The sequence below is a fragment of the Molothrus aeneus genome, chromosome 6 (assembly GCF_037042795.1).
Source record: "Molothrus aeneus isolate 106 chromosome 6, BPBGC_Maene_1.0, whole genome shotgun sequence".
In the NCBI taxonomy this organism is placed as follows: Eukaryota; Metazoa; Chordata; class Aves; order Passeriformes; family Icteridae; genus Molothrus; species Molothrus aeneus.
In genome coordinates, this window is record NC_089651.1 from 55967495 (window position 1) to 56229800 (window position 262306).

The window sequence follows — 262306 nt, forward strand, 5'->3', positions numbered from 1 at the left end:
TTTCCTTGTGTATTGCCTCTAGACTCCTTGTAGCTGCTCCCCATGTCTGCTAGGCAGATGCTGCTTCACTTACAGACTGCTGCAGCTTGGAGTCTAATCATTCCTTTTTATGTGTGGAAACTCCTATCTTGATACTCCCATCTTAACAACTCCCCCCCAAAAACCCTAGGAAGAAAATACATTAATTAAAGGCCTTCATTTTATATTGTTGTTGAAAATATTAGTTTACATTGTATATATATATAAAAGAGAGAGAAGAGAATGTGACTTATTTTTCTTTGTCTGCTGCCAGCCTGGTCCTGATCATTTACCTATATACTCTTCATTCTATTTGGCTATCTAACACATAAAATCTTTAAAACAGTCTGAATTTTCCTTCATTGAAGGGTTTTGTTCATATTACCCAAAACAGCTGTGGCTCCTAACAGAGTGGGGTCTGAATGGAGAGGAAAGATACAATCCACAGGTAACCCCTTCATGCTGCTCCCAATGCTTATTTGGTTCCCAGGAATTTGGAGTAAAAGACTTACAGGACCAGGGTCTGGTCCACAGATTGTTGAGGGGCTGCATCAGGATGTGAGGACAATGCAGCCCTTTTATGTGCAAAAAACTAAGGTGCACTTCTATAGTGTTTAGCAGAAAACCTTTATTATCTGTGCCATTAGCCCTGAGGGTGGCTGGGAACATGACCTGGTCCTTACACAGACATAAATAGGATTACATAGACACGAGTCACACTCCATATAAGAACTAACCATCAAAATGCACTGGCATTTAAATCCCCTCTAGCTTGCAAAAGGCTTTATCTTTTAAAACAAAAGGAAATTCAAATTAAAAGCAGCAGTGTTTGGACCAGCAAAACAGTAATGTGAGGAGACAAGGAGGCTCAAGGAAAGCACAGAGAAACAAGGTAGAGACAAAATTGATACTGTGAAAAATTGCATTAGCAAAAATTAATTATAGGCAAGGCTGACTGAGTAACAGTGATATTACCTTGGTCTGGTTCTGGCTGTACTTGCAGAGATGTTGATAGCAAAGGAGGCAGAGCTGTTTCAGCTCCTAATTCTAACAAGTAGTTTTGGAAAGTTGTGTAGGTTTGAAGGTGTTTTGGTGTCCAGAATGCAAGGATGAATGACATGAGGCTTTATCCAGGCAAATTTATAAGCATTTAATTTCTCTTGAGTAAATTAAATTAATGCTTAGCAACTAATCAAGGGTTTTGGAAGACATTGCAATGTATAAGTGAGAAATGGACCTTGCTGGCTGTGTTCAAATTTTATGAGTTTTTCTGTTGTTTTGGTTTTACGTTTGTTTGGTTTTGTGTGATTTTTTTGGTAAATGCTAACTCAGTATGCTGGTTTTGGCTAGGGTAGAGCTATTTTTGTTCATAGCAGCCAGGGATGGGCTATGCTTTGAATTTGTGCCGGAGAAGGCACATCTTGAAGCATCAGTGGCTGTGCATGAGGCGTGCTGGAGCAGGTCCAACCCTAAGTGATTGCAGTTTGTGGATAAGCGCAAGCTGGAGCAGGAAGGGAGGGAGCAATGTTAAACCATAAAACCTCACTAAAGGGATCAGGAGTGGAGAGGGTAGTGGAAATGCCTTTCAATTGTTGTAATTCATGACTGGAGTTGTTATGGGAGTTGCTACAGCAGGAGCCAGCAGAAGCAGTGGAGGACAATCCTTAGAGCTGCAGCAGACCCCTGGCCTGGAGCTGCCTTTGGTGTCTGATACTCCCCACAACACAGCACCTCTCAGGTCCTGAGTGGCCACCATACCAGATGGAGCACAAAATCATGGGCTGAATGAACCTATTGGGAATTTTGGGGATGCTTCTGGTTTTTTATGGACATTTTACAGACGTTTCACACGGGTGGTCCATAGACTAATGGAATGTTATCTGTGAAATATATCAAACAGTGAGAATGAGGATGGAGGGTGATGATGATGTGTAGGACCTGAGCTTGATGTAAATGGTTTGGGATAAGAAGTGGAGATTGTGCTGGTTTGGGCTGGGGTGGAGTTAATTTTCTTCATAGTAGCTAGTATGGGGCTGTGCTTTGGATTTGTGCTGGAAACAGTGTTGATAACGGAGGGATAATTTTATTATCACTGGACGGTGCTTACACAGAGTCCAAGCTTCTCAACACCCCACCAGTGAGGAAACTGGGGCTGCACAGGCAGCTAGGAAGGGACACAGCCAGGACAGCTGACCAAAGGTGTGTCCCAGACCACGGGGTGTCATGCTCAGCATATAAAACTGGGGGAAGAAGAAGGAAGCGGGAGGGGGACATTTGGAATGATGGCATTTGTCTTCTCCAGTCACTGCTAGAAGTGATGTAGCCCTTCTTTCCTGCCTGCCCATGGGAAGTGATGAATGAATCCCCTGTTTTGCCTTGCTCGTGTGGGAGACTTTTGCCTCACCTATTCAACTGTTTTTATTTCAACCCACGAGTTTTCTCACTTTACTCTTCCAATTCTCTCCCCCATCTCACTGAGGGGAAGTGTGTGAGTGGCTGTGTGGTGCTTAGTTGCAGGCTGGGGTTAAAGCATACATAAGCTTTTTTTAAAGCATAAAAAGCTTTGTTTTACATGCAGTAAAACAAAGCTATTATCCCAAATGGGTTCCAGTTAATTTGCTTTTCTTGAAAATGAATGTAGCTACATTAAAGAAAAATACCCCCCCTTTGTCGGTGTTTGTGCATCTGGTATTTAAAAAACAATGCCAAAGGAGTTTATTTATTATGCTGCCCAAAATGTCTAAGATGAGTACATTTCTGCTTCAGAGCAAATGTTAATTATGTTTCAGGTTTTCCTGTGACAAAGATATAAAAAGTTTGATTTAGCCTTTTAAAAACCTCAGTGTTTGATGCCAGAAAATGCTGGTTAATTAACCTTCAGATTTCTGTGCTACATATGAGAATGCTTGCCTTATAAAATGATTCCATCATGTAAGAGCCTTAACTGCAGTGAACAACAAATTCAGAGGCTTGTTATGTCAGAAAGGAGGAGGAGGAACTTCTGTTTAGGTCTTGCCTTCAGAGGGAAAGGAAACACTGATAGTATCCCTGTAACCTTGCACTGATGAGCAGGCACCACATTGCTTTGGAAAGATTAATATTTGAGATCTGATGACTAAGTGGTGGTGGGAACAGCTGCTTTTAGAATCAGAGATAAAGGAAAAAAGGAAAACAAATCCAGAATTGCTATGAGAAAATCTTGCTGACATGTAATGCTGTCAGAGCATTTATAAAGAACAGAAACCCTATTCAGTGTCATTCAGGTACGTGCTATATTGAATGGAATATTTATTGTTGTAAATGTTGCCAAAGGTCTGCAATTGATAATCTCTGGATTTATGAACAATAGGCTCTGTGAGAGAAATGAGATAGGAAAAATTATTGAGAGTATTAATTTTGGTTGCAGTGTAAATTTGTTCTTAAAGTCTATCAGTTTATGCAGATTAAGTGTTCTTCCAATGAGCTTGGGGTTTTTAAATATTTGTGGATACAGGGAAAATGATGCAACTTTGCTATATTTTAGGTCTTTGGCTTAAGAATCTTACTAGAATAGGTTTGCTGCACTGAGAGAAGAAGGAGTATTTTGGAACATATGTGGTGTTTTAAGGTTTTTGGGAAATTCCACAGATAAATATACTAATAAAAGGTAAATGCCTCTTCCAAGCATCATAGCAATTGGTATAACCTGATCGAAACCAAATTGGGGTTACTGGAGCTCTCTTGACTTGACTTTTGAAATTCCAAGTCTCTCACTGATAAATGTCTCCGGTTTTGTTTTGACAGTTCTGAAGCAGTTTTCCCATTGAAGTCAGTGGTATAGATTTACACCCTTTTATTAACATCTTCAGCTTTAAGAAGGATCTTCCTCATTAGACAATGAGATCCAAGCCTGTTTTTTAAGTTTGGTTTTGGCACTGCTAAAAGGTTTATTTAACAATAACTAAAGATTGGGCAGCACGTGTGTAAATCTTCATCAAACCCATCAGAACCTTTGCCTGAATGCTCGTAAAAGACTTTTGGCTAGAAATGGCAAGAATGATCTGATCTTTAATCCTGGATGCTTTATAACAAAGGCTTTATTAGAGAAAATAAATTACAGCCTGGAGAGAGGATGGGATAAACAGCAAATTGTGCAGTTTATACCTTGGAATGGTTGGTAAATGTGCTATTTCTTTCTGGGAAAGGGTTCAGCCTTGTCATACAGAGAATGATGCACAATTACAATTTGTGTGTAGAGAAAGTTTTGATATGATTATGGGTGGCATGAGAAACTGCTTTTGACCATAAAGTCATTTACCATTTGCTTCTGATGTGCTCAGTGTTACCAGCAATGTGTTTCCTCATCCATATCCTTGAAATTCCTTGCTCATCTGTTGTCCCCACAAGAGGGGGAGTTCTAAGACTGGTGCTTTTACTGAAGCAACAAATACATGCTGTATTTCTGATTTAAAGCTTGGAAACTTTTATTTGTTATTTGAGAACTTTATTAAAATTCTTCTTTCTGTTTATGAGCAAAGTTCAGGCACTTCTCTGTGGCTGTCCTCCTGTTTGCTTTCCTTTCTGAACTTCCCTGTACCTTTTAAACTAGGATGTATCTTGCATTTTGCAGACACAGTGACTGTAACACAGCATTAGTGGAAGACAGTTCTAGTGTCTTCCCTGTCAGGCTGGTAATTCTGTGTGTGAGTGAACAGCTCAGTTTCCTCAGGCTTTCAAAGGAGAAATAACAATAAAAATTTTGGACCTGAAGGGATGGAGCAAATCTGATGCTTCTTTGCAGTTTATCTCATCAGTGCTGTAAATGAGAACCAGTAAATGGAGCTCCAAGTATTGCTGGAGAAAGTGGAAAAACACAAACTATTTTATATCCTTGAGAATTGTTTTGGCTGATAACCTGAAAAACTTTAAATATCACAGGAAGAAAATGCTCATAGTTTTAGAGGTGTTCTTAAAATGTTGCAACTGCAGAACTGTCTTCAAGAAGTCAAATGTGAGTGTCTATAATGATGTTCTGATCAAGAATGGGTTAAAATATATTAATTAAAACGACTATAAAGCCAGTTAGTATATAATCTCTTTAAATACTCTTAGTTTTAGTTCTAGTTCTTGAATATTGGCTTAAAGGTAAAAGTAGCAAAGAGCTTACAGTGATAAGGGATGGTGATCCAGGGGGCTGACCAGATCTTATATCCACTATTTTACTGTGTTCCTCTGCAGCATGCTTTTGCTAGCAGCAAGAAATATTCACATAAAAGAGTTTGCTGGTCCATTCCTTGAGAGACAGGACATAAGCTCAGCAGGCAGAAATTCCAGAAAAATGTCTCAGATTTCATTTTAATAAGACTAGGAGGGCATTACAAATTTGTCTTAATTAATATGTTCAACAAATGTCCATCTGTGAGAATCATCAACAGAATTCCAACTGACTCGGCTGAGACAGGATTGTACTCACAATAAAAGGCAGGTTTTCATGTCTAGGTTAATGATAAAACAAATCTAGAACAGCTTGCTTTGTTTAAGGGACTAAAACATATGCACAAACTTTTGTTACCTGTGGATGGTGCTAAACATACCAGACCTGGGCTTTCATGCAGCTTTATAAGAGTTTTTCACAGCTTGAAAGGCAGGAATAAGCAATGCCTTGGTTTCTGTGATCTTTCAGTGATTTAGTGATGGTGGAGAAAAAGTAAAGGCATGATGGCTCATTTATGAGGTGCTTTTAAGTATTTTAAGTAATCAAAAATCAGGTATGAAAAACTGCATTGAAAAACCTTTATTTTAAAGTTATAATGAAATTGCAGAAGCAAAGATATTTAATCTTGAATTTGCTGTTAATGTGAAAATGCACAACAAAATTATTACAATTGGAATAATCTTTTAGAGAAATTCCAGTAAGAAAATCAATTTACTTTAGCTAAAACCAGATAAGCAGCCAGAGGAGTTCTGCATTTTGTACATATTCAGACACAGGTTTCATTTCTATACCATGGTAGAAAAGATTGCTTATTCAAGTTTTATGACTAAAAAGAGAGAAGTTTTACACTTTTATGTGCTCTTTGGCTACCTAAATTAATCCTATGGCATGAATCATTTGCATTGTGAAGAGGCTGTCTGGAAAAAAAAACCACTGTAAATAAGACCATTTTATTTGGGGGGAGGAGAAAGTAGAATAAGACATATTGCAAATTGGTCTGATAGGAAAAAAGTCCACTGCTTTTTCTTTGCTCTTTAGGTCACTGAGATGTGAAAAAATTATTCTCTGACAACATTTCTGCAAGGAAGGTTTTCTTTTGCCAAAGACTGCTCTGGTTATCACCATTGCTTCTGAGCCTCACAAAGCAGGAGGTTATTTGAGGAGCCTGAAGCAGGGCATGCTCAAGGGAAAGCTTAGCCAGGATCAATGAATCCTGCATTTCTCACATCCATGCCAAACAGAACCTCCCACCCTCGCTTTTGGAGCTCTGGCAGCTCAGATCTGCCAGGGTGGTGGAGCATGACCTGCAGAAATAGATGAGTTCCCATAATTTGGAGATGTGTCCCACCCACTTGTCTGCCCAACATCAGACTTGTTGCCTATAGATTGCCAGGGATCAGGTTTTAAGGGGCAGTAAAGACTTTTCTCCTTTGTGCATCGGCAAAAGGACTTTTGATCTTTTCACTGGTCTTCATGCCTAGTGAAGAACAGCTGCTACCAGGGAAAGTCTCATCTCTGCTTTCATCAACAATGAGATAGTATCTCCCCTGAGAGTGTAGGAATTTTCAATTCCTGCTCTATCCCTATTGCCTGATTTACTTGTTTTTCTTCACATATTGACTTTTTTAGCCACCATCTCTTTCCTCTCAAATTTCTGCCTGGCATGAGTGCATTGCTGCAGGCTCTGCTCTCTTCATGCTGCTGTATATCCTCACAGCCCTCAGTGGGCAAACTGCAGTGGGAAAAGGGAATAAACAAGGTGGAGTTTTCAGTCCCCAATTTATTTATAATACAAGAGCTGCTGATTTGTTGTAAGAGTAAATAGAAAGAACTTGACTTGAGTCAAAAAATCTCAGCCCCTGTGCCAGCTCATGTCTATACCCTGCCAATAACAGAGACAGTTATTCAGAAACCCTCCAAGCTGTGTAAAAGTTCTATTGGGCAAAATGAGGCGTTTTACCCGTGTGCTTTTTCTCTTGTTGAGGGCAGAGGATTGAGCATGGTATTCTGCTCCTCAGCAGACTAGAGTGGTGGAACATCTTTGATGGTGATGTGAGCAGTGGGATTTAGGTGCTGATCGCCAAGTTTGCTGATGGCACCAAGCTCTGTGGTGCAGTCTCTGCTCTGCTCTTGTGAAAGCCCAGCTAGAGTGCTGCATCCAGCTCTGGGACCCTCAACATAAGAAAGACAAAGAAAATAAGATTCAGTGAGTCCAGAGGAGGCCATGAAATTCATCAGAGGGCTGGAGCACGTCTCATATGAGCACAGGCTGAGAGAGCTGGGGGTGTTCAGACTGGAGAAAAGAAAGCTCTGGTACTTCCAGTGCCTAAAGGGGCTCCAGGAGAGCTGAAGAGGGACTTTTTACCCAGATGTGTAGTGACAGAACAAGACAGAATGGCTTCAAACTGAAAGAGAACAGGTTTAGGTTGGATATTAGGAAGAAATTCTTTACTGTGAGGGTGGTGAGCCACTGGCACAGGTTTCCCAGAGAAACTGTGGATGCCCCATCCCTGGAAATGTTCAAAGCCAGGCTGGATTGAGTTCTGAGCAGCCTGGTCTCATGGAATGTGTCCCTGCCCATGGCTGGGGGGCTTGAAATGAGGTAATCTTCAAGGTCCCTTCCAACCCAACCCAAACCATTCATGGATTCAGTTATAGTTCTATGAATACACTTTTTGTAAATTACTAGAAAGAAATGGAGTGGAGGAAGGCATAAGTACTTTGTTCTAGGACACTGTCATTAAGAGGGAAATGTTGATTGAAGGAATTAATTCCTCCTGGATCCAAGGAACAGGTGTATTCCATGCTGTTGGGACAGAGCTATGGTGTGGCAATCAAAACAAGAATAATTTTTTTAGAATTAGCTTCCCTAATGGTATGTGCTGGTATGTGCTGAGAGACCCAAGTGTGCTTCAGAGATGCTGGATGCAGATGCACATCCCAGATCCATGAAAATCTAAATCCCCATGCTGCTCTTCCCTGCCCTTTCTTGTATCAGGGATGCTTTCTTTTTAATAATGAAGTTCTTACTGGAAAAGGGTGCTATTCTTTGTACTGGCTTCTGCCATGATACTGCTGCAGATTGAAGCATGATTACAAAATCCTCAGATAGATCCTTGTAATTATACTTTGTGTAATAGTTTAAATAGATGTTTCTTTTCTAATAGGACACACTAAAATTTTCATGCTGAAATGCAAATATTCTTTTTGACCAAAAAGTCAAAATAATTGAAATAATTACATGGAGAGTAAAGGAGCTGAAGTGTCTCAGTTTGCATTTGTATTCTTGAGCAGGACAGTGGCTTTTCATTTCTGGTGCCTGAAACCCTAAGTCTATGAAACAATACTTAAGAGATACAAATCATAGAAAGCTTAAATCCACTCTCAGATGTGGTAACATTTTAATGGTCCACAAATTGAAAGGCCACAAGTAAAGTCAACCTTAACTCTAGTTTGAACTGAGATCTGAAAATATTTTTCAGTAATGGGAAGGTGGATAGGGAAATCTAGAGAGCAATCAATCATGCATCCTGCTCAAAGTGAGTCTTTTTGAATCTTTCCAAAGACAGGGATTTCACAGCCTTTCTGGATACCCTGTTCCTGCCCTTAATTCTCACTGTGGAGAATTTTCCCCATGTTTTACTGGGATTTCCCTTGCACTGGCATCTGTGATCTCCTGACCTGTGCACTTTCTGTAAAAAGAGTCTGGACTCCTTGTCTTTGTAACTCAGGGGGTCGAAGACTGAAGTTGTGTATTCCTCTAGTGGAACAAATCCAGCTCCTTTGGTGCCCCCATGTCATATCCATTGAGCTCTGACATGTATTTATGAATGTTTAGAATAATCTAGGAGTTGTCAGTGTTCTGAGTAACTTTAGGCTAACACAGACTCGAGAGTGGTCATTTTGCTGGTTTCAAAGTATTTTTTCCTGTGAGATTTTGAGCTGCACTATTTTATTTAGAGTTGGTCTTGAGGCCATTGAGGACAGGTTATTAATTTTGGAGGAATGAGTACAATATCTGAAGTTTGGACAGACAGCTGTGTTTTGTATTTTGCTTCCCTATCTCTCCCTTACTTGTTGCATCCAGTCCTTCTCAGGTAATAATAAACTTGTTTACTTGCCTGCCTTCTGTTGGCAATATCTGGCACTGCTGTGTTTAATGAGTAATAAGTTTGTCACAAAACCTGAAGCACAAGTATCATCTGCATCAGGAATGACTTTCCTTTAGTAATCACTTTTCCAGAAGATGAGTCAGTTCATTGCTGCAGGGAGTTGTGTAAAATGTAACTGAAGAGAATATTAATAGAATGCTCTGTGAGATGACTGAGGATCTTTGGCTGTGGGGTGGTGGAATGCACGCTTGTTGAATCACCTCTATTAAACCCAAAGGCACAATGATTGCACTTTAGTCTAAGCCTAGCAGAGAGAAAAAGGTCATCTTGATTCTCTATTGCAAAAAATCTTTACTCAAAAAACATACAAAATGCTAAGCAGTTTGTAGTGTATGTTGATGGAAGGGTGCCTGAGAACATCCATCACTCCCTTGCTTTTTGAAGTGTTGTACTTTTCTACAAAAAGCTATTGTACTATGTTCCCAGGCAGGCACCCTGCCTTCTCCACCTATTTTTCCCCTTTCCAAAACTAAAAAAAAAACCCCCAAACAACCTAAAACTGGAAAAAAATTAATTAGTTTTTTTCCCACAAGGCTTTTAAAGAGGTACTTGGTATAGGTAATGTGCAGTAAGAGGCTTTTGAGGGTTTTGAAATACGTCAGATGGCTTAATTATTTACCCATGTGTCTGTTTGACTATGACATCTAAACCAGTCCTTGTGCCTCATCTGGCATGTCTTGCATGGTGACTCAAGATACATTCAGTTGTTGTAGAGTTATTCAAAGACAAGAAACTTAAATTTTTTTAATTTTTTTTTTTTTTTTTGGATGGAGAATATTAGTAACATTAATTTTTTCCCTACATCCTCATGGATAGTGGTGTCATCCTCAGGGTGCTGGAGCTAATGAAGCTGCTTTATGTCAGAAGTGAATCCTGCCTGTAGTGTCTTAGATTTGTGAATGGTAAGTGTTACTTGAGGGACTGGCCAGAATGGCTGTTGTTTACTTAATAATTGGCATTTCAGTTGTTGAATATCTTGCTAAGCTAAACTGACTTCAGCGGGCTGAAACATTTGCAGGCTCCCAGGAGACTGGGATATAAAAATAATAGACACCTGTTTTGTTTCTGTGTCTGGTACAGATCTAGTGCAGAGCTGACAGACTGCATCTAAATAATGTATTTTATCATTGAATCTTGCTTTTAAAATCTTTTTTTCCGAGGAAGAGGGCGTGTTGGGACAGGAGTTCACTTTAGGAAGTAGTTAATTTCTGTTTCATGAGTAGTGTTTAGGATATTATACCAGGATGGAACAAATTTATTAGCCTATTGCACTACTTCTTGTAATCCTTGCATTAAATGTGGTTGTGCTTCCTTCTGAGGTGTTTGTGGAGTTTTTGTCGAGTCTCAGATCTTGAGATCTGTTTCCCTCATTCTTCAGTTCTTCTTTAAGACACACAAATTCACAGTTCAGCAGGCAATTTTTAGGGCCTTCTGAGCAATAATGCATCATTTCAGCAGTCTCACTTTATTTGTGAGGCTCTGGGCTCCCCATTTGAAATTCTCTGTGTAAAGAAATGTGATCAACGTGAGCTCATGTAGATCCATAGTCTACTGTGGCTGGACTATTTCTGCTCCCCAAGTTAATCTCAGGTCAATACTGTTATTTTTTCACTACATTACAGCCTGTTGAAGACCATGAGTGCAGTTTTCTTTAACCTGCTGGACCCCAGAGTCTCCTTCTCTTGTAAATAAGTTATGAGCAGAGTGTTTTTCAGGAAGGCTGTGCTGACTTCTTATGCTTCTGTGAACTCTTCCCCTAAAACAAGCTTCATTCTTGCTTCTGGTAACTTCTGTGCACGTTTCTAAATGCTGTGTGTTGCCCTTTGGAGACAATATCTCCTTCTGCTAAGCACACACTCATTAGTGGATTTCCTCTGCAGAAAAACATGACTCAAATCTCAGCTGATTTCTGTTCATAAAATTCCGTAGTAGCAGCCTCTGTGTTCTCTCTGCTTCCACAGTGTGCAGGCATGTATTTGCTAAATGCTGAGGGAAACCACAAAACCAGTTTGCCTGCTGCAAAAGCTGGCACAGCAGAATGTCTCTGGCTGACTGGAACAGAGATGTGGCTGTGATGCTGCTCAGGCCCTTCCCTCCAGAGGGTTTGGGGTTCCCCTGTGCTGTGTGCCCTTCCAAAGGAGGCAGAGGGACAAAGAAAGCACAGACAGCTTTTGCTGGACATGCCAGATCCTCTGGCAGAGTGCCCATGCTCATCCTGAGTACCTGCAGCCTCTGACACTGCAAGGGGAATTCAGCTTTGCTTATACTGAATCTTTAAATGTGTGTTGAATCCAGCGTGCTCATTTGGCTCACCCGTAGTAACCCCTGAAAATACTCCTAATTTTATTTGTTCCATCATTTCCTTCTAAAAAATTACCCACCCCATAACCTGGGAGTGAAAGCACCTTTGGTTTTATCAGTGGTTTTTCTGCAGTGGAGTTTGCACAATGCCTGGTTTTTCCTGGAGGAGGCTGTGAAGCATCTGGTGGGGGCAGATGAAGTGTATGGGTTGTGTGAGGGGTGAGGTCAGAATCCCCTGCTTGGGCTGCTCTGGAGGTCCAGTCCAAGAACTGCTGGACACAAACAGCTGCTGAGATATCTCATTTTCCTGTTTCCCACAAAGGAAAAAACAGCTGCTGGGTCTAAATTGCCTGAGCTGATTTAAATGAGTTTCTGGTTATTTCTACACATATCTTCAGTTTCACTGCCAGAGTGCAGGGTGAGGAGGAAGGAAAGACTCTCAATTATCCATTTTAGTCAAAAAGACTATTTCTTATATTTTCTGTTAATGCTTCTACTCTCAGTCCTCACCCTAGAGGAGAAAAAAATATCAATGCCCCAAGGTGACAGGCACACTAGAAATGCCATTGGCCTGAGAGCTTTGGGGACAGGGAGGTTGCTGGTACTTCTATAAACCCATGCTTGAATCTTCCTCATCTTCTTTATGGTCATGTGAGGCAAAAAAAGGTAAGAACATTTAGCATCTATACCTTGGCCACTTGTGGAATAGCAAAGCTGTGGGTGAATGTTTAGCTATCCTGTGGTTTCTCATATTAGGATCTGATTGCCATATGTAAAAGTACATTGCAATATCAGTTCTGGGGCTGAAACTTACTCTTTTGGATACAGAATTGTTTTGAATTGCAAACTAAGTCTGTTTTCAGAGCTGGAACAAATTGCAGATGAAACTCTTAGTGAAGAATAAAGAAAAAATGTTTTTAATGCTACAGTAAAATAATGCTTCTAGGACAGGGGTCTGTCTCAGGAGAATAATTTTGGTGGGCTTTATTTTTTTTTTTTTCAAAATTCTTTTCTCTCTTATATAATTTGTGTATGCCTGAATCTGGCAAAGAGTATTTACTGTGGGCAATTTAAGGTCTTGGTTTCGATAGCTGAGTGAGATGGGAGAAAGGACAGGGGGTAGTTGGGACGGGGATGGAGAGTTGCAGGGAATTATAAAACTTCTGGACCTTATGAAATCACTTGAGTTCTATTGTCAGCTTTGGAAATATCTGCATTTTATGATTTCTACTTTTCTAATGGCTCTGTTCAGAGCTGCTGTGCCCAGGGACCTCTCAGTGATGAAGTTGCACCTTGCTGACATCCACTCCCTGTGTTCCTCCTCTGTGCAGTGGAGCTCTGGATTTGGAGGGTGTAGGGGATGTGCATGTGTGTGTGTTTGTCTGCTTTCACAATGCCTGCTGTTACATGTTTGTGATGGAAAAGGGAAGCACCCTGGAGCACAAGGCTGAAGGCTGTGGTGCAGTTAACAGCAGGAGATGGTGAGTTGTTATAAAGAGAATTGATTTCTCCTCCATAGCTGTGGACCTTGGGGTAATTTTTCTCTGATAGGGAGCAGATTTACCCTGTTTGTAACTCCTGGTAAGATCCAAGTTGTCACCTTTATCTTTGTTTCAGGCAGGCCTCAAATAGTTTTGTTCCTAAAATTATTATTATTTTTAAGGGAGTCTGAACTCAATGTGTGTTTTAGCCTTTATTTTTAAGGATAATCTAGAAAACTTTCTTTAACTTAAAGGCAGTAAATTTGTACATTGACCATTTAAGTGCACTTGGTATGCAATCTGTTTTAACGAGACGTTTTTATGTTTTCTGATTTACTGGTTCCTTTTTTCTTTTATAGAAAAGGCCAAATGCTGAGCTTTTTTATTTTCTAATTTTTTTTTTTTAATTCTTTATTGTCTTAGGATGTATATTTAAACAGCCCTCTTCAATCTCGCTTCAAAATGTCCCTGTGCACGTCTTCTCACAAGGACTTTTCTCAGTTGCTGCCACTTCAGGATATTGGATGCAATAAAACAGAAATTAAAAATTCACCTGCTGGTGTCATCTCTCCAGTTCCTTACAGCTGCAATCAGTCCACGCTGGCAGCAGAGCACAGTCCAGTCTACCTTCCCTCATCTTTCATGGAAAACAGGCACGAATATTCCACCATGGCATTCTGCGGCCCCGCTATGGTCAACTACAACATTGCCAGCAATTTTGGGGACCCAGAGGGCATGACAGCCAGGCAAACCTCGAGCCCCAGCACTCTGTGGTCTGCTCCTGGCCACCTGTCCCCTCTGGCTCTGCACTGCCAGGGCTCCCTGCTGTATGCAGAGCAGCCCAAGAGCCTGTGGTGCGAGGCGCGCCCGATGGAGCCCGTGCTGCCCGGGAGCAGGTCAGTGCTGCTTGCTGCTTTACGACTTGGCTGAACATTATTTACAGCTTCCTTAGCTCAGGGCTTTGCTTTTTACTTTTGAATTAAAGCATTGCTCCCTCTGAAAAACAAAATGATGCAAAAAACCTGCACTAGAATCAGTCAGGGTGTGTGTGTGTGTTGTTTGTTTATTTGTTTGTTTTTATTGTATTTCTGAAATGAGATTTTTTTTCCCCAACACCTCCTTAGAGTACTATACATCAACACAGAGCATTACAAATACCTTCAGTGTGGGAACAGTTTACATTGCATAAACAAAAGTTCAAGACTGCTAGATAGATACTATTTTCTGTAACAAAATTAATTTTGTTCTGGCAGATTAAGTCCTTTGAGTGAAAGAGGTAAATGTTAATTCTTTTTGCCTTTTCATACAATATTGTTTTAATTCATTTTTACCCAGATTTTTTTTTACTGCTTCTAATAGATGTAAAGGCTTTTTGTTAACTTGAAATTCAAGGGAAATGTTTTTCTTTGCTTTTTGGCTTTAGTATAAGCAGTCACACAGCAGCATGCATCATGTTAAAAGGGGGCTGCTGCTGAAGAAGCCTGACTTTGTTTCTTGCTGCTGTTCCCAACTGACTTTGTAAAGTTGCTGTGAAGAGCAGAGTCACAGGCTAAATTTTCAGCTGACAAGAAACTCTGTTTGCCAAACCACATTCTTGTTCTGCACATTTACTCATATTGCAAACCCTAGCCAGGGTCTGGATCATCAGCTGATGAAACTGCTCCATTCTTGGGCACACATTTGTTGGATGGATAAAAGCTCAGGGGCTGCAGGTGCTGTTCCTGCTTCAGCAGCTGGATGTTCATTCATGGGCCTCCTTATTTAACTTCAGCAGTCATTTGGAGTATGAAAAATAGTGTGTCCTGGGAACAGTTTTAGTCCATGGTTAATAAAGGATTTGTGCTATTTTTGAGACTTCCCACACTCCTTCTGCAATGGGTGGGCTTTATGGAGTGCAAATATGCTCTTGGTGCAAGTGTGTGGATTGGGAAATATTCTTTGGGTAGCACTTACATACAGAAGAATTCCCCAAGCAGCTTTGATGTGAACAGGGGTCACATCCCAACTCTTTCCACTTTGGTTAAGGTTCCAAAACTTTGACAACCCTGGGAAGCTTAGGGTTTGAAGCTGTCCAGATGTTAGGACAGCAGCTGGAATAACCCAGGAGCAAGAGCACCCTGTCTGATGCTCTGCAGTGCCCTCTCCAGAACAGACAGAAGGGAAGCTGAACCTGTCCCATTGGACAGGTTATTAAATATTTAAATATTAAAATATTTAATGAATCATTTAAATAAATAAGTCATCAGCTATTTATATAGATATATAAGGACTATTGCTTATGCAGCTGATGATGACCTAACTTAGAGAATCAAGAAATTCTGGAGTATAACCTCTTCTTCACAGAATGGTTTGAATTGAAAGGTGTCTTAAAGACCATCTAGTTTCAACCCCTCTGCCATGGACAGGGACACCTTCCTCTAGACCAGGTTGCTCAGAGTACAAGGATGACCAGGAGAAAATCAGTGATTTATTACTTTAAGTGAAGTCCAAATTCCTTTCTAAAAAGGTATTATTTCTATATAGAACCCAGCATCCTAAAATAGAGAGGAGTACTAGGAGGTGTAAAGTGGTACATCTTTCACCATGTGGTTCCTCTGTGGCCACCAGGGTACATCCCCTGTTTTCCTGCATCCTTTGGTGCAGGAGCATGGTGGGCATCCATCCAACCACCTCCAGCTCACCTGCAGGCCCTGGCAGCTCATTCCTCTGCTGAGCATCCCGGGGTGCCCCAGTCCCACAGCAGCTGGGACATGGTCTCTACCCCCACGTGGGGCTGCCCTCTCTGGATTGCCCTGTGTGTGGAAATGCTGCTGGAGCAGCAGAGTCTCAGGGTATGGGAGTTTACCTGGAAGCCCTGGCTGTTTGCAGGCTCTGTAGCCCACACAGACAGACAAACTGATGGGTTTGAGCCTCCTGGTGTGAGGCTGCAGCTGCCACAGATGAGTGGCCCTGGTGCTGCTTGGCCTGCAGCAGGAATTTGTTCCAGATGGTTCTGCTGTGTGCCAGCTGTTTGCCTGGAGTCTGAGGAAGCATTGCAGCTTGCTTGTGTGCAGGGTCGCTGTTGTTAAACTTCTAAGCAGGGAAAGAAAAAGTGCTTTTTAAAATACACTTGTCATGACTGGGAGGTAAAAACCAACAATCCTCACCCAGGTGTTGTGGTGTATGTTTTTTCTTTATTTTCATCCATAACCTCAGTGTTTTATCAAGGGCAATAAACATTGATCTCCACAGCATATCAGTCAATCACAGAGAGGCTCTCCAGCTGATTTTGAGCCTCTTCTGACCCTCACAATTGGGTAACATTTCCCAAGTAAAGCTTTAAAATGTACCTCTTTTATTAATGTGAAACACCAAATTACTTTTGCTTCCAAATACAGGGGAATAGGAATGAATAGGAATGCTCTTCCCTCCTTTGATTAGCAGCAATTTAGGCATGTGTGATACAGCCCCTTTACTCTTGGGGAGAGTTCCCCCTCCCTGGCGTTCCCAGCATGGCACAGAGGGAAATAACTCAGAGATTCACCAACCCATTAACGAGGTGTGTATGTAATCAAAGACCCAGCTCATTAAATACTTAAACACTCCTCGGCCCTGCTATAGCTGAATGAATTAACATTGAAAAAAAATCTCTCAGTAACTTAATTGTACAACAAATATCTTAATAATTCTGTTTTGAAATTTGCTCCAAGAAGCACCTTTTCCTCCTTTCCAAATTTTTCACCAGGAAATTAGAGCATGTTCTCCTCAAAAACTTATGAGCTTGATGATTTTCAGTTGGCATGTGGGTATGTTTGTCCTTACCTCCTGTCATGAAACCAGCACAAAATCTACTTTTAATATACTAGTTAAAGGCTCTTTGACAGCACTTTCAGCATGTTTCCACTATTTTGCTTAAACTTGCACTTGTTCTGTAGAAGTCATAAAACCATGTTACCTGCTGTCTTATCCCAACTGGTTTTTCTTCTCCTCCCTAATCCTTCTGGAAGGTTGGATGAGGAAAATTCTAGAGTTATGAAGTTCTGCCTCTATGCTTGAATTTATACCTATAAATTGACTATACACCATTCCTTTTCTCAAACTCTGAGCTGCTCAGAGTTTGCACATGACACTTCTCTCTCTGTCTAGAAATTGTATTGACCCTGAAAGCACAGTGTGCAAAACCTACCAAGAAAATGAGGTCCAGATAAAAAGGATACAATGGATGTTCTTCCTGTACCTAAGCCCAACGTTACTGATAATCTAAGCTCCTTTCCTCTTTTGTTTGTTTACAGGATCTTGGTGTCAGGAATTGGCTGTTTTTTCGTGGTTTTTCCTGTTTTAATTTTAATCCCTTCATGAAGAATAGTTCCTGTATGTTGGAGTTATTTGCAACGCTTCAGGGATACCTATATCTTACTAATTTAGATAAAGAAACATTTTTTAAACATATGGAAGTATTTTATTAATTGTGTTTCTTCATTCTTCCTGTATTCAGACTTCTGTTTAGCATTAGAGTGATCAACATGGGCTGTCACCTTGAACAGAAAACATCATGAGCTGATCTTGTAGGCTGAGATTCACACCCCAGTTATTTGTCTGCAGAATGTCATTGAATGAGTTAAGCCTCATGTAAAGGATGAAGCACTTGGGAATGGATGTGTGTTGTAATTTTGCCTTACTAACAGGACAAAGCAACTGCAGCTCTGTTCATTGTAGCATTTATAATATCAGTCTGAGCTGTCTGAGTTCTCCTTTTCCATGTGAAGCTCTCAAGAGGCAAAATCCACTTGGTTCACAAATTCCTGGACTTGCATATTTCCAATAATTCTTCAAGACCCATCAGCATTCTGTATGATTTTTCTCAGGGTTCATGAGATTGCTTCAGCAGCAGTCCAGGTTTATGCCTAAATCCTTCTAGTGTGTCATCATTGGGATCAGACTACAAGCTTTAAATGCTTTATCTTGTCAGAAAAGGCTTAGCAGTGTTTCACACTATCCTGTGTTCAGGAACATGAAGACTCTATAGAGAGAGAATAGAAGACAATGAAAAATTATGAAACTCTTTGCAGTGCAGTTTAAATTTTTCCTCTTTTATAACATATGTTTTTTCTCTTCTGTCAGAGAAACATTAAAAAGAAAAACTAATGGCAATGACTGTACAAGCCCAATTGCAAATAATCCTGGCTCAAAAAAGGATGCCCACTTCTGTGCAGTCTGCAGTGACTATGCTTCAGGATACCACTACGGGGTCTGGTCCTGTGAAGGCTGCAAAGCATTTTTTAAAAGAAGCATTCAAGGTAGGACAAACAGGTTTTGATAATTTGCTTAAATAAATTGTTTCATGTGACCAGAGGCTGCAGCAGTTGACCTAGTAATGAGCTGCTCTGAAATCCTGGTGTCTGGTGCTCCATGCTGAAAATAGAGCAACACATGATTTGGCTCTTTTATCTCTTGGCTCTGATGTTATCAAGATCTGGACATGTTACAGAGTGAGGAATTGATTTCTTTAGAGAAGAGGTGGAATGCATAGCACAGTGAGGCCCTGCAGCCTGGGATGGCACTGCAGACCTGTGAATCTGATGGGAGTTGGTGGCCCAGCTTAACTGTGGTAATTGAGAATTAGTTGTCATAGGCACAGTAAGAGTAGGCAATTATCTGGAGACTTTGCTTGCTGGGAGCTCTTCTTGACAAGAGTTTATTGCCTGGAGCTGTTGAGTCACAGTGTACAGTATCTACACACTGTGGAGGATGGAAAAATATGTGTAGCAAATATCAGGTACTAACCTGATTATCATTAATGCTTAGCCCTCCACCCCTCAGAGCCTGCACTGCAGTATCTCTTACCCTGCCAGGCCTCTCTATCTAAGACTTCCACTTCCATGTTTAAATTCTTAAATATTTGGTATTTAGTTCAAGTTTGCTGCATGGCTGCAGTGTGAATTAAGTGTGGGGCTCCACATTTGCTGTCACAGCCAGTGGAAGTCACACAGGCACTGTACTGCAGCTTTGGGCACTTAGTTTCTTTAACCTTGGCCTAGTTATCCTGATCTTTGCCCTCATCTCAGGTCATTTGGTGGAAAATCATTTCTATTGACATTGGCTGCTACACGTGGATACCAATGCAGAAAATCCTACTGCTGTTTGATCTTTACTGTTCCTCTCCCACTTCTGCCTGCAGAGCCTTTAGGAATCTTCAGGTATTTTCTTTTTGCTCAGTATGGCAGAGATGGTGCCAGTAGGAGAATCAAATTTAAGTCAGAACTTTGTTTTTCCTTTTCAATTTATTGTGCAGATTCTGCACAGGTGAATAGCAATTTCTACAAGCTGGTGCAAGTACTGTGAATTTCTAAAATAATTGAATAGACCTTTGTGTCCAGTTTGTCACAAATGGAGACTGAATTTGATCTCAAGGTGTTTTCTGTCAAGTCAATGCTTTGCCTGCTCTGTGTTGCTCACATGTACTTGGGCCACCAGCAAGTTTCCCACTGTGTTTTTTTGTACACCTCAGTGTACTCTGTCAGGTAATGGTGTTTGTAATTCAAATGAAAGAGTAAAAAAAGGCACATAAAATAAAGCCAGTTCTTGGCATAAAGCTCTTATCAAGCACTCAGTTGCAATGCCTGTTATGCAGGATATTGTGGATTAAAATAAAAGACTTCTGGGCCTGCCATAGAGCAAAATGTTGGCTTTATTAATGAGATTAAAATTAGAAGTATGACTGAGCTACTGTGTGTGGTCTCCTTGATTTGTCTGAGTTTGTAGTGTAGTCTGTCCCACATCACTGAACATCTGCCTGCAAGTTAAATTATCCCAAGGCCACAGGAGTTTTAAAACACTTTATAGTCCTGTGTGCAACAGAGTTTTTTCCTCCTCTCCCTCCATGTTGTGTGAAGAGTAAGAAACAGTAATTTGTTTTTCAGTCATATCTGCCAGTAAGAAATGGGAGAAACTGTAACGTGATCTCTTCTTTTTAAAATTGTCAGTTCAAATATTCAGGGTTAAAATAATTCTAATTTTGCATGGCAATAGTCACAATGTTTCAGTTAAATAATTACTCTTGTGGACATGAACTCTTGGATTTTCACCAAGTGAAAAAAAAAAAAAAATAAATCACTCTAGTAGCTGTATTTTTGTCTGATCTTATTCTTGGTTGGGGAAAAAAAACCAAACCCAAACCAATTGAAAAAGCAGCCTGGGAGAAAAGATATTAAGAAAAGTAAATGAGTGAATATTTTTTGCATCCTTTGGCAATTGCTGCAAGAGATAGTTCCACTATTTGGCAGGAGATGATTCAACTGTATTTACACCAGGAGTGTACCCAAGTCCAGTTTACAGTAATAAACCTTTGGACCAGATTATTGATTAATGAACTACAGTAACATAAAGGGGTCTGGGTGGGAACGAGGTGATATGGGAAAGAATAAGAAGACAACAAAAGAGGCTGACATGAAAACTGATGAAAGTAAGATAAACACTTGTCCAGAATATCCAAAAGTTACACCCTCTCACCCTCTCCTTGTGCTTTTCTTTGTAGTTACAGGATGCATTATTTCATACCAGTCTGCTTTTATTACCAGTCTGCTTTTATCTTGGCTTTTTTTTTTTTTTTTTTTTTGTTAACTTTGGTCCAGGGTCAATCCTCCAAAGGCTTCTTCATTCCTGGAACTCACACGTCAGAGTTCAGTAAATAGAGCTGTAGTTTACTTAAATCTTTGCAGGACTGAAGCTGCTCTTTTCAAGTCTGCTGAGGAAAAAAAAAAGAAAATCTGGTATCTGTGGTGGTGCTTGCAGGGGTCTCAGGATGAGGGAAGAGATGAGAATCTTGACTCCATGTTTCAGAAGGCTGATTTATTATTTTATTATATATATTATATTAAAAGAAAATTATATATTTGAACTATACTAAAAGAATAGAAGAAAGAATTTCATCAGAAGGCTAGCAAGAAATAGAAAAGGAATGAAATGATAATAAAATCTTGTGACTGCTCACAGCCTCGACACAGGTGGCTGTCATTGGTCATCAAGTAAAAACAATTTCACATGCTGGGTAAACAATTCTCCAAATCACATTCCAAAGCAGCAAAACATGGAGAAGCTGAAGCTTCTCAGGAGAAAAGATCTTAGCAAAATGATTTTTCATAAAATATATCTCTGACAGGTATCTGCCAGCTATAGACTCCCAATGTACAGTATGAAATTGGAGGTTGGGAACAAATTTCCACAAGAGTGTATGTTCCATTTTCAAAAAATGAGTTGGTTTTAGAAGGTGCTTGGTTATCTGACAGTCACCTCTATAAAGCTGAGTAATGATGTCTGGTTAATTTTGAGGCCACAGGCTGATGTTTAAAATATAGGACAAATACTCATTTTCGCATCAGTTAAATTAATGGAGCTTAGATATATGCACACAAAAAAGCTGAGTTGTTTAAAATCAAGAACATCCCTGATTTGGGAAACGACCAAGATGGTTGGAGATGTTAAATTTTCCCTTCTTGCCCTGCTGCAGGACACAATGATTACATCTGCCCAGCCACCAACCAGTGCACGATAGACAAAAACCGGCGCAAGAGCTGCCAGGCGTGCCGGCTGCGGAAATGCTACGAAGTGGGGATGATGAAATGTGGTGAGTTTGGCATGGCTGTGTTCTTAGCTGGGGTTTTGCTGGTTTTGGCTTTTTCTTCCCCTCAGCCGATTCTGTATCTTGTTTCCCTTGGAATCCCAGGAAGGTACAACAACTAAAGCAAGGTTTTGTAGGAAGGAATGAACTGATTCTTAAAGCTGAAGAAGACTTGTCCTTTTCCAACCGGTGCGAAGGGGCAAGGTCTAGGTTAAGAGTGAAACCATATGACCTCTGCAGAGCTTTGGGGAGGCAAGCTACTTCCACGCCATGCAGAATGGGAAATAAAGAACTGCTGCTTCCAGAACCTTCCAGAGCCAGCCTATGCTCATGTGAGGTAAAGGAGCCTGTGCTGTGCTCTGCTGCTTGGATGCACTGCAGGAGCAGCAGTGTCACATCAAAGCAATAGTTAATTAACACAGCATTCCACCTCTGATGGTGGCAAGAGTGGGTGCCTCAGGAGGAGAGTAGGAATGAGAGCAGCACCTACATGGAACTCCTGCTCTCAGCTTCCAAAAATTACTGGTTGGGGACATTAGCAGAATGACAGATTTTCCCTCCTTTGTCCCTCTTTTTAATCCTACAAAGGCTACATCTACAACATTCCTCAGCAGTTTGGCCACCCATCCTGGGAGGGACCAGCTCTTTGGTTGCCAGGCTTTTGTGGGAGGCCTTGGTGGGACAGTGAGGGAAAGGCATTGGGAGGGCAGTTCCTTTTTGTGAACAAGCTATCTTCAGGTGATGCCCCACGGCTCTTCCACCAAAAGAAATAGAGAACCACCACTGTTTGTCACTGCACCACTCAGAATTATCCAGCCTTTTTTTTTATCCTTATCTTGTACTTACAGCAATGTGACTTCAATGCAGTTGATCATTTATAGATGAGATTTTCAAGCTTAGTTTTAAGAAGAAAATTTTTTGAGAAATGTTTCAATCTAATGTATGTTTACAGTCAAGGTTTGCTGTTTCTTATAGACTCCCCAATGTATATAATAGAAACAGGTTGGGAAAATAACCCATAAGAACACTGGAGTGCACAGGAGAAGGTCCCTGTGCTTGGCTCTCTATGATTTGCAGGCATGCATCTTGTTTCATCCCATTTAATGCAGATACCTATTTCTGTTTCAAAACTAGACACCATTTTCATCCTCCCACAGCTTTGATCTGCAGACTGTTTGCATAATATTACTTCTTTCTCTAGGAACACTGTTTGGAATTTCAGCCTGCATTTATTGCTGAACAATTAATGTCCATTTTTTCTTGCAACAGCATTGTCTTTTACCATGGAGGCTCCTCTTTGTTGTTAACAGACTGGTTTTGTTTAAGGACTGCATCATATCCCCTCACAACCTTTGTTTTAGTTGGCTAAATAAAGCAAGAAAACTTCTCCTCTTGCAAAATAGGAAAGTAGATGAATCTGGAAATCATCAGATTGTCCCTCCACCTGCTCCAAGCTGAGATAACCCAATTTGCACTTGGATGCCCAGAATCATGGACAGCATTCTGGTGACTCTCCTCACTGCAGTAGCAGTGACACATTTCTGTGGCTGCAGGAGCTTCCCTCTGCTCACACCCCAGGATCCTATTTGCCTTTTCCAAGGTGACATCATGCTGGCAGTTCATAATCACTCCACGGTCTGTTGTGACTGCGGTCACCCCGTTCATTTCTAGCTGACAACTCCCAGAGCAGAACTGAAATTTCAACTGTTCCTTGAATTATTTTTGCACTCCTCAAGTACATTTAATTTCTTCTGCTCAAGTCAGAGGCTTCTTTCTATGTGAAGCTCCTGTCTTTTCCTGCAGTGATAGTCCATCTCAGCTGTAGTGGTGTTTGGTCCTACCTGCAGCAAGGAAAGCCTTATGCCTGCAAATAAGATTCCTTTCAAAACCTTTCTGAATGGTGCCACTGTCTTTTGGTCATTTTTATGACTCAGAATTTTGCTCAAAGTTTTTCAATCGAGGTTTCTAGGAAGCCTCAGTTGTGGAGTTGGAAAGGCTGGATAAAGATTGATTCCGTAATGATATTATAAGGTAGACCTCCACAATGCTTGCCTTTAATGAATCCTTTTATTCTAGCTGTCCAGAAAGTCCTCATGTGATTAGACCTCACAGGCACTGTGGTATTACAAGTAATAGATTATAGTATGCACTTATGTCCTAGCCTGTGTTCCCTTGAATTTTGTCACATGATGAAAAACATGTTTTTCTACCATAATGATTGTCTGCAGGACATTGATGACTATGCCAGACAAAAAAAAAAAAAAAAGACAGATTGAAACTATAACTGAAAAAAACCCCAACCTGTATTTTTAAATAATTAGTTTTTTTAATAGTAGCACTAAAGCTTGAAACTCTCAAGAATTTAATTTGAGAATCTGAACAATTTATTTTCAGAAAAAAGAACATAAAAATTACTCAGAACTGTCTGAGACACCTGATGAGTTAAGTGGCAGCTGTGAGTAATGCTGGTGTATGGACACATGGTGACAGACATTTAAAGCAGACAGATTTGAAGGCAGTATTTCTTGCATGAGATGTAAATGGCATTTCCTACAAACCAGTGTGATTATCTCTCAGACATTTTCTCACAAGACTCGTGCTTTAATAAAAACTTTTTGTAGAAAGCCATAAAAGAGAACGCTTTGTTTTTAATGAAGGCTTTTCTGCATCTCTGCTCCTTTCTGAGGTCACTTAGAGAAAGGATTGGTTCACATCTGCTAAAGCCTTGGATGGGATGGAATGGTTTGTGAGTGCTTTTTTGCTCAGTGGAGACTTGTGTTCAGCAGAAGTGATAAAAGAAGTTCAATTGCCACTTTGTAGTTTGAGAGCTCATCATAAAATCTCTGCACCATTCCCATCATAACTTTACATCCTCACTTTGCATATTATCAATAGACAATTTGAGAGAAAACACACACTTATGAACTTGTTTAAAACAAGGTTGGGTGCCTAAATCTGATTAAGCAGTACAGGCCATCTTCCATGCAGTAGGAGAAGGCAGAAAAGTGTTGCTCTACAGCTTCTTGGTCTGTAATTCTCTTGGATGTCATCACATTCAGAAAGGTTAAGTCAGCCCAACAAGCCACAGGTATTTTGGTGGAGGCCAGCTTGGGGTGCCTTGTGCTAAGGTGATACTGGATTTTCTTATGAAATATAGAAAATGTTCATATATCATATGAAAGTATTCATATATCATTGCCAAAAGTGCATGGGTTGTGGACGTTGCATCTGCCAATTCCTCTGCAGGAAATCTACATTCCCTGCTGTTCCAAACAAGGAAGCTACTGCTAAAGTTTGGCAGTAGGACTCTTAACAGTGGTAGAAAAATAATTAACAAAAAAATTGCACTATCATTAGGAACAAAGAAAACAGAAAAACTGCAGTAAACTCTGCCCAGAAAACTTGAATAAAACAGACCAGGATAAAACTGATCTTCCCTTGGAACCTTCTGGTGTTTGCCTGGGGAGCTGAAATGGACATGGACTGTTTGTCAAAGGCAGTGAAGAAGAGAGGAATTGCTTCATCACTTTTCACTCTTGGAGCAGATATGCCCTGCTTTGCCTTTTGTTTGCTTCCTGAGGCTCAAATAGATCTTCTTTCACAAGGAGTTTTCATTTTCCCTGACTTTCATTTCCCTCTTCTGCACTGCTCCTGTATCTTCTCCCCCATGTGTCTGTTCTCAGCATGTTGAAATTGTTCCAAAGGTAAAGCTCCTTTCAGCCCTGAGTGAGGAGGCTGAGAGGCCACACTCAAGTGGTGGAGAGATGCTGCTCTTGAATCATTTGACAAGTTTGCAGGAAGGAAAACAGATTTCTCTGTGGGCTGGTCCAGGATTTGGCCCTTTCTCCTGTGTGTGGCTGCTGTGTGCAGCTGACATACTCTAAAGTACTTTTCACGCAGAAAATAAGTGGGGACAAAATGTTTCAAGACATTCTCTGGACATCAGATGTATTAATTGAATTTCAGCTTTTATAGCAATCACTAAAATTTCAGCTCACATTCTCATGTGCACACAGGCAGACAGCAGCTCCTTTGTCAGTGGCTCTACTCTTGAGAATTCAATTGGAGAGTCTGCTCTGGAGTATGTACTCACTAGAACATTTGCATTTGCTTTGAAAGGTGACTGGAGTGATCATGATTTACCAGTGTGTACTGGAGCAGGTTTACACTCACAGTCTTTCAAAAACTGACTATAAAATACCCAGTGGAAGGATCTGCAGTTGCTACAGAACTGGTTAGTTTTATGAGCCAGTGCCAGGGACCAAAATCAGTATGAAGGGCAACCTGCCATGTAACTGCCTACCATATCAGACAGCATTTGTGATTTTCAGGGAATTTGCAAAGCTTGAAAAATAGTGTGTTTCACTGCCAGTAATACCTGCTGTGGCTGAGTGAACAACAGGCTCATTTTAATGACCTTTTTTCAATGTGCCTCACTTCTTATATCTTGGGGTCATTTACTCATGGTCCGTGGTGCTGCAGCTCAAGGTCTTGCCCTTGGTCCAGCATTCTCAGCTGAATGCAGCAATTTTCTTGCACAAAATAGCTCTAAATAAGGAGAGTGTGGTAGGAAGAATGAGAGATTTGATCATTTTGCACTTCTGCAATTGCCTGAATTACCTTTATAGAAATGAATATTAGATATTAAGAACAGTTAGGGAATTTGTAGTAAAGACAAAGATAGCCCCTAATCTGGGAAACTGTATTTTATTTCTCTGCCTTTACACACATTGATCCACATCTCTGTATCTGCTTAAGGAAAACATTAGGCTAGTCAATAATTATTTATAACATATAGTTTTATAAACAGTTATACATGTCTGTAGTATGCTAATATAGATATAGAAGTAAAATTTCTTGGTCCTTCCTAAACTTTGGATTTAAATAGAAAAAAAAAGAAGTTCCTTTATGTTGTTGAAAGCTGTTGTTTTAACTGGAAAGACTGGTGTTTTCTGCTGTGTCAGCTGACAAGAAAGTTTAAATGTAGCTTTCTTTTACTTTAAATGCAAGCAGAAAAATTAGAAAGTATTAATAAATAGTATATGTTTTAAGTATCTTTTATGCACTCTGCTTGATCATTCAGCCTACTTCTGCTTTGGCAATATATGGTGAATAAAAACCACCACAAATAACTCAGAATCTGCTTTGGCTGGGTTTTTCCCCACCTTGTTTTTGTCATCAGTTATATTTTCTTTAGCAGCAAGTTTTTAATGCAGAAATGCAATACTCCTAGTCTGGCTTTCTGCACTGGTAATGTTATTATAGAAATTTGGTAAATGTTTTAAATTGAGCATATTTTATATAATTAATTGGTTATATAAGAAACTCAGTTAAATAACATAATTCAGTTAAATAAGTTACAGTTAAAGTTCAGTTAAATAAAAAATAAATAAGTTCAGTTAAATAAAAAGATTCAGTTAAATAACATAAAGTAATTTAAAGGGGTTTGTTAGTTCCTAGTAAGAACCCTCCACAAGTTGTGAGACCTTAATACTCTCCAAATCATAACCTGATTGAATTATCTTTAGATGGAGCACTGAGTACAGCTGTGCAGATGGAAATTCTTCAAGATTTTGTCAATTAGAACAGAATGCTGAAGTTCTTTTAAATTTGCTTTTAAATTTGATTTCTTTGATATTCATTAAAGTATCTACTCAATTATCTTTGTTTATATTTTCTGTATATTTATATAAGCTTAAATTTATATTTGTATAATATAAATATATTAGATAAATCTTATTTAAAGATCTTTACAACAGTGAATTTGAAAGGATAACTCAGATAACACATGTCACAGAGCATTTGGTATTTTTGCATAGCCCAAAAGAAAATTTTTACTCTATTCTACTTTTATTCCCTTTGCTATTTTTCTTGCTCTGTATTTCAAGGTGCCCCTGGGAAATGTGCTTCAGGTTTCTAAATAGTGAAAACAATGTGCTTTCTTTCTCTGTGGTTCTGGTCTCTCCCATGCTGTGGAGATCAGAGCCTTGCATCTCTGTAGGCAGAGCACCTGGTACCTGGGCATCTCCTCATCTGTCTCCAGCTGTACTCTCATTCCAGTTGCCTACTGCCCTCTCAGCCTTTACTTTTTGTCTTCCCTGATGGAAAATACATACTTTCTGTGCTTTACATGATTTCAGAACAGTGTGCAGCCCACTTTCAAAAAAAATTGTAGCATTTTTTTGAAGCTTACAAACCACTTCAAGATTTTCCTCTTGACCTTGGTGCATTAGTCAAGAAATGAGGCTTAGCACAGAGTTCACTACATTATCCAGGTGTCTTTGTAGAAAATAGTCTATGCCTTGGTGGCCTTTGACTCTCCTCAGGAAGGATTTGCCCAGACTGATGGTGGAAGAAATTGCTTTGTTACTTCTGTAGTTCTGCTGGGAACCTTTTTTTGGGTATTTTTATCATGTCTCATTCCAGTCTACATAAGATAATGTCACATGCTCTGTCTGTCTCTGCTGGTATGTTATCTTCCCTTAGCTGCTATTCATCTGCTCTGGAAGCTTCTAGCAGGTTGTCATTTGGCTAAACACTTGGTTCTACAAATTATTTATTTCCTTCAATCCATTATTTGTGCAAATTTCCTGTCTGCACTCAGCCCATTTCATCATACCCACATCCCTTTCAAAGTTGCAAACCCATCCTTTCTCTAAATGGTGCAGGCCTTAGGCTGGACCAGTTCCAAATGGCCTGTCCCACTTGGATAGCTCTGGGCCTGAGGTCTGTTCATCAAACCAGCTTTGCCTGTTGGGCTTCTCCAATCTCTCTTGAATTTCCAGGGAAAGAATGTTCTCCAATTCTGAGAACTTCTTTAATGAGGACTTCTTTAACTCTCTCCTTGGTTTACTGAACAGGCAGCCAGTGAGAGCCATGGACAACTGGAAGGTCCACACCCAAAAAGTCCTGGAAGACTCAGTTGGTCCTTATTCAGTCAGGTTGTTCCTGAGTGGCCTTTGCATCCACCCCTCCCACAGACTGACCCAGATGCTGTTTGGCAGCTGCTGAAGATGTGACAGGACTATGGCCTGAAAGACACCTCCACCTGAGGCTCCTCTGCCACATGAGCCTGAGTCTGCATTCACCCAGCATATTATTTAGCAAGACAAAGCCTTGTCAACAGCATCTGAAATTATTTTTTTTTGTGCTCCCACTTGCCCTTATTTTTAATTTGGCTTATGTTTGGACTTCTTTGCTAGCTGAAGCAGAACTATAGCTGAGTATTTTATTAATATTATGGTTTTGGAGAAGCTCTTAGACTCTTTCCCTGGAAGCTATGCAAAATCAGGTAACAGTGATGCTACTAATAACATTGACCAAGAATTGGACAATGTTTAGATTTGTCAGAACAAACAAGTAATTAAATCTAGGAATGCAGAAGACTGCTCTTTGCAACAGAAATAGCCTTCTGCAGAGAGAGCTCCACACAGGGTGTTTGCTCTTAGTTGTAGATATTTGAATTCCCTTTGGAGAAATTCCTCCTGGCTTTTTGGGGCAGGGAGAGAAAATGGGTTGAATCTTGGGAATCCCTGGCTGAACATCCAGCTAACTCTGAGGTCCAGCTGTGCTTGCTCCTGAGGCATTTAATCAGTAACCTGGCCCAGACTTTCAAGTTTTTTATTGCTCCAGATTATATATATAGGAAAATTTAAAATCAGCTATCTTTATTTGCCTTTAAAGATCTGATTTATATCTTTTTGATGTCAATGGGAATTTTCCACTGGACTTTTAAACTGAACTAAGTGAGGTTCAAAACCAAACACTTTTAAATTTTTGTTTAGCAGAATAAATAAAACCCCTCAGCTGAAGTCAGCGGGGACAAAGTTAAGTCCATGCTGAATGTCCTAGAAACGTAATGTTCAATATTACAACAGCCAATATTAATGGGTTTTCCTACTTCTCCCCAAACATTTGCATTGGGGCCCAGGACAATCCTCTGGCTGCCCTGGGTGATTCGAGACCTTGGCACAGAGTCAAAACCACCTGTGCCTTTGATTTTAGCCCATGGAAAAAATTACCAACTTTGTGTGAAGATTTACAAGCCACAAGAGTTTGACTAGAATGATAGTGAATTTGCCACAGGGTGAAAAAGTAGAATTTTGGGGTTTTAGAATGGAGGTTCAGGAGGCAAGATGGAAGAATCTGGGCCTGTCCTGTCCTTCTTCTTGTCCTCCATCTTCTGCTGTGATGGTGACACTTTTTGATTGGTTTAGAGTAGAGACAGACTGTCTAACATAGGTGATAAGTATTGGAAAAGTATTGGTAAATAAAGTACATGTAGTTCTTAATATAAAAAGCTAACACCACCCCCAGGGCAGGCATTGTGGCACAACCCAACCTGCTGGACAGACATCAGCAGGTCAGAGAAAGAATGTAATAGATAAGAAAAAATAAACAACCCTGAAAAGCAGAACCAACGAATCTCAACTTCTTCAGTCACGGGGCTGGGAAAAAAGAGACTTTCTAACACCTCGTGGGTCATCTCAACCACAGAAACCCGAGCCATTTGGTTTTACACAAGGGAGGAAAATTCTGTGGGGAAAAACTCTCCAATGCAACCATGTGGTTCTCATGGCAGGCTCAAGGAGAGAACGCTGCGGGTACCGGATCCTGCGGAGCCACCGCAGCACCGAGGAGCGCGCGCATTGCCTGGGCAGGGCCAGGAGATACAACGAGGCGGCCACGCGGGTGAAGGAGATCCTGCTGAGCGCCCTCAGCCCCGAGCAGTTCGTGCTGACCCTGCTGGAGGCAGAGCCGCCCCACGTGCTGGTCAGCCGGCCCAGCAAGCCCTTCACTGAGGCCTCCATGATGATGTCCCTGACCAAGCTGGCGGACAAAGAGCTGGTGCACATGATCGGCTGGGCCAAGAAGATTCCTGGTGAGGAATTCGGGTTTGGTTTTGGTCAGTGGTTGGGTTTGTTTTTGGTCAATGGTTGGGTTTGGTTTTGGTCAATGGTTGGGTTTGGTTTTGGTCAATGGTTGGGTTTGGTTTTGGCCAATGGTTGGGTTTGGTTTTGGCCAATGGTTTGGTTTGGTTTTGGTCAATGGTTTGGTTTGGTTTGGTCAATGGTTTGGTTTGGTTTTGGTCAATGGTTTGGTTTGGTTTTGGTCAATGGTTGAGTTGGTTTTGGTCAATGGTTGGGTTGGTTTTGGTCAATGGTTGGGTTTGGTTTTGGTCAATGGTTGGGTTTGGTTTTGGTCAATGGTTGGGTTTGGTTTTGGTCAATGGTTGGGTTTGGTTTTGGTCAATGGTTTGGTTTTGGTCAATGGTTGGGTTTGTTTTGGTCAATGGTTGGGTTTGGTTTTGGTCAATGGTTGGGTTTGGTTTTGGCCAATGATTTGGTTTGGTTTTGGTCAATGGTTGGGTTTGGTTTTGGCCAATGATTTGGTTTGTTTTGGTCAATGGTTGGCTTTGGTTTTGGTCAATGGTTTGGTTTGGTTTTGGTCAATGGTTGGGTTTGTTTTGGTCAATGGTTGGGTTTGTTTTGGTCAATGGTTTGGTTTTGGTCAATGGTTGGGTTTGTTTTGGTCAATGGTTGGGTTTGGTTTTGGTCAATGGTTGGCTTTGTTTTGGTCAATGGTTGGGTTTGTTTTGGTCAATGGTTGGGTTTGGTTTGGTCAATGGTTTGGTTTGGTCAATGGTTTGGTTTGGTTTTGGTCAATGGTTTGCTTTGGTCTTGGTCAATGGTTTGGTTTGATTTTGGTCCATGGTTTGGTTTGGTTTTGGTCAATGGTTTGGTTTGGTCTTGGTCAATGGTTTGGTTTGGTTTTGGTCAATGGTTTTACCCAGCAATGTGTCCTTTTCTGCTCTGACGTGACAGAGCAGCACAGTATGTGCGTGGTATATGTGAAAAACACCAGTCACTTGTTTTTTGAATTTTAAAAGTTTAATAGTAATAAGATTGCTATAAAAGTAGCAAGATAATTAGGGTAATAAAAATTTGGACAATTAGGATTTAGGACAATATGAGACAATGAGAACAAAGAGTTACGGATGGTCTGAGTACCTTTTTCTGGGCAAAATAAGCCAAAAAATGACACCCGTTAACAGAGGATTAACCCTTAAAAGTAATAGCCTGTTGCATATTCATACACCTCATACATGATGCATAAATTCTATTCACACAAAGGAGTCTTTCTGGTCAGTGTCAGCTTCTTCCTCTGAATCCTAACAGCGTCATCATGGCTGAGCAAGGCAGGAAGAAGTTCATTTCTTCTAAAAATGGGGCAATAAATTCTCTTTCTCTGAAAGATTCAGAGTGTCCTGTGGCTGCTATCTTGGTGCAAGTGCTTTCTTTAGAAAAAGAGTATCCTACACAGCATAGTTTCTCTTTTAACCTTATGTTATAATCTAAAACTATATTTAACACACTACTTAAAAAAATTAATACAGCATAATTTTCTAATATAACACATCTAATATTCATTTTAATATTTGTAAAAAGCCAATCATATAATACACATTTTTCACAGTATAGGAGTCAAGTTTTCTATCCTGCTAAGTAATGGAGAGTTTATTGCTCTCAGTAATTAACCTGGATGTTTTTTAATTTGGATACAATATAACCCATAACTTGCTGTCTGTTACTCAAATACTTGTTCATTTTGCTACAAAGCAGAGATGGTGCTGCATTTAATTTCTACCTCAGCTATAAATACCAGATTAAGCTGGTTTAGAAGGTTCATGTAGCACTAAATTCTTTCCTTGAGTCCTGATAGAAGGTTTCTAGTAGTTGGTGAGAACTGAAAGGTGTCCAGGTCCTGGGTGTCTGCAATCAATTCATTTGACAGAGCTGCTGCAGAAAAGCAGCAGTGGAGCTCAGTATTGATTTCAGATTTATCATGTGCTCTCCTTCAAAACAAAAATCAGTAAGGGTTCTTTTGGCTGTTGGCAACACCCAGAACATGCACTGCAGTACAACTACCTGTGTCAGTGCCTGGAATGTCTCAAATGTCTCCATGGCATCATGGCAATGAACCATTCTCACAAACCAGAAATGGTGAGCATTTGCAGTTCCTTCTGCATGAAGTACCCATTACTAAAACAGGCAGAATAAAAACTAAAAGTGAGCTGAAAGCATGGAATATTGGTGGACTCATAGCAGTATGGGGCTTGATCCTGAGCTTCAGATAGAGTGCACTGTGGGGGGCCAGCACTCCATGGACCCTCTCCTGATTTTGTGCTGTGCTGGTGTTTGCCCTGCCCTTGTCGTGGTGTGCACTGTAAAGAGATGCTGCTGCTGGAGAACACTCATGGAAAACATGACAGGAGCCCTTCTCTCCAGAAACACAGTGTGTGCACAGTGCAGGAAGCAAATTTGGAGGAGAATATCTCATTTAACCCTTAAATTAGGAATTTAGCCATCAGGGAAGCACATCCCCTTTCAGGTCTAGGTGGAGTGGCTGATGGGCTTCCAGGTCCAGCTGCTGAGCGCATCTCCCAGGGCAGAGACTCTCAGACAGTGTTGGAGGGTCCAGGTGTGATGGTTTTGGGGTGTGCAGGTTCCAGGCCAGATGCTGAGCTGCTGGGGAGGAGATGTTTGCACCCCAGAGCATCTCAAACCACGCTGGATGTCTGCAAAGTGATGATAGTTTTGCTGTCAGTGTGGGATGTTTAAAAACTGAGAGCCTGAATCCTTTAGACTTATTTTTTGTGGCTTAAGGAACTCCAAAAATAACTGTGAAGTAAATAGCCAAAAGGGGTTAAATGGTATCTATTGTTATAATTTCTTGTTGAATCATAAAAAATGTGGTTAAAAGATGCCATTTCAGAGGACTCCACTTAGTTATGTTTATCTGGTAGGAAGCGAATTGTGAAGAAAAGCCAGTTTTAGAAAATGACCTCATTTTAATCAATATTTCAGCGGGGAAAAAACCCCCAGCCCAACTTTTCTCATTTTCTGATTATTAATAATTTCTATTTTTTTACTCTGAGACTTTTTTTTTGGAAAACAAACCCACAAACCCAAACCTTCACCCAGTTCAGATTAATTCTCTTTCTTTTTTACAAGATCAGTTTCCCAACTAACCTCAATTTTGGCACAGGTCACTTTTAGTTTATTTTCAACATATGTCAGGAATAAAAACTTTTTCTTGGCAGTAAGAGAACTGTGTGAAGAAAACCCATTGAAGCAATCAAACTCCTTCACAACAGTTCTTGGGAATGCCGACACTTTGTTGTCTCTGTTTGTTTTTTCTGATCACTCCTGTTACAGAGAACAGAAATAAAGAGCATTTTAGAGCAATGCCAAAAATAGATGGGATGTTTAATATGCACCCAATTATAAGTGACACTGCTGTATCACATGGCAGTTGGACCATTAACTTCAATGTGGACTGATTTTTTGTTTTTCATTAAAAAACTGTGATGACTGAAGCTCAGGACATGGAATTTTATTTTTCAAAAACTCTTGCCTGAAGGTAGTCATGCCCATCCCTGCCTGGTTCCTAGAGGTAATGTCTTAGGAAAAAATAGAGAGCTCTTGACTAATGGCCCAGTGAGCAGTAATTTTACTTTCTGAAAAGCTGAATATTTGCTTTTATGTACTCAGGTTAGAAGCCATTTTCATCTCAAAGTTATTATTGGATATTATTTTGACACTCACTGGAGGTGACAAAAAAATCCTTATTGTATTAACAGTAACTTTTTGCATAAATAGGAGAAAAAGCATGTTGGTATTTTGTGGGTTTTTCATGTTTAATATTTAATGACAGTCTTTAGTCATGAATTTTACTCTGTGGCTCTATTTTTGTTCTGGACTTTCAGCCTAATGGAGAATATTTTTTTGTTCCTCAGTCAAATAGAAGCTGACATCTGGATTTTTTTCCTTCTGAATTCTAAGTATTTTAATTCTCAGTTGTCAGGCAGCAGAACACTGCTTCTATAATTGCCTTTGCTGACCTAGTCTGAAAGAGTTTACATGGTTCATTGCTGAACCTGTATTGCAAATCAATAAGATGTTGGCACAATATCGAAATTTGGATTCATGATGCAGCCCAGTGTGCTGCTGACCAGAGCAGTGTGTCTTTTCCTAGTTTTTACACATCCAGCACAAGTTTTTTTTTTCTTCTCTGTCTTAGCAATATAGAATTAAATTATAGAGCCCACAATCTAAAGGAGGTGTAATACAACAAGAGAAAAAATATTAGTTTAAGGTAGTCTGGAGGAAATTAGATGGGGCTCCTGAGGCTGCAGTGAAAGCTGTGGTGGCTGTTTGCTGTCCTGCACCTTTGGAGCATGAGATTGTTAGGAAATAGAGAATTAGAGTCTTTCTAACAGCTGTGCTCAATGGCCACAGCTCCTACTGCTGCCACTGATAATGTGAATTTAGCAGATGACATCTGTGATAAATCTGGATCTTCAGGAACCTGGAGATTGAACCCTGGGACTTGGTCTGACATCACTCCACTGAGAGAGTTTTTAAACCTCGTAATTCCTTGTTTGTGCTAAAGAAATCAGTCCATGGCAGTGTAAATCTTTATTTAAATATACTCTGCAATGTCTTTGGGCTGTTGTTTCCCAGGAAACTGGCACTGTCAGTTTCTGTACTGCTTCACACTTCCGTGAATATTTTCATAAAAGCAGTTTTAAATGATGAGTGTGTGTGGCAGATGATCTCTTGTTGGCTGTGTGTTCTGTAGTAAATTCTGTGACAGTGGAACCCAGGAGGGAAGGTACCACTCCTGTTTATCCTTCCTTTAAAACCAGAGGCAAGGCTGCCCCAGCTTTGAAAAGCAGCACTTTCAGTGAGGATAAAAGTGAGCTTTGCCCAGTTCATGTCAGCTCCTGGCTGTCACTGACTGTCCTCCAGCTGAGTCGTGTAATAATATTAAAATGCATGAAGAATTTGTATAAATTACTGACAGAGAGAGTCTTTGGCAGCCCAAATGTCCTCTGTGTGCTTTAACAACCAGGAAGAACTTCAGGAAGCCAGTCTGCCATGGCCAGACTGTGCCTGGATTTGTCACCAAGCAGTGTCAGAGATGGCAGCTCATCTGAAAATGGAGCACCTTTGCCAAGGGCCCGAGCTGAAGAAGCTCAGCTTTGAAAAGTGTGGCCTGATCTTGTTTTTGATCACTGAGCAGCTCTCCATCATATCTGTGTTTTCCTCCTTGACTGAACAGTCTGTTTTCCCACCCATGTTTTCATAATTTACACTTCTGATCTTTTGGTTTGGAGTGTATGAATTCTATTTCTCCTATTTCTTTCTTTTGACTTGTAGGCATTATTTTTTCCCCAGCCTTTTTTTTTTTTTTTAGGGGAAGAGAAAAGGTGGGCAGTGGCTGTCTCTGCCTTTTGGCTGTGCTGCAGTGTTATCTGAGGCCTTGCTAAAAGTTCTGGAGAGAAATGAATCATAGAATCATGGAATGAGTGGGATTGGAAGGGACCTCAAAGATCACCTTGTTCCAACCCCCTGACACGGGCAGGGGCACCTTCCCCTGTCCCAGGCTGCTCAGAGCCCCATCCAGCCTGGCCCTGAACACTGCCAGGGATGGGGCAGCCACAGCTGCTCTGGGCACCCTGTGCCAGGGCCTCAGCACCCTCACAATATTTCTTCTAACATCTCTCCTCTTTTAGGACAAGAACATAAAGCAGGTGACTCTGCAGTCATTTGAGTTTCACCAGCTGTATGGGACTAATTGCACTAAAACACCACTCAGCTTTATTCAAAATATTTTGTAGATGATGATGATTGCAAATATTTTGGTTCCTATTTGAAGTGGCAGCCTGCCACTTTGGGTGTCAGTGCTCCCTTATCTTCACAACCCATGGTTCTTTCTGGCTTTTTTTTTGTTTCTCATATACTCATTTTTCTTTATTAAAACAGAGCATTTAACAAGTTTATTTATTTTATGCAATTTGAATCACTTTAGGCTTCATTGATCTCAGCCTCTATGACCAAGTGAGGCTCTTGGAGAGCTGCTGGATGGAAGTTCTAATGATTGGTTTGATGTGGAGATCCATCGACCATCCTGGGAAACTGATTTTTGCTCCAGACCTTGTATTAGACAGGTGAGAGGAATAAATTTCTTAAGAACTCTTCATATGAGTGTGGTTGAAGGTGGGTAAGAGGATTAAACATGGCAGCTGTTATTAATACTGCATCTAACAATATCATTTACTTGTTCTTGTAACAATCATGTCCTAAGGTTCCACATCCTTACAGGGCTTAAGGAATGCATTGTTGAACTTGCAAATTCTTGAACTCCTCTAGAACTGAGTGTGAAGTTTCTCTTCACATTTTTCTTCTCTCATTTTTTCCCCATTTTTGGTGGTTTTGTTTCCTTTGTTCCAGGTCTCTAGTTGCTGAAACTGGTGGTACAGCAACACAAAGCACTACATTGTCCATTTGTCCCTACATCCCTCATTAAAAAGAACATACAGTGTCAGGCAGTATTTTAATTATTTTAAATAGGTTTCCTGCCTGTTTTGTTCCTGCCACTGCAGCAGACTTTATAGTTAGCTATTAATAGTGAACATTCATTTGGAGCACTAGCTGAGAGGGATTTAAAGACCCCTGGCTTGCTGTTGAATACTAAGAATATTTTTTCAAGGTACATCAGGATGTTTTCAAGTTTAAAGATTATTTCTCCATAGCATCATGTACTAGGAAGGAAGAATATGGATTAGTAAGGATATTTTTTTTTACAGAACCTTAGAAGGATTTGACCTGTGCTTCACATTGATAAAAAAGTTAGGGAAGCAATCTACTCTCTTGGGTAGTTTTAAAGTATCTTTTCAACCTAGGAAAATTTGGATTTGCACAAGTTCTGTGAATTGCAATCAATAATTATCATTGTAGATACAGATAGATAAAATTGGCTTATTAAAAAAATTATTTTATAAAACAGAGGAAATAAATATTATTTGCTCATATAAAATTCAATGCAAGGACATGCTGCACTGCTCAGTGCAATGACCAGAAATTGATGAAAATGTACAGTACATTTAATTGCTCAAGAGTTTTGAGAATATTTGATGCATTTCTTCATTTCCTCAAGACATGGCAGAGTGGGAGCTTACAAGTGTCTGGGCATGCTGTAATTTTATTCAGGACATCCTTATATGAACCTGGTCTGTAACTTCACTGTTTTTATCTTAGTTGAACTTAGAATCCCAGAATGGTTTGGGTTGGAGGGGACCTTAATAATCATCTCATTCCACCCCCTGCCATGGGCAGGGATATCTTCCAGCAGAGCAGCTTGCTCAGAGCCCCATCCCACCTGAGCCTTCCCAGGGATGGGGCAGCCACAGCTCCTCTGGGCAGCACCCTCACAGTGGGGAATTCCTTCCTGATCTCTAATCTCAACCTGCTCTCTTTCCAGTTGAAACCCTTCCCTCTTGTCCTGTCCTTCCAGGCCCTTGTCCAAAGCCCCTCTCCAGCTCTCTTGGAGCCCTTTTAGGCACTGGAAGGGGCTCTGAGGTCTCCCTGGAGCCTTCAGATACATTTCATACGTTATCTTTGCAGACAGTATTTCTCTGAAACCTCTGTCCTTGTTTTGAATCTGGCAGCTGCCTGTCCTTCTCTAAAACTTAATATTCTTTGCTATGAGGAACACAGGAAACTGGGCAATAAAAAATCCTTTTTTCAGGCAGAACCTGCTGCCCTAGGTGGTGTTACCTGCATGTTCCTGCCTCCAGCCTGAAGGCTCAGCACCTTTCCTTGGGATCCAGGAAATTTCTTTTATTCTCCTGCACTGCTGTGCTTAAATCTGTCTTGTCTTAAAAATGTTACAGAGAAAAATCTCCTGTTACAAAGACATTAAGGAGCCTCTTTTGAATACTGTTGTTGTAGAGCTTAATCCCTTTTTTAGTCCAGTACATACAAAACAAAACTAACAAAAAAACTGGAACAGCAACTTCAGTAGCTTGAGATTTGCCACTGCTGAATTTTAAACAAATAGGAATTTCTTGTTTGGGGTGTTTTTCAGATCTGAAAATAGGACCACTTCTCATGTCCAAGATGGGGAAAGTTGCATTCTGTAAACACTTGCAAATATAAAAGTATCCAAACCACAAAACCACCAAAACCTCAAATACTTTTCAGTACCTTCCCAGAAAATAGTGCCAGGAGATAGGGACAAGAGTTGTTTTATTCTTTAAAAATGTCTTGCTGTTCCAAGAAACTTATTTTAGGAACTCTTCCTTTTTTTACCAGGTCCTGAGGCCTCCATTAGGTACACACATTATGTTATTGTGGGTAACTCCTTATGAAACAAATCTGGAAAATTATCCAAGGTGGTATTGTGCCCTGCTCTACAGGATTTCAGACTGATTATCCAGAATTATACAGGCTGAGAGGATACAGAAATATGATCACACTTATGGCCAATCCTGCTTGCACTTTAATGAGAAATCAGTTTCTTATAAATGCTGACCTTTCACACCAGTGTAATTTTCAATTCAGATTTCATGACAGAACCTTTTAAATTCTCCCAAAGATGAGATAAGATGGGCCTTCTGCAGCCTCCTTCATGCTTTGACTTTTATCTGTCTGAGTCAGTTCCTTAATTCTACTTTTTTGCTAACGTGTTGAATGTGTTTCCATAGGGATGAGGGGAAATGTGTGGAGGGAATTTTGGAGATCTTTGATATGCTCCTGGCCATGACCTCGAGGTTCCGAGAGCTGAAGCTGCAGCACAAGGAGTATCTGTGTGTCAAGGCAATGATCCTCCTCAATTCCAGTGAGTATGTGCCTGGCTCTAATGCTCACCAAAACTGCACCTTTCATTTTGAGGGGGGCTGGGAAATCAGATCAAAAACCCCAAAATATCAAACAATAAAAAACTGTTGGAAGAGAATAATAGGGAAGGGTTTGTCTCTGATACATTGTGAAGATTTTTGCTCAGGAAACTTCTAAGCTGTATAATTTTCTGTATTTAGGGGCTATGTCCTATTCTGCATGAAAGACCCCAAGTTCTGATTGTTTCTCACAAGGTGGGGCTCATGGCTCAGGCTGTGGGTCTGTCCTTTTGGATGGGAAATTTTGCTCCTATCTCTGTGGATCCCTATCATGTGTGAAGTTGCTATACAGTCCTACAAATCTATCCTTAATTCTAGTACTACTAGTTACTCAACTGAGTGATGATTATTGGGGCTTAAATGTTCCTATTTAATGGTATGGAGTTGGTTAGAAATGATTGGAAGCACTCAGCAGTTCTGCAGGATGAGTTTCAGGACAGGAGCTTTGCTTTGCAGCCTCTCACACTAGGTGTGGTTTTGCTCGTTTAGGGTAGACTGCAGTAAAAATTATTTTTTTCCCCAGAACATTTCATAGTCAATATTGACAAAAAAAAAAAAAAAACAACAAACCCCACACAAAATAGCAGCTAAGCTATTTACATCTAGTGCTTTCAGCAAGGAGCTGCTGCATAATTCTTAGTCCAGTACTGAAGGGGAACAGTCCAGCTGCAATCCCACTTGTCTGCCCACTTGTTTGAGTTGGAGTGTTGATCTGCTGGAGGGTAGGAAGGCTCTGCAGAGGGATCTGGGCAGGCTGGATTGATGGGTCAGGACCAACAGCATGAGGACCAAACGCTGGGTCCTGCACTTTGGCCACAGAATCCTCCTGCAGTGACCACAGGCTGGGGGAACAGTGGTTGGAAAGCCATGATGATGATGATGAGAGGAAATGGCTTCAAGCTGCAGCAGGAATGGTTTAGGTTGGATGTTAGGAACAATTTCTTCACCAAAGGGGTGGTCAGGCATTGGAACAGGCTGCCCAGGCAAGTGGTGGAGTCACCATCCTTGGAGGGATTTAAAAGCTGTGGAAATGTGGCACTTGGGGATGTGGTTTAGTGATGGCCTTGGTAGTGCAGGGTCAAAGGCTGGACTTGACCTTAAAGGTTTTTCCAGCCTAGATGGTTCTATGGTTCTGTGGATACCACTATTTCAACAGACAACAAAAGTTGTTCTTTTTTTCCCTAAAATGCCCACCAAAAAAAGAAAAAAAAAGAAAAAACAAAGAAAAAACAAAACAAAAATTGCCAAAACCAACCAAAAACCCCCAACCAAACTCCACATTCATCAGCCTTATTTCCTTCAAAGTTCATGTCTCAAAAGATCAAAAGATCTGTCCATTCTCTTCTTCTACTCTCCTTTCTTCAATTTGCCCCTAATTTTCAAGCTGTTCTGGAGCTCTGTCCTTCCATAGGTATCTCTGGAGGGACTGTTGCACTGTTGAGATTTTTTCTTTTCCTTGTCCCAGGTCTATGCTGCTTTATTAATGATGTTATTGTGTGTTCCTAGATCATCTTAGTGATGATTTCTTTTCTTCCTTATCCATATTCCCAAACCTCTTCCTTTCCTTTTCTTCTTTTTTTTTTTTTTAATTTTATTTTAGTGGGTTTTTTGTTGTTGCTGTTTTGTTTGGATTTTGTCTTTTTTTTTTTTCTTTTTTTTGTTTTGTTTTGGTTTTGCTGACTTTCAAGGTTTCTCACTGCAGACATTTGCTGCTATTGTGACACCCTTAGTGATCTGTAGGGAGACCATGACCAGCTCCTCACTCTGAGCAGTGTCACTGACATGTTCTCCTTCCTCCCTATTATATACCCAGGGAAAAAGGGGTTTTTTTCAACAAGAAGGGATTAGAACAAGCATAACATTATAGTTCATAATAATACAAAAAACAAGGTACAGGGGGAAAAAACCTTGGAGAATGGAGAGCACTTCATGACCTGACTGGAGGCTCTATGTGCAGCAAGTCCGAGGAGGATTTGGAAGAACTTCTCACTTTGCAAATGATGGGGCCATCAAATTCAAGCTTGATATGGCATATAGAGCATCATTTGTACAGTCTTGAGGGGGGTGTCAGGGCATGTATCTTCTCTAATTTTGTTGAAACATTACATATTAAAAAAAAAATCTACAGTTGCAGCTTTTTTTCTTCCTCACTAGCAGCAAATATTTCTTCCTCTTCTCTTGGTTAGGCATGTTCCCCTTGTCAGCAGAGGAACCTGAAAGCAACAGGAAGCTGCACCACCTGCTCAACGTGGTCACAGAGGCTCTGGTGTGGGTTATTGCCAAGAGTGGCATCCCCTCACAGCAGCAGACCACTCGCCTGGCCAATCTGCTGATGCTGCTCTCCCACGTCAGGCACGCCAGGTACAGTTTGCAGAGCGCGTGTAACACTTGTGTTATGTCACTGTTTGTTCATTGCAGCAAAAAAAGAGGTGGCTGGAACTCCAGAGCACTCCTGAGGGAATCCTGGTGCTGCTCTGCACCTCTGTCACTGTCGGGCTTTCCTTCTCAGCACAACAAAGCAGGCAGTAAACTCAAGTGCTTGCTGGCACTCAAGGATGTGATGATATGAAAATGCTGTCTTAACCTTACTACATCAAATTATTCATTATGTGTCTGCCTGAAATGTTTAATGATAACACAAATTGAGCCTTTTAGATGTCCCTCCATCCAGCTGTCAAAACTCTTCCATTCAAAATGAAAATCTTTTCCAAAACTGATCTGCAGTTTGGGCTTTGGTAGAGCAAAGGGGATTTTGGAGACCAAGTTTTTCCCACACCAAACTTGTTGTCTTTTACACGGAGCCACAGAGTTTTACCAAATGGCTCATGCTACAGCAGTGTCAGGCTCCTGTTTTTGACATGGGAAATGGCTCCAGTTCCTGGACCTCCTTGAGAGGTCCATCTCTGCTTGTGGTACAGCAGACTGAAATGAGAATCCCACAAAGAGAGGTTTTGATTTTCCACCTGTCTGTCCTTTTAAATTATTACCCAGAGGCCACCTATTGACTAAGCTGTCCCATGGCTTGACTTTGGACTGTGTGTCCAGGGAAGATGTCCTGGGACCAGGCTGGAGCACACAAAGCAGAGCTGGGCACATCTGTAGGGACAATGAAAAGGGGATGGCCACCTTTGCTATAAATTTCCTGGGAGAGCAAAGGGCAGCAGCAGGGACCTGATGGTGCTGACAGACAGCTTTTAGCATTCAGTTTGTGGACTGGAGGTGAATTTGAGAGCTGACCTTGCAAAAGCTCCAGCCTCAGCCTGAGCTGAATCTGTCTCATGGCTCTGATCTCTGCCATCACCTGGATTGTGCTCTGTGATGTGACTCCACATCTCATCTCTGCAGAAGCTGTTCTGGCATTCTGTGAAGAAACATCACAAATCTCTGTGAAATTTTTACATTTTCTCGTTAAGCCAAGATCCTTTATGCTGTGTGTCCCTCAGCCAAAGTCTGGAGGCTGCTGTTGTGTCCAGTCTCCTTTAGGTTGCTTGGTGCTGGTCAATCAATTAGACTTTGTCCTGGAAATAATTGAGAGCTGGGTGTGGGAGAAGGGCTGCAGTTTCTTCTTGCCCATTAACATGTAACTCTTGAATTGTAGCAGAACCTTGTTTATCTGGGAGCATGGCCCCCTCCCAGCCCAACTCACCAGCTCAGCTTGTGCTGCTAGTTCCACTGGGGTAGATTTGGTGTTGAGCAAGCACCCTTAGATCTCAAGCCCAAACCCCTGAGTGCATCTGGAGTATAAATATATGTGGCTACAATGGCAATAGATATTTTTAGTCCAAACCATGATACAGCACTGACTGTTCAAACTAGCAAAGTGTCATTGTATGTTATTGCATAAGAGAGAGATTATTTTAAAGTCTGCAGCCACTGCAAGATCCTCTCACTGGACATGCAGAGAGTAAACAAAGTGCTTGAAATTAGCTGGGTAATTAGGGCTTCCTACTCAGTCAGGTAGGAGAGGTGGGTAGTCTTTAGTAAACTGCTTGTAGTAAATCCCCTTTTTGCATAAAGTTTCAGTATGGGGCCTTTACAGCATCCAAGATGTTTACCTTTCATTTCAATAGTGTTGATACATCTGAATTGTTTCCTGAAAGGGTTTGTATGGTGTAAAAACCTGCTTCTCTAAATAGAAGAACATTCAGCCTTGAAGTATTGGGATGTTGTTACTGTTGGTAATGGTGAGTGATCTCAGGGACCATAGCAGCTAAATCCTCTTAAATCCAAATTAAAAAAGGGACTCTCTTGAAACCATGAGTGTGTTTTTCTTCTCTGCACTGTTGGAACCAGACTGCTGAGTTATTTTCTGTTCTCCTGCACAGTAACAAGGGAATGGAGCATCTCCTGAGCATGAAGTGCAAAAACGTGGTGCCAGTGTATGACCTGCTGCTGGAGATGTTGAATGCTCACACCCTCCGAGGGCAGAGGAAGTCCCTGGACACACACCCTGAGTTTGTCCCACTGGAGCAAATGGAGCCTGGAGACAGCCTGAGGAATGGGGCACCCCAGTAATTGTGCAAGGCCTGGAAATGTGAGGCTTTTTCAGAGCTATGGGGGAAAACAGAGCTGCTGTGCTGGGGCTGCAGAAGTGTGACCTGGCCTGGGTTCTCATCCCTTCTGGATTTGCACATCGGTGTCTCGGGAGAGGCCGCGGGCGTTCACCTCTGTCTGTGTTTCTGACATTGCAACAGCTGCACTGCTGTAGTGCCTTTTCTGGGACTCTGCAAAAGCACCTTATGAAATCAAGCCTCAGAACAGCACTGTGGGACAGGGGATTGCTGCCTCTCCTTCTCAGAGGCAGAACTGAGAGGGAGAGGTAAAGGGACAGGTCTGAGAAGCCTGGAGAGAGCGCGTTGGTCTCTGTCTCCCAGAGCAAGACTTTCAAGAACTGACTGAACAATGTCCTCTTTCAGCACGGGATGGTGTGAAATGTAGGACAGCATCATTTGGGACAGATGTTTACCTTTGTGTGCTGGTCCCTGGGGAATGCCTGCTCTGCAGCTGATCTAGATAAAGTGCCGAGATACAGACAGCGTAAGGGAGCTTATTCTCAAATATGCAATGGCTGCAAGAGCCTTCATTTGAAGGTCATTTGAAATAGCTTCTAGGGTCAGTTCAGAGCCTTTGCAGAAAGTTTAAATTGATCTTAAGTTTGTATTTTGTGAGCCTGTTCTTAACACTCACATTGTTATCTGCTTATAATTCTTCAGTGCTTTAAGCAACGACCAAATTGTCTGAATATCTCAGTCAATGCTGACCTTTGAAATGTGTTTTGTCTGTGAGTTTATCATGTTGTTTTATATATTTATTAATGATGTTAAATCTATTCTAATAGTTAGGTACAAGAAGTTGTTCTGTGAATATTAACTGTTTGTATTTGTATTTGATCTGCTGATCAGGCCTTGTGAAACCAGCTAGGAAAAAAAATAATCTTCCCACCCCTTTGACTGGTGTGTGGAATTACGTCCTGCCCACCCAAAACCTCTTGCAGGGGGTGAGGCACTGGATGGGAACAAGGATGGGGATCTGTTTTTGTCTGCTGCCCTGAGGTTTGCTGCTTGCTTGCTCTCAGCATGCATGGCACCTTGTGCTGTGGTCTTCATATCTTTATAGGAGCCCTCAAAGAGCGAGGATGGGGATAATGGTAAACGTAAAGACAACGTAAAGATGGGGATAATGAAAAGCACTGCTTTGCTTTGCAGGTATGATGACTTGTTTGAATTACACTGAAGATGTAGTGGTTTAGACTTCCTTTTTGTGCTGATTTCTGCATGTGTTTAAGCTGCACTGAGTAAAAAAAAAAAAAAAGAAAAACAAAAATCTGATTAAATGGCCTGGCTGATGACCTCAGAGATCAGCAGGGTGGCATCATTCATTCTGGTAACTGTCTCTACTTGGAAACATTTAAATATAGCACATGCATGTTCTGGGCATTATGGTGAAATGAATTGGGATTCACACCAAAAGTCTATTTTGAGCCCCTAAGTCTTTTGCATTAGGGACTTTGATTAGTATGCCATTTGCATATTTTGAATATTAGTCAAACCATTAATCTTGGTGGTTTTTTAAAGCCAAGGACAGTATTTTTATAGGAGGTTTTCAGTGAGTTACACATCTATTGTCTGTTTTGATCTTGTACTAACTATACCAGATGCTGCTGCTGATCTAAATTTTTACTCTCTGCCTTTTTATTGTTTTTAAGAAACTGTAATATAGCTGTGTCCTTCTAAAGATGTGTAATATTTACAATGAAAAAAAAGGAAAAAATGTGAGTACAGTCTGGAATTTATTGGTACTTTCATTTTGAGAGATGTTTTGCTGTGAAACAAACCTGTCTCAGTATTTCTTGGGCTTGATTGTGTTCTGGCCTCATTGTCTGTTGTGTTGCTCTTTCTCTGATTTTCCTTATCCTGTGCAATCTTTTGGTTTAATACAGTTTCTCAAAGAAATGTTTAAGTGATTTGTTTGTTTTGCTTTAAAAGTGCTAAATTTGTGTACAATCTTGGAACAAACCTTTTGAAGAGAAAATGGGAAAGCCTGGGTATAAATCATGAAATTATCTTCTAGATGGAAATTTGCTGTGGATTGACTCTGTAAAAGGGATGTGTTGAAGTTTTGTGCTATGTGGTGGTGTTCATCTATGTTGCTATTAGTACAGTGCAAATAGGAAAATGATGTGATTTTAACCTACTTTTTGTCTTGTTGAACATGATTTTATTAAAAGTTACTAACGATGTTTTAAAATGGGTGAAAGTCCTCAGCTGTGGAGTCTGGATTAATGTAGCTGTGTTCATACTGGGCTGAGCACAGGGAGGTGTGTGGCAGTGACTGAAGGAGGGTGCCTGGCTCTCTTGAGAGAGATGTTGGGATTGTCCTGGGTCTGGATCCCCCAGACAGCCTCAGGTGCTGCATTCCTGGTGTGGACATCCCTGTCCCTGCCAGCCTGGAGCAGAGCTGTCCCAGAGGGCTTCCCTTGGGATGCTGGGGCTGTTCCAGTCTCACTGGGGATGAGGGGAGTCCTCAGGACCTGCAGGGGCTCTGAGGAGGGGCTGTTTCACTGCTTTCCTTCCCTGCTGGCTGCTGCTGCTTGGAGAGATGGTGCTGCAGTTCTGGGATGTTCACAGAGTGAGCAAACCTGGCTCGGGCAAGAGGGACAAAATAAAGGAAAGAAAAAAGGAAGGAAGGTCAAACTTTTTACCAGCACACACGAGGAAAACATGCTGAGCTTCCCCTCTCAAGTCTGGAACTGGAACCAGATGGTAAAACAATCTTGGCTGTTTATCTTTTTTTTAAAGAAATGTGGTTTCAGATGGGTGAAATGCTTTGTCTCCAGGAATATGAGACCTTTTCCACACCTCTGTCTTCCTTCAAATTACCCATTTTTAGTGCTGTAATGTTTCCAGTCAGAGAGGAGAGTGGGGGGGAAAGATATGTAGATGTGGTGAAACATTCTCACTTGAGATAGTGCCCAACAGGGTAAGTGCTCCTATAAAATAGCAAGCTAAGACAGGTTAGCAAGCTAAACACTTGAAGATCTTTTTTAAAATAAATATGGATATTTCCATAGTTATGTTAATTCCTTGCTGACTAAATGATAGATCTATACAGGGATCATCATGGTGAAAGGAGAGCATCCTTTTAGGTGTTTTAAGTGCTGGAATTTTTAATTTTACTCTTGATGAGCTGGGGAGTATGAAAGATATTTGTTGTATTTGCATCATTACATGGTTTAGCAGAGCCTAGAAGTGCAGTGAGACCCAGAAAGTTGCCTGTTGATCCTGTTTGAGCTGTCACCAGTGATCTTCCTCTTCTGAGGTAAGAATTTTTGTCTTGTTTGGACTTTTATCAAAGAATCATGGAATGGTTTGGGTTAGCAGGGCCCATCTTCCCTGGCACGGGCAGTGACACTTTCCACCAGACCTGGTTGCTCAGAGCTCCATCCAACCTGGCCTTGAAGACTTCCAGGAAAGGAGCATCCAAACTTCTTTGGATGATCTGTTTCACTGTCTCAACACCCTCACAGCGTCCTGTCACTCCATGCCCTTGTCAGAGCTTCCTCTCCAGCTCTCTTGTAGCCCCTTAGGTACTGGAAGCTGCTCCAAGTCTCCCCTCCCTGCAAGGATTTCTGCAGAGCCTGGCCAGGTGTCTCCAATCCACCCCACCCTCCAATCCACCCCCCTTAGGAGGTTCTGGCTGCAGACTGTGGGTGTGGGGACTCACTGTGGAATGGTTCTGAACAATCCAACCATGTTCCAGCCAGGGAGTAGCACCTGCACTTAACCCTCCAATTTCTGTACTGTTGGGATGCAAACAAAACTTCTCAGCTTCCTCTAAGTTTACCCCAGGCCCTCTTTTCACACTTTCCTAAAGTCAGACCTAGAAGCCATGGAAACAGCTAGGCTATCATCACCATCCATCTCAGAAAAAATGGTTTGTATTACTTAGGTCCTGTGAGATAATGGGTCAGCAAAGCAGGTAAGAGGTGATCTGTTGTGCTGATCCAGGGCCCAAACCAATTCTAAAGAGATTGCTGCAAATGGGAGCATGAAAAGCAAGTGCTACAATGTGGAACATAAGTATTATTTACATTAATTTTTCACAGTATTTTACTACTAAAGTGAAAGTGTGATGTGTTAAATAGCACTTTCCTAGCTAAGGCTTAGTTTTATTTATGATCTGTGTATTATTTAACTCCAGCTTCACATTTAAGGGTCACCTACACTCCTCATGTATTGCTGAGTGTTAGCAATTTTGATTGAAGTGCACACAAAAGAGACTGCTTTGCTATGAAAAATGCCAACATCTGCTGCTATTGCCTCAACAGACAAAACCTTCTTCACTCATCAGAGTGTCACAGAGGAGCTGGCATAGCCATTACCAGTGCTTACTCCACACCTCCTATGCCTGTTTTCCACAAAAGGTTTTGTTCCCAGTCCTGTTATTTTAGTTTCAACATTTCACTCTGCGAGTTTGTAATGGAAACAGGTTCCTGACTGAAAGTGGTGCCTTTTACAGAACTTGATGTATGTTATGGTAATGTGAAAATAACCCCACCACACCCCAGCCCCCCCCTTCCCCCAGCTGCCTTTAGTTCTGTGAATTGATGGCATTTGTCTGCTGCTGTGTTTCATTGTCATGGATTGGTGCAGCTGACTAAACAGGCATCATGCAATGTAAATATATTACTTTTTGTTCATTTCTCTCCTGCAGCTGAGCTCAGCCTGGTCTCATGAGCACATAATGTGTGTGCTCAGTGACTGAGGGACACCTTCCACCATTCCAGGGTGCTCCAAGCCCCATCCAACCTGTCCTTGAACATTCCCAGGGATGGAGCAGCCACAGCTTCTCTGCACAACTTATCCCAGCACCTCACCACCCTGACAGCACTGAATTTCTTCCCAACACCTAATCTAAAGCTGTCCTTTGTCAGTTTAGAGCCACCACTCTAGCTTTCCACTAGATCCCCTTGTAAGGAGCCCACCTGCAGCTCTCTAGTAGGGCCCCTTTAGGTACCAGGAGTTGCTCCCAAGTCTCCCTGGAACCTTCTCATTGCTGCTGACTCTGCTGGAGCAGGGTGGGTATAGCTGAAAACAGACCAAGGCCTCATCTCACTGCCAAAAAATAAAACTTCAATTCAAAACTAGTTTTGGCTTGGTTTGATTTCTCAATGCATGTGCATAACCATAATGGGCTGCTCTCACTACTGCATCTGTTCTCTCTTTAAAATATTTTTTTATTCTTCCCTGGACACTAACAACCCAGTCCTAAAAGAGATGATGACACAAAGAAATTGTTGGGGATATAAAATGACTTGTTTAAAGCAGACTTCAGTGCCAGTCTACAGTGCAGTGATTATAATCAATTGGAAATAAAACTATTTAAAATAGGTGTGGAAGAAAAAAGACTTAAGCTATTTCCCAGACATTGTTTTTTAGTGACATTTTGAGATAATTTCTTGAAAGCTCCTCTTTTTATGTATTACATGAGCTCAACAATTTGATATAACTGTTCATAATGAAAGGAAATTGTAGGCTATGAAATTTTCCTTAGACCTTTTAACATTGTTCAATTTTTTCCCCTGCATAGGTTCTTTAATGGAAGAAGAACTGAATATCATGTCAGCAACTGCCTATTACTTCTTGGCAGAAAGGTCTGCATGGGCATTTGTGACAACCTGGCAATGAAATAATGGTTGGAGTTGGCTCACTTCTACAGAGAAAGAAACTTAAATGAGCTCCATCCTAAAGTAATTGCTTTGAAAATATCAAATAATGATTGCAGAGGGAGAGAGGACAGTGTGTGTGGCTGTGTGCAGCGAGGGGTGAGGGGGATCCATCTCTGGGTACAGCCCAAGTATGGCACCTCAACACAGCCTTATGAGTTTAGTTTAATGTCCTGGAACTAAACCACAGTGGGTTTGCCACTATGGCTGGGAAAAAGCTGCTGGTTTGGCCATTCTCTGAACATGAGGACAAAGCAGTTTGCTTTGTAAAGCCACCTTTTACAAAGAAGCTGGGGAATCAGCAACCACCAGTGGTGACAAGTGTAGAAAGGGTGGGAGAACTCTCACAGGCTAATCAGAGACCTTATTTTCAATGGGTAAGCACTGCAGAAAGTGGCTAATTCCTGGCTCATTTTCACTGCCACACACAAAAAGCTGTTGACCAAAGCCCTTACTACTGCACTGAGCTCTCCCCACATGCATTTCCCCACTCCAGCACTCCCACTATAGAGAGTCAGTTCCAGAGTGGGAAATAGTTCAGCATTTCAAACTAGTAATAAGCATGAATTGGTTCAACTTTGTGTTCTTCCTCCAGGAAAGCAGTTCCAAAGGGAAGGATGTGTGCCATGGAACACAGGTCCCACTGCTGGATTTGTGATCTCTTGCTCTGAAAAGCAAGGGAGCGGTTGTGCTTCTTCCAGCACCACTCCTTTAGCAGGCAAAGAAATTGACTCTTGCAGGAGTGGAAGGGGCAGCACAGCTGGAACATGAAGCTGGTCCCCCCCCCAGACACACCCACAGTTCTGCAGACATTGCAAAATTTTAATGACAGTACTCAAACTGTACAACAGAGGGGCAGTGGCAATGCTGACTGTACACAGTGTTTCTCCAGCCACTGCCCACACCCCAGTTTAATTTTAAAAACAAAGCTTATAAAAATGCACAATTCTCTCCCAAGGTACTGTACACTATTCAGCAGGTTAAAAACTGAAAAAAAAACTTTCATTAAAAAAGTCATCGCACTATTTGTATACATCAGGGATAGTCTACATAATCATGTTCATCTAGAAAATATGTGCATTATAAACCATTTCCATGCAATGCAGCAATTCCTTATTTCAAAGGTGGTATAAAAAGACAACACAGCAGTCCTAACTACTAGAACACTTTATGTCAAACAAAACAAATGTGCATCATGATATTGAACATGTTAGATGAATAAAATACAACAACAAAGATCCAAAAATACGCAATTTTTTTGCTTCCACCAAGTGACTACAGTACCAAAAGATACAAGTAATGTGAAGTGTGTGTGCAGAAATCATATTAAATGAAGTCCCTCTTCACCTGCTTGTTTGTCATGCTCACCCAGGACAGACTGCTATGTTTAAGAGTACTGTGATGTTGTTTCTGCATCTAGGAACTCAGTATCCAAACACCTTGCAAGCTTAAGAGCACTGCCCCTATAAAATAGTGTATCTATTGCATCAAAGTATAAAGTGTGTTGCTTACAGTTTAAAAAAAAATCTATAGAAAAAGTTTTGTTTCCCGTACAAAAACGCTGAAATTCTGTCAAGATATACATTTTGAGATGTGAAACTCACTGCTTGATTGATGCTAGAGCAGCATGGGAGAAAAAAGCACCACCCAGGAGTGTTCAGTGGAGTGCAGGCTGTCCTAGGTCGGGGGGGGCCCGTTGGTGTAGCGCAGCATGGGGTAGAAGGAGCGGGCGAAGTTGTTGGCCTGGGTGCAGCTGTAGTCTTCCTCAGAGGAGGGGATCATGCAAGCCAGGAGCAAAAGCAGCAGGAAAAACAACTGCAGAGGTAAAGCTGCCCTCAGCACTCGGTAGAAGAAAGAGGGAGAGCGAGGGGTTGCCTGCACAGGTTCTGGATGGCTTTCGCTCCTGAAAAGGAGAAACACGGAACAACAGGCACTTCAGGGTTTGAGTTAAACGAGTTGTTTTTAGCCTATTTTCAGGAAACAAACTTAACTTGCACTTTAAAAACAAATTTTACAAACAAACTTGAACTTAACTTTTCCCAGGAGGCAAACAGACCATTCCAAATAGGTGTTGAAGCACGTTATTCACAATGATGAGGTTCTTCTCTGCCCTAGCATTACTGAGATCTACCCTTTGAACAGACCCCACTGGACTGGGGGTTAAATTCTCCCTCTGTCCTTCATGGTCTGTTTGTACCAAGTGGCTCTCAGGGCCAAGTCTCTTTTTCCAGGCATGCTGGTGGAATTAAAGGAGGATTTAAACCTAAAATATCCCCCACTTGGCAGAAAAAAATATTTTCTCAAGCCAGGGTTGCACATCGCTGCAGAGGTCCTGTGCTGAAGGAAACCATTCCCTAAGGAACAGCCCAGAGCTGGTAGGTAGAGGGGACTCTACAGGTAAGGCAGAAATCACCTCCACTCATGTGTCAACCTACAAGGAACAGCTGCCCAGGTTTCTGCTGTTACATAGCTCATCTCTGCCATATTCACTATTTTTCAAGAGATCAGGCATATATAAAATATTACCTTGTGCTGCTGCCATTCCTGCCATCAGCTGTTCTCCTGAGGGCCATCTGTTGAGAGAAATAGCTTTTAGTATCCAGGTTTCAGAAACTACAAGGAATTTCTCTGAAAAGACAGCTGTAGACTTTAATGATCTGATTGTAAATACTTTAATAAGGTACATGGACCTAAAAGGTAAAATGATTATATTTGAGGAGCTTCCACACTAAGTATGTCAAAATACACTATATGCTGATAGCAAAATATTAGAAAAAAAGTACTTGCCTTCTTCACAGCAGGGCTGGGTTTCTCTTCTTCTGGATTATAAACTCCTGAGTCCAAGTCATCTGGAACTAGCAGGAATGTTTTGGTATCCTGAAAGATAACACCACCTTTCACTGCCTCTGTAGGTGCACAGCCCACTGCCCCCTCACATGAGAATAACCAGTCCCCCAGAATGAAGAAATTTACAGTGCCCAGCATGAAGGAATTGCAATGGAATGGGTGCATACAGGAATTAACTTGGAAATATCTCTGACAGGCACAGGATAAGCAACCCATTGCTAAGATCTTCAACTCCTACATGTTCATTACACACTCCTAGCCTGATACCTGGTTTGGATCACCCAAATTCAGGTTGGAAGGGACTTCAGGAAGTTCATCTAGTCCAACCTCCTGCCAAAAGACCTGGCCAAAAGCCTTACTCAGAGCTTTATGCTCTCTGCTCTTCAAGCCCCTTGAGGACAGAGGCAGCACAACCCCTCTGTTCTAATACTGTACTAGCCTTGGGGGCCTGAAGTTGTTCCTACAGCCAGAACTGCTCTTTTTTCAGCTTATCAAGGTGGAAGTACTTAAGCTTTAAGTCAGTTTTTTATAAATACCTTCACTCTTAATATGCTATTTCTTTTCAGTAAGGAAGAGACACAAACAAATATTTAAATTCCAACTCACCAGATTCCCTTGGATTGTTTTTAAGTCATGAGAGACTTGTTCAATCAGCTGTTTCAGTTTTGTTCCAATTACATGGACCTTCTCCTCCTCTTCAATGTAATCACCATCTGATTTCAGCAGCAGGTAAGCAGTGAGCTCTTGGAGAGAGTTCACATTAAGCTGTTGCTCCAGCAGCTCTTTCTCCAGTTGCTGAGAATAAACAAAAAACAGCACAAAAGACTGTTACCCTCAACTTTATGGATGTTCTCCCAAAAGGAGGAACTCTGGAAGGCTTTAAAGAACAACACAACCTTCCTGAGAACCAACAAGGCACAGGAATGGTTATTACAGCTACATGGGAAATGAAGTTCTCTTGAAGAGACTGGTTGTACCTGTTTGAAATAACATTTAAAAATAGTTCTAGCAGCAGGTAATTCATATAGAGAAGACATTACATTTTGGAAATTGGAAGTCTTGCTCCAGCATAAAGACTACTTATAAGTAACTTTATTATGATGTGTAATTATGGAGAAGTGCCTTGTAGATGCAATATCTTGGTCCATTTCAAAAACCACCCACATGCCTGAGTACAGCAGGTCTGAGGACAGGCTGCAGACACTGTGAGACATAAACATTCTGCTCTTCACTGTGTGCTGACAGTGAGGTGCTGCAGTTAAGACTACACTCACCATCAGCTCCTTCTGGCATTCCAGTGTTGTATTGAGATCAGCACTGGGATCTGTGATTTGTGCTTCATTCCTCCTGCTTTCAGCACTTGCTAACCACAAGATTAGCTTTTGACTCTGGTCATGGAAATCCTAGAGAAACAAAAAGATTGGTCCATAAGAGGAAAAACACCTTTGTAGTGCCTTCACCTACAAACAAATTCACAATTAGTGAGGGTACAGAAACTTTGTTGAAGTATTCCACCTATGTAGATAAAGGGCATTATCCATTTCAAAGATATTTTTACCAAACCATTTCAATCCATCAGAGGCAACTTTATCTTGAAACAAAGTGCCTTGAATTGTGAGTGACCATTCCACTGATGTGCAGGAATTACCCCTCTGCCCTCTCCTCAACAGAATCCCAAAGAGTTTTCCCTTCCAAGCTGGCATGTGGGATGTACCTGGCAGTGCAGTAAGGCTTGCTGCAAGCCCTTCCTCCAGCTGTCCAGTGCACGATTTGCTTTCTCCCAGTGCAAGTTGACCTTCCGAAGCCTGTTCTGCAGCTCCTTGAACTCTGTGCTGTCTGCCTTCTGGAATTCTTTGCTGCTCAGGTTAGCAGAAAGCAACACTGCTTTGTAGCTGTCAAATGCTTTAAGCATGTCCTGGCAGAAAAAGAAGATTAGGAGTTTTTATGAATGATGAAAACCATGTTTATTTACAATAAAACCACACACTCAAAAGTATCACAGGTGTTGGGCAAGCATGTTTGAATCTGGTGGCTTTTCAATACTACTAAGAAACATACTGAGGCAGGTTTATGTTTGGATTTTTTTTACAGCCAAAACCTTCACTTTGAAGAAAATAAGTGTGACTGGGTTTGTCCTTCTCCCTAAGTCACAGGCATTATGGCTTAAGCCACATCTGTCTTTCAATTCCTCTGAGCTGTCTCTTTCCCTGGCATTTGGACAAATACTCCCATTGATCATCACAGGGTATTTTTTCCTAATTGATAAAGGTTTTGCCACCCCAGAATCCTAGAATAATGCTGACAGGGACATATGGAGGTCTGCACTCCATTCTCCTGTTTCACATAGGACCAACTTCAAACTCCAAGGAGTATGCTCAGGGCCTCATTAATTTAAATTTTCGGTATTTCACGGGATGGAGATTCCCCACCCCCTCTGGGCCCCTGGTCCCACACCAGATTGTGTTTGGAGGTTTGTTTTTTCCACAAACAGGATGGGGCTGTTGGGGTACATTCCTTGAGCTTTTATTTGCAGCATCAGCCACATTACATTGTTGAGACAACAGAAAGATGCCAAAGCTCATACAGCCAGCAGCAGCCAAAGACCTCTTTGCTACAGAACATTTTAAAAACTTTTAGTTAATAGTATATTGTTATGGCTTACAGACAGTTGTTCTAGCCAATTACTAAAAGTACACATGCACCTCTTCACACAATGCTTGCTTGTCTTATAAAAAGTCATTATAACTTTGCAGCTGCCTCTAGCTCTGAGTTTTCTCTGCTCTTTCTGTTTCTAAGGCCTGCTTTTCCCAGCTTTCTGAAAATCTTCTTACCTTTACTATTTCCCACACCACACCACCCTATTGTGAGAAATTATTTTTCTTCTCTCTGGTCTCAGTTTCTGTCAGCCCATTTCTCTGACTTCTCAAGGTCCCCCCAGAAGGCAGTCCTGCCTGCTTTCCTCCTGTCCCTTAGAATTGCAGGGGGAATAATATGGAATTTGCAGTCATGGTCATATCATCTAACCACCTTTAGGTTAAGACTGACCCTGTATTTCTGAAGGTTTTTTAAAAAAAAGAATGCCAAACAATACCTTCCTTGTACCCTCCAGTTTACAGTTTGAATCAAGGGTACTCATCTTTCCCAAGCTGCTCTTGCAGTAGGGAAGTTAGAGCTGCAGGATGAAATCCCACAAGCCACAAAGCTCAGATTGCTTTTCTCAGCAGCCTTTCTATCCAAGAGTGTCAATCTCAAGATCTGAGTTCCACTTGTAGAAAACTGCTAGTCTAAATTTTTTTTTTTCACCCATCAAAGGATCCTGTCCCCCTCTCCTCCAGGCAATAAAGTTTCTTTCAGTATCAGACAAAGCAAACAGACTTCTGAACACCAGTAAGCCACTCTGCAGGCAGACTGGCTTTATCCTTATCCCAGGCAATTGGGATGTCCTGACACCTCATGAAATTCACTTAGAGCACACTAGCTCTTTTAACACCCCTCTAAAGCCAAACTGTCTGAAAATGGGATTTACAGCCAGCTGGACTCCTCTTAAGCAGATGCAGAAGAGAGAAGTGAAGCTCTGCTCCTTGAGGAGGTCAGACACCCAACTCCAGGCTGAAGGGAAACACCTCCCTCCACTCTGGAGGCACCCTCAAACCTTTCCTGGGGCTTGGTGCCTAATCCAGACTGGCTGAAGGAGTCAGAGCTGATCTTACTGGAGTGCAGAGTCATTGTCCCTAGCCTAATAACTACTCCAGGACATGCAGGCTTAAACATACTCTCAGCATGCCTAAGAAATCCCTCCTCTGTCCTGCAGTGTCCTGTTTGTGAGCATCACCCCAAGGGTGACACCAGACTGACCAGTAGCCTCAGGGTGACTCCACATGGGGCAGCTGGTGGGGGGTGAGCACACAGGGATTTTGCACCTCCACAGATTTTAGGAACACTTGCTTTCTCAGACTTGAAGCTGAGGCATTTCATTGCCTGAGTCCCAGGGCCCCAGCACCTACATGTGCCCTGGTGACCTGCTGGCTCATGTTGCAGAAACCACAGCTTTAGAGCAGATCTTTGTCAGTCTGGAATTAAACCCCACCCTTAATTCAATTAAAAAAAAAGCAGCCTAGACTTTGCAGCCTGTTGACCTGGCTAATTTTCAATCTGTTTCTGGTTCGTATAGAGGGGAATGGCACAAGGAAAAGATGTCGATATCACTGTGCAAGAAAACAGAAAGAGAGAAGTGGAGAGGTATTTACTTCTGCCTGCCAATCTCTGTATATGAAGACAGAAGCACCTTGCCTAAGACCCTCTTTAGCCCTCTTAGCTGAGAGCAGTTCAGTTCCCCTGTGGCACAGGAATTGCTGTTGGCATCCATGCTGCCAACTGATCCCAGGAGAGCCCTGATTAAAAAACATCAGCATCTTGAAATCTGTCTTCTCAGCAAGCCATAACTTACTTTCAATTTCTTGACCTTTTGTTCCAATGCCTGCATGCTGGTTGGAAGTTTCACCTTTTGCAGCTCTTGCAGCTCTTGCTCAGTTTTATCAAGCCAAGCAGAGATGTCACTGAGGTCTGAGTCCAGCTGCTGCCACTGCTGCAATTTCTGTTTCATCCTGAGTTTATTTCTGAGGTCTTGAGCTTGGATGAGCTCCCACCTATCAATAATGCCTGCAAATCACAGGAAAAAAAAAACAAAACAAACATTTAAATCTTCAGTAAAGGAAGGAGTGTGTAAAACAGATGCAAGAAGTTTTGCAAGAAAATTATTTCCCACGCTACTTGAGATCAATTAACTGCTGTAATGTATTATTAATGTGCTGAATGTGTCATTCAACCACATCTTTTCATGAGGTTCTGCAGTGTCTAAATTTCATATTGCTGGTCAAGTTACCCACATAGCAACGCTACAAAGAATTTTAATGACATCAATTGAAGATTTTTTAATTCACTTGGAAGAACAGACCAAAACTAAGGAGACAGAATTCAATGAGCCCAGCTGCAATTTGGTGAACACCAAAATTCAGCACAGGACAAATATGATCCAGCAGTTAGGACTTGGGTTTGTGTTTTATGTCTATGTGGAGCTGCTGGAGAGAGCCCAGAGGAAGCCACAAAGATGATGAAAGGGCTGGAGCACCTCTCCTGTAAAGACAGGCTGAGAGTGTTTGGGTTGTTCAGCCTGGAGAATAGAAGGCTCCAGTGAGACCTTGGAGCTCCTTCCAGTTCCTGTAGGGGCTCCAAGAGAGCTGGAGAGGGACTTTTGACAAGGACATGGAGTGACAGGACAAGGGACAGTGGCTTTAAACTGATGAAGGGCAGGTTTAGATTAGAGATTAGGAAAAAATTCCCTACTGTGAGAGTGGTGAGGCACTGGCCCATGTTGCCCAGAACAGCTGTGGCTGCCCCATCCCTGAAGTGTTCAAGGCCAGGCTGGATGGGGCTCTGAGCAAGCTGGTCTGCTGGAAGGTGCCCCTGCTCATGGGAGGGGGGTTGGATCCAGATAACCTTAAGGTCTCTCCCAATCCAAAGCATTCTAATGACTCTTAATGATTGTCTCATCAATTCAATGCTAAGGGACATGGAGATGCCACCTGTGTGATGAGAGACACTTTCTGAAAGCACATCTAAACCACTCAGGTTATTCCCATTCATCTCACATATGGGACACAACCCTGGACTATTTGTGAGACCAGAGAAACAAAGTAAGTGAGCTGGTGCATGTAGCTGCAGCCTTCATCACATGATTTGCTTTTGTGACTGCAGTACAATGTGCTGTTACAATCTCAAGCACCTGAAACCAGGAATGAGGTCCTGAAAGGTCAATAGAACCAGCCTGCTGGTCTGTTTGCATGAAAGGACTACTGTAAAGATACTGAAGAACACAGTGCATTACCAGCTTTGAACAAACATTTCTGTAAATGGGAGCTGTAGCATCTTGTTATATGGAGTACCAGTGACTCCACATAGCAATCTTGTTTTAGACAGAACCTTTGGTTTGAAATCTGATTAGAAGCCCCTGAAATGTTCAGTATCAGACAAAAGTGAAATTGTTCCCATTTACTACAAGCAGCAAAGAGACAGAAGTATGTTATGAAAGAAAAATCTCAATTCTGGCAGAAAATGTGAAAGCTTTGAACGGCACACATGGGTTGGACAGAACCAGATGAGAAGGGAGCTCGCTGACTTGGAAATTTGGCAAAATACATTAATTTTTTTGTTGTTGTTGTTGTTGTTCTCAAATATGCTGCCTTTGTGCCATGTCTGCTTTGTCATCCCAGAGTCACAGGACAGACACCAGAGCCCCAAAGCCACTCCTAATGCTCTGTACCTGACTGCTTCTCTGTTGCTACTAGATTCACAAGTTCTTGGTCATCTTGGGGCTCCTCATCGCTCATGTTGGCAGATGGAATTTTCTCCTTGCTGCTGCTGCTGCTTGCAGAGCTGAGCTGCTTCACCTGGAATGACATTTTGGTGGGTGAGCCCTGCAGGTTAACAGGATGTCAAAGGTCCAGCCTAATCTGTGTTACTCTGGGGTGGCTGGGCTGCTGCTGAGCTCTTGCACATCAGCTTTAGCACTGGGCTTCTGCAGCTTTGCTACCAGTTTACACTGGCTCTCTGTGCCTTTCCAGCAAACAAACAAACACCATGGTGATGCCAATGACTACAAAGAGTGGACATGGCAAATAAATTGCCTTTGCACTACCTGTTCCAGACAATGTACAATTAATTGCTGGCGTTCTTTGTTGGATTGTGGGTCTTGGTAATACTGACTCTAAGGCTCTGAGACTGGATTAATGATGACAAAAGCAGCCAGATACCAGTACCACCCTGCCTGGAAGAATGCTGCCAATGGGTCCAGACCCACTGAGCCTGGCAGCTGCTGGTGAAGCCATGGCTGGCAAACAGCCACCAAGGCTGAGGCACCAATGGACAGTAAGTCATTTTTTTTTTCAGTGCCTAGAAGCAGATTAAATGGTGTGTTGCATATTAAGACTTTTAAAATTTGCTTAGGAAAGGGAAATATGTCAGTAAGTATCAAGAGATTGACACCCTGTCCTTTGTGGGGGTTAAATTCTCCTAGACTTGTCTGATGACAATAGAGGAAGGAAGTTCCTCCAGACCCTGACTGACCAGGGGTCCAACCTGAGCCACCAGAAATAATGTCCAAGCTTGTGTGAAGTGAAAATTTCCCATGTCAACTACTCTTTTCCTTGATGCTGGAGAAGGGAAGAGGGTGGAGTTACACAGAACAACAAACAGACTCTGTAGTACAGGTTCAGTGTCTCCCACAGAGCCTCCAACTCACATAGTCTGGTTTATAGGGAGTACTTGTCTCTGGTCCAGACAACACATTTCCAACCATCTCTGCCTGGTTATATCTGTGTTTTCTGCAGACTGGGCTACCTGGAGAATGCCAAGGACGAGCTTCTGAAACTGACTTTCCTGAAACAAATAAAACCAAAAGCACACACCATGAGTGCAAGATCCCACCTCCACAAGGAAGCTGTTGCTTTGTATTAAGTTAGAAAGCGCTTTGAATAAAATGGCATCAAGTTATGGCATAAAAATGACAGTTTTGCAGCTTTCCTTGCAAAGCATGCACATTTGCAAAACATCAACAGTGTTTCAAAGGTAATGAGATGAGAGCCATGCAGTTATGGGACATTCTGTTTTCTTCTGGAAAATGCTTGAATACAGGTTAGAGTATTCAAAAAAAAAAAAAACAAAAAAAAAACCAAAAGACAAAGCTGCACCATGGTTTTGTAAAGTTTGCATCCCAACAATAACTACCACACGTCTGCAACATGTCAGAGGGAACAAGTTAGACATGTCCTGGTTTGGAGAATGTTTGTTCTGGATTTAACAGACAGGACACACATAGTTCCGTCATGCACAAACCACAAAAAAATACTTGCAGAGTTGGAGCTACTGCCTTCAGTAGTTATGCAACTAAAATTATAAACAACCAAAAACTGACACTACCCCAGAGCAAACCACCGAGAAAGAACCAAAAGACTTTGGATCAGTACAATGAAATGCACGTTAACCACCTTGGCATTTACCAGGCAAAATCTAAATGGTGTGTTCTTGACTGCTTTTAATGTCCATGTGGATACTGCAGCGTAAGAACACCATGACAGGATGAGACATGGTGTCCACACAAGGCAGGAAGTCAGACATTACGTATGAGAGAGGTTGAGGAATATAGCGTGCAGCACAGGGAGATTGCCATGTTCAGACACATGCATTAGCAGGTGCCTACCAGAAGATGCTTTCAAAGTTTTTGTGGTCATTTTAAGATATGCCTCAGGGTTTTCAGTGATTTCTACATCTGAAAAAAGAATAATGTCATTTTCCTCACTATTCAATATCTTCCAACTATTAAAAACAACTGAAACAATGAAGGACAGCAAAGACAAAGAACAAAGTGGTTGGTACCATTTTCAAACATTCTTAAACACTAAGGCTTCTAAAACCTTATGTTTCTAAAAACAAAAGCTTGGTTTAGACAGTACCATTTCCTTCATATAAGAGATGAGCCTGCTCACACCTATAAATGGTACTTGAAAATCAACCAACAACATGGGATCAAGACTTCAATCCCCCTCCCTTCCCACACAGGGACATCCTCCAGCTGTCCATGTGAATCCAAACTGCTGGACATTGGTTCTCACCTGACAGAGCACTGTAATATGTTGCTTCTTCATCATCTTCATGAGAGGAAGAACCTCCCACATCACCTGTGTGATCCCACTCAAGTGGGATGGAGTCGACGCTGACAGGGGTCTCACAGCCTGATCTCTCTTGGCCCTGAGTCGGGGGCATGAGGTGGCAAAGGGACTGTGTTGATGAGGGCCCCTCAGTGAGGGCTTTCTTATGCCAGGGATCATTCTGGATTTCCCTGGAGTCTTCTTGATCTGTCTCATTTTCAGAGTTGTCTTTTTCATCGTCCAATCCCTACAAGTAAGTAATTATTGCATATTAATGAGATTTAAAAGAGATCTTAATGAGATAATGACTGAACCACACAGTACTACTGAAGACAGTTTTGTGGTCAGCTGCAGCAACCATGTGGCTAAAATTAAAGGGAAACATAATTTCTGCCTTCTTCCTCTTTTGCCAAATCCAATCCTCACATCAGCAGCTACCTCTCCTCTTTCAAGGCACTCAACCACCACCATAGCATCTGTCCAGTTTGCAGGAGTATCCAGTTCCAAATGGACTTAAAAAGGTCAGTCAGGAAATGATGCTCAGGCAGGAGTGAACAGCTACTTGTTCATGTTCCTTCCTTTACTCAGCTTTCTAACAGGTGTTCTTTCTTTCTGAGGCCAAACTGAGAACCATCTGAAAGTTCCCAGGGAAAAGCAAAGTGCATGCTGTTCCCCATTCAGGGCTCTCACAACAAAGTGGACAGATGGAGTGGACAAACAAATATGTAGAGATATTCTAAGTGCATTATTGATGGTAAAGAAAACAAAGTGATATTAAAAACACCAAAATAGGTTCTGAAGCCTTCATGCCACAACTATATAGTTCTGAACCTTATGGAAAACCTCCATGCTATTATCCAGATTCTGCAGATGGAGAGGCATGAAAGGATTGGCAACAAAGATTTAACAAGGCTGGCACATGGCTGCAGACCTCCTGAGCCAGTGGAGAATAAACCACTCAGTCAAGCTGATAGGAGTAAGCAATTGCAATTCAAAAACCAAAATAAGCATTACAATTCAAACACCAAAATCTTGTCAAAGCATTGAAACAACTGTTGCTTCTTACAGGATCCCTTGAAGTCAGTCTTTGATGGAACCGGGCAACTCGCCCAAACACCTCCTGACAGTATCGATGAAGCTCTTCCAATTCATCCTCAATCAGGATGGCATCCAAAGGCTCGCTCTTCTGAATCAACTGCTCCCCAAAAACAATTAGCTGATCAATCTTATTGGTGTTTAACGTTATCTCCTGTTGGAAACCCTATTTGGAACATATAAGAAAAATAATTACTTCTCCATTGGCTCTCTCTAGCCAAAGGTTTCTCCCTGTTTTCTAGCTCACGGCAGTGAAAGACAAGCAACAATTGACATTGCTGTCTAATTTAATTTGGCAAAAATCTTTTTACTCAAGAGGTCCAAAGGTTCATTTTATGAGCAGAATTACAGTTCTAAATGAAGTGGCATTTTCCACCCATGTGTACATCACTATGGCTGCAGTGTCTTGAGCAAGCAGAGGATCATGATATAAGAGTTCAGCTAATCAGAGATTATTCTTCTGTTGGTACACGCAATCTTTTTCTCAGTAGCCAAGAAGTTTGTTTGGTTGCTTGGGTCTCCAACCTACACAACAGTAAATCTACATCCCAAATCAGTAGCAGTGCAGGGAGACAGGAGAAATGATAATGTAGGAAAGAACTAGTATATTCCTTAGAATCACTGCACATTCCTGATGTCTAATTTCTGCTGAAATTCCCAGCTACAAACATGAGCTCTGAGGAGAGATTGTAAAATAATGCCAATTCAAAAAAGATATGCACCAGAAAATAATGCCTGAATTTAGGAAAGTAGCTCTTACTGTTAAGCAGCATCTGCTGCTTTCTAGGTGAGATACCACTGTCACTGACACATACTGTCAGGAGAAAATGGCAGGACAGAAGTGAGCCTGAACACTGAATCTGAATTAAATAATGCAGAGATTAATCTTGATTCAGACAATATGTCTTTAAAATTTACTTCTGTCTTCAAACAAATGTAGTCCTACAGAGATGTGGTGGCTACTGTGAAGTTACAGAAAATGGATGATTCTGTCAGGCAAGGGCAGCCCAACAGGGTCACTGGGCTACAGTAAACAACTGCTTCAGAAGAATACGTACATTTAACTGTCGCATTTTGTCATCAAAGTTACTTTTTGAGAAGTGTTCCACGTTTGTCAGCTGTAGGTCCATTTCTGTGAGCCAGACAAGGATGCTCTCCCTCGTCCCCTCAAACTCATCTCTCCGATTGGTGAAGTGCTGGATGGAAAAGTGGAGCCAGTGTTACATGACTTCAGCTACTAAAAGAGACAGGTCACAGGAGCTCTCTGCAATTAGTGTTTGATTTCAAAACTCCTGTTCACCTTAAAGGCCATCAGAACACAAACAGCAGCATGGCATGTATAAAACCTGTCCTCTTCCTGTAGGGATGCTAGAACAGTGCCCTGTACTAGCACACTATTTGTACAAAAGGGGGAGTAAAATTTTAGCAATTCAAGATGCTTCTATAAAATTACATTATTGATTCCAAACATTCCTTCTCCCACATCATTATACCAGCAACAGTTACTTGGACTGAGGCTTAACACTTAATTTGTTCTAAACTTAAAAAAGAGAAAAAAAGGAAGCAACCCTCATCTCCAATTAAAGTAATTAGAACTATGAGACAAAAATCACTTTTTACTGATTTTATAATGGAGAGGCTGGATCATGTATGACCACAGCAGTGTAATTAATGCACTGTATGGTATGGCGTGTCCCACAGAAGCTGCTAACAGACATGCAGCTTGCCTGTTCTCATGGGTGGATTTACTTTTCAGAAAGGGGATCATGTAACATCCCAAATATAACAATTCATAGCTGCACAGATCAAACCCCATCACTGCTCTCACTGCCTCATCCACTGACTTTGGGGAGCTAACAGTTCTCTCTGTCTCCCTGTTGCTTGCAGCACTGCTATATTTAAAAATCTGGCAGTGACAAGTTTCCCCCAGGGCACAGTACAGAGTATCTGCCCAAAGATCAGTTTAACTGATGAGCAGGATACTTCTTTGGAGTACACGCCAACAACATTCCTCATCAGGCAGGCAGCACAGCAGGAGCTGCTTTCTATCACATCTCCATCTTTGATGCCTTGTTGGTGAATCACAACTTGGCACGAAGTAGAGCTGAGTTGGGAACTCCAAACCACATCTGCCCTTGGGACCCTTCTGTCTCTCTGTCTCTTACCTATGGAAAGGTGCAAGTGCATGAACACATCCACCCATTACAAGTGGGCAAGAGGAAAGTGTGATAGGAGCAGTGAGTATTGCAATTGACCTCTCAAAATCTGCACTCCTTCTTCCTTTAAGCTTTTCTTCAGCTACCAAAAACCAATCTACCAAGGTGAGGTCTATGCCAGGTACTCAGTGACCCTTCCAGAGCTCCCCTGCTATGCCAATAGCTCAGGACAGAGAGAGTTGCTCTGAGGTAGGCTTTGCTCATGGGTAATTCCTGCAGAACCCTGGATGCTGAGAATTTTAAACTTTCTATGCTGAAAGGCAGAGACCCACAAGAGAATACGACATTTGACCTGAGGCCGTGGAGAAGGCTTCCAAAATTGATTAGTAGCACTGGGATTATGGGTGTGTAGTTTGATTAGAAGTGTGTAATATCACTAAGTAGAAAACTTAGAGTTGAAAGTTTTAGAATACATATAGAAAGCAAGATAGAAGTTTTAGAGTGGAGGCTAGTCCTTCTTCTTCATGAGTTTGGGTAGTATTTGTAATAGGACAGAAAAGTCCACATTGCAGACTTTGAGTGATTAGTTATTGAGTTAAAAGTAAAAATAATTTAGGTGTTGTTTCTTAATTAGACAGTTTAGCATTGAAAAACCTCATAAGGAAAGGTAGTTAGCCATTTGTAGCTTGTTAGTAGAATGCTGCAAAACTCATTACTTGTAATATAAATAAGAAATAATAAACACCTAAGCCTGGATGCAAAAATACCATCTCTAGCGCTTCAATCCCGACCTTGACAGAAGCAAAAAAAAAGAAGCCCAAAACCGGCACCCTGTGAGTGCTCCTCACCCCCTTACCCCCCTTGGGCACTACCTTGAGCCTCCTGAGAATGGAAGCCACTCGTTTCTGGAGGTTATCCCAGCGCTGGTTGCCCTCGTGCACCATCTGTTTGAGCTTGCTGGCCGAGTCGGTGCGGTTCTCGCGCGCCAGGCGCCGGTACTGCTTATTGATCAACTCCAGCTGCGTCAGGCGCTCGTGGATCTGCCGCTGGAACGCCTGCAAGGCAAAGCCAGGGGCTCACTGCCTGGTAACAGTCAGGATGTGGATATTATCCATCAAGAGAGATGGTGCCCTCCTCCTTAAAAACAGACCTTCCAACTGCAAAACTAAATCCAGATTTTAGACCCATATTTTAAGCCATCTGCTCAAACTAGAAGAAAGAAAAGAATAAATATCACACTATAAAAGTCTCGTCCCTATAAAAAGCAAGGCTTTAAAGTGTCTATTCAAAGTATTGTATTCTCCACATTAAAAAAAATTCTGGAAACAAACAGACATTTAGCAGCTGCACACTCACCAAATTATTTATGTTCCTTATACAACCAACATCAAACCAATGTTTTCCAGAGACTAAGGCATTTTGCACAGACAGTAAGTATTCAGCAGCCTGATGCTGAGCATAAAAAACGGCAGTTTAAAAATTCACCTCAAATTTCTTCAGCTCCTCTTTTGCATGTGTGTACAAGACCTCTGAAGAATTAGGCCTAGCTGCTATATTTTCAGATGCTTTTAGCCAATCTTCAAAGCGAGAATAGTCATCCAAAAACCTCTGCCACAGACGCCAGGTTTCCTCGATTCTGAGAGAGCAAAAACAGAAAGGTTTTATCACAAGCTAACTATCAACTCTGGATTCTTTTTTCCTCCTCAAAACTCAGCTTGTGGCAAAAGCTACAGCATTCCCTCAAAATGCTGCCACAGGTTTGTGTAGGGTAGGAATAGGAGACGTACTTCATTCTCCTTTCCATGGACATGGCACAGATGTTTCTCCACCGTCTGTCCAAGCTCCTGGTGGTTTGCTGGATGGAGTCACACTCTGTCTCATTAGCACACGCATCTGAGTCGTGCAGCAGGACTTGACAGATGTTAAACACGGACTCCACGCCCGCCGTGTGCTGCTCTATGTCTCTCTGCAGGTCCTGCCATGCAAAAAAACAGGGTCAGTGGAAGGAAACATACAGGGTCAGTAAGGAAACATACAGGGTCAGTGGAAGGAAACATACAGGGTCAGTAAGGAAACATACAGAGTCAGTGGAAGGAAACATACAGGGTCAGTAAGGAAACATACAGGGTCAGTGGGAGGAAACATACAGTGCAAGTGGAAGGAAACATACAGTGCCAGTGGGAGGAAACATACAGTGCCAGTGGGAGGAAACATACAGTGCCAGTGGAAGGAAACATACAGTGCCAGTGGGAGGAAACATACAGTGCCAGTGGAAGGAAACATACAGTGCCAGTGGGAGGAAACATACAGTGCCAGTGGAAGGAAACATACAGTGCCAGTGGGAGGAAACATACAGGGTCAGTGGAAGGAAACATACAGTGCCAGTGGAAGGAAACGTACAGTGCCAGTGGAAGGAAACATACAGTGCCAGTGGAAGGAAACATACAGTGCCAGTGGAAGGAAACATACAGTGCCAGTGGGAGGAAACATACAGTGCCAGTGGGAGGAAACATGCATGGCTACATCCCACCCATGCCCTTTCAAAATGCTGCAGAGGATGGGGAAAAGAGCAACTCCCGAGTCAGGAAAAGCCGATTTAGCTTTAAAAAAAGACTTGCAGGATGGGCTGTGCAGATGACACAGGTCAGGAGAGAGCCAACATGCAAAAAAAGGGTTGTCCACCTTTAGTGTCTCAATCTAAACTCAATTAACAGTCTGGACAATTTTAATGTGCATTCAAAATCCAAATCTTATCTATATCACAAATAAATTCTTATTAATTTTGACAGCACAAGATGACTGTCTCATATCAGGTTACTATAATGAAAGGCTCATCAGAGAACTCCCAGAGCAGTACTTGCATTTTATTGACTGATCACAGGCTGCAGCATGAAACACAAACACAGTACACAAGCACCTGGTGTTACACTACTTTTCTTAATCCCTCTTGTAGGGCTTCTCTTCTGACAGACTGTTTTCAAGGGTCTGGCAAAGACATTTTGTCTAATCTACACTACAGGTTTCTTTTCCAGAGCCTTCATCTCCCTCCACAATAGTCTGGCCTTTCATCCTATACCCATCCCTACACCTAAAGTCAGTGTAATTGAAAAACAGAAAAAAAAGTGCCTTATCTGAGTATTTCTTACTGATAAGGTAGATCTGTATTATGCTACCAACTTTAAATTTTAATAAAATGACAACAGCCACTACAGTGCAAATTTTCAACCCATTTATGGCTTTTCTAATGAAGGATACAGAGACTTTTGCTTGAATAACACTAGAGCAACAAACATAAATGAGTATTTTCCTGACAAAAGTGAACTAGAATTCCCATTAAATGGTATTTACTGATTTCAGTCAAGAGATGAAGCAGAAATGGTTTTGCTCTAGACTTCAAAAAACCCCCCCCAAAAATAAAACAAATAAACCCCTCTGAAATAGACACAGCTTGTAGTAAATACAAAATGAGTAGAAGGAAGATTTTTCCCAGAAGTCAACAAGCTGCAAGGACTTGAGAATCACTCAGTGTCAGTTCTCAGTGGTTACATGGGTACCTGAATCAAGGGCTGAGCCATAAAGGGTCAAAATACGGCTGCTGGGATTTGTAGTAAACTGAACAGCTTTAAGGAATGTAGAAGTGAAATTTTTTACATGGATGAGACTACCAGAAGGAGATCCAACAGATTTTTTTACAGGTTACTAAGGATTGCTATTTACTGAGCAGGATGCATCAGTGTCTTTTCAACACAGGCTCCACAGCTGGGAGCAGGCTCTGTCTCACCACCGGAGAGTAGTCTGGAGAGCGTCTTCTGAATTCATTAAATTTCACTGGATTTACAGGTGTATTAGTGAAAATGAGAATTCTGATCACAGATTAAAATTAATTCTAACTTGTAATTTAATTTAATTAATTCTAATGGTAATGTTGCTGACACTGTCTCATTACTTCAAGCCATGCCTGGGTTCATGGAATAGCCTAGACAGAATCCTTGCTGTTTTCCAAATGACCTGACTGCATTAAATGAGAGAAGCATAACAAACAAAGGGAGAGGGTGAGGAAAATACATGGAGCCCCAAGAGGTACCATTCCCTCAACTCTGCCTAGCATTGCCCAGAGAGCTTTAACAGACTACACACTGCTAGATTTTTGCATTAGTGAAACATCTTTGCAATCTTAAAATTAATATTATTCATGTTGTAATCGTCATCCTTTAATTGAACAAACGTGCCATAAAACACCTCTGTGCATACACAAGGCTTTTAAATTTCATTATTCAAGACTGCACAGGTAAAGCTTTTCCAGTCATGGATGTCAAATAAAAGAAGCCTGTAGGGCATATTTCTCACCATTGTTCTGCTCTTGCTGAAATAATTGTTCAGCTAAAACCAGGAAAGATCTTTTTACTTGTCTCATTGAGACAAATGTTTCACTAATGCAGAACAAAAGTAGCTTTTCTTTTTACTGTGGTCTTTTTAGTCAGCATAGTATTCTCATACTCAGCCTGCTAAAAAGCTACTATAGACAGAGTCTAGAGGTGTCTAGAGGTCTGTATTTGTAAAACAGCATCCAAAAAATTAAGCAGTTAGTAGCTCTGAGCTGCAAATGATGGCTCTTATAGCCAGCTAAAGCTTGAATGCTCACAATAAAAATAAATTAGTTTGGACACAATTCCTTTGTGCTCCATGCTCTGCTCTGCCTGGCAATTTATTATGGCCTTTGAGAATGCAAAAGGTTTGAATGAGAAGAAAATATTTCTTTGTTGTTTACATGACCATTCACAATGCAGATGAAACCATGAGAGGTGCTGGGCCAAGGCTCCTGGTGTTTGACCAGCTCCTGCAGTACTGTCAGTGGGAGCCACCTCCAATCCTGTCACAGAGGAGCTGGCCCTTCCTGTGACATCTGGGACATGAGTACAGAGCAGAGAACAGAGTCCCCACGACTGGGTCACTCAGGGATCCTTAGACACAAAAGGAGAAGCCAAAGAGAAAAGATGGAAAGGATGGGAAGGATACCAATAAGTGTTACTAAAGGCAGATGCCATAAAGCTTCCAAGCTTCCAAACTTGACAGACTTATTCTTGATCTTTAGTTTTTGGGCAAGTTTTGCTGTTTAACACAAAGGCCAGATGATAGCAAGAACTTAGAACCTGGCCAGACTTACAGCACAGCCCTGAGCAAAGGATGACTCCACCTGCAAGTCTGTGCTTTGGAGAAATTAATTTTCCTTGCCGGGCTGCTGGCTAGACAAAGTTACTGCAGGACTATCCAACTCTCCTAAGATCCCCTAGTAAGCCACTGCCTTGGATAAACGCCCACAAACAGCCAGCAGTGCAGGGTTGGTTCACACTTGTTGTCTCAGCAGGATTCACGCGCCAGCTGCCCCAGCCCTGAGGGATCTTCAGAGCCTGCCTCTGATCAAACCTCAGCCAAAGGTGTGTCTGCACAAATCCACCTTCCAAAGCTCAAGCATCTTGCTCTGCCAAGCTTGCTCTGCTGTCTGCAAGGAAGGGACAGGAACTGGAGCCAGGGAGGGAAACACATCAAATCCCATCTCTTTGCAGAGAGCAGCATTCACGCCTTGTCAGTCGAAGTCATCCTCATGTACTCTGCCCACTGTCTGTGCCCTGCCCAGTCCTCAGGAAGTCTGCTGTACTGAACTGAGCAAATTTGCTTTTGTTTGTATTTTGCATGTTTTCCTTGGGTGAAGGGGGGCAGAGAGATGTGGGGGTAATTCAATGCAATACTGAAATAACTGCAAGCAAATAAAAATCTTCCATGTAATGCATCTTGGCAGGAACACGCCATGCAAAGCGAACAGTCAGAAGGGCTCACTAAAGAAAAGAAACAGGTGATTTTATACCAGGACCAATCAGCAGCATCTTAGCTCATTTACTCTGGCTGCTGCTATTTCCCACCTGCTGTTCTGCCAGTCTCTTCTGGATTTCTTGGTCATCACAGATGTCATAAACAACAGGCTTGGAAAGCTCAGACTCAATCCGGGCCAACCAGGTGCGAAGGTTACTCATGTTTTTGTCCAATAGTTGTATAAAAGCAAATGTTTCCTTCAGTTTCTTCACCCTAAGTAAACCAGGAAGAACATTTTGTTACAAAGATGGTCAATCAGTGGAAAAGATGTTGGCAGGAGGTGATGACAGGCATGGCTTTATGAAGCCATGTCGCATCAAGCTGCTGCCTGTAAATCAGAGCCGTGTTTTAGTCAAAACCTACCTAAATTGGCCCAGCAGCCCCCTGCTCTACAGCTGCAAGCAGGACTTGGATGAAGGCTTTAATGGAACTCTATAAGCAAGGTGAATTTTCATCTGCTAGGGAGCACTGCACATTCATCTAAGTGGAAATTTGTACCGTAATTTGCCACACTTAAACTAAAATGGGTATCTATGGTTTGATTTTCCTGCTGTGAATTTTGCTCAGTGTCATCTTCAGCAACCAACAGGCTCACACTAATCAAAAAGGTACCACTCTGCCAAGAGAGGCAGAATCTGCACAAACCACCAGCCCAACACCCTGGCAAAATCACAGACTCACAGAATGGTTTGGGTTGGAAGGGCCTGAAAGATCCCCTTGCTCTAACCTGCCATGGGCAGGGACACCTTCCACTATTCCAGGTTGCTCCAAGCCCCATCCAGCCCAGCTAGAACATTTCCAGGGATGGGGCATGCACAGCTTCTCCAAGCAACCTGTGCCAGGGCCTCAGCATCCTCTGGATGCTGACAGGAGAGGAGAAGACCTGAACAACAGCTACTAATAGAATTTGTAGCACCACAACATTAAAGCTCATCTAAACACCACACAAACATGCAGAGATATGCCAGACTCTCCTGACATGGTGAAAAATTAAAAAAAACAATCCTAATGGAGGAGAATATCAAATGGCCAGGGAGACTTGTGCAGTGGACAAGCAAATGAATCATTGAGATCATTTACTTTTCTTACAGCTGTTTGTAGCACAGCTCTGAAACTGCAGACAAACTTTTTTTGACTTCCAGACTTAGCAGCATATTCCCATATCAAACCCCCCTATCAGTCCCTCAAATTACCCACACAGTATGCTTTTATATTTTGGCAAGTTTGTCTCCATGTGTTGGAGGAATATCTGGTGAACTACCTCACTGGTCTCAAATTCTTTTGAAATTTCATTTACTCAATTCCCAACAAAAATTACTAGAAAGGCAACAACAGGGTGACACTTATCTCTTCAGACTTATTTCAGAGCTTGTCATCTAGACCTTGGTAGATAACGGAGGAAAAAAATCATTACTTGTATCAGACTTGTCTTAAACATCCAGATCACAAGATGAGATGAACTGTACCAAAAAGCACATATTTCTCCCCAGGAACTGCAATGGTCTACCCTGCAGTACTATAAATATCAACACTGCAGACTGAAGTCAGATGAAATCATTCCACCCATGTCCTAGGGAGAGTCCATTTCTTGGCCAGCATTGCTTCCCTGTGCTGGTCTCCTGATCTCTAGTTATGTCCTTGTGCCTTAGCATCAATTTTTGAACCTTGCATATGATTTTTAAAATGCAAACTTACAAATTAAACCTTTAGCTACTGACTAGTCCAACAACTATCAAGATGAGCCTCAACTGTTTAAGTCAAGCACAGCACAAAAAGTTTAGTCTGTATTGTGAAAAGGCTGAAACATTTCCCATTCATTGGCCACAGAGGCTGGGAACTGTCACCATATAAACAAAACCAGCAGTGGCACTGCAAGGACAGCTTGTATAAGGGGTTCACTGCATGTCCCCAAATGCAGGGGACTGTTGAGAGGTCTGAGTTGAGCCCTGATGTACTTGGCAACACAGGTCTTGTGCAAGCTGGGACTGGGGAAGGCTGAGGAATGTGATCTCGTGTAATGCAGGCAGGGACGGATTGCTAAGGCAGAAGTGCCCACACAGGGCACCTGGACAGTTTCCTGGCCCACTGTCCTGCCTGCTGCCAAACTATCCTGGCAAGTTTTAGAGGAGAGTGGTCCAAACTGTCTGTAACGAATAGCTTTTGCAACTGCTTGATGATACAACAACAGAAGATATACAGGACATCTAATCCATAATGAATATGCCACTCTGAAAGCAACAACCGATCTTATTAACAACCTTAAGGTAACCAAAGAGGATACGCACGTCAGCTAGACACTTGATTTAAAGTGAAGCACTTATGGAGGAGATATGGGAATGATCCTGCTGGAATCCAGTCCTACTGTTTACAGAGTAAGGCCAGAAAATGTAGGGTCTCATATGGATCAGCAGCATGGAAAGTTTCCCCTACCTCTTGTCCCAGAAGCACCAGGCAGTGCTTTCAGTTGTTTTACAAGGAGGGCAAGAAGAACACAGTCCTAAACTGAAGCTCCTGGCAAGTATTTAGCAACTCTGCACTCTCCAAAAGTAAAATTAGTATTGTCTGACTGATGTAAGCCTGCAAGCCAGCCTGAAGGATTTGGACCAAGTCCATGGCCCAGCTTGCTCCTGCCTTGCACCCACAAAGCTGCTGACTCTGGTGCAAAGCACCTGCCTCTGCCCCTTTACACAGGCTCTGTCTTCCACACCTGCAGCTGATTGAGAGGAAACCAGTAGATGACAAAAGCATTTAGCTGCTCTTGCTTTTCTTAACAAGCTTTTTTTCAGAACTCTGGTCCCAGGTTCAACCCTGTATGCAGACAGCATTTGGCTCCCAAGCAAACAGCTCTGTATAAATCTTGCTGCTTTTGATTTTGCTTATATTAAGTGGTACTCAATGAACATGTCATTGCACTATTTTCTTGTGCTGTCATGGGCTGGCAGTTATTTTATCCAGGAGAACTAATTCTTCCTCTGCCCTGTTCCCATCAGTTATTTTGGATGGTTACAATGCTCAGCAGGGCCAGTGACTCCCAAGGCATGTGGCCCTCCAAAGGCAGGTGACTCAGGAACCCTTCTCCCTGGAGAGATGGACAATACAGGCTCTGTGCTGAGCACAGAATGGAAGAGTCTGAGCTAAACATCTACACTGTAGCATTATTAACTCTGCATGACTTCAGGCCAGTCAGGAGGAAAGCAAGGCTTGATCTCTGCCCTGTCCCTGACTGTATTCTGTGGCAATTCACCTCCTGCATATCCTATGATGCTTCCCACAACTGCTCTGGAGACAGGCACATGTAGGGATCATCTGATGGCACAGCTGACCTGCTGAGATCTCAGACCATCTCTGCCTCCCTGGGCTCCCTTCTCTGCCTCTATCCACCTGCTTCCCATCCCTAAGCTGCATTACAGAAAAATTCACAGGGTGCTAAACATCTTTCTTCAGTCTGCATAGTGGATAGATGAACACAGCCAAGGAAGTCCAAAGCAAAACCAAAGGATATTAGACTATAAGTAAATATATTTATGACTGAAAGTACATTCGATACATTTTAAAAGCAACAATTTTAGAATCCAAGTGTGGCTTTTGGCACCACCACTCCAATATTATTTTGGCTTAGAAATCACTCTGATTTTCAAGTTATGAATGTCAACATAAGGATCTTTATCTTCTAGTGTTACCAGAAGCAATAGTCTCAAAGACAGCATCATTGTGGAACTGAGAGCTTGTATTTACTTTCTAGCAATTGCCATTGGAAACACCATTGTAATTAAGGCATTTAATCTGTTATTTATTCTCGATAGAATTTGGCATTTGCCAGTCATTTAAACACCCTTAATGCTCTAAAGCCATTCATCTCAAACTTGAGCTAAGCAGCCAAAGAAGAACAAAAACCTAAGAGAAGTTCACAGCAGTGCAGTGCATAAATGGGAAGGCAGCTTTGCCCAGACATTCACACTGGCTGATCTGCTCCTGTCAGCAGACACAGAGCCCAAGGAAAAGGGCAGGGTCCTAAACTGAAACAAGAGGTAAACTGATGAAAAACATGAGCATCCCCAGCTTGCACAAAAGTCACAGGTAACTGCCATTTCCCTGGCTACAGCTCAAAGAAAAGAGTGAAACAGACTAATTAATTACATCAACAAATCAACAAAAGTCTTCATTTGCAACCACCATTCTCAGATGCATATCTGCACCCTGAAAAAATACTCTTACAAATCACCTGATCTTTGCATGAATGAAACTTCACCAACTCTTTTGAGATGCATCCTGGCCACTTCTGGAGAAACACAGCCCTTCTGGAAGCTGGGTGGGAGTGCACAGTGCACTCCCTCCAAGCCTGGGGGCAAAAGCTTCCCCGTCAGATCCAGGTATCAATCACCCAACACACAGTGAATTAACAGCACTAAAAGTTCAAGTGCAACAAAGAAAAGCAGCTTCTTGCAGAGGGTGGAAGGTGCCACCACTGTTGATTGAATTATTTCTCTGTGAAGTGTGACTCTCAAGTTAATTGAGATTGGTCAAACAGGAAAAACTTCCTGTTTACAGGAAAAACTCCTACTTATCCATTGTTCACTTCCCACTGAGAACTCACCTGCCACAATTCAACATGCCTCCAGAAAGAAAAAAAAAAGGTAACAATACAAAAAAATACAATAATAGTATCACCACTAATCTAAAAAAAACCCCGACAAATTCAGATTTGCCTTGTCTTTTGCAAAGGGCCAAGCTAAAAAATCCACCCTGATTAGCACTCAGACATATGCTTAAGTTGCCTGGAATAAGCCAAACAAAGCCAGTTTTAAAATATTTTAATCTTTGCACCACAATAGAAGTGGCAGAAAAAGAACAAAAGTAGGAGATTATAACAACAAGCTGGCTGCAAAAGTGAACAGAAGGACTAACTGACTTGACTCGAGATTGGATTTGGGTCTTAATACCCACAATGAAGTTGCCAGTATTGGGTTACAAGAGAAAAGCATTAAAGTGTCTCAGGCTGAATCACTGCACAGCCCCAGAAACACGCAGCGTATTTGTAGTAACTACTCAGGAATTACCTAGCAGTAGGAGGAGCTTCCAGGTTGATTGAAATGTATTCACACAAACAAAAAGAATTACAAAATGCATGTCCTATTGCATTGCTTTAGCTGTCAAAATGCTGCAGGAAAAGGTAGGGGGGAAGCAGCATTCAAATTTTAGCATCTGAAAGAAGGAAAAACATCCTAACATCTATCCCAAACTCTCCTTCACAAAGGCAAATGTCATCAGAAAAAGCGACTCCGTGCGTGTCTCTTGGAGGAAGAGGAGGAGGAGGGGCTGACATGGCCCTGCCAGCTGACAGGATTGTTTACCAGCGGCAAAGCGAATGAGATGCACGGCCCAGGAACCTTTGTTCAGTGACTCGCAGGGGGAACAACCGTGTGAGGGACAAAAGACGCGCTCTGGAGAGGTGATGCCAAAGGCAAATCTGAGGCCTTTCCATGGAAGGCGAGGCCATTCCCGGTCCGTGCCGGGGCCGTGCCAGCCGCCCCGTGCCCCGGGCTGTGTGCGCGCACGGAGAAGCGCAGGAGGCTTTGGGGGGGAGGCTTTTCTCCCCGCCTGCGAGCCCAAAGGTTCTTGTCAAGGCTCTCCTCCGCCTCGGGTGCCAGCCCCAAACACAGCTGATCGCAAGCCAGGGGCCCGTGAGCACAATTCCTGCTGCTACCGTGCCGCACTTCCCACTCGCTCGCCCGCTGGCCCCAGGCAGCTGCAGCGGGGCGCATCCATCGCTCCCCCCCGCGGCTCCGCCGGACCCCACCGGCACCCAGCACCCCCACGGCACTTACGGTTCGCACGGGAAAACCATTCCTCAGCCTGCAAATCCCAAGCTGCAAGGGGGAAACCGTCTGTGCGACCAGGCAGGCATGGCAGAGGAAACCCCTCCTCCACAGATGCCCTATTTATTCGCCGCTTTAGCATCCCGGCTGTGGGGGGGAGGCTCGCCCGTCCTCCTCCTCCCCGACCCCGAGCTGGGGAGACACCGGAGCTCTCGCTCTCTCTCTCTCCCCCCACTATTTTAACCCTTACGTTTTGCGTTGGGATTTTACCTGGCGAACGGCCGCATCCCTCCTCAGAACAAAACCACCAGAGCTTTATTCTGACACGAGAGAATTGTTAGCACGGGAGGAAGCGCACGCCGGGCGGCTGCCCGCGGCTGGCAACAAAAAGGTTGCGGGTTGGAGCCTCCGGCACCGGGAAAGGTGGATGCGGTGCTCATTTCTTGGGAGAAAGAGGGATTGTTGGAGCCTCAGACCCGGATGATTTGCAGCAGAGTCAGTCTGAAGCGAACCCAGAAAAACGAGCACACGTACATCCACGCAGAGGCACCACGCACAAAGATGTATCCTTACTTCCCCTGCGTTCTGCTTTCTCGCCTTTACCATTATATCCCAGGTATTTAAGTACGAATTAAATCTCCCACACACTAACCTGTCCTCTCTTTAACCTTCCAGACCAGGCAGAAGGCCTCCACTGCAAATAGCCTGTTATGCCAGAAGGCAAAATAACCCCTAATCTTCATTTGTGATATCATTCGTTTGTGGAAAAACACACTGTCATGATTTCTGTGTGTTATGACTGCCAGAGATCACGGGGTGGGAAAAAAAGGGCGGAAGTCGGAGAACCTTGGGTTACAAGTCTCTCCCCACCCAGCCAAGATCAGAAAAAAAAATAAAGAAGTTGTGATAATCCTACCAAAAATGCAGAGAATGATTTTGAAATCAAAGGTTTTTCAGTATTCAGGTAATTTTCCACAGACCTGTACTGACTTGCTGATGGCTCACATGGCAGAACACACAGTTCCTGCGAGGACACAGCACACTGTGAGAGGGCTCAGGACATTTGCATAGGTAAATCATGCCCAGTCACCTTCACAGTTTAACGTCCAGAGTGGTTCAAAACCACTCTTTGAAATGGTTGACCTGAGTAAATGGGGAAATAACCCTCAGCTCTGCAGGCAGACACTGGGAGTGAAGATGGTGTGCAGAAGACAAGGACTCCCCTTGCACTGCCAGCTCCCCCTGCTCCCTGCACACATTGCATAACCAAAATAAGCCCAACCATCATGCCTGAGACAATAATGAATTCTGTCACAGCTTTTACACTGAAGAGAAGTGTAATCCTCAAAGGACAAAGAGAACATGGAAAGAAAGCAAGCACTTTGTGAGTGAGATTTTAACCATCCACATATTTTGTATACCAAAAAAAACCAAACCCTAGAATGAGATTTTACAGTGCTACTGCCACAAACCAGCACAATTCTGCTGGACATTGCTGCCTTGTTTACCTGGGGAGGCCTCCCTGCAGCATATTTTGCTTCCCTTGCCATGCAATATTGATCTGCAGCAATTTAAAAAGACCTTTGAACCAGAGTGCACCCACACTGATTGTGGGCTGCCACAGGGTAAGACAGCACACCAACACATGGTGCCTGATTGTCTGCCCTGCCAAAGGTCAACCAATGTGGTGGAAAATAGATAGAGACCAGCTGAAGGGTGTGCTGTGAACTCACTTGCTCCCCAAATCCATAATCTGGGGCCTGCTAGTGCTGGAGCAACTTTTGGGGCAACCCAGGCACAGTGAGGGTGCAAGGGAGGAGAGGGAATTGGCAGCTCACTGCATTCCCCATAAAGCCTCCTTGGACCCCCAGCACAGCACACGGTGATGTCACTGGAGAGTTTCAACTCCTTCCCTTTTTTTTTTTTTTTTTTTTGCAACCTGAGAAGTTTCAGTCTGTTTGGGAATTTCAGTCCCCCCAAGGTATGCAGGAAATGAGCTGAAAACACCTTCAATCTTCCAAGTTCTATTAAGGAAGGTAAGGGCTGACTTGAGTGTAGCAATTTAAGATTTCTGGACGATGCAATGATGCTGGCAGCTTGCAAACACAGGGTAAAGACCCAGTTGCCAAGGATAGTTGCATTTAAAAGAATGAGAAGGCACATTTGACCTTGCTTGCTTCCCTGAATTTTCATGCTTGCTTTAAAGGTCACAGTCATTTGAACCCATTCCTGTTACATACACAAAAACTTTGCTTTTCACCACAGGGCTGAAAACATGGACTAGACCCACCAAGTAAGAAAACACATCAGTGTGCCTTTAGCCAGAGCAGCTGAGAAATGGCATCCCCCTTTTCACAGCTTGGCAACAAGTGGCAAGAGCTGCAGGATGCCCAGAGCTACAGAAATGCAACATCAGCTACTGCAGAGACTGGTCTGCAGACCCAAAACTCCTGGAGGCAGCCCCTGATAAAGCTGGTGACTTTAATGAAGGTTCAAGCAGCACCCAAAGCTTTGCACAGCCCCAGGCAGTGCAGACACCCTCCAGGGACACGGGGGTGCTCCTCCAGCCTGGCTGCAGGCACTAAGCAAACAGCACTGCAGAAGGAAAACATTTCCTTTTCACCGGGCTGGGAAGCAAAGTGAGGAGTTAGAATCAGTGCTGGGTGGCCCAGGAAAGGGAACATGGCCATGCACAACACAGTTCCTTGCTAGCCCTTGCCTGTTGGTGCCTGGCCCAGGTGTGTTGTTCCAGAGCATACTGAGGATGTCAATCCCACTCCATGGGTTTTTGGCTGTCTACCACCCTCAGGCAGCCTGTGCACTCCTCCTACTGCTTCAGTAACAAAAGCAGGAGATTTCCCTGTGTCCATCTTCACAGTCGGCACAACGCTCCCTTCTGCCTGTTAGTATGTTTCTATTCCCCACGCCTCAACAAAGAGCCAGCACAAACCCCCGTGGTGAGAGTATCTTCTGAACCGAACAGAATGCATTTGTTCTCCTTTCCTGGCATGCTAATGCCTTGATGGTTACTTTATCCCATGAAAATTAACATTTTGAGACTCTTCCAAGCTTGCAGCCAGACGGTGGCTTGGTGCAACACACGAGGCAAAGCTTTTGTCACCGCACAGACAGAGCACAGGCAGATAATGAAAGTGTTAAGTCCTGCAAATGCAGCCATATGGCAAATCTGAGCTTGTCACCATGAACTAAGAGAATCACTTCAAGGACTAAATGGGGAGCTCACCTAATTTGCCCATCTGTCCCAGGACGTTTATTGGGTTAAAAAGGTGAAATAAGCTATCAGGAGGAATTCTCTGCATTGATTGGTTTCCAGGCTGGTTTGGTTTCATGTTGGTATCACACAGCCATAACTACACTGCGGAGAAGATAAAATCTTACACAGGTCACAGGGACAGCCATGGGGACATCAGCAACCACAGAACTGAAGCTGGCAATAAATCTCAGTTAGATTCTTTTGTGGATACAGGTTATTTTTCACTCTTGTACCACAGGATCAAAAAATGCCCATCTACAAGACAGATTCAATGCCCAAAAATGAAGAATTGGCTTTGAACACACAACTATTCAATATACATTTTCTCCTCCTACTCAGTGCCTGGCTCTGTAGTTCATCTCCTTCCCAAATCTTGGCCTGCCATGAAGACATTCTGAAATTTGGTCCTTGCCCCTGTGATGCTGAGTGGGCCACTGGGAGACGGGTGCAAGTAAAAATAAAGGTAGCAGCTCATTGTGTCTTTAAAAGAAATTGTTGGAGTTGAAATAGTTGTCAAAAAAAGAGCTTCAGATTTGCTTACAGATTTGGCACCCAAAACCTCAGAAAATTTTTACTTCAATTTTACTTGCCACAGCTACTAATCTGAAAAGATAGGAGCAAAACCACCTCCTCATTTCATGGATGTGCTGTGAAAATAAGTTCCTACAAGCAACTTCTTTTTTCAGGAGAAAGACAAGGTTTTCTCTGCATCACAGTCAAAATTTGTCACTTCTCTCCAGGAGCATTCCCCTACCCTCACACCCTCCAAGCCCTCTGGCACTCCTTCCCAGAGGCATCTCCTCCATTCCTCTTATTTTCCCCAAGCAATGAAGCAGTGCCCAATAAAAAGGGCTTTGCAGAGGTCTGCAGATGTGGCAGCACTTGTGCAGTGCTCCAGTCTCATCTGCAGGGCTGCAGTGGATGCACAGCCCCTGTGCCATTCCCTCCAGCCTCCACACACTGTGAGAGGATCTCTGGACTATGATGGCTTAATCCAGCAGGGACAACAAAATTCTGCCACTATCCTTTACATGTATTCTTTCAACACAGCCTCAATACAATTTTTTTAACAGTTTCTGCAAAAGCAAATTGAGAAGGAGTGAGACAGTCTGTCAGCACAGGGCATCACAACCCACACTCACAGGTCACTTCACCTCCAGCCCAAGGCTCTTTGCTCCTCTCTGCTCTCCCTCAAAGTTGCCCAGCTTGTGTCACACTGGTGATGGGTTGAGCTGCTGCCTCCCCACCATCACCTGAGCTTCAGAGAGGCTACTCAAAAGCAGGGGAGGAGCCTCATCTTTGCCCCAAAGCACACCTCAGTGAGGTGAACATTTCAGTCAACTGATGTCTAATTTAATTCCTTCAGACATCAAATCTCAGTGGCAAGCCAGCACCATAGCAGCAAACTCAAAGCAGAAAGTTGGAAGGTTACAACAGGGCAAAATAAACTCTTAGGAGTATACTCTGAGTCTGTTGTGTCTGACCTGGTGGTTACTCATGACTGAGCAGCTGAGAGCCTGCCCCAGCGAGGTGGATTAGGTGAGGGAGGAGAGGTGCTGCAAAACACTGCCATATGCTGAACTTCTCTTAGTATTAACTCAGAGGGGACCAGCAGAGCGCTCAGGGCTGCCTGATAATCTTAGGCCACCAAGGGAGCTGCTTAAAATCACATTTTGCCAGGTCCTTCCAGTTCATTACCCTGGTCCTGAGCATCAAATTGATGGAAATCACAAGTAGAAGCTGGCATATTACAGACATTCTGGAATTAATTACACAGGAACACTCATACTGCATCACACCAATTCCCCAGCAGCTGCAATATCCACTTAAAAACCAAATACTGGGAGCCTTGTTGATGCTCTAGGCAAATCCACAATAATGTACCTCAAAGCACCACTGTACACTTGCCTGAAGGTAAATATTTAAGATACACCAGGTAGACAAGTCCTTGTCACGGGAGTACTTGAGTACAGTTGCCAGATCTCTCTCTAAATGCCCCACCAGTTCTTTAGCATGTTTTCCTAAAGATTATCAGAAATGTGCCATGCTTACCTCACTTTTAAAACAGTGCATTTCAATCTGCATTTAAAAACTGCTACAATTCAAAACCAAAACACAGCAGAACAAAAAATGATCATTAAAAAGCTTTAAAAGTGACACATTACCATCAGATGAGAACAGAAAAGGTGATATTACTAAAGTGAAGCTTGCTTTCCTACACCAGATCAAAAACAAAGATACCTTGAGACAGCCATTGCAAGTCTATCTGCAGTGTCAGATCTTAAGCAGGCAGCTTCTGCTTAATCATGCACAGCTCCTGTGTCACCATTAATTCAGATCTCATTCCTGATTAAGGCCCAGCACACTTAGCACTACATTGTCACAGCACAACCACCTGCATTAGCTGTCCCAAATTTAACTGAGCAACAGAGCTGCTGAGAGCCCAGAGTGGGGGACCACAGGCAGAACAAAACCTTGGGAAAGAAGTTGAGACCAACACCAATTTGGTGTTAGCCTTATTATTTCTGGATTACCAACAAACTCGGCAGGAGGCAAGACCAGCCCAGCATCCTCCTCCCAAGCTGTGGCAGAAACTCAGAGATAACAATGAAATGGGATAGTCTCAGTAAGGCTAATACTGAAATGATCATGATGTTCTTAACTCTGTCAAGTATAATAAAGATGCTTAATCCATTAAGAAGAGGTTGTTGCCTAGACTGTGGAGGTTTTGGTTTTCATTTCAACTGACAGTATTTTTCACTTCACCATCATACAGAAAATCCTGAATTTAAAAGGAACTCATATGGTCTTTCAGTTGTTTTGAGGAGGGAGACTGAGTAAAGAAATAGCACTGGTATTAAATGAAATTTCAAACACTTGTGAATGTAAAAAAGGAACATTATCATGTAAATCTGTCTACAGAGACAAAATAGAGTCTATTCCTAAATTCTGTGCTTTCAGACACAGAGTGAAAGAGAGGCTTGTGTTAAAATAGGAGGCTCTCCTAAAAAGCCCAAATGAACTACTATGCTGGCTTAAAATTAGGTTGCAATTCAACACATGGAATGGAGAGATCACTTTGACTCTTCCTTTTACAAAGCCCCCATCATTAAAATTTTATTTCATATGAATTCTTACACCCTGCCCTCAACCATTAGATAAATTAAGATATTTGGTGTCATAATAAAGCAGTAAGTTACAAAAGAAAAGCATTCCCTTCAGCTTGACTCGCAGTAATAAATTCCAACTTAACTGGAAAGTCATGTCACTCTGTTTCTGATGCTCAAGGACACAAACCTCTGACTTTTATCTCACATAAAACATTGAAAATAATTTTCTTACCGTGCTCCAATGACATCAAAGAGGTGCTGCCAGCGATCATTGATTTTGTTCAGTTTATCATCTATTTCTGCAACTCGGCTCTTGTTGCTAGCCTTGATTAGCTGATCACCCATTTGTTTCAAGTGAAGCTTATTTTCACTGAACAGGTTTATTTCTTCCATGCAGTCCTGATAAACATACACAAACATTGCTTTAATTACAGGGCAAAACAAAACAATGATACCAAAACAAAAATATGTGTTTCTTTTCCCACGTGTGTGATGTGAAGTCAGGTTTGGCTGAGGTTTCTACATTAGCACATAGAGCTCTCACTAAAAACAAAAAGAAAACCTCAATGAAGAAGCCCTCTCACAATCTATGAAAAAGTAAGCAGCTTAAAGACTTGCAAGTGCCAGGAGTAAGTATTCCTAAGAATAGCTATTGAATGTTCTAATTTTATCTGTTGTTTTCCTGATTTAACATCATTTTTCAATGAAGCTACCTCAAAAGAACCCAAATCCGAGTTTAGGGTGGCTTTATTTTGCTGGCATTGTTATCCAGAGGAGATGTGGGATTAGATACAGAGACATTTTAGCCATGGGGGAAGAACAGCAGAACAATAATGGTTGATTTTCTTTAAAATCAAGTTAATACACAAATATTAGAATGCACTGACTACCATGGGGGAAGGGGAAGAATTAGGTTTTATTTTGGTTGTGGTAACTTCTTGTTTGTCTGGCATAAGACCTACCCCATCCTTCAATCTTTTCTTTGCCCTCTGCTCACCAGTTGTGTGGATGATGGAGGTGGTGAGAGCAGTGAGCTGCTCCCAGGACACCACTCTGAGCAGTGCTGGGTGTGCCCCAAAACCCCAACAGCCCAGACCCCATCACCACAGCTCACACTGACTAAATGCAGTCCAGAGCATTTCTGCTCTGCTTTAAGCTCCAAATCTGAGTATCAAGAAGAGCTAATGATAGAAAAGCTCATCTCACAAAAGCCTGTGTGTGTTGGTTTTACATCATGTATCACTTCCAAGAAGCCAGGAATGCATGAGGAATGGTGCCTCTCTAATGAGTTATCTGCCTGCAACTGAAGAAAAGTGGCATTACTACTTACCTTCTGCAGTTTGTCTATCATGTCTTCAATGCTAACATCTGCAGTCTGCAACACTTTGCTTTCCATTTGGACCAGCCAGGAGCACAGCTCCTTATTCTTCTCATTGAACACAATCCAGGCGTTGAGCCTGTCCTCGATCTCCTGCTTCCGCAGGGACACCTGTGGAAAAGCACACACAAGAAATTCTAGCAACAGCTTTTTCTGGAAGGAAACCAGCAATTATGAGCCTTCTAATTTCTAGTCTGCATTTGATCTTATTCCATTTTGCAGGAGCAGTTATCAAGTACCCTACCTTCCTTTCCAAAGCCATCAAGCAGATTGTTATTACATCTTATTTTGGATTGCAGGGCAAAAAGTTGACTAGCAAATACCAGATTCTCTCCCTCAGAAGAAAGAAACTAAGTGACAGCTTTATAAATAATGTGCTTATATAATAATTTAAATGTTACTCAGTGAAAACCTGAAAATGTCAAACACAGAAGGAATATAAAATACATAATTGCTACATACTGTTTAGTATGGCCCCACATATAACACAAGAGAAATAACACCTAGGTAAGTTCTTATTTTTCTGCCACCCTAAGAGAAACTTTGTAACTACTGACTGCAATTATTTAATCTCTATAAAAGCCTCCCTGTTTTCTTTCCATTTGCCCAGCAGTAATTGGAGAATTTCCAAAAAATAAGCAGCAAGAATCTATCTTTTTCATTGAAAACTATGGATTTTTTTCCCCCATCAAAAATATATTTTCCAGGATGGATAAACAAATTGTCTAGACAGTGCAATTAAGGTCTGAGACTGCCTGAAAAAGCAGAGTTACTATCATTGCTCCAATATCTCAGAAATAAGCAGGGTCACACTTCTAACTAGCTAATAGCACCTGTCTCTAGCCTAGGGCTCTTAAATATGTATTTATTTATTAACCTTGATGGATTCCTGTACCAGGATATATGGGACAAAGGAAGTGAAAAATGGTTCAAGCTCTACTGAAGCAAGAGATACAAGTAACCCCTCATTCTCACCAATAAATTTTGTCTAAAGACTGTGCACAACATTTTGTTTATCTTGGCTGTAAATGGTCACTCTAAATGTCTCCTTATGGCAGGAAATATTCCCTCTTCACATCTCACATGCACTTTATACAGCATATGACTCCTCAAATTTCCATTACTGATTCTTCTAGACTAATATCTAACACTATTTTGTACCCCAGAGTGAAGTTTAAATGTGTAGTGTGGAAGCAAGGCCAGCTCCATGTTAACACCAGGATCAAAAGAGAAGGCACCAAGCCATCTCCTACCACATTGCTTTTGTCCCTTAAATTCTCACTTGTTTTCCAGGAGGGGATGAAGAGCTGAAAGGGATTTCTGAATCCTTCATGACAATCTAAGCAAAGAGATGAGGATGAAAGCACTGTCTTGGGACACAGGGAAACAATCTCCCAAGTCCTCCAAAGGAAAAAGCCTGGAGATGCCAGGAACCTCAGGAAGTTTCTAAGAGTGTCTCTGCTCTGGGACACTCCCACGTACTCTCAGCCTCAGAGGTTTGGAGGGTGAACCCTTCATCCTTCCTTACCACTTGCAGCTTATCCCATGTGTGGAGATGAGTTTACCTGGTCAGTGGAAGAACAGACTCTGCCTGTCAGCAAAACAAGCTCTAAGTGCTGATGTGATTCTGACTCCATGCTTGCCTGCCCAGAATGAGGCAAGGCAGGATTTTAACAGCAAGAAGCACATCTTAGCTGGCTAAGCCACACAGGCTGAGAGTAAAAAACAGGAACAAGCCAAAAAATCCCAGACAAGCTTCTAGGAACATGAACCCTTCAAGCCATTGCTTTGAGTACTTTCTCCTCTGCCCAGCTGCCCTGGTACCACCCCCATTTTGCACCCACCGTGTGAGCATCATGTGCATTCCAAAGGGAGGCTAAAATAACATCCCTGGAGATGCTGGCTGGGATGGATGGTTAAATCTGTGACCTACATGCACCTTGCAAGGGCAGCTCTGTAAATGCTAATCCCTTGAGTGCATCTGCTCCCTCTGCCCCTGTCCAGTTGAGCACAGGCATCTGGCTGCCCCAGGGCTGTGACAGCTGCAGCTCTTTCACCTCCCTGCATTTATTCTGCACACTTTGCTCCACACAATGCATCTTGACTCTACTTTGTTATCCAAAATGAAGCAGTCATGCCAACAGGGAGCTGATAAAGTCTGCTCTCCTAGCCTGTGTCCAGCACTGAGCACCACTGTGGGCTCTCCTGAGGCTCATTAAGGCTGTGCAAACATTCAGAATCTCCCTCCCTACAGCACTCAAGAGATTCCTCCCACTACAGATTTTGTGTGCCTAACACAGTTACATTACTGTCACCTCTTTCCTGCCTCCAAGACAGACTGAACTCAACGTTGCTCCCTCAGGAAATTAAAATGGAAATTTTGAATAAAATCTGATCTTAAATTACTACAGGAAATTACTACTTGGATAGACTGTAGTGGAGCACATATAAAAAATTTTAACATTCAGGGCTATTCAACACAGTGGGGACAGCAGGCTTCAGTAGCTCACAAAAAGAATGAAAAACAACAAAGTTCTCTCATTTATAGGCTTAACTACAGATTTCCATTAGGAAAATGATTCAGGCATTTTAATTTTAAAAATAATGGCTTGTATTTCTCAGAAGGGGAGAGGATGTCTCTGGAATTATTTTCAGAGTTCAGAAAAAATAGCAGAGAAAACACTGGTTGTAGAACAGCTGTCCAGTTTAAGAAATTAAATTCTTCTTTCTCATTGCAATGCAAAAGAAAAATAATTCTTCCAATCAAACCAAATAACCATTTCATCACAACACAGTTTGTGAAATAAGCACAGCTGTTCATTACTCTGGCAACATCCCCACCAAGATTGCTTGACCTTTGCCTGTGGAAGGGTTAGAAACAAAATCCCAACTGGCTTCAATACTTCTTCACAAACTGTAAAATAAAAGCTATTTACTTGTCAAGTAAAGGGATGCGAGAGTTTGGCTTGCTGGTGTGTAGAGTCCCCCAGAGTGACTTAAGACCCTGAAGTATTTTACCTCTTCCAATCCAGTTAACAGGGCAAAGGAAACACACATTCAAACTGCAGAATAACCTAATGAATCGAGTCCATGTGACTTTGCTGTAAGTGTTCCCCAGCAATTTTACACAACACTAAATTAATTGTAATACAGCAACAAGCCACAAAGAATGCAAATGTTTCACGGCATTTTCCTGCTACAAAGAAGATAAGTCAGTTCTCAGTGTGTTCAAACCCAAGGAGTTAGCATTTAAACACATTTAAGTTTCCTTTCTGCTGGCATTTTGTTTCAACTTCCCTCTTCCTTTCCCTGCTCCATGCCCTCGGGCAATTCCTGTGCTTATCCCTCCCTGCCTTTGGCAGCCAAGAACAAAGGCACCTATTCCAGAAAACAGCTGTATCTGGCTCTGTGCAGACACAGTCTTACACAGGGTTACACAGTCACTTCTTCCAAAGGGTTTGCAACAAAACCCTGGGCAGGATTTTGTTGTCCAGGACACAAAGGGTGAACTCCGCCCCGGGCTGGCTGTGGGGGAGCAGCCCCATTCCCACCCAGAAGTGCCAGAGGGGCTGAGCCCAGGAGAAACCCCAGTCCTGTCCCAGGAGAAACCCCAGCCTTGCCCCAGGAGAAACCCCAGCCCTGCCCCAGGAGAAACCCCAGTGCTGCCCCAGGAGAAACCCCAGTCCTGTCCCAGAGAAACCCCAGTGCTGCCCCAGGAGAAACCCCAGTGCTGCCCCAGGAGAAACCCCAGTCCTGTCCCAGAGAAACCCCAGTGCTGCCCCAGGAGAAACCCCAGCGCTGCCCCAGAGAAACCCCAGTGCTGCCCCAGGAGAAACCCCAGTGCTGCCCCAGGAGAAACCCCAGCCTTGCCCCAGGAGAAACCCCAGTGCTGCCCCAGGAGAAACCCCAGTGCTGCCCCAGGAGAAACCCCAGTGCTGCCCCAGGAGAAACCCCAGCCCTGCCCCAGAGAAACCCCAGCCCTGCCCCACAGAAACCCCAGTGCTGCCCCAGGAGAAACCCCAGTGCTGCCCCAGAGAAACCCCAGTCCTGCCCCAGAGAAACCCCAGTGCTGCCCCAGGAGAAACCCCAGCCCTGCCCCAGGAGAAACCCCAGTGCTGCCACGGAGAAACCCCAGTGCTGCCCCAGGAGAAACCCCAGGCTTGCCCCAGGAGAAACCCCAGTCCTGCCCCAGAGAAACCCCAGTCCTGCCCCAGGAGAAACCCCAGCCCTGCCCTGCTCCCCCTTCCCTGCCGGCCCCAGGGAAGCCAGCCCGGAGGAGGTGAACACTCACCCGCAAGCAGAGCTCTTCCCACTGCCTGTGCAAATGCTCCACTTGCTCCTTGAGCACCATCATGTCCTCGGTGAGGATGAGGTGTGCCAGCTCCGCCTTCATGGCCTGCAGCTCCTTCATGTCGTGGGCCCAGTCTGCCAGCGACTGCTCCAGCTCCTGCATGGAAACGCACCCGCACAAGCCTTGGCACTAAGCTCCTCGGCTTCCCAAACCTGCTGGCTAATCCCCTGCCTGGCCTGTGGGGGAGGAGAGCAGGCAATGTGCAGCCGTCTGTGTTGCCGGGGCTGGGCTGGCCAGGATCCCTGGGAGATCACTGGAACCCCACTGGAACCCCACTGGAGCCCATGGCAGTGCCCCACTGACCCACTGGTACCATCCCTGCGTCCCAAAGTGCTGGGATGCAGCCTGGCCCTGGCAGCTCCCCATGCTCCAGGGCAGCATCTGGGCTCTCACACCCAGGCCAGCATATGCCTGCTTGTTCAGGGTTTCCCCTATTTGTGTTATAATTGCTTTGGACAAGTTGTTTTCCACCTGCATTTGCTCCAGTTTCAGGTTATTTTTCTAAACACACAAAAAGATTTAAATCAGTTGCCTTCTCTAATGAATGATGTCATAGGCACTTCCTCAGATTTGTGAGGAACGTGGAGCTTTTAAACTGCTTGTTCACAGAAAACAGGCTCTTTTTTTTTGCTTTGCTCCCTCAACTCCCCTTTCTCTTTATTGTAAGTTACACATTTTCCTTAACACTGTTAAAATTGTCACCTAAAAGGCAGAGGTACCACTGCATGCAGCTGGGGAATATGACAGTCTACACACACAAGGTCCTAGGTCCCATTTTGCAAAAAAGCTGCTGGGAAGGGTAATTGGCTCATCCAACAAAAAAAAAAAAAACAACCTCTTAGAGAGAATCCAGTTTGTCTCATTTTGAAGGGGAAAAAAACTGTGTGTCTTTGTGTCAGAAGTGTGCTGGGTCTAAACCCTGTGAGGATTTTCACAGGTCTTGGATCCAGCTTCAACACTAGAGGAAAACATCAAATAAACCTGACTCTAAAATTTACCTGAGATCACAGTACTCCTATAGATGTGCACACTTGCATTTATGTTTCCTAACAAGGGGCAAATCCAGAGCAATTACAGAGTTAACTATGGCATTTCATGGGACTTTGCTAGCCTCGTGTAAGGTCCAGGGCTGAAAGACAAATAGCTTTATTCCAGATAGAAGTGCACAGCAGGAAGAGCATGCCATGCCATTTTAGTCCTTTATTGTACTACAACACCTACTAGCAGCACTTGCACTGGCACTGTCTGACCCTGCTGCCTCTGCAGCTGAATTTCTCTTGCTGGGATAAGAGGCAGAAGCTGTGTGCTTCCATCTCCCAGATTAGTCAGGGCTACAGCAAGGCTGCTGCTGTGGGAAAGGCAGCCAGCACTCATAAAGAAGATTTCAGACAGCTGATAATGAGTTCAAAGCCTTGGCTTGTTAATAAGCTTATTTGTTCCCACTACATAGGTCAACAATTCACTTCATAAAAGGATGATGAAAGACTGACCACTCCAGACAAAATGTCTCCTATTCCTTGGAAATGCTTTTCTTGCCATTTAATTTTCATGGTGCACTATGGGCTGCAAGGAATTTTGCCACTCCCTTACTCTTAATTTTCTTCTCTTTAATTATTCCCACATCCTGCAGGTATGTATGGTGCTTTGCAGAACTACAAGGTCTCTTGCCTGAGGAGCTCCATGTGCAAAATGGATTGGGAAACAAAAAGGGAGATTCAGTCATGGGAAAACAGCCAATTGAGCTGAGAGAAGGGAGCTTTTTCCCTTTTATTTGAGAAACTATTTATTTTATAAATTCAGACTGTAAAGGGAGCAGAAGCAGGAAAAGAAATTCCAAACCCTACTACTACTCAATCTTCTTGATCAGCTGGACTTTGGAGATGGGCAGCAATCAGGATGGTATAAAGAAGAGAAATTCAGTGTCACTGAAGAGGAAGTAAGAGGGAAAACTGATTTTACAGGGATGAGGTGTTGTGCAAAGACTACATAAATTTAAATACAATATAGCTGTTCATACCTTAATTTGTTCCTTGGCTTTGTGGAGCTCTTCATGTTCAACATGGAGTGGATCTTTTACTTTCTCCTTTAGCTCTTGCAGTCTGCTTTCCAGTTCCTTGGTTTGCTTTTCAAAGCGGTCATAAGTCTGCTCAGGGAGACCCAAAGAAATACAAAAGGTGAGGATATTTTATCAAAACATATGAACCACATGGATATGTTACAAAATAGCATCTTCAACCTATTGAAATAATCTATCTTGTGCTCTGGTTTTTTGAATTTTCTTTTTTGATACATAGTGCCACCCACAAGACTTTGGTGCTTGGATTTACAGAACTTCAAGCCTTTCTTATTTAAGCCTTGCTCAGAGAGCATTTCTGCTCACCTGGTTTTGTTCAACCCAAGAGGCTTTAAGCATGGTTTTTGGACTGTATCAGTGACAGTATTCAATTTTAAGACATACCTAATGTTCTACCTAGCCATGAAAGCAAATTCATTGCTGTAAGGAAATAAATATGACCAGCCCTTCTATTTATATGCTGAACAACATGAGGAGGAACAAGTCATGTTGACTCTAAGCTAAATTTTAGCTTTACAGCCCAAAGCAGGAGTGAGCTCCAGGCCATGGGGAGCTTCAGAACAATCAGAGCAGAAACATCCATTGTAGCAACATATGGAATCCAACTCAATTTCCTTTGGAGAATCAGGGGACCACAGTTTGAACATTCCCCAAGCCCTGATGACACATGACAGCACTTCCCTCAGAGTACCCCTGCAGCGAGCAGCAGCTCAGCCTGGAGATGGTGGGACAGGGAAGCTCCTGAGACCCAAGGCCAGAGCAGCAGGTGGGGAGGGCATCACCTACCTGTAGGGTGCCACTGAACTGCATCTTCTTCTTCTCCAGCAGGGCCTGGGTTTTCCCCCAGCACTGCTGTAGCTGGCTGAGCTCCTCCTGGAGGGCAGCGCTGGTGTTGGGATCAGAGACAGCGCGCAGCTTCTCCCCAACGTCGATGACCAAGGTGTACATCGCTTGCCACCTCTGAAGGATCACTGCCTTACTCTTGAAAAGGAAAAAAAAGCTGTTCTTAGGAAGTTCCAGAAGTGCTTTCTTGGTATTTCACTTGGGAAGATGACTCAGAAGGTACAGCTTTGTTCACAGTTGTGAAAGATGAATCAATAGATCTCCTATGTGCTTCTTTGATTTCAGAAAAATCGTGTTTTCTCTGATATTTTGATTTATAAAACTCCACAAAAGCTTTCCCCAGACCAAATCTATAGTGCCAGACCAAAAGTGTAGCAGTCAAAAAAAGATGGAAATTCAGTTGTGTGAGTTATTCAGAACAAAAAATACAAACTAAGCTCTGTGACCACCTCTAACATCAACATCTTAGGCTCATTTCTTCAGAGATAACAGCCCTGTTAGTCATGATGCACTCCAAGTGAAGTAAGCCATCAATAATAATTTGCCCACAACAAATTGATCCCTAACACAAGGAGGTATAATCAGAGTTTCTTTATGTAGAACAGCAGCAGGAGGAAAAGGGCAATTTGGAGTAGGAGGAAGAAGAGTTTCTGGCTTTTCTCACTAATAAAAAAAGCATGAGCAATAAGTTGTAAAATCTACTGAAAATCACCTTTACACAGCAGGTACAGATGAAATAAAAAGGGCAAGCACCAAATGGAATACTGGTAATGTGTTAATCCATCAACACTAGGTGTGTGGGAACACAATATAAATCTTGGACTGTGCAAATAGCATTCAATAGTCTGATTTTAAAGGTTTTAGATTGCCTTATGCAACCATCAAGTTCACTGCTTGTTTCTACCTTCCTATAAAACAAAGAGATCCACAGTTAAATGCAAAACCAAAACATCCAAAATTAACAAAGGAAAATCTTTTTTTCCACTGCATGTAAAATGCAGAACCCACTGTTCTGAAGAATTGCTCATAAGGTTTGTACATCTTGGAGTGAAGAGATTCCTTTGCTTTTTCTTTGTTTCTGGCCTCTCCTGCCCATCCTTGCACACACAGGATCTGTATGGCCTGTCTTGCCACATAAGTACCTTTCTTCAGGCAAAATAAAAGTCCTGAATTCAGCAGTCGTGTCAGTAAGGTGTACACAGACCTAGAGCTTACCTGCTAACTAGTGTGTCTGTCTCATCTGGCACCCTGAATTGCCATTTTCATATCCATAAGATTTTTAAAGCATGCAAGGCTACTAAATGGCTGTGCTGATCAAGAAGTTTCTGAGTATAATGAGCCTTTTGCAATGTCACTGCTTTCTTACCTGTGCTCAGCTTTAAGGAAAAAGTATCACCAATCATTTCTCTTCCAAGAAAGTGTGTGATTTTAAAGCTTTTTGCCTGACTGGACAGAAGCTGTTTCAGTCTAAGGGAAAAAGCCCATGTATTTTAGAGTTATGAGAAATAAACACAGTACCTTGAAATCATGAATTACATTTCTAAGCTGGTAAAGGCTATAACAGTCCTGGCTCTTCACAGCTGCAAGGAAGCTGTTTGTGTCATCAAGGAATCTGCTGAGGCTCTGCAGGGAACTCCTGAAGAGCTGCCACTGGCTCACGAGTCCATCAATGTCCTTCTTCCTCTGCTGAACCATCCGGATAACATTCTGCCACTGCTCTTTCAGCAGTGTCAGCTTGGAAATAAACTCTGTCCTGAAAATTACAAGGGCTGAGTGTTAATTTATTTTGATCTCAAGGCTGCATATTACAGTAATTGCGATGGAGCTCCATTTGCAAAGTTGTTTTTTAATTATAATACCCAGCAATCCAAGGAAGCTCTTTGTAGCCCTAAGTTCAGCCCTGCTCCCTGTATTCCACCTCTTAAGCAACCCAAACAACTTTTTACATGATACAAAAGAGGCTAAGGCAAGTCAATCTTGCAATTGTGGTATAGCAACATACAGAATACAGCAATCAGACACAATATGCACTGAACACTTCTCTGGAGAACAAAAAGGTCAATCCAAGTGAGACAAGGTCGCTGATTACACTGCAAAATTGATCTGCACAATGGAAAATTGTGTAGTTATTGAACCCATTTAAGCAGTTATTTTGTCCTCTTCTTCAACATGGTCAGATGATCCAGCAGATCTGGCTGGTTGTTTAAGGCAACCCCATCTATCAATTCTGCTTCTCTGCAGGAGGCCACTGTTCCTGATTTACACTCTCACACAAACCCCTGCCTTTGTATGGTAGTTCCAAACACAAAATCCAGCAGCTCAGCTTAGTACAGCCCTACCTTCCCTGGCAGCTTTAAGCCAAGCTATGGATTCCATACTGGCATGTCTGAGGGGAGCACACACACTGTCCTGCCAAGTCTCTGGAAGCAGCAGGATCTGGCAGGGAGGGAAATGTGTTCACCCCAAACACCTGAGGCAGCTGAACTCCTGCTCACAAACATTACCTGCTGTTTCTCATGCTACATTGATTAAGAGAAAGGTGTAAGATCATACTGATAAAAAACAGGTAAACAGGTTTGGGGTTTCATGGCCAGTGACTCAATGCCTGCCATGTGTGCCAGGAGCAATGTGGACAGTCCACACCTCTGCACTCTGAGAAGCAGAGAGCTCCAGGAAGAGGGAGAGCATCCCTCACATGCAGCATCCTCATTATGCTCTGTGGGCAGGCAGCTTCTCAACCACAGGCACAGAACAAAAGACTCCTCTTCAGGAGCAATTATTTTTGCTTTCAGCCCAGCCTGTTACTATCCCAAATGCAGTCTGGCCAGGTCATCTGCGTTTCTTTCTCACTGCACCTTCTCATGCTTTTGCAAAATGTGACAGGTGATCATTCAAAGAGTGAACCCAGCTAAGAATTTGGATTTATGTCCTCATAAGAGCAAAGATTCAATACCAATTCCAAGGAATACAGCATATTCACTAAATAACCAAGATCTTAAGGAGAAAACCAAATAAAGTACCTTTTCTCTGCTTCTCCAGATTCCAAGGAGAGTAGAACTTTTTCTATGATAGAATTAAATGTTTGCTGATTTATGGAAATCTCAGTTTCCAGCATCTGAAAATACCAAGGGAACAAGTTTTAACCATGCAGTGAACAACCTTTGCTATGAAAGCTGCTTCTGCTCCTCTAGAGTGACAGCATTTATTTAATTGTAAAAGCTGAAAACTATTCTTTTCATTTGCTAATGTCAAATGCATCCTAAGAATCCACAGTTTTTGGGTACCAGGAGGAATTTGCACATATGTGATAGTGGACCCCACCATGAGCTGGATGATACAGATCTGAAACCCAAAGTTTTTTGACTGTTTCTCTGTAACAAATAGCAACTGTCTGGAAAAAGGCCTGAGAAAACAGATTTTTCACTAAAATCTAACAACTGGTCAAACCAGAAATATGCTGTGAAAACACTATTTTAAATGCATTTCTTCCAGAAACTGTTAAGATTGCTGCTAGGTCTCCAGCAAACTATCCAGTTAGCTGCCACAGGCTCCAGTGTTCTGGGACAGGCAGACAAATACTCCTCAGGGTTGGAGAAATTTAAGACTTCCATGACACAGCACTTGAAGATGCACTCCTAAAGGTCTGATCCTTGCAAAAAGGGATCTGGCCCTTTGGAAAAGGATTTTCACGTTTCAGAGTTTTTACCCTAATAGGCGTTTCAAGAGTGAAATGCTCTGTAAAATCCTGCCCAGATCTGATTTCAAAAGGCACAGCATTTTCTAGTGATTTCCCCCTGCCTTCATCATTCAAGATGGTGCTTCCATTTTTAGACTTAGCTTTACCTCATATACTCTCTGTTGCTCTTGCAGTTCTTCAAACTGTCCTGGAATATCTGTTTTTAAGGCTTCTTTCATTTTTTCTAGGAATTTCATCCACTTTTCACATTTCTGGAAGAATTTCTTCTCATCATTTTGGGTTTCCTCAAGCATACTGTAAAACAAAATGAATAACCAGAAACTTCTGTTGGTGGATGTTTTTTCAGGGTATGTTTACAGGTGCTCTAATGTGGTGATTAATAAAATTATTATATATTTATTTTGAAATTTATTTTGAAATTTATTTTAAATATTTTAAAATTTATTTTAAAATTAACATATGGGGGTTTCACTTGGCACTTTGCTCCATTCCTTCCCTACAAACATCCAGGTTTTTGCTTTAAGTGACTTGGAATACAAATAGCAACTGAAAAATCAAGTAAACTGCAAGGGCAGAATTCCACCTGGCAAGCCCCTGAGAAAGCTGAGAACAGATTGCAAGATATTCTGTGCTTTAACTTGGTTTTCACTTCAATCACAGAAAAGGGAATTGTTACTAGTCTTTTTTTTTTTTTGTTTGCATTTCAGACCTGCAACATTCCAGAGCAGCTGCTGTTTTCTGACTCCACTGTCGAGTCAGGCTCTGCATTTTCTTCAGGGTGAAGTCATTGAGTGGCAGCTTTATGCTTGCTTCATTCAAACTCTCTATGCTTGGAGAAAGTGCAGCAAGCTCCAGTGTCTGATTCTGGAAGTAAGGAAAAAATAAATTATTGCAGAAAAGTACTGCCTTTCTTTCATGTAAAAGAAGTATAGAAGCTTATTCTTCACAACTTGAAAGCACCCAACATTTCTGTGTTAACTTCAAAAAATACAGGGGAATAAAAAGTAATAACTTTTTTACATAAGGCTCACTTTTCCAACAGTACTGAACAGATACTCAAGACCTGGAACCTGCACATTTACCTCATACCCTACATTGAGGGAAACAGGGCAGCTCCAGAGCAAAAGCTGGGGAAAAAGATCTCTAATCAACCCCAAATCTGGTGATTTTCCTCCCTTCCATGCAGGCATTTGGCCTGAAATGCAGATCTAGAGTTTCTAAACTTTAATCATTGCTTTTTGTGTTTTGGCTGAACTATAGTTACTCTGATTGAAGTGCTGCAACTGTGACATTCAGGACACAAAGGGCACTTTGAAGTGGGCAAGAGCTGAGTAATATCTTTTTGTATTTGGGAATGCAAACATACCATGAGCAATTCTGAGTTGTCTCCTTCCTCTAGACAGAGGCTATCAAAGGTGTCTGTGCAATTCTTGACACGACCCTCCAGTGTTTCCAGGCAGTTGTTGAAATCCTCCAGTTGTAAAAGATTGAACTGGGGTGAATATTGAAAATTTACATTAGTTACTACGTATTACTCTTATTCAGTAGACAAAAAGGAGCAATAAGCAATATTTTAGGAAAACAAACAGTTATTAAACCTAAACTCTAATGTATTTATAACTCTCTATTGAACTTTTTTCCATTTTTCAATGGGACAAGGGGAAAATTTAACCCAAAGCAGAGAGCAAGAAACAGAATCTCCAAATTCTGAGACAGCTGTAACGATGTGAAAGGAATAGGGGTTTCTGTGATACCTTTTGTAACTTTGTGCTATTTAACTTATTGTGAAAGTCAAAACTCAGCTTATCAGAGGGGGGAAACTTGTGAAAATGAGCTTCCTTTGAGGTACTCACAAGTCTTGCACAACCAAAGCTGTGCAGCTTACATGAGCTCTTGGAGAAATCAGTAGGGCTGGATTTCAACTTTCCTTTAGCAGAACAGCACTGGGAAAAGTTTTTATTTCTTTCCAGAATTAAACTCCACATCTCTGACAGCACTTACACAACAGTTTTTTAAGGGATGAATGGCAAAAACTGGTGTGTGGAGAGAGATTGCTGTGGTAATACCACAGGGTTAAACCAGAGAAAATGACTAGCCAGAAATGCATTTTTTCATGCAGTGAGAAGTTCACAGGGAATATGAGAAACCTGTTATCTTTACAAAGATTTCTGGCTTCCAGCCATTAACTGTGCTGGTAGATGGAGTCATAAATAGAGCTGGCTTCAAATATCTTGATGAATTTGGATTTACTTTAAAACAGAACAATTCATTGGAACCAGACTTTTTCCATAGGAACAGACTAATTTTGTATCAGTAAATGTCCAGCAGTACATTTGCTTGGAAGCTTTCTCAGGAATATCTGTGAAGAGGAGAAGTGAATCCTCCACTACTCTGAGCAGAGCTCCTGGATCCAGGTCTCTCCCCACTTGGCCTGAACAGGAATGTGAATCTGGTCCTCAGAATTACATCAAATGGTCACAGTTCTCTGTTTGGTTTTAGGTTCACTACATGAACTCTTCCCAAGGAAAACTGAAGCCCATGATTTTTTTTCAAGGCAGAGCTGAGAAAGTTCACAGCTTACTTCAATGTTCAAAAAAATAAAAATACATTTCCTAATCTTTAATCATCTGAGGGTCCTGGGGTAACAGGCCCAGTGACAGAGGCTGTTAGAGCAACACAAGCAGGTGAGGGTGAAATCCTTCACCTGTCCCTCTGGCTTCATGTATTATTTCTTCAGATAGTTTATCATCCTGTTGAGTTTTAATGAATTGAAATTTCAATTTTTAATGAAATTTCAATTCAAGAACTATAGTGAGTTTTAATGAATTGAAATTTCAGTTCAAGAACTATAGTGCTCTAATGAGGAATGTGGCTCACACAGGACTCTAGGGAAGTTACCCCACACTAACAGCTAATTTAATATTAAACAAAATAAATACCTGAAGTTCATCCAACTTCCTCTGCAGCATCTTTTCCAAATAGGTTGCTCTCTGGAATGGCTGCAGCTTCTCCATCAGAATGGCCTCAGCAGCTGTCCCAGCCTGCTGTTTTATCCTGTCAGCCTGCAAATAAATCTGGGCTCGGCATCCTGCAAGGTTTTGAAGGCCGTGCTGTAAATTCTGATGAGAGAAGGGGAAAGGGAAAAAAAAAGTCAGTAAATGAATCAGATCATCATTCATGTGCCACTTTCATTTGGCATCTTTTGTTGCTGTAACTAAACTCTTTTTGTTGAGCCCATCTGGGAGCCAAGCTCAGCTGTGGTGAAAGCTTCAGTCTTTTACTTGGAGGATAATGGGAATTGCATCCTTTGAGTGCAGTGCTGGGAAAGGCACAGTTCAAAGTTCAATGGACCACCAGTGACTTCAGGCAGTGGGATACTGCTGCTCCAGAGGAAATCTGGGAGGGAAACTGGGATATCCCTCTCTACAAGATGTGTGTACACTAGAAGATGGAGGAACTGGCCCATGCTGCAGATGAGGAATGCTATTTAGATACAGCCATACCAGTACTTTGGATCCCTCAGTGACTGAGGACTATGGGTTTGGTTCTATTTGTTCCCCTTTATTAAGAAAGATATAAAATTATACTCTAAAGGCAGTACAAGAACAAAGGGAGTGATTTTAGATTCATTCAATGTACTTGATTTTTTTCTTTTTTTTTGACAAGTGAAATTTACTTTTAGCCATGAAACCCCCTGAAATTTGCCACTATGTATTATCTTTTCTGAGAATGATGAGCAAAGTCTTCTGATGAATAGCAAAGAACATTTCCCTAAAAAGCAAAATGATCCTTGCTCCCTGACCCCTTTATTTGAAAGGATCATATTATAAAATACCACTCCACCCATTTAATAAAGAACCCATTTTAATTTCTTCTTCTCTATATAAGAATTTATTTTTCAGTTTTTGTGGTGGCAAAAATCCATAAAACCATAATTTTTCCTAATATATAGAGAGGAAAAGATTAAAGGGATTAAAATAAAATTTTGTTGTGCACATGTATATTCAAATACACATAACTCATATGCCATTTCATTGATCCCCATTCTTTTAACTCACCACTAAATAAAAAACCCCAATAAATTCCATGTGTTCTACCCACACACACTGCAGACAGGGTCTGCAGTGCTAATGCCATTCAGGTGGCCATGCCTTGCTTAGTAGGTGTAGCACTCTTCCCAAAAATTTCCAGAAAATGCAATTCCTTTTTGCTGACATATTGGTGAATTTCTGTCACAGCCATTAGTATATCAGAAAAAAGTAAAAACATTTTGGTCTAGGCTTTGCTGCTGTCAGTTTTTTTTTCTGACAAAGAAAGATACAGGAGTTCTTTTCCCTGTAATGTAAAGTTTCTTATTCAAGGCCACATGCAAAATGGAATACTCTGCACTTCTTCCAATTCATGGCTAGAGATTCATAAAGCACAATGAATCACTGCTCTGTCCTGACATAAGGATTATTATATTTCTTTATCATAGTCTGAAGAAACCAAGAATGTCAGAACCTAATGACAGCTTTGCTGCCTGATAGAGTCCAATGTGCTGTGTGGTTTCAGCATCAGATCTCATTTGCCCGAAGTCAAAAGCATTTAGAGTAATCTAACTAGCTCAGGAATCTGAGAACTCATCACACCAGACCAAAACACAACACCAAATCCAATTTAAAACAATTTGAAGGCTGTGGAAGAGTTCAGGATGATGATGTGCTCAGGAAAACTGCTCTTTTTTCCCTCAGCTATTGTTCTTGTAGATATTACTCCTCCTCCCCATAAGGTAAATAATTTTTCTTTCAGTGATTCCTTCCAACACAGGCCTGATCTTTTGTGTAGAGCAGGAAGTGGCAGAGATGGAATATGACTCCCTTCTGCTCTTTTCTCACCATACACTAGCTCAGGTTTGGTCTCTGGTCAAAGTGCTTAAAGAAAATACAAAGGTGCCTGTTCATGGAAGAAACCCACAGATTTTATCTTTTCCACTGACTGGATTGCTGGTATTCTTTTGCCTTGTTTCTCAAAAATAAATCTTGGTTTGTACTCAGCAGCAGAAACTTCATGTACCTTCATCTCCTGTATCCTCTGCTCCAGGGTTTCTATGGAGTTCTCCTCAGGCAGGTGAGCATCCAAGAGCTGAGCACACTGCTGGCTGTACTGCTGTAACTTGGCTGCTGTCTCAGAGCACAGAGCCTCAAAGGGCTCCCAGAGCTGCAGAGCTGCCTGTGCTGCCCGCAGCTGATCTGTGATGTCTTCACTTACTGAGTTCCACCTGCCAAAATACCAAAAGATTAAGAGTGTTTTCCCAGTAGGTTCTCCTGCAGAATGTGATTTGGCATAGGATTCCTGAGGGAGCTGCTTTGCATCCACACCCATGTTCCTGAAAGCCACAGTTTGTGCTGTGGGACCCATCACATGAAAAGCATGCAGGTAAAAGGCACAAGAAGTTCCCCATCCCTGGAAGTGTTCAAGGATGGATGGGGCTTGGAGAAACCTGGTCTGGTGGAAGGTGTCCCTTTTCATGGCAGGGGGGTTGAAACTGGATGATCTTTAAGGTCTTTCCAACCCAAACCATTCCATGAGTCTGTGACTCTACTCCTCACAGAGATGCCCTTAGACAGGTGAGATGCATTAGTATAGATTTGAAAATCTGACAGATGTTGAGTCCTGCCTCAAAAACTTGGGTTTTTTTGAATTCTAATAACTGGGGTCTGATTTTGCAGGCTTACCTAGTGTGTGCCTCCATGCACTTCTGGTCAATAATCTCAGCAAAGGAGGGAGAACAGCTCTTCTTCAGGTTACTGGCAGCAGCCTGGAGCTTGGCCCAACTTTCTTCACTGCTCTCTGATTCATCTTGAAGAGCCTGCAGAATGGATTATTGCAATTAATTGTGGGGGATAAATGACCTAAGTGTAACTTCCCCTATAGATTAGTAAGGATAGGGCAGCAATAATGCCATACTTCTGCAGCACAGATTAAAATGTTTGCAGAAAATGTAACACCAATTCCTAAAAATCAGGAAGCTAAGAGAGGTGAAATAGGAAAAAAATAATTCAGGAGACCTGTTTTGAACTGAGATAATTTATTGGCTGTTAAAGAAAAAGCTCATTTAGCAAACCCACACCTCTGAACTGAATAAATTCATTTGCTAGAAACCAAAAGTGCTTTTATTTTAAGCCACTGTTTCTACTGGCAGTAAAGCTGGCTTGATATCTCCTGCCCTCAGCTGCAAGCTCCCTCTCCTGATATAACCATTACAGCATATTTGTGAACTGCTCCAGGTTAAAAGTAAACATGATTGAAGGAAGGAGGTGAGAAGGTGCCCAGTTCCATTTATTTATAACATGAGCCCAGGTGAGGGTGGGAAGCACTTGTGCAGGGTTTACTGCCAAGAGTCCCATACCCAGCACTCACAGCCTCAGTCTGTCCTGCACCACTTCTGATACAACTCCATAAAACCCAATTCAGGCCTTGTTTACAGGAAAAGAGGGAGTGCTTGCACAGCCTTTCAACACTCATTTAGAGCCAGGAAAGGGGATTTTAGCCAGAGCTGTGAAATGCCCAGACCCAGGGCCAGCCTAACAGCCTAATCCAGATGCTCCACTTGGACTCTGCAACAGCCAAGCACAGCAGCAGGAGGATCCAGAGCATTTATGTCTGGCATTCTGACTCATTCAGAGGCTGTGCAGGAGACTCCAGCTCTCTGGAGGGTGACAGAATAGTTGGACTGGTGCTGGAGCAAGCAGAAATGCCAGGCTCAGCATCAATACAAGGTGCAAGGGAGGAAAAGACTTGGTGGGCATTTTTCTTGAACCTTGTACCTCAACTGCACTCAAGCTGAACTTATGCACTACATAAAATAAGAAGTCTAAGTGCCTCTGGAGATAAAAAAATAGCAATATTGCACTAACTTCAGTGTCATTATAGGAAAGAAAAAGTTGCTCAGATAATTTTTTCAGTCTTTTTTTCAATGGAGTTTGTTTGCCTAAAGGGAAAGAAGAAAGTACAGAAATAAGACAACTTTACCTGGAGAGTTTTGACCTGTTTTTTCAAAGCTTCCAATGAAGCTTCTTCCTCAGAAGGTTTGCACTGGTCTATGCAGTACAAATATCTTGTTGTCATCAAGCTGACTTCTGCATAAATCTCATCATATGCTCTCCACTGCTCCAGTATTGACTCCATTGAGACCTTCAGCTGTGCAACCTGCAGACAAACCATTTTTGTTAATATTTCTTGGGTAGTCCTGACATATAAATCACCTTTAAATTGACTTAGAAATCTAAACTCAATGCTCAATCCATGACAATCCACAAGAATTTGCCAAGTTGGAGTATTTTACTATACTTTTTGTAAGGAATTATGCAGGCTTCAAAAACCATATCTAGAGTGAAGCATAAGAATTTGCTAGAAATCAAAATTTCACTGGAGGTCAAGGTGGCACTATTCTGTCAGAACGCCCCAGGAAGTACTGAAATAATGAACTGCTTATTTCTTCCTGCCAAAATCAACCTGAAGTGAGAGGAAGTTGAAAGCCTTCATCTTCTTAGGAAGCAGATAGTTTGATCCAGAGATCAAGCTTCCTTTCAAGGACAATTTGAACAGAAATTGGTTTGCATAGAAGAAGCCACTGCTGCAATACTCTGAGAGTTGTCATCCCTCTTATGCCATTGTGCTCTAATAATGCAGGCCCACCTGGACCCCAAGCTGGCAAGTTCAGGATTTTCATACAAAATTAAATGACTGATATTCCCTTTATTTTCTGTCCCTTTCATTGATGATGGATATCCCCTTTATTTTCTGTCTCTTTCATTATTACAGTTGTCTAATCTACAAGGGGCAGGCATGGCTTCCATTTGCCAGAAGCTCCTAGACACTGCCAACACAAAACCACAATCCTCCTTCCATCATTGTTATCCTTCTTTTTCAGGGAAGTACATAAGGCATGTCCTGGGTTAGACAGAACATTCACCTAGTTCAATACCTGTTTTGAGTCATGCTTGGAGAAAAGCATAAACACCAGGCAGACATACAACCACATCTCCGTGAGACCTGACAAAAGCCAGATGTCAGATTTTGGTTCTGACTATGCAGGCACAAAATGGAAGATGAAAAAATGTTCACACCGTAGTTCACCCTAAATACACTGCATAGATAATTTTATCCTGGTACCCGAGTTTCAGGCACATACAGGCTGGTGGATTAATCATCCCTATTCTCTTTTGAATCATGGTACAAGTGGGAGGAATCTCTAATTGCTTTTTGTAGCCTGTAGCTAATTACTGCCCACACAAGGAAGATGGAAAGGCATCATTCCCAAGAAATGTCTCAGGGCCCCAGACTCACAGGCTTGAGCTCAACCCACGGACAATTTAATCAAGGTATTCCATCTCCTTAGCCCTGTATTAGAAATCTCTGCCTGGTTCTGATGTGAGCAGTCACCCGTGGGAAGGAACCTGCACTCGCTCTTTCACTGCACTCACAGAGAGCTCAGCCCCAAGAACAACCTGAAGTTTGCAACTTCGGTACTTTAGTCACAAAATCCCCAAAATTGACATGACCCACAGTGACTGTAAGAAGAGAAAAAGCACCAGGCTGTCTGTCAATCCTGCCAATTTCTACCCCCAGCTATACATCAGAAGGAAAAGCTTTCATCATGTACATAAACATAAATTTTCCTGCTTTCTTGGTAAGAAACAGTCACATCCTTTCTGCTGAAACCTAAACCAAGAAGCAGCAGATCAATACTGGATCAACATCTCCTGTGGAAGAGTTCAAGCAAAAGGGTTCAGCTTTCACAAAGTTCTGAGGGAAAAAAGCAAGGAATCTGTAATAAAAAGTAAAAGCAATCTTAAGTAGAAACACTACTACTCCATCATGTATAATTCTCTACAGTATGTGGTTATTTATTATCACAGATTCAAATCTTTAAATGTGTTCGTTATTATCTCTCCTGCACCTATGAATTACATCCACATTAAAAAAATGATCAGCTCCAATTATAAAGATATTGTGACTATAAATACAAACTGCTGGGGAGTCAGTTTGCATGGGAAACCTATCTGCCAAGCTCTCCTTGAAGCAACTGGAAACTACACAGGATTTGATGATGGCAAAAGCCACCCTGGTGTGTGGATGAAAGAGTAACTGGGAGGTGGAAAAGCTGCAGTGAGAACAGGGCCAGAGTAGGCAGCTTCCAACAGTTGTACTACAAGAGAGAAAGAACAGAGTATGAAAGAGAAGGAGATGCAGTAAGAAAGTTTAAGGTTTCTATTTGCAGCTTGACAGAAAAATAGTAGAGCTCTTTCTTTATTTTCTTAAGCTGCAAATGGGGATCTGTTCCTCCTCCTCTTGTACCCAAACTGCTTCAAAATCAGACCAATTTTTCTCTCTCAATTTTGGAAATACATTAATTTACCTTACAGTAAAGACTTAAAATGGAATTCTTAGGAAGGTAAAGTGTAAGGAATACTTTGCATCTTTTTTGTACCAGCTCCTGCCATCCCATGAAGAAGATTAATGACATTGGTGGTCAGAACATGCAGTGTAGGAAACCTGAACACAAGCAAGGCTTTTACCTGGTTTACAATGCTGTCCTTCATTTCACACAGCTCAGCTATCCTCAGAGACTGAGCTTCTGGGGTTTGTTCTGCACTACCATTCGAAGCCAAACTCTGTTTGAGCTCATCAAGAGTTTTGGATTTAGCCGTGAGTTGATTTTCTAGCTCCTAATAATGGGAAAAAGAAGATAAGCAAGATCTTTTAATGAGATCATAAAAAAAAAACTTCTGTGTGAGGAGCCTAGGTAAACATTCCTACTTTAAAATCAATTTTGTGTAATTCTTCAGTCATGCAAAGGTAAGACAGGAACTGGTTTTGCAATGAGCGAGTCCCTGACATCCTAACAACTTCTGGAAAGTTATTTTCAGTTTGTCCCTTCCCTCAGAGGGACCTCCATGGCAGAAATTCCACTGAAATAACCTCCAGTGAAATCAAGTGAGAACAATCTCCAATGTATGGAGATACCTGGGACTCCTTCCCCAGCACAACCAGCAAGATTATGAGAGACTAGATATGCTGGGGAAAGTTCAGCAGGGAGCTCTTTACAATGTGAGGAACTATCCATACCCACAATGGGCCACAACATTTTCCTATAATGCTACACTTAAAGCTATGACTTTTTTTCACTTCTCACTCATTGTCCCCAAAACATTTTTGAATTTGGACCTCATTTTTATTGACCAAATGAATTTTAATGAAACATTTTAGCCACCTGTATCCTAGCAGTGTGTGTTGCTCTGAGCAGGAGAGTGTTTAGACCAAGCTACCCTTGTGCCTTTCTTTTATTCTGGCCCCTCCACACATTTCAGAGATGCAAGTAACTCAGTGTGTAACAGAGCACTCCAGACAATAAAAGCAGCCTACTACAAGAGAGAGATGTAACCATGGCAATGAAAGAACAAATATTCCGTGTTAAAAAATAGAGAGGGAACACTGTACTGAATGAAAACAGCAGACTGTCAGAGTAACAGGAACCAGTTATTAGCTGGCTGCCACCTGTATTAATTTTGAGGGATCTGATGCCTAGAAAAACATAACAAAGGACACTCAGATCCTTGAGGCTGCTGCAGAGAGACTACACTACAGTCTAGGGCAGAAGTAGAGAGAGTTGCTATTTGTCCAAATGGGACTGAGTAGTTTCCATGACACTTCCATCACAGAGCTCTTCAAACTAATGGAATTCATAATTTCTGCCATGGCTGTGCTGAACTGAGAACTACTTCTATTGGAAGTATCTCAGAATTCAATATTGCTGCACAATACTCCAAATACCACAAAGCAACAGCAGATGCATCTTCAATTGGTGGAAAAAAACCACAGAATAGCCACTCACATTAAAAATGGTTCTGGCTCTTTATCACCCAAATGCAACATGGTTTAATTAAAATGACACTGGAGAATTCTTCTGGGAAATGGCAACTTCCTTCACATTTCTTTCTGTTAAAATCTGTGCAGTTCCTTAGTCTGGATTCAGCAAGGTGGGCTAAATAGGGCTTTTATAGTAACACCACTCATGTCATGCTTTACCTTGCAATCATCTAAGGTGTTCTGTGCAGAGATCAGACTTGCTGGGGTCTGTAAGGATCTCAGTCGGTCACTCTGAGCTTCCAGCCAGCTGTGCAGAGTCTGGGCTTTGTTCTCATTCTCAGTAATATCCTCCAAAATGTGTTCCAGGTCTTGTATCTGAAAGTTATGGAAATGTTTTAACTTACTTAAACCTCCAAGTGGGCAGAAACAGGGCTTTGCCTTCCATGACAAAATTAGACATTACAAAATCCATACTGAAAATACTCTTTAGAGAAAATACTTTGAAAGAAAAACCTAAAATGTTTTGCAGGCTCTTTAGCATCTGACCTTTTCTTTTGGAAGAAACAAGGCAGTGTGTGCTCTGGAGCTGGGAGACCTGACAAGTTGGGGGACCCTGGGCTATGTGGACACATTCCTATGGAGTCTGAAAAATCTCATTCTCACTAAAACCCACCAACAAAGCTACTAATAAAAAGGGACCTCAAGTTTCCTATCTTCAGTCTTGGCCCTGAAGATCCATTAAATCCTAGAATTGAATTTCATGAAAATGGTAGAGAAGATAACCTTTTCCCCAACAAAACTGAAATTTCATCATGGGAATTTTCAATTGTACGGGAAATAGAATTTCCACTTAAAAATGTTTCTGGAAGACTTTCTGAACTAAAAAACATTGGCAAGTTTTCATCTGACCAGGAGTCTTTGTGTCTGGATTCAGAACAGCCAGCTTCCCCCAAAGCTGTATAAATTGAGACACAGAGATGAAAGAGAAATGTGTTGGTAGAGGGATTCATTCCAGCAGCCTCATGGTTGCATTTTGGGATTCTAAGCTCCCCCACGTCTTTTCCACATCATGAGTCACACCAGCTTTTCTGGGCATTGAGGCACATATGCAGCAGCATCTAATTCTGGATGCATGGATTATTTCTAGCCTCACTAGAATAGAATAATTCTGAGGCACTTCCTGAAACAGATTTTCTCCAGAGAAACAAGACTATGTGCTGATAGGAAAATTCTGCATGTATACTGACTCCATCAGCTGCTGACCTTCAAAGCACTGCATTGAGAAAACATATTTAACTACTGCAGGAGGAGGACACTGACAGAGGAACCCATTTCCAGTGACCCAGGAGGGCTGGAGCAGGGCTGGGAATCCCTGCTGTGCCTTGTCCAGGGGGTTCGTATGTCTCCATCTGAACGTAGCTGTCAACACCACTTACTTAATAATCACTGTTTGCACAAATCCAACTGCTACAACAGGAAAACTGCTGGTAGCCTGACATATCCCCAATACAGAGCAGTGGCACAGGCAAAACCAGAGCTGTAAGAGAGAAAGCCATGGGAACTCAATCCAACCTTTCTGTTGAGGGCTGCCTGCAGGCGGTGCCACCGCAGGTTCATCTCACCCAGGCACTCCGCAAACTCTGTCCTTTCGTAGCGCTTGCTCTCCACGTCACAGGTGCTCATCTGCAGCAGCGACTGGTTAACAAAATCTACCATCCACTGCTTAAAGTTCATTTCCATCATGTATTCCTGCAGGGGAAAAAAGAGAAAGAACAAAAATATAAACCAATCAGTTCTGTGGTTTTAATCAGAGTGGTTCCAATGATGCTTCAAGGTGTGGGAGTGGGTCGTGGATGGCTTTGTTTGAATCATGACCTGAAAGAGACTTGTCTGTAGGAATAATCCTCAAATTTTACCATTCTGTATTTGTGTAGCTGTTTCCATCCACTGAAATTTCTGCAGAAAATCTCTATCATTACGTGGTTAGTTCAAAGTAAAAACAGGCTAGAGATGGAGCAGGGAATAAAACCCAGGGGTACCAGACCCTGCACTTAATCCACTGGACAAAACCATCACACTGCCATGGGCCCAGATTAGGCCAAGACCAAGGCTTTCTCACACTCCTGCAACTCACAGGAAAATGAAGTATGAGATTCTACTCTTTTTAACAAAACATCTGGTATCAGAATAAAATATCAGAATATCTGGGAGGAAAAAGTGTCCTCCAGCATCAGCATCTCTTGCGCAGAGAGTGAAGTGAGAAACTACATGCAAAGTGAAAACATAAGGGAATGTCTTTTTATTTCAGAGGGTATTAGAAGAGAGCAGGAAAGGGCTCCGTATTTATCCAGTAGTGCTTAGAAAAGTCACCAGGGAAAAGTCACCACAGTAGCCACAGCTGCTTCCCTCTAGGAATTTGTGACCATCATCCCAGCTTTCTCCTCAGCACACACAACCCCACCTTGCTGACAAGTGCAAAAGATACACCTACAAACCCACCTCTAAATATCCAAAGTGTTAAGAACAGCACCTCACCTACATGTCCCAACTGCCAACTCCAACTGATAGAGACCAAAATGTTATCTATGTGCTATACCAAGGACTTGGAAAGAAATGTTTGCATGGGCACTTGCCTTACAAGCAGCACCAAAGCGGCTGCAGCTGCAGACTGAGAATTGTCAGCCTGTCTGAGCCCAGAGAAGGGGCAGAGGTAAACAGGGCTCTGTGGGGATTCATGCCCTGAGGCTGGGCTCCCTGGCATCCCTGGAGTACACAGCATGAGTCCTCCCTGTGGCTGGAGCAATCAGCCTCTGACACTCATGATCTGACATCTGAACAGTGCCAAGAGTCTGCTGCAGCCTCTCTCTCCCTGCAGGGACGTTCATCTTGTCCCCCTTTCCTAGCAGGTGATTTCTTTTGATGACCCATAATATTCAACCTCCCTGTTCCCTAGATAAATGGATTCAGGTTATGGAGCTCCATTAGGGTATTCCTTGTTAAAAAGACAGACTAGAACACAGCACAAACACAGAGTCTGTCCTCCTAAGGAAGGAAAGCTTTCCTGCTCATCACATTTTACCATCTAAATGCAAGAGAGAGAACAGATGAGACAGATGGGACAGCATGAGAAAAGGAGATTACAGCCCAGCAGGCAGTAGCTGTATTGCAGAACAGGCAGTGGTTTGTGTGTCATGGAAGCATAAGGTTGTATAAAGGAGGATACAGCACGTTTCAGACTGAGGAACCCTCTTGAGAGCAAGGGGAAGGGTATGACAGTGCCTGTAGGCTGCTTCCATCCTTTTCACAGCAGGCCTGGACTCACAGTTTCCCATTTACCTTGTACTTCTGAAGGAGGGTCTTGACCTGGGCAGCACTGCCTTGTGAATTTAATGGCTCCTCACGTTCCTGCTGCTGTTCCACATGGTCCAGCCAGGCCATTAGTTCAGCAATAGCTTCTCGTGATGAAAGCTTTTCCATCTGAAGCTGAGGTAAAGCATATCATGAATCCTCTACACTCTACTTGTTAGAAATACCAAGGAAAATGGCATTTCTATTTTTAGAAAGGCTCAGGCACTATAATCGCATTACTGGGGCATGAACTTGAAAGTGAGCTCCAGAGAGGCAAATGACTTCAGTTCTAGAATTCATGAATCTGAAATAAAATTCTTTTTAATTTTGAGTAATTCTTTCTAATTTTAAGTAACAGGCTTCCATGCAAAATCATAAAGATAATGAATATATGTAAAACAGCCCGGGAAGAAGTAATATTAAACTGCAGTACAATATTGGGGTTATTCTGAAAGCGTGGCACAGCTAATTCAGAAAAAGTCAACTGAATTCTAGCAGCAGCATTTTAACATAATTATTTAGCTTGAACTGAGAGATGGCAGCAGAGTTTCTCACTCACCTGGTGAAGCTTTTCTTGGATGGCTGGGAGCTGTGTAATCAGTTCTCCCCATTTTTGCTCAAATTTTGCCAAGGATGACCTAAGTGCTGCAGTATCAGCTTGCTTCACGTGGAGAAGCTGGCTGGCAGTGCTCACCACTGATGACTTCAGGGAAGATTTTTCATCAACTTCCTTAGAAAATGTCTGAGGTGCACAGGAAAAATTTAAGAGAGGGTAAATATTTATATATCTATTGAAATGAAGACAAGCCATATTTTCACAGGATGAAATGCCTCAACAAACAGATCTTATCAAGACGGCAAAGACCAGAAAATCTAAACATGTTTTGGCAGATAAATCATTTTTTTGCCCACCTTGATATACAATGCTGAATGCCACCTTTTGTTCCCAGAGAAATTGAGATTATCCTGATCCCCACTTCACAGAGAGGTCCAGGGAGCAACCCCAGTCCTCAGACCTCTGGCCAGCTCACATCTACCAGCCAACCTTCATGAGCCTTTTCCTTCCCCCTCTGCACTGTTGCTTCTGTCTGGCCTCACACTGGGGCTGAACCTCCTGGCTAGCCATCCAAGGGGAGCAGGCAAAGACATGAAATGTAATTCAGCATGTTCCTCTTTCCTGACTTTGGCTGACCACCTTCACTCCTGTACCCTGAGCCCACACTCCAGGGTCAGCTGTTGAGTGGCTTTGGGGCACACAGCCATTCAGTGCTGATTATGTGGGCGGCTCAAGGGCACGGCAAACAAAAACAACCTCTCAAAAGGGTCATTTTCACCAGAATTCACAATGTCTTATCTAAAGCTGGCAGCAGAAATGACTTACAAACAAACTGCTGATGTTCTCCCTGATGGTGGCAAGATCTTGTGACACATTGAGAGACTGCTCCTTCCAAAAATTCATTCTCTGCTGAGCAGAATCCAACCATTTCATCAATTCCTCTGAGTCTCTGTTGTAGCTACAGGAGGAAACAAAACACAGAAACACATTTCTAGCTGAGGCTGGGATACATTTCTCACCCTCTAAGTTGTCTTCTCTGTGAGTAGACACGTGCTATTCTGGCACTTCTGCTGCTGCATAACCCTGCAGAGGCATGGCTTCAGCTGACATCTATAAAAAAATCACAAACTAATGTCTAGCTCATACTTCAAACTGTTTTGATGTGTTGGACCCACCTGACCAGGAGTTTCAGTAATGTTTGAAGTCGGTGTAGTTCATGGCCAACTTTTTTGGTTAAAGACAGCCACTGCTCTTCCAGCTTCCCAATCTGGCTTCTTATTTCTGGACAGTTCACAGCAGTCAGCAATTTCTTCCCTTCCTTCACCATCTGGTACAGCCTGGCATGCTTTTCATCAACACTGCTTTTGATTTTCTGTCAGAATATGGGAAGTTTGCAAAACAGGAGCATTTTAAAGACACAAAACACAACTAGAAGAACACATATCACTTGTTCTAACTTCTTAATCATTTCCTCTGTAATGTATTTTATTTTCCAAATGACAGGAATCTGAAATTCATTACATGCAAAAGTGACACAGGTTTTTGTGGGCTTGTTTGTTTTTTGTTTGTTTGGTTCCTCTGGGTAGGTCAAGACAAATCTCAATGTACTTTTATACGTTATCAGAATGATTGTGTTATGGTTTGATGGGTTTTTGACACCTGAAGACCTCAGGCAATGGACAAACACTCTCTATCAGATCTGGCTGCACTGTCCAAAGATATGACTGCTCCCACCATAAAATTGTCTTTCCAGGCTCCTCAAAGTTATTGTTCCTCCTTCAGGCTCTATCCTATTTTTTAAAAATGTTACCACTGTTTTGAAGGAAACAGCTGGGATAATTATTGAATAATGGTGGCAGGGAGAAACGAAGAGTGGACAATGAAGTCGTTAAGTAGAAAACAAAGGTCTGGGGGTATTTCTGTCACAGGAATTAAGCCCTAGAGAATTTAATTCTGCTCTGTTTTTGAAACTGTGAAGCTCCACAGTTTCACCCTGCACAAAACATCTTCTAAAGCTTTATGCCTTTGTTTCTGAAGTCTTTAAAGACAAATAAAGACTTAAGAGTGAAGAGCTAGTGAAGAATATAAAAAGCCAAGGAAAACCAGGCAACTTCACATCAATGACTGTGCAAATTTTGCATTTCTCTTGTCTCAGTGCAACAGGAATCAAAAGCACCAGAAGGCCACTATTACAGTAAACATCTGCAGTTGATTTATTACAAAGGCTTTACTGTAGCTCAGATTTTCCTGGGAATGTACAGTGATGTCTTTCCTGCAGTCAACTAGATTAAATCCTTATAGCACTTTTTCCCTTTATTAAACTTGTTAATCATTTATTAAACACTCATTAATTTGCTTTTTTTAAACACTTATTAATTCAAAAAATTGTAACAGAGGATGTCCTCTGAAAACTGAGAAAGCTCACACCTGTGAGGAATGCAGAGCACTCTGAAAATACATCACTGAGGTTACTTAAAACCTTTCTTCTTAATTTTGTAAAACAACCACAAATGCTGCTTTCATATACTTATATTTAAATGTGCTTAAAACATTGATAAAATATTTTCAGCTGGAGCTGAGATTGTAAATAAAGATGTAGCTCTGTCATCAGAGATGCAGCTGCAACCAGTGTTACAGTAAGAGTTCAAATATTTGGTATTTTCAGATATTTGAAAGCACTAAGTTGATTGTCCTTTTCCACAGGTTTTACACTGTGGCATGAAAACAGTTTCTGAATTACAGAGAAGTGGCACTTGCTGTCCTTGGGATCCATGGAGCCTGCACAACATCCATCTCACCTGAAATACTTTCCTTTGAAGACTGAGTTCTGAAGTAGTTATAGTCATTACTTCCACTAAAATAGATTTGTAGCCCCCTGGCTGAAATTAGCAGCCCAATCTTCCCCTACTTTTAAAAGTCAGTTTTGAGCTTGCATTCACACACAGCTGAGGAGATGAGGCAGTGCCCTGCAAACCATCTCCTCATATACTAATGAAATATTTTTTGCCAGTTCTACTGATGCCTAAAGAAGAGCAGTGACAAACACATAAATACCTCTAGAAGTGCAATCCTTTCCATTAATCTTTCTTCAGTTTCTTCAACCAAACTGACAGAAGGCAAAGCAGAGGCAAGTGCTTCTAACTCCTTATTGAAAACCAGGCATTCCTCATCAAATACCACCCAATCCTAAAAAATACATTGAATTGTTAACACAGCACACATCCATTTGTATTTTAATGCACCAGACTCAGGCCTTAATGCCTTCTAAAACATCAGCAGCTCTTGCTTTAATGAAACATAACACAAAAATAAGTGAATAATATGTAAATATCAAAGTGAGACATGATTTCACCTAAGATGAATTAATTATGCATTCTCCAAAATCTTTAAGGATTCTTATTTTTAAGTGGTGTAGGCAATTTTTTATTCTCTAGGGATGTTCTGAGGTTATTGGTTAAATTTTTTAAGTTTTATTTTAAAGTGGTGCTGCTATTTTTTTCCTTTTCTTTTGCTTATTTTTTGCCTTTTTTTTTACTGTTGCTGTCCAGTGGAATCAGAAAAGGACAACTACTAGCCAAAGAATCACTGGTAGGACAAGAGCTGCCCCAGATGCAACTTTTCTCCTTCCCTCTAGGTTTTACTCTTGAGTGTCTTTTGATTTATTACCTTTAGCAGGCTCTCTAAGTGTATACCATACTGGCAGGCCTTCTGCTCCAGCAGTTTGACCTCATTCACCAGCTCTCTCCAGAATTCCTCTCTCTTTTGCAGGACAGAAGGACTCACTCTCTTGGAAAACGCTTCCATGTAAGCCATACGTGTCATGAGGTTGTGGAAAAAATCCTGTAAAAAAACCCCAAGTTTCAGCTTGCTCTCTAAGAGAGATCACACTCCCACAGCAGGAGTTCTAAGGCTTAAGTAGTAGGCAGGACACGGTAATCCTTTGGGATAACTATAAGAAAAATGTGTTTTCCTTACACAGCTATGTGTTCTGAGGCAAGCAGAAATAGCAATTTATCACCAAAACTGGTATTATTCTGGTCTACTGAAAAACTTGTCTTTGTTTTCTGCACATACACCAGTCCCTCCCCTTTGCTATGAGCCAGTCACTCTCCTCCACTACACTGGAGAGAAACCAGACCCAGAAAACAGTTCTCCTTGCTATGCTGACCTGAGCAGTGCTGTGAACAACACCTCATACCTTGTGATTTTTCAGGTGAGACTGCAGAGCTGCTCTGCTCTTTGTTAGGTGCTTTGGATCTTGTGCCATCTTCTCTCTTCCAATAGCTACCAGCTCTGCAAACCCATGTAGCAAGTCCTCATACTGGCTTTCACTGATGGCAGGGGAGTTCAGCTCCACATACTTTGCTTTCAGAATCCCCCACATGTCATCCAGAACATCCTGAAAATGCAAACACTGTGCAGTGATCCATGAAGGAGAGAAATGAATCCCACAAACTCACAGGATACAAAATAACCATCAGCCTTTTGATGCTGCAAATGCATTGCTCAGAAGAATCAAACCTTGCTGAGTAAGTGGAAACTGTACTGTGCTCTTACTTACCTCTAATTTATAAGCTTCCTGGATTAAGGTGATAGGTAACTGCAATCTTTCTCCATGGCCTCTCAATTTTGCTACTTGGTTTTCAAAGTTTTGCAGCTCCACAGCACAGTCATCAATTTTCTGGGTGAAGGACAAAATCAACTGTTAGGAAGAGTTCCATTCCAATAAACTTTCCATTATCACTGGTGGGGCAGTGAATCCAGTGGCTGGATCTCTCCTGTGCTAGCACTTCAGAAAATCCAATGAGTTTATAAACTAAATGGACAAACCATGGCATAACTTACTGTGTTCACACAGCACAGCCAGGGAAATCAGGTCAGGTGTCTCAGGACAACATTCAACATGCCTTTCCATTTACTAAATCAAGAGCAGCCATTAAAAGGAATCATGGACTCAGAAAACAGGTTTTTCTTATGAATCAGAAACACTCAGGGATTGAGACAGGATCCCTCTGAAGGAAGGAAAGCTATGTACTTCTGGCATTCCTATACCTAACAGAATATAGCCAGTCCTTGCTAGGGAATTCAGCAGGGAACACAGCTCCCAGTCTGGCAGAAAATTATGCCTCTAAGCAAGGTTATGAGCCTGTACAAAGAAAGCTTCAGAATACCTGCCCCGCTTTGGTAATAAGTAGGTAAATGGCCAATGACCATTCTGAGGAGGACATGCAGTCTGTTAATTTTTAATTTTCTGCTAATCCCAATAAAGATCAAAGGAAATAGCTTAACTGGTCAAATTCCATATAATAAAGTGCTCATAAATGCTGCAGGAGAAGATGGAAATACCAGAGTCCTATTCCCACAAAGAAAAGGTAGATAGACATAAGAAAAGGTATAACATGTGTAGCTCTTTTTCTTCCCTGCCATAGCATGGTGGGTATTTGCTCTGGGAGGTTGAGGAGAGACTGGTTCCTCCACTCCAACCACTAAAATGTCTGGAATTAGGTCTGAGTATGGACTGGGGTGTAGTTAAAAAAAAAAAAAAGGGGGTGGTGGTGAATATGGCAAATACTGAACTCTCTCCTTTTCCAATTTTAAAAACCCAAGTTAGACTCAAACTTTAGAAATTATGAAACTTCACAAATTTCAGAAGGCTGGAAATAAGAGCTAATGCTGTAAAACCTCTCATTTCCTTCAAATAAAATTACCTGGAGCTGTTCAGAAACATTATGTCCACGTAGTTCATTCAAGCATTGTTGCAGAGCAGCTTTTTTCTCAGTTAACTGATCATAGAGTAGCCTGGTTTGATTCTGCAAAAGAAACAAACATCAGAAATATATCACATTAACAGGAGTATAGTAATGAGCAGACAAAATTACACAGCAAACAAAATTATTACCTCTTTAAACAAACACATTTTTTTTTCCTCTTAAACAAACAAACAAAAAAACTCCACCAAAATAAAGCATATGCATTATGGGCTTAAAGCAGAAATTGGACAGGGGAAATTCTGAGTCTGTGTAGTATGTAAGAAGCAGATTACTCTGTCACAATGATCCTCTGTGACTGTAAAAATCTGAGAAACTGGTAAGAGAATCAAATTTTTCTCTTCTGAAAATGGGAAAATGAGCCCATTACTGGGGACTGATGGAGCTTTATGGATTCTGCATAAATAAACATTGCAAGACCAGTTCTGTGGCTGTTTGGAGACAACATCCCAGTGTTCCTCAAAAGGGCTGCTTTATTATTCAGCAGTAAAGGGCCAGGATGACTTGCAGATGATGAGCACACTCGAGTTTTGCTGGACACTGCAAGTTGTATTTCAAAGAGCAGACTCTTCCTTCCTTAGTTCAGACTAAAGACCTGATCTGAATATTTTCCAGCAATAGTTTTAGATTTAGCACATCACAAGAATCTAAAGAAAAGCTTCTCACTATCTGCTTTTCCAACAAAGAACAAAAGAAGGAAAATATGTGCAACTATAGCTTCTGCTTCTGTGGCACAAAATCTCAAGGAACAGTAAATGCAGTGGGGTCAAATCAACCTCCAACACATTGACAAAAATAGCCCAGTGTCAGACATGGCACCACAAAGGAGGAAGCCTGCCTCTCCTGAGGACACAGCAGCTGAAAGAACATATGAAACCCCCCTTGGCCTCATCCCTACACACAGAAACTGCTTTAGCCTGCAGCTCAGCCTGCATGGCACCCCAGGTTACTTCCATACTTTCTGCATGCAAATTTTCTACTGTGATCCAGGCCTCTGTGGTCGTCAGCATTGCAAACAGCACTGCCACCAGGAAAATTAATCTGCTTCTTGAGAGGCCAAGACAAGTGTTTTAAGTAGTGGAGAGAGAAAAGAGAGAGAAAAGAGAGACAAAAGAGAGAGAAAAGAGAGACAAAAGAGAGAGAAAAGAGAGACAAAAGAGAGAGAAAGGAAAAGAGAAAAGAGAAACCCCATTAGAGGTTGCTCATCTGTAACCCAAATGCATTAACACCGACAAGCCTAACAGATGCTGTGAAACAGGATGTGCATTTGGCAGTGGAGTACCAGGTAATTGCTATTATGATCCAGCCCAGCTTTCATGGAGCTGCTCCTTGAAGCAGTGGCAGCTTGAGTTTGCTCCAGCCGTGCCTGCAGGTTGTTAAAGCACTCGCAGAACACATCTGTGCTCCCACCAGCGCAGCTGATGGACTTCAGGAGATCATCCTTTTTATCACTCAGATCAGCATGAAGTTTTTGCAGCTCCACAGACAGAGTCTAAAGGGTTGAAAGAAAAGCAAAATAAATGAAAATGGTCTGTGCAAGGACTCTTGCCTGTAAGAGGCAGCAGGACTTGAGTTGATAATTATTAAAAACAACAGGCCCAAATCTGTGCAATACAAAATTCTTTGGCAGCGTTATTCCTGGATAAAGCCAGCAGAATGGAGAGGAAATACCAGGCCATATATATTCTGCTGTAACAGAAATCCACTGGGGGTTCTCCTTCCCTGAAGGATTTGGGGCAGTTACCTCATAGAGAGCCTGCTGCACAGCTGCCTCTTCAGTGGAGAGCACGGAGGTGTTCAGCATCTCCTCCATGTTGTTCAAACACCGGCTGATTGCCAGAAGCAGCTCAAACAACTTTCTGTCCAAATTGGAAGAGACTTCCTCTGCCACATTATCCTGGGTCAATGCAAGCCAGTTTTCAGTACTTTTACCCAAGGCATGGCTAAGATTCATTCACTCAAATAAGGTTAGATGTTTGCTCAGCTAACACTAAAATGGAATTAATGAAATACTGAGGGATAGACTTGGATACATGCATGTAACATTCAGAGCTGTCAAGGCCAAAGCTGAGACAATGACCCTTTATGTATTGGACAGTGGCTGTGCCCTTACAGGTCCCTAATCTCAGGCATGAGCACAAGAAGTTTGTCTTGTCAGCTCCCATCCGGCTTTATACAGTTTGAGGATTTTTACTCACACTAGCAAACTTTTGGACTCAGGCAGAAGTATCATAGTGGAAAATTTGGAATATTTCCTTTCAAAATCCTCAACCTATTTCTACATTACAGCCCATACACAACACAGCAGCTCACTACAGTGAATGCCATTTGCAGTAATAGGATTACTGGCTGTTTCCCAGTGTCCAAGCAGTGTCCTGTGTGTAGAATCCCTGGGTTTTTTTGCAATGATTAGGACATGCCATTTTTACCTGTGCATGCACCACATTTGCTTCCTGGCTCAGGTCTCCCAGCTGGACAGTGTAAGTTTTCAGCTCTTCCACAGTTGGGGTTCCTGCACCTGAGAATGTGCCTCGAGGCAGCACGTTCATCTTTGTTGTGATCTAACATTTGGAAAAAGAACATTGCAATTAGAACAGCTCAAATGAAGACAGGCTATGGGCAACACAAGAACACTGCTGTCAAAAAGCATTAAAAGATTCAAGGCACTGATATAAAGCACCTGGATAGCAGGGTTCCCTTTTCACTGGCATAAGCTGGACAGGCTATGCCTTGATGGGAGCTTGACTGAAAAATGAGTCTCTGATTCCCAGCTTTATGGGATACAGCTGAAGTTTGGGTTATGGCAACCCTACTGCCCACTGCAGGGTAAGTCTTCCCTGAGGCAGAGCTGACATTCATCCTTTTACATGTCTGATATTCTTCCACGTATTGCAGCAATTTCAGAGGATAGAAAATCTAATAATTCTAATTTAGTATGAACAAAACTGTTAATAACAGGAGTTATAGTTTTATCCAAGCAGTAAAAGTCTGCAGTCTTTTCAGAACATACACACAGCTCAAACTCTAGATCTCTACATCTCTTTAATGTGTGAGAATGAGAGAACGCAACAGTGAATGGCAAAACAAAATTTAAGCCAGAGATTTGCTTTGACCAAAATGTTCTCACTTGTGGGAACTGAGATTTCACCCACATCCACGGGAACCAGCTGTGAGCTTGCTGGGTAACTGCCTCAATGCTCTTGGAAGGAGTAAGCAGATAACATCTACTCTGAAAATTAACCACAGGGATTCACCTAAGTGCTCCCACACTGTGCTCAGCAGTCACTACTTCAGAGACATGATTTACCTCAAAGTAAAATTAAAAGACAATTATGAAAACACAGTGCAGTAACAATCTCCTCTGGAGAACCCTTGCACAGATTTCAGTTACCTGATGGAGAGCCATGCTACTATGAGACAGAAAGATACACTAATTGCTATCTACACTATCAGAGTGTTTTATGGAACTTAAACAAACCTGAGGTTCCACAAGCTGGCAGAGAGGAGATTTCATCTTTGATGAGAGTTCCTGTTGTAAATATTGCCATTTATTACCCATTTGATCTTTTGGAGCTAAGGTGGCATCAGCCTGCTTGCTCTTTGAGTCAGATTCTCCATTGCTGTATTGAGAAAACATTGTTAGAATGACAATTACTGAAGCAGAGTAAAACTAGGTTTCTTGTATAAGATTAGTTTCTCTTGCTCATGCCTCAAAAGCAAAGTGAAGTCAAGTGCATGTATGAGTATTAATCCAAGCTTTGATAAACTTGGACTTTCCCCTCTGCATGAAATATGCCAGAGGCTGCTGGCAGCCTCCACCTCTGAGTACAGTCCTGTAGGAAGTGCTGGTTCTGTGCTGGAAGGTGCCTGATCCCGGTGTCCCCTTTTTCAAAGCTGCCGCCTTTACACTGGCTGGGTGTGCCAGTGCATCTGTGAGCCATGGCTGTGAGCAGAGGGACCCCACCTGCCTACAGATGGGCCTGATTTAGCTCATGGCAGGTGCCAGTCATGTCTGCTAGCAAGATTCTGAACTCTGCAGTCAGCTCAGGATCCCAGAGGCTGTCACATAAATGAGCCTCCATTTCTCTGGACTATTGAAGCCCCAAGCTTCTGCCATTTTTCTTCTAGAGGCACACAGAACCAAGGAACAGAACCAGGGATGCCACTTCAGCAAGTTTAGGCAGTTTTACATCACTGAATCTGGTAACTGCTTGTGTTATTCTGTACCTGGCTTCTGATTTTGGAGTCACGCTGTCCTCAAGCTGTGGCTGCATTTTTTCCACACACGACTCAATAAAGTCAATGAGGCTTTTCTGCTCAGCTGATTTTAATTTCAGGTCCTGTGCACAGAGAATACCATGAACAGTTATGTGAACTGTAATAATCTGAAGGGATGATTGTGCTTTTTCAATCACATTTTATGTGAAATCATTTAGCAAAGGAAAAAAAGACTACATCTGTCAAAATAAAATGCAGTTTATGTATGAACATGAATCTACAGAACAAACCATTTTCTGCAAACATGCATTTTTATGGAATATATTTCTACCTGAGCTAAAGTTTTAAAAGCAAAACCCAACCAGAAACAAATTACATATAGAAATTTAAACACCACTGACTGCAATCCTTACATAAAGAAGCAGGCAAGGGAAAATGGGGATTTGCTCAAATATGAGTTTGAGTTCCATTAGTTAAAAATAGAGTGTTGAGTGAAAAGTGAGCAATTTTAGCAGCTCAAGCTGGACCACTTTCTCCAGCTCTTTTCCAATAGCATGAAAAAGGCAAAAGTTAATTTACAGTTAGCAAAATAGAAGTAATTTGCAGAGCAAATTACAGAACATTACAAGATTCTTACATTGTGTTAACAACAACCTTCAGAGTCATAGTGAGTTAGCCCATGGGAATATGTTCACAAAACTTTAGTTTTAAACTTACCTTCAAAAACAGTACCAGTGTATAGATTCAGATTTCATGATACATCAGTGTTTTACAGCTAGGACTCTTGCCTTGTTTCACAGTGATTCAGATGGCATCACCCACCCCTCCAATCTCCTAGCTTTATATTACTAAAACTTTTGAACAAGGGATTTTTAGGGGTGAGGCCTTTCTCCATCCTGACAAACTCCCCAAATCCTGGAGGAGATGGGCAGCTGAAACCAGCACTTGACAGAGTTGATCCCACAGGGAAAACTGCAGCAGGTGTAGGAGCAGCTGTCCCCCAGCCCACAGGGGACATGGAGCAGCCTGACCTGGAGGAGAATTCACTACCTGGGGCTGCTGGAGCCCATTGTGCCAAGGCTGTTGGGCAAGGGGCAGCTGGGATGTGCTGAAACCATCAGAGTGCAGGATCTCCAGGGGCTCTGGGTCCATCCTCTCCCTGCTGGGAACCTGTAAAGAGACACCCATTGTGAGAAGGCTTCTGGACTTGACAAGAGAGCAGAACCCCACAGGTTCAGCCTGGGGAAAGGACAAAAGCTGCTTTGGACTTATCACACACAGAATCAGCAGCCATGAAACACAACTGCTGCTTTTGCAAATATTTTTGTCCAGTTGAATTTACTAAAAGTTTTAACATCCTAAGCATTCTAACCTTCTGCCAAGGTCCTCTCATGTGTCCCCCAACAGTTACTTTGCTTTCTTTGCTTTTCCTGCTAGTAGATTAGGTGATACTAACACTCCCTTCCTTTTGTTTGACCAAAATACAGTCATGTGCAATTTATTCTTATAAATCTGGTCACACACTTGGATTTTCAATCTGTCTGTGCTCACAGAAGTATTTCAACACAAGCCTTCACCAGTGCTAATTCACAACAGAGGGACTGTGGCTGCTCTTAAGCAAACACATCAGGTGGGCTTCTCTGATCCCTCACACAACAGAGGGAATGAGCTCTGAAGCCAGGAGTTATCATCTCACCCACTGGGAAACTCAGCAAAGACTGTGCAGCTGTGGTGCAGGAGAGCTGACAGAATCACTGCATTTAAACATTCTGCAAAGAGAAAATTACTAAAAGGTCTCTCTGCTTTGACACTGTCACAGATAAACATCATGGGCTTTTTGAGGCATTTAAAACTGAACCAAACCCTAAGTCCTTTTCCTGTGCTCTTAGCAGAATGCTGACCTCTGTCACTGAGCACTTAGAGCAGAAAAGATGGTGTTCAGAGAATCATTAATAATCCACTACTTGTTGTAAACTACAAGTAATTATGCAGCACTGTAAAGTAGAATAATAGCAACTCTGACATTTCTCCCTTCCTTGCTTCACATGGTGAGCTCTAACTGTTCTTCTGTAACCACAGACCAATAAAGCACCAGGACTCTCAACTCTTGCCCTGCACAACATTCACATGCTTTACCTGCTCTTCACCGTGCTTGTCTTGAAGCATCATCTGGACATTTTCCAAATTGCGCTTCACCTCCTTCAGCTTCAAGGAAAGAGCCTCTGTCTTTTGTTGGTAGTCTGCACTATCTCCACAATCTTCCAGTAAAGAAAGGACCTTTTGTTCAATCTCTGATAACCTCACCTAGAAGGGACAGCAGATAATTACTCATTCTCAGAAGTGTAACACTCCTTTTCTGACAACATTCTGAAGTCAATGCTCACATCTCCCCTCTCTGCACAGAAGAGAAACATGCAGGGGAAAAGAGAAATAGCTGCAATCCCCCTAGATTTTCTCCAATGTAGTCTTTTTATAATTTTATACAGAGTCAGTTTTAAAACTGTTTCAAACAAGAGCATCTGCAGGAGGCTATCTTAACTCAGGTATCAGGTATAAAACAGGAGAGCAGAAATGACAGACTCCATTTAATGCAACCAAGAAGACAACACACCTCAGTAGGGGAGAAAGGCAATGCACACACAGCTCACATCACTCTCTGGGAGGAATGATGCTGAACTACCAGCACATAGGAATGTTTCCATGTGACAGCCAGGCCATTGTAAACTGTTGGGATCTGATTTTTGATCCAAGCTGCTGTGAATCAAAGTGCATCCCTGCATACTTTAAACTCACATTCTTAGGGTGAGCATGGAGAAAGGTACCATGACTCAACTGCCAAGTAATCAACTGCAATAAATTAATTGCTTTACATAGTACACCCTTATCTAGAGACTGTTTCTCTTCCCTTCTGTGTGTATTTTTCTGTGTAGATCTTGACTAGAAAACCTTCTTCCCCTGCCCAAGCTCATGTCCTGATATTGAGCCAGATTGTTTGAAGCTGACAGGAATTCAGCCTGCTTGTTTCCACCAGCTGGAGCTGCCCTGGTGAAGCCTATGCTGACAGGAACCCTGAATGGGATCCAGACACAGCCAGCTGCTTAGGAGCACTCAGGATCCTAATTCCCACAGAGTTCAGCACCTGAGCACTTGGCTGAATCACAGCCTAAACCCAGAGGCACTCCAATTAAAAACAACCACCCAAAACAACAACAAAACAGCTGGTGATGTCTCCCAGTAATTTAAAATGGGGACATTTTGGTATTGTGAGTGAAATTTGTTGCTCTAGGTAGGCTCAGTGCCTGAAGCAAACTGGCACACACCAGACTGGCACAACAGGGAGCCTCAGCCCTGTTTTAATCTGCACATGCTGCATGCCAGGGCTCCCTCCGACCCAGCCCCTCGTGCCAGTCCTGTTTTCCTCCTCCCATTTTCACCAACAGGTACCACCCACTCCTTTTGTACTGCTGCCATGGGGGCAAGAGGATGCCCTAGGTGCACAGCAGTAGGTACAAATATCACCACTGCTCACTGAGGGAAGGGGGAAAGGCACTATTTTTCTGTGCTGGTAGTTTATGGAAAAAACTGAAGAAGGAGAACTTAGCAGTGTGGAAGGTTTCTTAGACCAGTCTTTTAAATCATTCTGACAAGCAGAAAGTGAAAATGTCAAAAGAAAAAAAATACTCTTTTGTTTCTAGCTGATTTATTATGATCAGGACCAATGAAATATTCCCTTTTAATAGAGGATTCAAACTGTACTCAGACATAGTTTTGGAAATAATCCAAATAAAACTAAAGCTTTACATATACTCCAGAATTCATTCTCCTGGATGCATACAGATCCCAACTCTAAAACCAGATATTTTAACCAAACCCTGGCAAAGCTGAAGCCAAGCAGTCACCTGCTCTGTGCAGAGGGTGAGGGAGCTGCTGAAGCAGGAGAGAGGAGCAGGCACAATGTCCTTCCTGCAGACACAGCCCAGGGAAGGGGATGGCAGCAGCAGTGTCACCTCCTTACCTGGCAATCAGCAAGCTGTGGCTCCACCATCTGCTGCCTTTGGGGGCTCTGAGGGGCTGAGCCCAGGGACACTTTAGTTTTGGCTAGCCATTGTTCCAGCTCTGCCACCTGGGCCTGGCACAGCAGGAGGATGGATTCTGGCGCAGGCCTCCCTCCATCCAGCGCTGTCTGTGAGCCCAGGGCGGCGTGGGGCACTGGAGGCGGCTGCTGGCTCTGGAGGAAAGCACATCAAAGCAGCCTGGTGAGCCACCTGGTTTTGTAATCTCCCTCCCCTCCCCTTAGCACTGAGAGATGATTAACTTCCACACTCACAGAGTGTGGAAACAACAAACCCCAAAACAGCTCCGTCGCCGCGTTCCCAGCCTTGCGGGGGGGGGGGAACCACAAACCAAGGAGGAAAGAAGGGAAACTCAGCAGGCAGGTGATCCAAGATCTGGTGTAACAAGTTTCCAGGCAGCAATTTGCATCTGAAGGGATCTACCTGAGCACAGCAGCTATACCTGAGCACACAGGGAGTGATGACTCACCATTAACCTGTTCTCCCCTGAGGAGAGATGTTTTTCTGTGGGAGTTACACACAAAAGCAATGCAGTTGGAAGCTGCAAAACAAGCTCTTGGACAATGTTTACAAGCTACTTGTGTGTGTTCAGTTCCAACAATTAAATATGCTTTACTTGGGCTCTAGATCATACAATTAAGAAATGGTGTATTTTTAAGGACGTCTTGTGCAATTCTTCTTAAACACACTCCTTGAAGAAGCAATATTGCATTGCACATGTCAATAACAAGAGTCCAAAGTACTTGGAGATAAAGAGCAGTGACTTGGAAGGCTGCACAGGTCTGTATATGCCTCCACATATGCAAATATTGGTAATCAGTAAGTAAATGAAGCAACACTACAAGAAGAGAATGCTCCCCTGGCTCCAGAGCACACATTCAGGCAACTGAGATGGCCAGTGCTAGTGCACAAGCTTCATATTAAAATGAGATTTGGCAGGGAAAAAAAGAGAGTCAAAATGCATTGTTCCAACTATCAGTGCCATCACAGAAGGACAGAACAGTTTGCCTAGGCAGGAGCCTTTAATGGTCACCTAGTTCCAATCCCCCTGGCACAGGATATTGGAAAAAAAAAATCTTCACTGAAAGGGTTGTCAGGCATTGGAACAGACTGCCCAGGGAAGTGGTGGAACCAGCATCCCTGAAGTGTTCAAAAATGTGGGACTTAAAGAGATATGGTTTAGTGCTGAGCATGGTGGTGCTGGGTGAATGGTTGGACTCTGTGATCCTGGAGGTCTCTTCCAACTTTAACAGCTCCAGGACTCTGTAATCCCAAAAGCTGAAGCTGCTCTGCCACCAGCTGTTGCTCCTGGCCTTCCTGGAGCACTCATGTCTGCAGACACTCTTTTGTATTTAACCTGCTGCCCACTCTTCTCTGAGCCTTTGCATGTCTTCCACAAAGCAGCAACACATGTCATGCTCCTCAATTCCTCCTGTAACTGCCATTTAAAAATTCCATGGCTGATGTATGTTTACATCACTCAACTCCTCCATTCATGCCTGTATGAATGACAGCAGCTTCCTTGCTGAAAATGCTCCATTTTCCATTTTTTTCACTAGAAAATTGCACTTTCAAGGGGCAATTGAAAATTTATCACCCAGAGCAGCAACAGGAAGAGGCCCACAAAGGGTTGCAGGTATCCCACCATATCATACTGAAGCAAACTCCAGCAGCAAAACCACAATGGACCAGGGCTTCTGCCCACTAGGTAGGTCACACTACTCACTCAGGGGGTCACCTTGGTCAGGCCTGCAAACTCACCACAGCCAGACTGCCATCGCCTGTGCCAGGACCTTCAGGGCCCTCCAAAGTTTGCAGAGATGTTTCTTCATCATGTTTACTGTGTGATTCAGTTAAAACATCCTCATCCTGGAGAGAGAGAGGCAATAGGGGAAATATTTCTTATCTTGCATACAGATGTGCAGTAGTGGAGATGTGGCACTTTGGGACATGGTTTAGTGGTGGACCTGGTAGTGCTTGATTTATGGTTGGACTTGATCTTAAAGGTCTTTTCCAACCTAAATGACTTTCTGATTCTATGTTCCACTGCCTTGTTGTGCTAGAGAAGTCTGGAAGAGCAGCAACCCCTCAACCTACTGTGGTCCTGGCTCAAGAATATTCACAGAGAGCAGTTTTGTTATGCCTGAGGCACTGATGTACAGAAACAAACAACTGCAGTTGTCACAACATTACTGAGGCAGCATGAAGAGCAGAACAAAATGGCACCAAAACTGCACCTGGTTGAGTGTTCCAGACACTGATTTCCTCATGTACAAAGTGAACTTCTTCCACAAATCATCCCCCACATTTTCAGAGCCTTTTCAGGAATCAGTGAAACAAGTTGCTGCTACTAAATGTGCATTTCTGCCCTTGGGGGTTTTGTGAAGCTCAAAGGAATTGGAATCATTGAATCATTTAGATTGGAACAAATGCTTAACGTCACTGAGTCCAACCAGCATGTACAACAGAAAGAGAGATTCTAAATGGCAAGATTTAGTGTTAGATGGAAGATATGAATTTGGCCACCTTGTTCTGCATTCCTACACTTCTCTTGCAGCGCAGCCTTCAGCAATAGTTAGGACTTGTGCAGATCTTTTCCACAAAGATGAGTTCCCACCTCCACAGAGAGAAACCTGAGTGCATTACCTGAACAATGCCATCTGACAAGGTACCAGAAGACCAAGAGGTTGCACTGTCTTCCTTGAGCCTTTCATCATCTCCTTCTGAAGGCCAAAGTCTTGCATCTTTCTCTGCGGCTGTACTTCCCTTTGAAAGCAGTAACAGCTCAGCTTTAGCTTCTGACCAGGAAGCTCAGATATTCCTCCAGGCAATGTAAAGCACTGCAAACTTCTCATAACACTTTATTTCTGCCTTGTTTATCTATCCATATTTGTGTTTCCCAAATCCCACCTCTCTTCTTGCTCTATAGCTCTACTGCAAGATGAGTGGCAGCTGGATGACACTGATAATGTTCTCTAGAGACTGCAGAATATTCTAATTTTTTACAGTATTAAAAAGAAAAAAACTAGAAAAAAAACCCCAAACAAACCAACAACCACCAAACCTACAAGACACTATCAATCCTTCTCCTGTCCTGTCCATTAAGAAGTCCTACATGTGAAGAAAATTGCACCAGTGAAGGTGTAGAGTGAGAAACCCTGAAACTGAAGTGCTTGGATCAATAGTGAGGCACAAGCTCTCCAGGCTGTTCAGACTTCTTTGCTCTGTCTTGCCATGGAGTTTTTTTTCCAAAAGCAATTAACTTTGCCCCTCTGCAGTTCACCTGGGCATTCAGACCCCTCAGATTCAGAGCAACCAGCAGGGCAGTGTCTCCCAATGTACCAGAAATCTCTTCTATCCAAACTTCTCTCCCAATAATCCAATCTCACCCTTTTTTTTCTTATGTTCAAACATATGGATAAATTCTTTTATGTTTTGGAATTTCAGAGGCTAATTCTTTCTGAAATCCACCTCTACATGGAAACACTGGTATTTAAGGCCATATTTTGCCTTTAACACTTCCACAAAGGGGGCATTAGCAATTAGGCAATCCCACCAAAAGCAGGATCACACCTAACAGAACAAGGTGATGTGTAATACTGCCACTGGCATATTGGTCCACTGGCTTGAGTGCAATTCCTTTGTATCCTGGAAGGATATTTTAAGTTGTTCTGAAATATTTCAGATTTTCACATTTTTCATAATTTCTGCATTACCAAAATCTTCTACCTTACATACACAACTATATAAATATATATATATATATATATATATATATACATATATATATATATATATATATATATAAAAAAATATAAAATACACTGGACTCACCTTGCTGTGTAAAGAACAGTCTTCTGATTCTTCATCTAAGGAAGGCAGAAGAGATATCACTCCTCTTTTTTTCAACTACAAAAACACACACACAGAGACAACCCAATTAATCATGACAAGAACAGCAAAAGCCTCTCCACTTCTGCCTGTAAACCAAAACAAATTTACCACTTGAGATCCACTTTTGGAGAAGCACTGAACATCTGGCAACCTACATTAAAGTGACTGAAAGCTGCAGGTTCTAAGCACCTCTGAAAATTGGGATTTGATGCTGTCAGGTTTCAACAGCACAGCTACAAAAGGGACAAATCTCATTTTGCCCCATGAAAATAATTTATTGAAAATCCCAGAACAACCGGTTATCAACAAACTACACATGGGGCATTTTGCTGTTGATTGATGCAAGCTTCATGCTGAAAGTGGAAAATGCTAAGAAATAACCAGAGGCTCACCTCTCCTACCTTCTCCTCACACTCAGTCCTTCTGAACACAAAGGGGAGGAGAGACAATATTGATTCACAGGGGCAGGGGTGCTCCTCTCTCACATGCCACTCCTCCACGAGCAGGAAGGGTTATTTACCTCCCCTCTTGGCCCTCAGGTGAGTGTTCACTTACCTGCTGAGGACAAACATCAGTCCCAATCAGGTCATTCTGGGCCAATACAGAGGCTGGAGGTTCATCTGCTGCTTCAGGCACTTCTTGCTGTAGGCACTGGTGAAGCTCAGACATGGAATTCTTCATCCTGGTAAGGAAATCTTCCTTTCTTTGGCACAGCTTTATGATTTCTTCTTTTACAGCTTCCATTTCTCCCTAAGGAGCAACAACATCTGTAAGCATCCATTTTTCTCATTTAACCAAACAGCAATGTTACAGATGACACCAGGGATGTATCTTACTGGTACTGGGGCTATTTCCCCCTTTTCCTTTTTCTGGGCTTTGGGACAGTTCCCCATTGTCACTGCAGGAGATGTCCAGGTACATGCAAACCAACAGCAACAGATCCAGCTCAGGACGGCCCTTGCCACTTGTGATGCACAAGTTGGCAATGTGGAAGGAAATGTAGCAGGCTGGAACAAATTCTAACTAGGTCCTGAATATCCATGAGAACAGCAGCTTCCTCCAGGACCAAGGGAATGCAGAAGGGTTACATTGCTCTGTGTGTCACACAGTGATGGTACTTCCAAGCAGCTTCCCTGGCAGCCTGAACACTTGGGAAAGCCCTGAGGAGGGCAAAGCCAGCAAATGAGGGTAGCTCAGGGCTCAGTCTTTGCTGAAGATGGCCCAAAGGAAAGAAACCATTTAGTGGGCGTTGGGGATGTGGCTAGGGCCAAAATGATGCCATGTCTTTGAATGTGATACTGGGAGAAATAAATGGACCCCAATAAAGCTTAAGGAAAATATTTAACGTTCTGCAGAGACTAAACAATAATCCAAGTAACTGCACTAACAGAGGGGGAAATAAATCTGTCTTGGTCTCCTTCCTGGCCATGACTACTCCTCCAGCCAGTGTTCTGCTCTTAAGAGTTTTCTCCAGGGCTTTCCTCACCACCCAGCCTCCAGGTGAACCAAGAAATCCCAGCAAATAACAGAGTAAGACAGGACATGGAATGAATTGCCCTACTCTCTCCATTACTGAAAGTGCTAAAGCTCTTTGAAGCATTGCTACTTGCTCAGAAGAATGAAACCTGGCTAAATATCCCTCTGCACACTGGGCTTAGTTGATCACAGCAAGCTTTGATGCCAGGCTTGAAGTGAGAACAGCACTGGCTCCACAGCATGCTCTGTCATTAGTGATGTGATGCAGGGATTAATCTGTGGCAGATGAAAGCAGTGAGACTGCTGCTCCTGTCTCCACTACAGCTTCTGTTAATAGCTCTGGGGTGGCAGCATGACAGGAAAGGTGGAGGGAAGAGCTCCAGCAAATTTTCAAAAGACATGGGAACTCTGCTCTGATAATCCTTTCTTCCTTTTGTACACTCAAAACCACAAGATAAAATCATCCAAAGGTAAAGGAAAGAAAATGTCACTGAAATGAAGTAACAGGCATCCATGAAAATTTGGCATGATTTATGAATGTCCACTAGGAACGGTATATCTATTTATTTCACTGCAGGAGACTTGCCAACATAGATTTGCCAGCTACTCTTTTGCAAACTTAATTAGCCATAACCTCCTCAGAAACCAACTCATTCTTAAAATCACTTCTTTTTCTGAAATCCTCCACTAAGATGGGCGATTCCACTGCCCACTTCTATTAATGCAATGATGTATCTGCCAAGTTTTTTGCTAAAACAAGAACTATTAAACATAAAATTCTACACTCAGAGACAAAAACAAGGAAGAATCAGGAAATGAGTCATGCTGAGCACTACATCAAGCCTCCAACATCCAACCAGCTGACAGCAGAGCAGCTATGTACTTAGGAACCTACTGAGTGATTATAGTTATTAGACAAGAACAATCTAAGTGTATTAACTTTACTGTGACTGACTGGAAAAAACTGAGCATTTCAGAGGCACTTTATAAATAGTTATTACATTTAATTAGTAATTTCCTGACTTCTGCAGAGCTATCCTTAAAATACATCTTATATTTGCATTAAAAACATCAATTCATTCATTACAGAAAGCAGCTGACTGTAGAGAGAAAAGCAACACGATTACCAGTGATGAGAACACAGTGGGGCAGTGAGGACAAAGAAAGGAGTCTAATGAATCAAACCCCAACCAGAATCCCCAAAAGTAGCATTGCATGACCAGTCACCAGAAAGGGACTTGGTTCTTTCCTTAGGCACTATCCCAAGCTGCCACCTCAGGAAAATTAGCAGGATGCTGAGCACAGGTAAGCTCTCAGTGCTGCATATTGTTTCATCAAAACAGAACCCAGTTTTTCTTCCAAGTTGATATAGCACAAATGACACACCAAAATCAGTAAGGAGTATACTATGAAAGATATACCCAATTTGCAAAATAATATTAATTGTAATTAATTGCATGGTCACACTATGGCATTCAATTGCCAATTGGTGGAGAAGGGAAGCACACCACTATTTCTCAGTGCTCTGCATCATCATAATTAGTGTTAGGCAGGATAAGGAATAAAAAGAATGAAACCTACCTCTGGACAGAGAGTTTTCTGAGCCTCTGGTTGATCTTCATGTGATATTTCACCCAAATTGTTCTTAAGGAGTTGTTTCAACTTTTCAATTTCTTGCTCACATTCTTCTGTTTTCTTTACAGTTTCCTGTGAAATAGCAATCTTCATAAATCATTTTGAAATAAGAAATACATAAACAAACAAGTCAGTAAGGAAACAAAGTTGAATTGAAGAGTACTGAAGCCTCTTTTGTACCTGCAGTTCTGTGTACTAGAATCTGTTTTGCTCTGCTAACTTTGCACAACCCCATCCCTAAGTTTATTATTCACTTGCTAAAGACAAACAAGCTGCTCTACCCACAAGGTGAAGTATGGTGGAATATTCTGCCTAGGAGCTCCAGAGCAGAACTACGAATTTGGCTAGGGAATGGAAATGGAGCAGATCTCACCACATCCATTACAACTTAGAAAAGGTTGTCAAAAAGAGAGAAATTGAAGGGTTTCATATCAAGTAGAAAGCCTGACTGGTTTTTACTGGTGCTCAAGTCTTTACTGCCAGCTAGTTCTGCAAAACCAAAATGAAACTGCTCAAAATGAACTGTGCTGTACACCAGGCAAACACTGCAGCTCAGAGGATATCCCAACCACACTGCCTGACTATTTGAATACTTCCAATAAAAATTATAAGCATTCCCAGCATGTGAACTTCTTCTGCTTACATGGCTTATAGGAAAACATATGATATGTAATAAACAGCCAAATTCACTTTTAGTCATTTGACAGTGACAGCAAAATCTCACTGCCCCCCAGGCTTTGCTGTCCATGCATTAGTGGGCAATCTCCGCACACACTCATATTTGTCAGCCACAGCCTGTCATGATGTCTCAGGTCATTAGGAAATTGTCACATCTACAAGTCAGAATATCTTGTGAAAACACTGAATATGCACAGCACTTGGTAGCTCTGTGTTTCTGGACCCAGAGGGGCCTGCAAAAAGTAATAAAGAAACAATGAAGTCAACAGGCTTGATCCTCCTGTGCTGCCAGCAGCACCTGAATGACCCAACAGGTCAAAGACTTCACTGCAAAGTGTTCACAGAGCAAAGAGTCTCTCCTGCTATCAACAGCAACAGTGCCATTTCTTCAGTCACTTCCTCATAGCAGCACTCCCTCTGAAAAAAATGCAGGCTAATAAGGTTCTAAATAACCATTATTATTTTACAGGTGTTAGAAGTGAGAAGAAACTATTTTCCTCACTTAAAAGAAAAGAAAACCAATTTGAAGGGGAAGATATTTGTGGCCTATAATCTTAGTGCCACAGGCAAAGAATCAGAGAGGAAAGAAAAAGGAATAGGTCTTCTGCTCAGCTTTAATGAGAAAGTAAAAGAAGAGCTCCTCAAAGGAAGATGCTCTTACTCACTCCTTCAATTTGATATGAATAGGACTGTTTAATAATAAATTGAATCCTACCTCAAATTTCCTAGACTAACTAAAGAGTCTGAATATTTTTTATAGAGACTCCAATGTCTTCTGTCATGGACCAATATATGAATATAGTCACTTACCTGAAGATAATTAATTAGTTTCTGCCTTCTACTCAGGGAAAAGAAAATTTTATTCTATCCTTTATCCAATATAACAAATTATGCCATATATGTGAGGCTGGATTTCTTCCTACAAGTTCTGCCTTTTGAGTTATTTCCTGGCTAACAGTTGCTCTTTGCTTTTCATATCGTGCTAACTCCAGAAGACCTACCCATGGAAAAGGCCCACCTACCCACAGAGTATTTGTTTTGGAAGAGCTTAGTGAAAATGAGACCAGTAAATCATCAGATATGCAAATAATACCACTTTCTTGCACTGAGAACCAGTAGAAGCAGATGTGGCTTCCACATCTTCTTCCTGATGACGTTATTTAGGTGTGGAACTTAACAGGCCATAATAAAAAAACCAGAGGGCAACATTCAACAGAGAACTAAGTCACTTAAACTCCTGCCCCAGAGCATTTTCAGTATCTATGACAGGCTTTGTTTCTGACTTACTGTTTCAGGTGTTACAATGCAACTTAATTATACAAAAGTTGCTGGTGCAATATTCCATTGCCTCATCTATAGCAAAATATGGGCAAACTCATCCAAAGACTAATCCCCAGGGGGGAAAAAATGCATATATTTGTACAGGAAGCTTAGCTCCCATTTGCTTTCCTCTCTAGAAGGATTCTCACCACCTTTTTAATGCAGCACTCAAAATGCCATGGTTTAATGTCTTTATCCTTTGTTACACCTTAGCTGGTGCTGCATTTGTATTGTTATACTGCTGCTTTCAACCCATTCAATGGCACTGGAAAATCTCTTTTGCACAGTTTGATACACTAGCTGCCAAGAATTGCAATTTTTCCAATCTGTTTTCTCACAAAGAAATTTCACTCAGCTACAGACTGTTGGGTGTCGACAAGATAAAGGCAAATGCTGAGCAAAAAAAGGTCACAGCTTTACAAAACGGAGAAAAATCTAAAATTTAACCTAATATTACACAAAAACCAGTTACAAGTGTCATTACAACAATTGATAAATGGAAAGCACCCTGTTTCTGATGCTTTTAAAGTGTTTTGAAAATTCTCCATTATTTGATCTGGTAACTGTGAAAAAGGTACATTTTACCACATCCATTTTTTGGACCTAAGAAATTGTATGGACTAAAAAAGAAAAAAAAAAACTGTAGGGATTATACAGATCTAATATAGTCAATGCTTTTTTCTGACTCCAAGCATGCACTACTCATGTGGCATGTTTGAGTTTTTCTCTTTGTGTTTTGCTCTTAATTTCTCAAAGTGAAAATCAAAAATGGACATTCCTGTTTTAGCTGCCACTTGTCTGCCTGGCCTCTGAAATGCCCAGATAGATGTTTTAAAGCATTGTGCTTTACCCTTATAGCTCAGGAAAACCAAATCAGCAAAGATAATGTAACATTTTTCTAGGTGCTGTCAGCATCCTGCCCAGAAATGGATGGGTCACATGAGAACTTTGATTTCTTGCTGCCGCGGGAACCTGTGCTAGAGAACCCCAGACTTCCTCCAGCCTGGGCACTGGAGCATGACCAGCTCCTGAATCAAAACTTCCCTGAGCTGGTACAACCACATTGCTCAGGGAAGTGCTGCACAGAAACTCCCTCAGGTTTGGGGCTGTTCCATAACTCTCCCTGGCCCTGAGTTAACCCTCCCTGACCTGCCAGCATTGCCTTCTCCTGCTGCTGTTTCCCTTCTGTGTCCAAAGCTGGCCTGGCCAGCAGCAGCTCCAAGACCCCAACACAAGCTGGCCTGCCTCAAAACAGTGAATTAACCACAACACAGCTGTAGGGTATGGCCAATTTCCTGGCTCACTGATTTGGATTAGTAGAAGACTTTCTGATGTTAGCAATTGCTGTCTAATGGCTGTCAACCAGAACTTCCATGGTCCAGGAGGGTTTCAGGAGTTGGTGAGTGCCTGCATCTAACACTGGACTTCAATCACCTGAGCCTTCCTTCCTTCTACTGTATGTTGTCAGCTGTGACTGAATTGGAAATCTGAAATGTATGTCACGACTATTCAGTGTGCTTTGTTGCAGGATCAAATTAATTAAGAAAAAAGAACAAAAAAAAATCCCCAAACCATTACATAGAAGACACAGTAGGTGTAATTATATGGCTGCAAAATCAGTAGTGTTTAAAGATCAAAATTACTTTAAAAAAAGGTGGTACAGGTGACCATAGGAAAAAAAAATCAATTACCTCCAGTAGCTCATTCTGTTCCTTAGTAATTTTTTCTAATTTCTTCAGTTCTCTCAAGAGTTGTCTTGCTCTTTGGAAGACTGAGAAAGATTGCATTTTCAGCCCTGGCAGCTGAAGAGCATCTTCATAGGACTGTATATGAACAATAGTTTTCTGCATGGGACCAACATGCTCAAGTATAACCTGTCAGGGTAGAACAGAGATGATGGATGTGATATTGAGTTAGAAAATTCAACACCATAAATTTATACTACACTAATGATGAACAAAAGCTCTCTTTAGTGAGTTTCCCATTTAAGAAGGAAGAAAATTTAATCCCCATATGGGGCATTCATTTAAGAGCTGGACTCTATGATCCTTGTGAGTCCCTCACAACTCAGAATATTCTGTGATTCTGTGATGCTTGTTCTTGGAACAAATAAATGAAAATCCACATTGAGGATGTCTCAAGCAAGACAAAGATATAAGTTATATTTACAATTCTGTTTTTTTCTGTATATATAAAGTTTGCACGGTGACAAAAAAGGCTCACATTCAGATCAGTTTCTATTTACTAAGCAGCTCATTTCAAAGCAGAACATCACTGGCAGTGAAGACAGTTAAAGTGGTGCAAATTCTTTGATGTCACTCTAGGCAAATTCTGGTTTTTGTCTTTTGTTCAGCCAACCAGTCAGAAGGGAACTCCAGAAGAAAAAAATAATATAAATACAAACCACCTATAGGCCTTTTAATCACTAACATTTTTGTTAAACTCCCTCTCAAGAAGATTTTGTTTTAAAATGCCCCCATGGAAACAGAGATGCTTATTCTCTCATTCATAAGCAGACTGTATCAGGAATTTTTTGTACTATCCAGGCTTTGATTTACACTAAGGAAGTAGGTGAACATCATTTTCCAGAAGAAATATTACTTTAGTTTTTCCATGTAATGTAGTTATTACAAAATTGTTCTCTGGGTAACCAAGCTGCACAGCTTTGCTGTGAGAGTTACACTGCTATGAGAGGTATGATGACATTTTTATTCCTCACCTGAAACTGAACTTTTTTGTGTTTTAGGCAGATACCACTGTGGACTGGTGTGAATTAAAAGAATCATCTGCTAAATTTTGCCTCCATTTTTGGAAAAACAAAGCCTAATTTTCTAACTTCAAATTTCCATTTGGTGCCAAGTGGAGCAGTGTGCAGCAAGTGTCTCTTGAAAATCAAGCCATAAACTTCCCAAAAAATGGAGATCCTCAATTGAGGCAGCTATACCTGACATGTGCTGCAGTTACACACTCGAGTTCCCTGTGCACATACTCTCAATAGTGCTTTAATTTCAAGTGTTTTGTGTTCAAACCATGACTGTGCTTCTTGAAAAGGTCTCTCAAAAATCTCATCTCAGGGTTTACACTGATCAGGAAAAAAAAAGCCTAGATAGGAGTTCTCACAGACCTGTCCATGTTTAAGTTGGTCTTTAGGAGAAAATTCTAACAGATCTTCTGATGACAGGATTGTCTTCATTTCTGCAACATCCTTCTCAAACACCTTCACATGAGATTCAATGGCATCCAGCTCCTAGATTTTGGGAACAAAGAGTATTTGTAGATAGCCCAAACACCAAAGCCATTTGCATTTCTGTCTTTCACTTAAATTTAAAAAGAAATACTGAAAAATGAGTGCAGCATATGCAGGCTATGTTAATGGATGCTATCAATCAAAAGGCTCGTTGTTATAAATTACTTTTAGCCATAACTTCTAAAGGAATTAAGAAATATCCTTATAAATTTACATTAGAAATTACCAGTGGTGAGAAGACATTTTTCCAGTGGTGATAGTTATCAGAATAGGAAAGTGCTATAATTACACTGGTGCAGCTTCCAGTAGGAAGAGACTTATGTCAGATGGAAAAGGAACCCACAGGCAGCTGCTGGTGAAGTCTCACAGAGACAGTCACAGAGTAGATTAGGCTGGAAGGGACCTTGAAAGGTCTCTGCTATCCATCAAACCAGGGCACTTGGGGTCTGATCCTGTTGAGATTTGGTATCTCTTGAGGTGGGAATATTAACCCTGCTTGGAGCCCCTGATCTAGTGTTTGACCAATTTCACTGCCAAAAAAACCAAAAATCCTTCCTAGTACATAGATGTAATTTCCTTTGTTACACTTGAGGTCTGTTACTGCTCATCTTTTTGCTGAACACCCCAAGAAGAGCCTGGCCCAATCCTGTCTGTCATCTCCCATCATGTAGCAGCAAACAGCAGCAATATCAACCTCTCACCCCAAGCTTCTCTGGGCTGAACCAACCCAGGCTCCCATCCCAGCCTTTCCTCCTACCTCCTGGGCTAATCCTGAACTTTACAGCTTAATTAGTTACCAAATGCCTTCTGATGGTTTGTTTACAAAAAATTAATTTCCTTGCTTGGCACACCTCTAACAACCAGCACTACACCCTGTTTTCCATGCAGGTGATATAATCTGCATTTCCTAACATATGATGAAGCTCTGATAAAAGGCACTTATGAGTCACCCAGACTTACATCAGCCACATGCAGGATTTGTGGAAGAATCTCTGCAATCTCATGCTGTAAAGCTGCTACTTGAACATCTATTTCATTCAGCTGTTGCATTACACTGTCAGTTTCAAAGACTGGTGACAGCTCCTCCAGCTCCATGCAGATACCATGCAGAAGATTTTGCTTTTGCTCTGAGTCTTCCAAAGCCATCTGCGGACAAAACAGGAGTTAAGTTTGATACATCACTGCTGAAGAGTGGTTATAGAGGTAAGGATTAGAAGGAACAAAATGCTGTAGAAAGTATCAGACCAGTTGTGTGTGATGTGAAGTCTCTTTCCCTGCAATGAACTGGATGAACTGCAGTGAACATTGCCATGAAGAACAGTGAGGGCTGCAAGAAATGATCCATTTATCTGGGTGGTGTGTGAAGGAAAGGACTGAATGCATGTTTCCACTCTAATGCAAGCCCAGGGTGCATTTCCAAACCCACTGGGTTTCACAGCCCAGGACAAACAAAACATTCCATTTCACAAGCACAGGAGACAATAAGCTTTTGCCACAAAAAACATTCATGGCTTTTGGAAATCACATTCTCCCCATTGTGGCTGCATGCTTTTGTAATATATCAGCCCAGAATGGGCAGCTACTTCCTTGTCAAGAATTCTTACTAGTCTTACTACAAAAATCTATGTTTAGAACACCAACTTTCTCACTTGGTCTAAGCCAAGGAGTGGATGCACAGAAAACTCGAATTTTAAGTACAAAATTGCCAAAATTGTTTTTGGCACTGGCCCTGATCTTCCCTGTAATATTACAAACATTCGACTTTTGAAATTACCAACCAGAATTACCTTGAAGAAACAGTGAGCATAGCCTTCCAAACCACAACTCACTTCAAAGTTACCATCTAACACACAGACATAATAAACCAGCACTCTGCCTTTTTGGCTCACATACAATATAGAAAGAATCCTATATAAGCAGGCAGTAAAAACTGACCCTAGCCACTCAGCAGGGTTACAGAAGACAATCACACATTTCTGGAAATTGTACAACAGCTCAGCACTTGCACGAGTTGAGTCTCAACTATAACTATTTTTCATTTAAAGGATTTACTTTAAATGGTAAATTACTTATGTCATTAACAATTAAGAATGGAAAACTGCATCTGTACAGAGCAACAAGTGCTAAAAGGAGCATTTATCTGCACCAACTCTAACCTGGAGCTCATCAGTATGCTTGTGTAAGCTTTTTGCAGAGTCGTGCTGAGCATCAGCTCTTAGCAAACTGTTGGTGCTTTCTATCCAATCTTTCACATTCTTCAAGTGCTCCTCATATTCCTCCATCCTGTTGGTGGCCTAGGAAATGACAGAATTTTACAGAAAGTCACATGTCAATTGCTTCATTGTATAAGATAAATGCATCTATGAACAAGACTAAAAGAAAATAGGATGCATTTGCATCATGGTCAGTGAAATTAGCATGGTGAAATAAAAACCATTTTTCTGAAACAGTTTCATGATTTTAGGTTATCCCCTCTCACCAAAGTAATTTTGGTGCTTGCATGTTTACATTTTATGGGGGCATTATCATAATTTATATGGCAATTGCACTTTAATAGACCCATTAGCAGAGTGAGAGAACCACCTCAACACCCACCCAGGGGCAAGAATCCCCCATACAAACCCCTCAGCCATGGCTTGAGCCAGTCCTTTGGGCTAGCCACTCCAGAAACCTCAGCTCCAATCAGCTTTGCCACAGCAGGCTAATGACTCTACTCATTTGACAGCCTCTGATGATGCCTCATGCAAAGCCCTCAGCCTGTTTTTTGGTAGGACTGGATTTTAAAAAGCTGTTCCCTTTGCAGGTACCTTGTTGAGAATGGCAGTTCTGCGCTCAGCACGCTGGGACACCTGCTGGTGCTGCTGCAGGGGGGCCACCAGGATGTCCATCAGCTCCTGGGCATGGCAGGAATTCTGCTCCACGATGTCCTGCACTTCTGCATCAAGCTCATTGAGTTTGTAATGCCACAGGTCCAGCATATCCCAGATTTGCTGCATGTGGAGAGAAGGGAAATGAAACTGAATGTCAGGCTCAAAGATAACAGCAGCGTTATTTGTTCTTCATGTGGGACATGAGTTGCAAAGGTTTCAGAACTGACATGATGAAAAGAGAACACTTTGCATCACTTTGAATCACTGGTGTGATTCACAGTTGAAAAAAGCATGGATTTTCCTGTGAGAAAGAATTGATAAATATTCACCAGTTAAATGCTTGCTTGTACTTCTCCTTTTACAGACATAAAATGAAAGGAAGACCACTTTATGCTAAACTAGGCTCTGTAAAAACAATCAAAAATCTTTTAACACCCACAGATTATTTTTTTTTGCAAGATTACCTTCTGAACTTCTTTGGCTTTTGCAATGTTTTCACTTTTCTGCTGTAACATCTTTTCAATAGCTTGAAGGCCATTGTTAATAGTTTCTGCTTTTCTTTTCAGCACATACTGAGGAGAGTTCTGCAAGATTTCAGAGCTAACCTGACAGAGCAAAGAGAAAACAATTGGGGAGATTACAAAGATCTGCTTGTTTCTGTGCACCACCTTACCAAAAATATTCCAATTCTTTTTGTTTCTCTTGACAAGTCAGTTAAAAACACTGGAATGGAGCTATGCTTGCAGGGAGAAGCATTAACATGAGCAGGTTCAACATCTACACGTTGTTCACTAATTTGTTCTCATTAAAAAATGCCTGGCTCAGAAAAGCAGGAAAGAAGCACTGAGGCACTGCAGCGCCCTGGGTGCTTTGCTTCAGCCTGCTCTCATCTCTGACAGAGGCTGCTCATGCTGCATGGTGGGAAGGGTCACATTTGGATTTATGCTGTAAGAAACCCAGAATGACACCTTTGTGTCTCAGCTGACAGCTGTGACTTCCACATAACAAATAAGGGAATATCCAAGTGCATCAATGCACAGCCAATTTCTCAATATAAACTTGGAGATTTGTCACCAAAATAGAAAGGTCAGAGGACTTAATTTCACTCTGCAGGACTCCACAGAAATGAAAAATTGGTGCACTGGAGGGCCTGATTTTCTGTAGAAAGAGAAAAACTCTCAAAGCTGAAGTTGAATAATTGCCTAAGCACAGGACTGAGCAGCACAGCATAAGCTACCAGGTTACTAGGGACTAGATGAAGTGCAGGGAGTGAGAAAAGTCCTTCATCCTGCCCAGAAGTGACATCTCTTCTCACTAAACCCTGCTAGCTGCCAGGGTCAGCCAAGCACCAGGAAATCATTAAATTGTGGTAAATTCTTTGTGTGCTGCAGCCCTAGGATTTATGGGGAAATGCACACTGAACAGTTTCAGCTGCATCAACGCCAAGGATTTTTAATTTAATAGTTATTTTAGTTTGAAGCTCCTAGTACTGAAATACTTTATCCTTGTCGTGGGATGAGGAACTAAGACCATTTTAGTTAATACAGTATCTACTCATTTCTTAATTTTATTAACATCATTTATAGATTCCAACAGAACCTCTCTAAAAAGTACCCACATGTTGTATTGGTAAAATTTAATTAATCAAAATAAATATATACAGAAAGAACTAGAGGGCTCCTCTGAAATATTCCTGTTTATACCACATAACCTATGAAGTCAGTCTGCACTTAGTGCCTAAGACTTTCTGGAAAAAGGAATTCAGGTTGTAATCACTGAACACTTGACCATTACCACTATCCTGGAATATACCAAACATGGAAAATTGTCTGTAATTGTAGTGCCAGCTTTTAAAACAAGAGAGAATCATCTATGAGTGATGTGACACAGCTGGAAATGAGTAAACAGATCAAGCTCTGACTTCATCTATTTCTTCAGGATAAAAACACTGCATCTGTCAATGCTCTGGTTATCAGCAAAGCAGGGTTTTAATTTCAATACTCCTTACTGACATAAAATTTATTATTTATGGCATCAAATATACAATTTATTTTCATTTTTTGGTTTGCAGATTTAGAAGAAAGCAGAATGACATTAAAATATGACAACTCATTTGAACACATGCTGGTATCTCCTAATATGTTACTGAACTGACCTCCAGTTCCACCATGGTTTTTTTTGTTTCTTAAAAGCATTTTGAAAAATTCCAAGGTAGTTTATAATGTTTTCCAATTCCTAAATATGAGAAGCAAATATTATCTAGCTTCCAGAACCAGTTCTTTCACTCCAACAGGTAATGTGTGCTTTGGGATAACCTTTTATATCTTGGTAAATGAAACAGTAAACAACAAAAAAAAACCCAAAGCATAAATACTGTTTTGCTTTCCTTCTTTTCTTTCCTCCCAGTTGTTGGTTCTGAAAAGACTAGCCTCATTTTGAAACAGAAACCATAAAGTTAACCAAATTAGAACTCATAAGCTTTAGTCAATGTGCTGCTTAATATTTTACGTAAGATAAAATGAGTAATTTGATAGACACTAAAAAAATAACTGGATTTCAAAAGTGTTTTATTAAACTTTTAAATTGTATCAAATTAACTGAGATTTAACCTTAAAAATTAGGATTGGACATTATTATTTCTGAAATATGAGAACTGAAAGGGTTTTTTTTTTTCATTTTTAAAATAACACGAATGAGTAAGTATGATGGTAATTGTACCATGATGATAATTGTATCAGGCTAAAAATTTGACCCCAAACTGAGAGTATTTCTCCAATTTTGCTTAATTTTGCTTTCTGCTAATATCCCCTGCAGATAGAATATATTGCAAAAGCCTGATGCAATGGCATTCAGTTATTTAAATTCCCTGATTTTAAAGGAAGGCGATCATGTTCTCAGAGGTGGTAAAAAGAACCATGTCATGATACCCTACCACATGTGCAAATTACCTTTAAAAAAATCCTGTTTCAAAGTCCTTTTTTAACCTAGTTCTGAAAATATTTCCTCCTTTAAGCTATGCAAACTTTGCAATCAACTTTGATTGCCAGTTCCCAGTTTAAGAGTCAGAATGGAAAGAAGACAGCATCTATATAATACTAAAAATTATTGCAAAAGATTCTGCCATGTCCATTTTTAATAAAAAAATTAAATTTTATATTGACATTGCTTACCATAAGATTATTCTAAAAAGAGCCCTAAGCATGAGGAATGATTTATACATTGCAAATAGATGAATATGAAAACCACATCAACAGTTACCTTCTCTTCTAGGTCGTGCAATACTTTCTTGCAGTCCTCCAGCTGTGTTTCGATCTCTGCAGGGACTATTGTGTACATTTCAGAGTACTTGATCCGAAGTTTCTCCATGATATCCTCCAGAGCTTCTCTCTCTCTGCCAATCACACTCTGAAGCTCCTACAAAATTAAGAGTAACTTCAGCAGTTTTACCCAGTTTTTACTGAGTGCACGTGTGTATACGTACATATATATGTGTACACACACACATATGTAATGTGTTTTATATTTCCCACCATGATTATGGTTTGGAAATATAACCATATTTGGGTTTGTGATATCAAACCTGATTTGATTACCTCTGCAAGCAGATAAACTCTAAGCAATAGTGACTCATTTAATCAAATGATGCTTTTCAATCTGTAAGAATTAATTAAACTTGATACTGCTGCATGCTGGGGAAGTGACGCACTGATGTTCATTGACAGCCACAGCAAAGGGACCATCTCAAGAGCTCCTATGATTAAATGTTGACCTTTGTGCTCTCCCTTTTGCCAAAAGTGCATTTTTCCCTTTGAAAGAGTTTAATAGCCAACGTCCATCCCTTCATTATTATAAACAACACAAAGGCCACAAAAAGCAACAGGTTTCAGGCTGAAGTGTCTGCTTTCAGGCAATTACGCAGAGCGGCACAGCAGGCTCCTCTCAAAACAGTAGTTTCCAGTTCTTCACAAAGAATGTAGGTTTTATGAGATAAAAGAAACTTGAACAACTGTCTACAGCCTGTGGCCTAGAAATAAAATCCAAGCTAAGTCCTCCTGCTGGAAGAATGAAGAAATTCATTTGTTTGGAAGGTTTTCTAGAGTTTCAAGTTGGAATGTTCTGTTTGCTGGCTTTATGGTTCCTTTCCCCCGTGCTCAGCCATTTGAGAAACTAAATGTTAACTCAAGTTATTGGGAAAAATTATCCAAACCTCCTCCTACCAGGCAATGAAAGACACTAAAATTAACTGCCTTTACTTTTTTAATCAGGAGTAATGGTAATCCACTAATTCATAGTCTTCACTTGGGAATCTTTTCCTTTGCACAAATGCAACAGACAGAAGAAATATGTCACTGAGATTGATTAATTTCCTGTCATCCCATAACAACTGGGTCTGATATTAAAAAAACCCAAACCCTCAACACCATGAAACAGCTGTGTGCCTCACTGTCTCAGGGAGAAGGCTGCTGTTGTCAAATGGCCCAATTAAGATTGTGCCAATATTTATGGGAGTTCACAGATTCCCTGACCTGAACTGGAAAGAATCAGTTACAACTCTTGTCTCCAAAACAAAGCATGTCCCTGCAAACTGGTTTCTGTGTATTACTGCACGTTCACATTTCACAGATTGTTTAGCTGGAAAGCAGATACCTATCAAAACTGTCCCAAGTTTTTTCCTAAGGGAAGAGACAATTACACTTCTCCCTTTTCATCTGTGTGGGTGAATTTAAAACTTTTGCCAAGCTAAATCAGGTTTGTCATCTCAAAATGAAATAGATATTTCCACTCAATAGATGCAGTGGAGTCCTGACTAATGCTATAAATTTCCTAAGAACTAGATTTTCTTTGGAAGTAAGAGATGAAATTGCCCTGCAGATTTTGGCTCACTGGTGTCTGGACTACATAAAATTAATGAATTCTTCAATCCTTTCAGCTCAGTCTTCTCAAAAGGAACAGGCCTGCTGTGACATACTGCTAAAAAGAGATAATTTGATGGGACTGCTGCTAGCATTTACTTGTTCCATTGCTGTCAGAAACACAAATAAGGTCTTAACTCACTTTTGGGTAAGTTTTAGGTGCTTGGAGTAGCAAAGTTTGGATGTGAGGGAAAAGAACAGGCATAAAGCACCCGCAGTAGGAAAATTTTCTGGACACAACTAACTCAGTAAGAAAGCAGACACAACTCTAAATTCTAATTCTAAGTAATTTTAAATAGAAAACCAGCCAATTTTGACAAATTCAAGGTCCCACCACAGCAATGCTGGCTCATGAGTTTAGAGCTGTTACCAACCTCCAGCTGTTCTGCCTTTCCATCAGCATCCTGCAGTAACACAGATGCAGCATTCTGCAATGCATTTGTCACAGCACTTATTTCTTCAGTGACCTTGTTCCTCTCCTGAATCTCAGCTTTCACAGAATCTTTATGGTCTTGAGCTTTTTTGTACAACCTATGCAAGATGACCAGAAAGAATACATTGTTTTAGAGTCTAAGTAGGAGCAAAGAGCATGCTTAATACAGATATTATGTAGGTATATATGCAGAACCACACTTGTCTGTAATTTAGGGACTTTCTCTGCTGTTAAATCTATGAGTTCTATATGACTTTATCTCAGTTTCTTTAAAGTGAGTCCTCAGATAGTGCTATTTGGTAAACCAAACCAGAGAGCAGGCATATTAAAATAGCAGAGGTCAGGTTCTCAGTCTGAAGATGCTGGCAGATGTTGTTCACAAAAGCAAACCCAGAGAAGGGTGAATACAATAATCAGATTTGTAAAAACACATTTGTGGAGAATTTTAGACAGTGGCACTCAGATGAAAGCTGCCTTGTTGCAAAAAGCACAAGGTCTGATTTTCCTAAAAGCAAAAAATCTTAAAATTCACAAGCACTTGGAACCTCTAAAACTGACTACTGTTCCTTGATTCCTACTGCATTTGAAAACAAATTGCAGCCCACAAAGGATATGGCCAGGTTCATGTCTTCTCCCTAAATAATATCCCCCAATACTGGAGACAGCAGAAGGGTGAGATGGAGCATTTGTCTGACCCAGGAGAGCATTTATTGTCATTTTAACTGCATTCCAGCTTTCATATATTCTTTGCTATCCAGTAAAATCCTGTGCTTATCTCATACCTTCACCAGAAATTTCACACCACTTACTTTTTACAGCGCTCCTGCATTGCCTTTATCTCAGCCAAGGCAGGGAGGGCAGCTTCCCCCTCGGCATTTTCAGGGGCATTCAGGATGTTTCTAATCCGGTGAAGAAGCAAGAGTAAGAGGAGCTGTTGCTGGTTGATGTTTTCTTCAAATGAGTTCACAAAATCAAGTAACTCCACCAGCTCCTCTCTGGTGGCCTTTTCCTTCTCTTTAAGGCTTTCTGGCTGTTCTTCCTGGAGCTTATCCAGAATGATTGTTTCTCGTTCCAGCTAAGTAAACAGCATGGCAGAGCATGAGATAAAGTGCTTTTTTGTTCCACCACCTGAAGTTACATTGTCTATTTACTCACATGGGTGACTAACTCCTGGGAATTACACAGTCAGATCTTGAACCTTTGAAGAGTGACAAAACCTCTGAGTTTGCTTTAACAAAGCATGTAACCCTGTGCAGAGCTGCTCTGGGTTCAGAGGACTGAATAAATATCCCCACCTTTTCTGACTTTGGGTTCAAGAAAGGGTGGGAAATGATGTTCTGCCCTGATCTCAGCCCTTTACACGCCATTGTTCTCACAGTCCCCTCTCGACTCCCCCCCAAACTAACAGATGTTGTACAACTCACCTCTTCATTGATGAATTTCCATTCCTGCTTTAGTTCTTCACAGGTAATTTCCAGCCCTTTGGCTGCCTCAAGCAAACCCAGCCAGTTTTCCCACAGCACTGTAACAATCCTGCCCAGGGCTCTGTCACTTCCTCTGCATAACCTCATCATCTCTCCAGAGATCTGCCTCAGCTTCACCAGATCCTCTTCAGCAGAGTCAATGCTGGAGACTAGAATCTTACAGGAAAAACAAACACATCAACAAATAAAATGCTACAGTCAGGAGTACTAATGAAGTACTCAGTAACATGATTAGGATCCTCTAGGAAAATGGCAATCACTCTACTGAGGTGGTAAAATATGGTCATGATGAGGGAGTTCTGTTGGCTAAGACTGTGGAGAAAGATAGAGTAAATAAAATGTCTCATTTCTAGAGCAATAAGATATACTTATTTCACATTATCTATTATACCTGGTCTTTAACAAGACTATAAATATATTAATACATTAATACATTCTGTGGTTTTATATATACATAAATATAGGATAAAGAATTCCACTTCTCCCTACTATGATGTCACATGGTATGCATAGCTGCATTAGTTTTGCATGATCTTTTCAACTTCTTCAGACCCTTTCTTACCTTGCTTTCTTCCAAATGCTCCAAAGCTTCTTTATAAGACACTGGAATCTTAGACAAAGACTGTCTAAGCATCTTTTCCAGTTTCTTAAGATTATCACACACTTTATCTTTGGTTTCTGTGTAGCTTTTGTGTTTTTCAAAATACCTGCATGAAACAATGAATGGATCAATTAAAATTTGTTATTGTTGTTCCTCTCTCCAACCACAATGCCCAACAGAATAAAAGTTTTAAAAAAACCCTTTTGAACTACTAGTCCTGACTGTTTCCAAGTTATAGTCAATTAGCATTTGGTAAACACTTCAGGTTTGATCCCTGAGGTACTGATCACTGGAACATGATCAAGCAGTTTAAAAATCCTTTACTCTCTCTCCCAAACTTTTTCTATGCATGTATCTGAAGGCCCTCCAGATTTGTTCTGTACCTGAAGGAAGGAAACTACAGCCTGTGACTTGTTTGGGTTTTACCTTCCCAAGCCACCAGAACAGCCTATGGAAGACGTGAATTAGGGATCCTCAGAAAACTATTCTGACCTCCACCAGCACTGCACTACAGATTAGAAATGTGCTTTTTTCTGATTCTGGCACTCTGTGACTCCCACTCAAGCCCCACATTTTGGAATATACAAGAAGTGACTGCACTGTAAATTGGTAGCAATATGGCTTTTGTCTGGCAATTTTCCTTCCTTAACAAGCACACCTGAGAACAACAGGAATGCTTACCCTTCTTCCTGTTGAAATTTCTGACTACCTGAATTTCTATCAGAGCAGAAACAACACTGGATTTATTTTTGGCCAAGTTTCTCACAATAAAGAACAAGATCTATGGAGATCTCTTAAACCCACCTCTGCTCATCAGCTTCCCTTCTTTGAGCCTTCTTCCTTAATGCCAAACTCCTTTCTACCAGTTCTCTTACAGCATTTTCCAGACATACTTGGTCTTCTGGCTTCACTAGGTTTTTCAGCTTGGAGTGCAGGTTTTCTAAGTCAGCCTTTGCAGAGTTGAACTCTTCCTCTTTCCAGTGTGGAGCCTGACAGATCTCCACTGAGCCACACAGCTCTGCTGCAGCAGCCTGGGCTGGAGCTTCACAGTCCTCCAGGAACCTGGCAGCCCTCTGAAGGGCCGTGGTGTAAAGCTCACCAGCCCTGCATGCCTCCTCCAGAGCATTCTGAAAGCATTAAAAAGAGAAAGGAACAATAAAATAATGCTGCTGTGCTCCTCTGGATCACCACATCGTCTTAAAATTTTACACTTGGCTGTCTTTGAGACCAACTCTCCCAGCACTGGCCTGAGGAGGTGAGGGAGGACATGTGGCAAACACATTTGCTACTTGTGTAGTCACAGAGCAGTGCTGTAACCCATGTGTTTATGGCCCTCAGAACAGGAATTATGTTCACCATTCCTGATCACATTGGTTTGACCTGTGCTTCTTGGTCACTCCCAACTGCTAAAGCTTCTCTTTACAGTAGAAACAAGGTGCTTGGATTTTTTATCATTCTCACTATTGAAAATGTTGCCTCACAAGATGACTGCATCCAGTCTCTCTTCAGCTGAATATTTCAACACAGCCTCTTCCTTCCTCCTCTTTACCATTCTTTTCTTGTGCTAATCCCCACTGATTGATCATAATCAAAGTGAACACAACTTTCTTTGTGTCCTTAGTTTCTGTCATGATTCCCATCCTATCCACCAATGTGGAGATGTGATCACAGGCCAATTCAGCTGTTAGAATAAATGAGGATGTGAGTCATGAAAATGCCACAGTCAGACACCTAATCTAATTCTTGGGGAAAGGCATATGTCAATGCTTCACTTTCATTAAATATACTTACAACACGGGCAGCAATGTCTGCCTTCAGTTGTGCTTCACAGCCTTGCAGTGTCTCTAACTTTAATTCTATAGCAGCAGTAGGAGATTTCTCTTCTTGTTTTTCCCTCTCTTTTTCCATTATACATTTAAGAGCAGAAAACTTTCCTTCCATCATATTCTGAATTGCTTCCCATCGCAGCTTTTCATCCTGCATTGTATTTATGTCTACCACAAGTGGCTGCTGGAGTTCTAGTTGAATATGCCTTATGATGTGGAATATATTTTCTGCTTCATCCTGGCTACCTTTCTTGTTTACACTCTGTAGCCCAGAGACCAAGTTTTGAAGAAACTGCTTTAATTCTTCAACGTTTTTCTCCAGGCACTTTATTTCTTTCCTCTTAGATTCTTTGAAGGATGTATCAAAGACCTCATTTTTGTTTATTTGATTTGCTGCCTCCTGGGTTAAGTACAAGATTTGTTGAACTGCCTGCAATAGAATCTGTGCAGATATGACATTCTCAGCAGGAGAAGAGCTGGAGCTATCATTTAGGATATTAGCTTCTTTTCTTACAGTGGATGTCACAGTCTGGATTTCATCTAGCAATCCTTGAATCTTATCCCATTCTCTAACAATATTTTCCAAGTGTATTATTTTCTCTTTAATTTTATTTTTAATTTCAGAAAATTTAGTTTGCAATTCATCCAGCTGCAGTGAGTCCCATTTCAGACCTACACATTCAAATATTTCCTTGTACTTCATTACTTGTGACAAACTTGACTGAAAAGCTAACATTTTTTCTTTCAGTGCTTTGCATTTGTCCTTCAGACCCTGCTTGGCACCTACTAATTCATCATCTTTCAGGTTCATTTCACCATCCTGCAGGTCATCAAGATCCTGCTGCAATGAAGCTATTCCTTCAGCAAACTCTCTGGAGACAGCCGTCTTTTGTTCTACTTCATGAAGTTTACTTTGAATTTGCCTCTGTGTCTTCCTTGCTCTATTCTTCAGACTCCTTAACTGATCAATCAAGAAGAGTTGTTCAGACAGGCTCAGCTGCCCAGCTGTGACCTGACTCTCTTTACAGTGGGATGAGATAAGCTCTTCTATTTCCTGTATGTCCTTTAGCATCTCCTTTAGAATGGCTTGTTGGCTCACCAGCTCTGAGCAGCTGCTGTTTTGGTTTGGGTCAGGTCTGGCCATCAGCTCAGCTTTGCAAAGCTGAGAGTGAACTTTGTCTATTTCTGCAGTGAGTCTTTGCCTCTCCTCCAGCTGGAGCTCCAAGTGCTGCAATCTTTGAGCAGATTTTAAAACAAGAGCCTTGTATGAATTCTTCAACGTTTGTAAAAGGAAGGTCATATCAGAGACTTCCTCTGGATCCAAGCTGGGAAGGATGTGCTGGAGCCCATAATCCAGGGATACAATCACAGGTTCTCTGTTCAGGATGTCTGTGTTCATAAGCTGACAATTTCTGATCTGTGATTTGACATCACTGGGGAAAAGTGCTGCTTTCTGATCAAGGTGGGACAGTGAGTCTTTGACCCAGGAAATATTTTCTTTCAGCCTCTTCATCATTTCATGTTTCATGAGAGCAGGACCAGTGGTCTGAATATCCTCTTGAGGAGTTTGTTGTGCTGATAATGCTTCCAGTTTGCTCTGCAAATCCTGTATAGAGTTCTCCAAAGCCACCTTCTCTTGATCACTCCAAATTCTTTTCATCTGCAGCTCAATCCTCCTTTTTAATAGAGAAAGACCATGTTTAATGTCCTGTAGCTCTGTGGTCCAAATGAGAGGGTCTTTGGCTTTTCCTGCAGCTGAGGAATGTAACTCTGCTTGCAAATACTGTTCCTGTATCAGCCTCTGGATATCCCGTGCTTTGTTCATAAGCAGATTAAATTCATCAATTTCTGCCACAACCTGATCATGTTTCTTTTGCACTGTTTGTTCCATGTGCTGCCACCAGTGCTCCAGCTGCCTCATTTGGCTCTCTGTCAACACTTTATCCATGCATGTCAAATGCTGAGATAAAACTTCTTGCTGACTTTGCAGCTGGTTTAAGACATCTCTTTCCTTCCGTAAGGACTCTATGCATGCCTTAATTTTTTCCAGGAGAACTGTGTTGTTCATGGGACCCCTGGCAAAAAATATGAGTAGTGTTTAAAAAGAATGAATTCCCCTTATACAGAGACTTTTTAAAAACAAATTTCACTGTTTAGAGCACAATTCACTAACTTTATTCACTTAATCATGCATATCTTTCAATGTTCTCTTAGGAGTTCCCCAACCACCCCTGCAGTATCATTATTTCTTGCTTATCTGTAGAGCATTCACTATTCATAGATATTTGTGCAAAAAAGATATGTTCTACTGTATATTCTCTAAAATTGCAGTGTCTACTCATCTAGAATGTAGCCCTCATTTTAAAAATCAGCAAGAGTGTAACATCATCTCTAAGTGAATTAACATTTTATAATAATTTCTGGTTGACAATGAAGATAAAACTTGGTTCTAAAAAAACTGAGAAATTTCCATTCATGCAAGGTAAACTCTTCCAAATGAATCTACTTATCTTCTGTTTCCAGGAGTCTTTTAAAATGCCCACCTAAAATACATTTAGCAGATGGATTTTTATTATGTTTTTTAAGATCTCTTTTCAGTAAATTAACAATTTCATAAGTTTTAAATGTTTTCAATTATTTTGGTACATTACCATGACAAATTAGTTCTGTGTTTTGAAGACTAATTCACAAAACACAGTAAATATTTGTTGTGCATTGGTTACCTCTGAATTGGTAATGTAGACTTACTTACTGCCATGGAATTTTTTCCTATCAAGTAAGGTTAGTTTTCAGAATAAAGAGATATTTTGTTCAGAAAAAAACTAGAATTAAGGAGTCTCTAAAGAAAAATGAGTATTTCACATCTGCCACATTAAAAAAAATATGTATTTTAAGATGGATTTTTATAGGTTTTTAGCCTAGCAACTACTCTGTTTTGCCTAAAGAATAAAGAGAGTAGATGTTGTTTAAGGATAGCAGCGAGCCACCAGAAATTCTTCTGCTTAACTCTGTTCACAAACTTACAAACCTCTAAGACTTCTCTTGAAGTGGATATAACCCCATACCCTTGTCTGAGCATTACTGAAGCATGTCACAAAATTCAGTGTAGAACCATATTTGTTGTGCAACCTCTTAACCAAACCCCTCCACTATACTTACATTTTTATGTTATCTTTTTCTGTTGACAAATTTTTCATGGAGGACTGTGCAGCAGAGAGATTTTTCTGGTATTCATTAATTAAACAGCACTGTTGTTGCTTCACTGCCTTAACAGCTTCCAGTTCCTGGAGCAGCCTGTCCCAGCAGGGCTCTGTGGTTTGCAGCTCTGCTCTGCTTGATCCTGTTCCATTGGGAATTGCTTCTTCACCATGGCACAGAGACTTTGCTTTCCACGTTTCCAGCTCAGCTTTTAAATTCTACAATCAAGCCCACCACAGAGAGAGAAGAGATTAAAGGATGATCTTAAAGACTCTCAGCTTTCAACACAAAATACAGCTAAATACTGATTCACCTACAAACATATTCCTGCTCATCCCAAGCAAAGGAGCACATCATGGAAGCAATCCTAGGTGTATCACTGCACTCTGGAAGAGCAGTACAAACTGTGGGATTTACATGGACATGCATCAAGGTGTCTGCAGACAAACTGACTAACTGTGCAGTTAAAACTCAGATTTTTTCACTATGGGCAACAGCTTTGGTTTGCCCAAGTGAATCACAATTCTGCCAGTGTATCACTACATTAAAAATGAGGAATGGCTTTGCAGTTTCCATACCTCCAGCTCTTTTAGTTGTTCATTTATAAGCACCATATCCAGTTCAGCCACTTCATTTTTCAGCTCATTGACCTTTTGTTCCTCTTCAAAATATTCATTGTTTACTTGCACTGCAGGAAATAGTTCCTTCTGGACAACCACTTCTGCACCTGTGTCCTACAACACAAAACAAGATTCTTATTTCTGAAAGGTCTAAACCAGTAAGTTTTCTGACTGCAGCACTTTGCTTCACATGTTTAAGCCATGCTGGGGCTGTTAAATCCTGCTGTGGTTTCCCCCACAGCCTCTGTGGATCAATCAGGACCCAGAAACTGGAAACTCCATCACTGTCCCCCACGCCTGCACGTGTCCCCCCCTCCTGTCAGCACTGCTCAGGTGGCTTTGAAATCTCTGCCCATCAATTCTAGTGAAACTCTGGCATCCTCACCTTCAAATAACATCCTCCCTGCACCCACCTCTGCTCCTGATAAATTCAAAGGCCTGTTGTGTCTTCTCCCTCTCTTCCTTACATATTCATGGAACTTTATCCTGTCCTCACACCCACATTCCTTCTGCTCAGCACCTGCCCAACAACACTGCTGTGTCCTTCACCAGGACACCTCTTCAGCTCTTCTTCACAGGGCAGCTCATGCATGAAGCAGCCTGGCTGTGACACAAAGCCATGGCTGCCACTGTCACAAGTGCTATCCAAAATCTGGGCTAAGATGAGACCTGTAGGGAGTCATGTCTCAATCAGGGTGGGGAGCGATCAGGAGGCTTCAGAGCCAGTCCCTGGCACTGCCTGTGATTCCCATGACAGAAGGACAAGTCACTTGGGCTGGGGCCAGGTTTAACATCACCTTCAGCTATTGCAGACAGCATCAGAAACGAAAGGTCACAGGCTAGCTGGATTACATGAGGATCCCTTAAAAATCTTTCTGCATTTCCCTTCTCCCAGTATCTGTCTCTGATGATCCCATACCTATCTGATGATCTGTTCCATGTATAAAATTTATATGAGTGAATGCATACAAATAAACAGCTATTACTGCAGTGTGAGCTTCTCCATGGTACTAACATCTAAAACCAGCAACAGTAAAAAAATTCTTGTCTGATAAACTTCAGGTATTGCTACTCTGGACACTGTTTTACTAGAAACAGTCAATTATCACTGTAAGCTGACACTGTCATCTGTCCCTTCATGGGTCATGAGCTATGCAAAATATATCTGCTTTCAAGTGTGGGAAAGATACAGCACATAGTACACATTCTCAGAGAAGAATAGCTCTCTTCATTTGAACTCTTGGTTATTTTCAGTCAAAACTGAAGAGGCCACTCATGAAGTAGTCAGTTGGAGAACTTTTCAATTTCTCTGTGTACATAACCATAACAGTTGTATCAATTCAGACATAAGATTTAATCTCAAGAGACTTTGGAGTGCCATAGAACTGAAGTAAGCATTAAAACTGAGCTAAGCTATCACACAGAAAGGAGGAAATCCACTTCACCAGACTGAAATATCAACACATCAAAAGACACAAAGAAGTGTCCTGACTTTTAGAAAAACCTTGCTGTGTACTTGTTTTGCTTGTTTGTGTGATGTTCTCATTGCACACTGCCTCCATGGATACAGCTAGGGGAGGTTGCACCTCAAATTCCGTGTCCAGTTTTGGGCCCCTCACTGCATGAAAGACATTGAGGTGCTGGAGTGTGTCCAGAGAAGGGCAATGGAGCTGGGGAAGGGTCTGGAGCACAAGTCTGGGGCTGTTTAGCCTGGAGAAGAGGAGGCTCAGAGGAGACCTTATCACTCTTTACAACTCCCTGACAGGATGCTGTAGCCAAGGGGGGTTGGTCTCTGCTCCCAGGTAACAAGTGACAGGAGAGGAAGAAATGGCCTCAAGCTGTGCCAGTGGAGGTTTGGACTGGATTTTAGGAAAGATTCCTCCACTGAAAGGGTGGTCAGGGCAGTGGTGGGTCACCATCCCTGGAAGGATTTAAAAGACATCTCCCTGTGGCACTTGGGGACGTGGTTTAGTGGTGAGCTTGGTGCTGGGTTAATGGTGGACTTGATGGTCTTAGAAGTCTTTCTCTACCTAAATGATTCTATGATGATTGCATTGTTCCTTAAATGCTTTTCAGTAGTACCCAGCATGATCTCCATAACTTTCCCAGGAATTGAGGTTAGTCTAACAGTCTAGTTTACTGGATCTTCCCTCACATCCTTTTTGTAAATCAAAATAACACTGCCAGCTTCCAGTCAGCAGGGACTTCTTCAAAGTCCCAAGACCCTTGGGAGATTTTGCAGATCTGCAAGTCCCAGGTAAGACCTGCCCATGGACAGGCCAGCTGTGGACCTGCCTATAAGGAAGATTACATTTAGCCCTACCTTCAAATTAAGAATGTGGTGTCCAACAGTCACAGGGCACTTGTGATGTAACTCCTTTACTCTTAAAGAAGAGTAGACTTAGTAAAGTCATTCAGTAATGTAACTTGTCATTAATTCAACTTGAATCCCTTCTCCTTTCTCTACTTCATTTCATTTATTTTCTTATGCTGGATCACTCCTGGATTTCAGTTCTCTGATCTGCCTTCCTTACAATAGAAAAGCTATCATAGCTGACTGTAATAACATGGAACAAAGTTTGTGCTGCTTAACAGTTTGAAGAGAAATTCTAATTATCATAAAGACTGATTATGATGGCTCTAAAAATCAGGGTGAACTCTCTTTTGAACAGACCCACAGAAAATTATGATGTGGCAAGCACTTTGGATGAAGTTCAAAATTATCATGAACATAAATAAGATCTATATGGAATGGTCTTGATTTTGATGTAATTGTCTCTTCTTTTAAAACAACTTCAGCTGAGGGCCAGGTGGGAACAAAAACTGAACAACTGGCATATTTCACTTGAAATAACAGGCTGTGGGTTACCTCATGTGCAGGAGCTGGGGGATTCAATCCCAGACCATCCTTCTCAGCTGCTGCAGATTCCAGGACTTGACCCTTCTGGCACAGCTTCTCTTGAACCTGCCCCTCATCTTCTCGATATGATTTATTCTCAACATCACTAGGTTCCTCCTTTTGGTGTAAGAAAAACAAAAGCAACCAGTAATCAAAAAGTTCTAATCAAACCTGCAGAGTAGTAATTACAGTGCTTGAGATGAGAAAGTTATGAAGCCCATAATTATAGGTAGATGAGGAAAACCATAATTACACTTCATAATTTATTGTGAGCAAGGTTATTGCAAAGGAAACCACTTATAAGAAGCAGTGCTCTAATTTTGTTATAAATTTTTAGAATAAATTGCAAATGTTCTGACCTACACTCTTCATATTTCATTATTCTAAGCAGGGACCTTGAATTACGTGGTCCTGGACACAGTCTTGAATGCTTTTTTTAAAGGTTTGGCTTTTTCCTGAGGACTTGCACTGTAGACAGAGAGTGTTGTTTAGAAACCCAGGCAGGATAGTCCCATGGGTAACCTGGAGATTTGTTGGATGGAGGTTTCAGTATCTCATAGAGTTTGCTAAAACTGAAATTCTGAGAAGAGTCTGGCTCTATAACACTTCCCCTCTTCAGGGAGGGGATGACAGCAACAAGACCCCTGTCAGCCTTTTCATCTCCAACAGGAACTTGGCCTCTTCCCACTCATTCTGGCTCCAGCTCCTAAACACTGCTCTGGGAGTCAAAATTCCCCTTGTACCAGGGTGCACCACACCGGGCACAGCATCTCAAATGCAGCCTCACACATGCAAAGTAAATATGTAAATAAGGAATCTGGAAAGCAAGTCAAGCACAACAGTATTCAAGCAAAATGGTCGCCAGATTTCACAATACATCCAGGTGACCTGGAATGCAATATCATTTGGAATGATCCTCAGCCAATCACTAAATAAAAAAAACCTCCCTCCATACCAATTTTAAATGTACAGGAAAGAATTAAGTGAGTTACCCCATTTTAAGTATCACATCAGACTGAAGTAGCTCAGTGTAAACTTGAGGCTTTTCTCACTCATTTCTTAGTAGCATCATCCCCACAGCAACAGAACTGGATACAAACACCCTCAAAATTCAACTCCTCTGGTGTAATCTCATGTCCAGTTACCTGTGCTGGATGGGTTTTCTTCCTAGATTCATCACCTTCAATACCAACACCTGCCTCACCACCAAGATCTGCACTGTCCAGAACATCCTCTTGGAACCTGTCAGCTCTGTCCATATCTGGGTTCTCCTTATCAGCCTCCTTCTGATTCGAAAAATGCAAAATGTTTACAATCAGTGAAAGTCACAGTACAAAATTTGCTAAGAAACTTCCCACTCCACAATCTGTCTACTCTATCTTCAGTTTAGCTTAATGAATGATGGAAAATGCTGAGGTAACCCAAACCCAGAGAGCTGGAAGCCCCTGCTTAGAGCAGTTTGCCATCCCAGAATGGGATCTTACCCACTCTGATACAGTTTCAGAACAGGGCAAACAGGAGCAACTGCTCACATGATTTTTAATACAGTTCTAGAAGTTTCTGATTAGACACATTTGGTAACTATTGAGCTTGCACCTTCTCCAGAAATCCCAGTTATGGACAGTTCCCACTGTTATATTCTGATGGTCATCTGTCCATGGTCAGGTCAATGAGGGAATACTTCAAATCATTCCCTTAGCTTTGCACACATTTACATTTTTAAAAGACATTTTACAGTGTCAATGTCCTGAGGTCCCATAAAAATCAGCAGTTCCAGGTTAGTGACCTCTCATTACCTGCAGTGATGAAACCTCTTTAATTCCTCATTCCTGGGAGTGTTCTAAGCCAAGCTGGATGGGGCTCTGAGCAACCTGGTCTAGTGGAAGGTGTGCCTGTCCATGGCAGGGTGTTGGAACTAGATGAACTTTAGCACCCTTTCCACCCCAAACCATTCTGTGATGGATTTTATGAAATCACAGCTAGATTTTGCATCATGGACAAAGTGGGTCCAAGCCCTGGGGGTTTGCAGGGACCATCACTTTGATCTCTTGCACTCTTCACATGAGCAAGGCTGAGGGGATGATTTGGAGAAAATATAATTTATGATTCCTTTCATCAGATAAGGAAAACATGCCTCCATAAGCCAAGAAATTTGAAGGGATTGCATATGAATTTCTAATGAACACAACACACATATACACAGACTTATATTAAAACACATTTGTCAGGTACCTGAACAGCCTGCCCCAATCTGTCCTTGCTGTGATGGATATCCTGTAATGGGCTGTCTGACACTACACTGCTTTCCTCCAGAACTGGAGCATTCTGCCTCTCTTTCTCAGACATATTTCCATTTACATCTTGACCCTAAGAGAAGAGATAGAAAAGAAAATCTGCTTGTGTTACCATAAACATTGTATTTTAACATCAAATCTCTGAATGATAAAAAATATTCTCTCTGAAAACAAACAGGAAAAACACTGTGCTACACTTCTAAACAAGTCTCCCTAGTTTAAGAGAAGCTCTCAAAGCTCTTAGGCAGAGAGGTTCATCTGCAATTTTCCCATCTCCACAACTTCTCTTCGTGTCCTGTCTGAGGATACCTGCTCTATTAAGTGGCAAGAGAAAGTGACATGCATTTAAATGGAATTGTATTTAAAAGGAAAGCTGCTGTTTTAAATATGTTATTGGCTTGTTACAGACTTGCTATAAAAAGTTATGAGAGTTCTTTCCACTTCTTTGATTTATACACTTGTATTTACAGGAGGCTTAACTTCAGTGAAATTAAGGATGCAATACACAGAAGACATTTGAGATGTCTCTTTAGCCAGCTTTCCATTGTTGTTACCGTCAACAAATAAACTCACATCACTCATTTCCAAAGGCTCCTTCAGCTCCACTGCTGTGGGGGTCTCCTCTGCAGAGATTTGAGTATCAGAAGTGATCTGTGTCTCTCTCTTCAGCATTGTATCTGCCTTATCTTCCTTTTGGATTTCATTACCAAACTCATCTTTTAACTCAGGGGCTTCACTGGAAATATTTTCCTTCTTTTGCTTGACATTTTCAAGTCTTTCTTCGTGTTCACTCTGAAGTGTTTCCATCTCATCCTCAATAAACTCCTGTTCTGGTGAAGAGGTGTTTTGTTTAACAGTTTCTGCTAAAACCAAACTTTTCTTTGCCATGTCTTCACTTTGCCTAAGAGGTCCCTGTTGTTCCTTTGAACATGAAGAAAACATTTTATTTGAAAAGTATCTTTACTCAATACACCTAATGTTAAGATCTAAAGTCAATGTGTAAAATCATAAACACTTGTTTTGAACAACAAACCGTGTTGAAAGGTACATGCAGATCTATTTGCTGCAGAAAGTCAATTACCAAACCAACAATTTCATCAGCCATTTTTATGCACAGAGAACACCTGAAGCTAAAAACATTATGGTAATAAAATAATCCCACAGCACACAGGGTGGTACATGATGATCCTTCTAAGTTCTGAACAGGTAATTCCCCCCTCACCTCCTCTCCCTTTTTCCTTCTTAGAGGTTTAGCAAGTTCTGAAGGACAGGGAATTACAGTGATCCATATCTGAGCCATGATTTCAGCTCTCTATGCTCACAGCTACAAGACTGATTTCCACTCTGCCAAAGAGCAGAAGAACATCTATTTATGTATGAAGGACACTTCTTAGAAATTACCTTGGCTCACTGACTTTTTTCAAAAAAATTTTCACACTGGCTAAATTAAAGACACTTACTAATACCAAATTTAATAATCTCTTTCCTCATTAAGCCCCAAGAAGAAAAACCCAAAAATCCTAACTAACCAAACTGCATGCTTGAACCCTCAGTTCAGCCAATAGTAAAGGTCCCCCCAGTTCATTAAGAGTGTTTTGAGTCCTACAATTATCTCAATAAAGAAACACTACATACTTTTTATTTTAGAAAGGTTTTATAGCTTTTTAGTTTGATACCATGAGTAGTTCTCTTTTACAGATGTGATGGGCTCCGTAACGCAGAAACTGCAACATACCTGTGATTTCAACTGATTTTGCTCAGCTAATGGTTCTTCCATTGCTGGACCATCCTGTGATTTCCACTGATTTTGCTCAGCTGATGGTTCTTCCATTGCTGGACCATCCTGTGATTTCCACTGATTTTGCTCAGCTGATGGTTCTTCCATTGCTGGACCATCACACTCAGCAAGCTTCTCAGAGACAATTTTCAGCTCAGTGCTCAGATCTGTTGTCATATCCTGAACCTGCTGGTCCTCTTGAACAGGGCTTTCCAATGTCTGCATGATGGTCTAGAAACAAGGAGTTTCTAGGATTAGTCCACCATTATCTCAAACAATCATCCACAGACTGTTACAGCTTTTCCAGGACTCACCAGCACAACAAACTTGCTTTTTTCCCATAGAATATCTGGCTAACCACAGGTTAAACACAAAACTATCTTGCTCTCTCTTTCCAGCATATCATGGACTCCATCATGAACAAAATTTTAATGAATAGAAGGAAACAGAAGGGGTGGCATTTCATAGAAATGTACTTGTAAAAAGGATGCTTTCTCTTAAATGGATGAAACATTAGAGACAGAATGCCACACAGGATACAAATGCAATTTGCATCACCTTGGGTAAAACCAAGAACAAGCAAGATGCTGGAAAAGAATCTTTCAGATGTTTTCCAAATTCATCCTTCCCAAAGGAAGAAGAGCTAATGTAAGAGCAAATGCTTCATATTATAGCTATCCAAATCTGTTTATACAGGTACAAAATGTTCTTCACATTTACTTGGGTCTCATTTGTTTCAGTATTTATCCCTCAGAGAGAGAGAGGGGGAGATATTCCCTGCCCTTTTTCAGAGGAACTTGCTCCACTCCCAGCTTTACCCAAAACCTTCCCACCAGAATTACACCACAGCTGAACAGTGAGAACTGCAACCAACAGGAAAGGAAAGAGAGTGAGGTCCTAACCTGGAGTTGGCTGAGCAGATTTTCATGTTGGTGCTTTAATTCTGACCATTCTGCCTCTGTGAAGCAGGGATCAACAGTGTGGCCCTGTAGGTTCTCCTGGCTTTTCAATTTGCTAAATTGGGAGGTCAAGGCTTCTGTTTTCTGCAGGAGGTCAGCATAGTTTGCCAGCTGAATTTGCTTCTCCTCCAAACCAGGCTGAAGGGCAAAAATCTCCTGTTGCTGTTTCTCCAGTTCCATTAGAGCCTGTTTCAGATCTTCTTTGCTTTGCTCATATTGCTCCCTGTTGCACTGAAGTTGCTCTTGAGGGCTAAGAAAAAAATGCTGTGTTTAATAGTGTTAAAGAAACAAATGTATTGATTACCTGGAAAATGTCAAAGTGTGAGCTAGTCAACCATTAGAATGAACTTGAGTGTACTGAATACTTTTTTCCCCAGATTTTAAATTACTGATCAGACTGGAATTTTCAAGGTGAGAAAAAACACAGAAGTTATTGCAGATGAACTAGACTTAAATGCAGGACAAATGACTAAGCCTCTTAAACCTTAACCTATAAATCCACAGTTTCTAGCATCTGAGATGTGATGCTCATGCTCTGTATTCTGCTTTTCATTGCAGAAATTCTGTTTAAAAAACTACAATATAGTTATGAATCTGTTTTCCTTGACTTCCCATGACAGCCTCCTGAAATGGAATATTCTGTAGAAGAAACTCATCACATGTAGTTGGGATGGGGAGTGTTTTACAGATACAGACAACAAAACCAGCACACACAATATGGGGTATGAGAGTACAATCCAGTGATTACTTGCCTGACCTTTACATTGGATTTCTCTTTGTGTGCTTTATAAGCATGCATGCTGATCTGCTGCATGTGAACAGGTTGCATTTGTCCACAGGAAGTATGCAATGAGACAGAAGTAACATTTGTATGTTCACATTTAGTGATGGAGCTCAGATATCTTCCAGATGGAACTTAAATGCCAACATTGGAAAATATGATCTCACACAAACAAATCCAAATAAACAGTCTGGATATAATTCTGTAAAGTACAGCAGGATAATTGAGGACAAAAACAAAGCTTCATTGTTTTGGGTTCTGCCCCTCAAGATTCATATTTTTTGGCAAATAAACAAAACACAGCCTCGCATATGTGAAGTGCTCTTGCATCAAGTTCCCCATTCCAGCTCCTCACTGCTGTTGTTCCTGTGGTGCATCTGCTATTCACAAGGCTGATCCTGCAAGGTCCTGAGCATCACCTCAGGCATGCAGAGCACCTCCTCTCCTGTTTTTAACAGTGTGAATAGCTCTGCATTCTGCTGTGCTGGATCCAACGCAGCCACAACACTCCATCTTCCTGAGCGCCTCCTGTGCTGGTTTTACTGAGAGCTCAATAGTAACAAGAGGACACAGAAGATTCTCTGGCTATTCATGGCCACACCAGAAAGTATCTCTGGCTATTCCCCACCTGACCATTCAGGCCAAACTGTGACCTGCCCCTCCACAACTCTGCAGAAATACAACTGTTTGTGTGGGCACCTCGTTCTGCCCCCAAAGAACAGAAAGTAAATTGAATGGATGCAGGAAGAAAAGAAAACAATCAATATAGGAGTAAGTGATCTCCACTGCCTCTTGGCAAATTCCACATTACCTGCTATATTCAGTGGCCAGCTGACAGAGGTTTTCCCACTTTTTCTGGAGCTCAGAAATAGTCTGCTGAACCTCTGCCTTCTTATTTTTCTCATTTCTCAATACAGTGTCTCCTAGAGCCACCATGCTCTGTATTTTGGCCTCACCTTCATCTCTGAGACTTGTGATTTCCTGTATTAAAAAAGAAGCAGAAGCAGTGCATATACAAATTTTTTTTGGTTACAAAGTAAAAGGTTCTACCATTATTTTTTTTCATACTTTTCACACTGCTATTCAAGTCTTCTTCTAATATATTACATAGCCAACACATATACAGGTAGATCATCTAATTTTCAGAGTCTGGGACAATTAAGCTGCCTTATTAATTATTCTCTACAAAGAAGACTCATATTGTTCTGACAAATAAACAAAATGCTCAAATGACAGAACTACAGGCCATGAGCAGTGGCAGTATCTTTCAGAAGGTACTGACTCCTCAAGCATTAGCTTGAGGTGAAAAGGAATATATTTAACACAATACCTTTATCTGATTAATCCTTTCATCTGATGGCAACTCACTTCCTTGTGAACTCATTTTATTAAGAGCCTCTTCAAGCTTTTTGATCCAGCAAGAAACATCCTGGGCAAGGTCTTCAAAATTCTGTCCTTCCACTGGAAGTCTCTCAGTATTCCCTGCCATTTCACTGACATGTGTTATCAGTGCATGGTACCTGCTGATAAGGTTACTAGCTTCTGAAAGGGTTTCATATTCTGTCAGCCCAGCATCCTCCAAGGAATTTGACAGCTGAGCCAGGGAGTCAAATGGTTTCCTGAAAAATAAAAATAATAAATTAACCAACATCTATTTGTTGTAACAACATGGAACTATCTCATTTAGAAGACAGTTCTTAGAAAGTGACCAAAAACCCCAATACCTCTGCATTAATAGTGTTTTATAGACATCTTCAAGTTCTGTATCATCTTTAGTGAGCTCTTTTACTTTTTCCTCCTGAGCAGAGAGCCATTCTTTCAAGGCCATGCTGCTTTCTTCAAGGCTAAAGGAGGTACAAATAGAGACTCAGGTCAAAATGAGAGGCATCATATGGCTAAAACCTGCTGGCAGCAGTGTTTTGCTGAAAAAATAACAGAAATATGTTATTAAAATAAAAATAACATAAAATATGTTATTAAAAAATAACAGAAATGTGTCTGATCAAGCAATATTTTAAACATAAGCCTAATTTTAACTACCTCTGTTCATGACAATGAAATTGTCCATAGTTTCCATACAGGTCTGCTATGAAATTGAAAAAACAACCCACATGGAACATACAACAAAGCATTTGATTAAAATACCATCTCTTGTAAAAAGAAGGGTTGCTTGCCATTCCCTATGGCTGTTTAATAATGAATCATCTGATACCACTTGTGATTAAAATGTCAGACACAAGATTAGCTCCCTACCTGCTGAGCTGCTGGAGAGAGGCACCAAGCTCCTGTTCCCTTTTCTGACATTTGGAGATCAACCTCTGCAGCTCTGCCTCCTGATCCCTCACACTACTGTTGAGGTGATTAATGCTGGCTTTGGGCAAGTAAGGCTTCACTTTATTCAGTAAAGCTTTAACCTCTTGGATGTCTCTATCTCTGCCTTCAGATGTCAGGAAGTGCTGAAAAAGAACACAAACACAAGATCCATTTGTCAGATTTGCTGTAGTGTAATAGATATTTATATTACAAGAGCTTTTCAGCTCCTGTTATCTCCACCAGTATTTTTTCCCAGCAATTTCAGTTCCTGAAAAAGAATTTATGTTAATTCCCAGTTTGCTGACTATTGCACATGCAAATGGAAAAGCTGCTGTTTGTAAAATAAGGAGAAAGTAGAATTGATGACTCGTTTTCTCTACAGTACTGGTACACACAGAAACAGGCAAGCAGCATCCAAATCTAGCACTGACATCACTCTATCTCCTGCTGCTTAACTGTGATTGCCTCTTGCAGATGTTGTGGCTTTTCCATCTGTTTTCTGTTCATTCTGTCTGATTTGGAGAGAAAATCTTGCTACAACAAATCAAATGCAAATTTTTTCACATTTGAGTCCATTGGGGGTCAGAATTTCACGCTACTCTCTACATATTTGAGTTTCTGCAGCCTTGCACACTGAAGTACTTGGTCAAGGTCCACTGATTTTCATCAACTACTGTCCTGCCTCTCACTTGCCCAAGTTGTCTGAACCTAAACACTGACACTTCATTTCAATTAAGTTTTATTTTCACTGCCCTTATTTTCCTAATGCTTTAAGTTACATGAGATGCTCTTCCAGACTCCAGTTATAAAACCACTGCAGGTGAATTCAGTCCCAAGAACAGCCTCGTAGGTGAAAAGAGCAACACTGCAAGAACAATCAGCTTTAGAGATTACAATAATTTAATACTTTACCTTTAGCCTCTGTAGTCTTTCTTCCAGTATGGCTTTTGTTTCTGAGGGCTCAAAGCAGTCCTTCAGAGACAGCTGAGTGGTGCTAAACCAGTCATTAAAATTCTTGCACTGACCTGAAAAAAAAAAGGCACATTCCAATTTTTTTCATTAATTGCATTCTGTAAAAAAAATCCTGTTTAACATGAAGATTTCAGACAATTTACTATTACATTTATCAGTGCTACTGTCAAAGGTTGCTTTTCACTACAGAACATGTGACTGAAAATGCTGCAGCTCTTATTTTTCTTAGCTAACATTAGCTAACACACACAGCAGTTTGGGTAAACAAGACCTGGAATAGCCTAGTGGAAACTTCTCTTTTCCACACAGATTAATACTATTTAAAAAATATTTGAAGACATGAGATTATCTTTGGGCCAAATTTCCCACCTGCACAATCCTCTGTCTGCTTAAAGCAAAGAGTAATAACACTGTTTATTCTTGTAACTAATTTTAGATAAAAAACAACTGGAAAAAAATTAAAACATTGGATTTCTGTATTTTTAAATTAAATACTCTGACATTTGTTCTTGAATTATATTTTACATTTCTTTTATCTAGTTTTTTTTAAATGCAAAAATAAGAAACCAAATACTTGGATTCAGACTGAGTGGCTTTCTGGGATCAAAATCCATTTTTCTGCAAATCTTTATCGTGCTCAGAACCCTGAGGCAGTTTGAGATATCAAAGCAGTTTCAGACACCTAACCAATTAATTGCACAACCTTTAAGTCATTATGGTGGTCAATTCAAACCTGTAAAGGTAAATAATTGAAATGTGTTCACTTACGATTCAAAACACCCATAAAGTGATCTTGAAGCACATGTTTCTTGCTATTGAATAAATCAGTGACACATTTAAGCTGCTTATTTAATTCATCCACATCAGGACAATCTGTCTCTTCCTGGAGTAATACCACAAGGTGCTCCTGTTGCAGAATTTTCTGGTGTATCTCCTAAGTTAAAAAAAACAACCCAAAGAACAAAGCAGGAGAAGTTTTTTTAAAAGTAAATTTTGAAGGCCAAGCAGAAGTTCACTGCACAGAAGTGCTTTAGTACAACCTAGAGTTTTGCAAAAGGGTTTAGCAATTCCAGTGTGTCAAAATAATTTCTTAAATTATGTTGGCATTAGCAAGGCCATCAGTAGGAAAGTATAAGCACTAAACTCTCCTTGAGCAGTGTGTGTACACCTGTATGCACAAATAACACCACAGAATAGATATGTGAATAGTGCCATTGTATGTTCCAGAGCATGTAATACCTACAAACTATAATGCCTCAGCTGCCACAGGCATTATTCCACCCCCAAATTCCTTATTCTGTCTGTCAAGACCCTGTGGGCTGAAAGGTAGCTTAGAGGGAGCCAGAAAATTAATTAAAACTCTCTTTCCTCCATGGCTGTGATTTCACTGCCCCAAACACTAGAGGTCTGACACCCACAATGCACACAATCCACTCACTGCTCCACAGGAGGTTTAAATCTTGCCAGCCTAAGCCTCCAAGCTCGAGTTTCAGCAAATATTAGGCTGAAATTGTCTACTGGGAGCTCCCCTTGCAGCCAGGCTCAGGTGGCACAAAGGCATCCTCTGTGTATTACCCAGTCCTGGAGAACAGACAATCCAAACAGGCACTACTGCCTGAACATATCCTGGGGGGCAATACTGCTGCTGTGCCTAGGGTTAACCATTTCCAACAGCTGCAAGGGTTAAATATATCTGATAAATCCAGGAAAAAGAGGCTTTTCTTCCATGTTTCTGGCAGCTTAGGGAAATATTCAAGCCAGGCTCTTCACTTGAGTTATTCCAGTAGTCTACAATTTACACAGGATGAACACTTACGAACACTTGACCAAGAGAGAAATTATGAACAAATGTATAAAATATACACCATCTGTGGCATGCTACCTCTAGTTTAGTAAAGATCTCTAAGGTGTCTGAAGGAGATAAAGCTTTGAGGAGTGATTCAGTCATTCCAATCTGTGTCTTGGCCAGATCAAGGTCTCCTTTCAGCTCTGCTGTATTCACGGTGAGTTCACTGGTCCCTCGCTTGGCTGACAAGAGCTCTTTTATTAGCTCCATTTTCTGCACAACAGATGATCTGATGACCTTAAAATTGGAAATAAACATACATCAATTATACTGGATTGATTTCTCAGAACATTACAAAAATCTATGACAGACATAAAAAGAAATTAAGTGGTCTGAATTCCAGATGTTTCAATTACATTTTGGTTTGATTTGTTTCCCTCCCACTCCAGAAATTGAAAAACATTTAAGTATTGCTTTTCTGAGGAGGAGTGATCTCAGCTCATCTTTATTAGTAGTTTTACTGGTGCTGTTCTATTTTATTTATCAATCTCTCCAGTGCCTACTCTGAGCTTCAGCTGCCATGAAACAGAGGGTTGCAGCTCTCTCAGTAACACACACCCCTACAGTGATTCCACTGGGGGAAATTCCCCACAATAACCCAAAAAAAAGCCAGCAGAGAGGCTGGGAGCTCTGGCTTGAGACTATTCACTAAGGAGCAACAGGTCTTGAACCTCATCCTTGGCTTGCATGAGACAGCAGCTGGGTGGGATCACGTGGGAACCCCACCCCAGGGACTCGGGGCGCTCTCGAGGAGCACAGCACGCACAGCACAAGGTTGCTGAGTCCTTCCATAAGCTCCTTAGATCACTTTACCCAGTGAAACTCCTCAGAGTTCACTGCCTGCTGAGGATAAACACAGAAATAGCTAAACAGGGTAAAGCTCAAGGTACATCTGAAAGACACTGTGAGAGAGTGATTATAGAACTGCTAGAGGAGCAAGGGAAGCTAACACAGTCTTAAACAAGAATTTATTCTTTGCTGTGTGAAGTTAACACAGAAAGAAGAAGATTTCCTTGTGATACCCCAAAGGAAAACATCACTCTGTGTAAGAAACTCTACATTACCAAGCTACATTGTCCAGGCAAAGGTAGAGTTTAAAATGGACAGTCAGTAAAGCTGAGTTCCTGGGATCCCCAAAGGGGCGATGAGATCCATTGTGCCCTGGTGTTGACCATGAGCTAAACACCAGATATTACTGATATCAGCCTCTTTGGGCAGGGCCAAGGGCCTAAAAAGGCACAGAAGTGAGAAAGACCTTTGTGTTTAAAATGACAGGTTTGATTCTATCAACCTTTGGCAGCCTCAGAGATACAACAAATGAAATACCACTGCCCACTGGCAACAAAATGCCTCCAACTCTTCTTGAGCAGATATAAGTAAAATGAGTAACTGATTGTGGCAAAGGCAGTACTAGAAGCAGGGCTATAGTGAGGAGGACTGGTGTATCAGCTGTAAAAGCTTCTCTGTACCTGTAGCTCCAATGGAGGTTCATTACTATTCAGAAGCTCTTCTATCTCAGCCACCGTGTTGTCGAATTTCTGGAGTTTCTGCTCTTGGGCCCGTAAGCATGCCTAAAGGTGGAAAAAACACATTGCTAACTGTGCTTCCCTCCAAATTAATGCTCTATGTTTATGTTAGAAAATTATATTAAAATATTCTGATTATGTATTTTGGTATATAGAGGTGACACCATTTGTTCACTTCCTGCTTATTTTTGCAATTAAGCATTTTTTGTATTCGAGTCAGAAACACCCTGTTTCTCAGACAAAGAAGCTGATAATGTAAATTTAGCATATATTTAAGAATCTTAATTATTTTTCGTCAAGAAAATTTGCAGGAAAATAATTTTAATTTTGCATTTCTGTCTTGCTGCTTCTACTAAAAGGGGTATTTTCAGATGTCATAGATTTCAAGTCAAGAATCGGCATCCTGATGGCACGTACTTTGGTATGGAAGTGATAAAATACAACACAGGCTGTAAGCACCTTTTAAATGTAAATCCTTTGCATATGAAAAGATCTCCCCTCATTTGAATGTATTTTGGAATAAGTCAGTGATGTGAAGGTAAAATGCCAGCTTCAACTTATGAACAGGATAATGACATTGTCTCATATTCCCTAATCGATATTCCAAGCTCCCTGAGGACAAGCCTTCCTTTTGTAGTCTCTGTAAAAGCAATCATCAAAACCCATTCATGTGCTGCAGCCCTCAAAAGAGTTTGCATTTGCATACAGGCTACAGGGGAAAGCAGAACTTCTCTCACATTTTTTACAGATACTGAAATTATCCTTAAATACACAGTCCAATAATCCACTGCTCTGCGCTTTTGTGACAGGCTCCCTGAAAAAACATGCACCAGTGCTCACAAAGGACCCTGGATTTCAACCCTGGGTAATGTGATACACATTGCAACAGTTGGGGGTCTTTCTGGAATTAATATCAATGCAGAGGTGTTTCAGGATCAATAAAAGGAATAATAATAATAAAGTGATAAATGAACCTGATGCCCTCTGCACTTGGAATCGTTTTACAAAAATTCAAACGCATTGGGTTCAGTTTTCTCTCCTTCTATTCTGCTTTATAATAATTGCTCAGGGGAAGATGGTTTCTGTGTCTCTTGCCCTCTTCTCCCTCCTCTTTTGAGCATTATGTCTCACAAGGAAGCAGCAGAATAACCTTACTGTAGCCACCTCCAGCACAGCCATTCCTAAGGAGGGGAAGAGTCACACTAGGGGCACAGTCACATCACGCTGGACTTGACCAGTTTCCAGGTAACAAAATGGCCCTAAAGATGCATTTTCCACCTGGTGCATTTTTACTGGAGCCTCCAGGGACATAAACTACTCCAGGCAAAAACTGACAATACAATGGTAGAGACAACAATGATGTGAAAAATATCCACTTCTGCACAGCGCATATGCCACTGTTTCCTGGTGAAGATCCATACACAAATAGCACCTTGGCTTTTCACTTCTCTGCAAACTAAAACAAATGAGCAGTGCTAACAGTAGGAGGAAAGCTGCAAACAACCATAATAAAACCCAGGCCATTTGTAGCTTGTAAACACTGAGGAAAAACTGCCTGCAAATTTTCAAACAAGAGGATATGAGATGTATTTATATATTTATGTCTTAATCACTCAATTTCAAGCGGGAAATTATTTTTGCTTAGTAGACACTGGTTATGACCACGATGAAGCAGCACAGCTGGTCCATTGTGGCCCTAAAGCTAGAAATTAAAATATTCACCCCCATACATGAAGCTTTCAATGGCACAGACCTAGTGAATGTGTTTTTCTGCACCCTGACACCAAGAATTAACATTATAATCTGTGCCAAAGGGGCATGGGCAGCCCAGGCTCTGCTGCTGCTTGCCCATGTGCAGCCCCTGGAGATGCTCTGCAGCCACTCTCTGCTGAGGCTGCAAAAAGTTACAGAGAGGAACATACCAGGACAGGGGGAAAATAAACCACCTCTGAAACCTCTCCTTGAGCTGTGCTTTGCCCAGCTGTCCCAGAGGCTCCAGCATCTTCACTGACAGGCCACTTCTACCTGGAAAACTAATCATTAGCCTATACACAGTCTTTTCTTTCTTCTCTGTGCACTGCTGCACTCCAGGCTACAGCCTTCCAGGCCTTCTCTTTGCTCCATCTTTGTACAGCATTCAGTGTTGCACTGATTGAAAACCAGTGCAGTGCAGTGTTGCACTGATTGAAAACCATTAACTACACATATACACTATCTGTGCATTAGTTTTCCAAGATATTTCCCCAAAAAAAGGCAACATCCTTAGTGCAACCATCCATGCAGATGGGTGCAAATGTTACAACTTCCTCTCCTGGTATATCTATGCAACGAGCATGTTTATAGCCCAAAGCCCATATCAGTATAGTATAAAGGAAAGGTAAAAAATTGCCATTTAAATTACCTTCAACTGAGCAAGGTACTCCTCAGTCAGGCAATGGTCTTCTGCATTCTTGAGCTCTTCATCTGCCCAAGCTTCAATTGTGCCAGATAAGTTCAGGAGTTTGTCCCACAAAGCCTGAGCTCTCCCCAAATTATCACAGTAATTTTCGGTCTTTTCATTGATCTACCATTGATAGGCAGAAAACACACACAGATTTCAAAAAATGTTGAGTTATATTCCAAAAGCAAAAGCAGCACAAGAAAATCAGAGCGAGATGAAACCACTCACAAAAACAAGAGCAGAAAATGGGGGAAAAAAAAAAATCTCGTGTCTTCACAGTGAACTGGTCATGGAGAAGATACTTAAATCCCTGCCACACATGTCACCAAACATACCAATCACAACAGCAGCTTGCCAGTTTTAAGGCAGGTTTAGGAAGGAGCCTTGCTCATTAATGTTTATCTACTCCCAGTAAATACCATTTAATCTCAGTATTGATGCACTGCTTAGATCGACAGTGGCAAACATTTCCCACCTAAAGCACCAGCACTATAATTTTCCAGATTTGTCTCCAAAGTCTAAATCCATAGAAGTTGTTATGGAAGCTTACAGATTCATGCAGAAAACACAAATATTGCCTTTTCTGCATTTTCTAGAATTATTTACTGCCAAGGAGTACAGACAATATAAATTACCTGACAGATCAGACATGTTACATCCATAGATACTCTGGAAGCTTTGCTCTGGTAAACACTTGGATTTATCTCTTAAGAATCCCTGCCATATTGCACTTAATTTATATGAAATATTACACCCACATCAGAATCAATTACTATAATGCATAACAGATAAGACCACCCTGATAATTTACTTTTTACATACATCCAGCCATCTGTCCACAATAATGTTAGCCTCATTCTCGAACGGAGGCTCCTCAAAGCTTCTCATTTTATTCAGCTGGAATTGCAGGTTTTTGCAGATCTGATTTATTCTGTCTACATCTTCAGAGTGATCATTAAATTCCTCTTTTGCCTCTTCAATCTGTGAAAAAAACCACACGGATATTTGTGAGCATATTTGCTTATGATTGTTTATTCAGCAAAATATTTTTAAACTGATTTGCTGGGTTGGTTTTTTTTTTTTTTGCTTAGACAAACAACAGCATTACATAAAATAATCTATTTTATACAATATGATGAGACTAGGAATGCATTCTGTGTTGTTCTATCCCTGCCATGCTGACAGGAATATTTCCCTGTTAGAAATCCATATTGTTCTGTTATTGGCTGCAGAACAGCTGAGTGGGAATATGGATAATTTATTTCTAAGAGAGCCAAACCCACAGTTTGCTTTTAAAGTCCTAAGTGCCAGATCCAAGGGGACTGTACATCCACACACAGAACCTTGATTACAGAGATAAACAATGCATAGTGTGATAATTATCTGAGATACTATTACAACTGCATTCTGAACCCCAGGTTTTGAATTATTTACAGAAAAAAGCTTAAATCCAATTTAAACACAGACACTGTCAAATATGTCACAGCCAGAAAGTGAAACAACTCTTTCTCCTACTTTCTGTTTAAACACCAAGCTGCTTCTTTGTGTTTCATTGGAATGTCAGTGTTTACAAACAACATGGAAGCTTCCTGGAAAAGAAACACTGACCTCTAGTGCTAGGCACCTTGATGTGAACAGCTCTCTCCTTATTTCCCACAGACATCCTGGGAAATTACTTGCTCTTATACCAACCCCACCAGGCACTGAGCTCAGGGGAAGGGATGGCAGAGCTGCTCTCACAAACCAGAACAAAGAAGAAGACTTTCTCTGCTATTATTTTGTATCATTCCATATAACAAATCATCAGCACTCAAGGACATGCCTGGACTGTGCCACAGCAATTTCAGACCACAGCTCTGGGAGTGGGAACTGCAGAGCTGATGGTGAGGAGGGAGGGTTGTTCCCAGAGAGGGATCTCCATAAAGCAGGGGCTGGGATATGCAGGCAATGCCCCCCTTGCAGCAGGAGCCCAGGTGATACAAGGTGCCCCAAGTCTCACTGGTGGGACCAAGAAGAGACCCTGTCTCAGCTAAAGGGGGCTGCCACAAGCAGACACCATCCCATTGCCTCAGGAAACACCACTTACATTCCTTCTTCAATCTAACCAGCCCAGGCACTGCAAAGAGCAAACACTCCTGGATGCTATGGGTGATGCCTCATCAGAAAGCCTAAAAAGAGGATCTGAACAACCAGTTACATCATCCAGGATATGTAAAACCTGTGCAGTAAAATGGTCATGATGGCCATGCTGCTGTTCACTACTAATCTGTTAACCATGGACAACTATTCCAGTAGCTGTATTCACTTAGCCAAGAAGCTGGATGTCACATTTCTGACAGAAAAGATGGAAAACTTTAAACTAAATGAAGAGGTGTCCAGCAGTATCTGCTCATTCAGCATGAATAGCTCATCAAGTAATGTAAAAGCTACTGCCAATGTTTAACTGCTGTCACAGACAGCTTGGAGCAAAAGGAAAGGACTTAATCTCATCTTCATACTAGATCCTAGCTTTTCCATGGGGTTTGGTTTAATTTTTGTAATCCCTCTCCATTATCATGATTTTGATTCGCTACAAAAAAACAGCCTTAAATCTACTTAAAACAAAAATATGGAGTCCCTAAAGGTATTTTGGAAGCCAAAGTGAAAGCAAAACCTTAACATCTGCCCTGAAGGCTGAGGGTACAAGGGCAACCCTGCATCTGAATGCTCCCAGGAAAGGCTTTTCTTTCATTTCCACTAAGTTCTTGTTACTCACCTTTGCTATTAGTCTGTTCAAATTCTCCTTCCCCATGTAAGAAGTTTGCTGGGAAAGCACAATCTCCTGTTTCTGGATGATGCTGGTCAGACTTGTTTTGCAGCTTTGATACTGTTTCAGGAGCTCCAAAACCCTTGCACACTGCTCCTGGCTATTAAAAAGAGATGCATTATTTATGGCCTAAGCACAAACCTGCAGCCTCAACCTCCTGTCTGTTCCCTTCTCCTATATTCACACATGTGGGAAGTTTGACAATCAGGTTTGGATGAGAGATAAGGAGTGATGAACTGTATCAGTCTTAAATCCTGCAATAATATGTGATACCTTTGAGGTATCCAGACAGTTTCTGGAATCAGAAATGCCCTTCACCATCATATGCCTCTGATGCACATTTAGCTGTGATGAGCAGCTGTGTTCATATGATCCTCTCCACCTGAGAGGTGAGCTCAGTCACCAGTAAACTGGAATATCACGTGCAGCAGATCTCACAGCAGCTTGAATGGTGGATGCCAGCCCATCCTTCAGTGGGCTATGAAAACAGGTTACTCCCACCTGTGCAAGCCATGAGAATTAACCAGAACTGTGCCAGTACTTGCAAAACCTCTGGGCATCTTCAAAAACCATATCTGAAGCAGAGATGCCCTGGCCAATCAACCACAGCCTCTCCCAGTCCCCTCTCTCACAGAATTATCAAACCAAGCTCCCTTTATTTTGCTGCATAAGAGACTGTTTTCCCAGCTGTCCTTTTCCATTTGTTTCAGTTTGTCTTTTCCTTTTCAGTGTGCTGGCAGGAAATTCACAGCAAATATAGAAGACACAGCATTCCCAGCAGCAGGCAGGTTTTCTCCTGGATGCCAATTAAGTCCAACACATCACTGCATACCTGCTAAATGATGGGACTGTGATGCTTTTAAAATATGCAAAATTGATGAGCTTTGGCTGCAAACTTCCATGTGCAATTCTTGGTTTAATGATACTTTATGTCTTCACTGTACCTTTAAGGTATAGTCTAGGGCTTTTTTCTGTTTGATTTTACAAGCAAACTTCTTACTTGAACAATATTACTTTAAAATGCAATTTTCCTCCTTACCATTCAGCAAGCAAGAGCTTTGTATCCTCCCATAACCTCTCTGTAACTCTGCACTGCTCATTTGCTTCCTCTGCTTTCTCCTCATTGATCTGTGGGAGCTTATTAGCAATTTCTTGCATAGATTTCATTTCAGCAGCAGCACGATCCAAATCCTTTTCCAATTCTGTTAATGATTTTATCCTTTATTAGAAAAAAAAAAAGAAATACAGCCTTATATTTAAGTAAGCCTTTGATATGGTTCACAATGTAATTTTCAAGTTCCCTAGAAATTCATCCTGAGCTCCACATACTGTATTAAATGACATCATAAAAAGTGTAATTTGGTCTTCAATTCATGTAATCTGACACAGGCCCTCAGATGAGTTATGCTGACCTCAACACTGTGAGAAAATAATCCAAATTCTAAAGGACAGCTGGGTCTCTATGAACACAGTGAAATTAATTTGTATTAAAAGGCAAGTGCAGTCTGTCCATCTTACACTGCAGAGTTTCAGATCAGGTGTATCAGTGCCCAGCAAGGGGACCCATCTCCCTGTCTGACAGTTTTCTTACTGAAAACTATGATCACAATAACCCATCTCCTATTTTTCCTTCCTCAATGCTGCTTCAAACACACAGATAGATAGATAGATAGATAGATAGATAGATAGATAGATAGATAGATAGATAGACAGATAGATAGACAGACAGATAGATAGACAGACAGATAGACAGACAGACAGACAGATAGACAGACAGATAGATAGATAGATAGGAGTTTGAAAGAAAAAAAATGGAGGCTTCCTTTTTTAGGCTGTGATGGAACAAATAAAACAAACTCACAGCTACTGTCAACGTTCTACAGATACTTCAAATTTCAGTGCTCTCCTGCAGAGGGGACCCAGCTGACTCCACTGAAATTATGAAATGAAAAGAGCTTTAAAAAATAATTCACCTTTTCTGAATAGCTGGAATTGTTGGATCCTTCAAGCCTATTTTGTTGATTCTGTCCTGTAGATCCTGAATGGTTTTAAGGAGTTCACTGTTTTTTCTGGAAAAAGTCTTGTGTAAGTCTTTTTCTTCTGTAGGCACCTGCTCTCTTGAGGGATCATAAATGGCATTTAGCTTTTTGGATAAAGCCCGAACAAGTTTTTCACACCAAGTCTTTCTCCCATGATCAGCATCTTCCAGACAGATATTAACACTCTTCAGGCGCTCATCCAGACATTTGGCCTCTTCTGCCAGATGAGAAACCTCCTGTGCAGCCTCCCTCAAAGCTTTTCCCTGCCTTTCAGGTTGATCTGGGAGAGATGTGATGGAAGACTGGATCTTCCTCAGGGAGGCCATAAAAGTTTCCAGATCTTTCAGGACATCCTCACGGATCTGCATTTTATGGCGCATTTCTTCAAGCTGCTTTTGACAGTTAATTATAACTTTTCTTGCAGCTTGCAGGTCTAATGGATTAACTTCATCCCCTGCTGAACTGTCTAGGTGTTCCAACTGTTTGCACTCTTCAATTTGTTCTAATATGCATCTCTGCAGCATCTGAAATTCAGGGAATGACCAAAAGTGTTAGCAAGTGAAAGAAAACATATATCCTGCATTCAAGCTGAACCTATGACTGAAAACCAAATTATAATAGCAGTAAAAAAGTATACTAAACAGGATGGGTAAGATAGAAAACCTATTCTGGATGTCAGTGGAGGGAAGGAAAAAGAACAAAATAATCAAATAAAATGGTATTCCACACACAGGAAATTTGATCAGCACTACAGAAAACTCAAGACTCCTTCCTGCAATCAGACAAGAAGGAGAGAAAGATGATGATAGTCCTGGGACTGAAAGCAGCAGGCTCTCACAGCAGGACATCAGCCAGAGCACAGGCAACCACAGAGATATTTATTACTCTGCCATCTTTCAGTTCTTTATGCTATACTTTTGGAGCAGACTTCCATGCATTCAAAAATCTCCTGGTGCAGCCTGCAGACTGTCTGGTTGCAGCCCTCAAAGAGCAGCAGGTCAGGGCTGTGAAAGCCCAGATGTGCAGAGAGCTGGGCAAAAATTCTGGGCCCTTGCAACCAAAACTGGTCAGACAGAGCACACATGCTGTCTGCCCTACAGCTTGAGAGACCTAAACCCTACTTCATTGGAGAGCCAAGGACAGACAAATGCAAACTTTCAGTCCTGTGTAGCTGTCAGTGTGCTCAGCCCAGAGGGCAAGCCAAGAATAAAACAGAATTCACCCTGCCCAGTGAGCCAGGGCCTGGGCATTGGATACTGATAGGAGGTGAACAATTACTGCACCCACACTGAGCTTTCAAAGCCATCCTGAGCTGTGCTCAGATACTGCAGCAGATGTGACACAAGGTAGCTTGGCTGAGCTCATAAATTAACAGTGCATTACATGCATGACTCCATAAAATGATATAAGGCCAAGTGGGAACACCACAAATCCGCATCAAAAAAAGATCCTAACCTACAATGAAATGTTCACAACAATGGCTTTCACAACAGAACCTACTGAGGGTTCCTGGCTTGTTCTACAGGACCAACAATGTTTAAAACACAGGGACTAAAATGCCATTAGAGATTTTAGAAGGTTTGGGAAGTCTTGTCAGCAGCCCTAACCTCCTGAATGAAAATCCTATGAAGTTCTCTGCTTCCTAGATATTAAAACCTATCCTTGCTAGGGTGTGATCTCTGCATCTTCCCTTACCTTCAGTTCACTCTCAGGAAGGTCCCAGTCCATCAGACTAAACTGGTGGATGTACTTGTTCTTCAGCCATTCATCTACTAATTGACAGACAGAGATGGATTGATCTTCTGTTTGCAAAACAATTTCCACAGCAGCCCTTAAAGAACTTGCTCTGCAAGAAAGGTAACAAAACATGAACTGGGAAAGCAAGCAAGAAAAGACACTCAATACTTTTAAGCACAAAAAGCCACAAAAATAATGTAACTGTCTAGCAGATCTAATCCTCCCCCTCCCAAGGTTAGATGAGTTTTTCTCTGATTAATGAGAAAAGCAATGTGAATCACTGTTAATTTAACCAAAAGATGAAAGGAAATAACAGCAATAAATGGGAATACTGCACAGTTATGTCCCAAAGATCTGTCTCTGATCATCTTGGGGAGACTCACACTATCTTCCATGTGTATATGAATAAAGAAAAATTAAGAACAGCTTAATTTTTTGCAATGAAGAAAAGGTTAAAAATGTGCAGCTATTTTCTGCAACACACATTATTCCCTTCACAACATACACAATTAGTTATAATTCCTTAGCTAATACCATAAAGTGTTATTTTATACCTGATACTTATACTATCCTGAAGTTCTTTCCACTCGCTTTGTAGCTTGTTTCTTGCCTCAGAGAGAGCAGCCTGCTGCACTCCAGACACAAGATTTTCTAAGGTAGATGAGATCTTTTCCAATTCTTTCCAACCAGACATGAATTCCATGTCTATCATTGCCTAGAAGACAAGCAATGCTAATACATTAATACGATCCTGTATTTCTCAGTGGACATTTCATAAAACTAGTCACAAGAGTCTCTACAAAAACAGTGAAAACATCATCTGAAAGTAAGATTATCTACTGCCTTTTTTCTCCTTCAAGACCCAGCTTTTAGCTGCATGCAAATTTCCAGTAACATTTTACAGTGACAATTTCCATGTCAGATATATGCCTTGGCTACATTTTATAAAAGGGTCAATAAATAACAGGCCAGGCATTCTTACTACAAGAATGAAAATATCTCCACCTAGCTAAGTTCAGAAGAAAAACAAATGTAGAACTGAACCAAGTTCTGAGATTTTTGATAAGGCTTTGTAGTCCTTTCAAGAAAGGCCATGAAAAATTGCAGTAATAAACTTTTCAGCATCAACTCTGTGCCTTTTGCTGTTGCCTTAAGGATCTCACAAACCTAACAAAGTTTTATGTGTCCTGGAACAGCTCCATTCTGCACAAACACCACTTGGTGGTTCAACTCTGATGACTCCTGCAGCCCCAACCATCTCTGCTGACAAACAAAAAGCTCCTTTCTGCAGTTTTTTTCCCATTACACCTATTTCAGCCTGCAGACAACAAACCCAGAGCCACCAATTTCTTCTTTTCTTTTAGTAACACCTGAAAAACTGCAGTGCTAGGCAGCAATGCAGTTCTGTTGAATCCTAAATCCTTGATTTCCCTTCTTCTAACACATATGGCTGCAAGGATCCTGCTCTTCCCTTGGCAATATATGATATATGTAACAGAGAAGTGAGTGCTCTACATGAGAAAATAACAATTTGGGCACCAGCTATATTTTTAAAAGATGAATACTTGCCTCTAGTTCAAGCAGCTTAAACTTAAGGGATGAAGTGTCTTTTATTTCAGCAGTAAAGTCAGATGCTACTTTATCTCTGCTGTGACGTAGAAGTTCCTCCAGGTTACTTCTCTGTGTGTTAAAGCTAAGGAAAGATGCAAACATTTTCAGAGAGAATATTACTTTTAATTAAATGGAACATCTCAGGGTATGGGACTCACTGATCAACAGAGTGCCATAAAAAATAAGCACAGTCTATTGCAAGTACATATTTTATTTAAGTCCAAAATGAATGAATAATGTATAATTGAGCAACATATTAAACAGATTGCTCATATGGCTAATCTTCAAATCTAAATGCCAGCCTACATTCTCTAAATTTACAAAAGTAGAAGTATCAGTTCTCTAAAAAACTTGACACATTTCTTTATTTTACAATATTTGAAGTTATTAGTAAGGCAGATGCAGACTTTCCTAGCCCAAGAAAAATGAGTAAAACATTCATAGCTAAAAATGTTCTTGCTACAAAATCCTAATGCTCGAAGCATTTAGTTACTGTAGTGCTTCCCTATAAATTACAGATCAATATTCAGTAAACTGTAGCAGAAAAAAGAACAGGGTTCTGCATAGCAAAAATGCACCTCATGTTTGGTACATTCAATGAATTTGTGAGCTAATTTGTCTAGCACAGCATCATACCTTAACAGCCATGCATTTTCTCCTTTAAAAATTACCTCTCTAACAAAGCTGGTATGGCCAAATCACCATCTTCCTCAAACTCATCTGCACAGCTTTCTCCATTGTGGTGCTTCACATCTGGTTCCAAAACTGCATCTGCAGCAGGTCTTGAGGTCTGAGTAAAAATAAAAAGGGTGACAGTGACCTCCACAATATCCTGTGTAATACACAGCAAAGCCTAACAATCATCTATGAGCTCCTGAAGGAAGGGATTGCTTGATGTGTCCCAGAGGAGATGAGAGAGGCCATTCATGAATTCAAGATGTGTTTGAACTCAATCATGAGCCCAAAGAGCAAATTTTGGAATACTTGTAGCCAGCTCACTCATTCTTTTCACAGATACAGACAAATGCCTCCAACTCTTCACTAGGACTCTCTCTGTCCTCTGAAAATTGTTCATATTACTGGGACACTATGGGGGATTTTCACTTGAACACAGCTTCCCACATAACCTTTCCACCTGAAAATGACTTTTTTGCAAAATATAATTCCAGGCTGGAGGCTCACATCTCAGGATGCCCAGCCCTGCTGCTTGTATGTTAATTTTTATTATTTACTTAGTCTACATTCACAAGCACAGTGGCGTTTGGATTTCTGACCAGAGGCCCAAGGTCTTATCACAATAAAAACAGTAAGAGAAATAAACACTTTCTCCTCCTGCAATGACCTCCCTTTGACAGAGCACTGTTTTCCATCAGTAAGTCTGGACTTCTTACCTCCTCTACCATAAGGCTGTCAACTTCTTGAGAAGCACCAGACTCTTCTCCATTCTCAGAAGCCAAATTGGAGTTCCTACAAGAACAAAACATTAAATACAAAGAGAAAAAAAAATCCTAACTCAATGTTTAAAACAGTGCAGCTGTGTTGAAGGATAATCAAACATTGTACTTGCCAGTTTATGAAACTTAATACTTTAAGTGTTTAAATGCACAGCTGGCCACAGTAATGTACTACCAAAACACAATAGAGTATCCCAAAATTTATGTGTAAAAATGATTTCTACAAAGCCACAACACCCCATGGCTCAGCCACCCACCCTATCTGAGGGGGCTGTCCTTTTCCAACACGAGCCAGCAGTGCTGTGTAAGTGTCTGCCACCATTTGTTGAACCTTTTCTAGCCTTTTTTCACAGTCTGCAGTCAGTGTCTGTATCCCTGGGACAGTTTCTTCTGAGAGTCTTGCCAATGTTTTAAGGTCTTCCAAAGACTTGTTAAGTTCCTTCATGCTGCCTTCATGTGAAAAAAAGGCCTAAACAAAGAAAAATCAATAAAATAAGCCCATGCTAAAACACTAGGATAAGAAATTATTCTCATGTATTTTTTAATACTTCCATTATCTTCTTGGTTGGGTGCTCCTAAAAGTCTAAACTGTCAAACCAAGGAACACACACTTATTTTCTCTTGGTTCTTAGCTAGAAATTAAATTAGGATTGCTGGCAACATGTTCTCAACTAAATTCAGAGGACTACACTGACTCTTGCTCGATTTAGAAATTCATTATGTTCTACAATTTTTAATTTTGGTCCCAAGTCTTCTTCACCCTGACATCTGATAGAAGTGTCCTACTGACTACAGAAAAAGTAGAATGTTTTTAAAATATTCCTTGTCAATTATTATACTTCCTAGAGTGAATTCAAGATACACTAAAAACGTGGGAGAAAAAATGGGAAAAGGATACCACCTACTTAACAAGGGGTTAATTCTAAAAGTCTGCAAGAACACTAATATCTGCAATCAAAAAAGGTAAATAAATAATTTTGGTGGCCTCTTTGCTCTGTGTTTACATAACACAGAGCACAGGGGCCCTGCTCCACAGGTAATGAACCCAAAAAGGAGGAAGAAGGACAGCAAAACATTCACAAATAGAGACAGAAAAGGAATGTGTCAGGTACCTCATGCTCCTTCATGAGCCCTTTGGTTTTATCCAAACTTAGGAGTTTCTTCTCTTTGCCTAACTGCTTATTGATTTTTTTTAAAGTTGCATTAAATTTCTTTTTTTCCCTTTCTGCAATGAGCTGGACATAGGATACAATTTCCTGACGAACTGCCTGCAAAATACAAAGCACGTTGTTCCCATGAGATGGAGAGACAGTGTTACTCAGCAAGTAAAACACCAGAACACACTGTGACAAGAAAAAATTTGCTTTCAAAGATGCCAGGCCTAATGAGAACAGACAGTGGATTCTCATTCCTGCACTATCTCACCTCCCATCTCCTACGAACATCATCTTCCACCACCAGCTTCTCATGGTCAGATGAAATATTTTTCAGCAGTTCAGCTGCTTTCAAAAATTTGTCAAGAACTTTATTGTCCAGAGCATTAAAAGCTTCCTAAAAAAAAAAAACAAAAACCAAAACAAAACCTAGACATCATAACAAAAACCAAACAGAACTGAATGTAAATCATTTAACTAACAAAATGACATTGGTAGCATGTAAAACCTGTGAATAAATCAATGTGTACATCACACATATGGGGTCTGTGGTTCTGCTGTGGGTGGGTACAAGGGCATTTTCCATCCCTGTGTATCTGCAAAAGCTTACAGAATCAATGGATGCTTTATGGAGAAAAGCAGGTGCTGCTTTTGTAACAACATTTAGGGGAAAATTTGGTACCAAAGACAAAAGATGAAGGTCACTGAACTCTGCCTCTTCCCTAGGGAATACCTGAGGCCATGTCCCATGGGTGTGAGCAGAGAAAAGGTGAAAGGTCTCCATCAGCACCATGGGATCCTCCAGGATGGCCTGGAATGAGCTCTCTGCCCCTCCTGCCACATGGTCACCCAGCCCTCTCTGCCAGACCAGGCAACACAGATTTTGGGCACATCCATCTCCAAAACCCCTTTAAGAGATCCACATTTTGAGACAGGACATTTGATTTACCAACTACCCTCTGGGAAAAAGAGGAGATTTAGTATTTATAATAACCTGCCCAAGAATTCAGACATGTCATTCTTGATGGGAAGCTTAATTATTGATCAGGCAAAAAAAAAAAGAAAAAAAAGCTGTAGTTCTGAAAATTATGAGTTCTGATGGAATAATTTAGGACAGGGCACTGAATAAACTGCCATACAGATTTATACTCCTTCATTCAAGTTGTCTGCCACGTTAATAAAGTGCTAAATCAGAAAACTGAGCAAAACATTATTAGCTACCAAAAAACAAAAAGGTCAGTGTTTTTCTTACTTCAGACTTTTAGAGACCACATAGCTCTCAGAAGTACTCAGATTCAGTTGGCTCAGAGTACACACCCACCTCATATCTTGAAATACATTCTTCAGGACTTAATTTTTGACTGACAAGCTCCACAGCCTTTGAAATGGAGGCCTCAAGTTCTTTCTGGGATTCTTCAAAATTGAGCAAAGCCTCCTTCTCTGTGGGTCTTTTCTCAGATTTGGACAAGATGTTGTTCAGGTCACCCATGACAGCCTTGGAAGAAAAAGACTTTTCAGAACACACTTGAGTGTCAGTAATTAGACAGAGTTATTGCTTCATAATATCACTTAAGTTTCTCAAGTTGAGATACTGATCTTGGAAATGTTCTAGATTTCGCCCTGACAAGAGTCTGGGAGACTGATTCCAATAGTACAGAACCTTTTCTATTTCACATGACTGACAAAGAGTTTTCCATACTCTGCAATGGTAAAATCAGAGATATCAGTGTGTTTATAAACAAGTACCTCTACTTTGTCTCTGGCTTCTTTAATTCGTGCCTCCAGCCCAGTGGTATGAGAATGCTGCTGAAACACCTGACTTGAAACGTTTTGCCTCAGGGATTGCAGTATCTCTTCTGCTGCCACAACTTGGTCTTGGCACGAGGATCCTCTTGCAGCCAAACTCTGGTTTGAACAAAAAGCATTAGAAGCCTTTCCAAGTGTTTATTTGCCTTTTTGTTTAAACAAACAGAGTGAAAAAGCCAGCTTTGATCATGGATGGTTTACTCGGTAAAGGAAAGCCTCACATTCCAGTGATGGTCAGGGTACTACACTGTAAAATCTCTGTGTGGAGAGAAAGAAATTTGCTGCCATCCACAGGGGATTCTGTTTGCTGAAGCAATTTCTTTCTGTCAGTGCAACACCTCCTGTGTCTTTGCCATAGAGCCAATCAGATGTGTTTTTAAAACGTGCTCTCTCATCCAAGCAGCTTCCCAAATGAAACCACACATTTGGATATGCAGCATCTGATCATGAAGTCATCCAAAGTGAGCACACACCAAGGCTCAGATTTCCTTGTAGTATTCAGCACTGCAAGGCAGGAAAGCAGCTGGGTGCTCTGCATGCAGGAGCAGTGTGCCACGTTTGAATATTTATCATGAAAAGTCCTTATTAGAGCTGCTTCTATCTATGAATATTCAACACATTTCTCCTGTCTGAAGTTGTCAATTAGCATTCTCCTAATCATAATCAGAGCTTTATTCTGGATCTTGACCTATTGTACTGCAGGTAATGAGTGACCTGATCTCTCCTGCCCCCAGACATGGAGGTACAATGCCAGCCACATGTTTGGAGGCTGTATTTCAGGGTGTCCTTTGTTATTTCAGGGGTTTTTTTACAAACTATAGTCACACTGCAAAATGAGGCTTATTTTATAAACATACTCCTGTGATTACAAAAAGATAACAGATCCTTTTCGTCTCTCACCCTTCCAAATCTGTCAGGTAAATGTTGCAGTAAAAAGAGACAGGACTTCTGATTCTTCCTGCAGAAAAGCTGAACTTTTATTGCATAGTTCATATTTTCATAGGAATATCAGAGGGCACTGTATTCAAGCTAACTGGTTAACAATACACTGATAATCAGTTTATTGGTTGGTGAATGGCTAGGGTGCATGTTTATTAAACTTCTCTATTTTTGGTTAGTTTACATAATTTCTTCATGGATTCTCATGGGACAGACTCTTTGTTTTTGTAGGTGTGAACAGTTCTCTTACCAGAATAGATTGTTGTGTTAACTGATTCTCATTTTCACGATTTTTTCACATGGGAACTTAGAAGCTAGTTGCTAGCTTAGCTAGAGTAGTAGGGCTTAAACTATTTTTTTACAAGACTCTTCTTTTGTAAGGCATTACCTATATGCAGCAGCTAAACACTGCAAGAAGGCACAAAGCAAGAGAAAACTAACACAGATTCTAGTGCACAGTTACTGTATATAGATTAAATGAAATAAAGATTATTTCTGTTTATATACAGCAGTTACACAAAGGAGTTTCAATGAAACCTCCTGGTGGTCATCTTCACACCATTAGGTTATACAGGCCCTGTTGCAGAACTAGTAAAGGCAACATAAGACAGTGCTTCAACTTTTTCAGTGCAAAGATTGGCATCTTTGTTGTGTCTTACCTTCACTGGCAGGTGAAGAAAATAAATCAGACTTTTTATTGAAGCTGCTGAGTTATATACACAGATTTTCACCTGCCATCTGCTGGGAGCTGGGGGTAATCCCAGGCAGAGAGATGTGGGAAAACATAGTGACTAGTGGAATTTATTGTTAGAAGTTAATTTGTGGTCTTTGTGGATATTTAGAACAACCGCCTATAAGATGAGATTCCCAAATAACCCCACACGCTACTGAAAATACTTCCAAGTATCCCAATTTTTGATGGGTAAGCCTTGAACACAGCCAAGGTGTCCCAAACCTCCTCCCTCCCATCTACATTGGAGGGTAGATGATCAAAGTGCTGTGTGACCAGGGGAACTACTCAAATTGGCAACTTGGAGAGAGCTCTGATCTGCTCCAAGTGCTCTGCTGGACAGGAGTAGTTAATATCCCTCAAGCTGCTGATCAGTGGCACCAACAGCATTTCACTGGCACCTGCTGGTCAGCTGGACACACTGAGGGTGGAGGATTCACTCACAGCTCATCTGGGAGTGATCCTGAGAAATAACAACAAGGCACAAGCACTGTCTTGACTTTTTACAAGTATTACAGCACGAAATCCACATTAAGTTCTGCTTCACTGATGATGCCTCATTTTACCACAGCCACAAATCCGTGCTGCAAGATGAGAATCTGAGGAACAAGTACTTTAAGCAGCATTTTCACCTGCAAATGTTCCTCCACCTCAGGTTCCACAGGCTCCTCATGACTGATCTTGCTAAGGAGATGTCCCATCTCTGCTGCCCAGCTGTCCACCCCTCCAAGGAGCTCTTCAATTTTCTCCAGGCTCTTTGGAAGCTCTGAGGTCTTTTCAGCAGCATTTGTGCTCTCGTCTCCAAGCTGTGAACAGAGAGCAAGGTAAGATATTCATTCCCATCATCTCCCCACTGCCCTCCTCCAACACAGTCACCACTTGGGTCACTTCCCAGCACCTCCCAGCTTTAGCACTCAACAGGGATCAAAGGAGAAATAAATGCCAAACATATTGGTAAATAAACCAAGTGAGGCTCAGTTCCTCAGCTCTGAGGGCAGGTGGGACAGCACAACCTGTGCCATCCACCCTGTCCCCTTGTCCCCTCCCCTACAAGCAGCCACACTACTATGGAGAAAAACTCCTGGGCTGCAGCATCTCCCAGCCCACAGCAGGGAATTGTCCAAGAACAGCAGCTGGTGTTGCTCAAATCAAGATCAGGAAGTGTGCTGACATTAATGGTACTGGCAGTCACAGGCCAGAGCTCCAGCATTTGCTCTTGCATTTTATATTAAAAAATAAATATAACATATATGATAGCCATAATGTCCAAAGCAATGCCACAAAAATACCTCAGGAAGTCCTTGAGACCTTAAACAGACTTCTTGCACCTTACTTCTCTGATTCCTTAATATATTACCTTGAGGCATCTCTTATTAAGGGTTTTTCTAGTAAACTCTGGATTTCCCTCACCCTTTGATTGCTTCCTTTGATTTTATTGCATTTTCACTAAGCTCATCTCCTACAAAAAGGTAGCAGTAATCTTTTGCCACCGTTTACTGTCACAGCAGTAGCTTTAATAAACGTCAATGAAAGGCTCAACTCAGAAAATTAACAGTTCTAATATTCCCAGGCAGAGTGAAAATGTCATTCTTGTGAAAGCACTCTAGGGACTGTAATATGTATAACATTAGGCAGGTTGTATAGGGATTTACAGCAGCCTAAAAACCTGTCAAGTGTGCTGGTGAAAAGTTGCACAACCTTAGAAATATCTGTGCGGCAATAATTACTTTCTACCAGCTAAGACAGAGTCTGTAAAATTTAACACAGGTAAATTGATTATTTCCACCCCAAGAAGTGAATTAAGAGCTTCATTCTGCAATAAGATTTCCTTTTGTAAGTGCTTTTGAGATTTCAATTTAAAAATTGAACATTTTCCATCCTGCTATAATGGAATTTTACTGAGCCACAAAGATTTAGAATGGGATGCTGCTGTGTACTCTGTTCCTCAAGCTTTAAAACTGGCAACCTTGAGTTGACTGAAAGATTGATCAATCTCTGATTAGCAAGCTGGTAAATCTAGGAAAGATGACTTTGAAGGCTGCATGGCAAAGAGTAAGAGTAACTTGTAACTCACAAAGTGTGTCCTCTTGATGAACTTTGCCCATCTCCTGTTCAGTTTCTTCAGCTCTTTGGCAATATTTGATCCAACTTGCTCTTTGCTGACTTCAATGAGATGGTTTCCAGCTTCATTCAAGGAACCATGAATCGAATTCCTCTTTGCCAGGATCTCAGCAGGGATCTAGACAGAGGCATTGAAATAATTTTAAGCAGAACCCTGTCAAACATTTATTTCCAAAATGAAAAGCAGAAAAACAACAACAGCAGCCACTGTGAGATTTAATGTTTTCCTTCCAGAAGGCTTTGATCTATCTCTGTCAAACAAAAAGAAATCCAACCATGTACCTCTTTTGGATCCTCATTTCTGTTTTCTTCCAGCCATGTCTTTAGTAAGTGGATGTTTTCTGTGTAATTACTCCAGGAGGACAGGACTTTCTGTAGAGTGGTGTTTACACTGGAAATATACTCTTTACATGTAGAAATCTTTGACTCCACTGTCTTCAAAAGTTTGCTGATTTCTTGAGGATCTCCAGCTAGGACGTGGAATAGGGATTATTGTTATACATTTGGGAACAGAGAGGTTAATTATACAGAAACACTGTTTACATGGAACAGTAGATGGCATTAAAACTGATGGCAGCACTTTACTTCAATATAGAGATCTTCACATCAACTTATGTGCATGAGCTTACCCAAGTCAGGACCACTTATGTTTTTCAAGTCTTCACAGATGTGAGTAGCAGCGTCTAGTTGTGTTTCAAGTTTCTTTTCTTCAATGAAATTCTGCTCAAAGTGAAAAGTAATTGATATGGGTAACACTGAATGACACAAAACTAGGTAAGAAATACAGCTTGGGATACTTTTTTTTTTTGCAATATGAGCCTACAACCTACAGGTTAAACGTGAACTGAGCAAAGCCCACCCAGCAACTCAGCTGCACCCTTTAGTCTGAAACAAACTTGTTCTTTTACTCTGCTTGTGCAGAGAGTAAAGTAAATAGAACCATGAATACCTGAATGCCACTGCCTGAGCCACAGCCCTGCATGAGTCAGGACTGCTTGCTCCAAAAAGTTACAGCCCCAGGGCAATACTGAGAAATGGCATCTAGAACAAGTCAAGCAGAATTTAGTCACGTAAGCCAAAATGTGATGAAAGCAGAAGGTGGGCTTCCCTGCATGCACAGAAACATTGAGGTGCCTCACTTCTGACAGATCAAAGCAAACTGGGGATGGAGAGGGTGAAAGAGGAAGAAATGGGAGCAGAGGAGGAGATTGTTTGTGCACAGGGAGTGAGGGCTGATCCTCAGCCCCTCTCTGAGCTGATCTCACTCCAGCACTCCCCACTCCTACAAATGTTTTGCACTCAGCAGGGTACAAAACAACGTCCCTTGTGACTGTGACAAGCCTGGGCCCTAAACAAGCCCTAAACTCCCTGGCAAAGTTCTGCATTCTATCAGCTTGAGCAAGACCATGAGCCACAACTGTAGAAACAACATGATAATAAGTATTTATGAAACCAACTGAACCAACAAACTCAGCACAGATTAACTCTGCACAACCATCTCACCACAGGGTGAGGCTGACACTGCTCAGGAAACTGCTAATTTATACAACCTATTGTTGCCTCCTTCCACAGTACTGAGGCTGGTGAAATTCCCACTAATTTAACTGTGGATTTGCCAGTCTGAAAATCCTCTGAGAAAGTCCACTAAGATGGAATTCACAAGGAATCCCATTAACTGGAGATGGGGAAAAACTGGAGGCATCAGCATTTTCACCTCTGCCTCTATTCTTGATGCAGTATCCTTTGTCAGTATTTGGGGTTGGGCAATCCGTCCCCTTCTAAAAGCCTACATCAGTTTCATAACTTGAGTCCAGAAACTGAGCTAAGCATAAAGTGTAATAGAACAAGACAAATCATATTCACCACAAAGCATAAGAGGTAAATAAGCTGGGAAAAGGAAGAGGCAGCAGTGTGAATAATGGCTGGTTTTGAAGAAAGCAACTACTGAACTGCCCCAGAGAGGGTTCTGTGGATTGGAGCTAGGGAAGGGCTGCTACAGCTGGCTCCATAAACAATCTAGAAAGAAAGAAATCTTCACAATAAAGAATAAAAACAGGCAGCGAGAAAATCACAGTCATGGTTTCCATTACTTCTCCAGACTGAAGAAAGAAATCTCATTCATAGCAAAATGGAAGATTTTGGGGCAAGGAAAGCTTCTAGGGAGGTCTACCTGCCCGTCTTTGAATAAATCTGAAATTTCACCTGTCCACCATGCTTCTACCAACTAAAATACCTCCAGATGACTTAAGATTGAATCAAAAAGAGCTGGGAAAGAATTACCATCAGAGTGTGATACATATACCTGAAACTTACATTCCAATTTTCCAGCAGTGATTCCACAGACTCTTTTGCCCCATATTTCACATCCCAGATATTTAGCTTTAACTTCACCTCATTGGCAATGGCTGAGCACAGTCCATAGTGGTATTCAAGAAAAGTGCTGGGGTTTGTAGAACGAATGTTGCTAAATCTGCAAACAGAAAATAGTTCCAAAAGTTTATTCAAAACCATTGGATACAAAAGGCACTAATGTATCAGGATTTTATCCTGAAAAAATCAAAATTACATATATGTAAACTTTTTTGTTGTTGTTATGACAGGAATTAACAGATAAGATAGCAACAGTTCATTTTTTTAAGCAACAACAATTGAGCAGTCAATGTTGTCTGCTCAATGTATGAAAAACCTTAAACACCCAAAAAAGGGACATCTGCCCCCTGTATATCAAAGCATCTCAGGTTATGGATAGATTCACTGGTCATTTTTTAAAATATCCTCCAACAGATATTTGGGGTAGTACAAGCTATAAATTACAGTGATTTTTAGTGGTGGAAATAAAAGTTTAGAGAATCCCTGCCACCAGGGAAATTTTTACATTGAAAATATTCACGTTTCCTATCCCTAGTGGTTGTTTCATTTCCCCACTAGCAAAGGGCATCTGAAAAGGTCCTGTTAATGAGCTCTACTCTGTACACACAATTAAACACTCATTGGACCAATGAGAGATCCCTGCCTGCTCCACTTGACAGTCAGCCTGTGTGTTTAGGTGAAAAATGCTTTTTTTTGCAAGGCATGGATAAATTATGTGCTTTGTTCAGAACAGCAGAGCCAGTCAATAGCAGAGCTAGAATACAACATGAAGTAAAGGGAATTTGAGCATCACAACCTTCTTTTCATTTCCTCTAATTTTTCAGGCAAGACTAGTGGCATATTCTTCTCATCTTCATTCTTAAATGACTGAAGGGTGTCCAAGTGAGAATCAAAACAATCCATCAAGCCCTGGGGAGAACAAGACACAGTAAGCCATCATTTTGATCTAGAGTATTTCATCAGGGAATCTCCAGCTCACCTGCTGTTAAGGAAGGAGCTATTAAGAACTAGTCAGCACAAGACAATCTCCCAGTGTCTTTACTCATTAAAGTGCAATAAAAGTATTTACCTGAACACCTTTTAAAGTGCACCTTTTAGTGCAATACTACCTAATTTCTCTTATCACTGTGCATCTACTTAAATATAAGGACCACAGAACTTATACTACTCCTGCTATCAGTTTTTTTCCTGCACCTTCACTATCATCTTTAGGAGAAAAAAAACATCATTCTAACAGCTTCAGGGTATTAAGCTATTCTTTGCTATCCCTTAGCAAAGACTGACAGCAAAACCTGTTGAATGAATCTATTATGTCACCTGCTCCATAGCTCATTTGACTGCTCAATAAATCTGTGTCTTACACCAGGCTGACAGGGTATCAAATTTACCATTCAATGGCCAGTGTCCCACAACTGGGGAACATTTTACAGGCATGTGTCTCAGCACCAAATTCCCTACCTGAAAATAAAAAATAACATGTGTTGCACAGAAGATAAGCCTATTTCTCAGTGGCATATAAAAAAAAAAAGCTACAAGTTCATTTCTATGTTATAAAATCTGCCACAAAGCATGCTAATGGAAATGACTAAATCCTGGGACAGCCCTCAACCACGAAAATAGTGCATAGATTTTTAACACCGGATTTTGTAATCTTAACACTGGATCAATCAGACAGTTATGAGCATTGGTGGATAATTTCCTAGATCTTAAGTAAAATCTGCATTATAAGGTACCACCTTGCCAATATGCAATATGATCCCTACACACAACATACTAAAAGGGGAAAAAAATTTCAGAAGGATGTCTTCCCATCAAAAGAGGATTTGGCAGAAATTAAGCATTAATGTGTCTCTTCTTCTGAAGGAATGACATCATTTTATCTGTATGTTTAATGGGGAAAAAATAAATGCCTTAAGAAATGACATCAGTCTCTATCTTATTCTTTAAAATGCTTTAAGTATTTAGGTTGCACAACAAAAATCTTTGATCAAATGGCTAAAGACTGACAAAGCTGTTACCAGTTAAAAAGCCATCTCTCCTATCAGGAACTGACTAGAAACAGTACAACAATGGTGTTATTAAGCCACTTGCAAGAACCTCCACTGCCCATTCTTTGAAATTCTCTTTAAGGACAATGTCACAAAAACAGCAAATCTGTTTATAAAAAACCCAAGTATGGCATTATGATCACCAGCCAGGCATCAACACATATACTCTTTCAGAACTTTCAAATTCAAAAGGATGTTTAAACTATTATCTATGCAAATATTTGAAGATCAGAATAAATAACTTGCATGGTACAAAGGTATCAAAATATCCTTGCCTTGAATGGAACTACAGAGTGATTCAGCAAATATTTAACTTTAAACACACAAACTTCTTGAACTATTTAACTTTTAAACACACAATCTTCTTGAACTCCCTGGAATGTAACCTTAAGCTCAAGTGCTATTATGAATAGGTATGCATTAAGTATAGATTTAAAGATAAAGATGCAATTATCCTGTGTTATTACTTAACAAATAAACAAGTTGCAGGAACCACATAAAAAAGAATAGCATAATTTACTCATTGAGGCAGTACTCAAATTTAATCTCACCCCAGTGAAGTCTGAAACCTGCCTTATAGACCCATGCAGTTATTTAATTAAACTCATAATTCTTCAAAGGTATGTTCAGAAGAGCTTTTCATCTTCAGAAGACAAACATAGGCACACCACTTCCCAAAATGTCAAACAGCAATTCCATAACAAGTGCTTTCCCAGGTCAAACTGAAGCAGAATTTCCTTTGTGATCAGCATACCTTAAATATTACAATTATTTCTCTGAAGACAGACATTGCTTTGAATGGGTCCTGTAAATCAGGCAAATCTTCTGCCTGCAGACGTTCCACCTCCTGGAGCCAAGCCTCAATGCTATCCAGAGGGGAGGGCAACATCTGGTCCAGCTTTGCTTTCCACTCGTTAATCTTTAAAAGGAAAACAAGTGGATTAAATCTCTCACTGTTATTTTCTTCCCCATCTCAAAGATGCTGATATAAACTGCATAAGCTGGTGCTCAAGACATTCCAGGAACCCACTCCCTCATGCCTGTCAGTGTTCAAAAAAGAGCTTCCAGTGAAGTCAGCTAAAATCAGCCCTCTTTACCTCAAATCCAGGTTTGCTCCCAGTCTGTAACATCTGCAACACCACACAGAATTAGCTGTTCCTATCCTTTGCTGGTGACCATCCCGAGGCCCAGAAACAGGAAAATTTATAGTGAACTAGTTGCAAAAATAGGGGGGGAAATAGAGATGAACAGCTTTCTGTCTGTCATGGGGCTGACAGGGAAACATCTCTTCCACAAACAGCAATTCCCAGCATGGTCCTACACATCCCAATTTGAGCCAACACAGCCAACCTCACTGCAAAGCACTGACCAACCAGGCCCCACTAGACTAGTATCTCTGCTCTGAGCCATAATTATGTCCCAAAATAACCTTTTAAGCATAAATAGGCCAGAAACTTTGATCAGAAGAGTACTCCAGTGCTCCAAGACAACCAGATGCATTTTCAGGGATGTTTCAGTCTTGAGGCTCAGGAGGCAGAAGGGTAACACACAAAAGGTCACCTCTGCCTCCTCCTGGGCACTGAACCACTCAGACTGTTTGAACTTCAGGTTCAGGGTCAAACCTCTTTTATCATCCCAAATAAAGCATCATCCCCCCACTTTTCCCAATGCAAGTTCCTGAGGTAGACTTAGGCTTCTTCATCCATCCCACACGCTCATGCTGGTAATGGGGTGAGTGAGAGAGAAATGCCTCTGACCTGAGAGATCACTTTAACCCACTCTTCCCTCATCTGCTGCTGGCCTTCATTCAGCTCAGCTTCACCCCTTTTTGATGACAACACAGGCAGAAAGGGGATTTTCTCTTGGTTAAATGTTTCCATAAATGACATCATTTCCTAGAGATAAAAGAGAAAAGTAATTCACAGAAGACGTCAAATGGAAGCTCACGGAGCCAAGTCCTGCCTTTGAACACACTGCTATGAGTTCCATTAACTTCAAAGGGTGTGATGCATGCAAAGGCAAGACAGCAAGAGGCATTCTTGTCTCCAGGCAATATTTGGGTCTGAAATTATAGGTGCCATTCCATAAGTCTGTATTTAACATAATGCCAGTGCAGTGAGAACACAGTTCTCCCCTCCCAGTAAGAGAAAGGGAAAATTCCTCCTCTCAGAGTTTCCCCATGGGCCACTTTATTACAAACTCTGACTACAATATAAGCCAAAGGAAATTTTGCTGCAGCACAACCTAGAGCCAGCAATTCAACTACTCCTCTACAACATTAGCTGGGTAAAACCTATTGTTGTAATTAGCACAGAAATAGCAAAAGTAACTCTGTGAAGGGCCTACGTGCTTGAATCTTGTCCAAGTCTTCAACTACGTCAATTAATTAAGACACTACTTTACTCTTTCCAAAACCTTTGCTCAAAAATGAAATAACATATCTTCTTTTTCATAACAGAGAGAATTTTAGCCTTCCTTTCCTTCAATCATATGAGGGATTTAACAATTACATCATTAGATTTCCAAGTTTTCTTTAAAAGATTATTTAACACTTCAGTTCAGGCAATGAAGATGAAAAATATTAAAAACATTCAGAGAAACAGATTCTTTTCACAGAACATGAAATGCAACTTACTTTGTACTTCTGGTAGTATGTTTCATTCTCTGTTTCCACCAACAGTTTTGCTAACTTCTCCTCCTGTGCAGCCAACCAGCCCATGGCCTCTCTTACTTTCTCCTGGTAATTAGAGCAGAAAATTTCACTTTTACATTTAGCAAGCATTGTTTTTAATTTACATTGTGCCATAAAACAACATTCATTGAGCATGTCATAAAATCCATTCAAAGTTATTGAAAAACAAATAATAATTCCTGGGGACCCTGATGAGTTTTGAGTCAGGCACTATTAATTACACTGCAGGGACAAAGTTTTAAACCTGGCACCTGAATATATGAAGACATCAAAAAAAGACCTGATTGCAGTTCTACTGAAAGGAGATTATCAGCATGTGAATAACCAATTAAACTCCCATAAGAAAATATAGAGAATACAAAATGTGGGTTCCTGGTCAGTGTTATCTGTCAGAGGCAACTTCTGTCCACTTTACATGTCAGCCACTACATTTAAAGCTGGTTGTTCTGTGCATCTGCAAATCTGCCCTTCCTCCAATGTTTACACAGACTTCAGAGCACACATGAAGAAATCAAGCTTGAAAATGTCCTCTGCAACAGTTAAATGAAAACAAACCAACCTGCACAGCAATTCCACCTGTATGACCAACCAAAAATCTGTAACATGGAGTTTTTTCTACCACACAAGATAAACAGGAAGTTCAAACCAATTCAGTCCTGTTAGTAGCAGAATCAGAGGATCTACTATGTGCTACTGACTCAGATATAAGCTGGGCAAAGAAAGCACATTCATTTGAAAATGCCTTGGTGATAACCCACACAACATACCTGCATGTCCTCTTCAGACTCAGGCAAATTCTTGGAGTATTGCAAAAACTGAGCCACGTAAGTCATGATTGATTTTTCATCAGGATTCACAGTGTCAACATCTATGAGAGCCAATACAGCATTTACATAATTATGCAGCCTTCTAGGCCTGATCACATAATTACACATTAAGCTGCAGTTATTAAAACACATTACCATAAACATGTTTATTTTGCAACAGCTCACTTAACATGCCACTGACAGAAATTAATATGTCATGAACATTTTTTTCCTTGGGAATATTTTAATGGAACATGATTAAGTAATGAAAAAGTTTCTCCCATGAACAGGAAAGTTTCATATCCTTTCTTCTGCATATTGCTCCTGCAATTGTTGCCAATTCAAAAATCCTACAGTCCCTAAGTAAAGATGATGTTATAAAATAAAGATCCTCAGGTTTGAGCATTACAGCAAACATCAGTGTTCCATTTCAAACTTAACCACAGTCTTATAGATCACATTAATCTCACTCCCAATAACAAAGATTTTTAAAAAGCTGATCATTTACCTTCAGGCTCCAGAAGCCGTGGGATATTCAGCTCCAATTCTGCAATTCTGAAAGCCTCTTTCAGGTTTTCTTTATTGCTTCTGGCTTTTGCCTTCTCCAGGTCAACCAGACCTGGTCTCAAGGTTTGGATGATGGCTAAAAAAGCCAGTCCACTTCTCCAGCTGGACTTGAAATCAGTGACACTGACAGAGCCATGCCTGTCCCAGAAATGAGTGGAAACAAAATGTTAGGATATCTGAAGAAACAGGATTTAGGTACCAATTTAGAAATAGAGTACAAATTCAGTAAAATGAAGTATGAACCAAATCCAAAAGCATCTCACCAGTGAACTTCTGCACAAGTCAGACAACAACACAGCCAGTACTAGCAATCACAACAATTACTTCTTTTTACAAGGTGACTATTTCTTTTTGTCTTTGACTGCCCCTGAAGATAAAGCCTTGCTGATCCAAATCCTCTCTAAATACCACCTTTGTGCTCAACATCTATGCATTCTATGGGGTGGAAAAGCAACAAGAAAAGCACTGCAGAAACATATTTGTCTGTAAGGACACTAAGAACTGGCATTTTAGAAAATCCAAATCTTAAAAGCATTGTTATTAGTGCAGGAAAAAGAATTTATTTTTCTCATAATTAGCTTAGAGTCCTTGAATCATCTTTTATTAATGTTCACAGCCTGAACAGTGCTGTGAGGTGCCCAGCCATGCAGGCCATAATGAATTCTGGGACAACTTTCCAAAAACAGCTTGTATGTTATGAATATGTTACAGCATAGAAAAGATGTGGGGTTTCAGGCAATCAAATTCAGTCACAAAACAATGGGTCAAGTCTTACAAGATTTGTTTCTTTCCCAAAAACTACAGGATTCACTGGCAACAAAATATTTCAACATAATGCCAGTTCAGAAATGAGACTGCAAACCAGACAGCAATATTGCTGAAAAAGAGGCAAAAGTAAGAGGAAGATTACATGGATAAAGAGCTGGTTTTGATGTGCCAATTAATCTTCTGATAAAAGACAGCTAGAAGGCAAACCTCAGTGCCATTCTACTAGCAGAAAGTGTCTGATGTGCTGATGAAAGCCTTTATCTCCCACTAATAACATGGAATATTAGTAGGGTTTTATTAGAAAATAAAACAACCCAAAGAGCTGAGGAGAAAGAGCTGAAATTACTGTAAAGCATATTTGGAAGATCCTGAAGTGAAGCAGCAGCCCTTGAAGAAAATGTAAATATCTGTATCTGCTCTAGACTGTGTGCTGTGAACATTGCCCCTGAAAGCAGCAGTGCTATCTGTACATCAAGCACAGGGAAACATCTTGTTAGAATTAGGGACTAAGACCACCAGGATTAGCATCCTCCTTTGGGATCATGCAGTGTTCTGATAGAGAAGCATGAGTTGTGGGATCATAGAAATCCTACATTTTCCATTAAAAAATATTAAAAAAACCTTGAGACTGTGTGAATCAGAGCTAACCATGAGGATTAAAACAAGCAAATCATGGAAACATTTCACTAGACTTATCACACAGGAGCCCTTAAAAAGGAAAAGCCAAACAACTCAGATTACACTGTTGTGTTTCGTTAGTAAGATGAGCTTCACTTTATTATATTTAAAGGGCTCATGTCAAAACATCTGGGGCCTGACTGATGCTGAAAGTACTGGCAACCACAAGTGAAAGTTAAAGGATTTTCTGCTAAGCTGTCACTAAGTAATCTTAAAAAACAGGGGGAAATATCATCACATTTAGAGGAAAGGAGTAATTCAAAGTGTAGCATGTTAATTGTAAGTTTTGGATGGAACTTACAGTGAACACTGTTCTTTTGCCCACAACAAAAGAGCCTTTGTAGCAGACATCTTCCACCGTTCCTTGATTTTAGCACTTTTTTTAGTTGATCTGTTTGCCTTTGGAGAGGAGTCAGCAGCACCTGGACGATCAGGTGAAGGCTGATTGTAGGTACAGGCAAGTGTCCTGGCCAGTTCTTCAATCTGCCAGAGAAGATGGGAGACTCAATGAGGCTTCAGTGAGAGATTCCCAAGGCATCAATGGCAGAACACCAGAGAATTAGACAGGACTCAGCCACAGCTGTAACAGTAGCTTCCCTGCCTCCCAAACTCAAACCAGGCTTTTTAATCTGCACCATCTGAACCATTTCATGCTGAATTCCCATCTTTAGGCATTTTTTTTGGCAGGATGTATTCACCCAAAGACTTGTGTGTTATGCTGTGGGTACCAGCAATATCATCAAGGGACCTTCTCAGTCAATTTCTACCCTAACCAGTGACAGCAGCCCATGGCATTGTGGTTTCTGCTGTCAGCAGTGACAAATACCAGGCACAGTCAGTTTGCCTGCTCACTCAGAGTGCAGGAAAACCTACCTGACAGACCTCAGAGATCTCTGTTTGGTTAGAGAAGCCTGGTTTAGGTTAAAAGGTAATTGCACAGGCCATGGGCAGCACAAGACTCTTTGGCATCAAAGTATCTCTACCGCAAAAAATATGGGCTAAATACTGCTAGAAAACTTTGTTTCTTAGTGCTCTCCTGAGCCCCAGTCACTAGTGCCCCTAAATTATTCCACTGCTGGGTTCTCCCTAGAAGCCAGCTTGGCTCCAGCACCCTCTGCAGCCCTACACCATGATGAAATCAAGACCCTGGGCTTTCACACCTCCCCATAATCTCTGCCATGCAACGTGAACACTCTTATTGTATAAGAAACATGACTTTGACAGCCTTTGTGTAATTTCATGCACTAATACTGAAAAAAAAAAAATACAAGAATTGTAGATTGTGAGCAAAGTCAGCACTGAGGAGTGAGGATGTATCTGAGAGAGATGGATGAGCCATTACACACTATCTGCTCTTTTTGGAGCTTAATCATTACAGACCTTAGACAAACAAAGTTTAGCCCATTTTTTAACTGGTTACTTAAAAAAAAAACTCAGTATCTTTCCTTCCTACCATTTGCAGCTAGGTACTGTTCATCACTGCCAGCCCTGCACTGGTTCATCTCCTCCTTGAGATGTCACTTCCACATGTCAGAAAATAATCTTTTGTTCAGTACTAATTCATCTTATTTAGCAATCATGTAAGTCAACACATTTTTGTGCTTCTCCCCTTTACTAAAACTCTCTTACATCGCTGAAATACTTACATGAAAATGAAATATAATGGTCCAGATTAGGCCAAGCACAATGGAAGGTTTTCCTTCAATAATGTCAGCTACATGAATATTTATGAGCTTCAGCTAAGGAGGGGGAAAAAAGGGATCATTGTTAACAATGAAAATGTTCCACTAGCTAAACTGGCTTTAGTTGTGAATTTTGAAGTTAATACTCACTGATCTGCTCTTTAAAAATGTCAAAGCATTTTCTATATTACTTCTACACTGGAAGGTATTAAATCCTTTTTCCCGTGGCTGCAAAGCAAAAAAAAAACAGGTTATATCTTCAACTGCAAAAATTAATTTTATTCTATATTTTGAAAAGGGAAGTCCAGCAAAAATTCATAAATTACTTTGGATCAACTTACTTCAGCGTGTTTCAGGGTCAATGGTATAAAAATAAGTTATTTGAAACTAACTCTATGACCCCAGAGGGATGATTCATATGGTTGCACTTAAGCACATCCAGAAATCTTTGCTGGACTTGACAAAGGATTGAGGTAATATTTTTATTACTCTGTCTTACCAGATGTTGACCTGAAAGCACTTCCAACAGATCCAGAAGCAAATGTCCCTGCTGTATGTCTGTATACAGGTCTGAGACAACATAAGGAGGGGTATGCTGCAAGATAAATTTCAATATTCTGTCATTTTGAATTCAACACACTACAGAACATCACAGATTACTCTGCTGTTAAATAATGTTTAGCACCCTTTATTTTTTCCATTAAGCTGCCATAAAAATCTTGCATCTAAACAGTCACATCCTGCTTCTTCTAACTCATTACTATGTTTATGTGTTATTCCCTCCTCCTTGTCCTGCCTCTGTTTTATAAGGGTAATTTTAGGCCTCACTTTCAAGCACTCACATTTTTCATGGAGGTCTGGGGCAAAAGAAAAAAAATTGAGAAAAGAAAATCTAAATGAGACAGTTATTAATATTTTGAGATCTTACTCAATTTAAGTAAAAATTTGATTATAGAGCTGCATAACTAAACCTCTTTTCACCCATACAACACCAATTTATCAAGAGCTCAGCAGCTTCTGCTCAAGGAGGGACCAAAACAAAATTATATTTTGTTTTTACCTGAGCAAGTCAGAGCCCCAGCACATGCTGCAGGAGCTGTTTTCTGAGAGCTTAAAGAGCACTGCCACTACTATGTGGTTTGTCTTAATACTTACCAGTCACTCAGGTCATCTCATTAAACTCATGTTCTTGGATTGCATAATAGAATAACACTTACCTAATCCCAGTAAAAACAACTGTAAACTCAGAAACTCATAAAACCTCAGACATGTGCCTCAATCCACTCAGAAACTCATAAACCACTCAGACATGTGCCTCAATCCACCACAAGTTTTACCACGAGTAACGAGAGTGACATCCACATACAAACCACCTCATACAAATGTCCTTGGATGTGCCCCAATACAGTGCTGCTGCACTTACTAAACAAATGCTTCTTGGGGCTACTTTTCCCATCCAGTGCCTAAAACAACTTGCAGCAATTTTATTTGTTCCTAAAAAATTTAATCTCTAACCAGCATATCTGAATGGCTTGGCTAAAGAACCCCCATTTACCTTTGCCAATATTGAATTTATCCAACTAGTGAAGGTTTTCTTCTGTGTAAACTCTCGCTGGACTGGAAAATAAAAACAAAAGAGAAACTAAAGTTAACGGAAAAAATGATCAGGTTTTATTCCTCTTTCCCAAAAAGACAAATAGTATCCACCTCAAACCCAAGGTCTGCTCTTCCAGATATTAAGATACTATTTAGTATCAGTTTTTCTCAACTCTTGTTTCATAGCTGGTATTTTCTTGCTTGCTGAGTTGGTACTGCAAAGACCTCTACAACCATCAAGCATAAGCTACAGGATGCAGAGATTAACTAATGAAGGTTTTCTCAGAAGATCAGCAAATACAAATAGCGATGTGAAAGAAGAATTCTACAGAGAAATATATCTGCAATAGCTCTGTCCATTCCTAGATGTTCCTTCAAGGACTCAGGGCCATCATCAGTATAAGATACATCCTGGAATTTGGGAAAAGTCACGAATTAAGTTGGATGCAGGCTGGAGTTAGGTGATAAATAAACATCTATAGGTGAAGCCTCACCATGAGATCTCTTTGCTAACTGAAGGGCTGGAGAGAGTTAGGAGGTTGTCATGGGGAAATGCAGCCTCTACCTGCATCCTTTCCACTGGGCCCTCTCTGTGGTGTACAAATTATTAACCCAGATGATGCCTTAGGTTTTAGCTTTTATATTTTTCAGATTCTGTGCCACTTTAGTGTGCAGTTCTGAACTTTATATTAAGGGATGGTGAGCTCTCTGCACAGAGTAGGGAGACAAAACAATTCCTGCTCTAGCTGGGGACCAAGGATAAATGATCCAAATCTCAGGCCCAAGAGCACAAACAACATGGGCTGAAGAGAGAAAAACAAGAAGGATGGGACTGCATGGGCTAAAGCTATAAGTGGACAATTGATTGCAATATGCAAATGGACCAGAATTTATAAAAGTGAGAGACCCCATCACTGGTCGTCCATTTTGTGACCATTTTGGTTCATCTTGGGTGCAGCCCTGGCTGGGCTCCTGGGCTGCCCAAGGTGGATCCATTGAGGCCTTTTAATAAATCCCTACTTTATTCAACTCTGTCTAGCCTCTGTTCTAGGTCAGCCTTCACAAAGTATCACAACCAAAAAGGAGCACACAGGGTGTTAATACAGGCAAGAGGAAGAAGAAAGTGCTTGAACTTGTGCTGCAGCAGAAAAATGGGACTCAAAGCATGACCCAGTGACACAGAGGTGCAGCTCTGCACCCAGGGCCCTCACAGTGCCACAAAGAGAGCAGCCACCAACCAGCAGCTCTGCAGGGAGACAGGGAGCTGGCTAAGCCCACGTTTCAAAAACCAGAGTATTTGAACAGCTTCTCAAGACTTGCCTGTGGGCAGCAGAGATGGAGGAAAGTCCAGTTCCCCCAGAAGGTGAAGCAGAGGGTGAGCAGCAGAGTTGGAGCAGAGCAGCTCCCCAGCCCCATCAGGGGCAGTGCATTGACTTGCCAGCCCACGCTCCCTCCCAAAACACCACTCCATTTCCAAGGCACACCACAAATCCCACACATCCCTAGGGGCTGAACACAGGTCTCAGGTGACAAACAGAGGTGCTGGCCCCTGAGATGATGGACTCACATCTGCCACCAGCAGCCATCCCAAAGGCTCGTGAGAGCCAGCCTGAGCACAAACTCCTTTTTATCCTCCTTTTCCATAGCAGCCTTAACTGCAAGCATTGGGGCTGCCTTCCCAGAAAAGGCATGCATGGAGAAACAAATCTGGGAGACAGGGTGGGAACAGACCATCTCTTCTGCCTCTGAAAGTGTGTTCTTGCTCAAAAGATTAATTGAAGGCAAGCTGGACATTGTAAGGAATGTGCAAGATATCTCAGCAATAGATATGTATGTTTTGGTAGGCTGGGCAGGATGAAGGAAACCAAAAATACCATGCCCTTGGGGGAAAAAAAAGTTGACTGTTCTGCCCATGAAAGTGAAAATGCTCACAGGAAAATGTCCCCCACTTTACTAAACTCTGGAAATTTGTAACCACAAACCACAGTCGTGGGGTCTTTTCATGATCCAAGACAGACCAAAGCAGTTTCTGTGAAGCTTCATCAGCTCATGAAACACAGGAATTCACTCGAGGACAACCCAGGCTCCTGCTCCTCACCCCACAGGCTGTTTTCTGCCTCACTGGCTGGGTGAGCAGCAACAAAAGCATTCACATTAACTGCGTGGAGCACTGCTTTGCATCCTGTAGTGAAGGCATCTTTCATCAGCCCTCCACTAATCTGCAACACCACCATCCTGTTGGAGCATGAAGCAGGCGGTTTCCCCTGCTGGCTGGATTGTTTTAGGATTCTTTCTAAGCATCACCAAGATTGCCCTCAAAGGGTTAGATAAGGGCAATCTTAACAGACAAAATTGACACGACAAAATTGGGTTTTGTTCGGAAAACAGAAAATTAAGTGTGCACATGACACACAGACCAAACAACGCCGCAATGCTCACAGGGAGGACAAAAATAGCATGGAGATACTGGCTTCATGTTAGCACAGGAGCCAACCACACCCTTCAGCTGAACACCCCGTGGGAGCCATTCCAATTACCCAAGCAGCAATTATTGAGTCGCTGTGCTCAATTTTATCAGGCAGGCAAGGCTGGCATTGCTAGCATCTGAAAAGGGACAGAGAGCAAATATTGACTGCTCTGCCTGACGCCAGTGACTCCTGCAGCTGCAGCTCTTGCCAAACACACATTGCTGCTGCTGGTTTGAAGAACTTGCATTTGAGGTTGGTTACAGATGGTTAAGATGAGACATTTGGCCTTGTTTTGGTGGACATCCATATTCAAATGTTTCATTATGCAACAGAAGCCAGATATGGCAAGTGTTGATTCACATGGGCAGCTCTCAGGCAAATGTGTCACCTGGTGAAAGTACAAGGTGGTTATTCCACATGTAAGAACACCTTAAACCCTGCACAAGCTACGTAACACAACCCACTGGGCTGCCCTCCAAGCAGCTGCTGCCTCTGCTGCAATGTGCCTTTTTTCCCTACCCAAACAAATAATACTAACAGACTCTCCTCCCGAATTGATAACAGAACTCCATGCTTGCCAGTATTCCCCCAGCCTGTAGTGCAGCAGTCAGGGTTTCCACGCCACACACACTCAGTACAGATGTGCTCCTGGCACCGTGGCAGGCAGCTGTATTGCAACTATCAGGCTGAGTGTGTTTTCCCTCCCAGCTCCCCCTCCAATGCTGCTGCTCAGAGGCACTAATGATTTAATCAAGCTCTCCAATTCTTATCTCTACCATGTGGTTAATTAATACAGATTTTTATTTTTATGAGGGTGAATGGATTCTTTGTTAGGCCTTTTTGTAGGACTCTAACTGACCTTGGTTTTCTCTTGCCCCAGTTTTCAAAATGTCACTGACCTAGAATAAAAAAGCTACAAAAAACCCCCAAACCCTGATCATCCTCTTTACTTTGGGTCAAAAATCGCTAAGCTAAAAAGTGTATCTGAGAGAACAGAATAAGAACCTGGTAATCTGAAAATACCCCAAATCTATCACATTTCACCCTGTGTTAACAACTCTTTAGGGAGGAATAACACATACAAGCAATGTGTCACGTAGGATAGCCAAAAATCAATACACACTGCTGGACAATGACTGTTTTATTCAGTAATGAGCTACCAACAAGTGCTACAAACCAGGCTGATCATTAGGAGCTCAGGGACACTGCAGGGACCATGTGAGTGCTGAACTCTCCCAGGAGGGAAAAGGAGAGCAGCAGCACTGCCAGCCACTGTTTTACTCTCAGCCTTCCTTAAACTGTGATGCAGAAAAAACAAGACTTAAAATTAGTCTGCTCTCCCCTTCTGCCTTTCATGCCTCCCTTCCTGAGGTGTGGGAATGGCAGCTTCAAGGAAAGCACAATCTCCTCCTCCAGCAGGGAGCTGGGGGAAGCAAATCATGGCAGAACAGATGTAGCCTGTCCATCCACAGACCCCAAACACTGTCACCAAACAGCAAAGAGGATTTCCTCTATCACAACAACTTGTGTATCACTGTCAGTGAACAATTTACAACTGTATGGCTTCTTTTAAAAAAAAATAAATTTAAGCGATCACTTTAATGAGCAAAACCTTGTCTGTCATCTTCTCATCTGTTTCACCCGGAGGAATTACCTCTTGTGTATGATATTTTTATATCTTCCTTTCAGCACTGAGGTCAGCTGAGGCTATGTCTGCAGCAGTGTGCAGGGAGCTCATCAGGAACAGATCAGGGGAGCTACTGCTCACAACACAGTGTATCCACCACGTGTGCAAGGACAAAGGCTGTGCTGGGCTAACTCCAGCCCCAATGCCCACAGACAGCCACTGCACTTTCCTTATTGCAGTTTCATTCAAAACAACCACTCCCACACTCCCTGACAGAGCAGGAGACTGAAGCAAAGGATGGGAAGCAGGGATAACCAGGAGAGCTTGTTCAAGACAGCACTGCAGGTATGAACTAATACACCAAGCAAGGACATTCTTTAAATGATTGGAACCATCAGAATAACAATCAAGTACTTGCAAATCCAGGGAGAAAGAGAGCAATTAACCCCCAAGCCCTTTGTGAAGTCCCTTCCCTTCCACCCAGCAACAGTTTCATGTTCAGCAGACAGGAAAGCAGGGAAAAGGGTTATTTCCAGCATTTATGTTCAGCATCATGGTGTTAAGCAATTAAAAACAAACACAGAATTCTTTGTCAAGATTGAGAAGTTTACTCAAAACCCAATGAAGATGAGGAAAATACCTCTACAGGAGGAATGGGTCTTTTCAAATCCAAGTATTACATAAATATTAACTAAATCACTACTAGCACATCAGTGAAGCAAGGGGAAACTTTCTGCATTACTCCTTTCAATCTCCTTTTCCTTTTGAAAGCCAACTGACTAGTTTACCACAAGTGCTGCTAACTCAGGAAGTGTGTTCACACCAAGCTTTGCCCTCCTGACTGTCTTAAACCCTTTTGCTGTTCTCATTGTCAGGATGCTCTGAATCACCAGAGTCTTCACTGCCACCACAAAGTGAGGTTTAGTACTCAGGGCCACAGGCAGGTGGAGATTAAATTCTCAAAAGTTACCAAGTCACATCATCTACATATCAACATACTTTTAAAGATAAACGTTCAAGGCTTTTCTAACATTTTAAAGAAAGTGAACAGTGAAACAGGGATCTGACTGTAGTGATCTCACAGGTGCCTCAGGAACCATCAACTCCTTTGGCATTTTAATTCCAGTTTTTAACCAGTTATACACCACACAATGCATTTAACAAATGCAGTTTACCTAGTAGGGAACACTTTTATGCAAGTATACAATCTATTTTTTATGTTAGGCGTGTGAAGCAGACAAAAATACCCACAAGTGAATTCTTTCAGGGCAGTGTCATGTGTCAGTTGCCTCTCCAGTGCCATCAGCCCTGTCACATGCCACCAAGCTGGTGCAGTTACGGGAACTGCAGAGCAGTCCTCATCCAGGCTGCATAAACTGGGAATAAATTTCTGTGCAGCTCCTATGGGAGCTTTTTGTAAAAGTCACCCTTGTAAAATTGTAATAAACATTTAAAAGACTTTTTAAAATCATTCTGGTAAAGAAAACGAAACTGTAGCTTCAATAAGCAAGTGTCCCCATGAGATGAGACACACAGTTAAAACAAAAAAAAGCTGGGTAGGAATTATTAATTTACCTTACCTCTGGATGAATTAAGAAGGTCTCAAAAAAAATATCCCTTTACTCAGAGATGAGTACAATCAACTACAAGCCACACAACAAAACCTATCCATACACATCTCTATATTTTCAACTTCACTTGAAGAGAAATCATTCATAAAAGATTAGACCTAACTGCATGAAAATGGTATCACTCATTTCTTATCACTAAACTCTCTTCCAAAACAGTTCTCTTCAAAAACTCTCTCCAGCTGTAGCAACCAGATTCCTATATTATCATGCTTTGGATTACAGTAATAAACAGTAACACACATTAATAAGTAGAGCCAAAAATTAGGAACCCTGCAGTTAACTAAACAGTGAAAGAGTAAGTACATGTCCCAAACTCCAAGAGCTAAAACACATTCTTGTGATTGAATTAGCTCAGCAAGCATGAAAAGAAAAGGGAAAACAGAGTTCTGGACAGGGGTGGTAGGAAGCACCACACACAGGGGTCTGTTTGCTATCCTAGGGAAGACAGGGGAAGGATTTTGCATGGGACAAAAAATTGAGGTTGAATCCTCCCACAGGTAGAGATTTACATTCCAGAATTAAGAAATAATCCTGCTCCAGCGTGCACAAACCCTCCAGAGCTCCTGCTGCAGCCACCCATCCCCGAGCAGCCGTGTGTTCCCCTCGCTGCAATCCGGCACTCCCGCTCAGCAGCAGAGCTTGGCTCCATCTCCAACAGCTCCCAAGGCTCTGCCAGAAAGCCCTCCTCTTACCAAGCAGCTGACATGCCTCCTCATCTCAAGCAGCCAAAGGCAATTCTGCATGTTGACTGTGCCTCTCCAACTCACAGAAGGATGAGCAGCAGGCTCGAACCCTCCCTGGGGCCAGCCCGTGATGCAGGGATGGGAGGGAAACCGAGGAGGAGGAGGAGACACAGGACAGGGACCCTGCTTTATCCCTCCCATGCTCACTGCCAGGCAAGCCCTGAGCTCCTGCCTGCTCCATCCCACACCAAAAGTGACTTCAGGTTTCAAACATGGCCCATGGTGCAACGAAGCATCTCCCTGTCAAGCACCCTCTGCTCACCAAAATGTTTGCAGATTTCCTGGCAGGAGAAAGCCTTCCCTTCAGTATTGCCCCACTGGATATTGCAGTAATAGGTCCAACACCAGGCTTTGCACCTGTACTTTTACATGGCTGTGCAAGGATTGCAACAAAGCAATTCTGCAGCTGCTCTTAAGTGGTGCTGCATCAGAAAACTGTGAAGAAGCAGAGAGGTGCTGAAGGAAAGGGCCCAGATAATGCTGACCTTAATCTGATTAAATTTTATTATAACATCTGGGACAGAGGGAAGAGGAAAAAAAGAAAATAAAAGAAGCCTGCCAATTCCTGACATCATGCATTTTCACAGCAATTTCATTTTCTTGGCAGGGAGAGAAGGGGTAACTATTACTCTCATCTGGATATCAGCTTGAAAACTGGTAAAGGTTAAAGAGCAATACATAAATCTGAAAAGATCCATATATAAGGGTTTATGTTCTTGCAGCTTTTTACTTCAGCCTCATGAATCTTTACCATTTGAAAATGCCTGGAGATGGGGGCATTAGAAACCATACTGCTTTCATTTCTTCACCTATTTTCTTCATGTTTTTCAAGCTTCATTAAGTCTCCTCAAAGTAATTAACTGACAAGAAAGATGCACTGAGAACTAAGTTACATTATTACCTATTTTTCCAGTGAATTTCTTCATGGCATCTTCTAGGCCAAACACTATTAAGGAAAGTGATCGTTCACCCTTGAACATTCTTCTGCCTAAAAACCCACTAACAAGCTTTTACACCATTAACCAACTAGCCATAAATTAATAGGAATTCTATAATAATTAGAACTAATAAGTACTAAACCCTCCACTAATTACTTAAATGAGATTGTTCTTGCCCTCTCTTTTGCTTCTTTTTCTTCCCAAAAGTGCTGTCCTCACAGAAGACTGTAACTTAAATAACAGTCAAACATACCTAAAATAATGTACCTACACATGGTAGGAAAGGAAAATTAAAATAAAGCTAATGATTTTGTTACATTTTTTAGGCATAAACTTCACAAAGTTATATGACCAAACCAACTGACACATTAAGTTGATCTTGCCCTAATTAACCAGACTAGACAAGTGCTCTATCCCCATGGGCTGCCTTTCAGAAATAATGGAAGGTTGGATCACAAAGAATTAAAAAGCAGATTAAAATATATCTAGACTATATCCAGACTAGATCTCAGTCCTGCTTTTTCCTTTATGCACATCTCCTCTTATGCTGTGTATTACAGTGCTGGACATATTCTTTGAAGCTATATCCCAGCAATTTGAAAAAGGAGATCATAGCAAGTTTTACACCCACCTGCAGTCACACAAAATGTAAGCTGCTTTTTTGATAGTTATAAGCAACCACTCCTTGAATCTGAAATTTCTCTCATTGATTTAAAGCAGTCAATATCACCGGCTGCTTCACAAATTTCATCTCGAGAGTCCTATTAATGGAAAAACCTGTTTCCTTGAGTGACCCTATTCTTCTTATGTGACCTTTGCTACCACAGATCTGTGAGCAGAGCTGCTAATGGTCCCTATATGTCATGTCAGGGAGCGTGTCTTTGGTGCTTCCTCACAGCTGTATTGCCATTTGCTTGTTTGACCCTGAGCAGACGCTGCAGCGCCACAGCTCCATACACAAAATGTGTCAGTACCATTTGTTGTGTCTTCAATCATTACAAAAAATTGCTCATGTCACTTCTAAGGGATATCTCTGGATGTTTTACAACAGCCAGGTGCAGACAGCTTGGGCACAAGATTTGCAGTGTGTTCGTTTCAGCATAATCTAAGAGCTCCATTTATTACAGTCATTTCAATTTTACTAAGCAGGGGTCCTTCAATGAAACATTGACCAAAAAACTCAATTGTTTTTCAACACAAACACCAACCTGGCTTTTCAGGAAAAAAAAAAAAATTGAAAGTAAATCCCTACCCTAAAAATGGCATGTAACTTCAAATCTGCCTTTAAGCTGAAGAGTGTTTTCCAAATCTGTTTCACAACAACAGCCATCTCAGCCTTTCTACCCAAGGCTGAGTTCGACTGGCACAACAAATGTGTGTCTGACAAGCTGTGCTTGGTGCAAAAGTCAGACTAGCTCTTGTCTGCTACAAGTTTTTGCTTGTTCTCCTGAAAATGCAATACTGAAGCAAAACAGAAGAAAATTCACTATTAAAGACACTTGGCTTTGGACCGCTATTAACACTCACTCGTCAAAACACATGGCTGCAACGACAGCACTAGTGCAAATATGGATCACACAAGGGACTTGGCAGAATATTCTTTTGCACCATCTGTTTTCAACATATTTGCTCTCCACCAAGCACCATGGAAATTTCATTGCAAGGGAGTTAAAAGGAAATAGCTCTGTGGAAACAGGAGTTAGCCCATCCGTTCTAGGATGGACCAGGCTCTAAACACATCAAAGCCAAGCTTTTCAGCAGGGCTAGTCCTGCTGCCTGGACTAGCCTCCTTCAACAGATAGCCTCCATGAATATGTTCACAGCAAAGCCAACCTTCACAGAGAATTCTTATAGAAGGAAATTCAACATGTGAGTAAGGAAAACCCAGAAGTTCTGAGAGGCCAGGTCGGATGCACTCATCATCTTTTCACTGTCCAGGTAGATGCCATTAAACTGAAATAATTAAAAATCAGCACTGAGTGCTTCCTTAACAAGTTATAACATGTGACAAGTAAAACCCAAAGATTTGACCTATAGGAAATTTGTTTAGAAGCCACAAAAATTATCCCCACTTGAAGGGGATATAGTAGTTAAAAACAGAAAAGCAAATAAAATAAAATAAAATAGTAGTGTAGTCAATAGCTTCATTAAGACAGCTCAATGCAACCACCTAAGTGTCAGCAAGCTGAAAACAAGGAAACTAATGAACTGGCTTGTTTTCATGCTGGTGCTTCCTTTCCAAGCAGTTTACAGCAACATGTATTCTGAGTAACAAAGCATAAGAACCAGTGAGCACATCAGTACCAAAAAAGGCAACCAATCTGAAAATATCACGAGAAAGTACCAGAAGAGCTTATCTGTCATTTCCCTGCTGAAGCCTCTCTCCTGAAACACAGAAACATCTGCAAAGAAGCACAAACATGAACTAACTACACTCACCATAACCCCAGTTTAAACAGGTTTCTCAGAATTCCCTTCAACTTGTACACACAGCCACAGATTTTTGACAAAAATCTAAATTAAAAAGGCACAGAAAACTTCAGTGACTTACCTTGCAGCGTTAGATGGAGATCATCTATTTCAGAGGAAGCCTGCTCCTCTGTTGATGCAGATGACTGCTGTGATGCCATATTGAATTCTATGGTGATACTTCAATCAATTTCCAAACTGAAATATATTACAAAAAAAAAAAAAAAGAAAAAGAAAAAGAAAAAGAAAATCAGTACAGTTTTACATAAAAATTGATGATGTTCAATGATGATGTGGCACCAAGTTCCACATTTCCCTCAGTTTATACAGAATAAAGTGACTGTTCCCACTGCAGGAACACAAGCTTTGGTCCTTTGACTCTTTTGTAACAGTGGCCAGCAGCACTCCACAGTACAAACCAGGATCCCAGTGGGTCTTCCCATGGGAACAAAAGCACCAGGATTAGGAAAATTCAAACACCGTTGCTTCCTTTGAGAAAGCCAAGGTGACAAAAGCTCACAGTGCCTTCTGCAGATTGGTAGCTACCAAACATCAGTTTTTTAATCCTTGTACCTTTCAGTCCCCCCTTCCTGCCTGGATAATTGTTACAGAATGGGAACAATCCAGGCAGAATCTGCAAAGATGAAGATGAAATGAAAAAGCAGCATAAGAGAATCTACACAACTGTTGTCTCTGTCTGGTACCTTTGTTACTCCTCAACCCCCGTGAAGGAGTTTCTTTTTCCAACTCCTCCATTTTCCTCTCCCTGGATACCTCCCCTATCCCTAGTGCAACTTTAGAAAACAACATGCTCCATCTTCCTTAAAAAACTGCAAGAGATCCTCGTTCTGCATTACTGTTCCATTTGCCACGTAGGAAGAACTGGATGCTTAAGATAGAGACTTATTTTTACCAAGAACCCAGAAGTTAAACAAATTCCCAAAGTAATTAAGCTGAAATTTAATTAAGGGCTTACTCTTAAACAAGCTTTGTTACCTACACAACTGTAACCTTTTCACCAGAAGCACTAGGATTTCCACATCATATATTAATAACTCATCCACCAAGTATATGTCAAAATAAAGGGTGTGAATAGATGAGTCAGGAAATACAACATTAAGGAATGCCAGAGAAATTCTTACATCCATTCCCTTGTGCACATGAATCACAAGGCAGCCTTTGTTTACTCCACTCTATACTATTTTTCCTCACTCTCTGTCTCCTTCACTGAGCAGCAAGGAGAACATGCATTCCACGAGGAGCTCTTCAATATTTTACTTTCCTCACCCTGAACAAAGCGTGTCCTTGTGCTTTATCCAAGAGCTGCTCTGATGACAGGATTATTGAGTCACTCACAAGATTTTCTATGGCATCTGAACACTTCACAAACATCAATCAATTCACATTTACAGCACCTAGGTGAGACCAGGGGTTATTGCCTACATTTAGAATCACAGCACACTTTGGGCTGGAAGGGACCATCAGTCCAAACCCCCTGCCATGGGACATCATTTTACTAATGACAAGCAAAGGCCAGACAGAGAGAAAAATGGCAACAAAAAAAGTGTCTGGATTTCCAGAGAAACATATATTAGCTGATATGGCTGAAGCACTGATTCCAGCTGCTGCAGTGACCATGCAGCACTTGTGCAAGTCACCAACAGCTTACACCTGCAACTCAAGGCATCAGATCTGAGCAAGGGGAGCTCCAGCTGGGGCAGGTAAAGGTCAGACCTATCTGGATCATCAAAAAAAACCTGTATTTTACAAGAGTTTGGCTTGCTTAGCAAACAAAAATAGGAGGAAAACAACTGATTTGATCTTTGGCTGGCACATGAACACGGTGATATAAACAAGCCAAGCCTTGAGGTTATCTAAATTAGCCAAGAAAGCCAACAAAATGCTGGGCAGAACAAACAAGGGCATCACCAGCAGAGATAGAGAAGTCACTGTCCCACTCTGCTCAGCACTTGCCAGGACACCTGGAATACTGGGTGCAGTTTGGGACCATGCTGTACAGAATATTATGTGGACAGGCTGGGAGAGAAGAGCACAAAGATGGATGAGAGGCCTGTGTGGGGAAATGGCTGAGAAAACTGGGTTTGCTGAGCCTGGAGAAAAGAAGGCTAAGGGGAGACCTTATTACCATGTTCCAGTATTTGAAGGGTGCCCACAGAGAGGATTGAAACTCCCTTTTTACAAGGAATCACATGGAAAACACAAGGGGTAGTGGGTACAAGTTACTGCTAGGGAGATTTTGATTAAACACAAGAGGAAAATTTTTCATAGAAAAATCACTCACTGGATTAATCTCCCCAGGGAAGTGGTGGATTCCACAACATTTGTGGCACTGTTATGATTTGACAGGGCAGGATGCTGTGCCATCTTGTCTGGACCATGCTTTTAGCACAAAATATTGGACAAGATGGTCCTTGAGGTCCCTTCCAACCTGGAATTTTATAATAAATACTGGGCTCTTAGAGAAACTGAGGATGGGCAATGGCTGAGCAAGAATCCAGTGCTCACAGCTATGCCCAAGGCAAGGCAATCTTTCCTTGGAAACTCCCTTCTTATTTCTCTCAGGATTAAGCAATAAAAACCCAAAGTCTGAAAACACCAAATGTAAGGTGGCTTTAATATTTTTTGGGTATGACTAAGTCTTGAATTTGGTTTTTTGATCACCACCTTGAAGATGATGACAAATGGCCCAAGTGGGAAGTATGTAAGCAAACTTCCAAACAGTGGAAACTTGCGTATCTGTTCAATTTCAAACCACCCACATTTGAGACAATGACATGGGCAGTGCCAATTTATGTCCAACTAACTTGCATGATGCTAGAGTCACTGGGACCACAGTCCAGAGAAAAGGAGCAGGATTTGGGATTAAAATTCCATTATAATGACAGGAAAGTATGCAAGAGCATGAACAACTCTGATGGACATCTCATAAACAACACAAAGTATATTTTTAACCTTTCTGTGACTGTTCCTCCTCTGTGCCCAACCCTTGCCAGCTACAGCAACAACACAGCACATAGTGTCTCTTTTTATGTGCTTCACTGCACCTCATGTGATGGGACCCCAATCTCAGTTCAGATCTCTAACCAGTAAAGTAGTTAAAGCTAATAAAACTTCCAGGATTTCAAAGCAGAAAGTATATTAAGGTCTAAAGCAGGAATAAGCTTTAATTATTACTTAATTTATTAATTAATTAACTTAAATTACAGCACATGATCATAAGTAAAGAAAAGCATATACTCTTATATTCTTTTAAAGTCAATTTATGGCCTCCCTCCCAAAAGGATGGGAAATTTTGAACTGTTTTTTTTAAACACAGACATCCACTCAACGAATCCACAGGGCAGGTTATGAAGACACACAGCTAATACCAGGTAAATTTATGCTAAAGCTTTCATGTCCCTCAAACCCTCAATTCACCACCCAACACAGCAGATGCATTTTGCCCTGCCCCAAGAGAAGACTCCACAGGTGCTTTGAAGGGGAGACACAAAGCACAGTCCTGGAAGACACACCTGCAAGGATTAGTCTTCTTTAAAAGGTACAAGGTACAGATTGTCTGAGAAGGGATTATACAGGGACAATATGCCTGCTTTGTCCACCTCTCTGCCCCAAATTTCACTCAAATACAGCATTGTCAGCTGTAACTATATCATTACAGCCTCTGAAGAGTCTAAAACAATCAAGCTCTGAAGAGTCTAAAACCACCAGCCAGCAATGGTTTTCATTGGCAGCAGGAAGGATCATCTTTTCTACTTTGTATTTAAGTCATTTTGTTTCATAACAACTCAACAAACTGCAGAGCTAAACCAATCCCTTCCCCACCAAGAAATGCTGGATGACTAGGAAATATATACCAACAGTGTTGAAAAATAAATCAAATGCTTTCAAACTACACTTTGTCACTGGGGAATAAAAACAAAGGTGAAGAGAATGACCTTGTCCTTCCCTCTGTCTGGAGAACCTAGCATTAATGTAGGAAAGCATTAACTGCTTTCACCTTGGGATAGCCTGTGAAGTATCACAGAGTCAAAGAGGCAGTTCCAGGCACACTGGCATCCTATTTCCAATGGATTCATTTCCTGTGGATTAATTTATGTGAACTGCACCAGAGCTGTTGTGCAATCTCATCTTTTCTCCAATGCAGGGTAAGTCACACGAGAAAGGTGCCATTAGCAATGTCCTCCTGGAGAAGAAGTTTTCCATGGTGTTCTCCAAGGGGCAAATTCCTGGCCACCTGTGCTCAATCCACAGCTCAAATGGTTAAACCATCACCAAAAGCTCTCCCTGTGATGAGGGTACTCCTAAGACTCAAACCCTTCTTCCCCTACTTCTCCAGCTATTTCCACAACAGGCACCTAAAAATATTGGTGGAAATTATATCAGCACAGTGGTACCACATCAATTGCAGTGTAATTTCCCTTCCTCTACCAAATTAAGCTAATATTAGCCAGCAGATTGCAGAAAATCCTGGGCATTAACATACACACATAGGCACACTGATAAGAGAGAAACCTAAGAGCAAGTAGCAGACTGCAAATCTCAAGGAACTAACCTCAAAATAATCATACCCAGGCTTTGCATTCCATTATCATAAGAACAGACAACACTGATTTAAATACCTTGTCTCCAGCAAGGCTTAAGTCTTAATGAGACCTAAGAGATGCTCTTCTTAAGCAGGGTCTTTATAAGGACATTCTTGTCTCAGAAGAAAGGGTGAAAAATGTTTCAGATGGATTTAGAGGATTCATTAGAAAGGATTTCCCAGCCTTAACATTAGTTCAGATCAGGGTGGTTTGCAAACCTTGGCTTTCAGCTGTTTCAAGTACTGCAGATGGTAAGATTCCATGGCGTGGAAAACCCAGCAGTTAAACCACTGCCTTCTTCAAAAAACAATGCCTGTAACTACAGCTAAAACAGGAAATGGGTATTTCATCAATTAATTTAAAGCTACCTCTACAAAGCAGCTGTGCACAGTACTTAGGAAGCAAGGCAAATTAGTATTTTACACACTGTTCCAGGTAAGTACCTTTGTAGCCTCCAAGCTCACAGCTAACCTGTGCACATCCCTGCACAGATGTACCCTCAAGGCCCTCCCCAGGAGCCAGTCTTGAAAAATCATATGCCATGAAATTAGCTCAGTTTTGCACTCCTAAGAGCTGAAAGCAGCAGATACCTTGCAAACAAGCCCAGCTAGAGGGATGTGAATATTATAACCCACTGTTAGTAAATCCCTGCTTCACTGGTTTTGCCTTTGGAGATCCATGCCCCTTACTTTCTCAATTATGTTGGCTACATGCTTTCCACTGGTGTTGGAATAGGAATTGCAGACATCTTTTCATAGCATCTCCAACCACTTGTTTTTACTTTTTCTCCTTTGAAGTGCCACTGATTATTTATGACCCACTCAGGGACTCAAAGACCTGCCCTCCACGAGGCCTCTCCATGTAAACTGAAGTCTGTTCCTAGCAACAGATTATTATTATTACTCATGCACTGAGCCAAGCCAACATCATGAACAGAAACTGCAGATTTTTATCTTTGGTGAACCAATCCAAAGGAAGTAGAGCTCCACAATGCTGACCAACTGAAGACCCTTTCCTTTTTGGCTACTAACAAAGATGTCTGTTTATTTTAGATTCAGAAAGAAGCAGCCACATTTGGAGGTGTGAGTCTTGAGCCTTGCAAAGTGCTACTGAGCCAGATTTTTTTGGTAAGCTATCTTTCTGTAACTTTGACAGAGTCTCCCTGAAGGCAAATTGTTGGCATCCAAACCACGACCCCATGACCTAAATAATTATCACAGGAAGCCCCACATCAAGTTGGTCTGGTTTTCACTCTTTTATAATATTTTGTTTTCCCATCACTTCTGATGTACTCATAGCTCTGTTAAGCCTGAGAAGTTCACACAGCACTTCAGTTTGATGGTCCTGCTTTCTCCTCAAGACTTCACTTAAATGGTTTCATCATGTTTTCACTCAGTGGTGGGGAGAAAGGCCTGTTTAAAGGATGTATTTTCTATCACCTTTGTGTTTAAACACTCTTATTTTTTTTTAAGATCCTACTCCAAACTGAAGTTCATCCCTTCCACTTTTAAAGCGCTTGCCAACATCATTTTTCTGGGCCATCTCAGATTGTATCACACTCCCAACTGGAATATGATCACACAGAAAACATGCTGATCCCCCTCCCTTCAAAGCCAGACTCCTCAGGATGGCAAAAATCAGGACAGCATCATTGACACATCTGCCTTGACTTCCTCCCTTGAGGAACTGACAACTTCTCTATGTCTGGCAGAAAAATAATTATTTGTTATCATCCAATATGCAATAATGACATATTCTCTGTGCTTCCCTGGAGGAAGAAAAGGGCTTCCATTAGGTTTCCATCCCTTTGAAGGTGATACAGAAAAGAGGCTATAGCCTCCTGATCCTACATAACACCCAAGAGCATCAGATGGGTATCAGCCAGTCTTTTAATAAGTGGTATTAGTGCATGTGGCATCAGAGAGACTCTGCATTGCCTGGGATGAAGTTGAAATAAGCCTGACCTTGGGTACTCCTATGCTATCAGTAGCTGGAGATGAAGGAATCCAAAAGACAAAAGCTTGGAAAAGACTGAACAACTCTGCTCAGGTAGAACCAAGCCAAGAGAGCATTAGATAGATCTGCAAGACACCAAGCCTGGAGAACATGAGATCTTGAGGGGATTCAGAGCTGGACATGAAGCTGCACCCCACTGCCAAGAAATTATCTTGTCTCATGTGACCTGATGCTCTAGAACCAAGTGGACAAGTAAGGACTCCTCCAAAGAGGAAGAGCTGCAAGACCAAGGCAACTCTTATAAGTTCATTTATGACAAGCAGCAGCAGTACATTTTTGTTATACAGGGACTTCCCAGTGATCTATTTATAGTTTTTGAAAACCAGCCAGGAGAAGCACATGAGTATACAAAAGCCACACCAATTTTAAGGCCAGCAAACGTTGCTAGTTTGTCTTTGATTTACGCATCAGTAACAGTTCCTGTTACAGAAGCACAATGGATCTTCTCATTGTGTTAATCAATTTTAAAACACTGTTAGCTAAGTGTCTTTCTTGACCTTTTCTCTTTTTGGGGGGGTGGTAATATATCAGTCATCCTGGTACAATTACACAGTTTGAAAACTGCACTAACTCCATGCTGATGTTAACACACACAGCGAAATGCTTTTATTAACAGAGCTAAGCCTTGTTCACACAGTCACAAAGGTTGACCCACAGAGGAGCACGATGCAATTACTTGCCCTCAGAATAAGAGCCTATCTCACATTTATCTGTTCCCAAGTGGGAAGGCAGTGCCAAAGCACACCGACTAAAAATGCAGAAACAATTCAGTTTTCAACTGGTTTCCAAGATTTTCCATATTGTCAATGAACACAAGAACTGTTCAGAACTTTAAATCACAGCTGTTGAGGTAAAAAAGAGGAGTGTTGAATGCCTAGAGGCTCAGGAGGCTGATGCCATACACCTCATCACCCCAGGGTCCACCGCTGTACAGGAAGCCAAAAACACCATGGTGACTTCATGCTTCCATCAATGTCAAGGGCTCCAAAACACAAAGCCAGGAGCACACCCCAGCCCAAAACTACCTGTGCAATGCCCAGAAGCCTCCAATTATGTCCAAAAAACCATTTATCTGTTGCTGTGAGCCCAGACTGGAAAAGCTTTTCCAGAGCAGCGGTTGGTCTTGCACTCCCCAGCCAGGCAGAGCAGCTCCAAGGCCGCTTCCTGCAGATAACGGAGCTGTGGGGAAGGATTATCACAAAAACACCACAAAAACACGGGCTGGCTCCAGGTCCATGCTCTACCTGGGAACTGAATCCAGCACACAAATGCCACCTCCTCCTACGCTGGGCTACCTGGGAGCTGGGCTAACTGGGAACGCAGGCAGCAAGACGACAATCGCTGTCACTTCACACAGGCAGCAAGACGACAAGCACACTCCTACAAGCCTCTCCCCCTTTTCCCACCACAGACAGCCCTACTGGCCGCTTGCCCCGGCTAGCTGGGCTCAGGCTGTAGCCACGGAGCAGCCACGCCATGCTTGGCCTCCTGAGGGAAGGGGAAAGGGCACAGCATGGCCGGGCAGCGCCGCAGGGCCCAGACGGGCCTGTGACCTTGGGCCGGGCAGTTCCCAGCGCACAGCTCCGCTCCCACAGCCCCTCCTCGGCTTCCTGGCCCGGCTCCGGCTGTACAGTAGGGAAGGGAGGGGAAGGGGGCGGGAATTGCCTGCAATCACAGAGAGTTACAGCTCTCACGCCCGATCGGAACGAACCGGACTGTACTGCCCACGCTAACCAAGCAAGAAGCATTGCAGTAAGTTGTTACTCTTATTTCCCTCCCTCGAACTGCAACTGAAAGTGTTTTAATACAGACTAACAGGCACACTGGAACCACTTTACATGGTAAAGATATTTAAAATAGCAATAGATAACAACTACACCTGCTTGGCATTAATGGCATGATATTCATGAGAAACAGGCTCCTAGTAATATTCTGCCTTTGAAGGAATACAAATGTTTCCTTCCCACTGCCTTCCCAATTCCCGTTTTCCCCAAATAAAGGAAACAGTCAGATGGTTAACAAACACATTATTCTGTTGAGCAAAGCTCTCCTAAGCAATAAAAGGCCTAGAGTTTCTAAATTAAGTCGTAACACTGTTCAGAAAGACCTTCCTGAAGAGCAGTAACCTGCTCTTTTAGGAAGTTAGGAAAAGAGAAAGCAAAGCCACGAGGGATAGTGGCAATCTGAGCGCGGGAGTTCCCACTAAAGCAGGGACTTGTCTGACTGAGCAGAATCCCTGGAAGCAGCAGAGCAATGTTTGCACAACAGAGCCAGAAAAGGGGAGGAAAGTGAACTGCACCGTGGATTTGGGAGCCTAAAGACAAAGGGCATGTCTCAAGCTAAACCCATCTGCTTTTTGGCAGTATTCTTGCAAGGATCACAAACTTGTTGTGACTGCTAAATATAGCAGAGAAAAGGAATCTACTGCAAGTAGCTCTCTCCAGCAGTGTTCACTGTTTTATGCGGGCAGAAGAAAAACACAAAAGAGAGATTTGTCAAGCAAATGGAAAATGAAGCTTGCCAAATTTGAAGGGCAAATTACAATTTAAATGATAGGTCCTAGCCTGGCAGCTGTGAATTCATCAGCTTCTCTCTCAAGCATGTCCAATCAAGGCTACAGCAATGCAAGCCACTGTGCTTCCCCAGCATACCTCTCCTCTGACTTGGAGGGGGTGCCTCTCCAAAGAATGAGTTTTTCATGTCCCTATAATTCTTCCAGCTGAAAATTCCCTTCAAAGTGCTAGTTCAGGGTCTTGTTTGTTTGTTTGATGCCTTCTGTCCCACATACTTCAAGGTCTGTGGGCAGAGCAGCCTTTCTACAAGCACAGCCTGAATGCTCACATGCCTGTGCTGGTTCTGCACATACAAAAGGGGCGCCTCGACAGTGGCATCTCCCACACTGACTGTGCAGGACCTCCTCCACTAAGAAAAGCACTTTCCTTTACCATTTAAGACAAATAAAATATCTTTGTCTTCGCTTTTAAGGAATTAGCTGCTTTAGGGGAAAGAAAATAAATGCACAAACGTACATCTCTGATTTATAGCATTGTTTCAAGCTTGTAGAGTAACTTTGGGTGTGCAGTGAAAACCTGGCCAAACACTGTTACTCCTGCCAGTGCTGATGCCAGAGAACTCCAAACTGCCAAAGGGCTCATAGGCAACCCAAGGGAAAGAACTTGGTGTTGCACAGTAAACTGTGAGAATAAACTCTTCTTGCTATACAAAATAAAAAAATAAAATAGAGGTGTAATTGCAAAGCCAAGCACTCCAAATTAGAAGCAGCCCAGAATAAAGAATGCCTTACTCATATCATGCATTCCACTTCTGCACACTCAGGGTGACAAGAATCCTCCCATCCAAGTCTGAACCATGGGGTGTCCAGGCTGCTTTCTTCAGGATTTCTGACAACGCAGACAAACCAGGAGAGATGCCCCTGAGCCCCGTGCATCTCCCAGGCTGAAAGGCAGCAGCATTACTGACACCAAAGTTCCTTACAGACAAGCCCAGTCAAGCAGCAGGGGCCGTGTTGTGTAAGCAGAGCTGCTGCTCCATCCTGTCCCGGGCTAAGCAGGTGGGGTAAGGCATGAGCCAGCCCCAGCCCGAGCCAGCAGCGTGTCTGTGTCTCTGGACAGGTTTTAGGGACACTCCTCTGGCAGTCACCATCCAGAATGAAACCCCAGCAGGGAGATGGCGTGTGATCACCAACACAAGCCCTTGGAACAGGATATGCTTCAATTTCCTCACAATTCACACACTGGCTTTCAGTACGGTGAACTCCTGGACTGGCTTCTCGCAGAATTTTTGCAAGAAGAAACACGTTCAGAGTCACCTCTGAGCTTTGCAAAGGTGATGCCTTCACTCACCTACATTATATGTAAAGGCATTCCAAGGCTACCTACAGCACCAGGATGGCACAACTGCTCTGCAGGAGCACTGTTTGCTCACAATAAATTGCACAGATACCCACTTCCACCCGCTGAGGAACTCCTGAGGCGGCCTGGACATGTAATTGGGAAGAAAATCCAGACTTTTCACTTCTCCAAAACAAAGCCAGTCCTGCTCTTGATTCCCTCTTACAATAACAAGCTCTGCTTTCTCTATCCCAGGGGTATTTCGTCATCAGCATTCCACCCAGTTTTGCATAAGAAACAACACTGCAAACTGTTTATCATACACTCTTTTTTTTTTTTTTGAAAAGCCTACCAAACAACCCTAAACCTGTCAGCCTTAACTGTGAAACCACTTGTTACAGGCTGAGCAGTTGAAGAAACAGGATGACAATGCCAGGAAATACCTGGAATTGATCTTCAAAGTTTATTTTTGGAGACTGGCTTTTCTCCCAGCTCTTATTTAATAATTTGCTCTTTCCCTCCTCTCCCCAGTTGTTCTCTCCGGGGTCAAATTGCAATCTCTTTCACCTCCTGGAGTTCACCCACAGACCCCCTAAGAAGAACTTTAGGAATCAAATTCTGGCTCAAACAACACGTTCTTTCTATTTCATGGCTATCATATTCTTTCTCAGGTATCAGAAAAAATAGAATAGTCTGGTATTTGTCTAGAATCAGAAGGGCACAGGATCCATTTAACACTCAGTACCTGCCTGTGCTTCATATCTCTGCTACACAAGCAAATTTCTTCGGCAAAGTCTCTTCCTCGACATTCAGCTCATTTAGCAAAAGAATTCTTTCTATTGTGAACTAGTTCTCAACACACAGGAAGAATTTTACCCTTAGCCTACCTGGTTTACCAGCTCAGATAGGCTTTTGCTACAGGAGCTGATGATTTCTTTTCCAGACTGCTAAGTAACACAATGATGGCAGCACCTCAGAGGTGACCGGGTCTGGCTCCCTGAGGTTTGCATTTGGATCTATCTATTGCATGCTGTGGATGTGTCTGTTTAAAGAGTTTCCACACATCACCCAACCACCAGGGAACAGCCACACCTGCTGTCCTGGGCCACAGCAAGACTGAACTGTCGCACATTTACCCCAAGGTTCAGGTGCTTGTGACTGAGCACACACACAGTCACCTTCAGCAGTCTCACAGGTGCACAATACTTCAGCATTGTGCCTGAACTATGGATTTTTGCAAGAGAAAGGGCAGGGAAAGGAGGATGAGCCTATGCAATTTTGCAGAAGGTTTCCAGCCAAATGAAGTGAGTACCTACCAGGTGCTGTCCACCACCAAGAGCCAGTGCCAGCCTCGCCCCCAGGAGTGCAGCAGATTGCAAGGCAGCTGCAAGGAGCTCAGGCAGGGGAAGGAGCAATGACACCCCTGAGAGCCCACAGTGTCCTCACTGCTTCCACCTCTGCCACTAACCTGATGTGCGACCTTGAAAACGCCACTCTGCAAATCCCCTTCGGCCTCTTACTTAGAGCAGATTGTCAGGTCCAGCCCAAAGCTTGTCTGAGTCCAGGGACTGACCAGGGGTGAAGGGTGGATTTAAACTGGATGTTGCTGCCTGCTCCCCAGTCTCAGGTACAGCCAAATGCCTTACACTGCACAACCAACACTGACTCTGGTGGAAATGAGGACACTCAGAGCCCTCCTAGATGCTCTGCTGGGACATGAGACACTTTGGCCGAGATTCAGCTCTCCTGACACTAAACAGCCACAGGAGCAGTACCTCTGTAAGTGCTCTTTGTTTGAGCTCAGCAGAAACAATGGAGAGGAACAGGCACTTTTAGGGCAGTTTGTCCAGTGTATTTTTAGATGTCCAACCCAGTGTGGATGAATCATGGCTCAAAAGCGTGTGCTCCTCTCCAGTGACTATGAAAGGAGTCTGGAGAACTGTTTTTCGTGCAGAGAGTTATGTTATAGAGTTTGGCAAGATGAACTGTGGCCTTTTAAGACGGGGGGAAAGGAAGGAAACAAAGCAGCACCCCCTTGGGTTACCCTGCAAGTGCTCTGTGCTTCCCTCCCCCAGAAACACCTTGTAACTAGATGATACACAACCACCTTCGCCCTTGGGCCTGGCTTTGCTGGAAGAATTTCATTCAGTTACTGAACTTGCATATTTCATCAAATATTCCTGCAAGCAGAGCTGCATGTTGTTCACGATTCAAGAGCCTCCAAGAAGGTGGACATGCTTCTTGTGAGTCAGCTTTCATTCCTTTCCCTGCATCATTTAGCTGGTTATTAACAACATAAGCCCATGCAACACAGAGTTCTCTAATGGAAATTGAACAGAGTTTCTCAGGTGTCTCTACAACCGCTTCATGGATGGATGTACAAGGGGTACCCAGTATATTCCTTCCCCTCTCTGCTTAAACCTTTTGCTCCACCATTCACCAACTCCTGGTCTTTCTCCTGGCAACCAATAACCCAGAAGATTCAGAAAACATAACTTTCCTGCAAACCCCACATTTCTGCCTCCTCCCCGCACTTCCACAAAAGTAATTACAAGTGCTTTGTTTTCCTTCTTAATTGCCATTTCCTTTGATAGAACTTGCAGCCTAAGTCTTAACGCTCAGATAACTAATGCCATTATTTTCTCTTCTTCCTCATCCCTGGTCACAAATAGTATTGCTTGTACCAGGGTCAGCAGTTCCTTAAAAACCTCTCAAGCCAATCTGTGCAGCTGCATTGTGCAGGGAGTTATCAGCAGGCTGCAGGAAGGTTAGAAAGCAAACATGCCTCCCTACCAAAGTTATGCCTGGAGTCAATGCCCCATCCCATTTCCCCTCCTGTGGGGAGATAACAGCCTGTTCTACACCAGCTCTTTCCCTCACACAGCTTTCTGCTGTGCACACAAGCTGGGCTAAACAGTAGTTTTAGCCCCACTCCTTCTTCTGTTCCTGTGCTGGTCCCTCTGCATCTCCACAGGAGCAGATTGTTCCATCTCCTGCTGTGAGTACTGTCACTTAGGTGATCTACAGAGGTTGTCTTCTTTGTACCCTCACCAACACCAGGAGCTGTGTGTGATCCATGAAGGTGGCAGGAAGCTGGCCAGTATTCAGCAACAGTATTTAGTCTGCAATCCTTCTGCAAAGAAAATGTTCTAAACAAGAGGGGTCTCCCCTCTCAGCATTACCCCAAGCCAAAATACATTCATCCTTCACAGTGACTGCTTGCTACTGGCACCCTTCATGCTCTGCAGGATGCAAGTCAGTCCAGGAAGTGTAAGGCAGTCAAATTCATGTCCTGTGGGATAACATAATCTGTATTTTATGATTCATAGTCCAGCAGCTATATGTTCTACTGCAAGTATAAACTCCTGCTCCGCCTGCAGGAACTGTATGTTGGCACAAAGAGAGTGGGGTGAACATTGCTGGTCCCTTAACGTGGCTATACCACTTGTACTCCCATACATTTACATTCCTGACCAATTCATCCACACCAGCTGAAGTAAAAAACTCCCTCTGACCCAAGTCAGATCTTGATTCCTCCTCTAGAGAGCAAAAATAGCAAAATCAGATCAACCTGCTCTACCAGCGTCTATGTGGCCACCTCTGCCTCAGTTACAGGAGTCCCCCACCCAAACCGTCCAGGGATGAAATTCAAGCAAGGAAAGATTAGGTGAGAGGTGTATGAAATGTCACCTTCCCTTTAATCACAGCTTATGGATCCATCCCAAAGTATTACTCATGCAGTGCTCCACACTCCACATTGTGTATAATCCCACTGCCTAATCCAACTACTTGTTCAAACAGGCACATTGCTAGGAGTGGGTCCTTGCCATCACTGAGAGCATTCCTTCAAGACCACATCCTCTCCCACATCTAGAAGTACCACGACAGCTCAAAAAAACCTGCAGGAAAGGTAGAGCAAGCGTGGTGCACACACAGCTCATCCCTTCAACAGGAACAGCCCATGGCCATCCTCTCCCACGCTGCCAGATCGTGTTGGGGAAACACTTCAGTTGTGGTAAGCAACAGATAAGCATCTCTGCACCGACACAGAAAAAGCATCTCAGCTGGTAGACTTTTAAAACCGGTATTTATTGTGCCTCAGGGAAGAAAATAAATTGGCCAAATGGGCTGAAAGGCACAGCTTCACTAGGAAGAGCTTGGATTGTCTCTTCGCATCTTTCGGCACAAACCCGGCCATTGAGAGCCCGGATCTAAAACAGAGCCGCAGTTGCTAAGAAAACAGCGCTGCAAACAGATGTCAGGAGATGATTCATGGAGTAAGGGCATATCCCTGTACTACAGATAAACCCAAATGAATGAGGCTCTTTATACCTGATCTCCCAAGCTGGCCTTCTTCATACCCGCTTTGGGACTTTTTCTTTAGTTCCTTTCTATATTCAGATGTTGAGGAAACGGAGCAGAGCTGAACTCACTGTTTATGGAATAATTACTAGTAAAGGGGCTTTATAACATGCATGATTAACTCAATAAATGGGCTAAACTCTGGCCTGTTTCTCCCCTAAAACAATGCAATTTTCTCCCAAAGCATGCAAGCAGTCTTTCCCAAAACATATCATGAGGAGTAACATAAAACACACAGATAAAAACTGCAAAGAAACAAACAGTAACTGGTTGGGGGTTTCTTTCTTTCTTTCTCTTTCAACATAAAACTTAAAATTAGCAGCTAGGGAGATAAAGCATTTTCAAGCTATTAGATCATTAGCCAGCAATGCACGCCGCTCCTTGAATTACTTCATTGTGTCTCAGCTTAAAATCTTTGCCTGACAATTAAATAAAAAATAGCTGGCACACTACAGGACTGGTCAAGTGCTACTGACACCAACAAAATTCTCAATTACTTTACTGAACTTTTAGTCAGATTTAATAGGAGAAAGATTAGCTCCTTTCTTAGAATATCCAGAATCGTGTAACATCCTGAGTTGGAAGGAACCCCCAAGGAGCATTAAAGTACAGTTCCTTTGCCCCTCTTAAACCACCATGCTCCAATCTTAGCACTGTATGATATCAGCAGCACTTAACATAGAGTTTCCTGGGAGTATTTGTAAGGAATTGTTTAAATAAAGGAACTTTAATACATGTTTTTATAGAAAACTCAGGTAAAAAGGTAATTATCATTCATTACCATTCATTAGGAAGAAGGGAAGAACGAACATAAATTTATACATTTCTGAATAGGTGTTTGTACAGCATTTCACATGAGGGGGGACCAAACACTGCCACTGCACACATCAGTACACGGTGACAAGGTATTGTGGTCACTGCTGGTGTTTTACCTCCGAATTCCAGTGTCACCACCCATCCCTCTCTCTTCAACTCATCCCCACTGCCACCAGCCGACGATCCCAGGGTTTCCTCTCCCCTGCCACCTCCGGCTCACTTCACACCGCCCCATCCTCTCTTGCTGTGACACGCTGCCTTCTGCCTCGGAAATCAATTATTTAGGCTGCCCTGATTTCAGCGAGAGGTGGCCGTGTGTGCAGACACGGTTATTGTGAGCAGAGTTAGCAGCTGCCACCCCCCTCCTTCTCAGAGCTATAGAGCCACCCCAGAAGCGGCCGAGGACCATGACACAGCTAACCAGGCGCCAGCAGCCGCGTGTTGCTTCTGCAGGAATTGCATTTCACACAGAGATGTAAACACAAGTGCCCGCCAAGCTACGGCTCTGCTCACTTGGCCAACAGTCACAATAACGAGCCAGGACGCTGCACGTGGCACTTACGTCTTTGTCTGTCTGTCTGTCCTGCAAGGGCAGATCACCCTGTGAGCTGAGAGGGAGGAAAACTCGGGAACGACAGAAAGAAGGGGAGAGGACAGGCGGGACACGGGGAAAGAGGAAAGCAGAGACATGAGGAGCACACAGTCCCAGGCATGACAAAGGCTGCGAGAAACTCTAAAATTTGCTCCAAGTTTTCTCTCTGTAGATTCCCAGTAACTTGAGGAGGGTGCACCTGCTCTACTTCCTGATGCCTCCAGCAGCTCTCAGGAGAAATAAAGAAGAATGATTCTGTTTTGGAGCGACAGGGATAGGACTGAGCCCAGGTTCAGTTCTGGAGGTGAAAGGAGGACAAGGAGCCTTCCCTTAAATCCACAAAGACACACAGAACACCTGACACTAAGTTAGCACCAAGTTACAGACAGGGAGCAGCCACGTGCAGCATCCCATGGGCTGGAGTAACATAGATCCGTAAAACTGCTCTGAGAGGCAGCAGGCGGCTGCCAGGAGCCCTGGAAAGACGGGAAGAAGGGCGGGAAGGCAGGAGAGAGGCTGGCAGCGAGGCGGGAAAGAGAAAGGAGCCCATGTGCAGCGGCAAGCACAGAGCGCGTTAAGTCCTCAGCGGGCAGCGCTTCACCGGGGCAGCAGCACCGGCAATAAAACACAGCGCAGGGAGGATGCCGCTGCCTCCTGCGGCCCTCCCAGAAGAGGAGTCGCTCCCTTTTCCCGAGAACTTTGAGTAAGTTTGCACGATCACTTCCCAAACACATAACCCTAGAGATACCGTCGATCCCAGCGGTACTCCCGGCTCCCCGGGGAGCGCCGGTCACCTGCCCGCACCCCCTGCGCGCACCCCCGCCTCGGGACAAGCCGGCCCCGGGACACGCCGGCTCCGGCCGGAGCTCCTCCGGCAGCGCGGCCCCCGCTCGGGGAGGGCAGGGCAGGACCGCGGGGGCGGGAGCTCCAAGCTCGCTCCCGCCGCCGGCCGAGCCGCCGCGCTCCCCCCGCGCAGCCCGGCGAACTCCCGCCGCTGCCCCGCCGCGGTGCTTCCCCCTTTTCCCCGGCTTTCGCAGCGCTGGGATGGGGGGGACGCGCTCCGGGAGCGCGGTCTCTCCATCCGCGCCCCCCCGCACAGCGATGTCCCGCGGGGAGCGCGGGCGGTGCCGAAGGTGCAGCCGGCACCGAGGGAACAAAGGCGGCGGCGGCGGGGAACAAAGAGCGGCAGGTACCGGCGCGGCGGAGGGCGCGGGCAGCGGAACGGGGCGGCGGCACCGGCGGGCCGGGGCATCGGGACCGGGGCCGGACCGGGCGGGCAGCGCCGCCGCTCCCGCACAAAGGCGCGGCCGGGGCCGCGCCGCAACTTCCCGCGGGCGGGTCCCGGCGGGGCAGACTCACCGCGGGCGCAGTCCCGGCATCGGCGGCGGGCGCGGGTGGCGGTGCCGAGGGCGGGAGGGAGGAGGAGGAGGAGGAGGAGGAAGGACGGACCGGCCGCTCCCCGCCCCGGCCGCTGCCAGCGAACGAGCGCGCTCCCCGCCCGCGGGCCGGAGGGCGGCGCGGCCGCGGCCCCCGCAGCCCGGCCCGGCCCGGCCCGGCCCCGCCTCCCCCGCCGGGAGCGCCCCCCGCCCGCGGGACACCCCCGGCACGGCCGCGGGTCGGGGGTGCCCGGCCAGGGGAGGGGACAGCCCCGGCTCCCCGCGCCCGCCCGTCCTCACCAGCCTTGGCTTCGGCGTGCGGGGTTCCCGGTGTTTTCCCTCCCGGCGCTTACCGGGACGGCGCTGTTCATCCCGCCCCTCGTGAGCAGCCGGGCAGGGCCACAGGCGCTCTGTGTCCATGTGCTTCAGAGTAAGGACTTGTGCTGGAAGTAAGGAAGCCTGTGTGTTGTAGGAAGTGTTTTCTGATCTGGGAACGTTTGGGCTTACAGGTGATAGACAAAAATTAAATACTTCGTCACAGATGTGCAGCACCCCCAAATCAAATTTAGAAGATCATTAGAGACCTCTCCAGTTTCTGCACAGCCCTCCCCAAGCTGAGCTCTCCTCACCTCAGGCACAGACCCCAGGTATGACCCAACTACCCCTCTCTTCCAGATTCAGACTTTCCTCAAGTTTAGGGACAGCATCATCTGGCTATGCCCAGCCAGAACTCTGGAAGGCAGATGCAGGTCAGTTATGTAAACATAAGTTGGGGGTCTTTTTTTAGAACTCAGAGGAGGGTTTGTGGAGGAGGAAAAGGAAGGAATTCCTTAGATTTGTTCTATTTGATACTGGATATCTTTTGGCTGTAGACTTCACAAAGTGAGAAGATAGAAATATTGGGATTAAGCTGTGCTTTACACACCCAGAGGTCAGCCAGCTATTCAAAGGAAATGTAAGTTTCCAAAAGCCACTTCCTGCCAGTGTCAATACATTGGGCTTCTCCTCAGTCTGTGCTGGTAAAACATCAACTACCTTAAAAGAGGGAAGCGAGTGTGGTCCTGTATTTGAAGGCTACAAAACCAAATGTACCTGCTTACTCAAGCTTCTCTTTATACCCACAGATCTGCCTAAAGAAATTCTGCAAGATTTGGAGCCCTGATTTTCTGCAAGGAAATTTTTCGTTTCCAGGCAAAAGTGAATCCTGCACATTTCAGTGTCATTTCATCTGGAGCCTGAGGAGCACTGACTTGCAGAAGCAACAATCAAAGCTGGCTACTACTTGACTGCTGTGCCTTGGCAAACACCTGGTCCAATTCATGCTTTGTTGCCATCCTGGCAACAAACGAACCCGTGATAGTTCTTTGTGTACTTTTTTTACTTGTTTTATTGAGGATTAATTACTGTTTGTATAGTGACACAGCTCTCTGGTGCTCCATGGACACAGCTGAAGGCAAAGGCCTTCGGGCTATGCTGTGGTTTCCTAATTCCTGTGTTATGGCTACTGTAATGCATATCCTCAAAGTGAAACAAACATTTCTGACTGATTTATGATTTTTGACTGCCAGTTTTCTTGTGCTAGAGGAAAGTGAGAAGAAGATGCAGTATCAAAACCAAGCTGCAATACTTGAAGAGTTATTTCAAGTCTCCTGTTGATCACTTGAGGCTCTTGCACATGCTATGAAATTTACCAGAAGAAGTCTCACGGATCCTTGATCTGTTAGGCCTTGGAGAACGCCATCCCACATTATCTCTCCATGTTCTTCTCACTGACTTCACCATGCCGTGAATCACAGGGCTCCTCATCCCAGCATACCCAGCACTGCAGGCATGCCAGGCTGTGTCAAACACAGCACAGGTCCCAGCCCAAGGTGCTTGTTTTCACTCAAATTACACATTTCATAACTTGCTTGTAAAGCACTTTGAAGATATGACACTAAGTGTTGGTAACACAAAATGGTATTGTTGGACAGGTTTAACATGAGCAATTAAACAGTAATTCCATAAAAAGGTGTGAGACCCAAAGGTAGAATTAAGTCATATATGCCTAGTTTGTATCCAAATCTTCAGGCTATTGATTACTTGGACTGACACTGAAAATAAGCTTTCATCTCTTTTTCCACACAGCCTTCCAGCTAGGAGCTGCTAAGGCCCTGTGCTCAGACTATAGCTGCTTTGACAGGCACATGGGTGCTGCCAGCAAGGATAGCAAGTGGCTGACATGGATCGTGCTCTGTGGAAAGTGAAGATCTGGAAGCTGTGAGAGCAGGGCTCTTGCCTGCTGTCTATGGCTGTGCAAAATGAGCACTGTGGATGGATGCACAGAGCACTGGGGGAAAGCCCTACAGAGCAGCATTGTCAGGCAGTGATGAATGTAACTGCAGTGGGGATGAGAAGCCCTCACAATTCCCATGAAATTCCCTCCTGAAAGAAGGTTTGATCAGTTCAGCAGTGATGCTTGCCCCACCACCTTCCCACACCGCCCAGAATAAAGCCACAGAGCTGTTTCTTGTACAAGGCATCCAGGCAGTGATTGTCCCCTGTGCTGGGCACTGGTGAGGCCACACCTCAGATCCTGGGTTCAGTTTTGGGCCCCTCACTACATGACAGACATTGAGGGGCTGGAGCACAAGTCTGATGAGGAGCAGCTGAGGGTTCTGGGGGTGTTTAGCCTGGAGAAAAGGAGACTCAGGAGACCTTAGCACTCTCTACAATTCCCTGACAGGAGGGTGTAGCCAGGTGGGGATCAGGCTCTGCTCCCAGGGAACAGGCAACAGGATGAGAGTAAACTGCCTTGAGTTGCACAAGGGGAAGTTTACATTGGATATTAGGAAATATTTCTGTACTGAAAGGGTTCTGAAGCATTGGAATAGGATGCCCAGGGAAGTGGTGGAATCTCCATCCCTGAAGTGTTCAAAAGAGGTGTGGATGTGGCACCTGGGGACTTGGTTTAGTGGTGAATGTCATGGTGCTGTTAACAGTTGGACTCAATGATCTCAGAACTCTTTTCCAACCATAATTGAAAGGTTGGTCCCTAGGTCCCACAGGGATCAACAGCATGAGCTTCATGGTAGGATATTCCTTCCATAATGCAGAATTTGCATGTCGAGATTCCAGCATGGGAGGAAGACCAAATGTCCCCAGATCCCAGCCCCAGTCTGGATAAAGTGTTAACTCTGAATGATTGTGATGGCCCTGTAAAGTAATTTTGTTTGGATACTCCAAGTTATGTTTGCTCTGCAGTCTGCCAGGAGAAACCTTTGGCTTAGTGACCCTCCTCTTTCCCCTGTGTGGAACCCCCTGTGCTGTGCTGGCACGGTGTGCATACTGGAGCTGGGAACCAGATGAAAGCCCTGAAGAAGAATACTTTGTTTTGATCTGGATTGCTCCCAGGGTTTGATTGTGGTGTGGGCACACAAAGAGGTATGTCAGCACAACAGAGGGGGCAGCAGGATCTAGCACAGGGACAGGAATGCACAGCAGAAGCTGGAGCTGGGAACGAGACACTAAGCAAGAAAACAAGGGATCAGCACTGTGCCAGAAACATCGGCCTCTGTGCCCAGCTGCTCTCTGCTCACCCCATCCCTTGCAGGAGAGCGAATTGGGAAAGGGGAAGAAGGGGTGAGAGTAGAAACTCACCTTTGGACTTCCCAAAGGACCTTCCACTCTGCTGGTGGAGCAACACCAAGGAAATACAGCTGCAGTTTTGGAGGCACCATTTTGGGTGGCAGCAATTTGATGGACCAGTCAGGTTATGCTCCCTCTGTTGTGCTGGTGCAGCTCTTTGTGCTGTTGTGTTGTCAAACAGACCAGGAAACTGCATAAAAAAGCAGCACCCTCCCCTCCTCAGTTATTTTTACCCTGGCTCAGTTCCCAGACACAATTCACCTTGTCTCCACTGAGGTGCAACTGGAGGAAGAGTGCTGGAGTAGGAAAGTGTAGCCAGAAGCAGTAAAACAGAGCTCTGCCTAAACCCACTGTGCCCCTCCAAAAATGCCCATGGCCCAACACCTTGGGGAGAGAGAGTTTCCCTTCAGCAGTCACAGCCAGCTTGTTTGTCAGAATTAGAGAGATCAAAAAAGAGGAAAGGAAGGTTGAATCCATGCAGGCACGTGCCACATTTGCATACTATTTTCCTCTGGAAAACATAAAAGGAGATCTGACAGTAATCATGTTAGAAATGCTCCCTGTTCCCCTGCCATGTGATCTAAGCTCTGTGTAGGACACTGTCCCTGGCATGTAAGACGGCTCCAGCCGATCGCCGGGGCGCCCCACGCTGCCTCCAGCACCGGCTGTTTCTGCTGAAGTCAGTGGAAACACTTTGATGGTTAAAGGTGCCCATGCCTAAATGCTCTGTTAGGTCACCAGCTAATTTTAGGATGGAGGAGCACAGTTCCAAAAGAGAAAAACAGGTTAATAACACTTAAGTCGCAGCAAATCTGTAGGAAATCTCCTGGAATAGGTTCATAATTAGCAAATCTACACTTCTCAAAGAAGAAATCCTCATCTTTTCTTCAGTTCCCTTTTTCCCTTGATTTTGCCTGTGTATTGTGGTTCCTGTGGCTAAAACAGGATGAACTGAAGACTTCTACACTTAGAGATTAGCACCTGAACCTTATGGCAGCATCCAGGAGCCAGAACCATACACTTACATCTTCCTATACGGGATTGCATTAGGGAGGTGTTTACTGTCTTAAAGTGAATAGCGCTGGTGTGAACTCCCAAATTTTTCAGAACTAAGGCACTGGATTCTGCTCATACAGAGGCACATCCCAGGTTAGTCTCCTGAGGACAGACACCTGCAATCTGAAATGTACAGGGCTCATTTTGCTCCATTTGTAACGCAGGCATCGTGCATGAATAAAGGTTTCCACCCTGTTTTCCCTCCTCCCAAAGTGCACCAGCTTCTCAGTTACAGTGAGGAGGGTTTGTTACACAAAGAAATGGAACTTCAGGTTTCACCCTGAAAATTAAAATTCAAAGATGATCATCCCTAACCCTCAATTCCATCTTAGTGGGGTTTTTTGGATTGCAGGTCGTCTTAGGTTGCAAGATGTAACCAGGAGGATGTATTCTATCACCATCTGTTGAAACCAGGTGGAGCAGTGTTCTTTATCTCTTCCATGACCCATCCTAACTCCAGGGGGGATATCCTCTGATAATGGACCAGTTGTTAAAAGCAGGTAGGCAGTTTGCTTTATCTCTCCCAGGACCCATCCTCCCTCCAGGGAGATATCTTCTGTTAATGGACCATTGAGTGTCACTGATAAAATTACATCATCCCATTGGGAGATGCTCCACCCAGGGGGAGGAGCCAAGCATTCCTACCTGGATAAAATTTGAGATTTGGAACACCAGGAGAGCTGGTTTCTGCTGGATTTCCAGAGGAAGACCAGGCCTATCATCACCACCATTGGACCTCCAGAGGAAAACTCCACCCTTCTACACGATCACTGCTCCAACAGACCCACACCTGGCATTGTAGGAGGGCTGCAGCCACCATTTAATGGGACTGCTCCCACCACCCTGACCCACAGGGTGTCAGGTTGTATTCTGACTCTGTATTTTTTTTTTATTACTGCATTTTTATTTTAATTTTCCTAGTAAAGACCTATTATTCCTATTCTTATATCTTTGCCTGAGAGCCCCTTAATTTCAAAATTATAATAATTTGGAGGGAGGGGGTTTACATTTTCCATTTCAATGGAGGCTCCCCCTTCCTTTGCAGACACCTGTCTGTTCAAACCAAGACACAGGTATTTACTGAGGGTATTTACTTCTGACCTAAGTCCTGCTTCAGGTACTGAAGTGCCTTTGTGGATCCCACTTGAAACCTTGCATTCCTGACTAACTTAGTGGGCTTAGCAGACTGTGTTTTAGGAGTCTGTTGGACTCCTGATAAGATCAGGTCAAGATTTTACAGACTTTTAGGAGCCCATAAGACCTTGACCCAACCTTATCAGAAAATTCAGGCAAGGTTTTGGTTTCAGAATCCCTTTATCTTAAACCCAAACATTTATCCACTTTTTTCACTTACATTAGTCAGTCCAAAAAAAATAATATCTCTTCTATCCTTGGACTGTCACAGCTGCAGCCCTTGTGTTTATAAGAGCACTGTAATGAGCCTGCAGTGAGGACCACACCAGTCTTGTCAGCTTTGCCCTGTGCTCCAAGGCCTGTGCCTCCCACACACTGTATCTCACCAGCAGCTTGGCATCTCACTTTTGGCTGTATTTGTCAGAAGTTGTGTGAGAGAAACCTGCCAAGAAACACTGCTCAGCTGACCACAGCAGAAGCTTGAGAAACACAGTGTAGTGGTCAAATGCCAGGTCTGGATCCTGGAACCCACAGCATGGATAAGGAAATAACAGCAGCTGGACAAGCAGCTTTGTAAAAGAGCTCCAACAGCAGCTGCAAGCTCAGGTGCTTGTGAAAAAAAACCTGAGCAGCAGAAGGCAAGCAAGGGCTTGGGCATTTTCCTCTTGCTGGCCTCCTCTCACCCCTGAAGCACTTTCACTGAGGCTCAGACATGACCTGCAGTAGTTTCTCTTTGAGCAGTGTTTTAATCCCCTGACAGCCTTTCCTTTCCTTGCCACCTCCTAGAATGGAAAGGAAATTAAGAGGAAAAAAAAACCCTTCCTCTGTAGTTGTATTGATAGTTCTAGGACACACCTGGGCTGAGGACTGCACAAAGCACATCAGGACATGGAAATACTGGGTGAGGCACCCCTCTCACCCTCCATGGGCAGGGCAAAGCTCCCTTGAGCAGCTCTCAGGCAGCAGCAGTTTGCTTTGCCTCCGCTTCCCCTGCAACACTGACCTATCTTGGGTGGCTACAGCCCATGTTCAACCATGATTCAGTGGAGAACAAAAAAGCTCTCAAGGGTAGGAAGTGGGGCTAAGGCTTCTTTGGAAGCAGGATTTAGTAATCCCAGTTGCCACCTTTAAAAATCAGTGCCCTTGGGCCCCAGCCAGCCCTCAGCTCTGTCAACATCTTTACTGCCAACTTTACTAACAGTCACACAAATGTAAATCTACTGTGAGAAGAGGATTAAGCCCATTCTGGTTTTATGGCCTATGAAATGTCTCTTGCCCTGCTGCCACTGTGCAGAGATACAGAAAAGAGGAATTCAGGCTGCTACTGTGTCTTCAGCATTTTAAAGGGAAAAAAAATGTAATTCCAGAAACTTTACCAGCCAGGGAAGTGCAAATACAGACAAGAGATTTTCTAAAGCAGAAGCTAAAGGCCTGTACCTTGCCAGATGCTGGTTGAAGTACATAATTTTTTTCCTCAAAATAAGATTATCAACAGCAATTTTCCATGCATACAAGTTCAGGGTTTTTTCTGTTAGGGGATTAAAGCTCAGGCAAACATCAGCCTGCCTGAACACTGCCCTGCTCCATGTACTGCTCCACTTGGGATGAGAGCTGTGTAGGGGGCCATGTAGGAATCCCAGTAAAATGATTATCTCTTCACTGATGACTCAGTTGGCTGAGATTTGCAAGGAGGAATGAGGTAATCATATTTATGGTTTCTAAAAAATTTCAGTTTGTTGTGGGTTCCTCACTCTCTTGGGCTGATATTTTCATACAAAAGGGTTTTCTTTACTACAGAATTTATTATGGCATTTCAGCTCTTGGGCTGGGCATATATTTTGGTTCCAGGTTTCTATAGTCTCAGAGGATGGCTCAGACCTCTTAGCAAGATCTCAGTGCCACTAAATAATTGTAATGATCACTAACAGAGTAACTCCATTGAGCTGTCAGCAGAAAAACAGCTGAGCTGAATACTTATTTCAATTAAAGATGCAGAATTATGCATATTTATGCACAAGCCTGAAAAGCAGATGATATTTAAAATGTTCTTCAGGGCAGGAGATACAATTAATTTTTCATTACCTTCAACATTTATCCAATTTATCTCTAGCTGGAAAGTCTCATTCATTCAGTCCTTATCTGTGTCAAGTTGCTGTTGTGTAAGATTTTCTGGGTGACTGAGACTATTTTGGTCACAGGGGATAGGTAGGGACTATAATGAGATACTACACTGACCCTTGAAAGCACAACTGATGGCATTTGCCAAAATGGGAATCCATCTCCCTGGCAAACCCTCACATACACACACTCTGCTTCATCTTTCAGTCCTCCTGGTCAAAGTCTCTTGCAGATCAGAAGGAGAAGTGGCCTGTGAAGACAGACTGCAGTGACCTCTTGCCTTGGAATGCAGTGCTGTTTGTTTTGGCATTGCAGATATATTTAGTAAACTGTCATCTGTTATAACTCGTGTGGGGACAGATCCCATATTTTGAGAGACATTCACTGTCCTGCATTGCCTGGAGTCCATGAATTGCTCTGTCATTTGCACACTGGTCTATTTTAAGAGTGTTGGTGGACACATCCTCTCCCTTATCCCACCGTGAGGACCCTGAACTCCCAAATGCTCATGCACAGCACAGCAGGTTTTTAGCCAAGTCCTCTTCTCCTAAGCAAACAATCTGATATTTATTTACAAGCAGTTTTCCTGAAACCCAGGGAAAGGCATGCTAACTGAGGCACTCGAGTTTCTGACTGTGTGACACACTGTCCCTTGAGGTGTGGCCTCAGCCTCCCAGGGGTATCATCCTCCTGTGACAGACCCAGCTATTTTTGGCCACCAAGGCCCTGGTGTCAGATGCTGTCAGGGGCATCTTCTGCTCCACAGGAGCATGTGTTCCATCAATCCCATTCTGTGCAGGCAGCAACCAGTGCTAGTCCCAGCCACAGGTTTGCTTGCTCATCCTCTGACCACAGAGCAACACCTTGATTGAATTTGCAGGAGAAAAAATAAACACCCTCATATTATTTTGTGTGTAGCCCAAATATCAGCAGTTGCCCTCCCATGTCAAGGAAAGGGAAGGAAATGACCACAGGAAGAGTCCATGCCAGCACAAAGCTGGGGTTAAATCACCAGGATTGGTGCAGCATTGCTGTGGTTTCACCCCCCAGACTCTGCAGGGCCCTACAAGTGGGACCCCCATGGCCCCCTGGTCTCCCCACACCTCCCCAGAGCCTTGCAATCCTCCATCCCCATCCTGGGGATGTTGCACCCCTTGTTAGGGTGAACTCACCCAGCATTGCCTGGCTCACAGACAGCTGGTCACACCTCCTACAGCTGGATTTGGGCTCAGCCTCAGAGGGCAGAAATAGCCCCTTGTTCCCTCTGCCAATCAGGACTTCTCCTTTCATTATCACTCCTAAATTGCTCCTGATATGGGCTTGTTCTGTGCAAGTCCCAGATCTTGCTCAGATATACACTAGAGACAGGGGCTTTGGGTGCAGTGGGAAGCTGAGCTGCCCCTGCCAGCTTTGGGTACCAGAGGAAGGTGCTGGACATGCAGCCTCCAAAGATGCTGGGTATCTCCCCTGTGCCATACAGTGAATCCCTGGCTTTTATTCTGCAGAAATAAACTAAAAGCTTTTTTCAAATTTAAACTTCTGGAGAATATCTAGTGATACATAGCCTGATGTAATACATTATCATGTATCATGTACTGCTTGCATTTGGAAAAACAAGGTCAAAGGAGAACACCAAGACACGGCAGAAATTCTGTGATGATGGCAATTCTTCCAGGAATTGTTATTTTTAGGGTTTGCAGTGCCTAAAATCCAGGAGTCTCCTGTGACAAAGATATATATCACTGCCACCAGCAGAAAAAGGGTAAGAAGAGACTGTGGACAGCCCTGGAGGTGTCAGAGGTAATGCAGTTGTTGTGCAGGTCCCCATTCCTGGTGGAGACAGGCAGAGCTTGGACCTGTTCAAACCTAAGCTGGTCAAAGTGGTGCTTGAGCCTCCTTGGGGTCTGGGTGAGCATCTGGTACCACCTCCTACAGCTGGATTTGGGCTCAGCCTCAGAAGGCTAGAGGGAGGCTGGAGGGAGGCTGGAGCTGAGGAGTCCCTGCCAGAGCTGATGCTCATGCAGATGAGGACAAGGGCAAAGAGGGGGAAATGTGGGTGTGAAGAGCAATGAAGTCCTGGCAGGGCCAGGGCTCAGGTGGAGGGGCTGATGCAGGGCCAAGCTGCTGATCCAAGATGCATTTCTGTCTTTTCCCCACCACCTCCAGTCAGGTGGCCTTCACATCTCTTCACATCAGACTGGCACTTGTGGGAAGCATAAATCCCAGCTTCAATGAGCTAATGGAGCTGCGAGGCAGTCTGGAAAAAGGTGTGAAATTGGTTATCAGTGGGCTGGCTGGAGGCAGCACAGAGAGCCATGGTTGATGGATCAGGGAAGGGGAGAGCAGGCAGGGCACAGGCTGCAGCTTCTGGAAACTGCCCACATGGCTGAGCAGGAGCCAGTGTTTGTTTGAGCTATCTAAGAGGGGCTGTCACAGTAGGGTGATCCCATCCTGAGCTGCCTCAGCTGGGCTCTCTCCTTCCAGGTTTAGTGATGAGAGGTCACCAGAGTGAGCCAGCCCAGCCAGCAGATCCAACAGAAAGCTGCTAGGAAGCCTTTCTTTACAGTGAGTGTGGTCAAAGACTGGAATGGGCTTCCTAGAGAGGCTGTCTATGCCCCCAGCCTGACAGTGCCTAAGAGGCATTGGGACAATGCCTTAATAACAAGCTGTAACTTTTGGTCAGGCAGTTGGATGAAATGTTCATTGTAGGTCCCTCCCAAGTGAGACATTCTATTCCTTTCTCCTCTTCCATGAAGGCACTTTCTGATCAATCAGATCAGCTTGCTGAACAAATGCATCCCATGGACATGTCAGCACTAGATACAAAGCAAAGGGAGTAACCTTAAGTGTGTGATTTTGTGATGTGGCTGAGCCCAGCCCCTGAGGTGTGTGCTCTGTCCCTGGTCCCCTCCCCACCACACTCTGTCTGGGCAGGACTGTGGTGCTGGCCCTGGTACCCACTGACCATGCAGCCACCTTGTCCTTCAGGGACCTGAACCAACCAACAGCTCATTTCAAGACATTCAAGACCAAGCCCAGCTTCAGGCTGGGCTGGTTGAGTGCCCTGGCAGGCTGTGCTGGGAGCACCAGAGAGAGGGATGGGGGAACTGGATGTGCTGGTTTTTGATGCACAAAGCTGCTCCCCAAAGCCACCCTCCAGTGTCACCTTGCAGCAGGAGCAGCTGCTCCCCAAAGCCACCCTCCAGTGTCACCTTGCAGCAGGAGCAGCTGCTCCCCAGCAGATGTGCAGTGAACTGTCCCAGTATGGCCTTACACAGCAAGGTCCAGCACAGGCTTCCAGATGTTTCACCAACCCCAACAAAAAGCTGGATCAAGGTCTCTCCAGGAGATTCAAACCAAGCTGCAGGCAGATGTGCAAGGGCAGGCTGCATTTCTGTAAAAGAACACAACTTTTAGGACAAAACTCAGCTCTTGCTAGTGCAAGGGGAGGTAAGCTGTGAAAGGAACGGGGTGTGGTAGTAGGTGTGCTTGCTGGAGGAATGAAACAATTCATCTCCAAGGGCCCCCCAGAAAGGCCTGTGAAACACAAAAGTGCTGTTATTCCACTACCACCACGGACTAAACCAAAATGTCAATCCCTCTCAAGCTCAAAGCATTACCCCATGCTGTTTCAATAACAAAGTTCACTGCATAATTTTGCTCTGTGCTCTTTATTCACCTCAGACAAGTCCAAAAATGAAATGGGATCGGGGTAAGAGGCCAGAGCTGAAGTTGCTCATAGCTGATGTTTAGTCTGTGCCATTAAACTTTCATTTTCAGTTCTACTAATCCTTTATTTTCATGACAACTTTGAAGATCCATTGTAATTACAGTGTAATGAAAAAGCTGAATCCAGAGATGTAGCTGCAGAAGGGAAATCACCTCCTGTGCTTTGTATTTAGAGGAGGTAATTAACTGTACATTTCAGGGATGGATTGAAGTGATGAATTTGACAAAGTTCAACAATCAGGGAATCTCAATTTAAAATATCTCTCTGCTATTTTAAGTTTCTTTTTGCAATGGTTCTCCACAGTCATTTCAATTTTTAAAGGAAGATTAAATTTAGAGGCTGTCAGAGTTAATTAGATGTGACTAACCAGGAAGGCACCTGTGGCTTTTACTTATTCCAGTGAGTCTGTATCTTATATATATTTATTCAGATTGCTAATTATATTTTAATAAAACTATTAGAAATGGTGTATAATGCTTCTTTTTTAACATGATTATTTTTCTCTTAGGTTATGTTGGGTTGCATTAAAAATGAGTGTATAAGTGCTTTAAAATTTGATTTTACTCTACAAAGTAACTGAATACATACAGGAAATTACACATAACTTACACTTAAAAAAATAAAGTTAACTGATTCATTAAACAAAGGAGCTTTTCCTGTAATTAGATTTGGAGGGTTTTTTTCTGGATTTCAAGAAGTGCTAGCTCTCATCCTCAGCCATCTTCCTTTCCTAGGCAAGAGAAAGAAAACAAGTTTTCTTATTTTTTGAATAGTCAATTAGCTTCTTGAGCTGTCCTTAGGCAGGCAACCAAATAAACTGGAAATAGAAATACTCTCTCAGCCCCAGCAGACCAGGCTCTTGTCAGATCCAGAACTCAGCACTGGCTGCTGGACCCTTGGACCTGGCAGAGCAGCAGCAGGTAACATTTGATTATAAAAAAATAGAAATTTTAATTTTTAAAATGATAAATATTAATATATATATGAATAGATATATAAATATATTTGTATGTATAAATAGATATGTATATATAAAACATATCTATATATAAAATGATAAATGTATTGATTTCTAAATTAATTATAAATACGTGAATATATAAAAATATTTAAATATATGTCTATAAATGCGTTTCATTATGAATATAAATGCAATTAAACAGCTCCAGTGACCAGAGCGGCTGTTTGGAGGGCAGTGCCGGGCACTGGGGTGGGCTCCCATGGGCGGACAGCTCCTCCCAACGATGCCAGAAGCCTTTTGGTGCCCATCTCCTCCGGAAAGTGCGTGCCACAGGAGCACCCCCACCAGCCCTCTGGAAGCCTGGCTAAATGAGGGAGCCTCGTTAGAAGCTTTTAATTAACCCCGGTGCTTCGCAGGAGGGACGCTGACATCTAGCGGGGAGGCGGCAGAGCCTTGGGAGGGATTTTGCGGGCGGGGATCGCCAGCACGGCTGGAAAGGCGCCGGTAAGGAACGCGCTGAAAGTCAGCACCAATGACTTCCGTGCCCCCCCAGTTCCGGGGGCAGAGCTGATACCCAGCACGGGTATCAGCTTTGTTTTTCAGTCTGTTTTAAGCATTGCAGAGTCAAACCTTCTCAAACCAGCCTTAACATTGAAGGGTTAAAGCAGCAGAAGGAAGGGATCTTGCTGTGCAGCTTAACTCTGCTTTCTATTACAACCTATTTTGCAGTACAGAGATCAATGCTGCCTGCTTACAGAAGCACTGAGCAGGGGCACACGCTGGATATTGCTGCTCCACAATCATATCTGACAATGCCTATGGAAACAAGAGAAATCAGAATTTTCATGTCTGTAGTCCGTGCCTCTCCCTCTGTGTCTAAAGGACAATTTTGCCAACAAGTTGGATTAAAAAAGAAGTTAAAGGAGGAGGGGTTTCCCTAGAAACCTGAAAAGGCAATAGGCAGTTTCATAGCCCTGATTGATAAGAACAAAGATACTGAAGGGAATGATAAGTCTCCCACATTTTAGATATGCTAAAAGGTTGTGAGATGAAGATGGGAGAGACCACAATGGACTACCTGAAAAACCAGCTACTGCAAGAGCCAGCAAGGAGAGGCTGAACAACCAGGGGAGCTGTGCTTTTAAGGTTTATTTTGCTTTTTAAACTCAAAGTGGATGAGGTCTACCCATACACACTCTGTTTGGAAAATGCTATTGCATGTCAGGACAAATCCTTTAGACTGTTAAGGTTAAATTCCTCCAAGAGCTAACCTTCCTACAGGAGACATGGAGACAGAAGCAGCTTCCAGGAGCTTCCCCAGGAGAGGGGGAGCAAGGCAGTATTGGCAGGGTTGCACAGGCCCACAAGCCACAGCTTTGAGCATGAACCAGAAACGTGGAAACTTTGCTTTTCCAGTTTTGAATTATAAGACCTGTAATCAAACAGGGCATATTCTCAGGCAATAGGTAGAAGAGAATGTCTAATCTTAATTGACTCAGAGAAATTGCTTAAAAAGAAGAGATTCTTATGGTTGCAAAGAAAATTTACAAAACATGACCTGGTTTTGATAAAGAAAAAATGTAATCAGGACCTTAAACCATGAGGTTGGTTACACAGAGAGCTAAAGCATTCCTCAGTTTAGGCTTTTTCATTAAAACCTCACACTAACAGGGAACTGTCTATTGTTCAGGATCCCTGCAGTGCTCAGCCTAAATCTCAGGGTAAATACTTGACTCATGATTTCTGCTTTGGGAGTGTATTATACAGGCAATAGAGCTGTTCCCCAGATCAAGGGTCTTGTGTCACACAGTATCCCTTTCAGCTGCTGCAGAAATCTCGCAGACCCTGCAAGGCTCCCTGCCTGACTTGGCTGGAATAGCAGGCCTTGGATGCAGAGGGATGCTGAATCTCATCCACACACCACAGATGAAACACTGGAGAGCAGGAGTGCTTTTCTGAAGTGATTCCCATTGTGGCAGCTTCTGTTAAAGCAAAATTCCCAGTATCCCAAGTTAGTGTGGTCATAGAGCAGCATTTTACTCATTACATTTCATTACCTTTTATTTTTCACTCTTTTGTTTGCCTTTGCAGTTTGGAGCTTTGTTAAAGCTTTTTTGGGACCCTAAATTGAATCTCAGCAAAGCTACTCAGAGACAAAGCAAAGCTGCAGCTGGAGAGAGCAAACAGAAATGCCTGCCAGCACAGAGCTGTGTTTGCTCAGTGGAGCAGCCTGCATGGAAACAGCCATGGGCATTGAGCAGGCACTCACGGCTGCGCTTGGTGCCTGGCAGGATTCTCTTCCAGCCTCCAATGCCAGATCTGGAGACTGAAAATCAATTCCCAGCAGTGCCTCTGTGGCCAGACAGTATCAGTATTACAGAGCCACCGTACATGCTTGTGTATTTCCTTTCTCTTTTGAAACACCCAGACAAGACACCCCAGCACCAACCCGAGGGCTTGGACAGCAGCGCTGTGCTCTGGCCAATGTGGGTATGGAGGTGGCAAAGCTGCTGGCACCTTATGTGTGCCAGCTCATGTCACAGCTTCCTGGTAACCTTGAATGTCACTGATCCAATGCCTCCCTGTGCCACAACTCTTTCCTATTAACACCCACAGAGACATCTGAACTCACTGAAACTCAGGAAACTTTCTCCAGTCTCCAGTCAAGGTGATGAAGCAGCAGTGCTCCTTATTTACTTCTTTACCAATGGTGGTTTATTTATTTGGTGGTTTATTTGGTTTATTTATGGGTGCCCACCGTGCACCCATAAACCACAAGTCAGTGCAGAAGAAGCAGAAGGGTTCATTTCCCAGCTGTGTAGTCAGGGCTGTACAGAGAAGGGCTGATGTGCAGCTGCCAAGGTCTAGCTCCCTTTAATCTATCCTTTTTCAAGGCTTGCAGTAGTTTATTATGGATTTGTAGCTTCTAGGTTGACAGAATCATGGAATGGCTAAGGTTGGAAGGGACCATACTGAGTCAGCTGACCCTCTGCCCAAGTAGGGAAATAGAGGCCATGCCTCTGTTCTTGGTATCCTTGTTAAGCAGCACTTTGCAACAAAATTAGAATCATAGAATCTAATTTAGACTCATAGAATCTAAGGTTGGAAAAGACCTTTAAGATTATCAAGTCCAACTGTAAGCCCAGCACACCACCATGTCCTCAAGTGCCATATCCACACACTTTTTGAACACTTCTAGGGATGGTTACTACAACTGGTGAGACCATTGATTTGAACAGGCTCCTATGTGACCTTTTAAAATTTGAGGGATGCAATGCAGAAATATCAGGTGACATTTGCAGATAGGTAGAACTTAGGCTTCCAATAAAATTGAAAATACCTGATTTACTAAATAACAGTCAGAACACTTGGACTGTGGAAGGGCAGCAAAGAAACTTCCCTGAAAAACCAGACAGTGGGACTGTAACAGCTTGGCACAAGAAGTTTTGGGTCATTTCTCCCACATCTTGAATCATGTAGAGGGCTGTTAGATTTTACTGATTGCATTTTTTCATGATAGATGAAGAAAATGCATTTAAAGGAATTATCTGAGCTAGGGGAGATTCAGGAATCTGGGCATACCAGGAAAAGCTACTGCAGAAATTTCATCAGAGAACATTTGCTCATGAGATTTACACATTTCTCTTTACTGTCACCAAAGTGAATGCAGCGCAAACCAGAGAGACTTCCCAAAGTCTTTACTACACCTTGGAAATGAGGGACAGGTGAGACTGCCCTGCCTGGAAACAGTCCTACTTTAAGGCTATCAGCATTGGGTGAGACTTCCTTGGTGACTGTGGTGTTCATGTGGACAGGACTTATGAATACCACAATGGGAAGGGTATTGAGCAGTGGGACTGAATGTGCCCGCAGTGGCTGAGGCTTTCAGGGGAGCAGAGGACCTGCTGCACCTGTGTGCAGCACAGCATGCAGGTTACACAGTTGTGCAGGATGTCCTGACCTGTGGGAATGCTCATGGAGAGAGTCCATCGATATTTCAGATGCTGCACCTCTGGAAATCTTTACCAAACAGAAAGGATTTAACCAGAGAAAAGCAGGGCATATGTAGCAGCCTTGAGTCCACCTGTAAATTCCAGCACTTTCAGGCATTCTGGCACAACCCCCCACACCCAATCACATTATTAGCCTCCTGTTAGCTTTAATGAGCATGGAGAGCCCAATATGAGTGTCCTGGGAGGCCTGTGTGTGCCTTCTCACACATGGGTTTCTCTTGACCTTCATCTGGAAAGCCGGCTAATTTACTCCAAGCTATGTGTAATGTTTGTGCATGGTCAGGGAATGCTGCTCCTCACAACCCTACACATGGGGAACATTTCCAAAATTTCCTTCCAAGATGCCTTTTACCTTTTGCCCCAGATTTCTAACCCCCTGGTTTAGGTTTCTCTTGACCCACCCTGTGCCTGCCTCAAGGATGCCTAAAAGAATTATGGTGGCCAAGTACTGCAAAAAGAAGAAATTGGAGTCTTCAGAACAACACCCCAGAGCTTGAACCAGACCTCACATGGGCATTCTTGGGTTGGTTGTCATTGCTCATTTCCTGCAGTCATTTAATATCCCAATTTTCTAGGTTTTTGGGGATTTTTCAATTGCATATTATAGGATCATAACTCCTTTCCAGAGTGTCCTTAAGACCTTCATTATCTATGACAAGGGAAAGGAAATCTTGTTATATGAAAGGGGATGAACTGGCCAAGCTTTGGTCCACGTCCCTACGTTTGATGGCATCCCACGCCTTTGATGGTTTCGCTTTGGCAAAGACTTTTTTTTTTTTTTTCAGTATTTCATTTCCTTTCAGGAAGGGAAACAAAATCTTGTGACCCTGAAAAGAAAGACTCAGGACAGGAGATATGATCAAATGAAGTGTAATTAAAAAAAAAAAAACAAAAAACAAAACCACCAGAAAAATCAAGAGATTTAGTGATAAGAACAAAGTGATCAGGGAGAAAATGAGGTGCAGTGCAAAGGACCAAAACATGCCAAAACTAAGCTCACAGACGTTGCAAAAGCAGGGGAAAAAGTCAAGGAGGAAGATGCAATTTGGAGGGGAAGATACAAGGGACATTGCATGGACACTAAAAAAGAAAAAAAAAAAAAGAAAAAAGGAAAAAAAGTCAAAGCCATCAAAAGGCATGGCACACCATCAAGTGCAGGGACGTGCACCAAAGATTCCTCTATTGGTCCCCATGGAAATAGCAAGATTCCAATTTCCTTTCGGGAAGGGAAATGGGATCTCACAAAAAGTAAGGCTTACAAACACTCTGAAAAGGAGCTATCATCAAATGAAATGCAATTGAAGGAAAATAAAAAAGAAAACCAGGAGTTTTAGTGACTACAAGAAAGGGCTCTTTAAGAAAATGATGTGCAGTTCAAGGGACTAAAGCATGCCAAAACTTGTTGTCATCTCATTCCCAAAGCCCAATACCTTCTCAGTGATTTCCTCATGTGCAGCTCCTCACAGCACTGACTTCTTCTTCACAGCACAGCCAGCAAACCCCAACCCTCTCCTCACCCAGCTCACCCACTCTTTTGTAGCACTCCTCTTCCTATTGGAAGCTGTGGCCTGTTAAGGGCAGGCCTGTTCCTCATCTTTGGTGATTAGAACAGCTGCAACTCCTCAGGTTTGACACTACCTTCTGCACTATTTTCTTACATTCTATCCCTCCACAGAAACTAACCTGACAGCTGTTGCAAAAGCAGGGGGAAAAAATCAAGGAGGAAGACACAAATTTGAGGGGAAGATATCAGGGACCTGGCATGGATACTTAAAAAAAAAAAATAAAAAATCTATCTTGGCTAAAGCAAGAGCCATGAAAAGGCATCAGATGCTATCAAGTGCAGGACATAGACCAAAGCTTGCCAAAATTGATCCATTCAAATCCCAGAAAGAGAAAAGCAGGACTTACAAACACTCTGAAAAGGAGATATCATCAAATGAAATGCAATTGAAGGAAAATCAAAAAGAAAGTTGGGAGTTTTAGTGACTACAAGAAAGTGGTCTGGCAGAAAATGAGGTGCAGTGCAAAGGACCAAAGCATGCCAAAACTAACCTCTCAGATGTTGCAAAAGCAGGTGAAAAAAAAACAAGGAGGAAGACACAAATTTGAGGGGAAGATATCAGGGAAATGGCATGGATACTTAAAAAAAAAATTTAAAAAACTTTACCAAACTGAAAGCCATCAAAAGGCATGGGAAGCCATCAACTGCAGGGACAAGGAAATTTCCTTTTGGGAAGGGAAACAAAATATTGTGATTTCAGTAAGGATCAATAGGTAACCTTTGGTCTATGTCCCTGCAATTGCTGCACCTCATTTCCTCCCTGACCATTTTCTTATAATCACTAAATGTCCCAATTTTCTGGGGTTTTTTGGGGATTTTTCAATTGCATTTCATCGGATCATATCTCCTTTCCGGAGTGTTTGTAAGTCTTTGTTTTGCATTCTGCAAGATTTCGTTTCCCTGCCCCGAATGGAAATTTCATTTCCTTTCAGGAAGGGACCTGAACTCTTGTGATTTCAGTGGGGATCAATTGGGCAAGCTTTGGTCCATGTCCCTTCTACTCCCACTGACCTCCCTGGCTGCCAGGGTCCATTTCCACTGGGCAATGCTGGTGTTTGCAGGCATTTTCCTACATGTCTTCCCTCCTCCTCTAGCTCAACAGATGCAGTTCTGTCAGTTTATATTCCTAAATGCTGTGAGTTATTTGATGTACAGATTGGCACATTCATGCATTTACTACAGGCTGGAAAGCTCAGGTCTGGCATGTATTTGCAGATGCATTTATGTAATCAAACATTTAGGGGTAATTACTCTAATTTCCTAGCTTGACTTGTTAAGCCTCCCATTCTGAAGATGAAATTCATTTACCTAAAGAGGCTTCATTTTCACAGTCCCCTTCATTCCTATCTGTCCCTTATTCAGCTGAGGGCTTTGCCATATTCCCTTTCTCTGATGTTTCAGGTGGGCAGGGACCAAGGGCTGCTTGATCCTCGCAGCTGGATGTTACAGAGGGGCTGCAGTCAGGAGTGTTCTGCTGTGTTTGCTTGTACAGTCCCACAATTTCCAGCAGTTATTTAACCCAGCTCTAGCCTGGCAGGGTCATCCCCCTCTCTCCCCTTCCACTCAGCCAGCCCAGGCTGAAAAACCCTGTGAGGCCTGGCTGTGCAAGGTGTGTAATCCCTTGTGCCTGCAGAGCTCCCCGCTCTGCGTGCTCACAGATCAATCTGCAAATGAGAGAACACTCCACTTTGAGCACAAAGCTGCAAAGACCTTAGCATTATAACCCCCAAACCTCAGCACATGGGTTTGACTTTGCATTTTGACTGTTTAGATAAGAACATGCTGCCTGTTCTATTACTCTTTACACGGGCTCAGGTTTAATCTCTGGTGTGCCAAAGGGAGATATGCCTTCATTCTTGCAATAACTCTGTGCTGCTTGTGCTCAGCTGAAGGCTCCTGAAGGAATGGAGCTGCTGTAATCATCCCCCAGCACTCTCAGCCTTTCAGAGGAGACAGACTTTCACATGTTCATCATGCAGTGTCCTGAACAACCCCACCCAGCACCCTTTTGCTAGAGGGTGAATTTTTGTTTCCCCAGATTGGAATGGCTTTCCCATCTCTTCTCAGCACATGTAGAAATTATTCTCAGAAAAATCACCAGTGGATCCAGAGCAGAGATATGGATGACCAGTCCTTAGCTCTGCAAATGCACTAACTTGTCTTGCCTCAAAGCTATGACACAATGAAAATTAAAATAAAAAGTACAGATGGGTGTTGTCTCTATAACCTTTCTTCTCTTTTTGTGCTCTGGGCAGCTGGGCTTATAGCAACTCCTACATTTATTTGGACCAGTGGAAAGAAAAATGAGGCAAACTCATCTATCCTCTTAATTCTCTGAAATAGCCCTTAATGAGATGTTATTGTCTACACAGCACACATAAAACAGGCAATGATCCCACACAAAGTTTCACGGTCCTGTCCTTTGGAAATTTCTCTAATTTGCATGTGGGTTTCATGCACCCACAATACACATTCCAGACTTCCATGAATAATAACAAATACTCTTTATAACATGCCAGGGCACGATGTCCCAGCATGAGAACAAACCTTTCCTTGGAATACAGAGGTACCTGCTCCTGCCTGGCACCATGTCCCTGTACCACTAGGTGGCTTTTCCACCCCATGGTTTGTACATCGTTCTCCGAAGTCATTACAAGTACGGGAAATCTGCTCCCCAGTGCAACCATCAAACCGGTGGAAAATAGAGAACAAAGCTAAGGCATCCTTTAGCAAATGAGCTCTTAAATTCTCATAGTTTTACAGTGAAATCTTTATCTATGAATCCTTTATCTGTCCTTCTAATGCTTTGTTTTGACTTTGTTACAGCTGCCTTATTCCCAGATTTTGGGTATCATAAGGTATCTGCCTAGATATATTTCTGTGTAGCTGTGGAACTTTGCAAAATAGTGCATGTGTCGAATTTTACAATAGTCCTTTTTGTAATTCATTAGCATAAACCCATTAGTAACACAGAATCAGGATGTGTATTTGTTAATGTAAAGCGTTGCCTCACCATGTTCTCAGGAAGAGTAAGTCCAGCTTTGTCTTCTCAGACGTTTTACTCCTTTTTTTAACTTCACCATTTTAATTACAGATCTTTGCTCACACCTAAACACTGCAAATATCTGCCTATGGATAGTATCTTTTCCAAGTAGCACTCAGTGTCTGAAGTTTCCTCCACAAAGAAAAGCCCCGAGGGGCTCATTAACTATACACAACAGTATGGGCAGAAGAATGAGGGTTGCAAATCCACAGCAGTGATAAAAAAATATAAATTCACAGCCCTCTCCCCTGAGTTTTTGTTTAAGTTTGGCCGTGTTGAATAGAATGTATTTTATTTGAAGCACAAAGGAGCTGGGTTGGGCAGAGACAGACCTAAGAGATGCTAGAAATTTGGCAGATGAACTCAAGATTTGCATTTTTCATTCATTTCAGACTTTCCTGAACTCCTGTTTTTTCTTACAAAAATGGTCATATATTCACTGGAGAGAGACCATGGAGATGTCTCCTGACAAGTGCCCTTCAGTGGTGTGAAAATTGCATCAACAGCTCTTTCAGGTAGAATACATGGCATTTACATGTAAATTTTAGGGGGGGCTAATCCTGCAACTAATTTAACACACAGGAGGTAAGATCTGAAAGAGGAAAGTCTAGAGGTAAGTCTTCACAACTGTTGATAAAAAGGCTGGAGAAGGCTCCTGCTTTAGAAAACAGCAGAGAGTCCAATTTGGAATATCTGTGTAAAGCTGGTTCCTATCTCCAGATGTTCAGCAAAGATGGACACAGCTGGGCAAGAGGTTGAGGAAAGCACACGTGGAGCTGCTCTGCACTGCTGCAGCAGGGTGTGCTCTTGGTTACCACGTCCTGATTTGTGCTGCTTGGATCCAAGTCTCTGCACTGACTGCAGCAGCCAGCTTTTTACAGCAGCTGGTTTTCAATACAAAGCTTTCCCAGAGGCCCTGGATTGCTGAGGGAAGAGGAAGACTGTAGTTAAATTTATTGGAGAAAACTAATGCTCGGTAAAAGCTGCACCAGGGGAGGTTTGTGTTGGATATCAGGAGGAGTTTCTCCTCAGAAGGGGTTGTTAAGCATTGGAATGGGCTGCCTGAGGTGGAGTTGGTGGAGTTTCCATCCCTGGAGGTGTTCAAGAAACAACTGGACGTGGCACTTGGAGCCATGGTTTAGTTGACAAAGTGGAGTTTGGCCAAAGGTTGGGCTCAATGATCTCAGAGGTCTTTATTTATACCCTAAATGAATCTGTGATTCTGGAGTAATATAACTGAATAAACAAAAACAACATAGCAATATGTGATGCTTTTTTTCATTATACAAGCACCTTTCAAGCCATGTTTATACAGCATAAGTGTCCATGGTATATTCTAACTAAAAGCTGTGTTATCACAGTAGCCTGGTGCTGATTCAAAGTCAATGTACTCTGCTCCCAGGGACTTTTTTGCTGGAGCTTGGCACCACATGGATGCAGGAACACAGCTTTTGATGGGCACAGAGCATGGGCAAAAGCCACCTGTGTTATCTCAGTGTAGGTGCATGTCTAAGCTGATCTTTAGGTTAGAATTATCCTAATCAAAATGAAGGTTTGATTTTTCATGCTCAGACAGATGCATTGTAATCTGTGCTTTTGCTTTGGCCTGGCACAGTTTGAACCTGTGAGTGCTGGCAGTGCTCCCTGGCCAGCGAGTGCCTCAATTTGTGGCTTCACTTGCTGAAAGGCACTGGACAAGTGGTAAACCTCTGAACAACCTCTGATCTCCTGGCTGTCCCTCAAGCTGTATTATCTCTGCAAACATGCACTTCCTTTAATCCCTATATAATCTTCTCCAGACAGAGTAATTAAACCACAGTTCCATGTCTTTTCCTCATCTTTGTCCAGCTAAGCATTTTGCAGCCTCCCCTCCTTGTGCCAACAGTCTGTAAATTTTGTCCTGTGACTTTATTTTTCCTAATTAAACTCTTCACTCCTCTGTCAACTCTGCTCTTTATACAGAACATTTTACAGGTGAAACACTCTCTTTCCTTCTCTTCACCTCATGGAGATTATTCATCTGGCTGAGGAGTGAAGAGTGGCTGAAGAGTCCTTGTGGAAGCAAGCTCTGATCCCAGCTCTGCATTGTTTTCAAATGCTCCTCTCCATGAATTTCTGTCACCTCTTCTTATCTGCCTGTGCCCACAAGCTGGTGCATGAGCAGCAAGAGGTGAGGCCTCTGTGCCAGAGCTGTTTCCTGATGTGCTGCAGGCCTGGGTGCACAAAGGGTTTCAGCAGGGAGGCTCTCAGTGAGCACAGGCACTGGCAGAGGAGGCAGCACCCAGGTGGGGGTACCACAGTGACAGCCCAGGGCTGCTGTGGGAGGCAGCTGGACACCTCTCCCAGCTGTGCCCAGCATCCAGGGCCACCTCCTGCCCACAAGGGCCCTGCCTTTCTTCCAGTCCTTGGAAATACCCACTGCAAACCCACAGGTCATGGAGGATGTGATATGCTTTCCACAGAACTAGTATTTTTGTCAGGTCTTCTTTATATTTCAATCTACTTATTATCTTTACAGGGAGTGTTTCAACACTAAGAAAGGAAGCTGCATCTTAATTCTATTAGCAGTAGGCCCACAGGCTTCTCAAAATTAATTCCAAACATTTTATGACCTTGTCAAGATTCAAACAAGTTCAACTTCCAGCACTGAGTGCCTTCCCTGTGACTTCAAAGGAATGTGTGAGCACGATGCATAAAGATAATCCCTTGCAGAATCACAGCACTGGTCAGTATCTTTACTGGAAATTAAACATTTCATGGTGGGGTATTACAAAGAGGTATTATTTTGTAATGACACACTTGGGAGAATAGTGTGACTGCCTTTAATTTGGAGATCACTTCACGTTGCAAACCTACACAGACTGCCTTGTAAGAAATACCTCTTACAGTAAAAGGTGCCATTTTCTAAGGTCTTTGTTTAAGTTCCACTCAGGTTCTTGCATGCAGGGCTCCTCCACCTCTGTGTGAAAAGAGCAGTGATATTAGTAACTGTATGTGGCCAAAAAAACTGCTGAAACCAGAAGGCTATAAATGACTATTTACACAAACCTCTTAAACTTCAGTTTTGAAACCATTTAAGCCAAAATATATAACTCAAGCCAGACTTGCTGAAGGCATGGCTCAGGTTCAGTGAGACAGATCATAAAACTTAGACAGGCTTACACAGAACCTGATCTGAGTTTCAGATTTGTAATTTATGCTGGTTTGAGGTTTTCTTGCAAGTATTTTGCATGCCCCAACAAATACAACTGCATTTTAGTTTTTACAGCATCAGGGGTGTTTGAGCACCAACACACCCTTCAACCCTGCTCCAAGGGGTTTGGTGCCCGTGTTTGGGGACAGAGCTGTAACCTGGGACAAGACTGAAGGGCAAAGAGCTGTGAGAAGTCTCCTCCAGGCTGGGATTTGCCTGGCCTGGTGCCTGATCCTGCCCTGACCTCCTTGACTTGCCTTCCTGGCTTGGGCATTGCCCTTCCTCCCTGCTGTGGCTTTGCACAGCCTTCCTTGGGCTGCAGCTGATTCCAGCTGGTGTCACCAGGGCTGCTCTGCTCACCTTGCTGGGGTGCTGCCAAGCTGTGCCCCAACAGACACTGAGAGTCTCACATCTGGCTTTTCCAAGCACTTGTTTCAAAACTGAAACCAGCTTGTTAAATAACAGAGAAAAATCATGCCATGTCCTCATTAAAACTCTTGCAGGCAGTTGTCTTATAGTTAAACAATAGGGTCTGACACTTGAGTGAGGTCCTGTTTGCCAGGATTTCACTGGACATGGCATGCAACAGCAGCATGATGATGATGACCAATCTCTTGCATCATTTGGATGTGATTTCCTTCTGGACACGGAAGTCCTGGTCCCATTTTAGTGAGGGCTTTGTTGGAGGGTGGTGATTTTGTTAGGCAAAGAAGGTGTTCTTATTACACCTGAAATATGTCTGTTAGTCATTGCTACACCATGTTTGCCTTGTTCTCCATATTATTCTTTGGATATGTTGCTACTGGCATGAATGCCAAATCTTGCAGACTCAGAGGCTGGAAATTTCTCTAGGACAGAAGGGTAAGCTCTATTTACACACTGGGTAATATGCAGAAGCTGTGATTGTATCTAGAAAGCTTTAACTTTACTTATGCTTTGTTTATGATTTGGTTTCGTAAATGATATGGGATAATTATTGTCTACTCATCCAAGGACATAGGATGTGTTCTCCAGCAACTGTGTCACCCTGTGTCTCCAGTTTCTTAATGAAGTCCAAGTTCTTAAGGAAAAATGAGGAAGTCCTGTCCTATGTAGGACTTACAAGCCATATCCAAGAAAGAAATTACTAAGAAAGTGATTCTCTCTGGTGTTTATTTTTTTCCATAACAAATCCAGTTATGCCCTTATCATTGGCATTGTCAGGAGGACTCTGTGCTTTTCTGCAGCTGGCACTTTAAGGGTGAAAAAAATATGAAATATAGTAACATGACCCTGGTACTACCAAATGACCAGAAGTGTGAGCACTTCTGGTAGGATTAAAGAGTAGGACAGAAGTGGTTGTAGAGCTTGTGGCTGCAGAAGCTCTGCCAGACACCCTCTGTTCAAAAAGCCAAAGGGACTTTGAAGAGTTCTCCTGACTGCACACGTGGGTGAAGTATCAACCAAACAAATGCAGGGGGGAGGGCAGACAGAGCTAATGAGAAGAAGGCATAGTAAAAAAGGTGTATGGGCACACATATACATCATACAGAAGGGGACAGCACCACAGTCATAAGGCAAAATCAGATTCCAAAAAAAGAGCACTTCCAGCCTAGAAGAGATAGGATAAAACCATCTGATTAGCTAGAGAATCTGCAAATTTTAAGACAAAGTGAGTGTGACAACTCCAGCCCCTTCACAAATAGTGTTTTATCTTCCTTTGCTGTCTAGCTAAGCTGGTTTGAAAAGCCCCTTCATCAGCAGGATGTCATTTCTAGCAAAACAGAGGTGCAAAACTACACAATCCTGAGAATGCTAAAGTCCTTAACTGATGAACCTACATTGCAAGTTCCTCCAGTCATGTTATAAACACCTTTTTTTTTTTCCTAAAATACAGTGATCAAAAAGTTATGCAGTCTCCTACTGCCTCCAAAATTAGCCACTTCTTTAAAAAATGCTTTTCCTACAATACATCATCGTTGGTTTCTTTTCAGGGGCCACAGCAGATCACAAGGGCAGTATCAGAAGACATCCAGGCAAACAAACACAGAGCTGCTGCTTCCTCAAGTTATGCTTCAAGCATGGTTGCTCCACAGCTCTGTGAATCAGCAGTCTTGTGTTCCTGGCCAAACTCTACCATTTACATATCCTGACTCCAAACCTACAGCTGCATGACTTGTTTGCATGACTAATTTCACTGAACTCCAAGGGCAGGACTTTGGGGGCCTCCAATTGCAGCTCCCAGTACCTGTGGGGGGTAACACCTAATCAAGAGCCTCTGCTCCCTCCTCAGCCAAAGCAGTGAAGCTCCCCCAAAAATGGATCTCCAACATCCCAATCACAGCACTACTTGCAATGCTAGATCTCTTTCCATTCCTCTGACAGAGGAGGGATGGAAGACACAATGCCCTGGATTATGCCATAACCTGGTGGCTACAGCAGCCTTCTGAGTCATGAGTGGCTGCATCCCATCAGGCCAAGATGAAACTGAATTGAGATGTCCCACTCCCTAGCTGACTACATTTATTAAGATATTATGGGAAGAAAGCTCTGCTGCTTCTCTTCCCTCACCCTTTTCACAGAAGCCTGTGGTTTTTCTGTGAATGGCTCAGTGCTACAAGGCTCTGAGTGTGCACAGCAGAGTGGGGCTTCTCCAGGGATCCAGGTGGAGCAGTCATGCCTTTGCTGTGTCCCTCAGTCAGGCTGAGGGGCTGGCCCTGCTGGTCACTGACAGGACAGTTGGTGACAGGAATTTTGACATACCTCTAGGCTCAGCTGCCACAGCAGAAAATAGTTTCCCTGACAGGTATCTAGAAGATAGGTAGTGTTCTTGAACCTGGCCAGATGAATCCACCTGAGTCCCATCTCTGTGTCTACAATGCAGACATTGTAGAACCTCTCCACCAGGACAGTGCATTTATTTAATGACTTGGATGTTTGAGGGCAAGTCACATAACCCTATGTATTTTAACTCATCACCCCAAACATCTAATTACTTACTTCATGATGATATTTTAAGGATTAATTTACATTTGAGGAAATGGCTCAGGGTCCCCAGGGAAATGGCTACAGCAACAAACCTGCTGGAGTTCAAGAAGTATTTGAACAACACTCTAGGGTACCTTGTGTGGGGTGTCCTGTGCAGGGCCAGGAGCTGGACTTTGATGATCCTTGTGGGTCCCTTCCAACTCAGGATATTCTGTGATTCTGTGAAATATCACAGACACACACATAATCTGAGCACTTTCTGTGTAATTAAAAAGAGCAGCAAATGTTACCCTGAGAATGAGAGCTGGCAGAACCACCTGCTCCATCCCAAATACTTGTCCTACAGGTTCTGAATTGCCCTGGGATGCACGGGTTGCATTACCTGAAAAAGGGTGCAGCAGTAAGGCAGGCAAGCTGTTCTGAGTATCACCATGTGTGCTGAGCACACCTGGCCTTTTCCTGAGAACCTCCCCAGGACTGGGAGTACGTAACACTCCAGGACTGATGGAGATGGATTGCTGGCATTTTCAGCAGATTGAAAAAAAAATGGAAATTCTCAATTCACTGCTACAAACAGGACCACAATGAGAGTGAGTTAATATTGGCTATTACGTTGTTAAAAGGGCTCAGAAATGCCCTTCCCTGGCAAGAGCTCTGACCATTTGGCATTTATATCAAAAGTGGGAATCCCACCCTGTAAAAAAGTGGCATCTACCCAATTATTTATAAAAGTAATCACAGCTGACTACCATCAGTGGATTTTTTATTGCATTGAATTCAAGATATCTCCCTTTTAGTCCTGCCTGAGGTGTGGGATGGACTTTCAGAGCCATCCCCACACTTGGTTTGTTATCAGCCAACTCCAAACAACTCTCTTATCTGCCTGTAGATCTCCTGGTCTGTCTGTCTGTCAAGGTATCTGCCTTTTTCAGTGAATGATTCCAAGAATGACGAACACATTTCCTAAACTGTGGCTTCTTTTCCCCCTCTGAATAGAAAATGAATAAATGTTGTCAGAAAGGACCCTAGGGAAGCTTTCACTCCTCCTACTCAAGGATGAGTAAGTTGACACACCCTTGAACATGAATCTGCTCCATTTCATAATCTTGGCAATTTGCAATCTTCCAAGAAAAGAGTCTAGAACTAACTAAAACACACATCTGTGAATGCAAAGGCAAATTCCCCTCAGCTGTACATCTTATACTTTGCATCCTGATTCTCTCAGCACATCAAATCCCTCTTCCCTTGGGATTTATTTGGCACATCTAAGCCTTGCCTAGTTACCTACACATGAACTTTTGAGACTGATGGGAAGATTTGAACATGCTCCTCCCTTTCATGTCATGGGATGCCACGTGGTGAACTTTCTGCTCCTGCTCTTCAGGCTGATTCCCATGAATTCCTTCCCATTCTTGTGGTGTGGTGTACATCCCTTTGATGAATCTGAAGAATCAGAAAGGCTCTAGTTTCTTGGAAAGGAGCTTTTTTGGTGGGTTTTTTTTCCACAAAACTGTAATTCCTAGGATATTATCACCTTCCTAGGTGCCCTCTCAACTCTGTGATGCCCTAAGAAGAGGGTTGTTTTCATCCTTGGCCCAAGGCATTTGAACTGTCCCATCAGTGAGTGGGTTCTGCTCCTGGGGAACCAGGAGAGGGATCCCTGCTGCTCTCAGCATGCTCCAACAAGAATCCTCCTGCTCCCAGGAGCTCTCAGCAGCTGTTTGCCCCTGCAGCACAGTTGGCTTTCAGACACGGATGTAGCTGCCACTCCTGCACACAAAATTCAGCCCAATGTGCAGGAATTGCAATTGATGCGAGTCAGCATGAAAGAACTTACTCCTTTTTTAAAGGACAAGTATCTGAGGGATCTGCAGAAATTCCAGGGATAAAAAGGCTTGATAGTATGGTATAATCACCAGATGAGTTGTGGAAGAGGGAACCCTCTAATTCTGGGCTCCAGGTCGATGAAGGGCTGTGCACAAGTTTTGGTTGTTTGAGGTTTTTTTAATTCTACCCTTCCTCTGCTGTCTTGCTAGTAATAGAACATAGCTATAAAATAACACAGTGATGGCACCCAAACACGTGCAGGCACAAGTTAGCAACTTGCCTCTTCCATGGAAAAATGTTGTGGATAATAAAGGAAAGCATGGGAATGAGAGCACAGTCAGTTATTCTAAGTGAAAACAAGCAAGTCTACAATTTAATCCCTGGTAGCCAGAGTGCAGAAACAACTTGCAGAAATGAGAGTTTATTTACACCTACAGCTATGTATTATTCGGTCAAACCTTAGAAAAAGCAGGATCCTAAACCTCCTCCTCTTTTTCTAATTTTTTTTTTTTTTTATTTTGTGTTTCTGAAAAAGAGCAAACCCACTCTGCCCACCCACAAAGCAACCAATGTCTCCCCTGCCTCCCCAGATTTAATTATTTTCAATTCCAAATCCTGGAATGAGGAGGCAAAAAGACCAAGGGTTTATTGTCGCTTTAGGATTTGTTAGTCTCTTTGAGAAACCACAGGGGAAAATAAAACAATCTCCATTTTCTCACCACACAGTCGGCACATCGCTGAATTAAAAATTTAAAATCACAGGAACATGGGAAAATGGAAGAAACGGAAGTATAATGAAACTGTTACCAAATCAGTATCTTTTTCCCAGTAGTAAAATTAAGGGGGTGGTAATCACATGTTCCACTCCCTCACAGAGCTGTTCTGATGTGTTGCCAATTAAGAATTGTAGGACACTGAGATAAATGTATTTTAAGATAATGTTGAAAATGGAATAGATCTCTTTTTTAACACAACAGAAACACTGCTTAAATAATGACACCTTATCTGAATTGGGTTTGAGATGGCATGTGACAGGGTTAAATCCATGGATTTAAGTTCACAGAAGAATGAAAGGACTATAACAACTGCATTCCTAGAACAACTTTAAGAGGAGACTCCATCACTGCACTCCCTTTTATTACTTATTTTCAACTTTTTTATTCTTGTTTGGTGTAATGAATCACAGCATTGCACACCTGGCATCTGCATACAACCACGCTGTCACTAAAATTCTGTGCCTTTCTCAGATTATGTGCTCACACAGACATGCAGAGAAAAAAATGATCAACCAACCCAAGCAGCTGGGCAGACTCTGGAATGGTGGACACACTTGGGTCTCACCTAAATGAGGCAGCAGTATAATGAGAAATGCATCTTGTGACATGAGGACATGTGCTGCTGTGCCACCCTGGGCTAAAATAGCAACACACCAAAGCCAGCTGATTCCATTCCCTGCAAAATCCAAGCTCCTAACTCTGAAGCAAAACATTCACCATTCAAAGAAAGCCTGTGTTTTCTGCTTTTGGTGCTCATGGTCCTACTGCTAAGGTAATGTAATTTGGGCCTTCATCTTTCAATTTTTCCCCACTGCCAAGGGATCAGATTTCTGAGGTACCCAGTGACCTTTCCCTATCGTACCTAAATGCCAAAGCCCTGCGTGTGCACAATTTAACAGATTAACAAAGTAAATAATACAGGCAAAGTGTAATAAAACACCACCACCAACAAAAAAGGTTCTCTTGCATACAGAACTTAGAACATTATCCTGCAGAAAGAAATGCATAACCAGGCTAAATTGAAATCAGGAGATTGCAGCAAGTCATTGAATTATTTTTTATTGCAACGGTAAAATTTTTAGCATAGCAATTAGAACACCACCAAAAAACCAAACCAAACCAAACCAAAAATCCCAAAACCCCATAAGAACCAAACCTTATTCTTTCCAAACTGCTGAGGATTTGGGGTTATTTTTTTGCCCGTGTAGAATGACAGAGTTGTTACACCTTATCTAAGAGAAGTGCTACATTGGCTCATTACATACATTTTTACTAAAGACAGCTAAATTCCTAAGTTCCATTGAAAAAGCCATCACTGAGATTCATGAACAGTAAATTTTACAGAGATAAGCAATATTTTAATACCTTAAATTGCTTACAAAGAAGAGTACTGTGCAGGACTCAACAACAAGCAAGTACAGCCTAAGTGAGCTGAAAACCCTTCAGTCTGTTCTTTCTCCCACTGCTGTAATGGTACATTAGCACTTGTCCAGCTCTTTCACTGACCTATTGCAATAGCTCCTACTCAAGAACAAATCAAAACCCTCCCAGGGTTTTTGTTTTTTTTTTTTTCTTAGAGCAATAAGCATTAATTAGAAATAAAATCCATTTTCCCTTATACTCTCATGTATTTTTCAAGACTTATAATAAACCTTATAATAAATATATTCTTGCCTTCTCAAATCTGGGCACTCAACTCACCAATTTCTTTAAAAATTAATAATAAACCCGATATGATTAGCACATTTTATTCATTGACATTCAAAAATCATCTAAAATGAAGCTTTCCTCTGACTCTAGGCACTTTAACATCATTAATAATATAACACAACCCTAGTAGCATTAGAGTAATTGTTTCAGTGAGAAGGCAGTCCTTCAGATTTCTATGGATACTCCTTTCCATCCTTCCTCATGCAGGGAAATAATCTTAATTCTCCTGACAAAATGCCATCCTACATGCCTTTGGCACAAAAAGATGATTGGATTCAAGGCTATTTCTGGTGATGACAGAAAAGAATCCCCCAGTCCTGGAGAATTTCCTGACACCTGCTCCTTCAGTTTTATTAGGACAGAAAAACAACTGGCTTCTTCTGGCTGGGATAAACTGGTTTGCAATTGTTAAAAGCTCTACAAGGCAGAACTGGTGTGGTAAATACCAGTGCTCATCTAAGTGGGTGCCAAGCAAGATGTTGTGCTTCAAAAAGGAAAAGGGAACTCCTGGTGCTGTTCCTATCACTGGGCAGGGCTGTGACAGCAGCAGCTGTAAGTGGGATGTGATCTGCACCTCATCTGCCATCGATTCTCACAGCTGTCTTGTCAAATCCTGCCAGCCTGCAGAACACACTGCGGGCGCACGGCTTTGCCAGGCATCCTTGGAAATGCAGGGTATGGGTGTCAGCCCAGGCAGCCCTTGGGTGCTGAGCTGAAACAGATCCAGAACAGCCTCGGGGCCATCTTCTGCAGACACTACAGAGAAACACAATTTCTGTCAAAGTTCAGTGTTGGGGCACACCCCACCCCACTCCTGCGTGCCCACTGCAATCGTTGCTTGCCTTAAAATGCACAGAGGTAATTTAAAAGCTCCCTCAGTATTAATGTCATGCCATTTTCACACTAACAGTTCAAAGTCAAAGTAAACAAGTTTCAGCCACACACACAAACACTTTCTGCTTTTTTAAGTTACCAAGCACATACCATAGACAAGTCTTGCTTTGTAATCGCTGATTTTTTCTCCCTTGTACAGTTATTCAGATCTCATTCCAGAACTCGTCATCTGGTTAATTAACAGATTTCAGTTTGTTCCGTGTTTAAGGGAGGTTGTTTGTGGCTTGACTCTGGGAAAATGCACAAACGAGGCAGCAGCTTGTTTTTCAGCTCCTGTCTTTGCATTTTCTGCCCAAGAGCCAGGGAAGCATGGAAATTAGGAGGCACATGTATCTTGCAGGATTAGCATTTCTCAGAAGACAGAGAAATGACAGCACACCTTCCAGTCTCAAGACAGAAAAATTGATCATGTACCATTTCGGGGGTGGATTTTTTCATGTTTCTCTGCCAAGCTACTGATCAGAAATCTTATTTTTATTTCATTCATCTTTCTTTCAGTAACGGCAGCTCCTCTGTTGGTAATATAATTGTTCATATTATGATGCCTCAAGTGAGGTTAAGGCTGTGTGATGAAAACATATGTCACATACAAATATACATAATGTACAATATAGAAAATCTATCAGGATTCATTTGGTGCAGTTACCTGAGCACTCTGCATAATAATCCCACAAGAAATATTTCACAATGTGAACATCAAATAGGTAAAATTGCCTCAAGGCCAAGATAACCAGAATGCACTAAATGAATCTTCCTGTAAGGATCTACTCCTTCAGAGATTTAAATTAAAATGCAAAGAAATTTTCCCAAGTAATCCCAAGAGTGTAAATTTAGGAGGGAAAAGGCCAAAACCTTTAGATATTTTCTTAGTAAATATATTCTGCAGCCAAAGGTTTAATTCAGATCAGCTTTTTTATGGTGTGTAGGTATTTCAAGGCAAAAAAAGAATTGATTCTAATGCTCATGGTAATAAATGAAATGTCTGCTTCTGGCACTTAGAATTTGAAACACAATGGTCCCAGTAGATCAACTTGATGCTGTGCTTATCATGGCCCATCAGATTTCAACCTGCATTCATCCAATAAAATAAAACATAACTTCTGCTTGGCTGAAAACTAATTTTCAGAAATACATCTGATCTTCAACAGAAGACATGAAATGATGGCAAATCCTTAGCTTCTCTTGGGAATGTGTTCTGGTGGTTAACCATGGAAAAATTTGTGTCTTATTTCCTATTTGAATTTGTCTGGCTTTTGCTTCTGGCCATAACAGATTAAAGAACCCTTTAATATCCTGTATTTCCCCTCAGGAATGTTCCTGTACACGACAATCAAGTCACCTCCCAGTTCTCTTCCAGATAACTTTAACAGCCTGAGCTCTTAAAACATCCCAGCATAAGGCATTTTCTCCAACCACCAGAACATTTTGCTTCATTCTTTTGCTCTCTCTTATTTTCCAATGTGCTTCTTAAAATCTGAAAACCAACACTGTATGCACTACCCTGTGATGATATTATTGAGGTCAAACATGAGAGGTAAAACAAACACTTTTTAATTCCTTTGTTTATACATTGATTAATCCTTTTCTGCCATAGCAGCATACAGGAGAGCCCTTATCTGATTGCTTACTTATGTGACCCTAAAATCCTTCTCAAAGTCATTACCTTCAGAGTCTTCTATTTTCCAGTTATGGTCTCCACACTTGGGTTTTAAGACAGACAGCTATATGGTTTGATGAATGAAAATTCACTAGGTTTGAACAAGCTGCTTGAACAAACTGTATTGATCAGTGCCCCATCCTCATCATTATTTACAATTCCATTCGTCCTGGAGCTGAATTTTTGCAGCAGCAGGCTTAGATCTGCTTCCAGATCATTGCTAAAAATGTAGCAGGACATGGAACCTGCTACTAGGAGCTTTTTAGACGCCATCTCTTTCAACTAAGTTGTCATACAGATTTCTTCTTGAGATGTGGCAGCAAATTCCATTTGTACGGTTTGTTAGCAGTGTATAATGAGAATATCACACAGCACCAAATCAAGTACCTCCTCAAAACAGTATTGATAGTTATTTTAACTAAAAACACTCTAGATCTGCATCATATTCCTTTGTTTCAACTTATTTGAATTCCACATCAGATTTTCTATTTTGATTAGGATTTAAGCTAACCAGTTGCTTGGGTCATATTGCTCATCCTTTTTAAAACGGCGCAAAGCAACAGTTTATCACTTCTTGAACCTCCTGATTTTAAGGCAAGATACAAATACATAGGAGCAGCATATGTAGTATAGGCAAAGCAACAGGAAGCAGGAGAGATCAGGGACTGCATTTCTCACAGCATTTCCAGTGTGGAAACCGAAGCAACTGCGGACTTGCAAAGTACCCGCTCACAAATCTGCTGGTCCTGCTGAACTGCCAGCCCTGCACACACACACACGCACCTCAGGAGATGTGAAATCTCCTCCTGACTATGGAGACGGGATAAGACACGACTGCTTGCCTCAGGCACTGCAGAACCTCCCTGAGCGGCTCCGCAGCCCCGTGGTCACGGCCTGACGCCATGGCTGAACGGGCCTGACCGCCGGGGCTGCGACCACTCCGCTTTCCTCTCGTGTTTACACCACCCGATTTAGGCTTCGGGCAATCTTAAGCAGCACCACGGGAGGTTTAGGTTGGACATTAGGAAGAATTTCTTCACGGAAAGGGTGACTGGGAATGGGCTGCCCAGAGAGCTGGTAGTCACTGTCCCTGGAGGTACTTAAGGAAAGACTGGATGAGGCAATCAGTGCCATGGTTTAGTGGACAAGGTGGTGATCTGTGACAGGCTGGACTCG

At 42.2% G+C, this 262306-nt stretch overlaps 2 protein-coding genes across 2 annotated transcripts; one reads left to right on the forward strand and one right to left on the reverse strand.

Annotated features, from left to right (window-relative positions):
* The first annotated feature begins 3071 nt into the window (after positions 1-3071).
* Positions 3072-46255, forward strand: ESR2 (estrogen receptor 2). Its single transcript, XM_066552475.1, has 9 exons — positions 3072-3281; positions 13590-14062; positions 18267-18442; positions 21652-21768; positions 30344-30643; positions 36640-36778; positions 39317-39450; positions 41695-41869; positions 43834-46255. The coding sequence occupies exons 2-9, from the start codon at positions 13629-13631 to the stop codon at positions 44021-44023; spliced, it is 1665 nt and encodes a 554-aa protein (XP_066408572.1). The 5' UTR covers positions 3072-3281; positions 13590-13628; the 3' UTR covers positions 44024-46255.
* Positions 46256-50534: 4279 nt separating this feature from the next.
* Positions 50535-209404, reverse strand: SYNE2 (spectrin repeat containing nuclear envelope protein 2). The gene is made up of 117 exons (XM_066551868.1): positions 209326-209404; positions 199327-199388; positions 198271-198366; positions 197922-197999; positions 197736-197828; positions 196391-196572; positions 194585-194781; positions 194038-194138; positions 193214-193315; positions 192336-192473; positions 191333-191497; positions 189327-189439; positions 188474-188630; positions 186790-186880; positions 186443-186630; positions 186114-186278; positions 184672-184845; positions 182311-182469; positions 181886-182059; positions 180836-180961; positions 180523-180678; positions 179668-179879; positions 179348-179423; positions 178628-178746; positions 177915-178038; positions 176900-177060; positions 176304-176454; positions 174543-175132; positions 173609-173788; positions 172519-172669; positions 170586-170744; positions 169725-169886; positions 167267-167368; positions 165834-166034; positions 164720-164885; positions 163892-164004; positions 162920-163122; positions 162391-162510; positions 161997-162285; positions 161478-161647; positions 159829-160135; positions 158984-159157; positions 157723-158070; positions 157088-157222; positions 156001-156141; positions 154826-154972; positions 151915-152070; positions 151298-151554; positions 148104-150213; positions 147117-147439; positions 146274-146418; positions 145652-145867; positions 145037-145302; positions 144169-144325; positions 142140-142295; positions 139346-139486; positions 138819-139001; positions 138168-138305; positions 136972-137157; positions 135889-136011; positions 134456-134638; positions 130713-130838; positions 128211-128405; positions 127596-127670; positions 126408-126527; positions 125523-125630; positions 123704-123916; positions 121825-121992; positions 120739-120858; positions 119698-119810; positions 118949-119090; positions 117900-118031; positions 117215-117367; positions 116753-116962; positions 115411-115512; positions 114264-114383; positions 113901-114101; positions 113369-113542; positions 112757-112888; positions 110878-111074; positions 110528-110660; positions 109706-109888; positions 109135-109281; positions 107371-107547; positions 106018-106173; positions 104508-104657; positions 101959-102135; positions 100662-100795; positions 100000-100204; positions 97884-98063; positions 96311-96436; positions 95654-95808; positions 95091-95238; positions 94268-94362; positions 92766-93000; positions 91191-91385; positions 90348-90473; positions 88271-88426; positions 83932-84090; positions 82834-83000; positions 70452-70614; positions 66321-66508; positions 66019-66169; positions 65406-65588; positions 63436-63573; positions 62349-62543; positions 61247-61529; positions 60835-60903; positions 59878-60014; positions 58900-59026; positions 57028-57239; positions 54295-54495; positions 53855-53983; positions 53187-53375; positions 52521-52610; positions 52260-52306; positions 50535-51636 (listed from the first exon to the last, which is right to left on the reverse strand). Exons 1-117 carry the CDS (start codon positions 209402-209404, stop codon positions 51411-51413), a joined length of 20970 nt encoding a protein of 6989 aa, XP_066407965.1. The 3' UTR covers positions 50535-51410.
* Between the last annotated feature and the right edge of the window lie 52902 nt (positions 209405-262306).

Excerpts from the sequence above, each read along its gene's own strand:
- ESR2 (XM_066552475.1), top strand. The coding sequence starts at position 13,629 with ATGTCCCTGTGCACGTCTTCTCACAAGGACTTTTCTCAGTTGCTGCCA. Across the intron at positions 18,443-21,651 it reads TTTTAAAAGAAGCATTCAAG|GACACAATGATTACATCTGC; the intron begins GTAGGACAAACA and ends GCCCTGCTGCAG. Across the intron at positions 41,870-43,833 it reads TCCCACGTCAGGCACGCCAG|TAACAAGGGAATGGAGCATC; the intron begins GTACAGTTTGCA and ends TCTCCTGCACAG.
- SYNE2 (XM_066551868.1), bottom strand. The coding sequence starts at position 209,404 with ATGGCATCACAGCAGTCATCTGCATCAACAGAGGAGCAGGCTTCCTCT. Across the intron at positions 54,496-57,027 it reads AAAAGGTCAAGAAATTGAAA|GACATGCTTAAAGCATTTGA; the intron begins GTAAGTTATGGC and ends TTTTTCTGCCAG. Across the intron at positions 52,611-53,186 it reads AAACAATCCAAGGGAATCTG|GATACCAAAACATTCCTGCT; the intron begins GTGAGTTGGAAT and ends GTTATCTTTCAG.